Below are 286,105 nucleotides of genomic sequence, written 5' to 3'. Positions count from 1 at the left end.
TTTTATTTATTTATTAAGATTTATTTTATTTATTTGAAAGACAGAGTTACACTGAAGGGAGGAGAGAACTTCCACTTTGACTAGGACCCTGTCAGAATAAGATGGAAGTTGGCGAACTCAAAAGGCTTCCATAGCCTTGGCAACTCATGACAAGAGCCTAGGGAGATTACTGACGCCATAAACAAGAGTGTCACATTGTTAAGTCAACAACAGGAGTCACTGTGTACTTACTTCTCATGTGGGATCTGTCCTTCATGTGTTGTCCAATGTGAAGTAATGCTATAACTAGTACTGAAACAGTATTTCACACTTTGTGTTTCTGTGTGGGTGCAAACTGATGAAACCTTTACTTAATATATACTAAATCGATCTTCTGTATATAAAGATAATTGAAAATGAATCTTGATGTGAATGGAATGGGAGAGGGAGCGGGAGATGGGAAGGGTGCGGGTGGGAGGGAAGTTACGGGGAGGAAGCCATTGTAATTCATAAACTACTTTGGAAATTTATATTTACTAAATAAAAGTTAAAAAATAAATTTAAAAATTTTAAAAAAGAGTTACAGAGAGAGGTAGAGACAGAGAAAGAGGTCTTCCATCTGCTGGTTCACTCCCCAGATGGCTGCCATGGTAGCCACCGCCGGCATGCCATGTTTGCTGGTTTGAGTCCCGGCTGCTCCACTCCTGATCCAACTCTGCTGTGGCCTGGGAAAGCAGTGGAAGATGGCCCAAGTCCTGGGGCCCCTGTATCTGCACGGGATACCTGGAAGAAGCTCCTGGCTCCTGGCTTTGGATGGGCTCAACTCCAGTCGTTTTGGCCATTTGGGGAGTGAACCAGCGAATGGAAGACTTCTCTCTCTTTCTCTCTCTACCTCTCCTTCTCTCTCTGAGTAGTCTGGCTTTCAAATAAATAAATAAATCATAAAAAAATTAAAAGAAATGCCACAAGGGTGGGACCATATGGTGGAGTCAAGGAGACAGTAATCCGAGGCCAGCAGGAGACCAGGAGCCCCTCTCTCGGGGCTCATCCCGTTTCGGTCTTGGGTGCGACTTTTTAGCCAAAGAGAAGACATGGAGGCTGAGCCTCCTCTTTGCACACGGCGTGAAAAGGCCTGGCCGTCTAGGACAGGGAAGAGCCCACAGCCATCCCACGCTAAGAGGCTCTCCGTGGACAAGGGGACCCCGTGGAGAGCACCTGGCCGTGACTTGTGTTTGGGGACGTTGACGTCTGCAGCTGGGGGAAAGAGGAGGAGAAGAGAGAGGCCCACCTTGCTCTGGAAGAAGCTTTGTCAGAATGGCTGGGCCTGAAGAGCATTGTTAGGTTCAGTGAAATAAGCCAGATACCGCGTGCTCTCTCTCTCATACGTGCACATTAAAAAAACAAGATCATAATACATATTTCCCATCTAAAGTTAAAATAGTGATTTCTAGAAGCTGGGGAGGGAGAGCAGATGGGGGGACGATGGGCACTGAAACCCAGCAGGGCGCACGTGACAGGCTCCAGTGCCGGCTGCACGGTGGGGAGACCTGTCACCATGCTGGGTGCTGCCCGGTGTCAGGAGCCGGAAGACCAGCCGCTGGCGGGGCTGCTTTCCGCGATGCCTGCGTGTTGGAGAGTCGCCCTGTGGCCCCGAAAATGTGCGAGGGTTGCCTGGGCATCTGCATTTTTGTAAACTCGCTTGAAACAAGAAATCATCCTGGAAAATGAGAAAAACGTTAGCCCAAGGAGCTCCATGACCTTGAAAGCTTGAATGCGGGGAACACGATCCAGAAAAAAACGTGGTTTTGCGGACTTTGGATTTTACCTCGGTCCACCTTTCCTCCAAATCCCTGGGATATTCGCCCGGAAGTGGCTTCTCCCCAAGCCTCAGTCTCCCTTCCTCGCTCCAAGGGGACTGCGGAACATCACAGTAAGATGCAAGCGGTGCTGGGGGTCGTGTGAGGCCGCAGAGGGTGCTGGCCTTTGTGTGGGTCTGCATCCCCGGCGAGAGGAGGCCTCGCGCAGCGGCAGTCTCTCGTGCGCCCCCTTCCAGCCAGGCGCCATCTCTCCGCCTCCCCGCTTGGCGCCCTCTCTCCCTGCGCCTCCTGTAGGGCTGCACCACCGCCCCCACCCCAGCATGGACTTGAGCACCCCGAGGACAGCTAGGGAGCTGCTCTGGGCCAGGTGACAAGAGATCCCCGCGGAAGGAACATCACCGAGCCTGGAGAGAAGGGGGCTCAGAGGCGAAGCCTGCACCTGTTCCTCTTGCCAGGGCTCCGGTGCACGGCCATTCTCTCCGCTCGGAGTGGGCGGAGTCCCTGCCGAATCAGGAGCTGGGCTCGCAGCGCCGAGGAGAATGGACATGCTGAGTGCGCTGTGGTCCCCGTGGAGTAAACGGCTCAGGTGAAGCCAACAGAGGAAGGTAATTTGCAGTATGGATTTTTCCCCTCCAAGTGATTGGAATATGTTCAGTCAGCACATTGGGCCCCTGTCTCCGGTGGGACATTAAATTAAACCATGCTCACCTGCAGCCCTGGCTCCTGATTCAGTGGCGTGTTCTGCATTTGCTTGGGCCTGCAGGGACATGGGCGGCAGTGGGGAGATGCTTGCTGGCCCCCTGTTCTCCTGAGCACACAACCAGCCGTGGAGCAGGCAGGCCGGGCCAGCCAGCAGTGTGGCCCTGCAGTCTTAGTCTCCATCACTCATTAGTCTCTTCCTGTGCTTTCTTCTGCTTTCCCTGAGCTGACTCAGCGGTATGCACGCACACACACACACACACACACACACAGACGTCCTCTGTCCTATTCCGAAGACCAGCTGGGACCCGGAAGGTCCAGGTCTGAGCCATCTCATTTCAGAAGCGATTCAGGCCCACGTGGGTTTTGCTACAATCCTGTCTCAGGCTCCCAGGACATAAGGGCGCCGTGTAAGGCGACAGCATTTCTGGGTCTTTGGATGGAGTGCCAGAGAGCCCGTCCCTTGCACCGCACACTCTGCTACCGGACCACCGGCTCAGCAGCAGCCGCAGGGCTGACCCTCTGAGTCGCATCAGAGACACCAGGCAGAGCAGGTGGCCCCAGGGCCTTGGGCTCACCCCATGGAGGGGAAACCAAGCTTGCCATGTATCCGTGGCCTCACCGGAAGTCAGCGTGGTGCTGGGAGACGGGGCCGGAAGGGTGGGCTCTGGTGAGGGCTGGGCGGCGCGACGGTGTGTTCTGGGAATGATGCAATCGAAGACCGGTGACAGTGTGAAGGCTGGCCTACTCCAGCACCCTGGAGGCCCGTGCTGTGCCCGCGCTGTGCAGGCCCTGCCGGGAGCCCCTTGCAGCTCCTTCACCCATCCCTGACCCCTCCAGTGGCGTCAGATCCCTGGGCCCACCCCCACGAGGGGCAGGGATGCACGTGAGAAAGCCAGACTGGTTGCTGATTCTCTCTGGTTCTGGGTCTCACTGCCACGCTACTGTCACAGGATTCCCAAGTGTACTCCCTCCCACTTCTACAATCCCAAGTGGCTCACCAGGCGTGGGGTGCTCCCATCTGGGTGACAAAGGGCACATGGGGTCCACAATCTCACAGGAGTCGGCCGGGCTCAGCCCAGACTGACACACCATAAACACGTCGCTCTTCCGCTCCACCCCCTTGTGTCTGCCTGGGACTCCTGCAGTGTTTGGCACTTCCGGTTCCCCAGGCCCGCTTCGCAGGATGTCGGCCCTGGGGTGGATCCGTGTGGTGTTCCGTGGAACGTCACGATACTAAACGACCCCTTGGTCGGTGCTGGGTCGGACAGATGAAGAGTTAGCACAGCTCTACCCTTGCTCCTCCTCACTGGTGAGGACTGAGAAGAAAGTACTTAGAGAGACCACAGAGCCACACACCACGTTCCGTGGGCAGCCCCCGTAAGTCACGCTCCGGCTCTGCTGGGAGCAGCCACATGGCCAGCACTTGTCACGGTTCACGGCTCCCACCATGCACCATCAGCGTGGGTTTTGTTTTTTCTCAACTTAACATTTGATTTATTTTTTTTAAGTTAACCCATTTTCAAGTTGCATTATAGTCAAAGGCTTCATGGCTCTACTAAATAAAAAGTTTAACAAATAAAAAGTAAAAAAAAAAAAAAGGCCATGGTCCAATAGACAAGGGCTATAAACCATAATCAGATGAAAAGATATTCAACTTCACTCATATAAAGTGAATTTTTTAAGATGTATTTATTTATTTATTTGAAAGGCAGAGAGTTACAGAGAGGCAGAGGGAGAGAAGAGAGAGAGAGGTCTTCCATCTACTGGTTTCTTCCCAAGTGGCCGCAACAGCTTAAAGGAGCCAGGAGCTTCTTCTGGGTCTCCCACACAGGTGCAGGAGCCCAAGCACTTGGGCCATCTTCTACTGCTTTCCCAAGCCATAGCAGAGAGTTGGATTGGAAGTGGAACAACCAAGCCTTGAACCGACGCCCATATGGGATGCTGGCACTGTAGGTGGCGGCTTAACCCACTACACCACAACACCAGCTCCCATATATAGTGAATTTTAAACTAGTCACAAAATTGTTAAAACTATAGTGCCACACAAATTGCTATCAATTTGTTTGACAAAGAGTTAAAGCAAAATTTGTGAAACACTGTATTTGCAACAAAAACTAGTGTACATGGGCACTCCTTCCTTTGTCTGTCTGTCTGTCTGTCTCTCTTTCTATTTGTAGCTCCCACATACAAAGGAGATCATGTGGTATTTGTCTTTCTGTGTCTGGCTTATGTCACTCAACATGTTGTCCCCCAGTTCCACCCATTTTGCAGCAAATGACAGAATTCCACTCTTACTCAGAGCTGAGTAACGTTCCGCTGTTTCCACACGGGCCAGGGAGGGGAGTGGAATGGGGATGGTGGGGCCACAGTCGGGCGCCCTGCACACCGTCAGCCGTGGCTCTCACTACTGAACATCTCTCCTGAGAAGTTTCTGACAGACACAGGGACAGAGGCCTCCACCTAGCCCTTCTGCCAGGGTGGGGGTCCCGCCAGCTCTCACGTGTGGCAGCCCCAGTGAACACTCGGGATGGGAGTCTGCGTGCATCGAGTGTGAGGCGGGGAGCCTCTTCCCACCCGAGTGCAGGACGCCCCTTCCTCGCTGGTGGACCGGGTGACACTTCTGTTTCCCTGACATCAGTATCAGCTGAACTTTTGCTCCCAATTGTCCTTGAAAGACGTAGTTTACTACACCGGCGATGTGGTGTAGTACACTAAGCCTCCACCTGCGGCATAGGCATCCCATAGGGCACTGGTTCAAGTCCCACTGCTCCTCTTCCGATCCAGCTCTCTGCTATGGCCTGGGAAAGCAGTAGAAGATGGCCCAAGTCCTTGGGCCCCTGCACCTGCATGGGAGAACCGGAAGAAGCTCCTGGCTCCTGGCTTCAGGTTGGCTTGGCTCAGCTCCAGCCATTTTGGCCATTTGGGGAGTGAACCAGCAGATGGAGGACCTTCCTTTCTCTCTCTGCGGCCATCAGAATCCGTTCCCTTCCATTGAGGGTGCACCCATGGCCAGTAAGGCCTCCCCGCCATTTCCAAGTTGCACGTTATGCCAACACCAAAGCTGCAAGCTTGATAGGAGCTCTGTATCGAGTTGAGAGAAACGGCACAGGGACTCGAGGCAGCGTAGTCAGGTTGCACCTGTCAAAGTCATGCACAGTCCGCACGGAACCGGCCTGCAGCAGCTGAGACCGGCCTGCAGCAGCTGAGGGGCTGAAGGGACTCACACGGGGTGTGGGATCCGAGCAGCCACGCCAGCAGAGGAGCAGGTCGTCAGTGACAGCACGCGGCATGGGAACGGGCGACGTCTTCAGCATCTGCTCTCGCTTCTGCGTTTTCCATCCCGTGTCGCTCTGGCTAACGTTAGAATGAGACTGCATTCCCCAAGCACCCCCGGCTGGCATGGGAGCCGGGAGGGAAGCCCAACTCGCTGAAATGCCCTGCACTGGAAGTCCTCGTGCCAGTCACGCGTTCGCCAGACGAGCACTCTTCAGTAGACAGCAGTGGGTGAGCGGAACAGAAGGGATTGTTCCTCTTCTGCAGAGCTTACCCTGTCTGGGGGAGGAGGGGACGGGACGTAGAGACAGTGGAGAGTGTAAGGGAATCCGTGAGGCTGTGCACTAACCAGGAGGCCAGAAATGCTATGGACGATTAAGGCAGGAAGTGCGGGTGGGGGGAGGGGCTCCAGAGCAGGTGTGGTGGGAAGCAGGGCAGAAGTGCAGATGTGTGCAGACACAGGGTAGCCAGGCAGGAGGAGCAAGGGGGAAGGCCATGGTGGGAGCCTGCCTGCCCGACGCAGCCCAGTAGCAGGAGGGGAGCAGGCCTGGGAGCCAGGGGTCTGGTGCGGGCCATGCGGTATGGCTCCTGCGAGACATAGGGAGGTTTCTCCTGCTTTTCCTAGGAGTGAGGGAGGCAGGAGACCCCGAGCGGTGCCAGTCCTGAGCAGAGGAAGCTGATGTTGCGACTAATATCCTTGAGGAGTGCCCACCCTCCGCAGCCCCGGGTCCCTGCGCGGTTCGTTAGTGTAGGACGCAGCACAGCTGCGGGGAGGGCACAATTTTGCAGGCACTTTGGCCCTCAATGAGACGCGCTGATGCTGGAGAGACCCCTGCAGACCTGGCCCACAGCAACGGAGCCAGGTGCTCGGATGGACAGCCCCAGCCTGGGACTCCTGGAGTCGCTCAGCCGCCCCTTCTGCGGCTCCTTGTGGGAAGGGAGCGTGGCTCATTCTTTTCTATCCTTGGCCTCAGCAGGACCTGCCGGGAACTCAGCTCGGGGAGTCAGGGGTAGGGGGGAATCTTCCTCTCTCCAAGGGCTGAAATCAGGACTTTCAACTTCTAAGGAGCACACCTCCCCAACCTCGGGAACCCCCAAATCAGGCCCTGCACGGCCCTTGGAGACAGTTGGAGGTGCAAACACGCAGCGCGCCCCCATCTGCCCACCGCCAGCCTCACAGGATCCAGGCCCTGGGTGCAGGTCCTTGCTTGCACCATGTTCTCTTCCACTGCACCCCCCCCCCAAACCAGGCCAACTCCCCTGTCCCATGTGACAGAATGAGAAAGCACCATTCGCTCATGTCCCCACTGGCCCACGAGGCCCCAGAGCGTGTGGTCCTAACAGCACTCTGTGGACACAGATGGGCAAGACCCACGCGCACACGGGTGCCCACCTAAGCATGGGCAGGTGTACACGCACACACACACACCCCCACATACACCCTCACACACATGACATCCCAAACACTCTACGCACATTCTCCACACATACTACACACACACTCCAACATGCATGTCAAAAAATATGACAGAAAAAACATTTAAAAATATTCAGGATGGCTGGCTTTGAGGTAGAGTGGGTTAAGCTGCCACCTGCCATGCCAGCATCCAATATGGGCACTGGTTCAAGTCCTGGCTGCTCCACTTTCTGATCCGGCCCCCTGCTGCTGCGCCTAGGAAAGCAGTGGAAGATGGCCCAAGAGCTTGGGCTCCTGCACCCACGTGGGAGTCCTGGATGGAGTTCCTGGCTCCTGGTGTTTACCTGGCTCAGCCCTGGCCATTGCAGCCATTTGGAGAGAGAACCAGCAGATGGAAGATCTCTCTCTCTCTCTCTCTCTCTCTCTCTCCCCCTTTCAAATAAAAAAAATAAATTTTAAAGCAATATTCAGGGGTGAGTGAGTGGTGTAGACGTTAAGACACCGCTCAGCACACCTGAGCCCCGTATCTGAGCGCCCAGGTCTGAGTCGAGCTCTGGCCCCTGACTCCAGCCTCCCCTGAGCACACCCGGGGACGCAGCAGGTGAGCCGGTGATGGCTCAAGCACGTGGGGCCCTGCCACACTGAAGAGCGCCTCGGGTTGAGTTCTGAGGTCCTGGCTTCCGCCTGGCCAAGCTCCAGCTGTGGCAGCCATTTGGGGAGTGAACCAACAGAGGTGGCACCTGCCGTCAAGCGGGTGTCTGGCGGCCGGCACGTATGAGCGGACCAGCAGCAGAAGCCTCGGTGGTTTCTCGCCGAATTCTGCCGGTTCCTGGAGGGCTGCTGCAAGTTTGGCCGTGAGCCTCACTCTCACCTGCTGTGAGGACCCCCTCCCCTCTCCTTGGTGGAGCCAGGAGAAGGAGGGAGCCCCTGGCCTCGGGTCACCTGGCGGGCCATGATGTGAGCAGGGAGTCGCCCGCCGGTTGAAGCCGCTTTGATGCTACAGTCGCCACATCCCCGCGAACCTCTTTAATGAACCCGCTTTCTCACGGGCAAGCCGAACCAGGATTCTGAACACCCCAGGCCATCTGACCAAGACTCAGGTGTGGGTGTGGCAGCCACACTGGACACTGGACCCAGCTGAGACCTCAAAAAATAACAGAAGGCAGACACACAGAGACCGTCCATCTGCTGGTCCACTCCCCAAATGCCTGCTGCAGCTGGAACTGGGCACGCTTTCTCTAGCTTGCCTAAGCTCGTTCAAGGTGGTTTGTAACATGGGAACCGGATGCAGCGCCTGCATCCCATATGGGTGCCTGTCCAAGACCCAGCTGCTCCTCTTCCCATCCAGCTCTCTGCCATAGCCTGGGAAAGCAGTAGAAGATGGCCCAGGTCCTTGGGCCCCTGCACCCATGGGGGAGACCTAGAAGAAGCTCCTAGCTCCTGGCTTTTGCCCAGCCCAGCCCTGGCTGATGCACCCATTTGGGAAGTGAACCAGCGGATGGAAGATCTCTGTCTGTCTCTCCCTCTTTCTGTAACTCTGCCTTTAAAAATAAAAAAAAATAATAATAATAAAAAGTTTGCTCCCTACACTGCGGGCTGGTCAGGAGATGGGAACCTCAAACGCCTTCCCGTGGAAGTAGGAGAAGAATTAGGGCAGAGGGAGAGGGCTTGGCGCCCCGTGGACAGCTCAGCACCGGCAGTCTCTCCTGCCCTGCAGCCTCACGCCAGCTACAGCGGGCCGAGGGCGCAGAGGCCCCGGCAGGAGCCGCGGGGAGGAGCCAGCGCCCAGGGCGGCCTCGGGCGGGCGGGCCGCGGGAGCAGCTGCAGAGGCCGCGCCGCGCAGGGGAGACGCTGGGGGGGAGGGGGGGTGTCGGGCCCCCGGGGCAGCCGGGGCAGCCCTGTCGGCCGGGCCTTTCAGAGTTAATTAGGCCTCATGAATATGGATGGTACCGCCGACTTAATAGGGTGCAGGGGTCGTGGCCCGACCCGGCGAGGCGTGCGCAAAGAGAAGCCGGCTCTTCCCAGCTCGCTCCCCCTGCGCGCCCCGGGGGGAGGCGGGCACGCAGTCCCCGGGGCCACCGTGCCCAGGCCTGGTCCCCCTGCCTCGGAGTCCCACGGGTCCGGCCGTCCCGAGGTGCGCGCCCAGGGGAGCGGTGGCTTCTTCCTGACACGTGGCAATCGCAGCCGCCGGGACGCAGCCCCGCACCCGCTTAGGAGCCAGGAGGGCGCGCGCGCAGCCTGCAAAGGCCACCCCAGCCGGCCAGGGCGAGGGCGCGGACGGACCGGGCGGCCTCTGCAGCTCCTTCCTGCCCAGGTTCCTCTCCCAGCGCCGCGGCACGAAGCCCGGAGCCCGGAGCGAGCAAGTCACCAACTCCGGCTAGGGCGCCGCGCACAAAGCGCCCTGCATGCAGTCCCGCTGCGCGCTGCGGGGCGGGGGGCTCCGAGCCCGTCGTGGTCCACACCGCCCCCTGGTGGCCCGCAGCCGTCTGCACGCGCCGCCTCCTACCGCTGTCCTGGAACCCCCCCAAGGAGCTTCGTAGGTTAGGGGGGCGACCGCTCCCACGTCTTGTCCCTGGCGTGGGCTATAAAGACAGGGGCCCCGAAGCTCCTGGGCTAAGACATTCCAGAATTACAGGTCCAGGCCTTGGATGCAAGGCTCAGCTCCCCGTTAAATGGAGTGGTCTGGGAATGTGTAATTTGGGGTGAACCTAGAGGGGTGCGGTGGGGAACAAAGGCAGGAGGCCCACCCTGAGGGGCCAGAGCCAGACTGTGGCCCAGGCCGGGCTCCTTAGCTCAGTGGCACCAGGAGCAGGTCGGGTGTTGGTTCTTAGGAGGTCATGGGTGCCTGGGAGGAAGCCCTCAGACTGGACCTGGATGGCGGCTGTGACTCCTCTCACTGTGGCCCGCGGCTGGCCTCACGGTGACCGTCTTCCCTGGCCCCTGTGTGCCCAGCCCGGACAGTCAGCAGCCAGCTGTGGGAACCTGAGCCCTGTGAGCCCTGTGTCCTCCTGGCGGCTGCCTAGGCAGCGCGGGGAGGGTGGACAAGGGCTTACGGCCCCAAGTGTTAACCTGGGTAAGATGACCCGGCCTGCGAAACCAAATATTTGCACGCTCCCTCTGCACCCTCCCCCCCACCTCCCCTCCAGCCACCACCTGGCCACCAGATCTGTCCATCAGGCACAAGGGTCACTGTGCACCATGGGGATTTCTCCCCAAGCTGCACCCCCTTCCCACGATGGCCAGCCTCTGCTGCCGCCTCCAGGAAGGCCCCCATTGGACACGCACAAACCATCTCCGTGGCGTAAAAGGAACCCTGTTCCCTGGAGGCGGCAGCTCTGGGCCCCTCCCAGGAGACTGTATGGATCCCATGCTGCTCATTCCCTAAATGAGGAGCTGTCTGAGCCCACCAGGAGGGGTGGCGGTGAAAGCGACACTTCTAGAAGCTTCTTCGTGCTCTCTCCCCCACCCAGCACTCCCCACTTTTGTCCCTCCTCTCTGGCCCTGGAACTGTGGAATTGCTTGGTCTCCCCGAGGCAGGATAATAATAAACCGAGGTATTGCAAGGGCCACCCCCTGCCCGGCAGCCTTCGGTTTCACTGGGGTCGCCCTGTCGGCTGAGCACTCCTCTGGGTCTCCCTGCTTGACTTTCTGGAAAATGGGAGAATGTTCCCAGAGACGGGGGACTTGGAAAATGCGAGACCTTGAAGTCTTTCTCCCAGCCCCTAGCCCCAGATCCCTGGGTAAGCGCCTGGAGCCGCTGCCCTTGCTGGAGGAAGCCTCTGGTTTCCCGAATTAGCATCATCTTGGGCTCCCCTTTAAGTAAATCACCATCTCAATACGTTTTTATTCCTGTTGCATTTCTACCCCCCCCCCCCAATTCCTGCTGCTGGTACCGTGCCAGAATGAGCTATATAATGATGTTGCTTAACAGCAACTGTGCTATCCTGTGTTGTTGACAGTAAAATAAATTAACATAATAAACGTCGTTTGCCTGGAAAAAAAAAAAACAGCTCAGGCAAAGCAGATGGCGAACACGTTTTGGTGGGACCTGTTGGTCCAAGCTTGCGCGGCTGCTATGACGCGTGCGCCGCCTGCGGCTCTCGCTCGCCCCGGTGCCCCACGCCGCCGCCGCCTTGGGCTTTGGGGGGCGAGGGGGCGCAGCGCCGGCCGAACGGAGTCGGGGCCCGCGCGGGGCCGAAGCGGCGGCAGCGGCGGCGGCGGGGGCGCGGGGCCAGGCTTCCCCGCCGCGCACAGCCGGGGCTTCCAAGTGTCCCTGGCCATTAGCATGCAGGGCCCGTCGCCTGCCCAGCGCCCAGCCTTTGTGCGCCTGGAACAAGGGCACTTTCTTCCGGGCGGGCCAGCTTCCCGGTGCCTTGGGCTGTGAGCTCCGAGGCGGGTGCCGGATGGCGCCAGAGGGGGCAGGAAGAATGCTTTTGCCTGCAGGTCGCTGCCACCCCCGCACCCCCAACCCCCATCCCCAGGGCTCGGAGGCCCCTGGCTCTGCGAGCTGCCAGGTCGGTGATCTCCCAGGAGCATGCATCTGGCCCAGGCCACAGGTGCTTTCTCCCAGCTGAGCCGGGCGGCAGAGCTGGGCAGGCAGCTGGACCCCCAGTCCCCAAGGTAGCACACGCCCCTCTGGCCGAGTAGGGCTCTCCCAGATCAGAGGGGCGGGTGGAGGTAGACGTGAGAAGGGTTCACAGGGGACACCTGTGGAGAATATGGGGGTGCCAGGGCAGGGTAGGGGGCAGCAAGAGCCTTGGCCTTCCCGCCAGATCTGACTCCTGGGGGGGAGGGGAGGAGGAAGGAAGGAAGGAAGGGGTAGGGGGAGAGGCTCTGAGGACAGCTCACAGCCAGGCCAGCCCAGCTCCTGGAGCCCAGTGAGATCGGACCGGGAGCGGCCTCGGGGCCAGCACTCCCATGGGCCGGCCCATGGTGACGGCGCAGTGTGGCAGGTGAGGGCCTTTGCAATGGCCCCGTGCTGAACAGAGAGGCTTTCTCTGGACCGTCCACTGCACAGCAGCAGCAGTCTCTCTCTCTCTCTCTCTCTCTCTCTCTCTCTCTCTCTCTCCCTCCCCCTCCTAGCTCTGCCTCGCACAGCCCTTCCCCTGTCCCCTGTCTCTTCCTCCTCCCTGTGTGCACCTCTGAGTCCAGTGCTGCTCCCGAGTCCAGGTGCTGGCCCTGACTTTGTCCGCCGTGTTCCTAGAACAGGGCCCGGTACACAGCAGGCACACAATCGATCCATGATGCAGGCAAGCGCTGGAAGAGCTGGGAGCTCCGGCATTTAGTCGCCGAGTGAGCTTTGCAAGGCCCCGGTGTCACTCCTCCAGAACATGAAGAATCGAATCGAGTGCTAAGAGTCTGAGGGTCTCAGCGCTGCCCCCCCCAGGCTGATCCCAGGCCCCCCAGGCGGAAGGAGCTCTCCTCCTTTCTCCGAGCCAGCGTGGGGCTTTTCACGGGACAGCAGGCGTGATAAGCTAACAGGTGCGTGAGGGATGGATCAGAGGCGCTTTCCCCAAACCCCCCTTCTCCCTGGTAGCTTTAGAAAATCCTTTGGCACGAGAAAGGGCTGTTTTTGTTCTTGTCTAGCCCAGGGGACAGGCTCAGCTGTTGGCAATTTAGTTAGCAGCCAACTTGGTTCTAGAATATTCCAGGATGGCTATGGTCTGATTGGTGGTGTCCCCTGCCACACACACAGACACACACACACACACACACACACACACACAACGTGATCCTTTAAGAGGTGGGGTCTTTGGGGAACCGATGGAATCATTTGGGCTCCATCCTCGGGAGTGACATTGGAGCCATTGACAAAGCAGCTGCGAGGTCTGTCTTGTGCCTTCCAAGATCAGGAGCACCCGGAGCAGAGCAAGCCCCGCCAGGCTCCCAGAGCCATCAGGGCTTTGATCACGGACTCACCGGCTTCCAGAACCATGCGAAGATGTGTCTGTTGTCTAGAGATTGTCCGGGGCTGGGCATTCTGTTCCAGCATCCAGGCGGACAAGTCCGTGGCTCTGGGCTTTTAAAGGAGCTCTGGTTTCATTTTCTTCTATGCTGTGGGGGGAGGGGGAAGATGTGAGAATGTCCTGGGGCCCTGCCTGTGGGGAGCAGGTCCTCGAGAGTCCCCGACCTCACTGCCTCCCAGCGTGGCTGCCACTGTGACCACCTGAAGCCCCCAGGTGGGCCAGCAAGACAAGCCCCTTCCAGGGCTGGACTTCCGTTCCCTTGAAGAGCTGCCTTGCCCAGCGGGAATTCTTAGGTTATTTTGTGGGGGTGGCATGAGGCTAGTTCTTTACAAAGTTCTTTCTGCCTTTTGCAAACAGGGCTTACAGTTGATACTTTGTAACCCCAAGACTCTTCCCCTCTGGAACCACCACACCCCACAGCAAACTTCAAAACCCTGAAATCTTTGCAATGACCCCCAAATCCTCCCACAGAGCGGAACACAGCGCCCTCAGCACTGGGCGTCCCAGGCCCAAGCCAAGCATCCCAAAACTATGACAAACATCTCAGTGGGGCCCCAGCAGCTGGGGCGCAGATGTGGAGCACAGCGCCGAGCCATGTGTAGTATCAATAAACACCCGGCTCAGATAGAAAATGTGAGAGTTGAGAGTGAGACAGGGGGACACCAAGAGCCAGGAAGTGCATTTGCAAGGAAGTGGGGGGAGGGCTCAGCACCCCTCCCCCATGGAATGCCCAAGTTCAGAGCTCCCTGGGAGCGCTGGCCACAGCAGTGGAGGTTCTGCTTGGGCTGCAGGCATCCCACATCAGAGAGTCTGGGTTGCACTCTTGTCTCCGGTCCCAGTTCCAAGCTTCTTTTTTGCTAATGTGCACCCTGGAGGCGGCGTGATGCTTCAAGTGCTTGGGTCCCTGCCATGCACCTGGGACACCCAGATCGAGTTCTGGCTCCTGGCTTTGGCTTGGCCCAATGCTGGAAGTTGTGTACATTTGGGGAGTGAAGCAACAGATGGAAGATCTCTCTCTCTCTCTCTCTCTCTCTCTCTCTCTCCCTCCCTCCCCTTGTGCCTTTTAAGATTTTTCAAAACTAAAAGCAGTAACTTCCGACCAGATGCCCTCCCTCCAGGACACCCAGCTGGTCCCTCCCTGCTCTTCTTTCTTCCACAGCATGCACCTTTGGGGGACACAACTCACTTCCTTGAAACTCAGAACTCAGCCATGGTTTGGAGAGAAGATGACAGAGCAGTTCACTTACCCACCAGTAGGGGGCGATGAAGCCAATGCCCTGTGTCCAAGCTGGAGCCCAAGGGGGACCCAAGAGAGGGGCCCAGCTTAAGCCTCACTTTACAGGTGTGGAAACCAAGGCTGAAGAGCTGAGAATTTAGCATTTCAGTGGCTGGAAAGGCCAGGAGACCCCAGCAGGGAGTCAGTACCTTTCTCTGTCAGGCTCCCATCAGCGCCAGGGCCACCCGTGTTCGTTGAACCCTGATTTGCTCGGCCACCCTGGCACTGAAGAGTGATCGGGCAAGGAGCCTGGCTCTTAGGGCTCGGAAATACAAGGGTTTTGTCATTTCCGACTTCTGTTGACTGGTGAATCTGCCAAGTCCTCCATTAAGGCGGACTCTCCTCATTTCGCTGGAAAATCGTCTCCCTAAGTAGTGACCGTGGGAGTCCAGAAAAACCATCTTCCAGGGCTGGCGACCACCCTCCTGCCCCCGTGAGCGGCTCACAGCCCCACAGCCGCTGGCGAGAAGCAAGGACAGGCAGAGTCCCGGAGGATGGCGTTCTTGCCTTCCGGGTTTCCTCGGAGATGATGTCCCGGAGGGGAGGTGGGTGTGGGCTGGGGGCTCTGACCACTTGGGGCCCCTGGGCAGCCGGCCGTGGTCCCAGCCCTGGCTAGTGCAGGGGAACTGCCTGTCTGAAGAACTGTGGTCCACCCAGAAGCGCCCCCTGCAGGGAGTATCGGGGGTGACGTGTTCCATCCTGGGCTATGGCTGAGTGAGGGTGGCAGAGACAGCGCCAGGCGTGACAAATGTGCACCACTCAGATACACCTGAGTGCTGGGTGCTGGCTCCGGCTCCTTGTCACTCCCTCTGTGAGCAGACACCCACACGTGTGTGCACCTGCTGGCTTCAGCACTCGCCGAAAGCTCTGTGGGCCATATAGGGCTCCCCCACCCCAAGTCACCTTCTGAATAGGGGGTGGCACCGGGCCCTGCCCCTACCCCTTGCCCTCCTCTTGTCCTTGGAGCTGCTCCCGTGGGCTGGCTGTGCAGGAGGGTGGCCAGGCACACTGCTCTCCCCAGGGAGGCCTGCGTGGGGACTGTCGGGTTTTCAGCTGTGTTGGACTAAATGAGGGAGACCCGGGGCCACAGCTGGGCCAGAGGGGAGCCCTGAGGGTTGGTGCTGGGCACGGGTTGGACAAGCCACCATCTTCCCCTCTCTGCTCCTGCTGATGGCTCCTAAAACACTAGGAGAGGGGCCGGTGTTACAGCACAGCGGGTTTAGCCACCACCTGTGACACCCGCATGTCATATGGCTGCCGGTTCGAGTCCCGGCTGCTCCACTTCTGATCCAGCTCCCTGCTAATGAGCCTGGGAGATAGCCCAAAAGGTTGGACCCCTGCACCCATGGGGGAGATCTGAATGGAGTTCCCAGTTCCTGGCTTCCACCCAACAGAGTCCCAGCTGTTGGTGCCATTTCAGGGAGTGAACCAGCAGATGGAAGAGACCCTCTGTGTCTCTTTGCCTTTCAAATAAATAAATATTTTTTAAGAACAGACAAGGAGGTGTGGGAGCTGCCCACTTGGCCCCCTGGACTAGCCACAGTGGGAGCTGCTGCACCCCCCGGTTTAATTCCAGCCAGGGCCCATGCACCCCCTCATCGTGGCTCCTGCACACAGCCAAGGGAGCATTCCCTAGCACAGGCATTTCCCCAAGCCGTGTGGATTAATAACTGCCATTTAAAAATAATTAGAAGTGGTTGAGAATTAATTCCAGAAATAGCCCTTGCCAAATAACTCGTTAACCGGAGTCTCCCTGGGCGTCTGCTCTTTGCCGCCTTGCCGGGCTTGTGGAAGGCAGCGCTGCGTTTGAGGCAAAGCACCTGGCCTGGCCGTGAGGATGCCTGCATCCCACACAGGAGTGCCTGGGTCCCGGCTCTGGCTCCGACTCCTGCTTCCCACTAATGCAGACCCTGGGAGACAGCAGGTGATGGCTCAAGTTCCTGGGACCCTGCCACCCACGTGGGAGACCAGGATTGAGTTTCTGGCTTCCAGCTTTGGCTCCATCTGTTGTGGGCTTTTGGGGAGTGAACCAGCAGATGGAATATCTCTCTCTCTCTCTCTCTTTCTCTCTCCCTCCCCCTCTTTCTCTGTAACTCTTATCTTTCACATAAATGAATAAACATCTAAGTAACTAAATACATAAATATGCAAACACCAGTCGGGTACCTGGAGCTGTTTGGCTGGCTGGGTTTGCAGACTGCTTTAGAACAGTGGCCGCCCGAGCCTTCTCGCCCTGCTGAGTGGAGGTGTTCATCGGCGCTTCCGTTTCTGATCTTCCCATTGTCCAGTGGACCTGCGCCCTAGACCGGAAGCTGGCATCGGCAGCTGCAGTGGGAGGAGAGCTGGGGGGAGGGGCGGGGTCTCGGTGATTCCCACTGGCCTGGGGCGGCTCTGAGTTCTCTGAGGCTGACACACTGCTCTCTGGTGTGGACCCTGAACTGGCTGCACCGGGACGCTGAGGTCAGGGCCAAGGTCAAGTCCGCTGTGGGGTAGGATGGCCGTTGGGAGGGGAGAGTCTCGAAACGCTCTTTTTACTCCATTTGCGGAAATTTCCCATCCCGCTCAGCCTCTGCCAGGGACTTGGCATTTATTTTTCAAGTTCTTCCTTGAAGCAGCAGAACCAAATGGGTTCCCCCGCACACGGTCATCGCCGCCTCGTGTCCAACAGTGGGAAGGTGTGCCTGCTCTTGTGCAGCTTCGCTAACGTCCAGAAAGCCACGTGGGGGTGCTGATCTGGGAGCCCAGTTCCCAGGTGCCCTCTGGGGTCGGAAGCCAGAGCTGTCACATGTGCAGTCGCCAGCCGTGCTGCAGCACCCGAGCAAGGGCAGAGACAGGAGGCGGGGGAGCTGTGCTGGGGCACGGGCAGTGGGCATGGGGGTCGGTCCAGGTAGAGGACGTCGACCTGCGGTTCTGAGAAAACGCTTGAAAAACCAAACTCCGGGAGCAGATGTCAAGGGGCAGGTGGCAGCTGGTGGAGACAGGGGACGCGGTGGGAGCTGGCTTTCCCTAACACGACACTCTCCTCCAGGGAAGAAGGACTCTCTTCTTGAAAATGCATAGTTTTACTTAACGATCAGGGAAACAGATAATCCTAGGTGGCCACTGCTCCAGGGCCCCTGCCCTGTCTTGGGCACTCAAGCAGTGCCAGGTGCGGGCGTCTGGAGCTCTCCCTGAAGCTGCCCTTGCAAACATGTATGGCGCCCAGGGACCCCCCAGGCCCTGACCCCTCTGGGCCACTGGTGCTGAGCCTGGGAGGGCAGAGCAGAGCAGGTGTCTCTGTCCAGAATGGAGTGAGGGCCACCACACAGCCACCTGGAGCCCCGTCCAGGCCTTGACCCCAGCTGTCACGCCTCACTCCCGACGATGCCACAGGCATAACCGGTGTCCTGCCCGGAACAAGGGGGGACTGAACTGCAGGTCAGCTTTCAGCAAGAAACGTGGCCTATCCCCTAATTGTAGGTGATGGGAGCGCAAAGTCCACCACAAGCCCTCTACTTTGCTCCTCCCTGGTTTCATTTCAAAGGAGGCTTCGCCAAACCCCTCATTTCCACTAAGTGCTGCCTTCCCGTGGTGGGGATGGAGACTTGGATCTCTCCCTGCCCCACCTGCCTCAGGGGTGGTCTGATGGGGCCCTGAGTCCCGTCCTGCAAATCAGTGCCAGGGCCGGGCGGGGAGCTAGCGGCGCCAGGGACCACGGATGGCCGGCGGCCCCCGCCCCGCCCATGGGTCGTGAACCTGGTGCCTGCTGTTCTAGCTGGGGACCCTCTGGGGACTGTGGTTTTGTGTTCAGCCGAGCTTGCATGCAATGAGATTCTCGGCACAGCTCACACCATCTGGTTCTCAGGGTCTGACCTGGGATACAAGGAGGCTTCCGGGGGGCATGGCAGGCCCCCCACAGCCCAGGACTCAGCCGGATGATGTGGTCCAAGGAGCCCTTGACTGATTCAAGTTGGAAAATGCAAAGGTTGAGTCTTTCTTCCATGTTCAAGTTTGCCGCCCACTACATCTAGTGAGTGAAGAGGTTCATTTTCACCATGAAGGGTCGGAGCCTGCATTCGGCTACTGCCTCACCCCAGCTGGTGCATTTAGAAGCTTTGTGGTGACTGGCAGTACTTACGACACAGCTTGGGATGATGCCTGGGTTCAAGTCCCAGCCCCTGTGTCTGACCCAGCTCCCTGCTAATGCACACCCTGGGAGGCGGCAGGGGCTGGCTCAAATGCTTGAGTCCCTGCCGCCACCCACATGGGAGATCTGGAGGGGGTTCCTGGCTTCTGGCTTCAGCCTGACCAAGCCCTTGTTGTTGGGGGCAACTGGGGAGCAAACCAGTGGATGGAAGATCTCTGGGGATCTTCTGCAACCTCTGTCTGGGCCATGTCCCCTTCTGCCTCTTGCCTGTCCCAAGGCCGCATCTTTGAAAGGGAAAGCACGTGTTTGGAAGTGCTCCCTCCACGTGCTCTGGGTGCTGTGACTCCAGGGGCGTCCAGGGCACGCAGCCCCTGTAGCCACGCCCACCGGACGTGTTTCCAGGAGAGTCCGTCTCTCTGAGTCCATCCTGTGGGCTCCTTCTCCGCCCGGAGGGTGGCTCCAGTGGGTGCATCGAGGGGGCCACGGGCATCGCACACCTGCTCCCCAGAAGCTCCTTGGCCCCTCCGAGTGGCTCGTCTACATCTCAGAGCTGACCTGAGGACCCAGCTCTGCCCTCGGCTGCTCCAGCCTCAACCCCGGCCTGGGAGTGGGGCGAGGGGACTCACCCGCCTGCAGCCCCCTCACCCTGCTCAGCGTTTGCCTCTGGGCCCCGACTCAGATCTGGTATTCAGTATCTGAGCCTCATTAGCACTTAGAAAATTCTGCCAAAGTTCATGGAGATGTGTACTACGGAAAAACGGCACGGATCTCCAAGGTTTTTTGCATCAGAATAAATTTATCTATTTATTATTATTTTAAAGAGTTACTTATTTGAAAGGCAGAAGTACAGAGAGAAGGGGAAGACACACATACACAGAGAGAGAGAGAGAGCGAGAGAGAGAGAGATCTTCCATCTGCTGGTGCAGTCCCCAAATGCCCACAATGGCCGGGTCAAGGCCAGCAGGAAGCCAAGAGCCTGGAGCTCTAGTGGGCGGCAGGGCCTCGAGTACTCAAGTCTTTACCCGCTGCTTCACTGGCACATAGCAGGAAGCTGGACCAGAAACAGAGCAGTGGGACTTGAACCAGAACTCCAGCGTGGGATGTGGGCATCGCAAGCAGCACCATAACCCCTGCACCGCCATGCCTGCCCCAGTGTTATTATTTGAGAGAGAGAGTAGAGGAACTCCCACCCACTGGTTCACTCCCCCGATGCCCACCACAAGCAGGGCTGGCCCGGACCAAGGCCAGAAGCCAGAGCTCCATCCAGGCCTCCCCTGAGGGTGGCGGGGCCTGGACAGGTTGAGCCACCACTGCTGTCTCCCAGGTCTGCATTGGCAGGAGGCTGGGACTGGGAGCTGGGCAGAGCGTGGAGTGGGCACGCGCCTACGGTGTCTGCACCTGTGAGGTCCAACTCCCGAACGTACCTTCAACATCCATTCCCCACTTCTACACATCTTCAAAGACTTTTCCAGTGAGGTATTATTTTCTCACGTGAAATTACTTTTTGTTTGTCTTAAGGGACGTTTCATTGGAGCGTGATTATTCAGATAGACTTGGAAGAGAAAACCATGGCTGGGAGTCAGGACACCTTCCCACTGTACCCTCACACACATGCACACATGCACACGCACACACTCACACACTCACATACACACACATTACATACACACATGCACACACACATCACATACACACATTTACACACATGCACACACATACACACACAGTCACACACACTCACAGCACACAAACTCACATTCTAACACACACGAAGACACAACACTCACACACACTCACACACACACATACACACACTCACACACACAGTCACACACACACAGATAGACTTGGAAGAGAAAACCATGGCTGGGAGTAAGGACACCTTCCCACTGTACCCTCACACACATACACACACTCACACTCACACACTCACATACACACAGATAGACTTGGAAGAGAAAACCATGGCTGGGAGTCGGGACACCTTCCCACTATACCCTCACACACATGCACACATGCACACACACTCACACTCACACACTCACACACACATTACATACACACATGCACACACACATACGCACACATCACATACACACATGCACACACTAACACACACAGTCACACTCACACACACTCACAGACACACAAACTCACATTCTAACACACACAAAGACACAATACTCACACACATGCACAAACACTCACACACACATACACTCACACAGTCACACACACACGCACACATACACACACACTGACACACACTCACATACACACACTGACACACACTCAAACATACACATACACACTCACATACACAGTCACACACACTCACATACACACACACTCAGACACGTACACACTCACACACACTCAATACATACACACACATACAGACACAGACACACTCACACAGTCACACACAGTCACACACTCTCTCACACACTCTGACACACACACACACTGACACACCTCACACATACTCTCTCACACACATATACACACTCACATTCACACACACTGTCCATTCACACACACTGTCTCTCACACACACACAGGCTTTGGACTTGTGAGACAAAAGACAACGAAGGAGGTCCCCAGAGTTTCCAGTGGGTCCTGTGTTGCCTCTGGACTATGAACAAGGAGCTTAGAAACCACGCAGGGACCTGGGTTCCAGGTCCAGGGCATCCAGGGTGTCCGGCCTGGGTCATACAGACAGCACGGGCTGGTGCAGGACAGGCGTGTTGAAACCCCGTAGTTGTGTGACACTCGGACTGGTGCACGCAAAGGTTGCCCTAGGCGATCTATACATTTCATTTCAAGGCCTCGACTCCTGGGAAGGTTTATTCAGCGAGGAGCAGGCCTGAGGAGTTGAGCCGAGCCGTGTGCACCAGGCCAGTCTCACGTCTCTGTGTCTCTGGCAGCAGGGCCAGTCCTGGGTCCGGGCGAGCACCTGCACTGTTTGGTTTGGTGTGCGTGTGTGTCGGGGAGCGAGGCGTCTGCTTTCACTCAGGTTGATTTATTTTGTCTTTTCCTTGGTAATTGTTAAAAAACACAGTCAGACCTCCTGTGCGCCTTTGGGACTTCCTGGCAAGATTCTTTGCTAAGGGTTGCTGAATCTGAGATGAGCGGGAGAGCAGGCAGTGCCCTCCTGGGGTGGGCGGTGGGGGTGGTGTCTGGGTGTCCAGCACTCCCCAGGACACTGTGAACGAATGGGAGTCCAGCCACGGGCAGAGAACAGAATAAACCAAACCAGATGGGGTTTGTGTTGGCAGGAGGCGCACGAAAACCTTGCTGACGGCACGGAAGGACAGCCACGCCATAATAGGAAAGGCCCACTCCTCCTTCCCTCTAATTACAAAGCAGAGAAAGTCTCCAAGGAAAAATGTTGACCAGGTCTTAATATAAGAGTCACGGAGAACCCACAGCCACCGCCTGAGCTTTGAAGGCAGAGCGCACACGAGGCAGTTTCCAACAGTAACCCCCACTTCCCGGGCGTTTGAAGTGGGCACGCAGAGAGCATCGTGTTCCAGGACCTGGGCGGGGCCTCGTGCAAACAAGGCAGACGCCGGCCGGCCAAGCTTCAGGGTGGGAGCCTGGGCCTCCCCGGGGCGCGTTGCTGGCCCCGGTTGCTACGGTGCCATTCCTTGGAGACCAGGGAGGTTGCCCAGTTAACTTCTGGGGTGCTCATCCCAACAGCTGCGCTGCACAGCCCTTCATCTCCAAGGCCCTCGCTCGGCTGGACCACGGAGAGCATGAGAAGACTGTGTGACGCACGAACAATGGTGGCCTCGGAGCCCTGGACTCTATGGCTGCAGGCCGCGGTCGTTGGAGTCTCCTGTGTTTCTATGCGAATATGGTTGCGTATGGCTCTCAGCGGGACCTCGTTGGAGCAGTCAGTGGAGGCTGTATGGACTGATCAGAGGGCCGGGATCCACAAGGGTCCTTGCACCCCAGCGCCAGCCTCTTTGGCAGGTGGGACACCCTTACTTGGCCCGTTGGCATCTCACCGCCTGTCTTAGTCCATCGAGGCTGCTCCAATAGAAGACTATACCGGGGGTGGCTTATACACAACACAGATTTATTTCTAGCTGCTCTGGGGGCTGCAAGCCCAGCTCAAGGCTCTCATAGATTCCACATCTGATGAGCGCCTGCTCCACTATGCGAGGATGGTGGCAGCCTTCTGGTCAGCGCCAAGCATGATGGGAGGCGTGAGCCAGCTCTCTGGGGTCTCCTTCACAAAGGAACTCCCCCTGCCATGCCAGAGGCCATGCCTCCTAACGCCATCTCCTGGGGGCTTAGAGTTTCCACACTCGGATCTGAGGGCGACTCACACATTCTGACCATAGCATGACCCACGGGCCTCGCCCTGCTGGGGACTGTGTCACCTGTCTCTGCGGCTGGTCTTTATTTCTCTTGGATCCTCGCCCCAACACCCACCACACCCTACGACCTGGCACAGATCCTCTGCTGTCTTTAAGTACATAACCAATATGTGCTGAATCCTGCATTTCTATTTTATTTATTTTATTTACTTGTATCCACCTTCTTCCAGACAGGGTTTAAGGCGATTCTTAAGATAGACACGGTACCAGCACAGCTAGACGGGGGCCATGATCTTCTAACTAAACGGATTCCAGTTCTTCCCAGATCTGAGGCCCTACAAATTGGTGTTAAAAAACAGATGTAGGGCCGGCGCCGCGGCTCACTAGGCTAATCCTCCGCCTAGCGGCGCCGGCACACCGGGTTCTAGTCCCGGTTGGGGCGCCAGATTCTGTCCCGGTTGCCCCTCTTCCAGGCCAGCTCTCTGCTGTGGCCAGGGAGTGCAGTGGAGGATGGCCCAGGTGCTTGGGCCCTGCACCCCATGGGAGACCAGGAAAAGCACCTGGCTCCTGGCTCCTGCCATTGGATCAGCGCGGTGCGCGGGCTGCAGCGCGCCGGCCGCGGCGGCCATTGGAGGGTGAACCAACGGCAAAGGAAGACCTTTCTCTCTGTCTCTCTCTCTCACTGTCCACTCTGCCTGTCAAAAAAAAAAAAAAAAAAAAAAAAAAAAAAAAAAAAAAAAAAAACAGAAACAGATGTAGGGGAAAAAAAAAACCAATCCTGGGCATTGTACTCTTGAGTCTAAATAAAAGACCCCCCAATATGGTACCTCATGCTCATGTCTAGGGAGACCCCCACTCTCTCCCCATAGTAAGTGGTAAAATGAGAGCTGTAGCCATCTAGGGTGGGGTCCACCAAGGGGCATACTTCCAACCGGGTGTCCAGCCACTGGCCCGACATGGGCCCCGCCCTGAAGGTGGAAGTGGCCCAGAAAGTCCTCCGCGGCCCGTACAATGTTTCCCCGTCTCTGTCCCACCACCGGCTCTGGCTGCTCCCTGCTCCCTGCTCTTGTGCCATTTCTCAGGCGTTTACGGGAATATCCCATTTCCGTGCCAGTTAGGGATCTGGGGTTCCAGGGCAGAATCGTACCCTGGTGAGTGACTGCAGAGAGCGAGTCTCACAGGAAGCTTGGAGGAAGCCCACGGGATCTGCGGGAGACCCGAGAGCCCGGCCGGCCTCGCGGCAGGGAGGTGGCCCCGTGGTACCAGCAGGGAGTCCCGGGCGCAGCCACTCTGGAGCCACAAGGCGGCCGCGAACAAGAGCACGTTCCTGTCTCCGTGGCCGTGACTCAGTGCCCACCAAGAGTTGGACAGAGATGCTGGCGATTTGAGTGTCTTTTCGTCTCGTGCAGGATCCGCAGCTCCGTGACAAGCAGCTGTCTGGTCCTAGACTTCTCGGATCCTTCCTGCCCTGCGCATCGCTCTGTGGGAGACCCAGCGCGCGCCCTCCAGCCCTGCACTCCAGAGGCAAATGACCTCAGGTGACCCCAGCTGAGAGCTCAGCTCCCAGACCCCAACTCTGGCGACAGTAGCCCGCTTTCTTCCCCACTCTCCCTGGGATTGCTTGGCCAGCCGACTGGTACCCGTTAGCCATCTCTGCCCTGCTGGACACTGTCGTTTTGTCCGTGAGCACAGTGCCGTGGGCTAACCGTGGCCGGGCAAGCAATGTGCTTGTGGTGTGTTGGCCACAAGAACCAACAGGTGACTTCCACAGCACCCAGTGTCACTCAGCATGATTCTGGAACTCCAAAACCCCCCACATACATCAAAGAGCCCTTGTCTGGTTTTTTATGTATTTTTTTTTTTACAGGCAGAGTGGACAGTGAGAGAGAGAGAGACAGAGAGAAAGGTCTTCCTTTGCCGTTGGTTCACCCTCCAATGGCCGCCGCGGCCGGCGCACCGCGCTGATCCGATGGCAGGAGCCAGGAGCCAGGTGCTTTTCCTGGTCTCCCATGGGGTGCAGGGCCCAAGCACCTGGGCCATCCTCCACTGCACTCCCTGGCCACAGCAGAGAGCTGGCCTGGAAGAGGGGCAACCGGGACAGAATCCGGCGCCCCGACCGGGACTAGAACCCGATGTGCCGGCGCCGCTAGGTGGAGGATTAGCCTAGTGAGCCGCGGCGCCGGCCCTATTTATTTGTTTTTTTAAATCCATTTTGAAAGAGTTGAGAGAGAGAGAGAGAATCTTCTATCTGCTGGTTCACTCCCCAGATGCCCGCAATGGACAGCGCTGGGCCAGGCTGAAGCCAGGTGCCAGGAGCTTCATCCGGGTCTCCCACGTGGGTGCAGGGACCCAGGCACTTGGGCCACCTTCTGCTGCTTTCCCAGGTGCATTAGCAGGGAGCTGGATCGGAAGTGGAGCAGCCGGGACTAGAACCAGCGCCCATAAAGGATGCCTGCGTTGTGGGTGGAGGCTTTGCCTGCTACGCCACGGCGCCAGCTCCCCTTTGTCTGGTTTTAAGGGAGCAGCGGGGAGGAGCCCCAGTCTTCTCTCCAAGGCCAGGGGGCAGCCAGCCCTGGTTGTAATCCATTATAAACACCCCGGGTTCCAATCAGCACCGGAGTCCAGAGTGGGTTTGGTGCCGGGGCCCCAGCTGATCTCACTTGGGAAGCGGGCAGAGGTCATCAGAGCGGAGCTTCCTTCTGGCTCAGCACCCCCGGCAAAGTGGATTCAGCCTTGACCCAGGCCTGGGAATTTGGCTGGAAGCTGTTAGGTCTTCGGGCTGAAGCCGTGACTGCTCAGTGGCCAGCTGAGACCACCAGGAGCCCCAGGTTCCCGGGTCTCTTAATCGGCAATTCTTTGCGAGGCTTTGCTTGGGACGTTTTGTAGATAAATGATGAGCTGGAGCGTTCTGTTGCGTCTTTGCCGAGTGATTATTTACAAGGCATTGCTTAGAAATGATCCAAACAAAATTCCACCAGCGCTGAACACGCATTTGTTTATCGTCGTCCTAACGGTTCAAGCAGTGTTCACAACGGTTTGCTTATTGGCGTCCAGCTCCCTCATGTCTGGGGCAGGGGTGACTCCAGCACCGCCCCAAGGAAACGTACCGTGTGCTAACGCATCTTCGCCATAGAGAGCGGCTTACGGGCCAAACGCCTCACCGCCCAGTCCGCAGCATCTTGGAGCAAGCTGACTTCCAGAGGGACCTTGTAGGGGGCCGTGCACCCCAACTCCTTGGTTCTCACGCGTGCAGGATTTCTCCCCTTCTGCACCCACATGTGTTTTGTCCACTGCTTTCCTCCACGATGCCCTGGTGCTCCCTCTGTGTGGCTGGGGGGGTCTCAGGGCGCACAGCCAGGTTTCTGCATCCTGGGTGTGCCCACCCTGTGCCCGTTTCCCAGTGCTCAGGAGGGGGCGTGGCGTGGCGGGGAGCTGAGGATGGGCCAGCGGCTACACAGCTGGGATTCATTCCGAGAGAGCCTGGGGCAGGCAGGCCCAGCCCTACGTGGAAACTCGCTCCCTCGTCAGGCCCGAGCCAACTCCATCTGCCCCCACACCTTCTTTCCACGCAAAGCGCTCTTGGCTTCTTTGCAAAGTAACTTTATCCTGGTCCATCCCAGCAGAGGCACAGAGTTTAATCTCCAACGTAGGCCCACTGGGGAGCAGGGCAGAAATTAAACAGCCCCAGATACGATCCTGCTCTGCCCGTTCCAACACTGATCCCAGGACCCCCAGCTGGACAGCGGCCCACGTACTGCCGCAGCTGGAATTTATAAACACGCCCCAGGTTAACTCATTGGTCTCAGGAGTTGGGATTTCCTGAACCCGAAGCACTAATTTTTAAAAAAAAATATAATTTCTTTTTACCTCTCCTTTCTTTCTGCCTTTTAAAGCAGCAGGGGCCGTGTGAGCAAAGAGGCTGTTTGGGTGGCAGTGGGTTGCTTCGTGCGGTGGGTGGACTTGGGGGCTTGCGTTTGCTTGCTTAGTGTTCCCAGCAGGTGCACAAGGCCTCCGTGTTCCCGTCTGACTCAGCACCTTCACCTCCAGCCATGGAAAACAACTCCCTGAATAACCTTGACCTTCACCGCCAGTCCCTGAGCTGATGAAACCAGCTTGGCCCAGAGACATACGATTTCCCATCTCCCAGGAGAACAGAGAGAGGGTGGCATCCCACAGCGGGATCTGGCACAGGACAGAGAGTCAGCTGGTGCGTGGCCTGGGGGATGCACCAAGGACTGTGGTGCCTAAAGAGCCAAGAACCCAGCTTCTCACTCTCTCCCCCCATTGGCTGAAGGTTTCTTGTGTCCCCTTGTAGGGAACTGCCTGGAGCTGGCTGAGAGCAGAACCGTAAAAGAAAACCGCACCAAGATGGAAGGCAAATCCCCCCTGTAACCACCCAGCTGTCCCCACAGTTGCTAAGCAGCCCAGCCTGGCTCCTGGGGCCACTACATGGGTTAGGTGAGCGCTAGCTCAGGAGGCTCCCAGTCCAGTGACAGCCACAGCAGTGCCTGGTGGTCCCTCCACCCATTGAAGAATTTTCTCAGCCTGAGTGGAAATTTCTCCACTAAATCTCACTGCAGGGTACATTCGAGGACATTTCAAGAAGCTCATGGAGAAATGGAATTAAAAGGGACGCTTATTTTGATGCCCCCAGTTGTTTGATGGGCAGGCATTTGGCAAAGCTGTTGAGACACTGCTTGGTGCTTCCATGTCCTGTATCCGAGTGGGTGACTTGAGCCCTCGGCTTCCCACTCGGCCTCCTGGGAACGCACACCCTGGGAGGTAACAGGCGAAGGCTCAAGTCCTTGGGAGACCCTGACTGAGCGCCAGTCTCCTGGGTTCAGCCTGGCCCAGCCCTGACTGCTGTGTGCATTTGGAGAACGAACCAGCAGATGGAAGACCTCTGCCTCTCTCTCTGCTTTTCAAATAGAAAAGAAACTAGTGGATTAAAAAAATCAACAAAAAATGTCGAAAACCATGAATAGTTGTTCTCGTAACATGCATTTGCCATAAATTTCTGAAGACTCCTCATATGCGTGGGTTTCAAAAAATTTTTTTCCATCAAAGTAAACAGCATTTAATTCCAAAGAAAATGTGGGACATTGGAATATTCCTCAGCCATAAACAAGAATGAAATCCTGTCTTTTGTAACAAAATGGATGCAACTGGAAGCCATTAGACTCAGTGAAACAAGCCAGTCTCCACACACATATCGTATGTTTTCTCTGATCTGTGGCAGTTGGTATAGAACACACACAAAAACTATAGGAATGACATGGCCGTTTGGGGATGGGATTGTCATTTTTCGTTGGCGGTGAAGGTCAAGGTTATTCAGGGGTTTGTTTTCCATGGCTGGAGGTGGAACTGTGGTCTTCCCACTTTTTACTCATTGAATGTACGGTCAGTGGTGAATTAAGCCCGTGATTATGAGTGGATTGAAATCGTGTTTTTGCAAAATCTAAGAAAAAAAAAAGAAGAAAGAGGGGGAAGCCTGGTTATCATTTTTAGTTATAAAATCTTTATAGTCATAACATTTTTTAAAAAATTCCACTTTTCCGCGAACTTCTAGAAGGCCCCCTGGGTTGCTGGTCCTGGGTCCAGTGGCTGACGAGTAAATGTCGCCGGGGGATGCCGGCATATCGTGGGCCATGTCAGGACCCTGAGGGCCCAGTCCTGTGCATGTTTGCCTGCTGGTAGCTGGGCGGCCTCATCCTGCACGCCCCAGCTCGTCTTCAGTGGGCACTGTCCCTGGCCGGCAGACCCGAGGCCTCTGTTGAGTGACCTGTCAGCTGGGCGGACACTTTGAACGCGACTCTGAGCCGGGGGCACGCGGGCCAGGTGCCCAGGATTGGAGGGAACACAGCAGGGGCCCTGGAGGGGCTGTTTCCAGCCGTGGCCGTGTGAGATGGGCAGAGAGGGGCCGCCTTCTCTGGGCAGTTGTGCATCAGTGTGTGCACCCCTCAGACTGGAGGGACCAATGGAAGATCCAGGAGGAAGGTGGGTGGGCACAGAGGACAGCCTGGGGCAGGGCAGCCACTGGGTGACGACCAGACAAATGCTGTGACGTAAGGGACTCCGGAAGCAACGGACCGCCGCCTTGCATCCCAGAAAGAGAGCCCGCTTGGTTCAGAGCTGGGTGTTCTCCCCTCCCTAAGCCACAAACTCCCCAGGGAGCAAGAACAGCAAACACCTCTTCCCTTGCACCTGCCTTGCAGATTTATTTATTTATTTATTTGAGAAGCAGAATTACAGACCCAGAGAGGGAGAGACTGAGAGAACTCTTCCATCCGCTGGTTCACTCCCCAAATGGCCAGAGCAGGGCCAATCCGAAGTCAGGAGCCAGGAGCCAGGAGCCAGGGGCTTCTTCTGGGTCTCCCAGGTGGGTGCATGGGCCCAAGCACTTCAGTTGTCTTCCACGGCTTTTCTAGGTGCACTATCAGAGAACTGGATCAGAAGAGGAGGAGCCAGGACACGCACCAGCACCTTATCTTGCAATGGGTGGAAGATGGGATGATGTGGTGGGCATGGCAGCTGTTTTGTGCTTCATGGTAACTCCAAGACTGCCCAGCAAAGTCAGTCCTGGGCTGGTTGTGGCTGCAGGCAGCCAGGGTGGGCTGGGTTTGGGAAGCAAGCAGTGAGGATCTGTCGTGGGCTTGGGTCCTGCTCTGCGCCATCAGAGAGCAGTGGCTTGGTCTCCACTAAGGAGGCTGTTGTGTGCAGATGGAGTAAAAATCCCCCCAAGGAAGCAGGTGCACAGGCAAGGCTTGTTTGAGTCGTCTTTAGGGTGACAGAGACGCTGCCTTCCTGTGCGATACGTGGGTGGGCAGGCGCCTTCCTAAACAGGCTTCTGTCACATCGTATTCCTGTCCTGCTGTCCCTCCCGGTGCTGTCACCAGACCCCAGGGCAGCAGGCGCCGCTGGCTGCCCACAGGGTCTCCGCAGTGCAGGCAACTGTGCCACAGTCACATTTCATTTTCTCAAGCTGTCATGTCACAGGGGCACCCAGCCTGCGCACGACGCCGCTCCCCCGGGGAAGGTCTTGGCCTCGCCTACACGGTGCCAAGGCTGTCTGCCAAATGGCTCCGGCCCCTGCCGGCCCCGCCAGAGCCCTCAGTTTGCAGGGTGATGATGTCAGAGAGAGCAGTGGCAGTCCACCTCTTTGTGGCCCTCATACACCAAGGCAGGACCCCGGAAGACTCTCCCGGAGCTGGGGGAGCGTGGGTCTCTGCCCCGCCCGGGAAGCCTGCACGCCCTGGCTGCCCTGGCTCTGCTGTCTCTGTCTGTCGCCAGCCCTTTTCCCCGCCTGTGACTCCACCACGGACAGGAGCCTCCATCAGCTCCACAGGCGGGGATGCCAGCCGCAGAGTGCGCTGGTCCACCCCGTGGTCCAGGGTGCTCCGACCAGGCGGTACAAACAAGCTCCCCGGTGGCCGAGCCTACAGCCCCCTCTGCTGGCAGCTGGGGGCTCTCCCAGGCGCTGGGCGAGAGGCCTCACCAGTCCATTGGGTTGATGTCGTCCTCTTTATTAAATTTTTTTGCAATTCTTTTTTTTTAATTTGTATGTATTTCATTATTTCGTAAATACAACATTAGTAACATAGTAATTCTTCCCACCCTCCCACGCATTCTCCCTTCCCTCTTTCTCCTCCCTCTCCTGTTTTGTCCAAGAAAAAAAACGCTTCTTTATTCATTTTCAAGACACAGCTGGTGGGGTTGGCAATGACTCGCGATTTCCCCGCACCCTTTGCCATCCGGGGAGAGACACTGCTTGCTTATTTTCGTAGCACAAAGCACTTTTTTTCCCCTCGGCTCCCCAAAACGGCTGGTGATGGTAACGAAAGGTAAAAAACATGGGAATGAGCCACCTCCTGGGAATTCACTGCCAACACCCCCCCTGCACCTGTCCCAGGTGTCGCTCCTTGCCCCGCCCCTTCCTGCCCTCACCTGTCCCAGGCGTCTCCCAAGGATGAGTCTCCTGCCTCCTGCTGCCCGTCTTCCCTGCCTCATGCCAGGGCGCTGTGTCGCTTTAGGAGGGTTTTCTGTGTTTGCGTCTCTCACGCATGACTGTTAGGGAAATGCAGTGTTGAGCGCGGAGCCTGGCACGCAGCAACAGCAAATGTTTCCGAGTGGCTCACGGCCAAGTGCAGGGAAGAGCTGGTTTCTGGAAACCTTGGACAACCTAAAGGGTCAGTCTCTGGCAGCCCGTGCTGGGTCTGCCACCCCTGTTTCTCAAAAGCGGTCCAGCCTGGGACCTCACACATAGGTCTATCTCCGGACCCTGGCCTCTGCCCACCCACATTTACAGCCTGGAAATACTAAGCGCGTCTTCCTAGACACGTGGCTGTGTTGAAATTCTCACAGGAAGACAGGCAGCACCAAGTCAGGCTATGGAGACTAAAAATAGACCAGGACCTTCCCCGCTGCGTTTTTCGGGGCTGTGTCTCGGACCGGATTTCCTGCGGAACAGGAGTGTGAGAGCTGTGTGCGCGTTCACTGCTGGGCTCAGGAAATCCTGGCTCCCCAGAGTTGGGGGGGCAGCAGTCACCCCCACATCCCTGTTGCTGCCCCAGGAAGAGCGTTTTTGCTTGTTGTCATTGGAAGCCTGCTGGGGGCAGGACAAGGGCTTCTGTGGTCATTGGCTACAACCTTTTTTTTTTTTAAGCATATTTATTTATCTTCATTTCATTTGGAAGGCAGAGAGAAAGAGAGAGGAGAGAGGAGAGAGAGAGAGAGGAGAGAGAGAGAGAGAGAGAGAGAGAGAGAATCTCCCATCTCATCTGCTGGTTCACTCCCCAAATGTCTGCCACAGCCAGGGCTAGGCCGGGTCTGCAGAGGCACAGTAAATCAGGTACAAACTCCCGTGAGCGCTCCTGAGGCCTGGCTGCCTCCATCCCACACCAGCTCCTGCCGCCTTTCCCCACAGCACACGCCTCTCTCCCGGCTGCACTGCTCTGAACCTTTAGCCCTTGCTCCCTCCAGCCCATCTTCCGCTCAGCCTGCAATCCCAGGCCACACTTGGGTCTCCCATGCAGCTGTCCTTGTTCAGTCTGAAGCTCAGGACCGTGGCCTCCTTTCCTGAACTCCGATGGCACAGATGTATCAGGCAGCCCTGTGCTGGGGATTCCGTCTCTGTGACTCCGTATAAAGTCACCCTCGTGCTCTCCGCCTGCCGGGGCAGCAGTGACCCTGACCCTCCGTGTTCCAAGGCTGGTGGCCGGGCCAGCTTTGGAGAATGCTACTCACAGCCACCTCTCATTTCCTCTTAGGTTTTCCGTCTGGGCAGTAAGAGATCCAGCTGTGCCTGGGGGAGGAATCTCTTCCCCAGGCTGTGCTGAGATTCATTCTGGAGCTAACAAGGGCATTCCTGTGCCCTGGGCATTACATGATCCTTTCGTGGCCATGACACTGCCCAAGGTCTCTGGGTGACGCCCAGCAGAAATCAGGTAGGGAAAACATCTGCCGGATAAGCAGATAGATTGCCAGTCCCCTGGGAAATGAAATGGGTCCCATCCATTTCTCTTCTGCCTGTGGAGGTTGCACCATTTATCAGCTACACACTGAGGATCGAGTTTCCACGGGGACAGCAGCTCCGTGATGAACTGCGACCGCGCTGGCTCCGTCATTATAAACAACGTCCAATTTATAGAGTGGGGACGCAGATGCATTCCACAGCCACGTGGCGCCGTAAAATCTAGGCTTGTCATACGTTGGTTTGGGGCTACGAGCCCCCAACAATCAATATTCCTATCAAGCCGTCTCGATCACGAGCCCAATTTGGAAATTCGTGGTTCACTATGATGATTAAATTCCCGAGCTGCGCCTCGCTGTGGCCAAATATGAGCAGCCAGCCGGGAGATGGCAAACTGCTCAGACGCAACGAAGTGTTGGGTGAGTTTCCAGCAAGCCACCTTTACCTTGAGAGCGAGCCACGGTCTTGCCTTCCAGGGTGGATGAGTCACCGGTACTTTCCTTCCTCCAAATGCCAGGGCTGTTCCCCAGCCCTGAGTCAGCACCATGGAGGTGGCAGGCCTGGCGTGCACAGACCCTCCATCCTGATCAGCCCGCAGTCTCAACCCCGCCCTCCCCTGGGGGTCTTAGCTGGGTAGGCCCCCTCTTCCTCCCTGGCTCAGGCAAACCATAGGATGGGTCCGGTCTGCAGCAGCTCTAGAAGCGGGAATCACAAGACAGTGAGAGCCTCCATTTGGAGTCCTGTTTGAAAACACGATCCTCTGTAGCCAGCAGACCCGGGGACCACTGCTGGGCACATTGTCGCCAGGGGGTTGTGTCAAAGAGGGTGCTCCAAAGAGATTGTAGGGCGCAGGCATTTAAGCCTAGCGTTCCACGTCTGAGAGGGTGGGTTTGATTCCCGGCTCTGCCTGCTGACTCCGGCTTCCTCTGCACCCTGGGAGGCAGCTGGTGAGGACGCGAGTAATTGGATCCCTGCCACACACGTGGGAGACCCTGGTGGAGTTCTGGCTCCTGGCTTCTATCCCAGCCCAGCCTTGTAGGGACTTTGGGAGTGAACCAGCAGAGGCAGCTCTCCCTCCCTCCCTCCCTCCCTCCCTCCCTCCCTCCTTCCCTCCTTCCCTCCCTCCCTTCTTTCCTTCCATCCTCTCTCTTTCTTCTTCTCTTTCTTATCTCTATCATCTATCTATATCTCATCTATTTATCATCTTATCTATCTCCATGCTCCTCAAACATATCCATTGAATTTTTTGAAAAATGTAATTAAAACATAAGTTTCTTTTGGTGCCAAAAAGGTGCCGGGCTGGCATTGTGGCCCAGCGGGTTAAGCTACCACTTACAATGCTGCCGTTCCATATGGGCACCGGTTCGAGTCCCAGCTGCTCCACTTCCTATCCAGCTCCCTGCTAATGCGCCTGGGAAAGCAGCAGAAGAGGGCCCACGTCCTTGGACCGCTGCACCGTCTGGGAGACCCAGATGGAGCTCCAGGCTCCTGGATTTGGCTTGGCCCAGCCCTGCCTGTTGTGGCCATTTGGGGAGTGAACCAGTAGATGGAAAAACTCTCTGTCTGTAACTCTGCATTTCAAGTAAATAAATATCTTAAAAATTTAAATACTTGCATTTTTTTTTTCATAATATCCCTTTTCCATGAACTATTTAACACCCACGTCAATGTGAGTTTTAAGTTTTTCACACCAAAATAAACATTGTTAATTCCCACTTTTCCATAAACTTTTGGAAGTACTGCCAGAGCACATCAGCGAACATGGTCTAGTTGTCCTCTCACCGAATCTGCGGAACCCATGTCAGCGCTCGGTTTGCACCGAAGAATGTGTTCTTGTTTCCTAGGTCATTTCCCAAGCACCTTCTGTTGCGTGTCTGTGGGTCCCGGCGGACGTGGTAAACTCTGGAGACGGCTTTCTCTCCGTTGAACTCGCACGGTTGCGTCTCAAGTAAAAGAACCAAGCCTCCGCCTTGCGGCGCCGGCACACCGGGTTCTAGTCCCGGTCTGGGTGCCGGATTCTGTCCTGGTTGCCCCTCTCCCAGGCCAGCTCTCTGCTGTGGCCAGGGAGTGCAGTGGAGGATGGCCCAAGTGCTTGGGCCCTGCACCTGCATGGGAGACCAGGAGAAGTACCTGGCTCTTGCCATCGGATCAGCCGACCGCAGCGCGCCAACCGCGGCGGCCATTGGAGGGTGAACCAACGGCAAAGGAAGACCTTTCTCTCTGTCTCTTTCTCTCACTGTCCACTCTGCCTGTCAAAAAAAAAAAAGAACCAAGCGAGAAGTGCCCCGTTGCTCACTGAAGGTGCCCGGAGCAGTCACCCCACATCCTCACCGCTTGTGGATGGCACCTGCTGTCTTCAGCCTGGTGCCCGAGGACGGCAGTGCTGAGAGACAGGTGCCTGGCACAGTGGCTGAGACACCACGTGGGACACCTGCATCCCATCTCAGAGCGCCCGGGGTTCAAGTGCTACTTCTGCTTCTGAGTCCAGCATCCTGCTAGTGGCGACCCTGGGAGGCCGCAGGTGATAGCTCAAATACCTGGGCCCCTCCCACCCTGTGGGAGACCTGGATTGAGCTCACCTTCCTTGACACACTTCCTCCCTTGTCATCTGTGTCTACTCATGTGTGTGTGTGTGTGTGTGTGTGCACCTCAGCCACACCCGTTCCTGTGGGTGTGTGCACACATGCACATCTGGCAAAGTGCAGGCCAGGAGTCTCCTGCCTCGGTGCCAGGACCAGAAAACCATGGTGGTGAGCCTGATGGTACCACTGCTTCGTTCCTCGTGCCTTAGCAAATAGCTGCTTCCTTGCTTTGAAATGCATTTTAAAAATGTGTTTACTTGTTACTTATTTGAAAGAGACAGAGAGAGATATCTTCCATTTGCTGAGTCACTCCCCAAATACCCAGCCAAAGCAGGAAGCTGGGAATTCCACTCAGGTCTCTCCTGCTCCGCTTCCTATCCAGACCCCTGCTAATGTGCCCGGGAAAGCAACGGAAGATGGCCCAAGTGCTTGGGCCCCTGCACCCACATGGGAGACCTGGAAGAAGCTCCTGGCTTCAGCCTGACCCAGCCCTGACTGTTGTGGCCACCTGGGGAAGCTGGGACGAGGGCATCACCCCAACACCCACACACTTTCCCCTGAGCCCCCAAATGATGCCAGCAGAGGTGACCCCAAGTGTCCCTACGGCTCTTTCACAACCTGCCCAGGAGCCGCGCTGACACAGGAGGGAGAGCGTCCATGCGGGATGGGATCCATTTGAAAGGTTGGAGTTCACAGCTCTTCTCCAAGTGCAGCCTCCTTGGGCAGCCAGAGAGACTGTGAGAGCCCGCACACGTGCTTGGTGGTCTTCCTAGGTGGGATTCCCAGCTTCCCGATACTTCAGAGCCCTGATAATCCATCCCTGTGGGTGTCTGGGACTGGTGGCCTTACCAATTCTGTGATGCCATCCACGTCAAGGTCCCTATTGTAACTCATTCATTCATTAGCAGCTCTGAACACAGACTGGGTGCTGGGCTGCAGTTATGAATGGAGACCTCAGTAAAGAGAGCACATTGATAATACATTGTTGCAAACTAGAATGCCACAGGTTAAAGAGACTTTGTGATAAAAGCAAGCTTAGACTCAATGGCCAGAGAAGCTTTTTCGTGAAACAATGCCACCAGCTGCCCAGGCTGCGCAGGCCTGAGCTAGATGCAGGGATGATGTGCTGGCGCTTGCTGGCCCTGGACGGCAGGACAGCATGTGCAAAGGCCTTGCTTGGGAGGGAGGCTGGGTGTGGGAGGAGCTGAAAGAGCCCAGGGTGGCAGAGCCCCGAGAACAGGGGGCTCTCAAAGGCAGTTAGAGAATTGCTTTCTTTTTTTAAGATTTATTTATTTATTTGAAAGTCAGAGTTACACAGAGAAAGGAGAGGCAGAGAGAAAGAGAGAGAGAGAGAGAGAGAGAGAGAGAGAGAGAGAGAGAGATCTTCCATCCGTTGGTTCACTCCCCAGTTGGCCACAACGGCCGGAACTGTGCTGATCTGAAGCCAGGAGCCAGGAGCTTCTTCTGGGTCTCCCACATGGGTGCAGGGGCCCAAGGACTTGGGCCATCTTCTACTGCACTCCCAGACCATAGCAGAGAGCTGGATCAGAAGTGGAGCAGCTGGGACTAGAACCGGCACCTATATGGGATGCCAGCGCTTCAGGCCAGGGCATTAACCTGCTGCGCCACAGCACCGGCCCTGAGACTTGCTTTCAACAGGAGCTTCTTGTCACTCTGGAAATCCCAAGGGTATCAGGAACTGGGAGCAAAGAAGAGATCCCTGTTTCTCATTACACCCCGGGGGCCAGCCCGCTCTGCAGGTGCTGCCTGGGTGGGACGCTCCTGTGGGTGCTGGGTGTCCAGCAACCGCTCCTCCTGTTCCCCCAGGAAGCATCATTTTCCCTTGAGCACCCTTCCCAGACGGCTGCTCCTCGACCTGCACGTCCTTGTCTTCCCCAGAGTCTGCCCATGGCCACTGGCTGGGGCAGGAAGCCCCAAAACCGGGCAGTCCAGGACACGTGGCAGAAGAGAGTGTGGGATGGCAGGAGGCCATGGTCAGGCTGCACGTGTGAGTGTGTGTGTGTGTGCGTGTGTGTGTGTGGGCCCAACGCGCACACCTTAAGGAAGCTATCCCCACAGGCAACTGGAGGCTCCTAGATGTTTGAAACTTTGCTCAAGGGCACAGAGCCTGTTGGTAACTGAGGGAGGATTCAAACCCATGTCTTCTTGGAGCCAAGATCTTGAGCCACTTTATAGGGACAGAAGCTAGACCTAAGGACTGCTCCCTGGAGGCCAGCCAGCTCCAAACAACCACTGACTTCCCCATCAACTAAACACCACCGCTGGCGTAGCAATGCACTGCGCTAGAACTGGCTGGCCACTCTTCAACCAGCCCACCACGGGCTTACGTGCGCCCCACCTAAACCATCGCTGGTTGACTTGCTCATCAACTAAACCGTAACCCGATGACGTGCCCAATCAACTGGACACAAGCGAAGCAGATAGGATTCATGGGTTGCAGCCGTCTGACTGCAGACAGCAACCTCCTTTGGTCTGTAGATGGGTTTCCTCAACTCTTTAAATTCTCATTCTGGGGCCCGTGGTACCCTGTGTGCAGGCTGGTGTGTGACTTCACGGACTAGAACTGTCCAACGGAGAGGGCCCGCTCTCCTCCCTAAGATGTGGCCAAGCAGGATCCGGCCTGCCCCCGCCCTCCACCTGTCCATCACGTGGAGTCATGGGCAGGAAGCTGGTAGTAACTCCACCGGCTAGTACAGACAAATTCATCCCAACTCCCTTTGGTCCCCAAGGAGAAGGCTGGGCCCACCCCTGTTTTCTCCCATATCCATTTCTTATTCTGCCCTAAATAGCACTGAACTAATTTGTTTAGTAGAGATTGCTGGGAGAGGGGACACAGTTGGTCCCATGGAGACAACTCCAGTCCACCGGTACCCCAGTGTCTGCTCCCACACCCTCCCCTTACCTCTCACCGCCCTCCCTTCTCTGATCCTGTGACACTTCCTTGTTTCTTAGACCAGGGGCTTAAGCAACGTGCTGGGGTCGGGGGGGGGCAAATCTAATGTGAACAGCATTGAGTCCTAGAACACTTCCAGCCCCCCACATTCTCGGTCAGCCCCGGTAGGAGATCATGCATCTCATCAGAGCCTCTTGGGGAGTGTGTGCACTTGCCGTTCCGCGCTCTCCTTAGAGATGTGTTTATTTCGGAGGCTTGCTTCCATGTATGGGCATCAGCAGCAGCGTGGCGTGGACGTTGCAGGGTTTGCTTAGTCACGAACGGATGGCTGGGCACCTGGGTTGCTTCCAGCACGCTGCTATTATAAATAGTACTGCTGCCTTCCCAGGCGCTATTGCATTGGTCACCCTCTGCCCGGCTGCGTAGCTGGTTCCTTGGGGCAGGCCTAGCTCCTCACAGGTGGGGATGTGGTTTAATCCTTAGCATGCGTCCCACAACCACCAGCAAAAACAGCTGCCTACAGGAGGGCCCAGCCCTGTAACAAACATTGCTGGCAATCGGTTGGTCTGTTGCAATGTGCCGGATACGGAGGTAAGCACCTTTCACACGTTACCTTATTTAATCCACATAGCGACCCTGTGCGATAGATACCACGATGATCCTCACGCCATAAGGGGGGAATCTAGTAGGTCACGGTGCCTGGGCGCTCTTCTCAGTGCCACACAGCCATTAGAAGGTGGGGCGTGGAGCTGGCCAGGCTGGCTGACTCCACACACCTGCTGGGCCCATCCTGTTGATTGCCGCTAGTCGTGCAGGTGGACTCCTGGAGTCTCTGCAGTGGGACTTCTGTCTCATTCCATGCTAACTCACTCTCTCTCTCTCTCTCTCTCTCTCTGTGTGTGTGTGTGTGTGTGTGTGTGTATATATATATATATATCCCTCTCTGTTGCTCTTCAAATCAATCAATCTTTTAAAAATCCAAGAAGAACAGAAGGCACGGTTGTCTTCTATTCCATACCCAGTGAAGGGAGAGGGAGGGGAATCCTGTGCCTAGGGCCCTCTCACACCAAATCCTTGAAAAGAACCGCAGGTGCCGCCCCCCCCCCACCACCACCGATGCTTCGAGAGCCAGCACCAAATGGCGCCCTGGTGTGCAAGAGCTGGCGGGATGCCAGCCCGGGATGCGGAAAGGACAGAGAACCGGCTTTTGAGAGAGGCAGCTCCAGCGGGCCTGGCTGGGCCAGGGGCAGCTGTGGCAGCTGAATCAGGCCTCTGTCGTCACCTGTTCAGTGCCCTGAAGTGGGAAAGCCTGGGGCCTCGGGCCTCCCGGTCGCTCACGCAGGCCCTGTCCACTCACATGTTTCCATAGGCGGAGAAAAACAGCCTCACTTGAGACATGAGGCATGAGAAGTAGCAGATCCCTGACTGGGCCTTGTGTCCCCATTTCATAGACGAGGCCATTGAGACGCAGACGTGTGAACGAATAGGCCCAGTGACAAGCAGAAGCTGCCGTGTGCGTAACGCCTGAGAGCGTCTGGGAGAGGCAGCCTCAGTGTCCAGCCTCTTTGAGAACGGGGTGACTCTGCCTTGCGGGTAGGAAAGCAGTGCACTCCCCTTGCAGAGAGGAGTAAAAGCCCTGTAGGAAAAACTGAAACGGGGGCTGGCCCCGCGGCTCACCTGGCTAATCCTCCCTGCGGCGCCGGCACACTGGGTTCTAGTCCCGGTTGGGCGCCGGATTCTGTCCCGGTTGCCCCTCTTCCAGGCCAGCTCTCTGCTGTGGCCAGGGAGTGCAGTGGAGGATGGCCCAAGTGCTTGGGCCCTGCACCCCATGGGAGACCAGGAGGAAGCACCTGGCTCCTGGCTTCGGATCGGCGCAGCGCGCCGGCAGTAGTTGCCATTTGGGGCGTGAACCAACGGAAGGAAGACCTTTCCATCTGTCTCTCTCTCACTAACTCTACCTGTCAAAACAAACAAACAAAAACAAAAACAAAAACAGAACAAAACAAAACCTGAAAGGAAGGCAAATGAACACCGTCAGGTGCTTAGCCTAGACTGAAGACGCTGATTGGGAAGCTCACATCCCACGTGGGAGAACCCAAGTCCTGGCTCCTCTTCCGACGCTCGCTTCCTGCCAATGCACACCTGGGCAGGCAGCGGGTGGCGGCTCAGGTACTTGGGTCCCTGTTGTCCACATGGGAGACCTGGGTGGGCTCCTGGCTGTAGTAGGCATGTAGTAGACACCAGTGGGTGAGAGATCTCTCTCTCTCTCTCGTCTCTCCCTTCCTCTCTTTCTCTCTCTACTCCCTACCCTCTATCCCAATAACAGTTGAAAAACTCCCAAATTATCCGATCTTGCACGTGGTCTGCACGTGGTCTCACGCCTGGAGAGAAGTCAGTACCAACACCCACTACACCGTGTTCCCTCATGTACTTTGCACATCGCCAGCTTCTGCCCCTCTCCAGCCTGCCTCCCTCCACGTTCTGACCGCACCAGTCCTTGTCTGCGCCCAACAACTCACCCTTGCTGATACCGCTGCCTGCAAGCCCTCCCCGCTCTCCACAGGCTCCCGGGACAGGTGTCTGCGACCTAGCTGCTGGCTGTCTCCTCCCTGGCAATGCTCCAGCACTTTATCATTGACCCCTATCTGAAAGCGAGTTATTGAGGATCGTCCCGCGTCCGCGGCGGCGTGTAAGAACTTGGAAACTGTCACTCCTGTTCTCATCCCAACAAAAAGACAGACACTTGTTCTACACTTGCACCCGTGGGCCAGAGCGCCACCCTGAAGTCTCAACAGTCAGGGGAACCCAGACAGCCACAGCCAGGCTCTGACTGCCCCGAGGAGCAGTCGAGGGGCTGGAGACCGGCGGGAGCCCTTACAAGGTCATCTGGATGAACGGCTTGAGGTCGTGTGTGTGCTGCACGGGGACATATTAGTCTGGGGGAGGGGCTGCCATCGTAGTGGGGAGATTGGTCAGATTCTCCTAGGGACATCCTATAAAGAGCCGTGATTCAGGCTGGGGTAAGGCAGAGGCATCCTTTGGAAATCTCTCTGGTATGTTCTCCGGAAGGAAGATTGATCCTCGTAGGAACAGGTCACCCAGAGCCTTTTCCGAGGGTCCTGGGGGAGAGGCATCCACCTGCAGCCTTTGGGCTGTACCTGGGGTGGGGGAGGCAGATATGAGAAGAGACCCGTCACGGGCCAGAGGCTCCCCACCCCTCCACACCGCCGTCACGCCAGCAGCACTCCGTGCAATGGTGGAGCGTGGCAGCCGACCAGGCTGGGAGACACAGGCTCCCTCTGAGAGGACCACGAAACCCAAAAGCAAGGACACTAGAGGAACAGAAAGCCTCCGTAACACGTAACCACACAGAACATTAGCAATGCCAACCGCTGTCCGGGCTACCGTCAGTCCTTACGTAAGGATAGGTTGACCTCGGCTCCCACTGACAACGCATCCCACCGCAAAGTCACGGAGAAGCACTCTGAAGCCACAGTGTGAGTGTCCGCTGTGGGACAGGTGTTCACCGTTTTCAGTTCAGGGTATTTACTCCATGCTTAGGAAGGGAAGGTGCAAGATCGGATGGGGAGTCCAAACGAGGAGCCAGGAAGTAGACAGGGAAGAAGCCCCCAGAAGGAGACGCTAGAACCCATGCTGGGAGACACCAGGAACGTATTGGAGGAGTCATCGGTAGCCCCAATGCGGCTGAGGAAAGAATCATTGAGCCTGAAGCCACGTCAGGAGAAGCTTCCCAAACTTGAATATAACGCCAATGCGATCAGCCACAGCACGGAACGGCCAAGAGCCAGGGGACAAACACACGAGGCACCGTCTGTGTGTGATTGACATAGCAGACAGAGAAGAGAGAACAGAGTAGAAAAATAACCAAAACAGCCACCGCAGAGAGAGCTTTGCAAAGTCACGGCCGTACCCCGAAGCACAGTTCCGGGGAGCTGCGCGCAATCACCCCAGACACGCCGACGTGTTGTGTGTTGTCTGTCACCCCCTGCTGAGCCGTACATACACTTCATTGGGGGCAGGCTGGCTCCGCCCAGCTCCCCAGGTGCCCCTGCAGATTTGCTGGGTTCCCCTTGGTCACAGCCCCACCCTGGGCCACCGCCACCTCCCCCCTCGATGGCACCAGCAGCCTGGTGGTCACCGCCTGGTCCCAGCACTGGTCTCTCCACCCATTCCCCATCCCCCAGCCAGAGCCATCTTGATCAAAATCGGGATCCGCGTGTTTTCTCATTTCCGACACGTCCACAGCTCCTTGGACTTTCAGGATAAAAGTCCAAATTCCTGAGCACGGTGCACAAGAGAGTTCATGGCCACCTTCTGTCCCCGTCACTCTCACTCCCAAGCCTGGTGCCTCCTTGGCCCTCAGCTGTCTGGGAGTTATTTGCAGGTCTGGGAGGTGCCTTGAGAGCTTGTGTTGTTTTGTTTTTCTTTTTCCTTTATTTCTCCCGTGTCCTCTCTTCCCTGCACCTGGCTCGCTCAATCAGCCGGGGGTTCAGGCTAAGCGCCTGTTGCTGTGGGGTGCCCGAGCCACTCCACCCCAGGTCTGAGTTAAGTGCCCCTCTGGCAGCAGGAAAAATGCGTGCAGTGAGAAAACTGAGCATGGCTTGAAAGCTTTAGGCCCCCAAATAAACTTCATCTTCTAACTCCACTCTTCACGGACTTTTTGCCCCCCCACTTGGAAATGAGGCTCAGGGGCGACTTCAGAGCCAGGCCGAGCTCAGAGCTGAAGCTTCGTGTCCAGTTGGAGAGAACAGACCGACTGCAGGTGGTTTCTGCTTAGCAGAAAACAATAACTGCAAGTGTTCAGGTTGGCTCCCTGCTAGGGTGTTGGCCTGTTTCAAATGCAATTCTGAATTGTTGTAAAGGTTTATTTTTAACTATATTGAACCTGTTAAAAAGTAAATACAAATATAAAAAACCTTTTAAAAATAAAAATAAACAATAAAAATGATTTATTTTTGTTTATTTGAAAGAGTTTCAGAGAGAGAGAGAGAGAGAGAGAGAGAACGGACAACAGCCAAGGCTGGACCAGAAGCCTGGAGCTCCATCCGGGTCTCCCGTGTGGAAGGCAGGGGACCAAGCACCCGGGTCATCTTCCACTGCCTTCTCAGGTGCAACAGCAGGGAGCTGGATCGGAAGCAGAGGAGCCGAAATCCAAGTTGGTGCGCATGCGGGATGCCGCCTCCCAGGCACTGGCTTAACCTGCTGTGCCATCATGGGCCCGGTCGTCCCGTTTCCTCTAAGGGTGAGCATGGGGCTCCCACGGCCGATGAGCATCTTCTCACAGACGGCCCTGAACCTGAGGCTCTCCTCCCCCTTCCTCCTTCCTGCCTCCACCCACATCATCCTCCCAGACACTTCCTGCCTCCTGCTGCTCTCTCCGCCATTTCTCTTCTTCCCTGTAGATGCTCCTCCCGCGGAATGTCTACCCCTGCCAGCTGAGTGCTCGCTTTCCCGGGGACCCCAAACGCCACCATCCATCTCTGGGATAGCTTTTTTAACTTCTTGAATAGTACACCATCAGAAATTCCAGGTGAAGCTGTGGACCCAACAGTCTCACAGCATCTCCACCCCGACTTGGACCAACAGCTGGCGCTCGGTAAATATTTGCAGAACGAGTGGAGGAGAAGGAACCCTGCTGTTGCCTGCACGCTCCTGGAACCCCAATTTGAAGGCAACCCTGGGCCACCCGCTGGCTGTACCGCTAAGCAACCGGAAATGTCTGTGTGTTCACCTTGGACCCCAAGCCAGTGGCTCTCATTTCTGGGCAAATCTGGGCAGAAACAGGACCCATGAAAACCAATGAAAGTCACATTCCTGATCCTGTCCCTTTTCGTGACTGCTTGGTTATTGGTTAGCTTGCACCAGCCCCGAAATACGTGATAAACAGAAGTTAGCGTTTAGCATCCACCTAGCGAGTTTCCCTGACATGAACTAACCGAGCCAAAGAAAGGCAGCTCCGGCCAAGCCATAGATGGCAAACCCGGCGAGGAGCGAAATTTAAAAACGCCCCCTGGCGGGGCCGCGGCAGCGCGGTGCGAGCCGAGCGGCGGCCGTCGAATCCACGCCAGGCCTCGGCGGAGCCGCTGAGCGCGCCGCTGATCCTGGCTCCAGCACAGCCTGGTGCGCCCGGAACATCTTCGAGCGCCCCTGGCAGAGCCCGAACACAAAGGGCGGCAGCCCTGGGCGGGACTCAGGGTCTCTGGGCTGCAGACTAAGCCACGCGTGGAGCTGGGGCCAGAGACGAGGGTGCCGGGATGGCGCCTCCCCCAAGAAGGGAGGCAACTGGGACGGAGGCCGGGGGCGCACCAGAGACGCGGGAGCCCCCGCGGGCTGCAGCCGAGAGCGCAGCGCCACCTGCTGCCCCGACACCAAGCTCTCTCTCTTCCTCCCCCTTGGCCCTGTTTCTTTCCCCAGCGGGGCCCAGCTCCCGCAGGTCATGTCCAAGGTCACATGCACCTGTCCCAGGGCCATTTGCACGGCCCGGTTCTATGGCTTCTGGATTACAGCGCCTGGCGCAGTGGTTAAGACCCGGCTTGGGACAACCGCTATCCGACAGCCTGGGTTCCAGCCTCCCTGCTAACGGACATCCTGGGAGGCAGCAGGTGATGGCTCAAGTGCTCGGGTCTCTGCCGCCGACGTGCAAGTGGACACTTGGATGGAGTTCCAGGCTCCTGACCTCCGCCTGGCTCAGCCCTGGCTGTTGCTGGCATATGGGGGAGTGAACCAGCAGATGACGTGTGTGTGTGTGTGTGTGTGTGTGTGTGAAGCTGGGGCTGGACTTCTGGATGCATCTGGAAGCCGCCCTGGCACAGCAGGCTCTGCCCCCGTCCTCAGGATCTAAGGACCATGGGAGGGAGGGGCATAGGAGGCACTTGTCCTCCTGCCCCCCTCCCAGCCACGGGACAGAGCTGGCTACTTTGTCTCGTGTTCTCCCCAAGGGTGCAGACCGCTGAGCTACAGAGGTGCCCTGGAAGAGGTGCCCCAAGTGAGGGGCAGCTTTAGAGGACAGAAGTGCCCAGTTCTGTCTCCTTGGAGCTCAGCCTAGGGGGAATGGCGTGAGGAGCTCCCCCTTGCTCCCGCCAGGAACAGCCCTAGAGGGAAGCAGCCCATTCCCCTCCCCCCGCTCCCCCGACACCTGCTGGGGTGGCCTTGAAGGTGAGTGACATTGTTGGCAGGGGGCTCTGAGCAGCCAAGAGGCCAGTGTTAGACATCGGTTGGGCAGCTCCATGCCAGGCCACCACCTGTGCTCTCTGTTGGACTCGGTCTACACCTCCTGCCACTGGGGTCCAACCCTCAGAACTTATATGGCAGAGTTCTCGATCTTTCTTCTCCAGTGGCCCGAGCTGCCAAGAGGTCTGTCTGGCTTCAAAGGGGTGACCTCACCGTCCAACCGCTCTGTGCTCGCCAAGGCACCCGGCGGCTCCAGCATCCACCCCGTTTGGAGGTGCAGGAGCTCGCCAAAGCTCAGCGGCTGGGTCAAGGCAGGGTGTGGACTGTAGAGACCTCGGCGCCTGCCGCCTTGCCCGGTGTGCCACCCCTTCCCCGGTGCTGAGGTTGTAGTGCCGGTGATCCCTCCACTGCCTCGGGGGGCGGGCAGGAAGCTGGGTTCCTCTGTCAGGCTTGCCGGAAGCGGGCTTTGGGCTGGCCAGTGTGAAGATCCACATCTGCTGTATCAGGAGCAAAGTCAGACTGTGCCTCGCCCATTTCCCAGTAGGGAGAGGATGAGTTAAAATCTCAATGGCTGACAGCCCCATCTGTAAAATGGGTGCAGCAAGTACTCTATCAGCAAGGGTGACACAGGATTAAAAAAAAACACATTATTTATTCATTTGAAAGGCAGAGTCAGAGAGATAGAGAGAGAGAGAGAGAGAGAGACTGACTCTTCCATCCTCTGGTTTACTTGCCAAGTGACTGCAATGGCCAGGCCTGGGCCAAGTGGAAGCCCAGGAGCCAGGAGCTCCATCCTGGTCTCCAATATGGGTGGCAGAGACCCAAGTCCTCAAGCCATCTTCCGCCGCCTCCCCAGGCACGTTAGCAGGGAGCTGGGTCAGAAGTGGAACAGCTGGGACTTGAACCTGTGCTTGTTCAGCATCGCAGGTGGCAGCTTCACCCTCCAACCACCACATCGACTCCTGCTTGGGAGGATTTGATGAAATCCGAGAGAGACCCAGCATGGATGACCCTTCCTTTCCCAGGTCTTCTAGTAATGGGAAGAAGTCATCATGTTTTAAATTTAGATGATTTAAATTTAGCATCGAAAACACAGTAGTGGAAGTGGGAGACCCAGAAACTTCCCTCTTTTTAGTGCAACCCAATCATGTCTTGTTGTGTTGAGTAGGTTCTGAGACAGGAGCAACATTTGGTAGGGGGTACCTCCCGCTCATGAGATGGCTACCAAAAAAAAAATGGCACCATTGGGCAGAAAACCTCAGGCCAGCACCTTCCGCGGGAGTGCCCTGCCGTTAGCTGGAGATTTCAGAAACGTCCTTAAGTGAAGACAATTCCAGAAGAGGACTTAAAAGGGTGAAGCCTCTTAATGATGTGAACAACAGACCAGCAGGTGAGACGAGACCAGGGAACCCCAGAGCACCTGCTGCCACAGTGAGACCCACGCTCGCCCACGTGGGAGTCCGGAGACCCGGGAGTCGGTCCTGGATGCCGTGGCCATCCGCACAACTGGAACCTCTGCCCGTGTCCACCTGTTTGCCACCTGAGTCCCTCCGCTTTACCTGGGGGGGGGGTGTCTCCATCACTCCCCCCACCGGTGCCACCCCTGGGAGACTGGGTGCACCCTCGGCGCTTCCAGACCTGGAATGATCCCTCCCCCCGACTCCCGCCCAGTGCAGCCAGTGGCCACTTCTCTCGCGGGTGTCCTGAGCCAGCCAACATCCCTGCTCCTTTGAGGCACCAGAAAGGGCAAGCACCTTGGAGCCAGTGGACTCAATTTTTAGCAGCAGGACGTTTTCTTTGAGCCCAGTGCCATCTTCTCAAAGTTCAATGATTGGCATTTGCATCATGACCTTGAGCTTGAAACAGAAGACCACCCAGGGCACCGATAACTTTTTTTTTTTTTTTGACAGGCAGAGTGGACAGTGAGAGAGAGACAGAGAGAAAGGTCTTCCTTTGCTGTTGGTTCACCCTCCAATGGCCGCTGTGGCAGGCCGCGGTTGGCGCAGCGCGCTGATCCGATGGCAGGAGCCAGGTGCTTCTCCTGGTCTCCCATGGGGTGCAGGGCCCAAGCACTTGGGCCATCCTCCACTGCACTCCCGGGCCACAGCAGAGAGCTGGCCTGGAAGAGGGGCAACCGGGACAGAATCCGGTGCCCCGACCGGGACTAGAACCCGGTGTGCCAGTGCCGCAGGCGGAGGATTGGCCTAGTGAGCCTCGGCGCCGGCCCCCAATAACTTTTCATTCATCTGCTTATTATACTTCCTCTTAAGTATTAGTGAAGATGTTGGTTCAGAAAAAACTTGGGAAGGTTTTTGAAACTGTTGGTCTTTATTCTGCGGCTGAGATGGAAGAAGGCCTGTGACACCTGAAGCCCCCAATTCTCGCTCTCAGGGTCTCCCACGGGGGTGCAGGAGCCCAAGCGTTTGGGCCATCCTCTGCTGCTTTCCCAGGCCATTAGCAGGGAGCTGGATTGGAAGTGGAGCAGCCGGGACTTGAACCGGCGCCCATACGGGATGCCGGCTTGGTGCTGCCTGCCCTCTGTGAGACATGAGGAGGGTCTGGGGACAGTGAGGCAAGGGAGGGACCCAAGACAATCGCTGACCAAAGTCCTCGTGTGCCCTCAGAGCCCTCCTCTCGCACAATAAACAGCCAGCCAGTGTCTGAGACCCTTAAACACAGGAAAATCAGGATGCAGAGCGGTCGCAGTTTTTCTTACAAAGCCCACAAACCAGAGCGCAGCCTCAGGGTCGAGCGCCTCTGGACGCGGACTCGAGCCACACTCACAGGGTCCCCGCGTCTCCAGCTCACAGCAGGCCCGTCCTGGGGCTTCTCAGCCCCTGGAATTGTGAGAGTCCTTTCCCTAGGGGGCACCCTGGCTCTCTGGATGCCGTATCTCCCTGGGTGCCCTGTGCCTGGGGGACACTGCCTCATATGCTCTCCATGCACTCAAGGAGCCGGGTGATTTTTAAGAAAACGTTTTATTAGAGAGATCTTCCACCTGCTGTTTCACCCACCAAACAGTGCAACAGCCGGAGCTGGAATGCTGTCTGGGTCTCCCACGTGGTGGCAGGGGCTCAGGCACTCGGGTCGTCACGGCTGCCTGCCAGGTGCACTGGCAGGGAGCTGGATCGGAAGCGGAGCAGCCGGGACTCACACCAACGCTCAGCTATGGGAGCCCACAGGCACCGGCAGCCCTGCCCCTCCCTGCTGACTCCGGGGTCCTTCTCCATGTGTCCTTGGATACCAGCTTTGGGATCTACACTGTGGACCTCCCTATCTCCCCTTCCTTATCCTTGTCTCGGTTTAACCTGTGACCTCTAGGTGCTTGGCCATCTCTCTTTGGCTCTTGTGATTGCCTGTTCAGCGGCCAGCAGTGGTGTGGACACCAGCAGGTGTCTGGCACTTGACACATTTCAAAGAGCTTCCGCTTGGTCCTTGCTAGGCATCCTGGGTAGCTCGGAGGGCCTGCTCTTTCCAGGAAATCGAGATGGGAAACTTCAGGCATGGGCCGCTAGCACCCAGGCATCAAGAGGAGGCACCAGGAGCAGGGACTCCGGGGCAGCTCCAGGGCGAGGCGCACGAGGAGGTTACGCCCCGTAAGGTCAGTGTGTGGTTACAGGGTTTGTCAAGGTCGGAAGGCGAGGGAGGAGAGGGTAGCCTTTCACGGGAGCTCTGTGCAGTAAGCTTGAAAACCACGGCTCGGGCATTTTAAGGACACGAGAGCTCGTGAGGAGTTTCCTAACACGCTGGTAAGTTCTCCGGATTCTTTTTTTTTTTTTTTTTTTTTAATACAAAAAGCGCCGAGATCCTGGAACTGAAATGTGGATACAGCTACTGTTGAAAGATGATCTGCAAAATGATGTCTTCTAGTATTCAGAACGAATTTTATGGGTCGAATCTGTATTTTTTAAGTGCATTTATTTATTTGACAGGGGGAGAGAGGGGGAGAGAGGGAGAGAGAGAGAGGGAGAGGGAGAGGGAGAGGGGGAGAGGGAGAGGGAGGGAGAGGGAGGGAGAGGGTGAGAGGGAGAGGGAGGGAGAGGGAGAGGGAGAGAGGGAGAGGGAGAGGGAGAGGGAGAGGGAGGGAGAGGGGGAGAGGGAGAGAGGGAGAGGGAGGGAGAGGGAGAGGGGGAGAGGGAGAGAGGGAGAGGGAGGGAGAGGGAGAGGGAGAGAGGGAGAGGGAGAGGGAGGGAGAGGGGGAGAGGGAGAGAGGGAGAGGGAGGGAGAGGGAGAGGGAGGGAGATGGAGAGGGAGAGGGAGGGAGATGGAGAGGGAGAGGGAGAGAGGGAGAGGGAGAGGGAGAGGGAGGGAGAGGGGGAGAGGGAGAGAGGGAGAGGGAGGGAGAGGGAGAGGGAGGGAGATGGAGAGGGAGAGGGAGGGAGATGGAGAGGGAGAGGGAGGGAGAGAGAGAGGGAGGGAGAGAGAGAGGGAGGGAGAGGGAGAGGGAGGGGGAGGGAGAGGGAGGGGGAGGGAGAGGGAGAGAGAGAATCTTGTACCCACTGATTCATTCCCCAAATGCTGGCAACAGCCAGGGCTGGCACAGACGCCCTCGGGCCGTCGCACGCTGTCCCATAGGCTGTGCCGGGTTCGGAAGCTGGGGTGGGACTCGATCCCCGGCACTCTGACCCAGGAAGTGGGCTTACCAAGGAGCCGCCTGACCCACTGAGCCACATCACCCAGCTACGTCTCCGCACGCTTAACGCGAGGACCTGGGCTCTTCCAAGCCACAGCGGCTAAGGGCGGGAGGCTGCACACCGGCCCGGAACCTTCTCTGCGGAATGGAATGTGCCTGCAGTGCGCCGTCAAGCAGTCAATTAGCGGATGTGTTTATTCCGAAGCCTTTTATTTGGGAATTTCCATCTCACAAAAGGACGTGTTGTCGGGGTTACAACAGCCGTTTAGAAATCGAGATGTTTTTGTTTCTACGAATGGACAGTAAAATTGTCGAGAAACTTCCAAACCATCGTCAAAAACGCGGAGCGGACTGTATATAAAACTGTACAGGAAGACAAGGCACTATACACTTCGGGGGCGCCGGGGAGGGAGAGAGGTCGGTTCGCATCGGTTTCGGGGCGTCTGCGCCGCTCAGCCCGAGTCCTGTGTTCGTGTTAGCACCGGAAGCAGCACTCAGCACAAGTCCTAGCTAAGGCAGAAGGGGAGGGGCGTAGCTGGCCACGGTCGGAGAGGCGGGTGGGCGGCAGGGCTGGCCCCAGGCCCCACTCGGACCGGAGCCACTCCACCTGCCTCTCGCAGGATTTTGACACCAGAGAAGAGAGAAACTCTGAAACGTGATCGGATACCTATTGCTTTGTTAAATATGTATCTGGCTTATACGGTGTTTATATAAATATATATATATATATATATATTTTAGAATCCACAAACTATCAAAATAACACTTTATAAAGAGAATTGCTTAAAAAAAAAAAACCAAAAAAGCACACCACAGGCGCTGCACAGCCTGGACAGGGAGCAGAGCTCTGCGGGCTGCAGACAGGTGCGTGGCCGGCTCAGCTCTGCCTCCCTGCGTTCCCTGCGGTCCGTGGAGACGTCTCCCGAGTCCTCTTCCCCGGGGCTGAAAGACACAGCTCCGGGACAAGCCGTGTGCATCACACCGTCGGGTTTTGAAAACTCGGATTTAAAAAAAAAAAATACTTGTTTAAAAACACCAGTCCAAAAAAAAACCAACAGCTGTAGACTCCATGGGCCCTGGCTCCCGGGGCGGGCGCAGCGGCCGCAGCCCCCGCGCTCAGAACAGCCCCTTGGCCTTCTTCACGTTCACCTGCTTCCAGGCGGGCAGCGCGTTGTACTCCTCCCGGGTCATGTCCAGTGCGAACTGCAGGGCCGGGAGACCGGTCAGCAGGTGCCGCTCCCGGGGAGGGGGCGTGGGGATGGGGTCTCAGCACAGCCCCCCACCCCACCCCGGACGCCACTCACCTCGAAGTCTTCGTCGGTGAGGTAAATCTCCAGTTTCAGCGGGTCCACGCCCTCGGGCAGCGGCCTGGCCAGGAGGTCGGCCAGCGGGTAGATGGTTTTGCAGAGTTTGGCCAAGACGTCCTCCACCAGCGTGATCTGGCTGGACGCCTCCGTGTCCTGCAGGGGGGGCGTTGGGGCGGGGGGGGGCACATGGACGTCAATCACGCTCCCCAGCAGGCAGAAGACTCCTGGAGCCCTACCCCCCCACCCCAAGACCCCAGGAATCTCAGCGCTGCCTGGGGTGGGGTGGGGGGAGCAGGTGGAAGTGAGTCACAGAATACAACGATCGATGATTGGATCATATTTAAAAGAAATCCCGGCTCCACTCTCCCCTCCATGTGTTAATCCACAAGGGGGGGGAATGCATCTAGAACATTCTGGGGTTGACTCAAGTTTTGTTTTTTTTTTTTTTTTTTTTTTTTTTTTGACAGGCAGAGTGGGCAGTGAGAGAGACAGAGAGAAAGGTCTTCCTTTGCCGTTGGTTCACCCTCCAATGGCCGCCGCAGCTGGCGCGCTGCGGCCGGCACACCGCGCTGATCCGATGGCAGGAGCCAGGTGCTTCTCCTGGTCTCCCATGGGGTGCAGGGCCCAAGCACTTGGGCCATCCTCCACTGCACTCCCTGGCCACAGCAGAGAGCTGGCCTGGAAGAGGGGCAACCGGGACAGAATCCGGCGCCCCGACTGGGACTAGAACCCGGTGTGCCGGCGCCGCAAGGCGGAGGATTAGCCTAGGGAGCCACGGTGCTGGCTAAGTTTTTTTTTTTTTTTTAATGCACCCACTGTGTGTATTCGGTCCAAACAAGCCACTGCGGTTTGATGAGCTTCCCCCATTAAACGTGGTCTGCCCCCCGCGGCTGCCCTCTGTCTGGGCAGGGGGCGTGGGAGGCGGGTGCCCACACTTGCTACCTGAGGCTCGGCCCCATGCTGCTGGCTGTGGCATCCCCGCTCCCACACCAGGAACGCGGGGATAAGGGATGGATCTGAGAAACGCCCAGTGCCCCGGGCACGGCCTGCGTGTCGGGGTGGGAGGCTCGGGGCGGGAATCCCCCCACCACACCCGTCCACGCAGCCTGCTGCCTGCTGCCCACCCCACTGAGCTCCAGCGGGTGCGCATAGCCGGTAGCCACGCGCGTCCATCCACTCGCGTGCGCTGCAGGAGGCAGAGCCCCCCCCCCGCGCTTGCGCCCCCAACAGCTTGGGGGGCTCACGACCCCCTGTTGACCCCAACACAATCCTCAGAGATGGGCGCGGCTCAAGGCCACAGCTCTTCCACAGTCCAAAAACCCATCCAAGTGGAAACCAGACGCCTCCCGGCAAACCAGGGATCCCCTCGGAGCCGCCACAGCGGGCAAAGCTAACCCTAGCGGGAGACAGCCCTGCCCGGCTCCAGTGGGCTTCCTCTATTCCGTGTGCCCGAAAAATAAGACTTTCAGGGGGCCGGTGCTGTGGCACAACAGGTAAAGCCCCGGTCTGCAGCGCCGGCATCCCGCAGGCCCAGGTTCAAGTCCCGGCTGCTCCACCTCCCATCCAGCTCGCTGCTATAACCTGGGAAAGCAGTGGAAGATGGCCCAGGTCCTTGGGTCCCTGCACCCGCATGGGAGACCTGGAGGAGGCTCCTGCTTCAACCTGCCACAGCCGGGGCCATCCGGGCCATTTGGGGGAGTGAACCAGCAGATGGAAGATCTCTCTCTCCCTCCCTCTAACTCTTGCAAGTAAATAAGTAAATACTAAATAGGAATGCGTCCCGTCCCCCCGCGGCGTCTGCACGGCCGCATCAGCCCTCGCGTCTCCCGGGGTCTCTCCTCCTGCTGGCTCCTGGCGGGTGGGGGCCGATTCCGGAACACCCCGCCCCGGTGCGCTCACCATCTCCGTGATGTCCGCGATGTCCTCCCGGTGCTCCCAGCTGGGGAACATGTTGGTGAAGGTCAGGGGCTCCAGCCCCGCGTGGATCAGGTAGGACTTGGGGGGCGGCTTCTTGGCGTTCTTTCCTGCAAGGACACAGCACGGGGCGTGGCTGCGGGCTGGCCGGGGAGGCGACACATCCGTGTCCCCGCCGGCCGCCGCGCACCACACTGTCCAGGCCGCTGGCGGGTGTCCGGGGCCGCGGCGGGTGTCTGGGGCCATGGCAGGGTGTCGGGGGCCCGCTGGTGGGGTGTCTGGGGCCGCGGCGGGGTATTGGGGGTCGCCGGCCTTGTCAGGGGCCTCCGGTGAGGGTGAGGTGTCTGGGGCCATGGCGGGGTGTCTGGGGCCGCGGCGGGGTGTCTGGGGCCGCGGCGGGTGTCGGGGCCACCGGCTGCGTGTCCGGGGTGTCTGGGACCGCCGGCCGTGTTTGGGGCCGCCAGCGGGGTCTCTGGGGCCACCGGCTGCATGTCCGGGGCCGCCGGCGGGGTGTCGGGGCCGCCGGTGGGGTGTCGGGACCGCCGGCGGGGTGTCGGGGCCACCGGCCGGGTGTCTGGGGCCACCGGCCGTGTTTGGGGCCGCCAGCGGGGTGTCGGGGCCGCTGGCGGGTGTCCGGGGCCGCCTCACCTCGGCAGTACTGCAGCGCCGTCTCCATGGCGCTCTTGCGGTCCGAGGCCCAGCGGATGCGGGCGGAGCCCGTGATCTTGTTCTCCAGAGGCCACCAGCCCTGCCACAGGTACACCTCGTGGTGGTTGTCAACCAGGAACAGCGCTGCGGGGAGGGGCGGCATCAGGAGACCCCCGCCGAGAGGCCTCAGGGCGGGGCCGGGTCCACACTTCCCGGGGGGCTCCCCTGGCTTCCCCAAGCAGGCTGTGAGAGCCCCAGCACCCCACACAGGGAGCTGCAGTCCCGGCTGTGCCGGGGGGCGCACCGCACCGGCACCCACTGTTTTCGGTCTATTCAGCAGGTACCCCAACCCCCTCTCCTTGGCCATTTGCTTTCCCGGGATCCCTGGCAGCTGGGGCGGCCAACTGTCTGGCTCTGGCCAACCGGACAGAAGCAGAAACCTGCTGGGGACTTCAGGGCAGGCTTTTGCGACATCCGACAAAAGCAGGGAGATGTGGTGGTCACCGCCTGTTCCCCTTTCCATTTCCTTTCTGTGGTGGATGCAAGCATGATGGCTGGAGCAAGGGCAGTCGGCAGGGGACCATGAAGCCACAAGACAGGGCAGAGGGCTGTGAGGATTCAGAGACTGCTTGCTGAAGGCTGAGGATAGCTACGCAGCCTCACCTGGCTGGGGTGCGCTGTACAGGTCCTCTTGCAGGAAGGGCATGGAGCTGACCACGGTAGGGGCACGGGCAGGGTACACGAACTCCGTGGCCAGGAAATCCCCGGAGGAGCTGCTAAGGATGAACAGGCGCGGGGCGAAGTTGAAACTTCCCGGATCTTGGAGAGAAGAGAGAACACAGCGAGAGCCACCGTGGGCAGCGCGGCCAACACACGGGGGCGCTCGAGACGCGGGTCGCACGGGAGAGCCCGCAAAGAATCCGCCAGCACCCGGCGCGCGTTCATCGGGGTCTGCAGGCGCGAGAGGCGGCGCTGGTCTGCGCCCCGGCGGCTCCCCTCCCCGCTCAGCGCCTGGGAAGGGCCTGGTGCTTGGGTCCCCGTACCCACGTGGGAGACCGGGATGGAGCTCCAGGCCCCCTAAACCCGGCTGATGTGGCCATCTGGGGAATGAACCAGCCGATGGAATCTCTCTCTGTGTCACTCTGCCTCTCAATTACATAAATCAATCTTTAAAAAACATCTAAAAGTTTGGAAAACTTGGCGGGCAGAGGTGATGGTGTGTGCTGTTCAACCTCGGGCAGGTGGATCACCCTCTCTGCTCCTGGTTCACGCCTGCTAAAATGGTAGTGTTGGGCTGTGCGTGAGGCCTGCCTGAGTTACTACCTCCAAGGCACCTGAGCGCCTGGCTCACCAGGGCTGCTTCCCTATTAGGCTGATCTGCATTTCAAAGACAGACAGGTGGGTATCGATTACCCACCCGCGCCCTGGCCAGCGGCGACGGCCGTCCTGTGTCTTCCCCTGCGGGGCTTGGACAGGGGCTGAGGGGCCTACTCCCCTCCCAGGTGGCCGCGCTTTTCCTGGGTGGGATCTGCCCTAGCCGTTTGCACCTGCCACTATAGAACCAGCGACACCTGCCGCTCCGGTCCGGATGGGGATGGTGGAGGCAGCGCGGGCAGCCGCTGGGCGCGGGGGCGGCCGGCGGAGTCCGTGCGGGGCCGGCCGCCGCTTACCTTGCAGCATGCAGTCGTAGGCCTTCCTGTCTCTCCTCCCCAGGGCGTCCCAGAACCCCAGCGGCTCGGAGCCTTCGTCGCACTCGTGGATGGTCACCTTGCTGCTGCTGTGCAGGCCCGCCTCCAGGGGGCACCTGCCCGGGGGGGGGGGGGGGCGGAGTCAGCGGCGCATCCCGCTCTGCTCTTGCTCGCGTTCTGCAGCGGCTGGGCCTGGCCCTCCCGGGCTACTCCCACCCCGGACCCTCCCCCAGTGCCCCAGATCCACGGAGAGGGACGCCTGGGGAACCGGGGCCCGGCCCCCTCCGGCCGGGACACAGCACTCACTGCTCCTTGATCTTATTGGCCGCCGTCCTCCCGACGTCCTTGGTGTGGGCCTGGGCCTTGCAGCCGTGCCACAGGTAGATGAGGGCCTTGTTCACGCTGAGCAGCACCATGGACGTGCGCGACCGGAGGCTGCTGCAGTGACAGGCCACTTCCAGCAGGCTGCCTTCCACGGGCACTTCCCCGCGCACGCAGTACAGCCGCCACTCGCCTGCAGGGGGCGCCAGCGGCACGGAGTTGGAGCCGGGGCGGGGAAAAGCAACCCCCCACTCCGCGGCAGCCCCACCTTGCAGGGGCCCAGAAGTCACCCTGTGCAGCGCCAGTCCCAGAAAGCAAATACTTCGGGAGTTAAGAATTGGGCTGCTCAAGTTCACGGTGTGGAAAAACCATTTTCCCCTAAATTTCTACTCTAAGTTGTATAACAGGTGTGTATATAAATATGTATTTGGATGCTGGCCACCAAAAAAAAAAAAAAAGCAGCTTTAGAATAGAAGGTTCTACTAATTTTTTTCCCTCTCTCCTGCAAAAGGTAGACAGAACCAGAGGGGGACTTGGTTCGCGGGGAGGTTGTCCCCCCCCCCCCCCCCCCCCCCCCCGCCATCGTGAACTCGCCCAGGGCTCGAAGGAGGGAGCGAGCGCCCCAGGAAGCTGACTGCTCAGCCAAGCTCAGGCGGCTTCAGGGAAGGCCCTGGCTGGTGGGCGGGGAGAGGCTGAGATGCCGGCAGCCCGAGCGACGTACTTTGCGTGTTTTCTTCTTCCTCCTCCCGTCTCCCCGAGTGCACCACCATGCCCCCCTGGAAACACTGCAGGAAACAGGGGGGCTCCTTGCCCTGCAGGACCTGGACCTGCGGATCGGAGCAGAGCAGAGCAGGTTACGGGGGCGGGGAGTTCCCAGAGCTATACACGCTGGTTGGACAAAGCCCGGAGACCAGCGATGTGCCGGGCGAAGCCTGTGATGATACTGCTACCTAGTGAGACGCACAGGCAACACTCCGGGTGCAGGGCGGGGGCTGTGGCGCGGCAGGTTAAGCCAGCACTGAGGATGACGGCCGCTTTCAGTTCCGGCTGCTCCACCTCCAAACCTGCTAATGCCCCTGGGAAAGCAGCGGGAGATGGCCCAAGTGCATGAGTTCCTGCCAATTATGTGGGAGACCCGGATGGAGCTGCTGGCTCCTGCTTTCAGCCTGGCCCAGGCCTGGATGCTGTGGCCATTCCAGAGGATGGAAGATCTCTTTCTCCTCCTGTCACTCTGCCTCTCAAACAAATCAATACATCTTTTAAAAAATTTCTATTAATGTGGCCTTCCTCTTTTCTGGGACCTGAACCAGGCACTCTGATGTGGGAGTGGGGGACTCAGCGGCGTCTTAACCACCGTGCCCAAACCCATCCTGCCTTCTTTTCCAAGTATTTTGAAGGTGTGTCCTTTCTTTCTGGACAAATATAGGAGCGTTGCTTTGCGTTGCTGTATGCTCACATTTTTTTTCCCCACTTACAATTATTCCACTGTCACCTACTCTTTTAGGACAAGAACTTGAGTATTTCGATGGTACTCCGTGGTGCGGCTCCTCTGTGGCTGGCTGAGACGCACTGTTCTTAACACAGTGAACTGCTCAGCTGCTGCCGACCCGGTGACTCTGGGGACAGACTGCATTGCCACAGAGCCCCGTGCACTGGCCCCCAGCAGAGTGGGCTGCACTGACATGAGGCGAGGGCGGAGGCCGCCTCTCACGTTCCCTTCCAGAAGAAATCTGTGGGGCTGGCAGCCGGAAGCAGGAGAGGCAGGACACGCTCACCGGCCTCAGGGTTCCGTTTTGCACGACCAAAAAGTGCCACTTCGTAGCAGTGTTTTACGCGGCTGAAATGCCATTGCTGGCCAGATGGAGCCACAACATGTTCAGAGTAGAGAGATTAGGACCAGACTAGAGAGGACAGGACTCAGTGCTGGAAGGCGTCTTTTAAAACCCATGGCATCCACAGGGGCGGGTTCTGGGTTTAGTCAGAGCCTGGATGAGACGCCCGCTTCCCAGCTCCGCTCCCGACTCTGGGGGCAGCGGGGCGGCTCGGCTCAAGGCACTGAGGCCCTGCCACCCACGGGGGAGACCTGATGGAGGTCCTGGCTCCCAGCACTGGCCCCCGGGCCCGACCCAGGACTCTGCAGGTATTTGGGGGAGTAAACCAGCAGCTGGGAGCTCACTCTGTCTCTCAAAGAAACAAATGAAAATTTGAAGATTACATTCATAAAAGGCAGTTGAACTTACTATTGGGAATAAATCCAAGTAGCTATTTCTAAAATACAGCCCAGGGGAGAGAACAGTCATTTAGATCTTTTTTAGGGAAAATGACTGGTTCTTAAGACTGCGGAAGGCTGAGCGAGTCGGGATCCATTTCTGGTCTGCCTTCTTTGCTCATGGTACGGGGTGTATTCATACAAGGCAGGAACGGGATCGGCACCCGCCACCAGGTTTTCTAACTGCTCAGACTAAACGATGAGACGCGAGGCATTGTCCTTCCACACACTGCAAAGAAATGCCTGGGGCCAGCGCTGTGGCGCAGCGGGTAAAGCTGCTGCCTGCAGTGCCGGCATCCCATATGGGCGCTGGTTTGAGTTCCGGCTGCTCCATTTCCAATCCAGCTCTCTGCTATGGCCTGGAAAGCAGTAGAAGATGGCCCAAGTCCTTGGGCCCCTGCACCTACGTGGGAGACCTGGAAGAAGCTCCTGGCTCCTGGCTTCAGATTGGTGCAGCTCCAGCCATTGTGGCCAACTGGAGAGTGAACCAGCGGATGGAACACCTCTCTCTCTCTCTCTCTGCCTCTGCCTCTCTGTAACTCTGCCTTTCAAATAAATAAATAAATATTTAAAAAAAATTTATATATAAAAAAAGAAATGCTTGCCAAGCCTTGGGTGTGGACATGGGTACCTGGCAGGTGTTACGCAGACCGTGGGGTTATAAGACCAAAACACACAACGTCTGGTTTGAACTTGTGGGAGAAGAAAGGCATTAACTAAGTAAACAAAATGACCATGGATTTGGGGGGGTACTTAGCTAAGTGCTCTGGAAACAAAGCAGGAGATGGAGACTGAAGGGGATAACGAGGAGGGTGACATCTGCCCAGAAACCTGCGCCATACGGGGCTGAGAGCTGGGGGAAGTGGTGTCTGCAGAGCGGAGGGGCTTGGTGGCGGGCAGGGGTGGGAGGAGCCTGGAGACCCGGGAGGCTGCGGAGGGCGTGGTCTGTGTGGCAGAGAGCAAGGAAGCGACTCCGGCTGCTGTGTGGCATGCAGACGATGCTGACACTGCCTTCGGACAGATCCATGCAAAGTGCAGTCACTGGGGTCTTGAGCCAAGGTTGCTCTTTAGCATGGTGGCATGGGCCATGTACAGGTGGTTGTGTGTTACACATGTGAGGGCTTCCATTCTAGGGAGATTCTAGGCCAGTTCTGTTCCCATTCTTTTTAAGATTTGTTTGAAAGGCAGAGCATGAGAGAGAGAGAGAGAGAGAGAGAGAGATATCTTCCATCCACTGGTTCACCCCCCAAATGGCCACAACAGCCTAGGACTGGGCCGGGCTGAATCCAGGAGGCTGGAGCTCCATCCGGGTCTCCCACGTGGGCGCAGGGGCCCAAGCACTGGGACCGTCCTCCGCTGCTTCCCAGGGGCATTAGCAGGGAGCTGGGTTGGAGGCAGAGCAGTCGGGATGTGAACGGGCACTCTAGTAGCAGGTCCCTGTGTTGCAAGCAGGGGCTTAAGCTGATGTGCCACAGTGCCAGCCCCTCCCGTCCCATTCTTTAAGAAAATCTTGCTAGTCTTGGAGGCCCTTGTCTGATGTGAGTTAGGCGGAAGTCTCTCGGAGACACCAGCCACTGGCGCTGCTTCTGTGGACCGGGTCTCTGCACACGGTCCGTCTCCACACCCACTGTCTGAAAGGTGCAGAAGCGGGGCTTTGGACCAGGTCGCCTTTGTGCGCTAGACTCGGGTTGTTGGGGGCCAGGCCATGCATCGCCGGCCCCCTGCAGAGGCCACAGCTCTCCCCACCCCAGCCCCACCCCCTGCAGCCACAGCCGCTGCTCCCCGGGGCTTACCTGGGCACCCCTCTCTTCATCCAGCTCCACCGTCATCAGGGCTGACGCTCCCTTCTCACTCACGGTCGAGTGGCGGCCTTGCCAGAAAAAGTACACACACTTCTCCCTGCCGGCCACTCTCACCGAGGGCTCGCCCCTCTGCCGGCTGCCCACTGCAAGCACATGACAGCAGGGAGGCAGGTGAGCAGGAGCTCAGAGGACAGCAGTGGGCCACGGGGCTGGGGGCGGGTCCCCGCCCTGGGGGGCTGCTGGTCACCCCCGAGGAGAGGAGCCACCACCTCTCTCCCCGCTCACTGAGCCCAAGCACCCAGACCACAGAACGATGCTCTGACACCCTCCAGGACACACACACACACACACACACACACACATACAACCACACCGGCCCCCATGAGCGAGGCACGGGGTGCTCCAGGCATAGCACCACTCATGCTTTGCAAAGATAGCTGGGTCATTATAAAGCACGGAGGGAAAACATGTGGATTGGTCAAACTCTTCTAGTTTAAAAAAAAAGAGAGAGAATAAAAACTTTGGGGTTTCTGGGTTCTGCCAGAAACAGAGAGACACATGGCTGACTGATGGGTGCCAGGAGATCAACTGGGATTTCCCATCGGTCGCCAGGGCTGGCTGTGGTCCCCTGTAGACACTCCGTGGACATCAGCAGCCTGCCAGGCTACCTGCAGGAGCAGTGGCCACGGGAGGTAAAAGGTCAGGCAGTCAGGGCAGACCTCAGTGTGTCCTGTGTGGAGCGGAGAGGAGCGCGTCCATACAGCAGGACAGCTTCGGGTCCATGCAGGTGCTGGGAGGAAGACGGGGTGGGTGTGGCCCTGGGAGGAGGGGGCGCGGACGGGACTGGCTGTCCAGGGAGGAGGTGGGTTCTGAGGATGTGGGTTCCGATGATGCTGACCTGGAGGTAGAAGCTTCTAGGCTGAGTGAGGTCAGGAGACCACGCTCTGGACTCCCCTGCCCAGGGTGTCCCAGTCAGTAGGGGTTGACGCTCGGAAGACGTAGTGATGGTAAACCCCACACACGTTAGCAGTGATGAAAAGAAATGGGTTGTCTTGTCCTGTCTTGCCTCGGCTCTTTCTTCACTCCATCAGTGGTACCAAGGCTTACAAGTTAGAGGGAGGCTTCTTTTAAGTTCTTAGGAGGTCAGATGCTGAAATGATTTGACCCCCCCTCCCCTTTTACTGGTAAAATTATAACGTGGTTTTCATCAGTGGTTCTAGCCATTTCTTAAAGTATTTTCACCACACACAGCCTTTGGTGCCTTCTACTGTGGGACTGAACTGGCCACGTCTGTGTTAGTCAGTGGGGCAAAGCAGAACAGGAACCATCTATGGAAGGATTACAAGCAGCCACGTGAACTTGGAAGCCGTTCAGTTTCAGCTTCTGCTGAGAGAGAGACAGCAACAGAAGCTAAGCCTTTATTAGCAAGGCCGTTCTTCAAAGTAGTGAAACGCTTTCCACTACACCACAGCTCAGAATCTGTTAGCGCTCAAAGGCACTGTGCAAATACGCGTTCATGGGTAAGGGGCCCACAGGACACCCTAACGTCCTACCACAGGCTTGAGCGTGCCCACCTACAACACAGCCTTGTTCCTTTATAGATCCTCACAGACAGCTCGCTCGGGCTCCTGACAGTTCTCTGCAATGCACCCCCAATTCAGTCCCAGGTGCAACTTAGTTCTGTTTTGTGGCCAAGTTCATGGTCAGGGCCAAGCTCATGTTCAAGGACAAGCTCATGCTCATGGTTCCCACATTCTAGGTCAAAGTCATGGTCACAGTCCCTTTGTCTTGCACCAGACCCCCATTTAAAGACAAGTATTTCTATGAATTGAACCCATGCCACTCTTGGAGCAGCCTGACCCAGCGTCACGGCACTGTGCAGGCGGGCAATGGGGCAGCATGCTGCCCTCAGCTGGCTGGCCGCTGTCCACTCGGGAGGCCTTGGCTGCTGTTTTCTGCTGACCTTGTCCCACAAGAGTGCCCTGAACTCCAAGCCCAGTCCTGTTTGCAGGTGTAGCCCTTATGGGGTTGAGTGACAGGTGGGGTGGACTAGATGCCACCAAGGGGCCAGCTCCATTGGCGTCTCCAAGGAGCCAGCGCTTCTGTGACAGCCGCAGAGCGACTCAAGTGCCATCAGGCTGAGCTCCTCTGCTGTGGCCACTGACCGGCTGCTGGGGCTGGCGTGTGAGGGACACCGCGTTCACTGAGGAGCGAGAAGGGGGCTGCCCAGGGCAAACCATCATTGCTAGGTGAGGTCTGGGGAGGGCAGGGAAAGCCGAGATTTCTTTCCAACACTCAGGTCAACATGGCCTGACTCACGCTCGCCTCCACTGCTGCCGTAGCTGCCTGGTGATGACCGGCCCAGGGAAGCGAATGACCCCACGGCACACGGTGGCCCTGTCTTGCTTTACCAAGCACGCAGTCCCCTTTCTGCACTTTTTAGGGACAGGAACTACAGATGCCCTCGACGGTGGTTCCCTAAATGCTGCATGACCACGCAGGCTGGGCGCCCCCGCCCACCCGCCACGGCCCCTCCGGCTGTCTTCACTGCCAGCCGGTCGGTGGCAAGGACTGGATTTCTGCCGCCTCTGTCACTGAGCATGTGCGCCCCCTGTGGCGACGCTGTGGGAAGGCCGCCATGCTGGGGAGGGTCACGTTAGTGCACGAGTACTGCCCGCACCTCCAGTGTGAACACAGCCAGGCGCTGTGCTCCCACTACGTGCCCGACGCTGACGTCTGGGACCCGACAGCATGCTCCCGGTGTCCAGGCTGGCTCTGGGAGCCTACCCCGTGTGCCCCTGACTCCCAGGCCTGTGTGGCCTTTCCCCTGAGCTACCTCTGCGAGTCAGAGAGGAAGGGCAGTTCTGGCCACTGCAGCCCAGGCAAGCGAGCAGGTGAGAAAGGCCCCTCCCCGCAGCGTCCTCATCATGGAAGGATGGCCAGGCTGCCTGGGTCCTGGGAGACCCTACAGCCCTGCCTGCAGCTCTTGGGGCAGCCAGGGACCGGGACAGGCACGAGGAAGTGGGTGCCCAGCTCTGCTTCCCAGTGGCTGTGCAGTACAGGTGAATGGCCTCGTCTCCCCATCCCATTGCTCATCTGGGAAATCCACATCACCGCAGAGCCTCTGTGGGGTCCCTTGGGGTGGGGGCCAGGACTGGGCGCCCGGCCTGTGCCCCAGTTCTGCGAATCCTGCAACCCCGCCAGCCCTCCATCTTGGACACACCAGGAGAGAAACCCAGAGCTTCCGCGTAGGCAGGCGTCCAACCAGCAAACAACGCTCTGTTTCTGACGCCCCTGGTGCGGCTGCTCAGCCCACAGAGGGCTGGGAGGGGTGGATGCTGGCCCTGGGGCAGTGACTGAGTGTGCAGGGCCTTGGGTCAGAAGAAGGGACCATCTCTCCAGAGCTCAGCTGGCATGCCCCTCCCACTGCCTCCAGGGCAGGGCATCCCTCCGTGTTTGCCTACGCTCTACGTAATGACCTTAAGCAGCACAGAGCCACCTGGCTAAAGTCCCATGGAGGCCAACTGTCGCCTTCCTAGACAAGCCCCGAGCACTGGGGCAGGGGAGCGAGGAGACGCGGTGGCGTGCACGTTCCGTCTCTGTACATGAACATCGGGCCGGGGATTCTCCCAGACTCGTGTGTGTGTGGCTGGGCAGCGGCACTGAACTTGAGCTGCCCGGGGCTGCTACAGGGGCACAGAGGAAACCCCGCCCCCCGGAGCGGCCATTCCCAGCCCAGGGGCTGGAAGACGCGGACGCGCTCACTGACCTGCGGTGCTCACCATGTACTTCCACTTGACCACATAGGCGTCCCCCTCGTGGAACTGCCCGATGCTCTGCTTGGGGAGCCTGCTATAGTCGAATTCCAGGATGTGCCACACGTCCACGGAGACGCTGGCGATCTCGAACTGCCTCCGGTCGTCGCCTTCCACCAGGCCGTAGCCACGGCCCACGTTGACGCCGTCCAGGATGGTGGCGGCTGTCACCTGGGGCACGGGGACCATCCGTGTCACGTCGTAAGCCTTGATCTCGGCCCTGGGGTCTTCCTGGAGGGGACACAGAAATATTCACCGAGTGACTTCTGGGTCGACAGAGACAGTGTGGGCGTCCAGCCTTCCCGTTCTGCAGGTGGTGGCGAGACCGAAGGAGAGCTGGTGGGCGTGGCTGCAAGGCTACGTTCGAGAATGGGTGCACAGAGCCACCTGCTGTTCTGCCACTGAACCACGGAGGCCCTCAGCGTTGATGTCACTTTCGCTGAGCCCCAAGCCACGCCCTGAGTTTGAGGCCTGATCACCCACCATTACCTTCTGCTGGGCGATGTCCCCACTGGGGCTCTTCTCCATGGGTCTCTTCAGCTCGGTCCAATCGAGGAATTTCTCTTTGAACAGAATCGTCTCGTTGTGCTCAGTGAGTCTCCCAAAGATTGCCCAGTCGGGCCGGCCCTGTCCTTTCCTTCAGGGTCAGGGGGACGAGACGGGAAAAGAACCAAGATGACGTCATGAGAAACAAGAGGAGAGACGGTGACCACGAACGCCCAAGGTCCCCGAATGCAACCCTGGGGTGCTTAGGCGGCACAGAGAATGAACGGGCTATTCTCACCGGTTTTTGCCAAGTAAGTGACATTGCATTATTTTAGCCTGATGCCATGCATGGTTGCATGTTGTGGAGTTGATGATGCGTTGACATGTGACATGGACCATGGCGGGACTGGACTTCCCTTGTATTCTAGCAAGTTCTACACTGGGGGCAGCGCAGGGGAGATGGTGAAGGCAGGAGCTGCTGCGTCTCTCACCTGTCTCCTGCAGTCCTTGGTGGCCTGCGGGGGCTCACCAAGCCCCCCTGCAGCTAATCAGCAGGTGTGAGCAAGAGGCAGCTCGCCCCACGTGCTCCACTGCTCTGCGCTACAGCCGAGCTCTGCAGAGCACACAGCACCGAGCTCGCCCACCTCCCAAGGCACATGTCTTGCACTTCTCCTTCCAGGCCACGGGGCACAACAATGAGCAGGCAGGGTACAAGGACGCGGGAACAGAGACAGCCACCCGCGATCTTAGGTGATGGTGGGGTTTTAGAATTGGACACTGCACCCGAGAACACGGGTCCCCTGGAAAGAGACAGAGAGCCTTTTCTCCATCTCACGCCGGCCGATCTCTGGCTGGGCACTGGGACCAGGAGACGCGGCATCCAATGCTCCCTGACACCTGCCACTCACTGCTCCCGCGAAGCCGGCCGTGCCCCGTGCTCTGGTCACTTCCTGTGTGCATCAGACCGCAGATTCTCACACCACGGCTGAGGCACTGAAGGAGGCTGTGCAGGGCATGGCAGGACCCACGAAAGCCCAGGACACGGATACGTCTTCCTCATGCTCACACGGGGCTGCGGGAGCCAAGGTCAGCAACAGGGGAACACTCGCCAGGCCCGTGAGAGGCCGTGGTCTTTATGAGAAAACATTGGAATTGCTGGCTCTGGTGTCGATCATGCTGGCCAAGATGACCACGGAAACAGCATGTGGCTTCCAATTTGGAAGAAACCTGTTGCCTAGGACCGGAAGTGCAGACAGCAAGGGACCCAGCCAACTTGCTCGTGCGGCTGGAGGTTTCACCTTGGGGTTTGTTACCACGGCCCAGGTCCCTGGCGGTGGCTGCAAATTAGGGTTCCGTGCAGCTTTGAAAGCACCTGCATGCATAAGCCAGAACCTGGAAACACGTCTCTGTGGCCAGGCCCAGCAGAAGCACTTTTAAACAAGCCCCTCCGGTGGCAGGGACAACCAGAGGGCGAGGTGCCCGTTCACCTGCCGTTCCACCTGTGGAGCTGTCACTGTCAGATACACTGGCCGGCACCCAGGTTTGCTGCTTCAGCATTTGTTCTCACGCTTACTTTCTCAAACACAAAAATGGTTTTAGCCTGCGTTCCAGGCCTGCAAACACTGGTTCTTAGAGCTCTAATGTGAAATGTGCATTTGCTTGATAAAGGTTTAAACATCCTTTGGGACCGGTGTTGTGTTGTGGCGGGTTAAGCCTACAATGCCAATATCCCAGATGAGTGCCGGTTCAACTCCCAGCTGCTCCACTTCCAACCCAGTTCCCTGGTAATGCGCCTGAGAAGGCAGCAGAAGATAATCCAAGTTCTTAGGCCCCATCACCCACGTGGGAGACTGGGCTGGAGTGCTAGGCTCCTGGCTTTGGGAAGTGAATCAACAGATGGGTGACTTCTCTCTCTCTTTCTCTGTAACTCTTTCAGATACATAATTGTTCAAAAATAAAAAGCACAAAAAATTTCTCATCCCATTGACACATAATGAACTAGAATGGTAATTAACTATCAATAAAATCAATAATTGCATTGTGTAGCAGGAAACCAGGTAGAAAAACACAATCTGTATTCCAGTTCAGTGGACAAGACGACAGTGGGCGTGAGGATGTGCGGTACTCAGTGCCGTTCCGCAGTGCCTCCACTGCTCATTTATTTGGGGCACACACAGTTCAGAAGTGCTTGCTTTGTTTTGGCTCTGGCAATTCAAAAAATCCCGTGGCACATAAAAATCATTATTTGTTTTTAGCATCCTGTCTCCTAGAGTTAGTTTGCATGCATTCTTTGGGTCTGCCAAAATGGCTCTGCAAGGCCCAGTGCACCGCGGGGAGCATTACGATGGCAATCATTAGTGCCATATGCCAGAGGCATAAAGGCACAGACGGCATCCTCCATTGCCAAATGTGTCCTGGAAGGCGGGGCTGTGCTGGGGAGCAGGAGATGAGAAGGAAGCGCGCTGCTTCTGCACTTCCCACTCAGGGGCTCAACTGCTGGTCCTGGGGAGTCTGTAAGGGGTCTGATCAGTGGCTGTGTCTCAGCTGTTACAGCCCCTGCAATACTGCAAGGCAGCTAAACACCGTGTTTTTTTTTTTTTTTTCCCCTGGGTGAAAGCGGGCCAGAGGCGAGCAGCCCGCAGACTCGTTTATTTCAGTTGGTACAGCAGCTTAAACCGTGTTTGTTATCTGAGGCAGGTGAAAGCTAGAGACATGCTCTTTTGGGGACTGGCCAGGATGGACCACCCATACAGAGTGCTGGCGGACAGCAGCGGTGGGAACGGGAGCTGAGAAGGGGTTGTGCTCGCTGGAGGCCGCCACCCTGGGGCTGGGGGAGTACCTGGGGATAAGCGGGTTGCACTCTCCAGGGTCCAGCGGGTTGATGTCACAGTTCTCATAGTCGAAGGTCCCGTTCCACAGGTGCTTGGCCAGCTGAAACGCTATCTTCCGCTGTGCCAGCGTGACTTCCTTCCCGTGCCACACGTACACTTCACTGCCAAAGTCGAACACCAGCACCTGGGGAGACCGCGCAGAAGGCCCCGTCACCGTCAAGGCTGAGCTGTGGCCAAATCGGGGTCTCTGTGGACAGGGAGTTCAACGGCGGAGGCTCACAGGTCCTGACGGGGCCATGGGCGCACACACAGAGCTGTCCCCAGACACTTGCAGGCCCAGAGGGGCGAACAAGATCTTTGGGATCGCACCCCCTTGCGCCTGAAGTGGGGCCTCGTGACTACGCATTCGCTGAACGACCGACCACGTGAACGCAATGCAACTTCTGCCCGGGCCTTCGCCCCTCTTTCGGGGATGACTCCTCTTCCTGTTCAGCAACCCCAATTCCACTGCACTCTAAGCTGCGCGCCCCTTCTCTTTGCCTTCACAGTTGTTTCTGATCATACCTTTTTCTGGAACTATTTTTTTCTCCATTTACATGTCCATACCTGGAGCAGGCATTTGGCCTACGGATTAAGAAGGCTAAGAGGGTGCTCACATCCTGCACTGGAGTGCTGGGTGGAGTCCCGGCTCCACTCCTGAATGTGCACCCTGGGAGGCAGCAGGGGATGGCTCCAGCCCCTGAGTCCCTGCCCCGACACGGGAGACCTGGACTGAGTTTCCAGCTCCCAGTCGTGACCTGGCCTCGCCGTGACTGTGGCAGGCATTTGGGGAGTCTCTCTTTCTGCTTTGCAAATAAACAGATAAATAACAATGCATAAAAGCCAACACCTGTCAACATTCTATCTAGCTTAGGTTCCTTTCTCTCTAACACTTCTGCCCAATGAAAGTGAAAGTCTACACTTTGGGGTCTTCCACTTTTTTTTTTTTTTTGACAGGCAGTTAGATAGTGAGTGAGAGAGACAGAGAGAAAGGTCTTCCTTCCGTTGGTTCACTCCCCAAATGGCCACTACTGCCGGCGCGCTGCGCTGATCCGAAGCCAGGTGCCAGGTGCTTCTCCTGGTCTCCCATGCGAGTGCAGGGCCCAAGCACCTGGGCCATCCTCCACTGCACTCCTGGGCCACAGCAGAGAGCTGGACTGGAAGAGGAGCAAGTGGGACAGAATCCGGCGCCCCAACTGGGACTAGAACCTGGGGTACTGGCGCCGCAGGTGGAGAATTAGCCTAGTGAGCTGCTGCAGTGGCCCACTTTTTTTTTTTTCAACATTTAGAATACTTAACGATACTTTAAATGTATATATTGAATAAATATCTAATAGCGTGAAACCAGCACACTACTTGGCAAATCCATAAATTATATCTATGCCTATCTCTCTCTCTACCTACCTCTCTCTCTCTATCGTTGACCTATTGATAGATGCACACACACACACACACACACACACAATTACTCATGAAACTTAAGGACAGAAAAGATTGAATATCCACAAACTATTCCAGTGACAGGGCTACAGTGTAAAATCCCTCAATGACTCGTGCCTCCGAGTTCTCTGTTAGCACTTGAGGCGGCAGCAATGGGCATACACCATAGCTGTCCACCGTCTACTCCCGGGGCGGGCACCGGCTGGCCTCTCTCGGGCACTTGCCATCGTCTGACGCCAGGCAGCCCAGCACGGGGTACAGCGAGCCCACGCCCCTACCTCCTTTGACTGCAGCAGGGAGCACTTGGGAATTTTCCCCCAGTAGTCGTCATCGGGGACAAGCTTGTCGTCCACCAGGCGATAAATGCAGTTGGTTTCTATTATGGCCGTTTCGTACAGTTCGTCCTCTTTGGGGTCCCCGGCAGCTTTGGGACGACAACAATGGGAGAGCATCACACTTGGCAGTGGAGAGGAGCTGGGGCAGAATGCACCGGGAGGGGAGAGGGTGGAGCCCCGCCTGGCAATCTCTGAAATGCAAGACTCTTACATTGGTAGCTGGTTTGGCCGCCCAGCAGCTTCCAGAAGTCTTTGGCTGCGTGCGTGTGTGTGTTAATTCCTTCTTCTATGGTCTGGAGGTACGGAGCTCTGCAGCCAAGCTCCCTCTTTGTCTGAATTAAAGTTGCAAGTTCCGAGGCCTGGAAAAGCGACAGGGGTACAATTACCTGGGTCACAAGCTCCCCCGAACCCCCCCCCCCCCAGGGCCACCCGGAGTGGCACCTGGTGAGGCTGTGTGTGTCTCAAACCGCCCCAGCGAAAGGGCTCTGATTGTCGGACAATGATCCAATTACATCAAGAAAACATTAACTCAGAAAGACCAGGAGCTTCCATTCTTGGGCACAACAGGGCTCCGTCTTCCATACTGAATGGATCGTGTGAAAATTTGAGAACACACGCCCATGCTTTGTGGGATTTGCCCCATGAGATGCTGACCAAATACATTTGAACTTTCCAGGCAGCCAGGATAAAGGACCTGGAAGTGGCTGCCACTTTGTTTTTCACCCAGGACTTCAAAACTTTCAGGTGGGGTTCTAAACTTTCTAGAACATTCCACGTGTGCAGCCAGCAAGAGCTTGTCTGAAGGGCATCCGGGAAAGGAAATACTACCCACTCCTTTGCGTCTGAATGAAACAGCAGGCATCCGAGAAGCGTCTGAGAGGGGGGTGATGGCTGGCAGAAGGTTCTCTGACAGCTGGTAGAAGGTTTCATCAGTGGATAAGGAAGACGAGACCGGGAGGCATTGCTTTTCGCCTCCAAGACCCACCTTGGCCTTTTCTATGACGTTGGCGAACTCGCCGACCCACAGGAAGCAGTGCTGGGGAGCCAGCAGGAGGAAGCAGTCCCCGCTGTTGAGTGACAAGGCGCGAGGCTCCACCAGCCTGGTCTGCACGTGTCTTCTTCCTGAGCGGGAGTTGGGCAAGGGTCACCTTTCCCCAGGCAGAACCAGGACTGGGCTGCACCCCTCAGCTGAAGCCCCCTGTGCGACAGACTCCCAGCCCCACAGTCGCGTCAATGACAGTAACTGCCCTGATCCACTTGGGCGAGCAGGGGGATTTGCAAGGGGGAAACGTGGCAGCGCTGTCCAGCACGTCCCCAGCTTAGGGCTTTCCCAGGGTCACCACACTGCTTAGGACCACTCCCTGAGTCTCAGCAGATGCATGGGTGAATTAACACCTTCCGTTCCCTTTTCTCCCCTCTACTGCTAGTGCCTTCCACCCGACCCAGCGGGACACCCACACGTCTGCCACCAGCCCACAGGGGAAGGCGATGCCTTCCTGTGGGACCTCCTTCCTCGGGAGCTTCCGCTAGGAACCACAGGGAGGTCTTGAGTCAGCTCAGAGGGAAGCATTGTCTTCCACCTCTTCCTAATGAGCTGTTGACATGGAGCTTTCCACGGTGACACTGACAGCACCGTCCCGGGTTTGGACCAGGGACAGAGGCGGGCTTTCTGAGCTTGTCACCAGCCTGTTGAACTCTCTACAAAGGAGGGTGACTGTGCAGAGACACGCTGGACAGCCTCACCCAAGTCTGGGGTAATTCAGCCACCCTGCTCTTGGTGACTGATCCCAGGGGTGCCACTGGGACACTAAGTGTCCCTGAACACCCTCTGCATCTCCCTTGCTCCCAATCAAAAGGGTGTGAGGGTGGGATCCAGGTCTGCTCCATTTGCTTCTGCTTTCCCTCGACTCCTTCCCCGGGAATGTGCCCTTCTCCCTCCGGCCTGCCTGGATCCCGCTGTGGTCAGTTAGGGGCACGGAGCAGAGAGCAGAGATCCACCCTGATGACTTAAGCATGCAGCTGGTAACTGCAAGTCGTGCGAGGGCCATGGGGCGGGGGAAGCCGCAGCAAAAGCCATGACTCTGCAAGGGGAGAGACCTGGGTTCCAATGCAGCGCTGCCGTCAGCAGCTGCTGTGACCTCAGCAGCCACGGTGGGCAGAATATTGCCTGCCTGTGTATTCTGTGGAGTTTAAAGGACAGGAGGCAGCACCCCGCTTCCCTCGCGTGATCAGCACAAGCCACTGGCCCCTGCGCAGGCCGCCACGGTGGCTCGGAAATACCTTTGATCTGTAACAGCATCAGCTTCTTGTAGGGCACGGCGCTGTTGTTGGAATTCTGCTCGGTCAGGTTGACACTCCGCAGGTTGACGCTGCTGAAGCTTTCTTTACTGGCCAAGCCGGCCAAGGTCACTTCCGAGAAGTTGGAGTTGGACGACACTGGGCGGATGGGGACACATGGATGGGAGAGGTGCTCAGCTGACACGACAATGCTCGCAACCAGACAGCACTCAGAGCTGACTCACCGCCTCTGTCTGCTATTTCTAAAAACTTTTATTCATTTTAGCTTATTTATTTGAAAGGCAGAAATAGATGAATAGATAGATAGATATCTTCCACCTGCTGGTTCACTCCATAAAGGCCTGCTACAGCCAAGGCTGAGCCAAGCCAAAGCCAGGAGGCTGGAATTCCATCCAGGTCTTCCACATGGGTGGCAGGGACCCAAGTACTTTTAGCCGTCACCTGCTGCCTCCCCAGGAAGCTGTGTCAGAAACAGAGGTGGTACTCAGCCCCAGGAACTCCGCTGTGGGATGCAGGCATCCCCAGCAGCATCTTAACAGCTGCACCACACTGCCTGCCCCATGCCTGTGCCATTAAAAGCTCATCCTGAGTGGGAATGGAAGCTCCTCAGGTCTGAGTCACTCTGCAGTTCCACGCTTACCCACCACGTTAAGAATTCCACACAGCCCTGAAGGCATGAAGTGCTGGCTGACAGTGTCACCCCTTGCTATGAAGGAAGAGAATGGAGTGACAGAGTGGACCGGCCACCTTGGTGCCAAACCTGGAGCTGAGCTCACTGGCTGCAGCTTCACTGAGAGTCGCTGTAAATCCCAGTGACCTGCAGGGGTTGGGAACAAATCCCAAGGAAGACGGTTCAACCTTTCCCTGGAGGCCAAGTGATGAGCTGGGTGTTATCTGGATGCCCTTGGCCCTCAGATGGGAGACCCCAGCCACGAGATACCTTGCTTCCAGTGAGCCAACTCATGGCTTTAGAGAACGGATAGGGAGAAGCCCAGAGAGCTGTCTCACTGAGGTTAGGGTCAAACACTGAAGGTATGCAACAGGACTTGAATTCTATATGACAGAGCAACTTCTGAAATGTACTTTCTAGGGGGCCGACGCTGTGGCGCAGCGGGTAAAGCCAGCACCCGCGACACCAGCATCCCACGTGCACACTGGTTTGTGGTCCGGCTATTCTACTTTCCAATCCAGCTCCCTGCTAATGGCCCGGAAAAAGCTGTGAAAGATGGCCCAAGTGTTTGGGCTCCTGTCACCCACCCAGGAGACCTGGCTGAAGCTCCTGGCTCCTGGCTCTGAGCTGGCCATTGTGGCCATCTGGGATGTGAACCAGCAGATGGAAGGTCTCTCTCTCTCTAACTCTTCAAAATAAATAAATTAAAAAAAAAAAAAAAGAAAAAAGAAATGTACTTTCTTGGTAAGCCAGTCATAAAGAAACAACTCAACTGGTCCATCTAAAGACTATCTAGGGGTGGCCTATCTCTCTCTCTCTAATAAAAATAAATAAATAAATAAATAAATAACAACACAGGATGAGAATTCCTTATCTGAAATGCTTGGGGCCGGAAGTGTTTTGAATTTTGGATTTGGGAATGTTTGCGTCCACATAATGAGACACCTTTAGGATGGGACCCACGTGAATCTGTGTTTCACATACTCCTAGACACACAGCCCCAAAGTGATTTTTTAAAAAAGATTTATTTATTAATTTGAAAGGTGGAGTTAGAGAGTGGGAGAGGCAGAGGCAGAGAGAGAGGTCTTCCATTTGCTGGTTCACTCTCTAGATGGCTGTAAAGGCAGGAGCTGGGCCAAGCCAAAGCCAGGAGCCAGTTTTATCCGGGTCTCCCACATGTGTGCGGCCATCCTCACTGCTTTCCCAGGTGCACTAGCAAGGAGCTGGTTGGAAGTGAAGCAGCCGGGACCAGAACCAGCAGCCATATGGGATGCCAGTGCCACAGGTGGCAGCTTAACCTACTACGCCACAGCGCTGTCTGCCCTGATGGTGACTTTACCCAACTTTTTTTTTTAATATTTATTTATTTGAAAGTCAGAATAACAGAGAGGCACAGGAAGAGAGAGAAAGAGAGGTCTTCCATCCGCTGGTTCACTCCCCAGATGGCCGCAAGGCTGGAGCTGCGCCGATCTGAAGCCAGGAGCCAGGAGCTTCTTCCAGGTCTCCCACGTGGGTGCAGGGGCCCAAGGACTTGGGCCATCTACTACTTTCCAAGGCCATAGCAGAAAGCTGAATTGGAAGTAGAGCAGCTGAGACTTGAACCGGCGTCCATATGGGATGCCGGCACTGCAGGTGGCAGCTTTATCTGCTATGCCCAGTGCCGGCCCCTTACCCAATATCTTTAATCCACCTGCAGTTGGGCTGCAGCCTATCACAGGAGGTCAGGTGTGGAACTTTCCACGTGTGTTGTCAGTGTGCATCCTCTCAACATTTCGGGTTGTAGAGCATTTTTGAATTTTGGGTTTAGACATGATCAATGTCCAATCTATTTCTAAGAAAAGCCTTAGGAAATGGTTTATGGAGGCCATAGAAAAATAGAAATCATAGCAAGAATATTAAAATTAGCAAGAATATGCATGCCATTACCTCCACCAGGAAAACCACTGCTTTGTGACGATGCAACCCCACATTACCAGGTGGCCACAGGCAGGAGAGCTGAGAGCTGGAATCTACCTCCTCACTCACCCTGAATGTTTCCTGTTTCAAATCTCCCACTCTTCCCAGCCCCCTTCCAACTCCAAACACCTTGAATGGTCCACCACAAACAACTTGAAAAGCAGCTGACAACATAAAAACCCAGCGTTAGGAGAAGCAGTGGTTTGGTCCACCGTCTCCTCCAAGTTCAAGTCATCTGCTCTCGAATAAGATGAAGTGGAGAATTGCTGTGTTCGGGCCCTGCAGAGCTGAAAATGGGCTGAACCACACAACTCAGAAGCAACCTTCACCCATGACCTCTTCCAAGAGAATGCAGCAACATAGGGTGATGTCAATCACTCAACCGAAACTCAACATGCACTGCACGAATTTCAGGGTGGGGGTTGTGGGGGGCAGGGGAGAAGCCTTCCAGTGCCCAATAGCATGCACGTGTGGGTCACAGCTGCTCCCGTGGGTCTGGGGTGGGTTTTTGAGCATGCTCACTGCCCTCTGCCCTAGCACAGATGGTGTCTGGTACTCACTCTTCTCCACTTTCATCCGCTTGGACTCCATGAAGGCCACGTTGAGTCTCTGCTCCGTGTACTCCTGCAGGAGGTCCTCTCTGGCTGCCAGCATCTTCAGGGGGTTTCTGGAAGCTGGGACCCGGCGCTTGGGCCGAACAGCGCGCTTGTGCTCAGCCACGGAGAAGGTCAGCCTGCAGAGCGAGGCGGAGCTGTGGCCCACTCTGCAGCCTGGGCCACCCCAACGTGGCTGTGGACCCTGCACCTGGAGCAGCAGGCTCCACACGGTTACCTCCCGATTTCGTGACTGAATCTTACAGCTCCTGCTGCCACTGCCACACCCCTGATGTGGACTCAGAGACTCTCGGAGGGGAGACCCAAGTCCGCTGAGTTCAAGATCTCAACCAACCACCGGGGACCCCACTCGTGGGCACCCCTTGGCCCACTGCTGGGGAGACCTCCCTCTGCCTCTCCTGCCCCTGTGAGCATCCAAGCCATCTTTGCAGGGACATGTACCCTCTGCTTCCACTGCCAACAGCAGGTCCTCCTTGGGCTCAGATGACCACTACTCCTCGATGGCTTGGTCTTTCCTTCACACTCAACTGTGCTCTGCACCCAATGGCCTTGCAGTTCCCCCTCCCCACAACCCTCCACCCAGCCTCTGCCCCCTGGGAAAAGAGCCACCATTCCAAAAGGTACTCTCAGCCCTACATATCCCAGGGTTCTGTATCCACGTGTTCAAGCAACCATGGATCAAAAATATTCAAAAAAAAAAAAAATCGTGCCTGTACTGAACATACACGGACTTCGTTTCCGTGCGGACTTTGTTTCCGTGCCATTGTTCCCTAAAGAACCCCAGTGACACTTCTGTGCCTACCACTGATGCGCTTTAGGCGCCATACGTCATCCAGAGAGGACTGACTCAGAACATACGGGAGGATGAAGCACACAACCTTCAAAAGGGACACAGGGCATCTTTTGACTCTGGGATCTGCAGGGGGTCCTGGACCCCACCATTCCCCAGGGGCACCACAGGGCAGCTGTATGTAGAAGGAAAATCAGTGTGCAACACCACCTGCAACCACTGCATGCCCCCAGCATTCTCGGGGGCCACAGAGACCAGCCCGAGGAGTGGGCAGACCCCGTCCTGAGCCTGCCAGCCCCACGGACACTATGGGGTGCATATGTAACTACACAGCTGCACACTGAAATGATCATGTGGGACAATTTAAACCACGACATTTGGGTGGGGAGATGATTGGGAAAGGGCTAAACAACAAGTGCATACAGGCACCTCAAACATTATTTCAAGGGATATGGCAAGTCGCTCATTATTTTTTTTTTTCAGGTAGGAAATGGAAGCATGCAGATGACAGACTGAACGAATGGAAATATGCACAGTGTGCCTCCAGGGCAGTGGATGGAGACACTGATGAAAGACAGGTGTAGCAACGTCTGCTAACTGATGACGTCCCAGTTGTGTGACAATCCACCTCGTGTGGTCTGCCTGCTGCACTGTGCACCTCGCTGTACAGTAACAGAATAACAGTCACGCTCTAGCGGGAGTGGGCCGAGTCCGGCCAGTGGGCCATATACAGCCCATGTAGCCATTTGGTCTGGCCCTGCCACGGCAGCCACAGGCGGGACTGGAAAATCACTAAACCTACGACAGGCTAGTTTCTAAGCTGACAATTCCATACAGCCCATGAGTGATGTTATCAGTATCTAGCAGTTCCCGGGCCTAGCGGGACTGCAGGAGACAACAGGAGAACCCCCAGGAAAGTCCTGCGTGAGGGCTGGAGGGGGAAGCCCTTCTCATGGGAGCAACGACAGACACTAAATAACTCACTTGGGCGCATATGGGTCGAAAATCACATCGAAGTCCTCATCCAGCTCCACGGGACTTCTGGGGACGTTATAGTCCACGCTGCGGTAAAACTTGGCGAACGTTTCCTCGTCGTCCAACTTCATCACCTCCTTGACAGATCTGCCCGTGACACTGAGCACCGTCTCCGGCATCCCTGCCATCAGCAACAAGCCAGCAAGCAAGCGACAAGAGTTAGGGAAGCAATTGTACTTTGTCACGCCTACAAGTCATTTCCATGCTAAATTCCGCGTGTCCAGGCGTGGCGAACACGGGACAGTGGCATACAGGTCCCGTGGTGACTTCCTGGGTCCCTCCATGACTTCCCACCTGAACACGTCTCGCGCAGTCGGGTGGTGGGAGGGAGGGAAGCTGACCTCGCTGACTCAGCACACTGAGCATTTCTCAACCTGCTCTTGGCCCTGCTGGAGGCAGATGCTGCGTCAGCACATTCTCTTCCTGCCAAGGGCTGTGTGATGCGTGTTTTAGGCTTTGCACGGAGGGGCCACACGGCCTGTGTGTGGCCACCTGATTCTACTCTTGTCCTGCGAAAGCTCTCACAATCAGTCATAGCTGTGTTCCAATAAAACTCTACTTAAATGAACAGGTAGAGAGCTGGATTCGGCCGTGGCCGCTGTCTGCCGAGCCCTGGGCTAGTGCACTGTGCATGCACGCGTGTGTGAGATGTTTTGGCTCATCGGCATTCCTCGCCTCTACAGTTTAGTTACTACACGACACTTCTGCACCTCTTGCTCTTCAAACTCACATCAGTAGCAGGACTCCCCGTGCCTTATATGAGCAAGCCGCAAGTTCTAGACACTCTGATCTGTGGCTTTTGTATTTAAGTAAGTACTGAACACTGATTTCCCCAGAATTCTTTCTTTCAGACATCACTTGGGATTATTAGTAGCAGCATCAGCTTTTGCCTTTTAAGAAATCGAGACATAAAAAGTGAATTATCCCAGGCCCAAGATCACACTGGTTTTGCTGATGTAGATAGCGTGTTGTCAGGCTAGAAGCAAAATCACTGAGCTCACACCTCTCCCTGGAGGGCGCCCTGAGGGATTCGGTTCAGGAACAAAGCGAGATCATTGGGAGTTCTGTTTAGTGCAGCACCAAAGAGAGTCAGGCTTGGGGAGCCAATCGGTCTCCACCAGCCCTTGCTCTTCTGTAAGCTACCAAGAAAGGGAATTCCGCCAATCGGAAAGAGGGAAGCCATAATCAAAAGACGATCTGGCAGAGAGGAGAGAGCAATCAGAGTTGAGAGACAGTGTGGGAGGCACGGGGTTTGCTTTGGATGTCCCGAGAGGCACGCTGTGAGCAGAGACCAAAGCTCCCCTCCTGGCTTCCGGTACCTTTGTTATTCAGCCTTCTCAGAAATGTTTCCAGCCTGTCCAACTTCAGGTCCGACTCCAGCTGCATGTCCGGTCTGGCTTCAATATCTACGCAAGGAGACAGCATCCGAGGAAGCGCGTCGCACTAAGGCCCCGGGGGGCAGAACCTTACGGCGGCACACGGGGCACTCCGGGGACCTACCTTCCAGGGGTTTGGAAACCGGCGTGGTGCCCCTTGACTTACTGCACGCAGGGGATGCTACCGGAGTTATGGCCGTGGGCGATGCCAAACCTGAGGCACAAGCAGAAGAGGTAGTTAGCACCTCGGGACCCTGACGGGACTCTAGTAGTTCCAGCGTAAACTGCACAACTCCCAGGCATTTACACACACACACACCTGCAGGTGCACATACACACACATGCGTCCAGCAGGTTCCATGGCATACATATGCATGTGGGATGACTGTAAATATAGGTAGAAATTTACTGTTTTGGGGGACTGTAAGTAATCACAAGTCCTGGCAGCTCCACTTCTGATCCAGCTCCCTGCTAACACACTGGGAAAGCAGTGGAAGATGTCCCAAATGCTTGGGCCCCTACACCCACACAGAAGACCGGATGGAGTTCTGGGCTCCTGGTTTAGAGCTGGCTCTCTCTCTGTCCCTCTGCCTTTCAAATAAATAAGTACACTTTAAAAAAGAGAAAAGGGTAAATGGTACAAGGAATATTAAAGAGAAATACATGAAACATTTCTATTTGGATTGAGAAAACTCAACGAAGTGAAATTAAGTATTTTTCCAGAACCTCAGCAGAATGGGTTGGGAAGGAAGGGAAGTAATTAGCACATTTACAAAGAGATGAGATGTTCATGTTATCATGTTGTATTCTTTCATGAAAATGTGAGATTCTTGGATGACATTGCTGCTCTAAGTGTCCCCTGAAGAACCACTTACAAGGAAAAATACACGGCTGAATTACTCTGCTCTTTTCTCCTGTAGACTGGAGTGCTATTACAGCATAACAAAATTAAGGGAAAATAAAGGTAAGTGCTTTACATTTGCTTTCAATATTCTAGTAGCACTTCTCCACGTGTGTGTATGTTTGCAAATATATACAAGAGGACTTCAAAATGTTTATGACAAAATGGAATTAAATTAAAATGGAATTAAAAAGTTCATTCATTCTGGTGCCAAAAATCCATGACATTGGGACCTAGTTTTTCTATAATATTCTATGAGCTGTTTGAAGACCCCTTGTATATTTCAACATTGGTTTCGATGCTCAGACTGGCAAAGGGTTTCTATCAGTGCGAAAGTACACTTGATAAACTTTGGTATCTGGCAGGTGCCGCGGCTCACTAGGCTAATCCTCTGCCTGCGACGCCAGCACCCTGGGTTCTAGTCCTGGTTGGGGCACCGGATTCTGTCCCGGCTGCTCCTCTTCCAGGCCAGCTCTCTGCTGTGGCCCAGGAGTGTAGTGGAGGATGGCCCAAGTGCTTGGGCCCTGCACCCGTATGGGAGACCAGGAGGAAGCACCTGGCTCCTGGCTTCAGATTGGCACAGCGTGCCAGCCGTGGCGCCCATTTGGGGTGTGAACCAACGGAAGGAAGACCTTTCTCTCTGTCTCTCTCTTACTGTCTAACTCTGCCTGTCCAAAAAAATAAAAAATAAAAAAATTTGGTATCGTAGTCAGGGGCAGTAAATCATTACTGATTCGTCAAAGGGATTCGTCCAAGACGCCTGAAGAGTTCATTAGCACAGAGGGCGGTAAGTCTCAGGCTGATCCACAGGGCTGACCCAGACGGCCGAATTCCAAGCAAGCAGAGGAATCCTGTTCCCTGTTATCTAGGCATTGGGCAAATCCCGTTTCCCTGGCGCCTCCTGCTGCCTGTGGTGAGCAAGGCACTCCCACAGGTGGGACAGGTGTCTTCCCTGTGGTCCAGCAGGGGCCCTCCCGTGGCCATTCCCTGATGGGTGGTGACAGGGTTGCCTGTCAAAAGCCCCCTGGCTGCTTCATTCTGCAATAAATGCGAAGTAGATGCCGGATCACTGCTGATCAAGGGGAGCTAAGGATGCATCATAAAACACACAACCCAGGAGGCGGAGGCAAATATTAGAAAAATGGGAGACAGCTCCTGCACTCGAGTAAAAGCACAAGAAAATGACTTCCTGCTACATCAAGATCCATGATTTATTCGGAAAAATGTGAGAACAAATTCATCCACTGAGGAATGGGCAACATTCATTCTCCAAACCTGCTCAAGAGAAAAATCTTTTATTCTGACATCCACGTGGACACGGGCAGTGGAGTTTGGCAGTAAAGTCCTATTGCAAATAAATCATGATTTTAAGACGGGAAAGGAAAAAGAACGAAGTACAAAGTCTTCAACATGAAAGTCTGGGCCAGACACTGGAAGACTTGAGCTCTGGTTCGAGTTCTCAGCTCCAGCTCTGTTTAGCCAATCCACACTCAAAGTGTCTGCTTTGGTTAACACAGGGAGGGGCTCGTGTGAAAGTATATTGAATATAATTACATAGTTCTGAGATCTGATGAAGAAAAAACTCAGCTACCACCTCCTTCTGTGAGTTAACTTCTGCGTCTTGCATCAACTCCAAGATCAGGTCAGAATGAAACGCTTAGAAAGGATTCTTCCACTAAGAATCCCGCTCTCCCTTGCTCCCTTCTTCCTGCCTACAAGGAACCAGCAACCATTCACAACAGTTAGGATCCCTAGAGGTATTCTAAAAATTTTCATTCATTTCTTTTCATTTTGTTTGAAAAGGAGAGAGATAGGTAGATAGAGAGAGAGAGAGAGAGAGAGAGAGATCTTCCATCTGCTGGTTCACTCCCCAGATGCCAGCAAGAGCCAGGTCTGGGTTAGGCCAGAGATGGTGATCCAGGATTCCGTCTGGGTTTCCCATGTGGGTGGCAGGGACTCTAGTGTTGGAGTCAACACCTGCTGCTTTGCAGGGTGTGCACTGTTAGCCGGAAGCTGGATCAGAAGCAGAGCAGCCAGGACTCCAGCCTGGCACCCGGATATGGAACTTGGACACCTCAAGTGGTGTCTAAGGATTCTGAGCAAAAGGAAAGAGAAACCTACGAAACTGACACCAGGATGTACTCAGTGAATGTTGAAACACCGGCCACTCAAAGTTGGCTTCTAATAATAGCTTAGAAAGCCAAGGGGTGTGCTCAGAGGTGGCAAAGGGACACAGCTCTTTTTAAGGATTTACTTATTTGAAAGGCAGAATTACAGGGAGAGAGTGAGAGCGAGAGCAAGAGCGAGAGAGACTGAGAGTGAGCACTGTTTTCCATCTGCTGGTTCACTCCCCAAATGGCCACAATGGCCAAGACTGGACCAGGCCAAAGGCAAGAGCCTGGAACACCATATGGGTCTCTCACATGGTAGGAGGGGCCCAAGCACTTGGGCCACCTTCCACTGCTTTCCCAGGCGCATCAGCAGGGAGCTGGATCAGAAGTGGAGCAGCCAGGCCTTGAAGCAGTGCTCAAACGCGATGCCAGTGCTGCAGGTGGAGGCTTAACCCCATGCTCTACAATACTGGTGCCCCTGAATTCAGCACTTTACTCCCTACAGGACAGGAAATAAAGCCCCAAAGATGGCCAGGGCACCCTCAATGCTCTCAGGCAACTTCATTAACCACGCAGTAGGTTGCGGGGGGTCCCCTCCCAAGCGTCGTTGATGTTGACTTCAAGTCAGCTCCAAGAGCTCAGTGGCAGAAGCGCCACCTCCTGCAGGAAATCCTATCTCCGCAGAATGGGCTGCATCGATTACAAACTGCACCTGAACTTGGCCTTGGCATGCTGAAGAGGAGCCCAAGAGTGAACCTAACAGCAGAGGAGATATCCGGCTCCTCTACTGCCAGGGGCTTCCTTGGGGTAACTGGTTGCCAGGTTGCCTGAGAATGGAAACAATTTGAAGGTAAGGACTGGGGAACACCCAGATGTGTCAGCACATCTGCGGTTGCTTTTGAAACTGACGACTGCACTCAGTTTCCAGGTGGGAAAGTTCTGGAATAGTGACAAATTGAATTAGACATCTCACTTGCAGAGCACACTAACGGACTACTGCTGAAGAAAAGACATTTAGGAATATCTCCCAGGACCTACTCTCAAATGTTGACACAACATCAATAAGGTTAGAAATTAAAAAAGAGACGGAGATGGGATGTGGCACAGAGGTTAAGTCACCACATCTCGTATCAAGAGCACCCAGTTCCAGTCCCAAATCCTCTGCTTTGGCTCCAGCTCTCAGCTAATGTGAACCCTGGGAGGCAGCAGGTGATGGCTCAAGTATTTGGGTCCCTGCCACCCACGTGGGAGATCTGGATGGAGTTCCTGGCTCCTGACTTTGGCCCAGCCCCAGCCCTGGTTGTTGTGAGCATCTGGGGAGTGGCCACACATATGGAAAATCTCTCTCTCTCTCTGCCTTTCAAATGGTGAAAATAAATTTTTAAAAATGTCTTTTAAAAGTTTGAGTTGTCTGCAGTGGAGGATGGCCCAAGTGCTTGGGCCCTGCATCCGCATGGGGGACCAGGAATAGCACCTGGCTCCTGGCTTCGGATCAGTGCAGTGCGCCGGCAGCAGCGTGCCAGCTGCAGTGTCCATTGGGGGGGGGTGTGTGTGTGTGTGAACCAACAGCAAAGGAAGACCTTTCACTCTGTCTCTCTCTCACTGTCCACTCTGCTTGTCCAAAAACAAAAAAAAAGTTTGAGTTGTCACGTAGCAACATCACCCCCTGCGTGAGTGTGCTCACACGTGCATGTGCACCACACACACACACACACACACACACACACTCTCTCTCTCTCTCTGACCTCTCTTCACCATCCTGCCAGCCACGGTGAACTGGGTGGAGTCGTTGGCGGCCCCTCTGCCTCTGGTCTTCCAGGCTTCCTCTCGCACGGTGATGAGCTGCTTCCTCTCTTCAATGGTCATCTGGCTCTCCCGGCTGTCCATCACCCGCTGGTCACCCCGTGCGCCAAGAGGAAAAACCGCAGAGAGAATGGCAGAGGCGTGAGTTTGACTGGAGGCAGACACCGAGGAGGAATGCGTTCCCCAGGGTTCTCCAGGAATGTCTGAAATTCCTGCCAGGCAGGCTAGCGGGCAGCATCAACAATACGCACACTCTAGGGCAAAAGGTGCGCTCTGCGTGCTGGTTTGAGACACCAAAAGGAAGCTTTGTCAAAATAAACGAAAGCACAGAGATTGTCTTCCTGCCATGAGCTTCACATGCTTTTCAAGTTGCTCGGTTCTACCCACTTGGGAGATTTTACCCATAGATACTCACAAGGAACCCGACCGACTGAGAAGGCGTTACCCACGCAAGCTCTCAGGAACACGGTCAGTCATAAGGTAGGGAGAGGTGGCTGGGAATCCGGTGCGTGACAGAGCTTTCTAGAACCCCGAATGCCTTTTCCTACAGCAACGGTGTCCTACAGGCAATCAGGCAGCCAGACTGGCCAGGCTGCCAAGGGAAGCGACTTGGAGCCGTCCTGTGTGTGACACTGTGGTCAAATCATGCTATAATCCTGTAACCTGACACGTACAATAACATTTCTACTTTGGGTTCTGCCTGCCTCTTAAATGTCTGAGCCGTGGGTGACACTTGGTTCACAGTTGGGAACACAGCTGAGGATGGGGACAGGGTGCTGGGGCTGAGGAGGAGGGGAGAGCAGCAACAGGAGGCACACAGGGCTCGAGGGTGGGCTGCGGGGAAGGGAGTGTATGAACGGCGGCAGCAGGTGACACTAGGACAGGTGGCCTGCAAATGGAGGCAGCTCCGCCGGCTTCCCCTCTCTCCCCACATCCGGGCAGAGCGCTGGGGAAGCAGCAGGGCAAGTGGGGCAGGCCCAGGAAGGAGGGAGGGTACAACAGCATCGCCCACTGAGGCTGCTGAGCCGAGCCGCGGGTCGTGGCTGTCGGAGGGGTTCTCCAAGCCCGGGGGTCTTCGGGCTGAGCTCCTGGCAGCTTCCCCAGCTTCTCTCCCCTGCTGAAGATTGCCCTGGATCAGAAGTCAGCAGAGTTCAAAGTGATCCAAGGCCTTGTCCCAACACCACCAACGGGAAAGGGCAATGCTCTCCTCCACGACCGCCCACACCACTACTGCCAGTCTGCTTCCATTTCCCTAATAGACCAGCAGGAAATGACTTCCGGGTTCACATGGGGCAGGAGGGTGGCACTTCCTCCCTTAATAGACCCGCAGGAAATGACTTCCGGGTTCACATGGGGCAGGAGGGTGACACTTCCTCCCTTAATGGACCTGCAGGAAATGACTTCCGGGTTCACGTGGGGCAAGAGGGCGGTGCTTCTGCTTCCCTAGTGGACCCGCAGGGAATGACTTCCGGGTTCTCGCGGGGCAGGAGGGTGGCACTTCCATTTCCCTTAATGAACCCGCAGGGAATGACTTCCGGGTTCTCGCGGTGGGCCCCGGATGACAGAGGACCACAGAGGAGAGGAGCCTTGCTTTGCTTTTCCCTTAGCCTGACACGGGGTTCACCTCGGCCACCTCTGGTTTAAGCCCCCCAGCACGGACTGGTCCTGCATACCGATGTGTGGGAACGACAGCCAGATGGATTCTCAGGTCCTTGGTGACTGACATCAGGTCGAGGACCTTTTCCTAAAGAGCGAGGACCATGGAATGCAGGCTGTGACCCGGGATGGGATCGTTGGTGGAGAAGGGAGCAGTGGGTGGGGGGCGGGGAATGGACACGAGTTGCTTATGTTTGTGGCTCAGACAGACCTTCTACGGGTGTTCAATTCCTGGTCTTGATCTCCGTATCACTGTGGTGTGACTATGGGAGAAAAATAGCTTTGACTTTGCAGGACTCTAAGGTTAAGGGGTATGATGGCTCCAGACGGCTCACACGTGTGTGTGTGTGTGTGTGTGTGTGTGTGTGCTAGAGAGAGAGGGAGGGAGTTGTGGAGAAGTCAGGCAAGGGGTGGAGGAGGAAGGTAGGGAGGATGGGGACGCAGCCACTGGTGGGTCTGCGAAAGGGTACAGGAGAGCGCCCTGCCCCTTCTAGAAACTTCCCTTAAGTCTTAAGTTCAATCAAAATACAAAGTTACCGAAAAACTCAACAACGAAGCACGCTTTCCCTTAACTTTCCCACTCACCCTCAGTGAGATGACCCCAACTCTAAGGAACGCTGAACCTCACACCCTGATTCAATAAACCTTGAGGTCAACTTCCAGGGGTCCCTCTGAAGACAGTAGGTTTTCTTGGAACATGAAGTTTCAGGGGCAAATTTTCTCACACCAGTGTGACGCTTGGCTTCGGACATTTCCAACTGTCAGGTGCCAGGAAAGTCGGCCTCTCCGTGGTGGACCTGGGTCCAGAGTGGGTGGTGGGTGGTGACTGAGTCCCATGGTGGCCTCCTGGAGGCATCAGTCTCACCGCCCAAAGCACTCAGGGCTCCTTGTCCCACGTGAAGGAATAGAGCCCTGGCTGACACAACCACTTTAGGATTCAGGGCTCCTATATGTTGGCTGGATCTAGGCCAGGAAGGAACGTCTTTTCCTCCCCTCAAAGTGACAATATTAAACAAGTTTTCCTTTCTCTAGAAGTTTGTACTGAACTTTGCCACTTAAGGGTTTGTTTTAGGGCCCCCTAAGCCCTTCTATCTGACTTTACATGGCTCCAGGAGAGGCTAAGAGATAGATCATTTAAGAATCTGGTATAGTTTATCATATATCGCTATCACACATCAAACGCTATCCTGTTTTAGAACTCTTCGTCCATTTTGCTTCTTGTCGCTTAAAACTTCATTTGCTGGCCTTTTCTCCCTTTCTCCCTTCCAAGTTTTGCATTCCTCCTTTAGGGAAGGTTGGAATAGGCATGGAGATAAGCACAGTACCACTTCTGAGGGTAAGTGGGAGATGTTTAGTGTCGCCTAGAATAGACAGAATTGGGGTAGAATATGAATAGATCCATGAATACAGTGGGGAGATGTGGAGAGAGAGGGTCAGGGAGGGAATGAGAGAGAGAGAAGAAAGAGAAGGTAGTTGAACAGTTGGGAAGAAGGAAGGGTCTTTCCTTAGGGATGGAAACCATGCAAAGCATCTGTCAGTAGGAATGTTTTCAGGTTACCACATTGTGGCTTAGGAGTTTGCTTCTCCTTATACACTTGTACACTGCAGCATCACAGCAAATCTCCACGTTTCTGATACAGCAAGAAAGAACCACGCTGCATGGTTAGGATTAAGGCAGGCCCACAGTAAAACTCTTCCACCACCAGACAGCTTCCTGGAAAGAAAATGCTATGATATGGATTTAAACTTTCTATCTTATCCTCGTCCAGTGAAGCTAAACTGAAGATTCTGACAGCACCTGCAAAGTAACAGAATACAGTGAAGTGACAAAAAAGGCCAGTGCTACCTCATCAGGACCTAAGAGATTTATATGGGAAAGCCGATGATGTAAAAACACGGAACTCAAAAGAAATTTAACTTTGAAGTGGTAAGACATAAATTAACTCTGGTAAATGTTAATTTTTCTTGAAATGTAAATATAGATGGAGAGGCATTCCATGTTCATGGAATGGATGAGGACAATCAATTTTGTTCAGATGTCCTATCTTCCCAACTTGGTCTATGCAATCCCCATCAAAATCCCAGCAAGACATTTTGTGGATATCGACAAATTGATCCTAAAGTTTACAAGAAGAGCGAACAGACTCAGAATAGTCAACACAATAATGAAGAAAAATAAAAGTTGGAGGACTGACACCACCTAACTTTAAAACTTACTATGAAACAGTATTACAGTGCTATTGGTGAAATAATAGATAGATCAATGGACCAAAATAGAGCCCAGGAGTAGATTCACATAAACACAATCAACTGATATTTGACAAAGAAGCAAAGGCACTACAATGGAAGACATTCTTTCAACAATTTTGCTCATGTGTGGAAAAAAAAAATCCAACCAAAAAACATAGACCTTACAGCATTTACACAAGTTTACTGAAGGGGCCAGCGTACTGGTGTCGCAGGGTAAGCTGCCGCCCACAATGCAGGTATCCCATAAGGGCACTGGTTCAAGTTCCAGCTGCTCCACTTCTAATCCAGCTCCCTGCTAATGCACCTGGGAAAGCAGCAGAAGACAGCCCAAGTGCTTGGGCCCTTGCCACCCACATGGGAGACCCAGAAGATGCTCCTGGTTCCTGGCTTTGGCCTGGCCCAGCCCCAGCCATTGTGGCCATTTGGAGAGTGAATCAGCAGATGGAATATCTCTCTCTCTCTCTCTCTCTCTCCCCCTCCCTCTTTCTCTTTAACTCTGCCTTTCAAATATAAAAATAAATCTTTAAACAAGAGCAACCACAAAACATCTCCATAGGAAAAAAAGTTAGCTCAAAATGGATCACAGAGATCTAAATATAAAGCACAAAACTCCTAGAAGGCAACGTAAGAGCTAGATGACCTTGAGTTTTGTAATGACTTCTTATATAGAATATCAAAGGCATAATCCATGAAATCATTAATAAGTAGGACTTGATTGAAATGCAAGCCCTTCTGCTCTGTGAAAAGAATGAGAAGACAAACCACAGACAGGAGGAAATACTTGTAAATGCCTGCTGTCAAAAATAACATATAATGGCCGGTGCCGCGACTCACTAGGCTAATCCTCTGCCTTGCAACACCAGCACACCGGGTTCTAGTCCCGGTCCGGGCGCCGGATTCTGTCCCGGTTGCCCCTCTTCCAGGCCAGCTCTCTGCTGTGGCCCGGGAGTGCAGTGGAGGATGGCCCAAGTGCTAGGGCCCTGCACCCCATGGGAGACCAGGAGAAGCACCTGGCTCCTGCCATCGGATCAGTGCGGTGCGCCGGCCGCGGCAGCCATTGGAGGGTGAACCAACGGCAAAGGAAGACCTTTCTCTCTGTCTCTCTCTCTCACTGTCCACTCTGCCTGTCAATATATATATATATATATATATATATATATATATATATATATATATATATAAACTCTTAAAACTAACTAACCAGTCAGGGGAAAAAGACAGATTAACAAATAGGCAAAAGACCTGAACAGAGACCTTACCAAAGAAGACATCTCAAGGGAAAGAAGCATAAGAAATATGCTCAACACCAAACAGCATTAGGGATTTGCAAATTAAAGCAACAAACACCACTACCCACCCATTGGCATGGTGCGAACCCAGAACACTGACACCACCCACCAAAGCCTGGCAAAGATAGGGAGCCCCAGGAATTCTCGGTTATTGCTGATGGGAAAGCAAAAGTGTGGACACTTTCGAAGACAATCTGGTAGTTTCTAAACACACTCTTAGCAAGCCTTCCAGCACACATGCTTCCTCATACCCAGACGAATTGAAAGCTTAAGCAAAAACTTGCACATCGATATCTACAGTTGGTTTATTCGTAACTGTCCAAACTGGGAGGCAACAAAGATATCCTTGGGCTGGTGAATGGATGAATTCATTGTGGCACCTCTTCCAGGCAATGGGGATGCTGCTCAGAGCTAAGACAAAGTGAGAGATCAAGTCGTAGAAAGACAGGAGGGGACCTTCCACGTCTGTGGCCAAGTGGAAGATGGCAACCTGAAAAGGCTACTCTACTGTAGGATCCCAACTCTGGGACATCTAGAAAAGGCAAAATTTTGCAGGCAGGAAAAGGTTCATGGAGCTGAGTGATGAGCAGGTGCGGTGTAGAGGATTTTAAGGGCAGGGTTGGTTGTGTCTGAAACTCTGCTGCCTGGACATTTATGGTGGATACAAGTCCTCACACATTTGGCCAACCCAAGACAGGGTGCATCCAGAGAGCCCTCATGTGAACCCTGGCTTTGGGGGGGCCATCCTGTGTCAGTGCAGGTTCACTGACTGTGGCGGGGGACGTGGCTCTGCCTGGGAGGGCAGAGGACAAACGGACTCTTTGCATTTTCTGTTCTATTGAGTTGTGAAGCTACAACTGCTCTAGGAAAACATTCTACTAAAATATGGGTGCAGTGTTATGACGCAGCAGGTTAAGCTGCAGCCTCTGGTGCCGGCATCCCATATGGGCTCTGGCTGCTCCACTTTCCATCCAGCTCCCTGTTAATGCACCTGGGAAGGCAGCAGAAGACGGCCCAAGTCCTGGGGCCCCTGCCATCCACATGGGAGATATGGATGGAGTTCCTAGATTGGGCTTTTCTAGCCCCAGCCACTGCAGCCATTTGGGGAGTGAATCAGCAGATGGAAGACCTTTCTTTGTCTCTCCCTCTCTCTCTGTAACTCTGCTTTTCAAATAAATAAATGAACAATTTACACACACACACACACACACACAAACTTCAGTAATAGAACTTTCCCTTTCTAGTTTAGCATAGACTTATCGAAAAGCAATAGCTAATTTCCCCCATGACTGATGGCAGCAAGTTTGCCCCAGATTTGAGTCTCTTTCTTGGGGCAGATATGTGGGCTGTGGACTCTCAAAAGAGCCTTTGTGAGTTCAGGGCAGAGGAGCCGAGAAGGGCGAGGGCAAGGCCACCTGTGGGAGAGTGGGTGCAGCCCCTTCTCCCAGGCGTGGTGACAGCTGGGACACTCCCAAGAGTACTAAGAAGCAGGGGCACCCACGTTCGGCTTTCAGGGTGGTCAAAACTGCTGTACCCACTGCGCCACTCAGCCCCCAGGCCACAGCGTCCCCTGTGGGGGCTGGGGCTCAGACACAATATGGCGAGGGGAGACGCGCAGGGTCCCAGGGGCTGTGCGTTCTCGTTTTAACAGCGTCACTACAAGCAGCCCCCAGCAGGTGGCCCTTTTTGCTGAATCTTCAGCGACATCACATCGTTGCTGAGCTGGTCCCTCCCCTCGACTCCAGAGCTGCCTCTGCACTTACAGCTTGTGGGCGGGAAGGGGAAAACTTCCTCTTACGCCAGGTACATGACGGCGTGATGAGCGAATGCCATCAGGTCCATGTAAGAGACAAGCCCAGGCTGCAGTGCGTGTGTGATGTAGCCCGCGTAGACGAGGAACTGATTCAACACGTGCCCACACACCCACACGGCCTGCCTCTCTCTCTCACACACACACACCCTCCCCACATGAAACACAAGTGTTTCCCTTCTGCTCAGAAATTGCAATGAGGCATAAGGCATGCAGGCTTGTCCTCACCTGGTTAACAGATACAAAAGACGGGTACTTATGGGCAGCAGGTAGAGCAGGAGAGTAAGCAGTAGCATACACAGGTTCCTATAGGGCAGATCAAGAGGATTAGAGATGAAAGAGACGGCCGACGAGAGCAGGGCAGGTGGGGTGGGGCTGGGGGTGCGCAGCCCACGGCTTTTTTCTAAGAGAGTGTTAGTGGGCTCATTGCAATTTCACCTCTTTGCACAAGGGTCCTTCCATGAGGCCGATGCTATAATGAACCCACACAAGCACAGTCATCGTACCAGAGAACATTCTGCGTGGGAACTTACTGAGCTGGGCGGCAACCTCCCACGATCTCTACCAGATACTCAGTCACACAGAGAACCAGGGCTGTTGCACCCGCGTTAACATGGAACGTAAAAACACCCACATGGACGTAGTTGCATTTCATGATTGAAGGGACCAGCTCTCCAGTCTGAATCAAGGCTTGTGTTGCTCAGGGGGATACGAGACCAGCCAGGGAGGCATGGGGGTGGGGAGACTCACAGGTGGGGAGGCCTAACTCCGGCCACAACCTAGAGGGCACCCCGGTTAGAGTCAGGCTTACCCAAAGCAGATTAGAAATGGCATTATCGTCTGTAACTTCTCCTTCTTCCTACAGGTTAAAACAAATGGGAGACATTGCAGAGTCTTGGGAGACAAGAGTCCTGTTAGGGTTGCAGTCATTTGCAGGCATGGTGTGCCGGGGTTCAGCTGAACGCATGCGCATGCTCACGTGACCAAGTGTTATCAGCCCCCAGGAACCTCACCCCGAGAGCAAGATGACCTCCTTCACCCAGCGGTCAAACCCTCAGCTGTCCACTGCCTCCCAGCCTCACTCTGCAGCGGACTACGTCTTCCTGAGCCGAGATTTGGAATCGCACGCGCCGGAGGTGGCTTGGGGGCTATCAACGTGGCAGACTTGACTTTCCCTCGCCTCTCAGGGACTGGCTCTGACCTTCGCTGGAAAACCTGACCTCACGGCCAGGGAACCACAGCCAGCATCCGGGACTCAGATGTGGATACAGGTTTTCAGGGGTCAACTCTACGGGGTTCTTAAATCCTGGGTGAAATCTGACACACTGGGGAGGGCGGATCGCAACAACGGGACCCTGTGCCTGAGTGAGTGTCAAACAGGCAGGAATCGGAGATAATTCCTGGGTGACAACTACTTGTTAGTCCTGACAAGGAGGCCCCGGCCAGCTTCTTCCTCCACGACTTTGCTCAACGGCTCATGCTCAAGTGCTCACACACCATGCAGCACGGACCAGGCCAAGTGCACACACCGGGTGGCCGTCCCTGCCTATGCTACAAAAGGCAAGTGGTTAAGTCAGGTTCCCGCAGACTTAGACTAAATCCAGAGAACAGAGGCAGGGGAGGGGGAGCCACATCTGGAAAGAAAGAACCTGCATGATTTTTCTTAGGCAGTGGGCGGAACCACCTCAATTATTAGTCAGTTATTACTGCTTGCACGCTCTGAGCCATCAGTCCTAATTTTGAGGGAGAGACCGTGTGAACACAGAACTGCTTCCGGGTCTCCTACTCCTGCAGACAAGTCTGGGGTCAGCACGGAGAGGAAGACACTAACTTATTCTCCCCAAATCTACCCCTGAGCCACAGCGTAGCACCGTACACCAGAGCAGCCAAGACGAGAGGCAGACTTGAAATCCAACTTCTTCTGAAACGAGTCTTTGCCAGAAACAAATGCAACACATCCCCTTACATTTTCTGCAGTGCGGCTACCAGAGAACTCAACACGATCTCCCCGGCTCCCGTTATTATTATTTTACTGGCCAGTGCATAAGTTTTCCCAGAAGCCCAGGCAAGTGCTGGGAGCACCCCCTCCCCCCACCTCTTCTGCATTTCAGCTTGGCGTGTACCTAACTGGGACCCCCACCCCCCTCACATATCAGGACAAGAGGAAAACGTTCCAATTCCAGGAATGGGTGCTGCTTGGTGAATTTGGAAATTGGGAAGTAACTGATGAGCTGCCCAAGAAGCTGCCTCCTTCCCACCGTTGGGGGTCTACATGGAAGGTTCTGGAACCTGCTATCTTGAGCAGCTGCCCATCCGCTAGTGTGGACTTGGCCCTTGCAGCCCTCGGGCACCCGACACACACTGGTCACTTCTGGTTTCTGAAGCACTCCTTGGCCACAGGGGCCTGGTCTTAAGACAAGACTGGGTTTCAGGGCCCCTGCCTCCCACACATGAGCCTTGCCCTTAACCCTGGGGAAGGCACGGTCCACGAGGTCACCGCAGGTCATCTGCAAACCGCTTGACCTCCCCAGAACCTGAGATTCTCCCAGTGTGGACAACAAAGGCCTAAAATAGATAGGCTTAATTTTAGCTTCAAAGAGCTCATTGTCTCAGGCCCAAAGGAACTAGGGCACGGAGCAGGAGTACGTACAGCGAGCTCACTGTTGCTGTGGCGAGCCCAGAGACACTCAGGCCCAAGTCCTGGAGCCCAGCCCCCAGGGCCCTGCAAACACCTTAGGCAGAGGTCAGGTGGCTTGGAGTCCTCTCATCAATTATTTGAGGGCCTCAATTTCCTTTCACTTCGGGGCCTCATTCTTGAAATGCGAATCTCACGTGCCTGCTTCCGCGGATCCACCTTTACTATGGCTGGGAATTCAACACTCGCTCCAGCCACTCTCTTTAACACTCTCGCTGAGGGAGGGCGTTGAGAAATTCATGGGATATGGAATGAAGACATAAGTTCATTTTGGCATGGCAAATTTGAAATTCATGCTTTTTTGGGGATCATATGCCTTTTCCATAAACTTTTTGGAGATCCCCATGTGCCTTAAAGAAAGAATTTGAATTGCTGTTCTGACATAACCCAGGCAGACAGGGAAGTCTCAGGGACGCCCGACTCCACCGGTCTACGTGCACACCTCATTTTTGCTTCAGTTTCTTCCAGCTTAGAGGGCACCTCTGTGATTTTTCTCTTCTGCAGAGAGAATTTATTTCAGAGCTTAACGGGGCCCAGGTGACTACCCCATAGAAACAGCGCTTTCTAGCTGAAGGCGTCCTACTTAGCCTGGACACGGAGCACAGGGCATGACGCAGCTGCTCAGGCCCACAAACACGCCTGTCACTGCTGGGCTGGCAGCAGGTGAATCTCAGGTGTGCACGGACACGGCTGTCATTGAACCACCCCACAACACTGCGGCCTCCGTCACCACGTACTCCTTAGCTTTAGTGAAACTTGCCACCTATTCGCGAGCACGGCTATACCTTCTCGACAGAAGGCACGGTCCCTCACGGCAAAACGTGATGCACACTCGGAGCTAAGCACTGATGGACCAACAACACCTTTGTCCACACTTCGGAGTGAAATCTCTGCGTAGGAACATCAAGTCCACAGTGCCTATGCAACTTGCAAGCTTTAGCGGTGAATTACAATTTTTTTCAACGACAAAAGCCTTAATAGCAGGCTTCATTTAGCCACACTTTAAATGGAAGGAAAAAGCCCACTCTTTAAAAACGCAGGTGCTCGGCCTCCTGTGTGCGGTGCTGTGTGCGTTCCCAGGACACCTCAGCACTCGACCTTTCGGTCAAGTTCATGAGGCTGATCTGGGAGAGGCTGCCGGAGACTGTTCCCGGCCTCGAGGCGCAAGACTCAGTGAGGCTGTGCATGCTCCCCGCCACCCCCACCTCGGCGTGGAAGGCCTTACCCTCCTGGGCAGCAACGGCTCCGTGTCCGGCAGGTGCAGGCCACCGGTGGAGGCAGATGCCTGGCCGTACTCCTGCTTCCTGCTGAGCCTGTTCTTCCAGTCTTCCTCCCCACTCTTCTTCAGCAGCGCCAGCCTGCAGAAAAAGACGCCAGCCCAGAGACATCAGCACCTGACCCCTCGGCGCACACAGACAGCCCTTCCCCCCACAGGGTCCCAAACGTTTTGGAGTTGGTTGAAAATGGGAAGCTGGACTCTCTCTGGCTTTCCAGATGAAACGTGCACCCTTATGACAGCAAGAGACTGCCTAGGGTTTTCCTCGCCCTTGGGGCTGAGAGCAAAGAAAAAGACAAAAATAATGGTCCCCGAAGTGTCCTCTAGCGACCCCTTCTGGTCACTCGGTGAAACACGTTACATTCCTCAAGCGGTGTAGCGGTAGTTACTTGGTGGAAAATATTGCAGAAATGAATTTAAAAGCCTAAAGCCGTGAAGCCCTGACACTCTTTCAATAGCATACTTTTAGATTAAAGGCCGATGTGACGTATATGTGCATTACTGGGAATATACGCTGAGCCCTATTTACTTCCTGTGAAGGCGCTGGGTCCTTCCAAACCCATCTTCTTAATACAGAAACGCTTTTTGGCAAACCCATTTGTTAAAATTATTACTCCAACTTTCCCCTTGGGAAAGAAATCTACAAAAAAAGAATCTAATTAGCCAACACTGTCACCTGACCTACTTTAGTTCAACAATGGTGGGACTTGATCCAGTGCTATGAGGATATCGGTGCCTCTGAAAGGTTATTCTTGACAAACAGGCGGCTGGCTCAGCTCGGACGGCTTAGGCATTTACATCGGACAAACATGGGGAAGACGAGAGGCAAAAAAGTCATGATGATTGGGGCTGGTGCTATGGCGCAGCAGGTTAAAGCCCTGGTCTGAAGCAACGGCATCCCTTATGGACACCGGTTCTAGTCCCAGCTGCTCCTCTTCCAATCCAGCTCTCTGCTCTGGCCTAGGAAAGCACTGGAAGATGGCCCAAGTCCTTGAGTCCCTGCACCCACATGGGAGACCTGGAGGAAGCTCCTGACTCCTGGCTTTGGATCAGCACAGCTCCGGCCATTTTGGGAGTGAACCAGCGGATGGAAGACCTCTCTCTCTCTGCCTCTGTGTAACGCCCATGCACACTGCCTTCTGTCTCCAAGGCACAGCACATTTGGATCACGCTCCCTCTTGATCCCAAATTCTGTAATTCCAAGATGTTTAACAATACTCTGTATGCTAACAGGGCTCACTCATGTCCATAAATGCAAAATCCGAATTCTTTTCCATGTTTTAATCTGCAAAGCATCTGAGATCGTGGCTAGGATTCGTGTATCTCTTCTCTGATTCGTTGGAACGAGAGAGTCTTATTCCAAGGAAAACCAGAATCTCACGAAGTCGAATCATTAAAAGAAGTACTTAGTAGAGGCGTGGTGTGTCGGAGCTTTCGAGGGCTGCAAAGGCTCAACACACGAGACATTCCAAAGGCAGCGGCAGGCCAGGACTTCAGATTTCACTGCAGAAGTCTTTCTGGCTCACACCTGCTGGGCAGGGGCACTCAGCTCATCCACGCTCTGCCTGCAAACCGGGCTCAGAATCAGCCGCTGTCTCTTACCTCCCCTGGGACCCAGACCAGTTATTTTCTATTAAGATTTATTTATTTATTTGACAGGCAGAGAGAGAGAGAAAGAGAGAGAGAGAGAGAGAGAGAGAGAGAGAGAGGTCTTCTGTCTGCTGGTTTTACTCTCCAAATGGTTGCAACAGCCAGGGCTGGGCCGGCTGAAGCCAGGAGCCTGGAACTCCGTCCTGGTCTCCCACATGGGGAGCACAAACCAAGTACTTGGGCCACCTTCTGCTGCCTTCCCAGGCGCATTAACAGGGAGCTGGATCATTAGCAGTTCAGCCAGGACTTGAACCAGCGCTCTGATAGGACATGCCCTCACTGCAGGTGGCAGCTTAACTCACTTGCGCCCCAGCACCGACACCCCCTGCCCCCAGACCAGCTATTATTCATCCACTGGGTTAGACTGGATCCCGTATGATTTCAGAGAATCTTCAAAAATCAAATTCATCCTTGTGAGTTGTCTTTATCAAAAATAATGAGCTATATGGTCTCTGAGGCTCTTCTCGCCAAGAAGTTCCCAAATGTTGCAAGGAGCAAGGACAATGTCGCTCAATAATTCCACGGGTTTCCTTGGTGGCATCGCAGATAGAAGCATCTCGAATCACCTGGTAGGCCAGCAAGTACACTGCTGATGGCCTGGTGATGTCTAAGAACCTAGATATCGCTGTCCCCAGTCTATCAGAAAACACGGGCCGAGTTCCTCTCCAAACCCCTTCAAAGAATTCCTCCCCTTTTTGAAAACCTGAAATTTTGTTTCCAGAGACAACGGAGGAAGCAAATTGTCCATAAGCCACTGTGCTGCCGTTGAGCCCACGTGGCGCTGGGAGCCAGCCTTCAAACCTTCCGTGTGCCTGTCCCGTCCTCGTGGATTTCCTGTGTGGTGCTCCACACGCCGAGGACCCGGGGAGATTTTGGCAAACTTCTCTCTCCTCCAGCCACCTGCCGGGCCGGGGCTGGGGCTGGGGCCGGGGGGCAGAGCGTCTGGTCCTCCAGCGACATCAGTTCCTGCCCGGGCATTCCGAACAGCTGTTGGTGCTTTGAACATCTGCCAGGCCCAAGTGCTGTCTGCAGGGCTGGGAGGTCGCGAGGTGGGCATCTGCTGAGTGTCATCCCGCAAGCTGGGTGAGTGGCCCTGCATTAGCCTATCGACCCCAGGGCCTGCCTGGGCCCAGCATGTCCTGTGCTCGCTGGGCCGCCCGGGCAAGCGCCTGCTCCTCTCTGCCCTCTCGTCTACCAGGGCAGTCTGGTCTGGGAGCTGCGCATGATGGGGACACTTCCTGCAGGCACACAGCAAGTCGGCGCAGGGTCACGCAGGGGACAGGCAGACCTCGCGCCCCCAGCAGTAAACAGTTCAGAAAGACACAGACCGGCTAAGATTGACTACAGCAGAAAAAAGCAAATCAGAGCAGACACAGAACTTCCTCTCCTGAGTCCCAGACGAGAAAACAGATCCAAGGAACCCTCATTCAGGAGGAGGTGAAATAACGGGGTGCAGGGTTAGTGTTTCCCTCTGGAACTCCCCTGCTGAGTATCCTCTATTGTATAAAACACCAGGTGGCCGGCGCTGTGGCATGGAGGGTAAAGCCTCTGCCTGTAGTGCCAGCATCCCTTATGGGTGCCGGTTTGAGTCCCAGCTGCTCCACTTTCCATCCAGCTCTCTGCTGTGGCCTGGGAAAGCAGTAGAAGATGGCCCAAGTGCTTGGGCCCCTGCACCCGTGTGGGAGACCTGGAAGAAGCTCCTGGCTCCTGGCTTCGGATCATCACAGCTCCAGCTGTTGTGGCCAATTGGGGAGTGAACCAGCGGATGGAAGACCTCTCTCTCTCTCTCTCTCTCTTTCTCTCTCTGTCTCTGCCCTCTCTGTAACTCTGCCTTTAAAGTAAATAAATAAATTTTTTTTTAAAGCACACTTCGGCACTTATATGTAAGTGATGCTGGTCTGGTTTCCTGGTGGAAGGGTTCACGCCCCACCAGGCCACCCTGCTTCTCTGATTAAGGACATCACAGTTCTTCTGTCACTTCCATCTTTGGGCCCCTCCCCATGCCTCTTCAGCCCTATAGCTCTAATTTATTGGGAATTTTATTTATTTACATTATTTATCTTGAAAGGCAGAGAGACAGGGAATGCCTCCATTCCCTGGTTCACTCCCCAAATACCTGCAACAGCCAGGCTGAAGCCAAGAGCTGGTGGCTCAACCAGGGTCAACCACAGGGATGGCAGGGACCAGAGGACTTGAGCTCTCACCTGTGCCCCCACCCAGGGTGTGTATTAGCTGGAAGCTGGATACAGGATGCAGGCATCCCCACAGCATCTTTTTTTTTTTTTATTTTATTTATTTGAAAGACAGAGTTACAGAGAAAGGTAGAGACTGAGAGAGAGGTCTTCCATCCGCTGGTTCACTCCCTGGATGGCCTCAATGGCCAGAGCTGCGTTGATCCGAAGCCAGGAGCTAGGAGCTAGGAGCTTCCTCCAGGTCTCCCACGTGGGTGCAGGGGCCCAAGGACTTGGGCCATCTTCTACTTTCCCAGGCCATAGCAGAGAGCTGGATCGGAAGAGGAGCAGCCGGGACCAGAACCGGCGCCCATATGGGATGCCGGCACTTTAGGCCGGGGCTTTAACCCACTGCGCCACAGCGCCGACCCCCAGGGGCATCTTAACCACTGTACCAAATGCCTGCTAATTTCAAATAAATAAGGAAAAAGTAAACAAGACTTTTTAAAATAATCGCATTAATTAGGGCTGGGATTATGGCATAGTAGGTGAAATCATCGCCTATGATATCGGCATCCCATATTGGAGCCACAGATCGAATCCCAGCTGCTCCACTTCAGATTCACCTCCCAGATAATGCATCTGGGAAAACACTGGAGGGTGGCCCACGTACTTAGGCCCCTGCTCTCCATGTGGGAGGCCTGGAAGGAGTTCCTGGCTCTTGGAGGCTTTGTAGCCATTTAGGGAGTGAACCAGAGGATGGAAGATCTCTCTCTCTCCTCTCTCTCTTCTTGTCTCTCTGTAAGTCTGCCTTCAACTAAATAAAATCTTTTTTTAATTGAAAAACATTCCATTTATTTAATATCTTAAGATCATGTTCAAGAAGCATGGCTTGAAAAATAGAATTTTCATTGTGACGGGGCGTACAGCCTTCGGCAGTCTGAGATCTATCTAGAAAATTCAGTGTGGCCAACACCTGACGAAGCAAGAAAGTTGCAGGCGCTGGGAGGTGCTGAGGGGGCATCAGAGTCAGAACCCGGGGACCAGGCAATGGAGACTCCCAGTCCTGCCAGTCACACCGAGAGGTCGACTGACTTTTCTAGACGCACCCCATCTCTGTCGTATTTTCCCATCACTATCATATCTTTCGCAGCTTAATTCAAGCGTGGCTCTTCAGTCCGGCCTCTTTCTTCTGAAATGAAATAAGGTCTTAGAGTGGTGTGAAACCCAAATGTAAGCTTTCACAGCAACTCTCTGGTGCAAACTTCCCAGTGCAATCCAGAAGTCATCCAATTTACTTCCTGTAAAGCCAAAGGGAGCCCAGATTCGAATCTCTGAGAAGCATATGACACACAGAAGTTTATCTTCATTCCCTCTACACACACGCAGGGTCTTGGAAAAGTTCACGGAAAATCTGTCTTATGGAAAACTGTGCAGGGATTTCAAATTTTTTTTTTTTTTTTTTTTTGGCACCAAAACAAATTTATCTTTTCATTCCACTTTCCATGAACTTTTGGGACTCTCCTTGTATGTTACAAACAGTCACAGTGGTTTGTGCCCCCAGGTATATCCAAAGGCAAAGAGCTGATACCACTAGCTGAACAAAGAAGCTAATGTAAAAAAAAGAAACTGGGACCACAGACAGACAAGGCGAGGAAAAGTCTATTTGTATCTCAGAGGAGGAGAGGAGAAGTCTATTTGTATCTTCCAGGGTCACTCTGTGGGCACCAGCAAACCAACTGCGAGGGGATTCCAGTTCCATCGCAAATCCCTCCCCGTTCCAGAACCATGCGAGGTTGACCGCATATCCCCTCGGGTGGCTAAGTTCACCGTTTTCATCTCGTGGCCACACAACCATGCTGCCCCCTCCCTCCCTCCACACAAAGGCTGCTTCCCAACCCCAAGGTGGTACCTTTCTTTGATAGACATGGTCTTGTTGGGCGACTCCACGGCGGCCCCCTCGGCAGCTGGCGCCTTGATCTCTCCAGCAACGAACATGGCGCACGGGTTCTTATAGCACTTCTCCTGGAGCTGTTCTGGGGAATCCTGCTGCTTCCAGGACGCGGCGGCTGCGGGCGGAGCCACAGCTTTCCCATCAACCGCCTCTGTCTGCTCGTAAGTGGGTTCCCTGAACTCTGGAGACACAGGGAGCCACGTCAGGACGGACCTCCTCTAGGGAAGCGTGCTTCTGGCCGTTAACCCCCAAAAGTGCAGCCCTTGGAGGTCAACCCTGGGTACACGCAGAGTGTCCCACCCACTTGGATTTATGCAAATTGGTAGCACGCTCCACTGGGAGAGAAAAATCAAGACTTCCCAGTGGATCGCCCCACAGAGCGAATGGCTTTGTGACCACCAGCCTGGGCATGCTCAGTCAAGTGGGCTTGACTCCCGCACTGTGGAATGTCTCCACATCTCCAAAACAGTCCTTTTGCATTCCCAATGTGCTATCCTAGCAAACTGAAGCCCTTGCTAGAAGTCACGCGGCCAGCACTTTATGTAAACACAGCGCGCCAGCCTGGCCAGCACGAGTGGGGAAAGAGGGACTGAGCCTGGGTTCAAGTTCTTATTTGGGGGGTGGGGGGGCTCGCCCATCCCTGGCCCTGCTGGGCCATCAGCTTCTCAAAGGGGCCAACACACCAACCAGCGGTGTGAGTTAGGCTAGCTGGCCAGTGCCATCGGAAACCATGATAAAGCTGGGTGACAGAGCTTCAGGCATTTTATTGCCGAAGAACTGATTAATCCACCGAACAGGACGGATTCAGGAAGAAGAGAAGTCTGGGAGAAGAGACTGGTTTTGACCCTTGATACCAGCACTGGGTGTACCCTGCCCTGCAACTGAGTCAAAAGGAATCAAAACCCATGCAACCGATCAAGCAGAAACTAAAAAGCCAGCCAGCCGGTTGCTAAACCCCGAGGGGCAGGCGTCATTTACCTCTTAGCGAAAACTTTCTTCTGGGCAGATCCTCCACATCCACCTTCTCTTCAAAGGGCTGCCTGTCGTTCAAGTCCACGTACCCCTGGGCACTGCTTTTCGCAGTGGAAAATTCCTTCAGTTCCTCACCAAGATGGGCAGTGGCAGGAGCAGCCGGTTCCAGGCTCCCTCTTCTAGGCACTGCATACGGGGGCTCCCTGGGGATGTCCCCTTCCCTGCCTCTGCTCGGGACGGGGTAGGCAGGCTCTGCGCCCTCGCTGGCCCCCACCTTCCTAACACCACTGTCCCCCACCGCCAAAGCCCTGCTGCTCTCCGTCTCTCTGCGTTCTCGCGACATTCCTCTGCTCCCACTCCCCTCCGCGGCGGGCTGCCAGGCATGCGGCTTCAGAATGCTCCTCACGGGAGAATCGGCACTTTCCGGCACAGAAGGACACTTGTGCTCAGCGGCACTCAGGGTCTCATCCACGGGGGGCTTCGCCCGCAGATCCCCGGCGTACGTGGGAGGCACGGTGGAGGCCACGGTGGACACGGATGTGTTCACGGTAGGCGAGAAAGGGATGAGCTTCCCGCTCTGCACCTGCAAGTTACAAAGCCAAAAAAAAAAAAAAAAGTGAGGCACAGAACAATGCTGCCTATCGCAGCTCATTAAACAGTCTGCTGGCCGACAAAGCAGGCAAACAGTGAACGCAGGCTTTTTTCTACTCCCAGATGATTTGCAACAAAGTATAAAAACAAAGAAAAGGGAAGCATACCTGGCCTGGTTGTTTCTTTCTTTATTTTTCCAGGGGTCAACAAACTTCTTACCTCCCCCGCCACGGGTAACACAGCTTACCTGCCTAGCCCCTACTTGGGCACGCACCTGCTCCACCTCTCCCAGGGTGACGGGCTGGGTCTGGTAGCGAGCGTTCATTCGCCTCTGCCTCAGGTCTATTCTGTTGCGGGTCGAAATGGCTTTGGAGACCGGCTGGGACAGTTTGTTAAACAAGGCCAACTTCTCTGCTAAGCTGAGAGTGGAGGAGTCAGGTTCTCCCAGTTCGGCAGCATCTTTGCCCTCGTTAGGCTGGTCCCTGGCTACGGTCTTCTGCTGGGCGGACGCCTGCAACCTAGAAGCAAGCACAAGTCAGGGGCGCCGAGAGAAACAAACAGGAGCCCCCTCCCTGCTCCTTGGATGGATGAGGGGCACTTGGCGTGGCGAAGGGCTGATTTCGTCCCTTTACAGAAACGTAAGACAAGGGCAGGCAGCTGTTTGGGCTGTCAGAGGAGACAGGGCAGCTTGGGGCGGTCCTCACTGTCAATTCTTTGGCGGTTCTCGAGGTTCTCGAATGATTGCTGAACTCTGGATGGCCTATCTCAGGAACTAAAGGCGGCTTAGCTGCTCCTCGTCTCGGGGAGGGAGGGAGGCTGCATTGTTAGCACCAGAGGCTAACAGGCATCCTGAGTGTGACACTGTGGCTCTCTCAGACAGAGATATGGTTCAGAAACCGTCTTTATGTTTTTCCATCTTACAAAACTGGGCAGCAATACAGCCACCCGCTAGCAATGGCACCTGTAGCAAAGGCTTTTGCTGTGCACTCGCTGAACACCAACAGTTTGATTTTGAGGATTCTTTCGTCTTTTCCAGGTAGCACAAGGGTACTTCCTCTCTCAAGTTTCTACTAGTTTTTAAAAAGGTACTTGGAGGGGCCAGCGCTGTGGCGTAGCGGGTAAAGCTGCCACCTGCAGTGCCAGCATCCCATATGGTGCCAGTTTGAGTCCCAGCTGCTCCTCTTCCCATCCAGCTCTCTGCTATGGCCTGGGAAAGCAGTAGAAGACGGCCCAAGTCCTTGGGTCCCTGCACCCACACGGGAGACCTGGAAGAAGCTCCTGGCTCCTGGCTTTGGATCAGCTCAGCTCTAGCCATTGCGGCCATTTCAGGAATGAACCAGTAGATGGAAGACTTCTCTGTCTGCCTCTCAAATAAATAAATAAATCTTTTTTTTAAAAAAAAGATACTTAGACCTGTAATTATCAGGAGGCTGTAAAGCGGACAAAGTTTCTGAGACTCTGATTAGGTTTCCGGGACGGCATAGCTGTGCCTCGAGCACGTGCGATTCTGAGCGGGCAAGGATATTATGCAGAGCATCACGCCGTCTCTGTGGGCAGGTGTGCAGGGAGGCGGAGACAAGCTAACCTGAGCACACACTTTTGAGCCTCAGGACACAGAGAGAGAGCGAAACTACACTCTCCTCTGGGCGATGCCGGCTCTCCTCCTCCTGCCCTGCCATTTCACCCCCCACCCTTTTTAAGTCCTATTTGTCTAGCCTTTGCATTTTGGCCCCGTGACAGCACAACCAACTGGGTATTGCCATGGCTTAAGGACATAACTTTTTAAAACACCACAATTCAAAACAGAATATAATCATATGCTCTCAATTATTTGCTCAGTTCCAAAATATAACAGCACTGTCTCTCTATAAATTCCAAACAGGAAGGGTTATTTTTAACACATAGGAGGGTCCTTCAAAAAGTTCATGGAATAAAAATGGAATCAAAAGAGAAGTTTATTGCGGTGCGAACGGCTTCTGACGTCAACAGCTAATTCTTTCATAATTCACGCTTCCCATGAACTTTGAGAAGATCCCCTCATCCGGGTATCTACGTTTTAAGAAAAGTGAGTCTGAAACCTTCAACACTGATGTTAATGCCCCCATTTCCCTGTTAATTTTCATTAAACGTCAATGTTTTTAGACGAAGGATGACATTCTTCAGGGGTCACGGGGATTATGGAAAAACAGGAAGAGAACACACACGGGTGAGTGAGTTAGTGTGACCCTCATGGCAACACAGGATTCAGTGGGTGGACCAGATGTTTCTCATGCAGGCCACTCGCACGTGGACAGGACAGAAACGCCACACATGTCGCAACGACTCACTGTACTGATCAGCTCGTCACACACACACACGACGGGCACTCAGGGCTCTGGGGCACCTCTGCTGCCCGGCTCTGTGGCCCTGGGAGCCCCATGCATCTCTTTCTGTCCAGTACCTGGCAGGTGGCACCGTGCTCCTAGCTACAGTGGGGCTGGGCGGTCTGGCCATTACGGGGTGGGCGACCCCAGCGCAGGAAGCAGGGATAGGATCACTACAAAAGCAACGACCAAAGAAGGAACACGCATAAGGACAGAGAAGGAGACAGGCGTGAAGGAAAGCAACGTCGTAAACTCAGAAAAGGGTCAATTCAAAAACCGGCAAGTGTTTTACTAAAAATGATTCGCTTCGGGGCGGCGGGGCGGGGGAGAGGGCCGTCAGACAGAATCACAAGAGAACTTGAACAGCAATCACCAACTTAGGAAGTCAAATTTAGGATCGATGTCCCGGTTTTAAAAAAAGGAGTTTACAGAAGCTAAAAGTAGCCAGCAGCAGATCAGTAGCTCCTACGTGTGTTTCGGGACGCTGGTCCCGATCTGTCCTCAGATAACTGATCAGCACATCAGAAATAGACCCTTCCGAGCCTCAAGAGGTGACCGTTTTTCATCCTATTTATTGTTTGGCATCCTTGGAGAGCTGCTTATTTTATATCTGCCACTCAAGCTTTTTTTTTTTTTTTAACATGTTGATTTACTAAGAGTGCTTAGTACCAGAATGTACTTATCCACCAATGCACCAAGAAATTGAGGGACCTCTTGGGAAGAGAGTGGAGGCGGGGCCCTCTGGGGATGGGGCTGGCCTGGGTGAGGTGAGGTTTCTTTTGTTCAGGAAGCACGTGCCTGGATCCGTGGGAAGCACACAACAGTTTGTAAAATACAAACACAGAGGGCCAGCGTTGTGGTGCAGCAGGGGGAGCACGGGTTCGAGTCCCAGCTGCTCCACTTCCCATATGTTTCCTGCCAATGCACCTGGGAAGGCGGCAGAAGATGGCCCCAAAGGTTTGACTCCCTGCCGCCCAATGGGAGACCCAGATGGCATTCTGGGCTCCTGGCATTGGATCAGCCCCTGGCTGTTGTGGCCACTGGGGGAGTGAACCAGCAGATGGAAAACCTCTGTGACTCTACCTGCTGAATAAACAAATAAATCTTTTAAATAAAGCCAAACAAAAAGTTTCCCTTGATTGAAGCAATAATCTTTTATAAAGAAAGATTTTTTTTTGGAGTGGTAGAGTTACAGACAAAGAGAGACAGAGAGAGAGGTCTTCCATCCGTTGGTTCACTCCCCAGATGGCCGCAAGGGTTGGGGCTGGGCCGATCCAAAGCCAGAGCCAGGAGCTTCTTCCGGGTCTCCCATGTGGGTGCAGGGGCCCAAGCACTTGGGCTGTCTTCCACTGCTTTCCCAGGCCATAGCAAAGAGCTGGACTGGAAGTGGAGCAGCTGGGATTTGAACCGGTGGCCACATGGGATGCCAGTGCGGTAGGTGGCGGTTTTACCTGCTACACCACAGCACTGGTCCCTGAAGCAATGATCTTTAAATGACTCCTTTGGGAAGTTAATTTTGAATGCATTTGAAGATACAATGATACTTTAAAAAGTCTGTGGGAAAATGGGATTCCAAAATAAGCTTATTTTGGTGTCAAAAATGTTGAAATGCAGGCATAGGGTTTTCATAATGTGCGTTTTCCATGAACTTTTGGAAGACATCTGATATGCATGGATTTAAAACAGTTTTGCAACAAAATGAGCTTAGGTTTTAATTCCATTTTCCATCAACTATTTGAAGTAGCTTTGTGTAACTCAAAACGGAAGCTTGGTGCATTTTCAAACTGCCAATTAATCTGAAAACATTTCTGGCGATTATCTGAAAACAAAACGAACCTCTTTTAGATTCCTAGTGCAGCATCTATAGCCGAAATGAGAAGATCTGATCAGAAATAAGGCAGGAGACAGTGGGGAGTGGACGGAGAGACCAGCTAGGGACCGATAAGGGTTGACACCGGGTTCACTGTGATTCATCCGCTTTCAAGGTTTAATTTTTCTCGCGGTGAAAGAGATTTTAGAAGGAAAATGCATGGATAAAAACAAGTCCACAACCTCCCCACCATGATCTTCCAGAAGCTTCCATGAGTGGAAAGTCTATCAAGAGACTGCAGCTAAGCCATCCCGACCTACCAACTCCTCTGTGGCTTCCCCGCCTGCACCAGCCCAGCGCAGAGCGCCCCTCCCCGCACCCGGGTGGGCGGGACTTACGTGGCCGCGATGACCACCTCCTCGGTGGTGACCGGCTGCGTGCGGGACCGGTCCTGCAGGCGCCGCAGCCGCTGCTCCACCGCGGCGTTCCGGGAGCGTCGCTTGGGAACCTGTGGCTCTTCGAAGGACTTCTCCATTTCCTGCAGTCGGAGACGGAGACGCGTGCGATCCTTACACGCTCAAGAAGAAGAGAAACGGGGTGCGGGTGCGGGTGGGGGGCAGCCAGGGGGGTCCTGCTCTCCATGGGCGAGACCCAGTGCCACCGGCGGGAGTGGCAGGGTGGGCTCCTAGTCACCGCACAGGAAGAGAAGAGCCCCAAGGGGCTGGAGCCTGCGTGCTCGCTGCTCACCCCCGCCTCGGTGGGGCACACCTGGCACGCAGGTGCGCACACCTTACCCTGAACAGGAGTCTCTTGGCAGCCACACTCAGCTTGGCCCGTTCATCCACCTTCTCTTCATCTGTGAAATGAAGCCACAAGGGAGACAGCATCATTAGAAACACGGAAGACACGACTCTGAAGACTTGCCCGCAGCTGACCTGGTCAGAACCGGCGTGGTCACATCGTCACTGGCAGTATCTTCCCTCCCAGAGAGCCCATGGCAATGGACAGCCAACCACACCCAACCCCACACAGACGGTGGATTTCCACCGCAGAGCTGTACTGAGAGCTAAGAAAAGACTTGGTGGAAGCAACTTCTCTTCTTCGTGTGCACCACCGGAACCTGAAAAACCTACTTCTTTGGTTCCAATCAGTTGATTTCTTTTTTCTTTTCTTTCTTTTTTTTTTTCTCTTTTTTTGACAGGCAGAGTGGACAGTGAGAGAGAGAGACAGAGAGAAAGGTCTTCCTTTGCCATTGGTTCACCCTCCAATAGCCGCCGCGGCCGGCGCACTGCGGCTGGCGCACCGCGCTGATCCGATGGAAGGAGCCAGGTGCTTCTCCTGGTCTCCCATGGGGTGCAGAGCCCAAGCACTTGGGCCATCCTCCACTGCACTCCCAGGCCACAGCAGAGAGCTGGCCTGGAAGAGGGGCAACCGGGACAGAATCCAGCGCCCCGACTGGGACTAGAACCCGGTGTGCCGGCGCCGCAAGGCGGAGGATTAGCCTAGTGAGCCGCGGTGCCGGCCATCTTTTTTCTTTTTTAATATTTTCACTCCAGGTTTAACCACCTCTGCTCAAAAATCAAGGCAAAGTGATTTGAGAAATTCCCACCAGGTTTGATGATATTCACAGAAAGATTAACTTGCAGCAAAGTAAGAAATCGATGCTCTCTCTAATCGTCTCTCAAATGGCAAACGCTTTTTCTGTTCCATCTAATCTAGATGAGGGTAGACGGCATAATGGAAGGAAACAGGTACTCGCCTTCTACAGTTGGCACTTCTGAATTTGAAGTACACCTAGGAAAGACAGCAGCAAACAAGAAGAAACCGTTAGCTGATGCGAGTTGACGTTCCAAATAAAACAGTATCTTAAATGCAAAAAGGGCAATGCAGTCAGGTTATCTGAATGAACAAACGCACAGGAAGAACCAAGTACACCAGCCTCACCCTGGTGGTAGTTGTGAGTACACATGGATGGTTGTTAACCGACACTGGCATTGTGTGTGTGTGCACAACCCCACTCCAGTGCACTCCTCACGGAGAAAAAGCCAGGGTCCAGAACAAGTCATTCAACACGAGTGATCATTAATGCTTAGCCACACCTTATTTCTATTAGGAGAATGTGACATTAAAAACTCAATACAAGTAGGGACTTATCGTAAAATGAATATTCAATAAAATTCCTTAGTTATTTTCACTGTGAGATCCGGTGACGACACAGTTCCAGTTTTAATTTAACAAGAGCATAAAGGGGAAAAAAAAAGTCAATGAAGAAAAGTAACGCTTCTTGCTTTCCTACCATCCGAATGCAACAGCGTCATCAAGGCCAATGCTGTTTGGAAGTACGCGTGAAGAAGCCAAGCAAATATGCCTTACAGATCAGCTGGAAGAACTACAGAACCACCAGCATCCTCTCCAGACAGCACTGACACCCACGGAGGAAAGCCCTGCTCTCTCCGGCGCGCTCCCAGCCTACGGCACAGAGACCCACGCCTACCTATCCGACTCCTTGCGCTCTGCTGACGTTATGGGTTGAGTTCTAAATCTCTCAGAAGTTTTTCTACTTTCACCCGGAGAAAAGTAGCGTCTTGGTTTCCGGGACCCTCTCTCCCGTTCCACGCCGGCGGGCGAGCTAGCTCCTCTGGTTGACCTCTCCGCCCGGGCAGGGCTTTGAGAATCCCAGGGCACGGAGGACAGAGCGGGGCAGGGGGAGAGAAGAGGAAGACAGAGAGGAGAAGAAAGCTGAGGTTTCTGTATCTCAACGAGGCCAGGCAGAGACCCCGCTGCACCCCTCGCCATGCCTCTCACCACGCACAGGGGAGGTGCCGCAAGCCCACCACCCCCTCTTCAAACTCCCCATTAGTAGGCAGAAGCAGATGGTAGTGTTGGAGCTACTTCCTGCACCTGCCCTGCACACACTTGCGAGCTAAGCTAACAGATTCAACGCAGGACACGACACAGGCTGAGGCTGACAAGTGCACAGTTCTGCAAGGGACGTGCAAGTGACACACGGTGAGAGCGTCGGGGACATCACCTACAGTTCGCTTTTCTTGCTGGCACTGGCCGACTCCAGAAACATGTTTCGGAGCTGGGCGACAGAGACCTTGGTGTCCAACAGGCCGAGTTCGGCACAGGGCCCTTCGGCCTTGGAACTCTGCGGCTCCAGCCCTCGCCTGGGCGCTGGGTCTCTGCCCTGGAAGGCTTGGAGCTGAGCCGGGCCCGTGAAGTCGGACAGCGAGCGCGTGCGGACCCGGTGCTTCCTCGCAGACGCCTCCTGTGTGCGGCCGGCTGGCTGGGCGTCTGGGGACGTGGGCTTGCTCTGAACGTACAAGACCACCTCGCTCCGGGCCGTTCTCTCAGGGGGCTGGCGCTCAGCGGCAGGGGGCGGCGGCAGGCTTTCTAGATCATTCTGATGCTCCAAGGTGACTGCGCCAGGGGCCGGCTTTGCAGGGTCCTCCAGTGCAGAGAGCGCTTCCGGGCCCCTCTCCGGCCCGCTGTCTTCCAAGGTCAAGAGCGTTTTCCGGCTCTGCCCGAGGGTATCCTCTTTCCCGCTCTGCCTGAGCGTATCTTCGTCTGCTTCAGACTCACAGACTTGGAGTGTGGCGACGCCCTTCCTCTCCCCTTCCAGAACCTTCAAGGCGGGAGGCCTGGAGACGCTCTGGGCAGCCGATCCCGCCCAGCTGCACTCAGATCCGCTCTCTGGGGCTTCCGAGGTGGCCAGCTGGGCGGTGTGGCCGGGATCTGCCGGCTGGATGCAGCCTCGCATGGGCTGTCGGGCGGAGCCAGCCACCCTGCTGGCCACCCTGTCAAAGGCCGAGTGTTCTGACGGAAAGGAAAGGTACTGGCCTGGCACTGGCTGGTGTCTCCTCTGAGACAGGGCCTCTGAGGCATGGTCGGGGCTGCTGCGGGCACTCTCCTCTTTCACCAGCTTTTCTCTAACCTTAACTCTTGAAGAGAGAAAAAGGATTTAAGTTGCAGAGTTCAAGGAACCACGTCGTGGGGCGACAGCATGCGAGGGCCACGGATTATCAGCAGGTGGAAATTGACCCGAGAGAGAGCAGCGCTTGTGGGAAGGCACGTTGGGGACTAATGCCAGAAGCCCCCACCTTGCCAGGAGGATGACTGATCTGTTTACTTGAAAGAGGAGAGAGACAGGGTGCTCCCATTGACTGCTCACTCCCCAGACGCCCAGAATGGCAGGTTTGGAGGCTGGGCTGAAGCTGGGAGCCAGGATTTCAATCCAGGTCTCCTATGTGGGTGGTAGGATCCCAACTACTTGAGCCGCCACCTGGCCTCCCAGGGTCTGCATGAGCAGGACGCTGGAACTGGGAGCCAGAGGTGGGTAACAAATCCAGGTACCGCAGTGCGGGTCCAGGAAGAGCCCCCTCCCAAAACAAGGACCTCGAGTTAAATTTCCAGACTCGCGTTCGGACGCCCACACGGTGCACAAGCTGACTACGGCTTACAGAGCTGCACAGGGGTCAGTTGCTGTCCCGGGGGGCGACCCGGTCCCTTCTGACTGCATAAATAATCCAAAGCCAGAGAAACATTCATTCAAACACCCCGCTGGAGAAGAGGAATGAGGCAGGTGCCCGCCTGGGTCTGTCAGTTTCCCACACGCAGAGCTATGTGGGGGGGTCGCAGGCATGCATGCACCTGTGGACGGAACACCGTCATCTCCTGTCTCCTGCGGAGGAGTGCGTTCTATCAGGCTCTGTGCACTTTAGCAGGCTCAAGATGCAACAACAGTCACCTCTCTTCCGAAGCATTCCCAAGCTTTGCATGCATTCGTGTCTAAGACACGCAGGGCCACTGTGGACACCATTGCTGACAACTGTAGCACCAAAACAAGGTTAGAGAAAAGGTGTCTTGGATGCGTTCATGACCATCCCCTACCCCTCACCACCTTAGCTAAGAACTAGTCTACTAGCTGTTCCTAGAGTCTTTAAACACCTGAGCGCAGACCTGAAATGCATTTCAAAGTGACAGATACATGTCCCGTCCTGGAGCTCTGGCTGTGGGGGTCCCAGGAGACCTCAGTTCAAATCCTGCCTCGGCCACGTCGTGGCAACATCTCTGCTATTCCCTTCTATGGGGACATGGTGACACAGGTGTCGCGATCTCTGCAAAGCACGTGACTTCTGTCCCTGCTACCTCATTCTGACTTTTGCTTTTTGAGACACTGCGGGGCGAGAACGCAGAAGCCACCCAGCCAGTTTGGGGACGGGTTACTGATTGCGGATGAAGCTAAGGCCACGAAGAATGCTTTTCTGAGTGGGACACGTGACCTCACGGGGCGGGAGGTGGTGTGTGGGGGGTGGGGGTGGGGAGGATAGTCCTCCCTTCAGCTTGATCAGCACCAGTCCCTGCTCATTGTGCTGTGAACTCCCTCTGTATCCTTGCTACGGACCCACTCAAGACATACACAAAACGTTCACTAGCGACGAGGCACAGTCCCGAGGGAAAAGAGCTATTATTTCTTTCCCCCGGAGACTCGCCAGTGTCGGGAGGCCTCCATGTTTATGCTTGCTCATCACAAGACGGCTACGAGGCGGACAAGTTCTCGGGCGGAATGCGTGCGTCCCATCGCAGACAATCGGAATGTTGTCCTCAGCCGAGGGCCAAGTGACCGCTGGGGACTGGGTATGTGGGTGCTTTGTCCTGCCCGTGACTCACTCATTCTTACTTCTCCTGCCCTTCCTTGTCGTCCCCCACCCCTATTTGCTATTTGGAAACTGAAATGACAAGCTTTTTTTTTTTTGCTGCTTTTTGAATTCACATGACCTACATTTCCCTGTTGAAAATGAGCTACTGGTGGTTTGGGGAGGAGGAGACGGGAAAACAAGGAGGCTGGAAGCACCAGGCAGAGGGCGCCCTGGTCAGAGCGGGCACTGGCTGGTTAGTCTGACCCAAGACTGACTCACGGCTGCCCCCCACTGGCCGCTCCCCTGTGAGTCAGCGAGGAAGCCAGAGGTTCAACAACAGGATTATCGGGGAAGAGGGAAAAGCAGAGGGAGGAGACTGTGCAAGTGGTGCGGGTGAGAGCAACAGGAGGAGAAGAGCAAACAGTGAGAAGGGGACGTCCGGCCGTGCCGCCCGACGGGACACGGGGTTTCAAGTGCACGGTCACTCCAAGACGGCAAGCGGCGGTAGCGGCCGTGGATGTGCGGAATGCAAGGCAGTCAGGAGAGCACCAGGCACGGAGCTGCAACCCGAGGTGTACCTGGAAGGCCAGTTGATGAGCGAAGACGTGTCGCCCTCGGCATCTTTCTGGAGAAGCCACTCATGTTTGGGTCTCCCCAGACTACCGGGCACAAGAAAACACAACTTCAGATGTTTGTCCGCTCACAGCAGAAGACACGCAGACTCGGGGCGCAGCTGCAAAGCTCCACGAGCCCTGGCTTCGGAGAAGCCCACGTCACTAGAGGATTTATGCCCACGTCGCGGAATTTTCTGGGCACCCAGCTCACTCCAAAAACCAGGATGTAGAAATACATACAGCCAAAGCCATCGGGTCATGTGTTGTTCAATCATTTTAAAAGATGAGAAAAGAAGTCTATGACAGTCACACTGACCAAAAAAGAAGATTCTCACCTAAGACGCTGGATACATAAATACCTGAGAGCATTTCAAAAGCTACAGACCCAGGCCAGCTATAGACCCAGGCCAGCTACAGACCCAGGCCAGCACTGTGACCTAGCGGGTAAAGCCACCGCCTGCGGTGCCAGCATCCGGCTGCTCCTCTTCCAATCCAGCTCTCTGCTTTGGCCTGGGAAAGCAGTGGAAGATGGCCCAAGTCCTTGGGCCCCTGCACCCATGTGGGAGCCCCGGAAGAAGCTCCTGGCTTCCGGTTTTGGATCCGCATTGTGGCCATATTTGGGAGTGAACCAACAGATGGAAGACTTCTCTCTCTCTCTCTCTGTTTCTGCCTCTTTGTAACTCTGCCTTTCAAATAAATAAATAAAATTTTTTTAAAGGCTACAGACCATTTCCCATCCCCACAGTTCAAAAAGTTTGTGGAAAATTGAAATGAACATCTAAGTTTATTTTGGTATGAAAAAAAGTTGAAATTTCATGCATAATGTTTTCTGGACACACCTCTCCCATCAACTTTTTAAGTGTGCATAAAGAACTCAATTCAGATAGAAAAAATAGTGTCCGTGCAAAACAGTACACATAGAATAAAGGAAATAAATAGGAAGAAATCAGTGGTATCACATCTTCTACTGCCCTTGCCTACTTCCCTGTTATCACCGCATGATGCAAACTTACAAATAATAATTCAAGCCCAATGGACAGACGCTTGTGGAGCTCCCGTTATGTACAAAATATTGAGCTGAATAAGTTCTGAGACTGGGCAGAGGTGAACCCGTGGGAAGCCCTGCACCCTGTCAGGCGAGATGGCACATTCACTTCTCAGCACTCCCCAGAACAGAATGCCAGGTGCGCTGTCACCCGTTGTCACCCGCTGGTCACAGCAGGCTTCGGCTACTTCAGAGAAACATCAGAGGCGAGGGAGAGTGCGTGGAAACGGGAGGGATACAGTAAGGCTCGGGAATGCTACTGGAACCAGTGACCTGGGGCCTCGCCCAGTACAGAAAGGAGGCATCAGAAATCCTGCCTCCCCCAGTACAGAAAGGAGGCATCCAAAATCCTGCCTCCTCGTTACAGCATCCACCAGGTCTCAACCTGATGCGCTTACGTGCAGCGCTCCTCAGTAGCAGGCTGGGGACATGCTGCAGCCCAAAGTGCTTTCCCAAGAGTAGAAGGAGCATTTAATCAAATTAACTGAACATGGGGCTGGCACTGTGGCATAGTGGGCAAAGCCTCCACCTGTGATGCCGGCATCCCATATGGGCGCCGGTTTGTGTCCTGTCTGCTCCACTTCCGATCCAGCTCCCTGCTAATGGCCTAGGAAAAGGGGTGGAGGGTGGCCCAAGTGCTTGAGGCTCCTGCCATCCAAAGGGGAGACCTGGATGAAGCTCCTGGCTCTTGGCTTCAGCTTGGCTCAATCCTGGCTGTGGCAGCCATTTGGGAAGTGAACCAGTGGTTGGAACATCTCTCTCCCTCTCTTTCTGTCTCTGCCCCTCTCTCTGTAGCTCTGATTTTCATACAAATATTAAAAAAAAATAACAATCTTCTAAAACCATCGTAGTCAGAGTTTTGGATCCAAGTGAGAGGCAAGAAGCTGTAGCCACACCTGCTATTTTCCCGCAACCCTGATACCTGTCCTGCTCCTTAGTTGTTTGTCCAGTAATCATTCTGTCTGTCTCCACTCAAACTTACTATCTTAAAGATTTATTTGAAAGGCAGAGTTAGAGAAAGAGAGAGAGAGAGAGAGAGAGAGAGAGAGAGACCATCCATCAGCTGGTTCACTCCCCAAATGGCCACGACAGCCAGGGCTGGACCAGACTGAAGCCAGGAGCCAGGAGCCTCTTCCAGGTCTCCCACATGGGTGCAGGGGCCCAAGCACTTGGGCCATCTTCTACTGCTTTCCCAGGCCATCAGCAGGGAGTGGGACCGGAAGTGGAGCAGCCAGGACTCAAACCGGCGCCCATAGGGTCACAGGTGCTGCAGGTGGCAGCTTACCCCCACTGCCTGGTCCCCGGCATCACAGCAATTTCTGTGACAGCCTCTAGAAAATTAAGGTGCATGTCAGTTCATTTTGTTCCAGCGATCAAGGACCCATTTCTTAACATGTATTTGAACACAGGGACAGTTTAACAAAACATGTGCAGCTAAGACAGGAGGCAATGCACAGTGTGGAGAAGGAGCGACCGATGGACAGGTGCTCATGGCGGGAGGGCAATCACGGACACGCCCACCCCCGAGGTGCTGTGAGAGTCACAGCGTGCCCTGAAGACCGCAAAGTGTTCTAAAGCTTCCTGAACATGACCTTCGCCCGCAAGGATGAAACTTGGTCAGCATGAGCACCAAACACGGAACACACCGGGTGAGCATTCACACCAGGAAAAGCAGAATCAGACACAGGGCCACGCGCCGGGCTCCGCTGACTGGTGACGGCTGTGTTTCTAATGAAACAGGGGAAAGTCCACGTACGAAAATTCCAGAAGGCAGGGCAGACGGGAAGGTGGACTTTCTCCCGGACAATTCTCATTTGTCCGAATGTCTCAGAGCCCTGTTAGAGTGAGATGCCCGGATGTCACCTGACGCCGCACAGTGCAGATGGGCCGTTACCCACCTGTAGTGGCAACCCTTCACTCTCCTAATGCATCCCAAGATTGGCCCATCACACAGCAGTCAGATGAATACTTATTTTTTTCCTACTGCTAAGCAAAGGATTTTTTTTTTTTTTGACAGGCAGAGTTAGACAGTGAGAGAGAGAGAGACAGAGAGAAAGGTCTTCTGTCCTTTGGTTCACCCCCCAAATGGCCACTACGGCCGGCGAGCTGCGCCGATCCAAAGCCAGGAGCCAGGTGTTTCCTCCCAGTCTCCCATGCGGGTGCAGGGCCCAAGCACTAGGGCCATCCTCCACTGCCTTCCCGGGCCACAGCAGAGAGCTGGAATGGAAGAGAAGCAACTGGGACAGAACTGGCGCCCCAACCAGGACTAGAACCCAGGGTACTGGTGCCGCAGGTGGAGGATTAGCCAAGTGAGCCGCGGCGCCAGCCAGCACAGGTTTATATTTCATTCTTAAAACAGTTGTTTTTTATTAGTAACTATTTGAAAGGCAGAGACAAGGAAAAGTCTTCCATTGGCTGGTCTTCTCTCCAAATGCCCACTGAAGCCAGGAGCCTGGAGCTCAACCCACGTCTCCCATGTGGGTGGCAGGGGTCCCAATTACTTGAGCCATCATTGTTTCCTCTGCATTAGTAGTGCCTGAACTGGGACCCAAGCCAAGGTACTCTGAAGGCGGATGTGGGTGTTTTCACCCCTAAGCTAAATGCCCTGCCCCTACAGTAGACGTTTAAATGAAATAAACTCCTGGCGCTAAGCATCTGAAGTCCTTCAACACAGAGAACGTATTTGGTGGGGTCTCCCAGCTCTCCAGGGGGCATAGCAGGATCCTAGGGTCACTGGGGACCAGCGACTTCAGGGGTAACAGAGCGTTTTCTGGTGTGACAAGGGGATGGCAGAGAATTATAGTACCAGGAGGTAAGAACTCCAAGTTTCCAGAGAAGCCCAGAGCTGTGATGTCTGTAACCCTGAGTATGCACTGATACCTTCCCCTCCCTATAATCCCAAGACCCAACAGACGACAAAGCGCTCCCTGCTCCCATGCTGAAGTCAAACCCAGCACAGTCCCACTGTGTCACCACGGGGGCAGGCGAGAGGGTCCAGCTCTCATTACGGACAGCCTCTGACTACAAGACGTTCACCTTCAGAATGGCTGTGAGCTTCCGTGTCTCAGGAAAATGAAGCCATTTGTTCAAAGTTGCTTGTTTTTGAAAAACTGCCCAATGCTTTGTGCACATGCAAGGACACAGGCTTGTGAGCAGTTTTGCATGTAAGAACCGAATACAAATGAGTACAGAACTGAATTTCTAGCTAGTGCACGTGGTTGGCTGGTAGTCATTTATATTTATGTATTTATTATTGTGAGTGAGTGCAGGAGCTTCCAGCCCCTGAGTCACTCCCCAGTTGTGCACAACGACTAGGAATGCACCAGGCTGGAGCCCCAGGAGCTGAGTTCAAGTTTCCCACGTGAGTGGCAGGGACCCAACTGCTCGGGTCATCACCACGGCCTACATGGCCTGCGTTAGCAGGAGGCTGGAGTGAGAAGCCGGGGCCATGTTTGGAACACAGGAGCGCCACAGTCGTGTTAATCAGCATCTTAACCACTAGGCTAACCCACCACCCATGTCAATATTTAATTCACTGACCGGGGGTGACCACTAGGCTAACCCACCACCCATGTCAATATTTAATTCAATGACCGGGGGTGACCACTGGGCTAACCCACCACCCATGCCAATATTTAATTAAATGACCGGGGGTGACCACTAGGCTAACCCACCACCCGTGCCAATATTTAATTCAGTGACTGGGGGTGTCCACTAAGCTAACACACCACCCGTGCCAATATTTAATTCACTGACCGGGGGTGACCACTAGGCTAACACACCACCCGTGCCAATATTTAATTCAATGACTGGGGGTGAGTTGTGGCACAGTAGGCTAAGCTACTGTCTATATCCCATACCGAGTCCTGGCTCTGACAGTTCTGATCCAGCTTCCTGCTAATGAGCCTAGGAAGGCAGTGGGTGACGGCCCAAGTTCTTGGGTCCCTGCCACCCAGGAGAGCGACACAGACAGAGCTCCTGGCTCCTAGCTTCGGCCCGGCCTAACCCTGGCTGTTGTGCGTATTTGGGCAGTGAGCCAGCAGTGGGAAGATCTCCGTCTCTCTCCCTCTCTGTCACTCTTGGCTTTCAGCCTCCGAGACCTGGACCTCTGTCCCAGGATTGCCAGTGAGAACAGAGTAAAAGGAGAGAGAGAAGGAATGGCTGGGGCATATCTTAAGAGTACAAAGGTGGCAGAGTGTGTGTGTGGGGGGGGCAGGTGCTGGGGGCACAGGCGCTCAGAGGCAAACATGATTCCATTCCAAGAACAGAACAAATGTGTGTGGGGAGGGCGGGGGGTGTCATCTGACAGTGGCTCTGAGCCCTGCTCTCCAGGACCCCGGACCCTGAGTCCTGCAGCAGGACAGGAGCTGACACACAGCCGGGCACTCCTCCAGCCACGAGAGGACACAGCCACACGGCCACCAGATGCTGGTTCCACCTGCTGGTTCAGCCACCAAATGCCTGCACCAGCCTGGCTAAATCTAGGAGACTGGAACTCCATCTGGGTCTCCCATGTGGGTGGCAGGGGCCCAGGGACTTGGGCCGTCTCTTGCTGCCTGGCACGGAGTGCATGAGCAGGAAGCTGCATAGGAAGTGGGGGAGTTGGGACTTGAACCAGGCACTTGCTCAAGTGGCATCCTGAGCTCTGCCGTTCTAGCCAGTCATGTAGTTCATTGAGAGTGGGGCGGCAGGGGGCAGCAGGGGCTGGCAGGGACAGGAGGTGTCCCCTCGCAGATGTAACTAACAAGGTGCTTTCTCCAGCTGAGTGGTGCACAAAGTAGCAAACTCTGCCCAAGTTATGGGCTCCGGAGTAGCAGCAGGAGCTCTGATTTGATGGGGTTGGGGGGGAGTGGAGGTTGGAGGAGTGGGAGCTCATTTTATTTTGCTGTTTTGTGACTTTTTAAATTTTTCTTTTTGGGCACTGGCACTGTGGCACAGGGGGTTAAAGCCCCAGCCTGCAGCGCCAGCATCCCATATGGGTGCCCCGGCTGCTCCACTTCTTTTTTTTTTTCTTTTCTTTTTTTTATTTTTTTTTACAGGCAGAGTGGACAGTGAGAGAGACAGAGAGAAAGGTCTTCCTTTGCCGTTGGTTCACCCTCCAATGGCCGCCGCGGCTGGCGCGCTGCGGCCGGCGCACCGCGCTGATCTGATGGCAGGAGCCAGGTACTTCTCCTGGTCTCCCATGGGGTGCAGGGCCCAAGCACTTGGGCCATCCTCCACTGCACTCCCTGGCCACAGCAGAGAGCTGGCCTGGAAGAGGGGCAACCAGGACAGAATCCGGCGCCCCGACCGGGACTAGAACCTGGTGTGCCAGCACCGCAAGGTGGAGGATTAGCCTAGTGAGCTGTGGCGCTGGCCTGCTCCACTTCTAATCCAGCTCTCTGCTATGGCCTGGGATAGCAGTATAAGATGACCCAAGTCCTTGGGCCCCTGCACCCATGTGGGAGACTCGGAAGAAGCTCCTGGCTCCTGGCTTCAGATTGGCTCAGTTCCAGCCATTGTGGCCATCTGGGGAGTGAACCAGCAGATGGAAGACCTCCCTCTCCGTCTCTACCTCTCTCTGTAACTCTTTCAAATAAATAAAATGAATATTTAAAAAATTTTCTTTTTTTTACATTTTAGAAGAAAAGTTTGATTGATTCATTTGAATGGCAGAGTTACAAGGAGAAAGGGAGGACTGCTGGTTCACTCTCCAAACAGCAGTAAACTCCATCTGGGTCTGCTCTGTAAGTGGCAGGGCCCAAGCACTTGGGCCATCCACTGCCGTCCTCCCAGGTCATTAGCAGGGAGCTGGATCGGAAGTGGAGCAGCTCAGAGTTGGACCAGTGCCCATGTGGGCAGCGGCTTAACCTGCTGCATCCCAACGCCATCCCCAGAGCGAATGTTTCCGGGGAAAGAACAGGATTTCAGGGCTAAAGACCCTGCACTACGCTTCAATCCATCCATCAAGCAGGGAACTGAAAAGGCTTCATCCTACGAACTGAGTACGAAATAATTTTATGATTACCCAGGAAATACCACCTTATTTAGCTTGCAAATAGCACAAGGCACAGTGAAGGAGGAGAACCCAGAGATTATACTGTCTCCGGGGCTTCCAAGAGCTCAGGGGAAAATGAAAATAAAAGATAGAGTGGAATTAGCGGGTAAGTTGATTTGGGTGCAAAATCACTGTGAAACCCACGCATAGCTTTTCCCTAACACACAGCTTCCACGACTTTCTGAAGACCCGACGCACTGCACCGGTGTGCGTGCCCGTGTGACCGTGCGTGAGCACACCCAGAAACGGCATGGGGTCTCTGCTTCCATCAGAAGCTTTGGGACATTATTCAGGGATTTTTCCAGGAGTGCTGCATCCGTGTTTAGCTAGGGAAAGCAAACAGCCTCTGGCGAGGAGCGGGTAATGAAATGGAAATGAGTTAATTCAGAGATTTATCAGCCCAAACACTTGGCAGCCTAGGGGATGAGACAGAGCATTTCAGTGATGGGACAAATCCCTTGGCAGCTTCAGCCTCCAAATCGCTTTGTTTCTTGCGGCTACTTTTGCCACATCGGATGACTCTGTTCCTCCTTACGGTTATTTAGGTCACCAAGGCTTCTTCTGTTCTTGTCGTGGGTTACAAAGTATCCTCTCGTGTGTCTTTCTGTCCCCTAAAGGGAAGTCAGACAGCAGAGGCTTCCTGAAAGTTGAACTTCCTAGCTCCAGCTAAGGGGCGTCACACTCAAATGGGAATCCGTTTTAAATCTGTCTCTACGGCCAATTCATTGCAGTCATTGGGATGTCATGCCCGTCACACATTCTCTCGCACCCGCTTTGCGCGGATGCATGGGAGGCACTTTGCTAACACGTGTGAAGTGATCTGCATCTGTCTAGGAATCCTGGCCTTGGACGCCTTCCCTGGCTGCAGAAAGCAAAGCACACGCACCCCCCCCCTTCTAGAAATCTGCGATTTATGCATTCTTTTTAGCCTAATTCTTGTGCAAGTACAACGCCATACGGCTGAGGCAAGGCTTAGGAAAGGTAAGTCATGGGGTTCCTCAAGACACCCAGCCAAGAAGCGATGGTGTTTGGGTACAGACCCAAATAAATTAACGGTGCTTTCCCTAGCCCTTCAGCCTTTCGGCTTTATAGAGTTTGAATATTAAGATTTTAATGCATGCAAGCCTTTTACATATCGTCTTTTTTTAAATATTTGAATAACTCAAGCAGCTTTGAGTCCTATGCCAACTGACTCAAAATCTTTCTGGAAGTCTCTGGTATGCAAATGCAGATGAGCAATCCAGATATTGTGACGACAGCTCCAAACAGCCGTCACTTCAGAATACGGCAACCCAAACTAGATTCTTCGTGTGCCAAGCAATGTAATCAATCGGATATCCCTAAATCGGATTTCTAAACCGGAATCTATGAGGTTTCTTAGTTCTACTCACAAAACACACGGAGGACCTGCTTGGACAGAAAACGACTAATACCAGGGCAAAACAGGAGACAATAGTTCACAATCCCTAAATTTCAAGCAGCGAATCCCACTAGGGACCATAAAAAGATACATCTTTGGCATCCTCAGAAATGCATTCTGGGAAACAGTGATAGCGCTAAAGACAAAGTGGTGACAGGTCTTTGGCTTAATATCCCTCATTCACTCCAGCACCATGCATCAGTCCTGCCGCCGACACTCAGCGAAGAGCTAAGGTTTACTGTTCTGCCCGATGCAAACATGGGAAGGCGTTTCCCAACATATGCATTTTTTTGCTTTCAGAATCTGCTCAGCCTTAGGTTCTTGTCTCTTCTCAATGCACACAGAAGTTTGTCCAACACTCCTTTCGACTTCTACTGGGACGATGACCCCGGAGCTCTAAGCCCACTGCGCTGTAAGTAAGCGTGGCCAATGTGCACTTCCAATTTAAATTTAGAAACAAACACATACGCTCTCTGGCACCCAGCTTTCTGATTGTCTGTCTTTTCCATTTCCCCCACCTGGGAGCCCTTCTTGTCTTTGTTCAACACCTGGGCCATTTCTGAATGAGGCGTCCTGACACCCAATCAACTGTGTGCTGATGGGTGGACAGAGGCAGACGTGTCTAACAGTGCACTCATGGTCACGTCCAGTTCACAGCCCGCACTCTGCACCCCACACGGGGACCTCCCTCTGGCTAACAGTGCCCCTCCTGCTAAGTGGCCGCCCCAAACCTCCACTGGGGCTGCGATTCTAGAAAAATAAACGTTAAGAACTAGTTTTGCAAGGCAAGTGGGAAACAGGGAGGTGTCCCTGAGATACCTGCTGGATTGTCCTTTTAGAAAAAGAACGTTACAAGTAGCAAGGGCAGAAATGAGAGTGAAAGCACGCGAGGCTGATTGCTCTGCTGGAACCTGCTGGACACCGTGGAAATGAAGAAAAGAATCAAAGTATACATTAGTCAGTGAGCTGGGACCTGCAGAGAAACCGAGAATGCTCCAAGCCTGCCACCCAGCGAGGCGAGAAGGCAGGGTGACCCCCACACAGCGGAAGGGCTCAGGCTCACCTGGAGCGGGTCTCAGGGGGCAGAGGTGCATCACCTCCAGAGAGGCTCGGGGAGACCGGCCGCTGCATGGACAAGGACGAGCTCTGTGTCTGCTTCGGGGACCTTGGCACTTCAGCGAAGGAGGAGTCGCGGCCGGAGAAGGACAAGGACAAGGACGAGGAACTCTCCGCCGCGGGGGGCTCTTGACCGCGTCTCTGGTTCTCCACGTTCAACAGCAGCTCCTTGTCGCTCCCGCGGGGGGCATGGTCCTTGAGGTCCACCGCGCAGGTCCTGGAGTACGCAGAACTCGGCTCCTGGCCCGACTCCTCTTGCTTCTCGCTTCTGCCTCCCCGCCTCTCGGGGGCGTCCTGGTCCTTCCTGGACTTGGTGTACCGGGAGAGGTACTCGGAGTCGCCTTCCGGGTCCAGGGTGAGCCCGTACTTCTCGGCCAGCTGCCGTCTCCTTTCTGCTTTGTACCTGGCGATTCTCTCCGCTTTGGACTCGAGCCCGTGGGTGTCCATGGTCCCCGCGCTGTAAGACGGCTCACCATGGACCCCTGAGGATTCGGGGCAGTACTTAGACCGGGTCTGCTTCTCGACAGAAGAATCCGAAGTTTCTTCCTCTTCATTTGATCGGCCTACAGGAAGAGACAGACAATCGATATACAGAGATCCTGGGACACGCGCAGGAAGACAGCCCCTGCTGTGGACAGTGCCCACGCCAGACCAAACTCACACTTGTGGACAGACTTCAAAGGAGCGAACGGAGCTGCTGTAGACACAGAGAAAGGAAGCCAGGCAGTGGGTGCTCTCCGGGCAGCCACATGGGGAGTGGGCCAGGGCCCCACCCTTATTTCCCCTGGTTATTTCCCACTGGTTTTAAATTTATTTATTTATTTGAAAGACAGAATGTCTCTCTCTCTCTCACACACACACACAAACACACACAGAAAGAGAGAAAGAGAGAGAGAGAGAGAGAGAGAGCGAGCGTGCGCGCTTCCACCAGCTGGTTTTACTCTCCGAAAGGCCACAATGGCTGGGGCTGGGCCAAGTCAAAGCCAGGTGCCTGGAACTCCATCCTGGCCTCCCCGACATGGGTGGCAGGGGCTCATGCACTTGGGCCATCTTCCACTGCTTTCCCAGGAGAGTGAGCCTAGGGAGCCGGATCAGAATCAGAGCAGCTGGGACTTGAACCTGTGGCATGCCCAGGGGATGCTGAGGTCACAGGTGGTGGCTTAACCTGCTGCACCACAATGCTGGGCCCTGGTTTTCAATTTAGTATTCCCCGTGTGAAGCCAAGGACAAGTTCAGAGTCCTTTAAAGATGGCAGGCATTGGCAGTGCTGTGACTTGACAAGTGACTGTCTGTGGTTTCGCAGGATCTGATGGAACTGTTACTAGTAGAGCCCACATCACGTTCACCAGGTTTGTGGCTTTGTGTTTTTTTGAACAGAAATGGCTTTTTCCAACTGTAGCTCATATGCCCAATGCAAATAATACCTAACATGAAAACACAGGCAGGCAAAAACCCAAATCCCCCAGTACATTGCTCTGCATTGTTAACCCTTGTCTTTTGTTGATTTATTCTTTTTTCTGTATAAAATATTTAATATTAATAATGCTTATAGAAAATATTTTCTTATAAAAGGTTACTTCAAGTCATTTGTGGAAATGGGATTAAAACGACAATTTTGGTGCAAGTGCATTTTGAAACACCTGCGTATTTGTACATGGAAATTGTATTTTGAAGGCTTTAAGGTTTAATGATAGTTGGTGTACCCATCTCAACCTGCTGGGTACTTAAGCAGTTTCTAATGTCTTATGGGTTATTTATTCATTTTTATTTATTGGGATGGCAGAGTGGCACCAAGAGAAACCGGGGGTGGGGGAGAGAAAGAGAGAGACAGAGATCCTCATCTGCTGGTTCTCTCCCCAGATGCCTACATGACCTGGCTGGGTCAGGTCAGAGCAAGCAGCCACACCTTCCACCCAGGACTCCCAGTGGGTGGTGGGGGCCCAAGTACTCAAGCCATCACCCGCTGCCTCCCTGGGTGTGCACTAGCAGGAAGCTGGATGGGTCCAGATCCCAGACACTCAGCTCTGAATGCTGGTGTCCCAAGTGGCAACTTAATCCACTGCGCCACAACACCCACCCGTTTTTTCAAAGTTGATTCATTTTATTTATTTGAAAGGCAGAAGATAGTTCCAATTTGGGGGGGGGGGGTGGGCACCAGAACAAACTTATCTTTCTAACGTTAATTTTCCTGCAAGCTTCCCGGAGCCACCTCACACCTCACTTTCCACGAGCTGCGAGGGCGCTGGGGCACCTGCTGAGGGCGGGGCCGCGGCGCGCCTGCTCACCAGTGTGCGGGCTGGCGGGGTCCGAGGCGCGCATGTATCTGGGCGTGTCTTCCTCCAGCAGCCGATGCGTCACCAGCCCAGTGCAGCTCTGCAGCAGGAGGGGCTGCGTGTCATTCTCGATCCCTTCTAAGCGCCGGGCAATTCTTTCTTTTCTGTGCAAGATACCGCAGAAGGCCTCCTGAGCCCCGGAGAGCCACTCGGCTAGAAAAGCGAGCGCTGCTTTGCCGAGGGCTCGCGCTGCCTAATCACGAACCCCACCCCCAAGCGCCTTACCTTTTCATGTCTAGAAATTCCTTCCTCTTTGGCTCGAAGATTTTTCTCAATTCTGCAACTAAAACAAAACAAAAAATCCGCAACTTAGTAGTCACGTGCTCATGTGAGTCATGCCGGCCAACAGGTGCTTCCTAAGCTCTGATTTCTCTTCTTAGTTCCCACCTCACAGTGACCTTTCGATCCTTCAAAGTTCCTCCTGGCCCGGGGAGGGGAGGGGTGGCTGCTCTCTAGCAGGTGGGGAGGGCAGACGTCAAAGGAGTAAGCACACATGCACACACATGTACATGCGTGCACCCACATAAGCACATACCCAGGTCACAGACAGGGCTAGGAAGTAAAATCACCCAGGTAAGCAGTCAAAAGAAGGGCCTGGCTATAGCAAGATTTCTCTAGTGAGGTTTTTTTTTTTTTTTTTTTTTTTTTTGATTTGACAGAGTTAGAGACAGAGAGAAAGGTCTTACTTCCGTTGGCTCACTCCCCAAATGGCCACCGTGGCCAGCGCTGTGCCAATCCAAAGCCAGGAGCCAGGTGCCTCCTCCTGGTCTCCCACGCAGGTCCAGGGACCCAAGCACTTGGGCCATCCTCCACTGCACTCCCAGCAGAGAGCTGGACTGGAAGAGGAGCAACCGGGACTAGTACCCGGCGCCCCAACTGGGACTAGAACCCGGGGTGCCAGCACCACAGGTGGAGGATTAGCCAAGTAAGCCACAGCGCCGGCCACAGTGAGGTGTTTTGTAAGCAGAAACCCCAGTATCTCTTTTCTACTTCTGTTAGGTTTCAGAGATTGTTTTTTGGAAAGGCAGACAGAGAGAGAGCTCTTCCTTCTGCTGCTCTATTCCCTAAATGACCCCCATGGCCAGGCTGAAGCCAGGCATCTAGAACTCCATCCAGGTCTCCCAAGTGGGTGGCAGGGAGCTATCTGAGTCATCTTCCGCTGCTTTCCAGGCGCATTAGCAGGGAGCTGGACTGGAAGCTGAGCAGCCGGGACTTGAACCGGTGCTCCCATATGGGATGCCGGCATCGCAGGCGGCGGCTTTACCCACTGCGCCACAGCGCCGGCCCCATGACAAAGTATCGTATGCTTTCCGGGTAGAAAACACTGACAGATGGAGGGCCGAGGATGCCGACTCCTGCGGGGCCATCAGGGGGCAGAGATACCCGGCTTCACCCCATCACTGCACCCGTGACCATCTGGACTCCTGGGAACCTAAGGTGGAGCACCACAGTCAGCCGCGGTTTAGAGTGACCCAGTTCCTGGGCGTCCCCTTGCAGGCTGTCACTGGAAGGACATGTTCCCGGTGGCAGAGACTAGAGGCTGCTCCTCTCACCTCCCCCTCCGTCACACCAATTCACAAGGCCCATCTCCTTGGAGTGGCTCCCGTGAGGGCCTTCGAAGGGGTGGAGAGGAGACGCGGGGTTTGGGCGGCTGGGGGCCGGTGGGAATTCCAACAGGCTGGGTCAGGGAGGACCTCAAAGCAGAGTGAAGAGGCTCAACTGTTTTCATTTGCATTTTATTTATTTTAACATTTTTATAAGAAAGAGAGAGAGGAGAGAGAGTGATCCCATCTGCTGGTTCACTGTCCACAAATGATGGGACTGGACCAGGTGGAAGCCAAGGGCCCAGAACGCAACCTGGGTCTCCTATGTCGGTGGCAGGGACCCAGTCATTTGAGCCATTTCCACCGCCTCTCGGTGTCTACATTAGCAGGGAGCTGGTACTGGGAGTGGATCGGGATTTGCACCCAGGCACTCTGATATGGGATGCAGGCACCTAAACCTCGAGGTCAAGCGCCAGCCCCCTTAATTTATTTTTAAAGCTGTCATTTTCAGTAATGAGTCAAAACTGCACGGGCACACACGTAAGACGCTTCCCTTCGATCGTGTGCAGACACAACGTGTTTTTTTTTTTAAATGACAGCCACCTTAAAACTTCAGTTGAAACGGATTTGAAGGCAGCTGAAAAGAGAAGTCTCCCAGTCGCCTCCCCAGAAAGCAGAGTGGCTGGAGGAAGAGGTGCACCTGCTCTCCAGTGTGTTCCTACTGAGAAGGCATCCTACCCAGCTTCTCAGGGGAAGCTTGACTAATAACAGCTCCCCAGTGAGCAAATTAGCTAAACTTGCACATGGGGCCGGTGCCATGGCGCAGGTTAATCCTCCACCTGCAGCACCAGCATCCCATATGGGGGCCAGTCTGAATCCCGGCTGCTCCTCTTCTGATCCAGCTCTCTGCTGTGGCCTGGAAAGCAGTAGAAGATGGCCCAAGTCCTTGGGCCCCTGCACCCACGTGGGAGAACCAGAAGAAGCTCCTGGCTCCTAGCTTTGGATCGGTGCAGTTCCGGCCATTGCAGCCATCTGGAGAGTGAACCAGCGGATGGAAGACCTCTCTCTCTCTCTCTCTCTCTCTGCCTCTGCCTTTCACTGTAACTCTAACTCTTTTTTTTTTTTTTTTTTTGGACAGGCAGAGTGGACAGTGAGAGAGAGACAGAGAGAAAGGTCTTCCTTTGCCGTTGGTTCACCCTCCAATGGCCACCACGGCCGGCATACCACGCTGATCCAAAGGCAGGAGCCAGGTACTTCTCCTGGTCTCCCATGGGGTGCAGGGCCCAAGGACTTGGGCCATCCTCCACTGCACTCCCTGGCCACAGCAGAGAGCTGGCCTAGAAGAGGGGCAACTGGGACAGAATGACTTGCACAGCTGGCAGTATGTATCTCACAACTATTTTCAAGGGTGATCTGAACCAAAGAGCTCTGATTAATTATTTACCCCCCAGACGGGGGAAAGGGGCCACGTTTCTCATAAGATGGGTCAAGAAGCTGCTGGAAGCGAATCCTGGGAAACCCATGCCTCAAGCCCATCTCTGAGAGAAGAAGGAAAAGTGTCGTGGTGGTAACAGGACCTGTGTAACCCAGCGACACCTTCTCCCTCCCACATCACTTAACTAAGAGGAAGAACCGCCAACCTGCGTGGAAAGTCACACGACGCCCACTGGCAAAATTCAAGACATACTTTTGTTGTTGTTGTTCAAACTGCATTGTTGCACATCGCTTTCATTTCATTAGATGTTTAATTTTTAACACTTTCTAGAGACATTGCGCAGCCCAAGGCATGCTTTAAAAGATCCCAGCGTTATGGGGAAAAGCTGCGCCATCTCATCCTCCGTCGCCCATGTTCTAGGCCAGGCCAACTAACCCTGAGACCACGCCCACCTGCCACCTGCCTCCTCCCACCTGGCACTGTTCCTCCCACCAGTCTGCCCTGTGTGAGGGTGCCCAGGGACCAGGGTGCCACAGAAGCAGCTGAGTGACAAGACAGTGGTTCAGCAAGGAGCCCGGATCAGGGACAGCAGAGAGAGGGGGACAGGGAGCCAGCCCACCTGTCCTGCATGTGAGGGAACCTCTGCCCTTGGCTGGACACCAGGCTGGGCAACCCGCCTTGAACACAGCCATCTGACAGCCAAAGACTTCTGCATATTAGAGGGGAAGTCTCCACGCACCATTTTTATTTTATATTTATTTGTAAGGGAGACAGAGAGAGAGATACATACACACAGAGATCTTCCATTCACTCCTCAAATGGAAAAATGTATTTAAAAGATAAGTTTATCTTGGCGTAAAAACTTCTGAAACCCACGCATACTTACCTCATAATATGCATTTTCATGAACTTTTTGAATGGAATGTTTATGTATATATACACACATATATATACATATATTTACATTCTACTTATTCTGAGACATTTAAGAGTTAGTTGTAGCATAGCACTTCTTTGTATCTAAATTCTTCAGTGTGTATTTCTTTTTCTTTTTAACATTTATTTATTTATTTGAAAGTCAGAGTTAGAGAGAGAGATCGTCCATCTGCTAATGCACTACCTAGGTTGCCGCAACAGCCAGGGCTGGGCCAGGCAGAGCCAGGAGCCAGGAGGTTCCTCCAGGTCTCTCACATGGGTGGCAGGGGCCCAAACACCTGGGTCATCTTCCGCTGCTTTCCCAGGCCATTAGCAGGAGCTGGATTGGAAGTGAAGCAGCCAGGACTTGAACCTGTGCCCACATGAGATGCTGGCACTGCAGGCAGTGGCTTTCCCCACTGCAGCACGGTGGCCAGCCCCTAGGATGTACTCCTTAAAGGATAAGAACATCCCACAGCCACAGTTCAGTTGATGGTGTCTACACCATAGTCCCAATTCGCCAGGGGTTCAGGTGTAGTAATGGTGGTCGTGGTATCATCTAGAGGTGCCGAGGTACAGTCTAACTTCCATTGTCAGAAGAAAATTCCTATCCTGGTTTCAAACACATCACCACGTTTACATATACTAACGGAGTCCTCCTGCTCTTCCAGCCCGCTACTGGAGAGATTCAGAATGGCACTTCCGTGGCAGTACAAACTCCACAAGGCTTTTTCTTGAGTTACTTCTGATAAGCTTTGGTTGGTCAAGAAAGAGTGGGGGCTGGCACTGTGGTACAGTGGGTTAAGCCACAGCCTGAAACATCAGCATCCCATATGGGTACAGGTTCAAGACCCGGCTGCTCCACTTCCAGGCCAGCTCCCTGCTAATGTGCCTGTGAAAGCAGCGTAAGATGACCCAAGTGCTTGGACCCCTGCACCCACGGGGGAGACCCAGACAGAGTCCTAGGCTCTTGGCTTCATCATTGCTCAGCTTGGTCACTGCAGCCATCTGGGGAGTGAACCGGCAGATAGAAAAATCTGTCTCTCTCTGTGCAACTCTGACTTTGCTGGCAATACTTTGGTCTTTCCAAATGTGCCTACCCAAATTCACAGGGAACAAAACCATGTGGTTGAACACCAGAGAGCATTCAGGTGAAATTTGTGAGCGGGAAGATCTTCTGCTTTTTACACTTGGAAGATTTAAGGGACTTTGTTAATTTAGAAACATTAATCTAGGGACCAGCACTGGGACGTAGTGGGTAAAGCTGCCGCCTGCAGTGCTGGCATCCCATATGGGCACCGGTTTGAATCCCAGCTGCTCCTCTTCTGATCCAGCTCTCTGCTGAGCCTGGGAAAGCAGTGGAAGATGGCCCAAGTCCTTGGGCCCCTGCACCCTGGGAGACCTGGAAGAAGCTCCTGGCTCCTGGCTTTGGATCAGCCCAGCTCCGGCCATTGCGGCCATCTGGGGAGTGAACCAGCGGATGGAAGACCTCTCTCTCTCTCTGCCTCTCCTTCTCTGTGTAACTCTGACTTTCAAATAAATATAAATAATTTTAAAAAGAAACATAAACCTAGTTCACACATAAAATCATCTTTGGTTTGTGAAAATTATACTTTTAGACTCGTGACGATACATTCTCTAGACAACACTGCCTAATAAACTTACGTGTTTCTAGATTTCATCATGGGCCCACAAATCCCTATCACAATGTCTAGATTCAAGTCCTGGCTCTGCTCCCGATCCAGCTTCCTGCTGCTGTGCATGCTGGGAGGCAGCAGGTGATGGCTCAAGCACTTGGGTCTCTATCATCCATGTGGGAGACCTGCGTGGAATTCTGGACTCCTGGCTTTGGTCCAGTCCTGCCCAGCCCAGCCCTGCCTGTTCTGAGCATCTGGGAAGTGAACCAGAGGATGCAAGATTTCTCGCTCACCCATATCTCTTTCTCTCTCTGTTTCAAATAAATAAGTAAATAAATATTGCTATAAGAGTTACATGTTCTTGAGCCTTAAGGGATCATGCATTTATTTCTAAAAGTGTCTGGGGTAGAGAGAGGGGAAGAGGAGCCCTTCAGCATGATGGGAACGACTCTTACCCTATGGGACTGTGCCCTCTATGTCAACTCTGCTAAGCCCTTCTGACATCAATATGTTCATCTTTTTTTAAGATTTATTTATTTTATTTGAAAGTCAGAGTTACACAGAGAGAGAAGGAGAGGCAGAGAGAGAGAGAGAGAGAGGTCTTCCATCCGCTGGTTCACTCCCCAGTTGGCCATAACAGCCGGAGCTGCAATGATATAAAGGCAGGAGTCGGGAGCTTCCTCCAGGTCTCCCACATGGATGCAAAGGCCCAAGCACTTGGGCCATCTTCTACTGCTTTCCCAAGCCATAGCAGAGAGCTGGATCAGAAGTGGAGCAGCTGGGACTCGAACCGGCGCCCACATGGGATGCCCGCACTGCAAGCAGCAGCTTTACCCACTGTGCCACAGCCCCGGCCCCATCGATCTGTTCATCTTTATATTCTGATCATATTCACAGATCTTCAGTACTTAGGTTTGGCCCAGATTAAACTGGTTTCATTTTGGTTTTCATAAAGAGTCCCAAGACTGGAGAGGACTGCTCCATTTCACAGCTGGGCCACACACCCATCCCCATGGTCCACCCCATTTCACAGATGTGTGTGGGTAGGAAAGAACCTGGTAGATGCAGGGTACGAGACACGGGGGCTGTAGACCGCACACCTCTCAGATGGGGTGGGGGGCTGTGCCATGAACTACTGGAAGTTTCTTTCTCCTGTGAAATCTCGCCTACTGCCTTCTCCATATCATTCTCACGGCCTGGCCTCTGGAGCAACAAAGACTGAGCCTTCTTTCAGGTGACAGTTTCCAAATGCTTGACAACTGCGACACGTCCCCGGTTCAGTTGTCTTCAGCGGGACAAATCCCTGGAGTCTGAAACATCAGACTATGCCCAGACACTTCACCCATTCGGCTCCCCAGGGTCTGTTCCAATTTGTCAGCAGGGCTTTCCAATTGGATTTTGCTTCTATTCAAAGAATATTTCTTCTGGTCTAATTTCTTGTGGGTTTGATCTTGTTTTTTTTTTTTTTTTCTCTTGTAGAGTATGGGAAAAAAATTGGCCCTTCCATCAGATCTCTTCTCTCATCAGATGCGCACACCTTGTGCCGGTGTAACAGTTGGTGAGAAGAAAGAACACACAAGGTGGACATCCCTTCACGGGCAAACCTAGGAGGCCCTGGCTCAGAGCAGGTGCAAATATCGCGAATATCTGACTGCAGGTGCAACTTGTGGAAGTAGCGGTGGACTGAACATAGGTGCGTGCGCCTTGGGACGAAGAAAGGGGGTTAGGATAGAGTGCCGGTGTTAGAGCCCAGTCCGGAGCTACGAAAGGCTACGGGTTACAGTAGCCAACACCGGGGAGGGGCCAGCAGCAAGGGCAGCGATCGTGTGTCAGTCGCTGCAAGTTCCCGGGTGAGCCAGGAAGGGGGCAGACAGCGAAAGCCTTACCTTTAGGAAGTGCAGCTAAGAGCTGGGCATCGATGCCTCGTCTGTGGTTAGGGAGCTGTTCCTTGTCTTCAAGGGAGAACTCTTTCTGAAAGCTAAAGGCCATCCCATTAGTGAAGAGTCTAGAAGACGACTTAAATCACGCGATGGGACAGGCTGCGAACAAACGCACGGCACAAACGCGGAGCCGCTGTTACCACCTGCGCACCGAAGACCGCTGGTTAGCAAGGCCAAGTCTGACTGTGGGGCGGGAACTGGAAACTTCTCTCACTTATTCAGGCGTGTGTTACCACGCTGGCTTCTGTGCAGCCCAACAGCTACATCTCTGGGAACACAGCCGACCTGGGAGCCCTCACTGCCGCTTCCCGACCCAGGCCAGGCTGTGCAAGGGTGGACTCCTCACTCAGCCTCTCTGTGCTACCACTTCCTCCTCGGAAAATCCGCGTCTTCGCCCCAGTGATGAGGTTAGGTCAGAGGAACAAACACCTCCTCTGAACAACCAAGAGCGCAAAGCTTGGCCAAGAAGGTCTGACAGCTCACACAGGTGTGTGGGACCAAAGAGGAAATGGAAAGGCAGAATGAGAAAGAACTGGGCTGGACTGCGTGCTTGTCACCTATACTCAGCATATTCTAGAAGCAAGGTTGTTTTGTAAATTTTTACTTCTTTATATGAGAGACAGAGAGAGACAGAGAGACAGAGAGAGAGAGAACAAGCAAGCTCCCATCAGTGGTTCACTCCTAATACCTGCAATGGCCAGGGTTGGCCTGAGCTAACACCAGGAGTCAGGAACTCCAGCCAGGTCTCCCAGGTGGGCGGTGGCAAGGACCCACCTACTTGAGCCATCGTGAGCAGGATGCTGGAGCAGGTACCCAGCCCAGGAATGCCATGTGGGATGCAGGCTGCACAGATGGCCCGGCCTGATCTTAGTGATCCCCACAGGCCCTGTGAGTATGCACTACGCAATGGCGTGCGGCTAAGGTGTTTTACAACCGACTGTGCTGAGCTGGCACCACCCAACGCACGTGCTTTGCAGTCTTTGCTGTGAGAGGGAATCTCAGGGAACCCACAGATGGGAGAAAACCTCCTACTGGACTGGTTTAACCCTCAAGCTCCCACAAGGAAACCACTGCATGGTCTGTCCACGGACAGGTATTTGACAAGAGGAGTCAGGACTCCAATCTAGCACTTGCACTGATCCCATGCACAGATGCACCAAGGTGACTGCGCACACAATTCCACGGCCTCCTTAGAAACACGCGTGGAGTCCGAGAGGGCAGATGGCACTGCTGTTTGGCTGGGAGAAACCAGAGCCCGGAAGCCGGGAAACCACTACTGCCCAACGGACACCATCACTTCTGCAAATGCATTCAGCCTAATGCTGGGCCTCCTGCATCCCGGGGCCGGGGTTCCTTGGGGCGGATACTCAAGCCCCCACATGTACACTAAGCACAGTACATCACTAAACACCGGCATCCAGTGTGAGCGCCAGTTCGAGTCCCGGCTGCTCCACTTCCTTGGAGCCAAGTGCACCTGAAATCCTTCTTACCGTATACACACGTGGTAAGGCTTAGCTCCATGAATGTGAGCCATGCCTTCTCGCTCCTTCATTGAAAGTCCTGAGAATAAACCACTCTCTATCTGGACTCAGATGCTAGGAAATCTGCCTAGTCGGATACTGAAATCAGCAGTGACTTCTAACTGGTAACTTGCAAAGCGGCAGTGGGTCTTCTCAGTATATCATTCAGATAGATGCTTAGCCTAGATTCTTACAAAATAAATCACCCCAGAAATGTTCCTTTCTAAGGGAGTAGCATGTGATTTTAATGGACTATTTCACTGCTAATTTAAATATTCTGACCCCGGAGTGGCTGAGTGAGGATGAAGCCAGAAGTGGGAATTCAATCCCAGGTCTCCCACGTGAGCGGGCAGGGACCAAATTGCTTGAACCATCACTGCTGCCTCCCAGGGTGCATTAGCAGGAAGCTGGAGTGGGAAGCTCTGTTTCTTCTTTAGGAAACTCCACATCTCAGAAGGAAAATTCTGCATCAAAACGAAATAACACAGCCCTGAAATATTCAGCTGCCGAAACCACTGACTGTGGGGTTCAAATATATTTTCAAAAGTAAACATGTTTATGTTTGCTTCTTTCCCCCTTTCTCTCTGTTTATCAAAAAGTCCAATGAAGGGCTGGCATTGTGGCGCAGTGGGTTAAGCTGCTGGTTGCAATGCCGTCATCCCATAGGGGCACCAGTTCGAGTCCCGGCTGCTCCACTTCTGACCCAGCTCCCTGCTAATGTGCGGGGGAAGGCAGCAGAAAATGGCCCAAGTGCTTGGGCCCCTGCACCCATGTGGGAGACCCAGATAGAATTCCTGGTCCTGGCTTCAGTCTGGCCCAGCCCTGGCTGTTGCAGCCATCAGAGGAGTAAAACAGTGGATGGAAGACCTCTCCTTCTTTGATTCTCTGTCGCTCAACGAAGTCAGGAAAGAGAGTGAAAAGACTGCCCTCACATTCCACACTTGCCTGGGTGTCTTCAGTGGTCACCGGGCACTGGGCCCCCACATGTAACTGCTTTCTTTAAACAAGCCATGCAAATCATGCAAATCATGGAGGGACAGAAGCAATGGAAAGCCCAGTCTACAGGAAATCTCTTGGGCTCTCCTGCAGGCTTTGCTGCAATGCCGCTCCCTCCCCTCCAGGCCCGGCTTCCACCACTGGGCAGCAGCTGCTGCATGTCCCTGCCTCAGGGGAAACCCCACAAGCAGGTGCCTGAACTCAGCTACACACCAGTGCGTCTCTCTCACGGGCTCCTACTCCATCTGTGAACTCTTTCCATGTAGTCCAAGCGGCTTAAATCATTTCGATGATGTTTTTCTCAAAAACCATGACTTAAAAATATTTGAATGTAAATGTTGTTTTATAGAAAAGTATCACAGTGCCGGCATCCCACATGGGCGCCGGTTTGTGTCCTGGTTGCTCTACTTCCAATCCTGCTCTCTGCTAATGCACCTGGGAAAGCAGCGGAAGACGGCCCATGACATTCGGGGCTGGGTCAGGCTGAAGACAGGAGAGAGAACTCAGTCTGAGGTCTCCCATGTGGGTGGCGGGGACCCAAACGAATGAAGCCATCAGCAGAGTGTGCATTGGCAGGAAGCTGGAATGGGAAACAGAGCCGGGACTTGAACCCAGGGACTCGGGTGCAGGATGAAAGTGTCCCAGGCGGGGTCTGCACCACGTTGCCAAGCATCTGCTGGAGTCCACGTGGCCATCTACAGTTTGTTCCACTTTCTCCTGCCCCCAGCCAGAGACTGCTAACTCCACGGAGGCAGCACTGGCAGATCTGATTCTGGCAAAGGATACAGGTGCCCTGAGATCAACAGGAGAGGCCAGGTAAGAGGTGCCCTCCACTCCCTGCCCTCTCTATGCTCCAGGGGCAGGATGCGCTGGTAGCGGATTCTGAACCACTCATTGGGAGTTACGCTGTTGGATCATCAAATGATCCCCAGAGAGCCCTGGCACAGCCCCCGGAGCCATCAGAGGTGCCAGGGCCCAGTCCACGCCCGGCCCACAAGGTGGCTGCCTCCCAGCCCTGAGCTCCGAGGCCGGGCCCTGCTCTTCCTCCTCAGATGCCAGGGCTCCCCGGAAGAACACGCCCGGCTGGCTCTGGCCTCAACCAGACTCAGGACCCTAACATTTCAGGAGGGGACCATCCCTCCCGGCACAGCTGACATCACAGCTGGCCACAGGCCTGAATGTGTAACCACAACATTAGAACTTAGCATCCAGAAACACCCTGAGGGCCGGCGCTGGCTGTGGCACAGCAGGTTAAGCCTCTGCCTGCAACACTGGTGTACCACATGGGCGCTGGTTCAGGTCCTGGCTGCTCCGCTTCCGATCCAGCTCTCTGCTAATGTGCCTGGGAAAGCCGTGAAGGTGCCCCAGTCTCTGGGCCCCTGCACCTGCATGGGAGACCTGGATGAAGCTCCTGGCTCCAGCCTGGCCCAGTCCCCAGTCCTTACAGCCATTTGGGGAGTGAACCAGCAGATGGAAGACCTCTCTCTCTCTCTCTTTCTGCCTCCCCTTCTCTCGCTCTGTAACTCTGCCTTTCAAATAAATAAATACATATTTTAAAACATGTTGTAAAGATACACCTTGAGAGCCCTTTCTCTTCTCTGACGCTGCCATTCCTTCCACTGCTCCACGGAGCTAAGAAATCATCGCCCCTGCTTCCCGCACTCAGCTCTTCATCCAACACGTCCCATTAACCTACTTAAATGCCTCGCAGCAGCAAGGAGGGGAGATTTGCTTTCACAGGGAGCGCAGGACACTCTCCTGCTGCCGTCTCTGTCTCTGCTGCAACATCGGGTACGGGAGGGGACTTCAAAGAAGGGGCTTCAAAGCCAAGTTTATTTCGGTGCAAAAATATTTGCAATCCATGCCTACTTTTGTTCTTCAGGGTATGCGTTTTGTAGACTTCTGCTGTTATTATTTGCAAAATTTTTATTTATTTTTATTTGAAAGAGAGAAAGAAACAGAGACAGAAAGATACAAACAGAGAGAGAGAGAGAGAGAGAGACCTTTTGTCTACTGGTTCACTCCCCAGATGCCTGCAACAGCCAAGGCTGGGTCAAATTGAAGTAGGGAGCCCAGAACTCAATCCAGGTCTCCCAGCTGGGTGGCAGAGACCCAAGTACTTGGTGGCTGCTGCCTCCTGGGGACAGAAGCAGAGGAGCTGAGACTCCAATCAGGCACGGTGACGGGGGTGCGAGCGGCCCGGGCAGTGACTTAACCACAGTGCCCAGTGCACACCGCTGCTCAGCTTTCATTACAACTACCAGCGCCCAGGCCTGCCTGAGGCTCCTCTGAGTTTGCTCACCTTGCTCCTGAAGCTCTCATTCTGACACGCGAGGCGAAACCCACTCCCTGACATTCTCCTCTCCCTCAGCTCGCGGCTGGGAGCCCGGATTTCTCTTGAGGAGGCAGACAGGCCCTGGTGCCGCCAGCCCCCCGGACACGCACTGTCATGACAAGCAGCTCAGTGGATGCAGGAGACGGCACCCACGGCTGTTAGAAGAGCTGTGTCCCTGTGGGTCCCTGTGCCCTGAGCTCTGGCTTTTCCCGCCTTCGTCTGAGCAATGCCTTCCTGTCCCTCTTTGCGTCCTTATTATTACAACTAAGCCAAGATGCCAGGGACGCCCGAGGTGAGATGCCCCAGGTTCTCTCTGAAACACACCCAGGTTCTTCCTCCTCAGTGGGTGCACTGGATCAACCATGCCTCAAAGGCAGGCTCAGCCGGGGGAGGAGGTGAGGATGGAGTCCCCTGTGTCTGCTCTAATGCTAACACAGTGGGCCCTCTAGGCAATCCTTTAGGAAGAAGGGCATCTGAGTGGACAGATGGTAGACCAGGGCACGGGTCCCCCTGCAGGTGAAGTCCAAGTTGCCACCGGCACCTGGGGATCACTGCTTGGTGCCTCCATGGAAATATGAAACCTACTAAGCTGGCCCGTCTGGCCCAGACTTTTGCCTTTCCGGTGTCTTATGCCGTGGGGTTGTAGCATACGAGGTAAGCCAAGCCAGCACCAGTGGCATGCCAGGGCCAAGGTTATGAAAGGGGTGGTAAGACACGGCAGTAAGACTCGAGTGCACTGACAGGTAGAGGGGTGGACAATGACAGCGGGGAGAGAAGGAAGGAGATAGGACGGGTGGGAAGAAGGGATGCAGGGGAGGACAGGAGAGGGGAGACCCTTGTTTTCCAAACCCCCAGTGCTTCCCTACTTGGTGGACAGATCGTTCAACGGACAGCCCAAGCTAGAGGCAGCTGTGCGGAGTCTGCACACACAACAGGCAGCGAAGCTCTGTGCCTCCGTGAGCACAGATCATCTCCAGTTCAGAGAATGTCTCCTGGTGGAGCATACTCCCCCGCAGGCTGCACCCTAATCCATCCCACTCTGCGGGGGCAAACAGCTAACCACGCACGGAAACTCGTGAGTTAGGGATCCAGGAGAATGATTTTTAGAGTCCACTGCGAATCTTCCAAACTGAGGATTTCTCAAACAAAGGCCACTTTACCTTGGAGCTGTTCTTCGAGGCGGGGATCCAATGAAGCTCAAGTTCTTCTTGTTGAAATCTAAGGGAGGAAGGAAGAAAGTAACGTGGACATCGTTACACAGCAAGTTTAAAGGCAAACGAGCCAACAGGAAAACATTCTCCAAACTGCCCGTGAGCATACACTTGAAGACAAGGTATTCACAAGGCAAGAAGTCAGGATACAAAAATGTCACCTTCGAAGAATCAGATGCTGCCTACCAATCAGACATAGGCAAGCGCTGGCTTGGTTTTGTTTTTCTCTCCTGGAAAGTGGTGGACACACTCCATAGGGTAAAAAAAAAAAACTATGTAGTTCCATGTTATCATCTAAATATGTCATGGCAACAAGGAGAATTCAAAGCCGGGCTGAACTGAATCACATAGCTCTCTACCCACAGCGGGGAAATAAGAGAAAAATAATAAAGCAATTTGGTCAAGGTAACCTAAAATAGGGACAGCCCCGTGCCTAATACCCCTGAGGTGTCGTAAAGAACACGGGGTTGGAAAGACGGTTCTTAAGAGTCAGGGACTTCATCCTTTCCCTGAAAATCTAAACCATCGCACATCAAAACAAGCACTCACTGCTGTCTGAAGACGAGATACACATGATGTAAAGACAGCTGCTAGCAATTCATCCAGGAGAAGCACGCGTCCCCAGCGCGCGGGTTAATCAAAGCCAGGTGCGGACAGAATTCATTACCCATCTAACAGCGAGTCATCGGGTTTAGAGCTTTTGGCACGGGGACCGTGTGTCCAATCAAGGAAACCGCTTATAGAGATCTCTGCTTCTTTCCTAGGGGACAGGAGCCTGGGGAGGAGGGGACAGAGAGTACCCCGGACACAGACACTCAATTGTCCGCCAGAACACATCCTGCGTCCCCGAGTCTGGAAACTCTGGCCCGCAAGCGCCATCCAACAAAGCGAAAGCTCTCAAGCCAATGGAAGCGGCGCAGGCCGCGATACAAGGATCCCGTTATGTATTTAAAGAGACAGCAGTCAGCTGGAAGAGGAAAACTCCCGAATCAGAGACTTGCATTGTTGCCATCCCTTCCCAACAGTGTTAGCAGAGACGTCTGGATTCAGCGAGCCCATCTCAGCAGTAAAGTACAAGCATGCATTTTCCTCTGGGCTGGCCGGGAAGCCACTGCAAAAGTAATATTTTGTTCCAAATTATCTCGCACAAAGAGTTGATAAAAAAGAGAGAGAGAGAGAGAGAGAGAGACCTTCACTCATCACCGCCTACAGGAAACACTGTAGACTGTGCAGCATTTGGTTTAGAAACAATGATTTTCACTGGAATGCAACACAGCCAGGATTTCACCCGAAGTTGGGCATTTCCAAATTAATCTGCCGTCTTGTCCATGTAAATAAATGCTTCCCTGGTTTGGCAGGCTCTGGAACTTCCCACAACAGAAAAACATGCACATTTTCAGGAATCCCAAGATAAGCTCATTTACGACCTCAATTAGATATTTAAAGTGTCCTTTGAGAAAGCAGAAGGAGCCAGATCTCCAACACAGTCCTGGGGTTTCTCCATGCATGGCTCTTTCTCGCCCCTTACCTTGCTTCTCAGAGAATTTGAGAGCTCCCAGGCAGCTGGAGATCCCTGGGTTTCTGAGCATGGTCGCACACGGCAGGTTCAGAGACACAGCCAGCGCTACGGCTCAGTCTCAACCAGCAATGGCCTTGGGCCGCACTCAGCAAAATTGGGTTGAGATTTTTTTTTTTTTCTCAGCGCAGGGCTAGAGCGACCAGGCACTTGTGTCCTTGAGCGTGTGGTGAACACAGAGCAAGAAGCTGCAGGCTAAACCAGCTCACGCCGCATAATCAGATTACAGACAGAAATTAGGCTTGCAGACGTGAAAGCAGACTGGGTACCAGGGCTGGGACCGTGTGTTGTGAGCCCTGCACAGCCACGGCCCGGGCACACGCAGGGCTCTGGCTGAGCAGTGTGCAACTGAACCATGAGGGTTCAGCAGGAGTCAAAATCACTTTCTTTTTTCCTTAAAAACAAACACACAAACAAAGAGAGAAAGGAAAAAAAAAATAAACCCAAAAACCAGACTCTCACTGTGTACTTAACGATTCTCACAGGCTGCTCCAAGTATGGCTTTGGCTGAATTAAGTGAAATATTTTACCTAACAGGGAGCCAGAGACTCATACTTAGGAGTTAAGATTTATAAACAACATATGAGTGAAACCGTGGGAAAAGAAAGGACAGATACGCCCAGAGGTTCAAACATTTTCATTTGAGAGAGAAGTTGTCACGCCAAGCTTTACCTAGTGGACTGCTCCCTGTTTGTTTTCAATGGCAAAACACAGGGCTGGTGGGCGCAAGCAATGCAACCCCTAGAAAATGTGCCATCCGTGGAGAATGACAGCGAAAGGCAGCATTAAAGGGGACTAAGCGATGAGCAATCATTCACATGTAGGAATCGGGCCCAGCCACTGATGTCGGGGTGACATCAGTCTCACCGTTCAGGGGCAGGGGTGTAGTGCAGAGGTTAAACTGCTCCTTGAGACACCCACATCCTGTCATGGAGGGCCTGGGTGTCAGTCCCCGCTCTGCTTCCAACCCAGCCTCCTGCTAATGTGCACCCTGGGAGGCAGCTGTGATGGCTCAGGCAGTTGGGTCCCTGCACCCACGTGGGAGACCCGGATGGAGCTCTGGGCTCCTGGCTTTGGCTTGGCCCAGCCCCGGCCATTGCCGCCATCTGGGGAGTGGATCAGTGATAAAAATCTCTTTGAGTGTCTGTCTGCCTTTCAAATGAAATGAACATATATTAAAAATAAGAAGGCCGGCGCCGCGGCTCACTAGGCTAATCCTCCGCCTAGCGGCGCCGGCACACCGGGTTCTAGTCCCGGTCGGGGCGCCGGATTCTGTCCCGGTTGCCCCTCTTCCAGGCCAGCCCTCTACTGTGGCCAGGGAGTGCAGTGGAGGATGGCCCAGGTGCTTGGGCCCTGCACCCCATGGGAGACCAGGAAAAGCACCTGGCTCCTGGCTCCTGCCATCGGATCGGCACGGTGCGCCGGCCGCAGCGCGCTGGCCGCGGCGGCCATTGGAGGGTGAACCAACGGCAAAAGGAAGACCTTTCTCTCTGTCTCTCTCTCTCACTGTCCACTCTGCCTGTCAAAAAAAAAAAAAAAAAAAAAAAAAAAAAAAAAAAAAAAAAATAAGAAGACCACAATTCACCCCACCCTGTGTGTGTATCCCTCTCTTTTTAAATTTATTTATTTATTTGAAAAGGCAGAGTGAGAGAGAGAGACAGAGAGAGAGAAAGATCATCCATCCACTGGTTTACTCCCCAAATGGCCTCAACCACCAGCCCTGGGCTGGTGGTTTTATTTGGCATTTTCTCTACCCTTCTGATTTCTCTACCTTTATAGAATAATGCAAGGAACATGACAAATAGGGAAGTTGAAAGACTCGGCAAGAGGGCTGGCATCATAGCATAGCAGGTTAAACCATCGCCTGTGACACCGGCCTCCCATATGAGCACCGATTCGAGTCCCGGCTGCTCCACTTCTGATCTAGCTCCCCGCTAATGGGCCTGGGAAAGCGGCAGAGGATGGCCCAAGTGCTTGGACCCCTGCACCCACATGGGAGGCCCGGAAGAAGTTCCTGGCTCCTGGCTCCAGATCAGCCCAGCTCCAGCCGCTGCAGCCATCTGGGGAGTGAACCAAGGAATGGAAGCTCAATCTCTCTCCCTCCCTTCCTCTCTCTCTCTCTCTCTCTCTCTGCCTTTCGAATAAATGAATACACCTTAAAAATAAACTCAGCAAGAAGCAACATAACTACTGCAGATAACTATAGTGGAAACTTTAGTGTGAGTTAACAGAGTGCTAAAGACAAAAAGAGAAAAGTATTGGAACAGGTCGAGGACACGGAAGAAAGAATGGAAATGACTGACTCTGGAAACAAATGAATAAGATAAAATAATATCTGCTGATAAGCCGTCCTTTCTGAAGAACAGAGTGGTTTATGACACACAGTGTCCCTGGTTCATCACTGTTTACATTCCTGAAATTATTCTTCTATAGCATACTCATTAAAATCATCCAGAAAGACTTTAAATGCTTCTTTTGTCATGAAAGCACAAGTCCATTCAGAGTTTTAAAAATGAAATTCCAGGACACGGAACAAAGCATTTAGATGTTCTCTGTAAATTGGGAATGCAGAATTATTTCCAAACTGATTTAAACATGGCTTAATTGTTGAGAGGAAAAGCGCAGGACTCTTTAGGAAGCTATGGATACAAAATTTAATCTACTGTTTAAGTGTCTCATTCACAGGAAACCACGTAATACTGTGGGAAAAAAATCTACATCTTACATCAATAATAATAATAAAAATAATAAAAATAATAAAATAATAAAATAATAATAAAAATAATAAAATAAAAAATAAAAATAAAAAATAATAATAAAAATGGAATGTTTTCATTTACTCTTCAATAATTAAAATCGACAGTAATCATTATTATTGCTTTAGGCTAGCTCATTCTCACAAGGGAGCTACAAAATGGGCAAATATCATTCTATACGTTAATATATTTTATGTGTTTCCAGAGAAAATTCTGCAAACAATTTTAAATTTATACTTATTTGAAAGACAGGGAAAGAGAGAGAGAGAGAGAGAGGAGAATCTTCTATCCACCGGCTGACTCCCCAAATGCCCGCAACAGCCAGGGCGGGGCCAGTTTGCTTCCAGGAGCCCAAAGCTCCATGCAGATCTCTCTCGTGGGTGGCAGGGGCCGAAGTCCCTGAGCCATCACCTCCTGCACTACCAGGAAGCTGAAATCAAGGCAGACTGGTGGTCTGAAGCCCAGCACTCTGATACGGGATGTAGGTGTTCCGAGAGATGTCGGAACCACGGCACCAGTACTAATCTTTAAATTAAAAAGAAGTCAACCCAAACATTTAAGTTGCCTATAGACACCCAGTCCAAAGGCCTTATGGAAGGGGCGTTTATGTGTTCCTGGAGTGGGGCGGAAGGGAGCCAGACTCACAGCGTGGTCACAGCACAAGTCACGGCAGGTCACGGTTCACGGGTGGCTGCTGGAGGGGACCTGGATGACCAAGAACCCGTGAATGGGCCACTATCGTTGGGACAACTGAATCACGGCTCCTTCAACCCAAAACCTCGGTCCCAAGGAAAATGTCAAGCTCACACAGCTTATGGTGTGGCGGGCCAGGCTGGAAAATCCACCTGCTCTGACCCTCCCCACGACAACACCTGTGTCCCTGTCCCAGGCGAGGACCAGCCAGCCGCTGTCAACCTTCAGAGACTTCTCGTGATTGTCTGGTTTTGATCCTTCAAAACCAGGGCGGACACCACTCAGGAGTCATGGGGGAGCTGAGCCACGAGAGTAAAGGCAGAAGCCAGTGTGTGTGTGTGTGTGTGTGTGTGTGTGTGTGGATGGGTGTGTGCGTGCGCATGCGCAGGGGGTTGCCGTGGATAACAATGAGCCATGGTTACGCTGGGACTCCGCCTTCCCGCCCCGAGGCTCCCACCCGATTGGAGAAGAGCAGGACGTGGAAGTGACCATCAACCTGGACAAGCAGAGGAAGCAGTGACCACACAGCTCTTCTGGTCACGTTCCCAAGGACATTGCTGTCCACAGACTCAAGGATGTTTACCACGGTTTTGTTTACAAACGGATTAATCCAGAGTCCGTCTACACAGGTGGACACAGAAGAAACTGGATAAGTGAATGACACCAGCAAACTCAGTTTGCGGCTCAGCTAGTGACATCAGAATGTTGGATGTCACTTCTGTGCCTGATCAGATGCTACATGGGGGACAACACTCCCAACTCTGTCCACGGTTGACCCTCTCTGCTTTCCATAGTATCTAAATAGATAAACACAGTTCACTACTTCCTACCCAAACAACCAGGCACAAATGAGGACCAAGGCCACTGGTCTTGTGAAACCCCCAGAGCGTCGGGGTGGGGTGGCAGGGGTTGTACCCACGGACTTCCCCGCGACGCTGACCTGTCTGCTTTCTCAAAAGCACACGTGGTTTCCTGGCCATCAACTGAGTTGACCCGAAAATCCCCCAAGTCCCATATAAAACTCAATGCAGTGTTATGCAAATTCAACCCTGGATGGCCAGAGAACAAGAAGTATGGAGACCAACTCCACCCACCGGCGACCAGAACTGGCTCCCAAAGCCCCTTCCCAGCCCCAAGCTCTCTCCACGCCTCTCTGTCCTGTACCATCCTGCACTCTCCTGGGACTCAAGAACCCTGAAGAATTTGCAGGGTAACGCCAGAGGCAAGCTTGCAAGTGCACGCCTACGGCTCAGAGCAAATGAACTCTACACACTGGTGGATCGGGCCAGGCGTGCGACCACTGCCTGTTTTTTTTTGTTTGTTTGTTTTGACAGGCAGAGTGGATAGTGAGAGAGAGAGAGACAGAGAGAAAGGTCTTCCTTTGCCGTTGGTTCACCCTCCGATGGCTGCCACAGCCAGCGCGCTGCGGCCGGCGCACCGTGCAGATCCGATGGCAGGAGCCAGGTACTTATCCTGGTCTCCCATGGGGTGCAGGGCCCAAGCACCTGGGCCATCCTCCACTGCACTCCCTGGCCACAGCAGAGAGCTGGCCTGGAAGAGGGGCAACCGGGACAGAATCCGGCGCCCCGACCGGGACTAGAACCGGCGCCTCAAGGCAGAGGATTAGCCTAGTGAGCCATGGCGCCGGCCCACTGCCTGTTTTAACTCCCTCCTCACTTGCATCTAATCTCACTTTTTAAAGATTTACTTATTTAAAAAAAAAAAACATTTATTTATTTATTTGAAAGACACAGTTACAGAGAGGGGGAGATGTAGAGAGATACAGAGAGGTCTTCCATCTGCTGGTTCACTCCCCAGATGCCCACAACAGCCAAAGCTGAGCCGATCTGAAGCCAGGAGGCAGGAGCTTCCTCCAGGTCTCCTACGCAGGTGCAGGGGCCTGAGGACTTGGGCCATCTTCTACTGCTTTCCCAGGCCATAGCAGAGAGCTGGATTGGAAGTGGAGCAGCCATGACTCAAACCGGCGCCCATATGGGATGCCAGCACTGCAGGCGGTGGCTTTACCTGCTATGTCACAGTGCTGGGCCCCCACCAAAATGATTTTTAAAGAATAATGCTACACACTACTAAAGGTGACAGCTGGACTGAAATTCCAGAGTTAAGGACATCTTTTTATAGCCTAGTAAAGAATAATTTTGTACTCTAGAAACGGCTATAAATGGCATTCTCATTTTCCTTGGTGGATTTATTTATGCGTGTGGACGCTTGGCCTGAGGCACAGCAGCCCGACACGAGGTAACCACACCGGTGGGAACGCCGCCTCGTCCCTCCACTCTCCTTTTCCCAGATGTCCCAGAGCGCATCTTTGAGTCTAATCCTCCTCCCGTGTGCAATGCGAATGTGGAGTGAACTTGGGGGACGTCGTCATGTTTGGGACACATCTGCAAATGAGATTTCGTGTTAGCTCACCCCACAAGGGTGACTTAAAACAGGCCGCCTATGTCAAGATGAACAGGCGAAAGGGCTCGGCCCTCCGAAACATTACACTCCCCGCTATTTCTCTATCAGACGCGTTGCGAGAAAACCGTGTCAAGCCTTCTGTCCTGTTTCTGTCCTAGAGGTTTTGTTTGGTGAGCACAGGCCTACTGCGGTACCCTACAAGACTCTGAATGTCTAAGCTTCACGCTCAAAGGAGCCATGTTGACGTCTCTGATGGCTGCGTTTCTGGCTCATCGTGAGTCTACAGCTAAGGATTCTCAGGGACAAAGATCCAGGAGCCCCAGACGAAGACAGGACGGCCAAGTCATGACCCTCGGGAGGAAGAAAGCGCAAAGGGTTGGCCTGTGTTTCAGGGGACACAGACCATGCGCTCGTCTCCAGCCTTGCAAAGCAATGGTGTGGGGCTGGCCTTGTGGTACAGCAGGCATCCCATCTGAGCACCGGTTTGGGTCCCGGCTGCTCCACTTCGGAGCCAGCTCCCTGCTAATGTGCCTGAGAAAGCAGCGGAGGATGGCCCAAGTGCTTGGGCCCCTGCAGCCACGTAGGAGACCCGGATGGAGTTCCCGGCTCCTGGCTTCAGCTGGGCCACAGCCATCGCGGCCATCTAGAGAGTGAACCAGCAAATGGGAGATCTCTCTCTCTCTCTCTCTCTCTCCCCGTCACTCTGCCTTTCAGATAAATATAATCCTTTTCTTTTTCTTTTTTTTTCAAAAAAGCTACAGTGTGGTGTAGCTGCTATGACCTGGATGCACAGGAGGACATCGTGCCTAGTGAATTAAGCCAGGACAAGAAAGGACAAGTCCTGAAGGATTCTGGGATTGGAGGTACCCACAGTGCTTAGACTCAGAGACTGAAGGCAGAGCGGGGCGTTGCCAGGGCTGGGGGTGGGGGTGGGGGGATGGGGAGCTGTGTAATGGGCACAGCATCTCAGTTTGGGAAGATGGGAGCTGGTGATGGCCCCATCACAACGTGAAAGCACTTAGTGCCACTGAACTGCACACTCACAGACGGCTTAGCCGGCTACGACTTATGGTGAGTGCATTGCACTGCCAAGTGTGCAGTGAGGTGCATCCCTGAATGCTGGCGAGCAGGCAGGGGACCCCACAGCCACACCCAGCATACTGCCAACACTGCAGGCAGCAACTCTCCAAGGGTTCTCCCTCAACGGCCGGGTGCATGCCTGCAAACCTTCGTGTCCACGGCAGCAAGTCTGCAGCTGTCTCCTGCAGAGCGGAAGCCCCGCCTCCCCCCTCATGGAGCAGAGGCAGGGGTTGACACCTTTACAACCATCCAGGGAGGCGGGACGCTGTCGCGGCCAATCCCAGGCATCCCCTGCTCACCTTCTGATAGCTTTCCTGTGGACAGACAGCACGGAAACTCGGAATCTCCAGACAGAAGTTTTGTATGAGCCAACCAGTCCAGACGGCAGACAAATGTGTAAGAGCACTGGTGACGGCCGTAGGCTGTTCTAGAGCTCAGAGCTCTGAACCCCATAAGTCCCATCGAAGATCTCAGGCCTATACCTATTTGGCTCCTACCCTTCCTAGCTCCTGCTGTGTATACAGTCGGCCCTTTGTCTTTGCAGATGGGACATGCTGGCAGCTTACAACGGCTGTGTGTGCACTGAACATGCAGACTTTCTTTCCAAGGTACCGTTCCCGAAGCTACACAGGACAACAGTGACTGTTGTGGCACTGGCATCGTATCAGCTACTGGAGGTCACGTGGAGATGACTCCAGGCCCAGAGGAGGCTATGCAGAGACCATGATCTTTTAAAGAGGGATCCGGAGCAGCTGCAGGCTTCGCTATCACAGGGGAGGGGGGGTCCTGGAACTGGACGCCAAGGGACAGCTCAGTGGGCTCCACCTCCTGCACCTGCCCACGTTGTTCTTGCACAGGGTTTGCAGAGCAACCAGCAGAGGTCAGGCGTAGGTGGTCAGTGAGGCGGTGTGCTCCTGCCCTCCTGAGTTCAAGTCCGCGCAAGGAAATCACAAGGAAACCACACCTGGCTGCCGTGGTCTGTCTCCTCGCTGGGATCCACCTCCGCTTTTCCCTGCTTCTTCCTTTGCTCCCATCAAGCTCAGGTATTTGTCACCTGGCACTGGAGGGATTCTCCCCATGTACAGTGAGGCGCTCCCCTGGAGTCTGACACCCCACATGAACCTCAGACGACCCCGTGGGGTTTCCACGTGGCTTTCCTTCCTCTTCCTCACTTGAGAATGCTCACGCACACAAGACAAGCACGGGAACTCGGACGCGGCCCAGTAGATGCATCTCTAGACAAGTGGGAATCATCATATTGTTTTTCCCATTCAGACTTGTTTGGGATGGTATGTGTATCATGGCTGCATTACAGCTGTTGGCTTATTGCAGGAATTAAGGAATAATTAAATGCAACTGATGGAAGCAGGCATCTATTTGAGTCAAGGATTAAGTGTTTTTCCTTCCCTTAAAAAGACAAAAAAGAATGAACGACTCCCCCACCAAGAGTGGTTATTTCTCAAGACCGAATAGTCTGTTGTCACTCACACCACATACATTCATTTCAGAAGTGAATCGGAAGACTCAACTGTTTTCCTGCTGAATTTCGACTGACTTACCCAAGAGACGCCAGAGGTAGAAGCTGCAAGCCACAGCCTCGGCATTCGCAATGCAAGTTTCCCAGGTTCTAATTCAGGGATTCAGAAGTTCTCCCAAGGAACGCATGTCCTGGTGACGCCTAAAGGAACTGTCCCCACTACTGTCCCTTCTTCTTTTAGTCTTTAAAATGTCAAGTTTAGCCGTCTCCTCCCCTGGCCCGATGAGCTTTGCCTGGAGCCTCCCATGTCCCCTCAGAGCTCAGCACCTCCGCCCTGCAGGTCAAGGAACAAGCAACTCAATGTCACAGCCCCCCACTTCCGGGTGGAGTCAACCCGCAACCAGCAGCTTTTCCAAACAGCCACTAAGAAGCGTTTCCTAAACAGGACGGGGAAAGTGAATTCACTCACTCCCCGAACAGGAAGAAGCAGATGAAAGGCAGTGAAAGAAGCCAGCAAGGATGCAGCTCCGTGGTCAAAACAGGCCCCAGGCTGCAGCCCCTGCGATGTCGCCTCCCAGCCGCGGGCCAGGGCACCCGCAAGGGCTTCGTCTGGCGCCAGCAGTCGGCGCTGTCCCTGCTCTCGTGGAACACGCTGGGAGCGGTGCGCCTGCAGACTTCCGGAGTGAGAGGGAAGCTGAAGTCTGGCCCTGGGGCGGGTGGGCGGCTGGAACCACCCAAGGTCAGAAATACGGCACTCGTGAACCAGAAGCCGCAGGGACAGAAGCCACGGGCTCAAGAGGCCAGTGTGCATGGTCGCCGGCCGGGCAGTGGCGCGGGCCCCTCCTCCACTTGCGCACTGTCGGCCTCACGGCGTGGGTTCACCAGCCATCGTGGATGAATTCCGAGAACTTGAGAAAGCTGTGCAGAAATTGCAGTTGAGCGAAGCATCGCCTTCCCTAATTCCTAGCGACTGCACCAAGTGTCGGAAAACACTGGGAAGGGGACAGATGGGTCCAGCCGGAACGGATCAGGCAGGTGGCCGGCTCCCCTGGGCACCCAGCTGTAGCTACGTTTTAAACCACCAACACTCATTCTACCTCTTTACTGAAACGCACAGACATGGAGAGCCAATGAGAGTACTGCTAACGCACACCCTGGAGCCAGCAGGCGATGGCTCCGGGGGCTGGGGCCCTGGGCTCCTGGCGATAAGGGAGCCCCTCGTGAAAACCCCCAGCAGTAAGGAAGTCACTAGTGACGGGAAAGCCCCCAGCTAGCAGCACCCTGCCTGAGATACGCAGATTCCAGAGTGTCATCACCGTGGCGGCAGCTCATCCACTGCTCCCTTGCAGAGTATTTTAATAAAACCTAACTCTGTTCATGCCTCCCTGCGTCCTTCGCTGGTGAACTCCTTCACCATCCACGACGTCACCCCCGCGGGAGACCCGAATGCAGTGCTGGGCTCCCGACTCTGGCCTGGCCCAACCCCGGCTGTTTGGAGCATTCCGGGGGCGGGAGTGAAACGGCAGATGGAGGATCTCTCTCTCTCTGCGTCTCTCTCTTTGTCTCTCTGCCTTTGAAATCAGTTTTTAGGAGCGCAAGCAGCATTTCCCCGTGGAGTCCACAGGGAGCACAAGGAATCCTGGGGCACGGGCATGACTGCACGGGCTCCCGCAGCGGCTGCCCAGCCACGGGAGGAAGAGACGCACAGCCTGGTCCTTGGAGAGTCACGGCCCCTACAAGCCATCTGATTTCCAACCACACACAGAAGCGTGTGCCCAGGAGAACGCCTATTTCTGCCATCACAGGCCCTGGAATTAATTGAGCCCTAGCAGGTCACCTCGCACAGCCCTGCCGGCCTGCCCCCCGGGGCCAGTTCTGCGCCTGCCTAAATCAGGCAACCAACCGGCAAGGTGACTGGCTGGCTGGTGGGTCACCCACTGGTCCCCCTGCAAACCTTAGCCTTGCAGCAAAGCCAGGGCCGACTTTTGGCAGGCAAAGGGCTGCCGTTGGCCAAAAGCACTAGACAATCCATTGATGAAATGGTAATGGACGCTTGTGTGTGGGGCCAGCCCCACTGCAGCCACAGGAGGCTGGCTGTGCAGGGGACACTCCTTCTCCAGCATCATCCAAGAACTCCCAAAAAGCCCACTGTGTTTAGCAAGCATCCGGCTCACTCGGGCTGCCCGACGTCCAAACAGCACTGTGCTGTCTGTTCTGATGGTCAGAAGGGAGGCCACGGTCAAGTGTGATGACCGAAGGGCAGCATTCTGGGTAAGCAAGGCAGGGACCGCGCCAGCGGAGTCGACACTTCTGTATCTTCAGCGACGGAGGAAGGGGTGTTGGGCCCGCACAGGAGCACACACAGCCGTTCTGCTGAGGTTGGGGGTCCCTAACTCTCCTGTTCCCCAAAGAAAGAGAAGAGCCCCCTGGTGACAAGCTGCGGCAGCTTCAGCACCCCACACGCCTCCCCCAGCATGCAGCCAGACGTCTCTCTGTCCCTTCTAGAAGCCCAGGGGCTCAGCAGGTGTGTCCCGACAGCGCTCTGCACACCTGCACTGTTTCACGTTTCCAAGGTGGCCAGGCAATGCTGAACTGGGTTTTAAAGGAAAGCTCGGTTCCTCCACTTTGCTCTGTCGCCCCCTAGTGGCAGACACAAATCAAAGCACTGTCCAGAGTCGAGTTTCACAAAAACTGAAGACAGAAGGGATTTTTAAAATTTGTTAAATTGTACTGTATAAAGAGAACAGATTCCATGTACTTATAGGCACAATTCTAAGAAAATAACCATACTCCCTTCCACCCCCAATCTGCCTGCCTTACCTTTTTTTTTTTTTTAAATTTTTCCAAGAAACATGGTTTTAATCCACTTCCTCAGCGCAGGCTTAATGCACCACTAACCACAAAATTCAACAAGTGAAACACAGGAAGACCACAGTTCCACAGGCGTCCAGACAAGGGCTGAGAAACAACCATGACGTTTTGAGTGCAAGCAGCCATGACATGCCCGAGATGCACGTGAAATGAACTGCTACCAGATTATCTTGCTCATTTACTCCATAAACACTTATCGGGCAAGGGGGGCTCTGGGTCCAGACATACCAGAGCCTGCAACCCAACTCCTTCAGCCATGTGGCCTCAATGTGTTGGTTAAAAAAAAAAACACGTAACATGTAGGTATCACGGAATGTCCCGCGTGGCCACTGGCCTTCCGTTCGGATGTGTGTGCAATGTACCTTAGGAGTGTGGAATGCCAAGTCCTCGGGGAACGCATGTGGATGGGCCTCCCACCATCATAGCCTGCTGTCGTGAGAGCCGACTCAGCATCAACCCTACCCAAGGCAGAGCCCACGGCCAGGTTATCTGCCCAACCTGCACCTCCAGGCACCACCACACTGGGGGCCAAGGCTCCAGCACACAAATGTTTGGGGGAACACGCTTGATCTATGCACATACAAGCCAAAGCCACTCATGATGGAACAGTATACAGCCTTGAAAAGGGAGGGACCTCTGCCACCTGCTACAGGATGGAGGAGTCTTGAGGATGTCAGGCCAAGAGAAAGATGCCGATCACAAACAGAGCTGTGGATTCCACTTATATGAGGCCCCCAGGACGGTCAGAGAGTGGACTGGAGCTGCCATGGGGGATGGGACACTCCCAGTGAACAGATACTGTGTGTTCCGTTTAATAAGATGTGAGCACTCTGCAAATGGATGGATGGATGGATGGATGGATGGATGAACAGCATGACGGATGTACTTAACACAGCAGAAGCACACACTTGGGACAGTTTAGATCATGAAGTTTAGGCTATGTAGGTTTCACAGCAATAAAAACAAAAAGGAGGGACAGGTGCTTGGTGCAGAGGTCCGGGTGCTGTTAGGACTCCTGCATCCCATACCAGAGGACCTGGGTTCAAGTCACAGCTGTGCTCCCAACCCTAGCATCCTGCACGGGATGATGTGTCAGTCCTTGGGCCCCTGCCACTGCCAGAGGAGACCCAGATGGGTTTCCCAGCTCCTGGCTTCCTCCCAGCCCAGCCTTGGCTGTTGTGGGCATTTGGAAAGTGAGCGAGCAGACAGAAGATCTCTGTCTCATATACTTTATATTATTATGTATATTTTTAGTTTAAAAAAGAAAATGTAGTATATATGGGTGATGGAATACTACTCAGCCATGTCTTTTGCAACAAAATGATGCAAATGGAGACCATTAGGCTTAGTGAGATAAGCCAGACCCAAAAAGACAAATACCACCGGTTCTCTCTGGTCTGTGGTAGCTAATATCCAGAGTATAAAAAAATTGAATGTCTACGAGTGAAGTTCACATTTTGGGATTTGATGATTGTTTATACCCTTGTCAGAATTCCTGCTAAACCGTGGGCTCTTTACTTAGTGGAGTGTAACAGCTTTGATTATAAAATAGAGAAGAGGGAGGGAGGGAAGGATCATTGCATTCTTAGAACTGTGCCTATGAACTACCTGAAATCTGTTCTCTTCATATTAATTAAAAGTATAAGTAAAAATATGGGGCTTCCACAGCACAGAAATAAATAAATACGGGACAAAACCCTAACACTACAGGTGTTGGGAGACAAGGGGACCGCCAAGGGTTAACAGGTGCGCTCTGTGCTGTCAGGTGGGTGTGGGCTGGGGCAGGGCCTGTCTGGTCTCCCAGGGTTGGAAAGACCCCGGGGGTGTCAGCGATCTGAACCGCAAATCCCAGGGTGCACCTGGCTGCACCCACCTCTCCCTCTGCCGCCTTTGTTTTCAGGGCAGATTCAAGGCGCTCAGGGACTGGATGACCCCAGGTTCCTAAAGCCAGCAGCCACACCCCTGGGTCAGGGGCCCCTTACTCAGTGCCTCCATGTCATCTGAGAGTCGGTGGGGGAAACCTCATAGATGTTTCCAGAACAGCTGTGGTCCAGCCTGGGCCCCAGCGGTGGTGCACAGGCCGGGTGCTGCCTGGGGGAAGGGTGAGGCGAGAGAGACCAAGGCCAGCTTCCCGTCACACACTCCTGGTTCCAGGGGAACGTGGGCTCGGACACACAGCATGCACACCACAGCTAACAAAAACCACGCTCCCCACGGGCTCCCAGTGGCAGCACCGGCTTTTTATTTTCATTATATTATTATTATTTTTAAATGGATGCGAGGGTGTGGGTAATTCTTTCAAGCCAATATGTCATTCTGTTTAGCTGTAGAAATATTTGATCGTGCTGATGTGGCCAAGAAAAAAAGGTTTTCTAAAGCAGGAATGCTTTGTCTCTGCAGGAACCAGCCCGGACAAGTCAGGGATGACAGAGACAGATGGTGGGTGTCAGAGCAGCAAGAGTCCTCTGCCCCACGGCCAAGACAACCCTGACCTTGACCCTGACCTTGACACTGACTCACAGAGTAACAGCTGTGTGTCTGTTTTTTTTTTTTTCCCCAGAACATCTGGAACAACTTCTAAATCACGAGAATTTTCTTTCTTTCTTTCTTTTTTAGTGCTTCCTCTTCGATTTCTAATTTTTTTGTAACTTTCCAGGGAGAAGCAAAAATAAAAAATTGACTCCCCACAGATTTAGGTGGCCCACGAGGAACGACATGAGGGGCAGTTTAAGTGACAGATCTTCTCCAAGTGCCTAAGAAGGCGATGACGAAGGAGCGCCCTCTTGTGTTTGCTCTGCTGGTCTCTTTCACGGTACCCACGAAAGGCAGAGAGGTCTCCTGGCTGCTGGTTCACCCCTCAAACGCCTGCAACAGCCAGGACTGGGCCAGGCTGCAGCCAGGAGCCAGGAGCCAGGAGCTCCACCCAGAGTATGCATTAGCAGGACTGGATTGGATTGGATTGGAAGCAGAGGCAGGATTCACTCAACAACTAGGGGCTCCGATCTGGGCTGTGGGCACTCGAAGCAGCAACTTGACCGTGGTGCCACAGGCCGGACTCGGGACTGCTAGGGGAAGAACTAGAAACAGGCCACTGCATGCTTGCATCCCATGAACAAACAGAGGAAACGTACCACATGGCAACAGAGGCTGTCTATGCTGTAGACGAGATTATAACAAACATCGCTGAAGGAACTGGGGCTCCCAGTCTCAACTGGGACTCCTAGTTATGTACGACACCTACTGAAAACCGGAGGAGGGCGGGCCAATGTATTAGGGACCCCAGGGTAGGAGTAAGCGGGGCTGGCAGGTGAGTGAGCTCCACCGCCGATCACCGTCCGACTGTCCAGAGCAGCCTGCACCTGCCCAGGTGTCGGCCCTGCCCAGGCCTGGGATCAGAGTCACCCTGTGGGGCGCAGACCCGGGAGTCGTACGGCTCCCAGGTGACCCAGCGTGCAGCCCGGGTGCGCACCTGCGCATCAGATGCAGCAGGAACGCGGGCCGGCTCAGGTGCTGTCGGCAGCAGCCAATTCGGGGAGAACTCACTTCCCCTTTCAACACCGGCATCTCCTACCTCGTGATGGACGCATTTCAACAGATACTAGTGGGGATAAGCAAACATATTTAAGTTATTTTATTTATGTTCATTTCATTTGAAAGGCAGAGAGAGAGAGAAAGAGAGAGAGAGAGAGAGAGGTTGATCTTCTGTTCACTGGTTTCCTCCCCAGATTCCTGTAACAGCTGGGCCTGGGCCAGGCCGAAGCCAGGAGCCCAGAGCTTAATCCAGGTGTCCCATGGGGTGGCAGGGCCCCAGCTACTTAAGCCATCTCCGCTGCCTCCCGGGGTGCACATTAGCAGGAAGCTGGAATCTAGAGCAACACTGAGACCTGAACCCAGCCGTTCCGACACGGAATACGGGATTCCAAGCAACGTCTTAACCGCTGTGTTAGATGTCCCACCCAGCAATCAAAAAAGAAAATTTCTTATATCAGTCCCAGGACATGAAAAGTTCGGGGCGGGGGGGGGGGGAGAACCTGTACAAAAATCAAGGAGTGGAAGGCATTATGATAAAGACATTAGCAAACAAATCCGAGTGAACCAGGAGGCAGTGGGAAAACATTCCAAACAGACGCCTCCCACGGGCCCCTCCTGGAGGATCACGCCCACTTCTAACCTCTCAGACGTGAGCAGCTGACTTCCGCACACCAGCTGCAACGCACCCAAACGCGCACAACCTGCGTGCCTGCCACCTCCTTCCCCATATGGGCGCTGGTTCGAGTCCTGGCTGCTCCACTTCCCATCCAGTGGTGCTATCTGTGGCGAGGGTGTTTCTAAGCCATGATGAGGGGGAAGAATGCGCCATTGCATCCTGACTTGTTCCCTGTTGGCAAAAGTGATCCTGAGCTGAGCTACACGCACGCAGTCCCTCACCCAGCCTCCGGAGGGGGCTGCGGCCCTGGCTGCAGACCCGGTTGTTGCTCAAGGTTCTTGCCAGGGACTCCTCGTGCTCCTGTGGCTTCCGGCTCTGCCTTGGGGACAGGTGGCTGAGACACAGCACAGAGGAAGAGCCTGGGGGTGCCAACGACAGACATGGGTTCAAGGCCCAGCTCCGGTGCCTTCCAGCTATGTGGCTCGGAGGCCACACACCCCTCCTATGAGGATGATTTTAGCACTGTTCCCAGGGCTGGTGGCACTGGCAGCTGTGAGCAGGCACTGGGTGCAGCGTGGGGTCTTGGGCTGCTCTGCTCTGTTCCATCTCTCCCTCAGACACCTGTCTTGTTTAGCTCTGCACGTGCCTCTACTCGGCCATCGTCCACTTTGCTGAGGCCTTTACTCTCGTGAGTCTTCCTCTTTGAGCCATTAAAAATCACAACAGGGACCGGTGCTGGGGCACAGTGGGTAAAGCCGCTGCCTGCGGTGCCGGCATCCCATAGGGGCGCCGGTTTGAGTCCTGGCTGCTCCACTTCAGATCCAGCTCTCTGCTATGGCCTGGGAAAGCAGTGGAAGATGGCCCAAGTCCTTGGGCCCCTGTACCCGTGTGGGAGACCAGGAGAAGCTCTTCACTTTGGATCGGCGCAGCTCTGGCCATTGCGGCCAATTGGGGAGTGAACCAGCAGATGGAAGACCTCTCTCTCTCTCTCTCTCTCTCTCTCTCTCTCTCTCTCTCTCTCTGCCTCTGCCTCTCTGTAGCTCTGCCCTTCAAATAAATAAATAAATCCTTAAAAATAAACAAATAAATAAATAAATCTTTGGGGGGGGGAATAGACCCGTCAACTGATATTTAAAAAAAAAAACTATCACATCACTATCAAAGGACTGATCTGGTCTCACTTGTAGCTTCCATTAAACAAATTTCAAGACATTTGCCATTTTGCTTCAAAACCGTTCTACGTCACTCTAATTCTCCAACCCATTTCCTGAAATTCACCGGTGGGTGATTCAGCTTAAATTTAGCACCGGTTCGCAAAGCTAAGAACAGGGCACGGACTTACGTGGCAGAGTAGCTGGCAGTGCCAACGCCAGTGCCTTCTGTGTTTAATTGCTCCTTTTGTTCAAATCTAAAATGGGCTTGGCCTCGCCTTGCACCTGCCATATAAAGACAGAACCGTCTCAAACACCAGCGCTTCTCGTCGTTCCTTGGGGGGGAGCAGTCGGAAGGAACCAGCTGCGCCACGACACACATTTTCTCGGTGGAGCTTGGCGGGGGGACACCGGACAGGCTGTCAGCTCTGCACCTGCACCCTTTCAGAGCACACAGCGTGTGCCCGTGCACACATGAGTGTCTGCCCATTAATTTCTTCACTGCACAAACCTCTATCGATGTCTGCTAACTACCAACATCAGATCAGTAACTGTGCAAGTCCCAAACGTCTGACATCAAATCTAACAGAAGCACAAAGATTGTTTTCCAAATCCTGTTGAGACTGGTTTGAAGAGAAAGGGGGAGGAGGGGGTGGGGAAAGGTTGATGGACAGACATGAAGTGAGAAGTTCTGGGCTCCTGTTGCATGGTTTGGTGACTACTGATAATGCTACCATAGTGTAGATATCTCTATTAAAAATAGAAGATGGGTTTGGGTGCTTGCACTATGAAGAGACGTTGACGTTGGAAGAGAGCAATGAATCTACTCTGATTGGACATTACATAAGGCATGCATGTAATGAAACACCACACAGGACCCCATAAGTATATTTTGATGTGTCTGTTAAAATTTTTAGAAGAAAATAGAGGGACTGGATTAAGATGGCGGAACAAGGAGGGAGCTTACCACTCTAGTCTAGGAGAAGATAGTTTAAAAAGAGTGGAAGGGGTGCAGTCCCACGGAAGAGTTAGGAGGAAACAGCAGAGGAAACTCTACATAAATTGGAGGGACACATGGACCCGCGTGGAGGGTGAGGACGATTCAGGACCCAGCAGCCCCCGGCCTTTGCACCAGCACTGGGGAGCAAGGTGAGGCCAGGCTACAACAGCCCAAGCCACTGGCAATAAAGCTGCAGGAAGAGCCTGGAGGGAACCTGGCTTGGAGCCCCGTGGGGTGTAGTGTACTCACAAAACTAGAGAAGGAAAAACAAAGTTGGGGGGCGGCACTGTGGTACAGCGGGTTAACGCCCTGGCCTGAAGCACCAGCATCCTACATGGGCACCGGTTCTAGTCCCGGCTGCTCCACTTCCCATCCAGCTCTCTGCTATGGCCTGGGAAAGCAGTAGAAGATGGCCCAAGTCCTTGGGTCCCTGTACCCATGTGGGAGACCCTGAGGAAGCTCCTGGCTCCTGGCTTCAGATCGGCGCAGCTCCAGCCATTGTGGCCATCTGGGGAGTGAACCAGTAGATGGAGGACCTCTCTCTCTCTCTCTCTCTCTCTCTCTCTCTGCCTCTCCTCTCTCTGTGTAACTCTGACTTTCAAATAAATAAATAAATATTTAAAATGGAAAAGCAAAGGGGGGGGCATATTTTCTCTCTCCTCCTGCAACTGTGTCCTGGAACAGGCTGATGGAGAGCAGGTGCCATTTTGGACACACATAACAGCTGTGCCAGCTCATGTTTGTGCCCAGCAATCAGCCAAGGGAAGACTCCTGAGTCTGGCGGGGAGAACAGACGGGGCTGGGTGCTCATGCCTGTGGGAGGCTTGTGTGCTGGGACTGTGAAAACACAGAGGCTGTGTGGGAGGACTCAGGGTGTGGCTAGGACACTGGGCAGTCACTGTAGGAGGCTCCACAAGATCAGGACTCCCTGGTTACCTGGCGAGGAACATTGCTGGGGAATCTGAACTTACACTGAGGACTGCACAGACCCTTTGTGTGGTCCTTGGGGCAGAGCAGATGAATAATATACCCAAATAATAATATACCAAACTAGCACCCAGGCATCGGTCTTCTTTGAGTGGAGGAGCTCAGCTGAGTCTATGCCAACAGACAAGAACAAACCTCCCATCTGATTAAAAAAAAGAGAGATTTACCATGCCAAACCTGGGTGTGTCACCTCAAATATGACCTTCACCCTGGAGCACTGAACAGAGCTCCCTGGCCACACCCACTGTAAGCCTCCAGGTATCTACTGAAAGCAGACACTCCACTTATCTACAGAGGAATAGTAGGAAGACAAAAGCCACAACAGCAAAAATAAAAACAAAACAAATACACACACACAAAAAAAGAAACCAAGAGTATCTCCACAAATACTGAATAACAAATGCACAAATTCAAGAAACAAGAATAATGGAGACAATATGATGCCCCCAAAAGAACACAACACTTCAATACTAGATTGTGAAGATGATGGCACTGAAGAAATGCCAGAAAGGGAATTCAAAAAATGGATAACTTAGAAGTAATCAGCAGCAAACCCATGAACTAATGAAATCCATACATGACATGAAAGAAAATTTCTCCCACAAAATGAGATCTTAAAGAGAAATAAAAATGAAATCTTGGAAATGAAGAATTCAATAGAACAAATAAAAAATGGAGTGGAAAGCCTTAACAACAGAATCAGTGAAGCAGAAGAAAGAACGTCCAACTTAGAAGACAAAGCACAGGAAGTTATACAGTCAGACAACTAAAAATCACGGTAATCTATGGGATACTATCAAACGACCAAACATATGGGTTCCAGGAGTTCCTGAAGGTGTGGAAAGAGAGAAAACATTAGAAGGCCTTTTTAGTGAAATAATAACAAAAAAAATTTCCTAATTTGGAGAAAGAAAGGGATATTCAGGTAAAGGAAGCATACAGAACTCATAATAGACATGACCAGAAAAGATATTCACCACGACACATTGTAACCAAACTATCCACAGAAAACATAAACAGAAGATTCTAAAATGTGCAGGAGAGAAATGCCAGATTACTTTCAGAGGATCTCCAATTAGACTCACGGCGGACTTCTCATCAGAAACCCTCCAGGCTAGGAGAGAATGTGAGATATATTCCAAATCGTAAGAGAAAACAACTGTCAACCCAGGATACTATACCCTGCAAAGTTCTCATTTATGAATGAAGGTGAAAATAACAAACAGAAATTGAAAGAATTTTTCACCACTCATCCAGCCCTGCAGAAGATGCTTAAGGAAAAACAGAAACAGGGTCTTCAGGTACAGGAAGAAAATCTCCCAGTAAATGCACAAAGGAAATCCAAAGTAAAAAATAAGAATATTTATGGAAAAATGGCAACCAACCTAAATGCCTGTCAACTGAAGACTGGATAAAGAAATTAAGGGATATGTACTCAATGGAATACTATACAGCGGTAAAAAAAATCTGGTCATTTGCAACAAAATGAATGAATCTGGAAAACATAATACTTAGTGAAATTAGCCAGTCCCGAAGGGACAAGTACCTGATCTTTGCTAACTAATAGAGCCCCTACAATGCAATCTGTAGAAGTGAAATTGACACTGGAGAAGCAATGACTTGAACACCCCTGGTCTTGACTGCTGAGAACAGTGTTTTTTTCTTCTTCATACTATTTTTTGAACTCCTTACTTAACATACTAACTTAACTCATAAAACTTGTTCTCAAACAGTTTTTTATATTTTGTGTGTGTGTGTGCAAACTGTTGAATTCTTTACTTAATATAGATTTAGTCTTCTGTGTACAAAGTTAATTGGAAATGAATCTTAATGGAGAATGGGACTGGGGAGGAGAGGGGGAGGATGAGGTGGAGTAGGAGGGCAGGTATGGAGGGAAGAGTCACTATATTCCTCAAGTTGTACTTATGAAATCTGTATTCCTTAAAAAAAAAAAAAAAGATTTCTCCAGGGAAAAATTTTAAATACCTATTCTGTAGGGCAGCAGTCAGCAAACTACAGCCTCCAGGTCAAATCTAGCCTTTCTGTGTTTTTTGGAGGAATTAAAATCTGTGAATATTTCTATGCTTCTCAACGGTCAAATAAGCACCTACAAAATATTCTCAATTTCACCTCTTGATGTGCTAAGTCTAAAATGTTTACTATCTGTGCTTTTAAAAATAAACTTTGCTGACCCTCGCCTTAATTTTTTTTTTTTTTTTTTTTTTTTTTAGAAATAGCAATAAAACTATACTGGGGGAAGGTGAGGGAGGGGATACTGAAATGAGAATACCATCTGATCAGCCTGAGGTTGGTCCTGATTTTAAGGAGAATCCATCTGAGCTATGAGATTCTTCAGTCCTTCCTAAGCAAGCTTCTCAAGTTTGCACCTTCTGTGTCCTCCTCGCGACAGATCGCACAAGGCTTCCCTACCACACTTTCCTTTCCATTCAAACAACTCTTGGTCATCACCGACACGCTGGAACCCGAGCCCGAATGGATGAAGATAAGAAATGGATCTCCCCGATGTGGAACTACCACAAAGAACCTCAACAAGGGAGAACAGGAAAGCACCTCTGGGGGGGGGAGGGAGACCTCTTTGAAATACCCCAATATCTGAACAATTAGGACATTCCCATATTCCCAACATCCACGCTGATGTCCTCGTGGCCCTGTGTCAACCACAGACAGGATGCACTTCCTCCGCTGGTGGCCACCATGCCACACAACCCCCCCAGAAGCAGTGCACTCCTCCCAAGGGGGCTAACAGAGCTCTGGTTCACTTCTTTCTTTCTTTCTTTCTTTTTTTTTTTTTTTTTGACAGGCAGAGTGGACAGTAAGAGAGAGAGAGAAAGAGAGAAAGGTCTTCCTTTGCCGCTGGTTCACCCTCCAATGGCCGCCGCGGCCAGTGCGCTGCAGTCGGCGCACTGCGCTGATCTGATGGCAGGAGCCAGGTACTTCTCCTGGTCTCCCATGGGGTGCAGGGCCCAAGGACTTGGGCCATCCTCCACTGCACTCCCTGGCCACAGCAGAGAGCTGGCCTGGAAGAGGAGAAACCGGGACAGAATCCGGCGCCCCGACCGGGACTAGAACCTGGTGTGCCGGTGCCGCTAGGCGGAGGATTAGCCTAGTGAACCACGGCGCCAGCCTCTGGTTCACTTCTTCAGCAACTCCAGTTCATTTCTTCCGAACGCCTTTACTCTTTGAGAAAGTTGTATTCCATCTTTACACAAACATATGCAAACCCATACCAGCATCCAAGCAGTTATGATACCTGAGCGTGTAGCTCGTTCCCAAGTCAAACACCACATGCAACACACTGATGGTGAAGGCAGACGCCAGATGGAGAAATCCTCACTACAAAGAGTTTCCTTAGGTAATGCGGGAAGGGCTCTGACGGTGTCAGCCCCACATGTGTCACCTTGTATGAGCATTCGACGGCAATCAGCAGACGTGGGAAGCATTCTGCACCCTCCCTGCTCTTCCCAGAAGCGGGGCACAAGCTGCCTGTGTGCAGGTGCCCGACCCTGCTCCCTCCGTGCCAGGAAGAGAGGGTGACGCCTGATCCCCTCCCAGGAGACGGGAGTGAAACAACCCCATCTTCTATTCATTCCCCTCATGTACTTCCTACTCACTCCCCACCACTTATCTTCCCTGAAGTCAAACCCTCTTTCCTTTATTGTGCAGGGTCTACCAGCTCCCAAGTCTAACACTTCTTTACCATCATTTCCTCTGCAGGCAAAAATATTAAGAAAATTTGTATTCCTTTCTCCCCTTCGACCAAACATTCTGTTAAAGTGCAGGCCCCCATCGCAGGACACAAAAGGGCAAAGAGCTTTCCTTCCCTAACAAGCATTGAGTAATAGGTTTTACGTTCCAAATGACATACAAGTCAATTACTTTTCCTAATCCTAAAACGTCAGAGGACGGAGCACACTTGAGTGTGCCAAGTCACTGGTTGGTTCTAGAATATTCTCTCATGTGCCAAGGTCCCCCCACACTTTCTAAGGAGCCAGAAACCCGAGAGCCGCACGCAGCTGATTAAGAATCGAGGCCTCACGCATGGTTGTCCTCCCAGCCGGGTGCTCTGTCTAGGAAGCCGCAGGAAGGGAAAAGGCGGGGTCTGTGGACCACGGCAGGCTGTTTCTTGGCAGCTGGAAGGGGGCCTCTCCGGCAGGATCTTGCTGGATGAGGCGCTGCACAAAGTGGGGCGGGACTCAAGCCCTCCTCTGCTCTGCTTCTCCAGGGACCCATAAGGCAGTGCCATCTGGCTGCTCCCAGGGGCTGTCCAGACACAAGGCTCAGGCACACCCCAGAGAGGCACTGGGCCGTTTGCATGGGCAACAGGCTCTGCCCCCACCCCCCTGTGGCCTTTTCCCTCTCAGGCTGCAGCTGAGTTCTTGCAGGAGCCACCTTGGAGCTGAGCAGTCACCAACATGGCTGCCAGGCGCCCAAGCACGCAGGAGGGGACTCTGTGCCCCAAGCAGCCACTCAAGAGCCAGGGAGCCAGTGCGGTGCGGCTCAGGAGGGCGCCCATCCGGGCCCCCAAGGGGAGGATACACAGGCGGTGCCCACGGCTCTAAAATTTAAATTGGAAATGCTTAGACCCAGTGGTCCTGGGGCAGGCGCTCTGGTGCAGTGAACTGCACTGCCATTTGGCAATGCAGGCATCTCCTACCCAAGCACTGGTTCAAGTCCCGGCTGCTCCACTTCCCATCCAGCTCCCTGCTGATGTGCCTGGGAAAGCAGCGGAGGATGGCCCGAGTGCTTGGTCCACGGCCACCCACGTGGGAGACCTGGGTGGAGGTCCAGGCTCCTAGCTTTGGACTGGCCCAGCCCTGACTACTGTAGCCACTTGGGGAGTGAACCAGTGAATGGAAGATTCTCTCTCTCTCTCTCTCTCTCTCTCAACCTTGGCAAAGAATACGTATCTTAGGACACTTTCAGCGGCAGGGAAGACATGTCTCAGCGGAGACGGAGTCACAGCGACCGCTGCGTGAGGAAACAGGAGGGCGCGGAGCTGGGCAGTGGGTGCTGGCTGTGAGCTGCCCACGCTGGAGACTTCTCAGCACGGGACACGGAAGCCTAACCAGATGCAGGCAGATGTCTACCACCAGGGTCAACGGTGTTGCTCCTCAGCAGTCGGCTTGGAACCCACAAGAGCTTGGACCAGAGATGGACCGGGCACAGCCGAGCCCCCTGCGGCGGCTCAGCCACGACACAGAGAACCAAGGTCACGTCCCCACGGCCATCGCTGCTTTTAAAGGCTGGTAACACACAGACACAGCCATAGACACACAGACACACACAGACATACACATACACACAGATATACACAGACACACAGATATACACAGACATACATACACAGACACACACATACACACACATACAGACACGCATACACACATAGACACACACACACATACAGACACGCATACACACACAGACACACAAAGACACATATAGTCACACACAGACACACAGACACAGACATAGACACATATACACACAAAGACATACACACAAAGACATACAGACACAGATATGTCGCTCCCCCTCTTTGTGGAGGAACAACACAGGACCCTGCGCTGTTCTTTTGTCTGCTCGGCCCTCCCCGGGTTTGCTGCTGGTTCCTCCCGGGTTGGCTACCGTCCCTTCCACCTCCATGGAAGGGCGGTTCCCCCTGCCACTTTCCCCACTTCCGCGGGGGAGCGGCACACCGCCGGCCGGCTCTCTCGGGGGCTGCTCAGGTGTTCCTTCAGATAGATGTTCCCCTTAGATGTTCCTGGTGCATGTTGTCTCTCTCCTCCTTTATAGTCCTCTTCCACCAATCCCAACTCTGCTACCCACACGCCGAGTACGCTGCTCTCCTCCAATCAGGAGCAGGTCCTGCTGTTTATTGGTTGAACTGGAGGCAGCTGTGTAGAAGCTGTTTCCTCCTCTCCCAGCGCCATATTGTAGGAGAGCAGATGCATAGAATAAGTCTTAATTCCAGTAACAGTCTAGTCCCAGTTGCTCCCCACAAGATATACACATACACACAGATCTACACAGACACACAGACATACATACACAGACACACACATACAGACATGCATACACACAGATATACACAGACACACAGACATACACAGACACACACACACATATCGATACGCATACACACAGAGACACACACATACAGACACATAAAGACACACATACACATATAGTCACATACAGACACACAAAGACATACATACAGATACACACACACATATATACAGACACACATATACATGGGCACACAAAAACATACACAGACACACAAACACACACACACAGAGACACACACACACACGGGCACACAAAGACATACAGACACAGATATACACATACACACAGATATACACAGACATACATACACAGACACACACATAAAGACACATAAAGACACACATACAGTCACATACAGACACACAGACACACAAAGACATACATACAGATACACACATATATACAGACACACATATATATGGGCACACAAAGACATACACAGACACACAAACACACACATACAGACACATAAAGACACACATACACATATAGTCACACACAGACACAGACACACAGACACAAAGACATACACACATACAGATACACACATACACACATATATACAGACACACATATACATGGGCACACAAAGACATACACAGACACACAAACACACACATACAGACACACATACACACAGAGACACATACACACATGGGCACACAAAGACATACACACACATAAAGACACACAGACACACATACAGACTGTGTATGTATAGACATACACAGACACACATATACACACAGGTACATGCACACACACATCTAGACTCTCACACATACACACATCCAGACACACACACACACATCCACACACAGAGACACACATTCACACACACACACACTCTCACACATACACACACACACACACACGAAATGATATGGTTTCCCTCCCGCAAGTCACGAGAGCCAAGTAATGACCACATTGCCCATTTTCAACTTGAGTAAGACAGAGAGACACAGAGGCTGAGCTAGGATTTTAAATTTCTGCTCTACTCCGGTTAAACAACAACACCACATAGTCATTTTCTCCATGGTGGAAAATGTAAGTCGTCTTTTTTTTTTTATGGATTCCTATAACTGAACACGAACCACACGTGGATGGCAGAGGACAGCAGCCACTCACTCTGATGAGAGACAAGAGTGTTTCTCCACAAAGCACAGAGACCTAGCGCTCAGATTCCGCATTTCAGACTGCAATCCTTTTTGAAAGATCACCTTTAGGGGAGGGTGTTTTGTCACAGTGGGTCAAGCCACCCCTTGGGACACTGGCATTCCCACATAAGACCTCCCGTTCAAGTCTCAGCTGCTCCACTTTCCACCCAGTTCTTTTTTTTTTTTTTTTTTTTTTTTTTTTTTTTTTTTTGGACAGACAGCGTGGACAGTGAGAGAGAGAGAGAGACAGAAAGGTCTTCCTTTTTGCCGTTGGTTCACCCTCCAATGGCCACCACGGCCGGCGCGCTGCGGCCAGCACACCGTGCTGATCCGAAGCCGGGAGCCAGGTGCTTATCCTGGTCTCCCATGCGGGTGCAGGGCCCAAGCACTTGGGCCATCCTCCACTGCCTTCCTGGGCCACAGCAGAGAGCTGGCCTGGAAGAGGAGCAACCGGGACAGAATCTGGCACCCCAACCAGGACTAGGACCTGGGGTGCCGGCGCCGCAGGCGGAGGATTAGCATAGTGAGCCGCGGTGCCGGCCTCCACCCAGTTCTTGCCAAAGTGCCTGGGAGACAGCAGATCATGGCTCTCGTGCTTGGATCCCTGCTGCCCATGTGGAGATCCGGATGGAGTTCTTGGCTCCTGACTTTGGCCTGGCCCAGCCCTGCTGTTGCAGCCATTTGGGGAGTGAACCAGCAGGTGGAACACCTCTCTCTCCCTCCCTCTGCCTTTCAAGTAGACACACATAAACAAACAAACATGAAAGCAGATCAGTCAGGGGGAACAGCACCCCAAAGCTTTGAGGACGGTATAAAGGAAGACTACACACACGTGTTTGAAAACCTCCTGGCACCCACGAGAATCCGTAAAACTCACAGCTCTGCCGCTGTGTCCTGACTAAGCCGCTGAAGAGGAGAGAGGAAGAGATGACAGGAGAAACAAAGGAAAGAGAACGAGGGGGTGGGGCAGAAAACAAGAGGGAAGGTGCAGGCTGGGAGAGGAGAGAGGGGGACAGAGGAAGCTCCCCCGGCGCTGTCCCCAGAGCCAGGTCAGTGAGGTCGGGGCACCTGGGCTTCTTAACCGTCCCAATGCACAGCTGAGCCAGGCTGCTTCCAGTCGCACAGTCCCCACGTCCATGGAAGCCCAGGGGCTCAGCTGCTCCGATGCGAGGCTGGAACAGAGCAAGTGAGCACTCGACCCCTCAGCCCCTGCATTTAGGCCACAGGGGACCACAGTCCTGGAGAAACAGGTGAGCCTCGGCCCCGCATGGGGAGGTGGGGCAACACCTGTTCTGATGTCAGTTACAACGCAAAGCAGTGGAGGATGACATCCCATAAATTCTCCCTGCCAGGACACTGCTCCTTTATTTTTTTTTTAATTAAAAACTGTATTTTTATTTATTTGAAAGCTAGAAAGATACAAATGGAGAGAGAGAGAGAGAGAGAGAGAGAGAGAGAAAAGAGAGAGAGATCTCCCATCTGATGGGTCACTCTCCAAATGCCTCCAGTTGCAGGGGATGGGCTGGGCTTAGAACCAGGAGCTCAGAGCGCAGCTCAGGTCTCTCGGCTCCTGCTGGCTCCCTGGGTGCACACGGGCAGGAAGCCGGAATCGTGTGCAGAGCCAGGACTTGAACCCAGATCTGGACTGGGGTCCTGACGCCAGTGTGGACAGAAGGGTGGTGGTGGTGACATAAATACAGCCCAGGAAGACACACGGCTGCTTCTCTCACACACAGAACAGCGTCTTTCCACGGCAACCAGCGACACCTAAAAGTCAAGATTCCGGCCACAAATTCACTCACACTCACACACACTCATGCAGTGTCACACGCACACACACACACACACACATCAGAGGCTGGGGGCCCCAGCGCTCACAAGCTAAGAGAACAGAGCACCTGCTCTTCCCTCCTACCACCCAGCCACACCCTTGCTCTGCACGGACAGAGGCCAGCTGGGCACACAGCGTCCAGCAGGCACTCAGGACGATGGGAAGCCCTAAATATATGATGAGCACTTAGCAGGCGGGCTCGGCCGGGTCTGTGCCAGCTCTCCCTCAAGCCACATCACAGAACAGGGTCCCGGGCACCCGCGTCGTCTCCGCCCACTGCCTGAGGGACAGCCTTAACTTTATAGCCGTCAGCTGAAAACACTTAAGAGCAAGCCAAGAAGCCCTCCAAGCCAATTTCTCCCAGAACCTCATGACCTTACCCCCAAACCAAACTTAGCAAAGAACAAACAGCAGCTGAAGGACACTCTGTGTCCAAATCAGAGACTCCGAGTCCCCCTAACCACCGTGTCCCTGAATTCAAAGCCCTTCCCGGCCACAGTGCTCATTAGGCAAGCGCCGTCTCAGAAACTGGGCTTGGAGCACTGAGCTTAAACGTCACCAGCATCGGGAGGCTGGGCAGTGCGGGTCCTCCTGAATGCATAATCCAGAATATGCAAACACTTTAAAAAAACATTTGACTTGAGAGACAGCCGGACAGAGCTCCACCCACTGTTTCACTTTCCAAACACTCCCGACGGCTGGGGCTGTGCAGGGCCAAAGCTGGGATCCAGGAACCCAATCCTGCTGCCTCCCAGGGTCTGCGTTAGCAGAAGCCAGCGCTGGGCATCCGCCTAGGCACTGCTAAATGGGATGCAGGCGTCTCAGCCGCCAGGCCAGACATCGCCCCAGAAATGAACACTTACAATGTTCAAGACCACAAGAACCTACATACCTGTACCCAGCGTGTGCCTGTGTGTCTTTGCAGCCATATTAGATAGAGCATATACGTGTGCATGGGTGGGAAACACAGCGAATCCATAGAAAATTCTCCACTGCTATCCTACATTCAGTTTTGTTTTGAAAAACACGATGGTTCGGACTTTTTACCCTGCAACCCCAGGGTCAGGGACTACACGGGGAAGCCAACGGGCGCTGCAGTCCCATCCTTCCGCCTTCCATGGGCAAGTGCAATGCTCAGGTCCACTTCCTCTGATGCCAGGCCATCCAACACAAAGGCTGGCTGAAGTCCCGACGATTGACATCAAGTCAAGTTCAGCGGTCACTTCCTGGGTCGCACCTGCTCAACAGCCACCTGTGGCCACCTGCGGCCACCCCACAGGCCCTGTTCTGCATGAGTCAGCTTCCCCTTTGTGTAACAAAATACCCCAGGTGGCCTATCTTTGTAAAAGGAAAGAGGTGTGTTTTGGCTCGAGGTTTTAGGGGTTCAAGCCGGAGATCGGGTGGCCCCAGGGGTTTAGTCTCAGAGGAGGGTGCCGGATGACAAGGCTGGAACATGGATGGAGGAAGGATCACTGGGCAAGAAAGGCTGGGCCCAGACTCAGCCTTTTCTAACAACCTTCTTGTGAGAATTCTAGAATAATCGAAGGAGATCCACTTTCAGGCCGAAGCCACGCCCCCGAGGACCTAAAGACCGCCCACTAGATAGATGTGACCTCGGAACAGCTCCACCACCTCCCGATGGTGCCATCTAGGGTGGAAAGACACACACGTGGTACACACCTGAACTAACTGCCAGATGGGAGCAATTTCCAGCAACACAGACCGTCCAGCTCAGACCCGGGGGCTGCCCTGACCTGGTCTCCGTGGGGAGATGGAGCCCACACAAGAGCTGTAAGGCTCAGCTTGGGCATTCGCTGGACACCTCCACCCCCGTCCACAGCCACAATCAGAATGGGACTTCAGCCTCCTGTGCGTTGACTCTCAATGAACTGGGAGACACAGCCCCTTCAAAGGCAGCGTTGGAAACAAGGGGTCTTCTCCCCTGTCGCCCGAGAGTTCAGCGAAAGGAACACGTTCTCTATAGTTTGCGGAGAAATTCACACTCTCTCAAGCCTTTGCGTGGCGCTCCGTGTAAAGGCATCAGCTCAACAAGTGTTCTTTCACGGTGGTCATCGAGAACACAACTTCCCCACAATAACCACTTGGCTTTCCTTGAACTATGTTCTCTGGCAGCCTCTTGCTTTTTTGTCATCTGAGCTCATTAATTACAGAAAACATCACCACCAGCTCTCGTGTCAGCCAGAGGGATGTCCAGGGCATAAAAATTAACTCAGAAACTCTCCCCATTCAAACACCACGGAAGCTTTCCCTGTTGGGTCTCAGAGCCATCTGCTTACCCTTTGATTATCTTTTCTCTTCTAGAGCCCCAGAATAAACTGTAATTTATTTTAATGGAATAATTATCTTGCGGAGGACAAATGTGGAAACATTCACGGTGCTATGAATCAAGAGAGCCCTTTCAACGTGTGTGGAATGAAATGTAAAAATAGCGCAGACAGGAATGGCGAATGCAGCCATCTCCATCACGTCAGCTTCCCCAAGCGATCCAGATGACCCGGTGAGGGATCCTAGGAAGCAGGCCACACGGAAAGGCGCCGGACTCCAAAATGTCAAGTGTCACTGGCAAGACAGGGTCTCCGACGTTACAGGTGATCAACAGTTCACCCGACACGACTGAGCTCTCTCGAAAGCCACCTCAAAGTCTTCACCCAAAACGGCTTTTACTTCTGATTTTTGCAAAGTTTAATAAAGTTTTAGGATAAAGTCTGAACATCAGCAGGAACGCAAGTTGATTCAACGATTTATTTCTGTAACATCCCGGTTAAGTGACTCAACAATTTATAGATAGTACTTTACGACAACAGAGAGAACGTGGACCAAAAAAAAAAAAAAAAAAAAGATGTGTTGTACTTGTTCTTGACTTAATGCACCAGATTTTGAATTTTTTTTCTTTTTATTTGTTGGAGAGGCAGAGCTCCTATCTACAAGTTCACTCCCCAAATTCTTGCAGCGGCTGGGACTGGCCTGGGCCAGAGCCAAAAGGCACGAGCTCCATCCAGGTCTCCCAGGTGGGTGGCAGGGACCCAGATACTTGAGCTGCCTCCTGCCGTGTGCACTGGTGGGAAGTGGGAGTTGGGAGCTTGAGCCAGTATCGAACACCAATGTAGGATGCAGGTGTCTCAGTCGCTAAGGGGAAAATTTCAAGAGACAGAGAATGCTGACATAGGCTGACATCAAGCAGGAGAAGAATCTTCTTTGGGTCAGGAACCATGGCAGGTGACTTTCTTCCTTCCCCCAGCTTTATGGAAATATAATTAACCAACAGAAAATGGAACGAACTCAACGTGAAGCTTTGCTACATGAGTCAAAGTCAGTTCATGGAAAGATGCTGAAGGGTGGCTTCCAGAGGTAGAAGGGAAATGCGAGAGGTTAACTGGAGGGTGGAAATGCAGCTAGAATACGAATACATTGGGGCCCGTGTTGTGGGTCAGCTTCCTTTCTAATGGTCTGGGGAAGCAGCAGAAGATGGCCCAAGTGCTTGGGACCCTGTACCCACGGGAGAGACACAGATGGAGCTCCAGGCCATTGCAGCCATTTGGGGAGTAAACCAGCTAATGGAAAAATCTCTCTCTCTCTTCTCTCTCTCTCTCTCTTCTCTCTTCATCTTTCTTGGTAAAACTGCCTTCCAAATAAATAAAATAAATCTTCAAACACTGTATGGATACATTCTATAGACCTAATATCCAACATGGTCACTACGGTTAAGAATGATGTACTGCAATTAGCTAAGACAGTAGCTGTTATATGTCCTTCATACACATGCTATGTTAAATACATCTGAGGCCATGGCCGGTATTTGAGTTCTATTATCCAAGTGAGCACTTAGAAGACAAATGTAGGGTTGAAGATCAAGCGGATCACTCAGGACACATGCGTTTCCCCACCCCAGTCCCCAGCACACAGCAAGTGCTTGGGATATCACTGTTGCTGGCAGACAGCTGCCGGGCAGGGAGCTGATCCAGGGGTAAGAAAGCTGTACACGCACCTTATCCTGCTGCAAACAGGAAAACCTGCCTGTCTCTGCCATCCAGCTGGACTTCTGTCACCGCTGTCCAGTCTCCCATCAGGAGAAACAGTCAAAATCTACTCAGCATACAGCAGGCTAAAGTGCCAACAACAAAAACAAGCAAATAAACAAACACAAAACCAAACCCACAAAGCTTTAATCTGAAGTCATGGCCACAACTTTCCACAGTAGAAGGCTGAAGACACAGACCCGTGATCAGCCAAAAAGAAAAGCAATGGACTGCTCATTTCAGCACAGACAAGCCAAGGCAATGAGAAGATACCAAAAAATAAAATAAAATAAAGAACCTTTTTCCTCCTCGAAGCATCTCTGTCCTCCCACCTGGGACTACCGCCTTCCGGATCCAGGGTCTCCTTTCCAGAGAGAACCAGAATATTCCCAAGCTCTGGGAGATCTCTGCACTGCAGAACGCCGGGCCCTAGGAAAGACCTCAGAGACCTGAGGCTGAGTGGAGGCTCGCAGAGGTCAACACGCCAAGGTCAAGAGCACTCCAAGCCCTCCTCCAGGTCAAACACCTCGACTCCCCACCCCCACCCCAGGAGCACAGAGAACACGTCTCCGGCAGGCGTTGTGGGGAGGTGGACTGGGGGTGAGGGCAGCAGCACGTTTGCCTGCTGTCTGTCCTGGTCGCCGCATTATTTCACTTCGCCTTCTCAAAGCGACTTCCTTTTGAAATATTGAAGAGCTGTGAGCCTCCTAAAAGCCCCCGGAAGCCCCAGGAGAGAAGCAATGCCATCAGTTCAGATACATCTCAAGCCCATGGAAGGAGCCCAAGCTGAGGTCCGCACTTTGTCACCCTTCTCTGAAGCGCCCTACGAATTTGATGGACTCGTGCAATTTTTAATACGCAACACTCTGCATCAACAATGTAGGCAATCGTAAAGCCAGATGACGATGTGTGTGCAGCTAAGATGGACATCTGGGAGCAAGTAAGGCTAAGTGTCATCGGGAGAATGAGTGACTTCTTTATGGCACACTCCAGCAGTGTTGTTTTTCTCCCCCTAACCTGGCTCATACCTATGGAGCCAACGGCTGGGTGCAGTGTCTGCACAAACATTACACCACCACGTTGCGTATTAGCAGTTGCTAAAGGAATGGACTAGCCACAGAGCACACAAATGTAGCGGAAGTCTGGGATCGTCCCAGCACACAGGAAACAAAGCTCTCAGCCGATGCAGAAACGTCTGAGAAGTGTACACGCCAAAACACAGGGGCGGGCACCTCCCACAGGGAAGAAGATGCCCCAGTTGCTCCTGCCTCCAGCCTCAGAGTCCCGGCTCTGCTTCCAATTCCTGCTCCCTGGTAGTGCACACCCTGGGAGGCAGCAGGGGACGGCTCCCTGCCACTCACACGAGAGACCTGAGTCGATTTCTTGCCTTGGCTGTGGGGTTACTGCAAGTATTTGGGGGAGTGAACCAGCAGGTGGTCTCTCTGCCTTTCAAGTAAGTTGAAAAATAAATAATTCTTTATTAAAAAGTATTAACAGTGGGGCTGCTACTGTGGTGCAGCGGGTTAAGCCACCTTTCGCCAACACCAGCACCCGATATGGGAGCGCCAGTTTGAGTTCTGGCTGCTCCACTTATGATCCAGCTTCCTCCTAACGCACCTGGGAAGGTTAACTGCTTGGGCTCTGCCGCCCCTGTGAGAGAGACCCAGATGGGGTCGCTGGCTCCTGGCTTCCCCCGGCACAGTCCCGGCTGTCACAGTCATTTGAGGATCTCTGTCTGCCTCTCTTTCTCTCGCTCTCCCTCCCTCTCTCTGTCAATCTACCTTTCAAATAAAGTGCCAGTACTTTCACAGGTGATTTTAACTTTCAGAAACTACCTCTGAATTCAATAATTTCTAAGTTGCTAAAAAGCAAAAGCTTTGTTACTTGAGTTTTAGCAAGAGTGGTTTGTTCTTGCTGAGTGTATAACATGGCCTGAGTGTGTAACATGGGCATCTTTTAAGTCTGGGGCAAAATTAGGTACCATGTTACAGAATGGTAACGTGAGAGAGTATTTATTACTTATCATTTAGTAACATGAGAGAGTATTTAACAGAGAGTAGTATTCATTTCAAATCGCAAGATATTGAATGTAAACAAAATCTTAAATATCTAAAAATGCCAATATTTTGATATTTTTCTCAGTTTAATGAGTACAGCATCTGAGCTTACATTATTTTGCCAACTTTCCATACTCGGGATGGAAGTGAAACTCCAAATAGAAACACGAGGCCAAAACACAGTTCACAAAGTGTAGGAACTGGCCGGCACTGCGGCTCAATAGGCCAATCCTCCGCTTTGCGGCGCCAGCACACTGAGTTCTAGTCCCGGTTGGGGTGCCGGATTCTGTCCCAGTTGCCCCTCTTCCAGTCCAGCCCTCTGCTGTGGCCAGGGAGTGCAGTGGAGGATGGCCCAAGTCCTTGGGCCCTGCACCCGCATGGGAGACCAGGAGAAGCACCTGGCCCCTGCCTTCAGATCAGCGCAGTGCGCCGGCCGCAGTGCGCCTGGGAGACCAGGATAAGTACCTGGCTCATGGCTTAGGATCAGCGCGGTGCGCCGGCTGCAGCATGCCGGCCGCGGCGGCCATTGGAGGGTGAACCAACGGCAAAAGGAAGACATTTCTCTCTCTCTCACTGTCCACTCTGCCTGTCAAAAATAACAAAGTGTAGGAACTTTCTTTATAAGCGCCCTGTTTGTCTGCACCCAGCACCAGCTCACTCACTTTTATCCATTGTTTAACACGCAATTCTACCCATCAAGCATGTACAGAATGCAAGTCCTCACACAGATAACGAAAAGTTAACTCGTGATGAGCAAAGAGAATAAAAGCCAAATGAATATAAGAGTCCCCCGAAAAGTTGATGGAAGAGTAGAATTAAAGGATTATTTTATTTTGCTAAAAAAAAAAAAAGTGAAGAGCAACCCCTTGGCACAGCTTGGAACAGCGGCATCCCACTTTGCAGGGCCTGGTGTGAGCTCCCTCTACCTGCTTCTCATCCAGCCTCCTGCTAATGCACACCCTGGGAGGCAGCCAGTGATGGCTCAAGTCCTGGGGTCCCTGCCATCTATGAGGGAGACCTGGATGGAGATCCAGGCTCCTGGCTTTGGCTTAGCCCAATCCTGGCTGTTGCGGGAATTTGGAGGAGTGAATCAGTGGATAGAAGATGTCTGTCTTGTTCTCCATCCCTTTGCCTTTCAAAATTTAATAAAAATAAATTTTAAAAAATGAAACCCATGTACATAAGGGGGCTTCAAAAACTTTGCAGAAAATGCATTATTATGCAAATGTTACACATGGGTTCCAAAATGTTTTGTATCAAAATAAATATTTATTTATTTTCATCGCCTTGAGAGGGGAAAGAGAAAGAGGTCGCTCATCTGCTGGTTCACTCCCCAGATGCTCACAACAGGTGAGGCTGGGCCAGGCTGAAGGCAGGAGCAGGGAATTCAATCCAGGTCTCCCGTGTGGGTGGCAGGGACCCAAGTCTTTCAGCCATCACCTGCCGCCTCCCAGGAAGCCGGAATCGGGCGCAGAGCAGAGACGGGCACCAGGCACCCTGAAACAGGCTGTAAGTGTCCCAAGAGGTTTCTAATTGCTAACAATGAGGTTGATAACCAGAGAGCAGACAGAACTCAAGAATGCAGCAGTCTCTGGGCCCTGCTGGACGAGGGCAGCCCTCCCCACCTCCCCCAGGGCTGAGCTGGGATTTGACAGACAGGTGCTTTGAGGGCGAGCAGCAAGGTCACACAGCACTGGAGAGGCCCCGCGGGTCTCAGGGCGAGAAGAGCCCCTGTGGGTGTTGAGGAGCGGGTGAGCGGGGAGAGGAAGAAGCACCAGTCTGAGGCCGAGGTGGGGGCTTTATTTAGGGTGCAGGGAATTCGAGTCTGTTTGCAGGACCAGGAGCCAGGCAGTTCAGGAGGAGAGGAGTGGGCGATAACCAAGTAGGAGAGAATGGGAAGGGGCAGTATGGGAAACACAGAGGGATGGAAGGCAGCCTGGGGGGACCATGTGACAGCCACCCCCCCCCCCAACTCCCTAACTGGTGGCTCCCGGCTCAGTGGCTTAGCGGTGCTACTTAAACACCGGTCCTGGATCCGGGGTCTGCATCAGCTTGTTTGCTGTTTCTTGGGCCCCCCAGGACCTACAGGGTCCAAGCTGCACATGGACCAGGCCCCGGAGGGAGGCCCGGTGGAGCTGGTACCACACTGGTTTAATGCAGTGCTCAGTAAGATGGCACTGAGCTCAGAGGGCTTTGGCCTCCAATCCAGCTCCAATCTCAACCTCCCGCCTCGTGGTAGGAGCCCTTGGGCAGGCCCCTCCAAGCCTCTGGATTTTCCCTCCTAGTGTTTCTCAGAGGCTGTTATGAAAACAAATTGATGTGACTGCGAGGTAAAGACCTTGGCACGGAGCCTGGGGCACAGCAACAATGCTGGGATGATGCGTGCCCTCGGCCTGTCGGGTACAATGGCTTCATTATGTCCTGGCCTGGACCCCTCCAGGGAATGGGGTCACCTGGCCAGGGACCAGGCTGCAACCTCATGCACCCCCCAGCCTCGAGCTCAGAGCCGTGCACAGCAGAAGTGCTGCATAAACACGCACAGAAGTGGACAGACCCAGGTACCAGGCCCCTCAGTGATCCCAAAGCAAATAGTGCAATGAAGTCTTTTACCGTATTGACACAAAAACCAGTTGGACACGGGTTATGACCCGTCTGGAATGACAGGATCTGCTTTCGGAAGGGAAGCACGTGTGGCAAAACCCCCGCCTCTCTCACGTGCACCTGCGAGCGGCCGTGTGTCTAAGGGGCACCAGGCTCTCCCTGCGCCGATATCCGAGCGCTGCTCTCCTCCCAGGGGCCCACAGAGCGGTGTTACCTAAGAGGACCGAGCTTCGTGCCTGGGAAAAGCACCCCGTGCAGCCGTGGCCCTGGAGGAGTTTCTTTGTTTTGGGCAAGGCTCCAGTAACGAAATGGCTGACTTCATCGTTTAAGCACCTTCATTTCCTGTGTTGGCAAGAGCGTGGCTACAGAAACCCCGCAAGACACATCGGTCAGAAACCCCGCAAGACACATCATTCCGCTTGCGGTGCGAGAGCCGAGAGAGAGAATGTGCTACGCACCACACCTGCCTCTGAAGCACCAGGGCAGACGCAGAGACCGTGCGGCTCAGACCACAGGCACGCACAGCCCACGTGCCGGTACGGTGCAGCTGCGGGGGTGCCCACTGGGCCGGAGGCACCGGGCTGGACCCCAGGGGCAGCATGAGCACAGAGCCACAGGTGTCCTGCAGCAGCCCTGAAGGCCTGACACAGCTTCTGTGTGTGTCCACCTCATCGGCTGTCGCCTGCTGGGCAGAACGTCTCACAAGGCCGCGGAGGCCGGGCTGTGGCACCGGCGTGGTGAGGGACCCTGGAGGAGTGACACGCGCGGCCAGGACTCTTGAGGGACTGATTCTGAGGATGGACTGCATGGGGAGGGCTCCAGCTCCGGAGGCAGACGCGGAGGCCTTGGGGACACACACAGAGGGGTGGCGGTGGGGGACACAAGGTTGCTGGGCCAGGCAGTAGATGAGGAAGCCCAGGACTGCCAGGAAGTTCCAATCTGGGCATACCCCTGGTCCCCACAAGGCACCCCAAGGGCAAGGCAGCCCTGATGACTTGGGAGCTGCCTGGGGCACTGCTACCATTGGAAGGGGGCCCTGGGAGGTGGGGGGTCGCTCTGCAAAGCTCCAGCAGACACCCCTGTAAAAGCCCAGCGCCCCCTGCTTTGCACACAAGCTCCGGTATGAACTGTCTGCAGAGTTTTGCCAAAAGGCTCAGGCCGAATGGAAACTCAAGGGCAGCCAGAGTCCTGGGGGGCGGGAGGCAGCCAAGAGAGGCAAGGCGGGTGTCGAATAAAGGCCGACACCCGGCGTGGACCAAGACGTCCTTGGATGTGGAAGATTTTGCTCAGATCCCCAAAGTTTGGCCTGCAGCACCGCTGTTAGCCACGGTTCTGCCCACAGTCCCCCACCCCCACCCCATAACCAGCGACCCTGGTGGGAGGGGGCAGCCGGAACCACAACAGGGGGTGGGTGGCAGCAGAGTCGTGGGTGCTGTTGAGGAGCACCCCATGCGCGTGCACACTGGGCATTTACGGCCCTGAGCCTCACTGCCCCACTCAAGCCCCACGCCAGCCCCACGCCAGCCCCTCACCAGCAGCCGCGCCTGGAAAAACCAGAAACAGCCCCGGCATCTCGAGGCGCCCCCTGGGGTTACGGCAGTGGCTGCCCTGTGGAAGCCGCCACGGTGCTCACCGATGATGCTCTCCGCTATAAATATTCTGTTTTTCTACCTGATAAAAATAATGCCTGCCCATCCTCGTCCACCTGACCCGGGAGAAAGAATCCACAGTTTGTTTTTTTTTTTTTTTTAAAGGAGCAGTATGTCCGATCAACCTTAAAAGTTCCTACACCCCATGGCTGTTTTTTCAAAAGAGGCGAATCACCCAGCTCAATCGCACAAAGACCGCAGGTATCACCACATAGAGAGTCCCAGATCTACAACCCACAGCGCGTCTTCTGCTAAATTCTGCAGCATCACCGACTGGGGAAATCAAGTCTGGAGAACGAGTACCTCTCACTACAGAAGGATGTCCGCTTGCCCAGGGACCTCTACAGCCACATGAATCCATCAGAGAAGGGAAACAGCATCCGCCCGCTGACCCCCGCCCCGCACCTGTGATCTGATCAAAAGTCCCACGTGTGGGGAACAGACTTCCAGGAGTGACAACTCCACAGCAAGCACTAAGTTACAGACTAAGTTACAGGAGCCGAACTTTAGCCGTAGGCACCTCTGGGATCGCCAAGTGAGTCCTTTTGTTTTTCAGGGGGAAAAAATCCAATTATTCCAAACCCCAGGCTATCTACGGGAATAGTGGCAGTAACATTCCAGTGCCTGAAATCAACAAATCCTTAGGAAATAAGCTCAGACAGATGGCACTTAAAAAAAAAAAAAAAAAAGCAACCACTGTTTTTAGATTTATAGGAAGAGTTTTCACTTACTTCAAATTTCTGTATAATCCTTGTTCCTCTAAGTGAAAGGGAGAGGGGAACTCACACTGCAATTTCTTATTTTTTTTCCTAATTAAAAAATAAATAAATAAAGCCAAACACTCTAGCCGTATCGTCTAATCCAGCTTCGGCCGGCTGGCCGCGACTGTTTTCTTCCAGCCTCTTCTCAACGCACACCGCGGGTCCAATAGCAAAAAGTTCTACCGCGGTCGCGTTGTAGGAAAACCAAGGATCCCGATGCAAACAGGGCCAGTGCCTCTCTCAGGAGCGACGATGATTCAAAGCAGGATAAATTTAGAACGGTGCTTTCCAAAAGGCTTTCGGACAACCCCGGGCAGGAAAGAGGTGAGGGCTACATCCCTGAAGTGTGTCTGCGGAAAGAACACCAGAATAGTAGTAAAAAGAGTCTTCTATTGGAGGTGCTCCGTCCCCGGGTGTCCTTGAGGCTGCTCGTCCCCGATGTGGCCTTGGTGGAACCGTCCATGACTGGGTAAATGCACTTGAAACCTGAGGAGTTGCAGCCTGGGAGGATGGGACACAGGCAGTGTGGCAATCCTGCGAGGGGACCGGCCTTTTATGGCCTGAACTCGAGAGACTTGATACCAGCTAATGGCCCAGAAATAGCCTGAACCTCAGAGGAACCCATCAGCTGTTGCAACAGGCGCTGGCCAGCAGCCACTCACTCCACTGCCCGCATTGTCTTTCAACGCGTTCTATCGTGGCTGCCCACCGACCTGGCCACGGGCACCGAACGGGCAGACATGGCTCCGCTCTAGTCTTTTAGAGCCGAAGAAAAGCGCAGCCCATCGGTGAGCGAGCTCAGCTAAGGAATGTCCCCAGCATGTCTTATCTGTATGCACAGAGAACGCACGGCCAGCTCTTCTGGCCCATGACAGCCGCCGTCTCTGGATTCCTCACTGCTTCTAGCACACTGACGACCAGAAGGGAGAATGGAAGGACACTCTCTATCCCAACACATACGTTCTTGTCCAAAAACCAAGCATAGGCCTTTGCCGCCCATGGACCTCAGCTCACTCCTGTCACTTAAAAGGCACATGAACTTGAACTAATACAACCGCCATCTACACAGCACAGCCCCCCTTGGAACAGGCAACCGACTCCACTTTAGACCTTAGCTATCACAATGCTGCTTACAAAGATACTTACAATTTGGGGTCTCTGTTGTTAGGGAGAAGAGCCAAGTCTCCAGCACTCCTCGCCTCCAGGGAGGGGACACCCAGAGTGTCGGCTTTCTCAGACCACCAGCTGCCCCCGCTGGGAGGGAGGGAGGGAGGCCGGCCTCAAGGGGCTAGAGCTGCATTCCTGTTACTAATTAACCCTGCAGACAATGCCTCCTCCTCCCGTCCTGTGCCTGGCCAGGTGAAGATGACCATATTCTAGCACATATTTCAAAACAGCTGAAGCCAGGATTTCCACTGATCGCACCCCAAAGCAGCCACAGAAATGTTTTCAGTTAATAGATGAGCTTTCTGATACTGAGTCGCTCATCACACAGTGTACACCTGCATCGAAACATCCCTGTGGGACCCAGAAATCTGTATAGTCAGTGTGTCATTCACACACACACAGACACAGACACACACAACAGGACAGGTGTCATAATTCAGCACTGGCTTCAGGACCGTTTTGTACGAGGGTTAAAAACAATTCATGCAATCTTTCACCTGCTTCCAGGTGGCAAACCAAACCTCACAGTGCCCTCATCTCCGTCCTGGCCCTCGTCTTATTTTTCCCTTGGACCAATTTTGGCTTTCCCTTCTTGTTCTGTCACAGCTGCTGTCCTGGAGCAACACAGGGACAAAAACCAAATGAGAGTGTATGTAAACCAGCTGATTATCCGGGTCTTTAAACAGAAGAAAGGAGGAGAAAACTGAACTGCTGGCAATATAAAAATGCAGAAATTTTTTTCCTAAAATAGACTCACTCCCACTAAATAAATACCTATCCTTTGTAGGTCTCTTAAGCCATCACACACGGTGTCCCTGTAGCAACCGCCCGTGCACTGGAGTCTAACAAGGTAATGCTTCTTAGCCACGTCTTCTATTACAGTTTTGGTCTCTGAGATGCAGTCCCCTTAAACTCCTTCCAAGTTTTTCTGCCTAACTGAGCAAACTCACATCACACCCACTTCTTTTTTTTTTTTCTATTTTTTTTTTTTAATTTTTTAGCAGGCAGAGTATATAGTGACAGAGAGAGAGACAGAGAGAAAGGTCTTCCTTTGCCGTTGGTTCACCCTCCAATGGCCGCCGCAGCCGGCGCGCTGCGGCCGGCGCACCACGCCGATCCGATGGCAGGAGCCAGGTACTTCTCCTGGTCTCCCATGGGATGCAGGGCCCAAGCACTTGGGCCATCCTCCACTGCACTCCCTGGCCACAGCAGAGAGCTGGCCTGGAAGAGGGGCAACCGGGACAGAATCCGGCGCCCCGACCAGGACTAGAACCCGGTGTGCCGGCGCCGCAAGGCAGAGGATTAGCCTAGTGAGCCGCAGCGCCGGCCATCCATATCACACCCACTTCTTCCCACAAAATAACACAATAAAATGGAAAATCACACTTGATGAATTAGAATCAGGCTTTGGACCTGGTGGTTAAGATGTCCATGTCCCACATGAGTACCTGTGCTGAAGTCCTAGCGCCAGCTTCCTGCCAGTGCAGACCCTGGGAGGCCGAGGTGATGGCTTCAGGTGGGTGGAGCCTCTCCACTCATCTGAGAAACTTGACCATGGATGGAGTCCCAGGCTCCCAGCTCCAGCCTGGCACAGCCCCAGCTGTTGCAGGCATTTGGGAAGTGAATCAGCACATGGGATCCTCGTCTCCCTCTCTCCCCCTCTCTCTCTTTTCCTATCTCTCTCTGCCTCTCAAATAAACAAAACAAAATAAAGATTATGAAGAGCTAGACTTATACTAGACTTAGACATGTCCTTGACATTTGATAAGTAACTATTTCCCATTTTCTACTGTTTCATACTAGAATTATAACTGCATTCATATCTCCATAACACCTATTTTATACCAATCAGGAGCTTATGGGAATCAGAACTACAAACACAATACAGTTTATAATCCTTCCAAAGAAAGCAAAACATTGAGACACAGACCTACGTCAAAACATGCACGACTGATATTTTAAAAGTCACAAAGAGCCAAGGGAAAAAATCGGAGATGATCTAAATAAATCGACACTACGCTTGTCGATGGGAGGGGTCGGTGTAGTGATGATGTCAGTAATCCCTAAATTGACCTGTAAGTTTAACAGAATTCCTAGTGAAACCCTCCAGGGATTTTTGGCAGAAAAATACGAGTTTAATCTAAAATGTATATCAAAAGGCACAGTCCAGGGACAGGAGAAGATGCAAATGAGATGAATCAGTCCATCCCATCATAAGGGCTACTATGGTAACCAACACAGCACGGCATTGCTGAAGGGACAGATGTGTAAAGTAGGTCAATGGAACAGAAGAGAGAATCCAAACAAGGCCCCCACTAATATGCCCCAATGATACCTGTGCCTTTTAAAGATAGTGCTAGAGCAACCGGGCGTCCCATAGGAAAAGAAAGAAAAGACCCTTGGGTTAATCCTCACTGTGGTACATCCATGGCGTGGAATACGACTCAGCAGTAAAAAGGAAGAAACTATTGACACACACGTGGACTTGGATTGACAGTGTAGGGAATTCATGCTGTGAGAGAAAGCCCGGGGGGCCAGCTGCTGCCCACAGGGCCGGCATTCCATACAGGCACAGGTCTGAGTCCCAGTTGTTCCACTTCCTGCTAACACACCTGGGAAAAGCAGAGGAAGATGGCCCAGGTCCCTTGGCCCATGCACTCACATGGGAGACCTGGAGGAAGCTCCTGGCTCCTGGCTTCAGTCTGGCCCAGCCCCAGCCATTGCCACCATTTGAGGAGTGAACTAGTAGATGGAAGATCTCTCTCTCTCTCTCTCTCTCTCTCTCTCCCCTGCGTAACTCCACCTTTCAAATGAATAAAATATCTTTAAAAAAAAGCAAGCAAGCAAGGCTACCCCCAAATGCCGGATGCTGTATGACTGCACTCATACACGTTCCCCAGGTGAGAACTTTATGGCCATCAAGGACCCACAGAGGTTACTGGAGTTCAGGCATGCACAAGTGAGCCTCGTTCTAGAACTCTGGTGGACTGAGTGTATGGCGTCCGTGCCCTGGCTGGGTCAGGCTGTCAGAGTCTGGGACGACGTTAGGGTTGAGAGAAGCTGGGTAACAAGACGCACGGTATTTCTTGAGGCTGCATTTGAAGCCGTCATGATCTCAAAGTTAAAAGGGCACTTAAACGTTCTGTTCACGGAACACAAGAAACCCAGTTCAAATGAAACTTCCGGTACCGACTGGCTACTTCTCATAACTGCACTTTAAATAAACCTTTGGGGCTGGCGTTGTGGCGCAGCAGGTTAACACCCTGGCCTGAAGCGCTGACATCCCATATGGGTGCCGGTTCAAGACCTGGCTGCTCTACTTCCAACCCAGCTCTCTACTATGGCCTGGGAAAGCAGTAGAAGATGGCTCAAGTCCTTGTGCCCCTGTACCCGTGTGCGAGACCCGGAAGAAACTCCTGGTTCTTGGCTTCGGATGGATGCAGCTCTGGGCATTATGGCCAATTGGGGAGTGGACCAGCGGATGGAAGACTTCTCTCTCTCTCTCTCTCTCTCTCTCTTCCTCTCCTCTCTCTGTGTAACTCTGACTTTCAAATAAATAAATAAATCTTAAAAATAAATAAATAAATAAATAAGCTTTTATGGGGTTATCTACACTAATTGTACACTAACGCTGTCTGAAGTACTTCAGGTGGGAAATATTTTTTTGTTCCTCCAAGAAATTAAAGCTATTGATCTAAACGAAAATATCTGATACCAAATGCTGCTTTTTGATGGGATGGAACCCTTTTTTGTTCTGCCAAGGACATCTGGATATTTCTAACATCATAACATCCATCGCGGGCCACACAAAATGATCAACTTAAAAATCAGCCTGCTATCGGTTTATCCGATTTCAAGTCTCGCCTGAGCACACGGTTTTGCAAGCTTATCCAGTCTGGGCCAGGTGTTCCACACCCCTGCCTGGGCCTGGTGCCCCTAGGGCCTTGCCAGGGATAGGACAGGCCATGTGACATTCACAAGCCAATCCTCTCTGCCCAAGATGAGTGACTTCCCAAACGTGACCCACACTGGAGAAACAACGAGAAAACAACTCTTTGGAAAGAGGGGACGCCAGGTCATCTCAAATGCTCATGCTACTATAAATATCACAGCCAACAAGCTTCGGAATGGTGCCGTCCCACGCTCTGCTCTGCCAGGCCTCGTTCTGCAAACCCCAAGGACAACAGAACAGCTCAGCCCTCCACGCGGTGGAACGGGCACACGGAGAACCCAGGCGGGCCCGTGATCCTCTGGGATCTCACAGCATAAAACCCAGGTCCAAACCCACACAGCACTTTGGGAGGCCACACGCTAACTCAGGATTCCTCCTGCAGAGGATACCGGGAGGTGCCCAGGAGAGACGGGGCTGTGCCAGCCCACACGTGGGCTCCAGCTCCTCTCATCTCCTGCCCCCAAATCCTCAGCCACACTTGCCTCTCTACTTCTCTCCATCACATCCCGTGCGTCCATCCCACTGAGGCCCCACTCATGTCTCCACCAGTTTTGCAAGGGATTCCTGCGCCCTCCATGCTCAGAAACTGCCTTCCCTGGCCACAGACCCTTCTGATGCTGAAGTGGCCCCTCCACGACCTCCAACGCCCTCTGTCCACTTCCGCCTCCCCGCCGGGTCCTCCTGGGTAGAATTCCTTCAACGCCAGCTACCTTCTGTGGCTCTCCCCACGCCCGCAGCTTCCTTGACCCTCCCTCGCTTCACCAGGGCTCTGAGCTCGGCAGTCTTCCGGGCTTCTCAAAGCAGAAGTCAGGATGCTGGGGGTTGCTTGCAGCTCAGGACACCAGGAAAGCTCCCTGGGCCGTGGGTGCTCCCCCTCTCCCATCACGACATCGGCCTGTTTCCTGGCTGGTTGCAGCCTCACTTGCATCTCACTTCTCAGCAAACTCAGCCTCGCTGTCCACGCCTACTGTACTCGATGCTCTAGTGGCCCTGAAGCGGGATGGCTGCAAGGATCTTTGACTCTGCCTCTCCCTCCCACTGCCTCCTCCCAAACCCATCCTTCCCACTGCCTCCAGAGTGGTCTTGACAACCAGACCCTGGCAGCAGCACACTCACAGCCCCTCCCTGGCAGGCGCAGCTGGATCAGAAGTGAGGCAGCCGGGACACAGACCTGCACCCATGTAGGATGCTTTTGTCACAGGCAGCGGCTTTACTCACAACGCCAGAACGCCAGCCCCTGAATGACTATTTTTTAATTAAAAAACAAAAAATTTATTTATTTGAGAGGCAGAGAGAGTGAGCGAGTGAGAGTGCTCTCATCTGCTAATTCACTCCCCAAAAGCCCACAACAACCCTGGCTGGGACGAGGCCAAAGTCAAGGGCTGGGAACTCAAGGTCAGTCTCCCATGTGGGTGGCAGAGTCCAGTGACTTGAGCCATGACTGCAGGACCTCCCAGCAGGGTCACACTGATGGGAAGCCGGAGTTGGGTACCAAACCCAGGACACTCCAATGTGACATGACTATGGCTCAATCAGCATCCTTCTTTAAGATCTATTATATTAATGTGAAAGGCAGAGTAACAGAGAAAAAGAGAGACAGAGAGAGAGATCTCCCATCCTCTGGTTGGCTCCCCAAATGGCTACAATGGGCAGGGCTGGACCAGGCTGAAGCCAGGAGCCTGGAACTCCATCCTAGTCTTCCACAAGGGTCTGGGGCATCCTCTGCTACTTTCCCAGGTGCATTATCAGGGAGCTGGACCAGAAACAGAGCAGCTGGGCCGCCAACCAGCACTCTGAAGTGGATGCCGGCATCGCAAGTGGAGGCTTAACCTGCTACACCACAACACCGGCCCCTTAACAGACACCTTAACCAGGCCACTCACTCACTTACCCCGGAACTGAATTTTTTTTAAGGGGAAACGTGAGACCACTGTGGTAAAAGAATCACTGTTACCTTCTTACACTTCAACACGCATCACTAAGAGGAAAAATATATCCAGTTAGAAATACTTTAGAAACGACACTTAACCCAGAGCTGGCCTCTTAGAGACCAAGACTTACGGCACCTCGGACTCTCGTGGACACACTCCTAACAGGTGTCAAGATGACAGGGACTGGTAGTGCTTCGCGGCAAACATCACGCGTAGGTAAACCCAAGACGGCTGTGACACACAGGGACATCGGCCAGCAGGCCGTGTTGGTGGAGAACAAAGCACGATGGCTTTGGGATAAATTCCAAAGTCCCTGGCCTGGGTGACGCGGCCCCTTCCCACCTCTTCAGGGGACACCACACCATCCTCCCAGCACAGGGTCCACACCCACCTGAGAAGCCACACAGCCCACCCATCTGTGCCACATCCTGGCTGTTCCCCGCTCAGAGCCGGATTCCTTCTTTCTTCTCGCTCACTAAGTCCCTAACCATCCCTCGAGCCTCAACTGACTTCAGTTCCCCTACAAACCCTCTCTGGACAGGTCTCTGATGCCCAGCCCCTAGCCTGGCAGTGTGCAGGGGGCGGGGCAGCCATCATACCCAGGGCAGAACCCAGCGACATCTGCCCCTCAACTTGAGGGGTCTGGCGCCTCGGAGGGAGCAGAAGGGAGGCACGGGGTCTCCTGGTGTCTGGGCTGAGCCTGAGCCGGTGGTACCAGGGGCAAACAATCTAGTTAGTGGGTAGATTTTTTTTTTTTTTTTTTGACAGGCAGAGTGGACAGTGAGAGAGAGAGACAGAGAGAAAGATCTTCCTTTGCCGTTGTTTCACCCTCCAATGGCCGCCACGGCCAGCGCGCTGCAGCTGGCACACCGCGCTGATCCGAAGGCAGGAGCCAGGCGCTTCTCCTGGTCTCCCATGGGGTGCAGGGCCCAAGCACTTGGGCCATCCTCCACTGCACTCCCGGGCCACAGCAGAGAGCTGGCCTGGAAGGGGAGCAACTGGGACAGAATCCGGCGCCCTGACCGGGACTAGAACCCGGTGTGCCAGCGCCGCTAGGTGGAGGATTAGCCTATTGAGCCACGGTGCCGGCCATAGTGGGTAGATTTTTAACAATGACAAAAAAAAGAGGTACATTACTTTTCAAATTAAAAAAAAAAAATCCCTCTCCCAGATAGTCTAAATCAATGCATCCATGGAATCTGTCTGGACTTTCTCTCCTGACTTCTCATCCCCAAGGTCATCTCCAAGATGCTGGCTCGAGCAACCCACCGGCGAGCCAGCTCCACTGTCCCACAGCAAACCCGGGCAGGCGCAGCGCTGCTGGGCTCACGGGCACAGTGAAATGCGAGGCTGCTAGGGCGAGCCGGGTCCTGGGCCAAACCTCTCCCTCCCAGATGTCACCGGGCTCTGAGTCTTCAGAGCAGCCGGAGATGGACAGAGGGTGATATGCCCTGTTTAGGTCATTATCAGTTGAAAAATAGAGGATTTCCACCTGCCCTCACGCAGTAGCACATTACAGGGCACAGCCACAGAGGACGCCCCTCCGGTGGGGATGGGGCCAAGGATCGGACCTTACGCAGGAGCACGGTGTGACAGAGCTGAGAAGCCCTGCAGCCCCAGCCAGGAGTGAGGGGCAAGCATGGCCCAGCCCAGCAGAACAGGGTCCTCTGTGGGGGGCCGTGCACCTGCCAAGGCAGAAAGGCCTGATGAGCTTAGGACAAGGAGGAAGCTGGTGATTCCACAAGACCAAACCCCTCTGCGTTGTGTCCTAGCAGGGCGGGGCGTGTGGCCTCCACCTGGGCACTCGGGCTCTGACTCCTCCAGCGCAGGTAGTAACTTGCAGATGCACACGGGGGCAGGGGCTGCAGATGGGAGTTGGGGAGTGGGGGAGAAGTTCTGAAAAGTGAAGCCTAAGAGCATGGGGGGGGGGGGCGGACAGAACGACGAGGGGTGGGACTGGCTTTGTGCTGCTTGTGACGCTGCCCGCGTCCCATATCAGAGCCCCCACTGAGTCCCAGCTGCTCCGCTTCCAATCCAGCTCCCTGCTAATGCACCCAGGAAGACAGTGGAAGACAGCCCAAGTCTTGGCTGCTGTACTTCCACTCCAGCTCTCTGCTATGGCCTGGGAGATGAGAGAGTGAGAGATGGCCCAAGAGCTTGGGCCCCTGCACCCACCTGCGAGACCTGGAAGAAGCTCCTGGCTCCTGGCTTCGGATCGGCACAGCTCTGGCTGTTGAGGCCATTGGGGAGTGAACCAGCGGATGGAAGACCTCTCTCTCTCTCTCTCTCTCTCTCTCTCTCTCTGTAACTCTGCCTCTCAAATAAAGTAACTTTTTTAAAAAAAATTATCTTTCTTTTTTGAAAAGATTTATTTATTTGAAAGGCCGGGCCAATCCAAAGCCAGGAGCCAGGAGCTTCCTCCTGGCCTCCCAAGAGGGTGCAGGGCCCAAGCACCTGGGCCACCTTCCAAACATCGCCACGTTCCTACCTCTGAAACCATGACTGACCTGAAGACAGAGATTTGCCTCTGCTTTGTGGGCGGCTGTTAACATCCAGAGCCTAGAGCCGTGCCTAGGATACAGTAAGCACTCAATAAATATTTGTTGCTTGAAGAGTATATATTCCGGGAGCCGGCGTCGTGGTGAATGGGGTCCAGCTGCCACCTGTGACACTGGCATTCCATATGGGCGCCAAGTCCCAGCTGCTCCACCCCCATCATGCTCCCTGCTAGTGCCCCCGGGAAAGCAGCGCAAGATGGCCCAAGGGCTTGGGCCCCTGCATGAACATGGGAGACCCAGAAGAAACTCCTGGCTCCTGGCTTTGGACTGGCCCAGCCCTGGCCATTGTAGCCATCTGGGGAGTGAATCAGAGGATGGAAGCACTCTCTCTCTCTCTCTCTCTCTCTCTAACTCTTTCAAATAAACACATCTTTAAAAAAAAGAACATATATTCTGCAGTGCCCACGCCAACACTCTGAGGGTTCCCCCAAGGTCAGGGGCTCCCCGTTTACGGGATCTGAAAGCTTGCCAGCTTTGCAGAGACTGCTCCCAGGCCCCAGGCGAGTTTGCCTCCTTTCCAAATACGTCTTGGGGAAAGTTTTCCTCGGGAAGCTGTGTCTGATTTCAATAGAGGGTCTGCTTGGGGAAAAAAAAAAAAAAGCTGTGTCTGCATTCTAATCCAGGCTTGGCACCCACCACGCACATGCGGTGCCCGGGGGACCCCCGTGCGCGCAGCACACAGCTTGCGAGCCTCCGCGGGAGGCTCAGCATCCGGACCAGCCGTGAAGGCCCTCGGTGACGCCGTGTGACCATGGCCAAGTGGGCTCGTTCAGCCCTTTGTCCTCAGAAACACAATACCGCCTTCTATACCAGCAAGCATTTGTTCAAACCCTCGGGGGGCAGTGCAGGATATGAAAATTACAGTAATCTAATCTCGTGCAGGAAGAAGTATGCATCACCATGACATGGTGACGGAGGCCAGGCCTGGCCGAGGCCAGGGGTCCACAGGGGAGGCTCCCCGGGGGGGGCTGTGGACCAAACATCCAGGCCTGCCACACTCAGGTCTGCATCGCCAGGAGGAGGAGAAGCGGAGAGGGGGCCAGGATCTCAGGGCCACGCTTTCACACTTGGCCCCTGGCAAGCATGCAAGTCTCTCGCAGCCTGGGTTTTGCTGTACCCGACCGATTTCCACGGCTGAACATCTGAGGTTCCTTGCGGGTAGGAACCAAGGGCCTGCGGCATCACCGGCGTCTGGAAGCCTGCATCCTCAGCGAGCGAAAACAACAGGAGGAGCACAGGGCGGGCAGGGGCGACCGCACCCCCGAGCCCACAGCCCCGCAATGCAGGCTCCTGCAGGAAGCTGGCCTCTCTGAGCTCCCGCCTGCACCCCCCACCCCCAGAAGCCGCAGCCCAGTGCACCGGGGAGCGACGGTCAAGCCCGCAGCTCCAGCCTCGTACCACACAGCTGTGTTCAATTTTCCGTCCTTGGGGTTTCAAAAGGAACATTTATTCTAGGGCCAGGATTCTCAAGTTTTATGGTTATACAACTCCCTCCCAGGGCCAAAGAATGTTTGAAAAGTTCTGAAATAGGCAAAAAAAAAAAAATCAGGAGAAGAATCCAGATGAAATGAAATTAAAAAAAATGAAGACCCATTCGTATGTACAGCCTGTGGCTTGGTCGTATTAAACCTTCTGTCGGCTTTATACAAGCAGAGGTGTGAGTGTGGGTGAGAGAGAGGGAGAGAGGGAGGGAGGGAGGGAGGGAGAGAGAGAGAGAGGGAGGGGGAGAGAGGGGGGTAGAGAGAGAGGGAGGGAGGGAGAGAGAGGGAGAGAGAGGGAGGGGGAGAGAAGGGGTAGAGAGAGAGAGAGGGAGGGAGGGAGAGGGAGAGGGAAGGAGGGAGAGGGAGGGAGAGAGAGGAAGGGGGGAGAGAGAGGGAGAGAAAAGGAGAGGGGGGAGAGAGAGAGGGAGGGAGGGAGAGAGAGGGAGAGAAAAGGAGAGGGGGGAGAGAGAGAGGGAGGGAGGGAGAGAGAGGGAAAGGGAGAGAGAGAGGAAAAGAGAGAGGGGGAGGGGGAGAGAGAGGGAGAGAAGGGAGAGAGAGAGAAGGAGAGAGAGAGAGAGCAGGTGAAAAAGCAGAAGTACAAAGGTACATTTAGTCCCGCAGTTTCTGTTTCCTGCCCTTTGAAACAGGACCTACAGCTTAAATTGCATTTTAATAAACAATCACAAAGACATCCCTTTCCGATGCTTCTATGCCTGTCTGTTTTTCCTATTTAACAAGCTGGACACCCCCTGGTTTTTTGGTAGTGAGACAGAAGTTTAAAAAAAAATCTGTATTTTTCCTTAAGAAGTCTAGCGGCCTTTTTTTTTAATTGAAATGCTCTAAGCTAATTCATGATCAACATCCAAAAATCACTGCCGGGAGTCGGGAGGGGACATTCAAACAACACAACCACTACGGACAAAAGGCTGAGCCGCACCCCCAGCCCAGGGAACGCCAGCCAGATGTCAAAACACACTCTCTTACCCGCGGTCCTGGGCTCCTCTCTGTTCATGTCACCTGCAGTCCCACATCCCAAAGGCTCCGTCTGCACCAACGCACAAACAACCTTTCCTTTGGACTCAAGTCTCCGCGGGGCTGCCTGCCCATGCACACACACCCAGCGGATCTGACACACCAGGCCAAACCCAGGCCTGCGACACAGTGCACACCACCCACATTAGAAGCCTGGCCCCAGCCCAAGACAAACAAGACATTTCTGAGAGACAAAGTAATTTGCACAGATCCACCCGGAGCGGCAAGACGGACTGAGTCCCGCTCCTCGAAATGACCAGCAGAGCTGCTTGGGGCACCTGCTGCCCTTCGTCCCAGTCTCTGAAAGCGATCAGAAGACGAGGTGAACTGACCTGGCCCGGCCCACTTCCTGTAGAGCAATGGCCACACGCTCCGGTCAAGAGGCGGTTGGTCCCGAGCGCAGGAAACCAAGCTCCTTCTCTTGGGCACCTGCTCCCCCATCGCCCCCGTATCTGAAAACACCACTTTCTCTCGCTGCTCTCGAATCAAGAGAGCAGAAGGGCCCTTGGCACTGTCTGGCGGCCAAGGTAACAGGTTGAAGTCCAAAGGATTCCTCCCGGATAATGGCTCTACTTCCCCCAGGGTTCCAAGTCGCTCCAGTCAGTTTCGGTTCTGAACCCGGGGCACAGGACAGCTGGAAAAACAGCAGCAACAACAACAAACAGGATGCTAAACCAGGCCTTCTCTGAAGTGGAGGTTCGGCACGGATGACAGTCTGGCTTCTAACCGAGCCAGGCGGACACACCACGAAATAGCATTTTCTCATAATGATGATTTTTAAAAGCCTGCGGCCCCAGCTGCTGAAGCTTGGGGTGCTCTTCTCAGAATAAGACTTTAAGATTTACTTATTTATTTGAAAGGCCAAGGGGTTCTGGGGGTAGGGGACGAGGTGGGGGGGGGGGGCTTCTACCCACTGGTTCACTCCCCTAAAGGCCACAATGGCTGGGGCTGGGCCAGGCTGAAGCCAAGAGTTTGGAACTCCACCCGGGGTCTCCCATGTGGGTGGCAGGGGCCCCAACACTTGGACATCTTCCACTGCTTTCCTAGGCACATTAGCAGGGAGCTGGATCAGAAGTGGAGCAACCAGGATTCAAACCAGCGCCCATATAGGATGCCGGCATCACAGGAGGTGGCTTAACTCACTGTGCCACAACACCAGCCAAGAATGAGAATGTTTGGATGAAAGCAATACTGAAAACTCCAGTCCTCAAACCCCCCAATACATGCTTACTACATACAATAAAATATAACCCAGCAACTATAAGCACACGTATTAAAACACGCTCAGACACTCAAGAAATACTCTTACAATGACCCTTTAACCAAGGTTAGAGAAACAAGAACATTCTTGAATTTCAAGCCCATTCATCCAATCATAAAACACTGGAACTTTAAACTATTTTTATGATAGGCCACTTATATTCCATACAAGTGAAGGTGCAAACTTTAGCTAACACTCAGATAGAACTTCAAAACCATGACTCACCAACAGGGGCAGGCGCATGTGTGTGGGCACACACACATCTCACACGAGAAAAATCAAACACTGCCTAGACACTCCCATGCTGTGCCATCATTATTCATGCAAAAAGCGTGTGTTTGGAACACTCCACATGGGCTGGCGAGCCCAACCAGGATCTTCCATGCAACAGAAGGGAAACATCGGTTGGGACCTACAGGAATATACATCTTAAAAGGTTGGTTTTGGGGCTGGCGCTGTGGCGCAGTGGGTTAACGCCCTGGTCTGAAGTGCTGGCATCCCTTATGGGCGCCAGTTCTAGTCCTGGCTGCTCCTCTTCCAATCCAGCTCTCTGCTATAGCCTGGGATAGCAGTAGAGGATGGCCCAAGTCCTTGGGACCCTGTACCCACGTGGGAGACCCGGAAGAAGCTCCTGGCTCCTGGCTTCGGATCAGCACAGCTCTGGCCTTGTGGCCAATTGGGGAGTGAACCATCAGACGGAAGACCTCTCTCTCTCTCTCTGCCTCTCCTCTCTCTGTATAACTCTGACTTTCAAATGAATAAATAAATCTTTTTTAAAAAAGAAAAAGGCTGGTTTTAGGGACTGGCATCCCACATCCTCATATCGGAGAACTGGTTTGAGTCCTGGCATCTCTGCTTGCACTCCAGCTCCCTGCTAATGCACCTGGGAAGGCAGCACATGAAGGCCCAAATCCTTGGGCCCCTGCCACCCACCTGCCAGTTGCAGGGGCCTGGTTTTGGCCTGACCCAGATCCAGCTGTTGCAGCCATTTGGAGAGTGAACCAGCAGATAGAAGATATCTCTTTCTGTGTCTCTGTCTATGTGTGTCTCTCCCTCTCTGTGTCACTCTGCCTTTTAAATGAATAAATCCTTTCAAAAAGTTATTTTTCCATAAGTTAAGTCAGTATGGAAGCCCAGGGAAAGAAGGTGTGAATATAAATGGTAGAATCCATGGCCAACATACCCTGAAGTTTCTCCATAGTATATACCACAAGCATGCCTGCATGTGTGTCTGCCTGTGTCTACACATGTGTGTGCGTTGTTGTGTGTACATGTGTGTAAGTGTCTGTATGTGCACATGCATGTGTGTATGCCTGAGCCTACACATGTGTGTGTTGTTGTGCACATGTGTGTATATGCCTGCACGTGCACATGCATGTATGTCTGCCTGAGCCTACACATGTGTGTGCATTGTTGTGCACATGTGTGTATGTGTCTGTATGTGCACATGCATGTGTGTGTCTGGGTCTACACATGTGTGTGCATTGTTGTGTGCACATGTGTGTGTCTGCATGTGCACATGCATGTGTGTGCCTGAGTCTACACACATGTGTGTGCATTGTTGTGTGCACGTGTGTGTGTCTGCATGTGCACATGCATGTGTGTATGCCTGAGTCTACACGTGTGTGTGCATTGTTGTGCACATGTGTGTATGTGTCTGCACGTGCACGTGCATGTATGTATGCCTGAGTCTACATGTGTGTATGTGTCTGCACGTGCACATGCATGTGTGTCTGCCTGAGCCTACACATGTGTGTGCGTTGTTGTGTGCACATGTGTGTGTCTGCATGTGCACATGCATGCGTGTATGCCTGAGTCTACACATGTGTGTATGTGTCTGTATGTGCACATGTGTGTGTGTGTGCCTGAGTCTACACATGTGTGTTAACACCAACCCTGGGGGGCAGCAGTGATGGAAGACCTGGATTAAGTTCCTGGCTCCTGGAACCTGGGCCAGGACTGGCCATTGCGGACTTTGGGGGAGTGAACCAGTGGACGGGAACTCTTTCTCTCTCTCTTCTCCTGCTCCATTATGTCCACAGCAGTATTCTGCACTCTCAATGCTGGCCCTTCCCGTAAAACAAAAGCAAAATATCCTCCTGCTCCGGTCTTTCTCCTGCTGAGAAGTTGCCCGAGGTCAGTTTAGGGCTCACTCTACGTCCCTCCTGTCTTCACTTCCTACATCTCAGCCATCGCCCAGTGCTGACAGCTTAAGATCCACAGGGCCTGTCCTTTGTGGTAGGGACAACAGATCTGTTGATACATGAGTCACAGATATACGAAAGCTTTATTGATCTGTTAGTCATATACCATGTAACTCACTAGGCAAAGCGTGCAACTCCGTGGTGTTTAGAACAGTCACAGAGTTTTACAACCATTATCAAACCAACTCAGACATCTGCATCGCCCAAACAGCAGCCACAGGCCACGGTCACAGCCAACTCTGCCCTCCGCACTCCAGTTCTAGGCAGCCACCAGCTTACTTCCTGTCTCTGTGGATTTAACTGTAGTGGAAATTTCACAAACAAGGAATTGTACGTGGTGTTGCATATATCAATATTCATTCCTTTTGTAGAATTGCATAATATTCCACTGAATGGATACATTTTATTTATCCATTCCTCAGCTGGTGGATATTTGAGCTTTTTCCAGTTTTGGGGTAGTATAAGTAACACTGCAATAAAATTTGTGTTTCTGTAGGGAGTTAGGTTTTCATTCCTCTTATGTATATACCCAGGAGTAGCTATGCAGTCATGGGTTATAGAAGATAACTCGGTGTTTAACTCTTTAATTGCTTTTTTCATTCTGCTTGAAAGGCAAAGAGACAGAGACACAAAGAGAGAGAGATCTCCCACTCACTGGTTTACCTCTCAAATGGTTGCAACAGCCAGTGCTGGGCAAGGCCAAAGCCAAGAGCCTAGAACTCCATCTGGTCTCCCACGTGGCTAACAGGGACCGAAGTATTTGAGCCATAGCCAGGGTGAGCAACAGCAGGACACTGGCTCAGAGGAGGAGCAGGGGGCAGCGCTGTGGCACAGTGGGTTAAACTGACATCTGCAGTGCCTGCATCCCACAGGGGCACCAGTTCCTGTCGCAGCTGCTCCATTTCCAATCCAGCTCTCTGCTATGGCCTGGGAAAGCAGCGGAGGGTGGCCCAAGTGCTTCGGCCCCTGCACCCATCTGGGAGACCGGGAAGCTCTTGGCTCCTGGTTTTGGCCTGGCCAAGTCCAGCTGTTGTGGCCAATTGGGGAGTGAACCAACAGATGGAAGACCTTTCTCTCTCTCTCTCTCTTTGCCTCTCCTCTCTGTGTGTAACTCTTTCAAATAAATAAGTAAATCCTTTTTTTTTTTTTTTTAAAGTGGGTAACTCATTGCTGGCATCATTGGCATTCCCTGATGGTGAATGATGTGCAAAATCTTATCATAGCTCTGTGGCCTTTAGCATATGTTCTTTGGATAAGTATCTATTCAGATTCATTGCCCCTTTTTAATACTGTTCTATTTTTATTAGTCATAAAAGGTCTATTATAGATATGATCCCTTATCACATACATGATTCACCACCACCTCCTACCACACTGGTAGCCGTCTTTTCCAGCCCGTGAATATGCAAAACTGCTTCATCTTGATGAACTTCAATTTCTGTATTTTACTTTGGTTGCTTGTATACTTGGTGTCCCATCCGAAAAGCCACACCCAATTCAATGCCCTTAGATGTATACCCCTGCTTTCCTCTAAAAGTTTTAAGTTTTTAACTATTACGTTTATGCTTCTGATCCATTCTGAGTTAATTCTTGCACATGGTGTGAGGTAGGGGTCCAAAATCATCTTTTGCATGTGGCTATCTGGCTGCCCCTACAATTTGTGGAACACACTACTCTCTCTCTCCATTCAATTCTCTTGGTACATTTGTCAAAAACCAACTGACCACAAGTATGTGGGTTTAATTCCTAGACGCTTACCTTCATTCCAGGTGCCAATACCACAGTACCAATATGTGTGTGTCTTTATATACATACTGTTATGTGCTAGCACTACACACACAAGGGGACTTCGAAGACTTCGTGGAAGTGGAAGTAAAAGATATTTATTCTGGTGCAAAACAACTCTGACCTCCATGCACAGTGTTTTCATAACACACAGTTTGCATGGCATTTTTAACTACTTTTAATGCCATTATCAGGTTGCTTAGACTGCCATAGCTTTGTAGTAAATTTTTACACTGGAGGCTTAGCCTTCCTATTTCATTGTTCTTCAGAATACTTGTGCCTATTCTGGGTCCCTTGGGTTCCGTATTAATTTCAGAACCAGTTTGTCAATTTCTGCATTGAGTCTGTTGATCAGTTTGGGCACCCTTGCTATTTTGATGATAATAAGTCTAATCTAACATGCTGGATGTTTATCCATTTAATTATGCCTTCTTTAATGTCTTTCCAATTCTAAAAGCGCACATTTTACATTACTCTGAAGTTTATTCCTATGTATTTTATTCTTTTTCATGCTATTATGAAAAGAATCATCTTAAAATTTTAAAATTTCATTTCAGATTATTCATTGCAAGTGTATAGAAACATATGTATACTCTATATATAGTATCCTACAATCAAGAAAAATTCATCAGTTCTAATAGACTGCTTAGTCAATTCCTGAGGATCTTCTATATACAGAATCATGCCATCTGCAAACAGTAATAGATTTAGCGTTTTCTTCCCAATCTGGAAGCCTCTTAGTTCATTTTCTTGTGCAGTTACCCTGTCTAGAACCGTCGGCAAAATACAGTGTTACCTAGGGATCTCCAAAGACAGAGAACCAATAGGATGGATGGACGGATGGACAGACGTATTTCCTGTGCCTCTTTGTCCCACCCAGACCCCCAGCCTGCTGGGTGGGGCCCGCTACACTGAGGGCAGACCTTCCCCACCCATCCGCCGACTCACCCACCAGCCTCCTCCAGACACAAGCTCCCAGATGCACATAGGAACCGCGATGTATCAGCTCTCCGGGAATGCCCTAAGCCAAACGCACCTCCTCCAACACTGAACGCAGGTCCTCCGAGCGGACGCCTCGGCTCTGCTCTTGCGGGAAGAGCTCCCAGCAACTCTTCATCAAGTCTATGCCAGCTGCGGCCCCTTCACGGTGTCCTCGTCGGGCTGCACTTACCTTCTGCCCTTGGGTTTTGCTTGCTTGCTTTCTAACTTGGAAGGGTACTGGAGTTTGGCAAATGCTTCCTCTGCTGTGGCGTGACGTCCCTGCACCAAGGGCTCCCCTCCCTTTCTCCCCTAGACAGGTTCACCAGTCCCTGCTCAATTCCTCCCCATCTCTTCCCCGGTGAGTTAGCGACAGAACTGTCAGAGCACTCGGCCAGGGCAGGCATTCGGCTTCACCGTGATGATGCCTTTCGGGTGCAGGCATCCCACACTGGAGTGCTGGGTTCCATCCCCAGCTCTGCCCCCACTCCAGCCTTCAGCTAATGCAAACCCTGGGAGGTAGCAGTGAGGGCTTGAGTAAGTGGGTTCCTGACACCCACAGACCCCAGCCCTGGCCATCTTCTGCTTTCCCAGACCATTAGTAGAGAGCTGGATCAGAAATGGAGCAGCCGGGACTAGAACCAGCGCCCATACGGGATGCCAGCACTGCAGGCAGCAGCTTTTACCCACTATGCCATAGCGCCGGCCTCTCAAATCGATTTTATAAAAGCCCTCAGCCACTGTGTTCCATGCACAGCATCTAATGACACCAGTGTAGAGCGTAGTCATCATTTTAGTCCTCACAGCAATGCAAGGCAAGTGCTATAGCCGCCATTTCACAGATGAGGAACCGGAAAGGGAGGTCACGTGTTCTGCCCCAGGTCACCCCGCGGGCGTGGGTCAGAGCCACGAGTAAAACCCAAGCCAGCACCTGCAGGGGCCATTCTCTTAAACCCTTGCCGTCTCGCCTCTCCGTAATTACCCTTGCTGACGGGTTCACTTACTCATTAGCTACACACAAGCTCTGCCTGCATCCCCAGCATCTGAGCCCATGCACCGGCTACAGTTCAACATACACCGTACAAGCAAAGGCAGAACTGGCCCCGAGATGTGCCCTGGTGGGGGACACCCGTGGGCCCTCTGGTGAGCATGGCTGGGTACACACACCCACGGAGATTCACAAGGCTCATTAGTCCGGAGGGAGCTTGCCACACAGTAACCCAACGTTTGCCAGGCTCACTGGGGTGCAGACCCATATTGCAACCCCTCTCCACCTGCCTTAAGACTCTAGGGAACACACTCTGGGAGATGCTGGCCCACAAAGGCAGGTCAGACTGCACAGAGCTCCCTGAAGGCTGCTTCTGCTACTACTTCGGTGGCTGGCTCTCCTGCTAAGCCTCATGGGTAGGATGCCCACGACTCACACAGAAGTGCCTGGGTTCAGTTTCCAGCGCCGGCTCCTGACTCCAGCTTCCCCACTGGTAGGCGGCGACGATGGCTCATGCCAGCGGGTCCCCATGCCACTCATGCAAAGACCTGCATTGGGTTCCGGCTCCTGGCCCTAGCGCCAGCCCAGGCCTGGACACGGAAGGCATTTGGGGAGGGAACCAGCAGATGGGAGCTGTCTCTCTCTGTATCTTTCTCTGTCTCTCTCTGCTTCTCAAATAAATAAAACTGTTTCACAGCCAATGCTCACTGCAACATGAAGCTGGCCTTTTCTTTCTCGGCGTTTGTCAGGGACATGAGAGGACACAGGACCACGGAAGAAACAACGAGGGATTTTCCCAGCTGCCACTGCGGCCCAGCCTCTCTGCCTGTCCACAGCCCGCGTCTTTCCTGGAGCCCTGGCCTTTTTCTCAGGGCGCTGGGGCATTGGATGCGGTTCCCACAAGATCTCCCTTCACCACGTGCCTGAACCTAGTCTCAGAGGAATGCCAGCCATGGTGGTCCCCACAAAACTGCTGTTTCTCTCCCACACGCTTACCTTGGCGCCGACGCCTAAATCATGGCTTCCGCCGTGGAATGTCCCAAGCACCCTCCCAGCGCTCTGAGTCTTCGGGGTTCACCACTCGGACTCGCTCTGCAGGATAAAGAACAGACTGCACTTGGACGCCGGAGAGAGAAAACCCGAAACCTCCTAGGATGACCACACGGAGGGGCCGCTGCTTTGCCAAAGCTGCCGCCCCCAGCCGCCATCCACCCACACGGGCAAAGACAAGCCCCAGGCACTGGGCTCCAGCTTCTTGGAGCAAAGGCCCCACCACTGCTTGCTGTCCGTGTTAAGCACAGCAGGGTAAAGTCGAGTCTACGCAAGGACCTGGCACAGCTCATCCATGGTGAGGGGAGCTCAATGCTTTTGCTTAAAGACAAGGTCATCGGGCCGGCGCCATGGCTCACTAGGCTAATCCTCCGCCTGCGGCGCCAGCACACCGGGTTCTAGTCCCGGTCAGGGCACCAGATTCTGTCCCGGTTGCTCCTCTTCCAGTCCAGCTCTCTGCTGTGGCCAGGGAGTGCAGTGGAGGATGGCCCAAGTGCTTGGGCCCTGCACCCCATGGGAGACCAGGAGAAGTACCTGGCTCCTGGCTTTGGATCGGCGCGGTGCGCTGGTTGCAGCGCGCCGGCCGCAGCGGCCATTGGAGGGTGAACCAACGGCAAAGGAAGACCTTTCTCTCTGTCTCTCTCTCTCACTGTCCACTCCTGCCTGTCAAAAAAAATAAAAAAATTGGCCGGCGCCGCGGCTCACTAGGCTAATCCTCCGCCTAGCGGCGCCGGCACACCGGGTTCTAGTCCCGGTCGGGGCGCCGGATTCTGTCCCGGTTGCCCCTCTTCCAGGCCAGCTCTCTGCTGTGGCCAGGGAGTGCAGTGGAGGATGGCCCAGGTGCTTGGGCCCTGCACCCCATGGGAGACCAGGAAAAGCACCTGGCTCCTGGCTCCTGCCATCGGATCAGCGCGGTGCGCCGGCCGCAGCGCGCCGGCCGTGGCGGCCATTGGAGGGTGAACCAACGGCAAAGGAAGACCTTTCTCTCTGTCTCTCTCTCTCACTGTCCACTCTGCCTGTCAAAAAAAAAAAAAAATTTAAAAAAAAATTAAAAAAAAAAAAAGACAAGGTCATCTTCAGTTCAAACTTTCATCTGATCGGAACGAGGGGCCTTGGGGAGAGAGGCCTTTGAACACCCGGAGACCTAGGACGCCAGGAACACGGGTGAAGGTCCTCGTGGGGTGAGATGTGTGAAGCCAGAAGTAGAAAGTGCGGTAGGCCGGACAGAGAAGTGGGGGGGGGGGGGTGGACCAAGCCCTCTCCGGTGTCCAAAGTGAGCACTGAGCTGGATCCTGGCCGGTTCCATTGCTGCAAGTGTGGACAGTGCACCTCATATGCCTTCCCCCAAAGGCCAGGGAGCCAGGGAGAAGCACGCCTGCCCCAGCCAGGGATGGCACATAGCTAACGCACACGTGTGACTCACCCAGCAGGTGTCACCCAGATACAAGATGACCCCCGTGGGCACGGGGTCATTCCTCAGGCTCCCAATGGCTAACGGCCTGTGGTGCTCTTCTGTTTGACTTTCTAAAATTCTTTCTTTTTTTTTTAATTTTAGAGCGATGGGGCCGGTGCTGTGGTATAGTAGGTTAAGCCTCCACCTGCTGTGCCGGCATCCCATATGGGCACTGGTTCAAGTCTTGGCTGCTCCACTTCCAATCCAGTTTCCTGCTAATACACCTGGGAAAGCAGTGGAAAATGGTCCAGTGCCTGGGCGCCTGCACCCAAGTGAGAGACCCGAAAGAAGCTCCTGGCTCCTGGTTTGGCCTGGCCCAGTCCTGGCTGTCGCAGCCATTTGAGAAGTGAACTAGCAAATGGAAGCTCGCTCTCTCTCCTCCTCCTCCTCTCTCTGTATCTCTGCCTTTCAAATATAAATAAACACATCCTTAAAAATGTTTTTAAAAAGAGAGAGAACAAAGAGATCTTTCATTTACTGGCTCCCTCCCCAGATGCCCTGGCCAAGGGCTGGGCCAGGCTAAAGCCAGGAGCCAGAAACTCAACTCAGGTCTCCCCCATGGGTGGCAGGGACCCAACCCCTCAAGCCATCCCCGCTGCAGCCCCCCGTAGGGAGCCAATAGCAGGAAGAGGGAGTTAGTCGGGGCAGATCTGGCCCTTGCACACAGGAACTCTGATGTGGGATACTGGCATCTTACCTGCTGGGACCAACACAGGCCCCATCTGGCACTCTATTCACTAAGTAAAGACTCCCAGGTCTGGAGGAGCCATTCCCTGGGTTTCTGGGCTGGTCAGGGTTCCTGGCGACCAGGCTTGGGGAGTCCCGGTCTACAGCTGCTGGGGCACTTCCTCCTATGTCCTCCCCACACAGGTCACTTCCCAAAGGGAGACTTGCCAGCCCCGGGGAAGCCCGGCATGGGCAGCCCCTCTGTTTTTATAGCTCTAGGGGAGGGGCGGGGTCAGGAACCTGCTTTACCTGGTATAGACAGAACCAGAAACCCAGGTCTAGAGGAAGTGGTGGGGGCGGGGGTGAGGGGAGTGGTCCCTGTGCAGTTCCCCCGAGGCAACAAAAAATGACCAACACTGCTGCTCAGGGAAATGCAGATGGCCACAGAGTTACCGCTTCAAAGCCACAAAGATAGCTGCAGTAAACACAGACGGAGCGACTGGGTTGACGGCCGGCCGGCCGTTGTTCCTGGTGCCAAGAAAGAATCCCTTCCACCCCCTCCCCCAATCCGTTTATTGCTAGAAAGCTCTGCAGCCTTGTGAGCTGGCCTCCATCCACCCCAGCCTCCCTGGCACACCCAGTGCCCCAGACCAGGGAGGAACCTGCTTTGGAAAAGAGGCGGCTCCCCGCTTCTTGTATCAGCCACAGGGTGGGGGTGGGGGCTGAAATTATTCAAAAAAGGGAAGGAAAAGGCCGAGATAACCACAAGAAGCCACGCGAAGGCAGAGGGCTCTCTGCTGGACCACACGCCAGGGCAGGGGCGCACGCCCGGGGCAGGTGCATCCACAGGAGCCGATCTGCAGTGGAGATACTCAGTCTCAGGACCAAGGAATCAGGAAAGCCGCTGCCCCAGACCTGTGAGTGTCTGCCCAAGCACAAAGGGAAATCCTGGGTGACTCAGGGCTGCAACCTGAGAAGGTAGCAGGTCCGGCAGGAAAAGAAAAAGAGCCCTGGGGATTTGGGAAGAAGGAAAGAGCAAGAAAGGTTCCAAAGTTGGTGACAGGTTGCAATTCAATAAACCGGTCAAACTGGTATTTTAAAAAAAAAGAAAAACAAAAGAAAAGAAAAAAGTCCCAGAGGAAAACAAGGCGTGGGGTGGAAAGGACAAGGGATGTGGTTCCCAGAGAAGGAGGGGAACAGGCTGGAGGCCAGGGCGCAGGTCTCCTGTCGCCTGCGGAAGGCGCAGCTTCCTGGTGCAGACTCCGACAGGTGGGGCACTCCTTCGCGAAAACCAGCCCAGCCCTTGTGGCTGACCCGTGGATGCACGCAGCAAGGAAAGGAGGATCTTCATATTCTCTCAAGAGCCTGGGGCACCCTCTCCCCACCTTCATGCAAACCTCACGCCACCTCCAGGAGCCCCCCCCCCCCCCCACTGTCCTGCTTCTTCCTCAGGGACTGCTCTGTGTCTGGAATGCGTGCCAAGCACCCGAGTCTAGCTGGTTCTCAACCAGGCACCCAGCAAAGCGAACAATGATACAAGAGTAAATCATCGCTATGGTTACCGCCGGAACACCTGCAAAACATCAATCAATAAAACACCTGCCTAGCAGAAGGCCTCCGTGGGTGTGGATGACATGGTGGCTTGCAGATGTGACTGGCCGTGTGCTGGGACAGTGCACGGGCAGCCCGCTCCAACTCCTGTCACACGGCTGAGCAAGGCTGGTCACTCTGCCAGCATTAATTCCAGCACCACACCAGTTGACAGGACAGCCGTGGGTAAGTGGCCAAACTGGTCATCTACAGGAGCCAACGGGAAGGGGCATGGCAGTGACAAAGTGACATTAGGAGAAACAGCAGCAAAGGGGAGGGACTTCCTTCAAAGGTCACCCATGGCATGTCCTTAGAAAGTAGAAACAGTGGTTTTTAATGACACACTCAGGGGGCCTGAGCTTGGCTGAAACAGTGTGTGTGTCTGTGTCTCTGTGTTTGTATGTGTACATGTATCTTTGTGTGTTTCTGTTTAACAATCTGTATCTCTGTGTCTGTGTCTGTGTCTCTCAGTGTGTAGGTCTCTGTAGCTCTGTGTCTGTGTGAATATCTGTGTCTGTGTGTGTGTCTCTGTAGCTCTACCTCTATGCTTATTTGCATCTCTGTGTGTGTCTTTGTAGTTCTGCATGTATATCTCTGTGTGTATATCTGTGTCTGTGTCTCTGTCTGTATGTCTGTAGCTATTTGTGTCTGTGTGTATCTCTATGTGTTTCTCTATGTATGTCTGTGTGTTTCTGTGTTTCTCTGTGTGTATATCTGTGTCTCACAGTGTCTGTGTCGTGTGTGTCTCTATGTTTCTCTGTGTGTCTGTGTGTTGTCTGTGTCTCTGTGTGTGTGTCGTCTGTGTGTCTGTTTCTCTGTGTGTCTGTGTGTGTGTGTGTGTATGTACAGAGAACTTGGATAAAGAAATGACAACAGTCCATTTGAAGAACACTAACCACTGGCCGACCTCATCGGCCAAGCAGTCACAGGAGTTTTTGTGATCAAGGCCATCGCCCACATCTACACAGTGGGCTGATAGCTGCGGATCAGCAGGCATTTCAGCAGTACTGGATGCATCATGAAGTCAACATTGGTGGTTTTTCTGCAGAAGGACGTGGCAAACCTGACGGTGAGGCTAGCATCTCCTACTCAACAGTGCTGGGATCCCACGTGGATCTGTTCCCCTAAAATTAGACTGTGGGTTGTTTTGGGCCGGGATCTTCTCTTGCGTTTGGTGTTTTTGGTCTTTCAAAGGCAGGAGCCCAGGGCCTAAGCGAGCGATGTCGAGAGACGGGCAGGGTACCAAGGGGCAGAGGGCAGCTCGTGCCCCTACAGTCAGCAAGCCATCAGCTGCAGGAAGATGCTGCCCATCAAAATAGCAACCGACACAGAGGACGCACGAAGGAGACAGAGCTAAAATAAGCTCCCCGGTCCTCCCCGGCAGGGCCCAGAGCCCCACCCTCTGCTGTCCATGGGGAGATCTTCCCACAGGGCCACGCCCTGTGCCACCACTGGGCGGAAGTCCCCAGAGGTCCCACGACGGCACAGGGTCAGAGAAGGAAATGTCAGCTCCTCGTACGCTCTCAAATCTGCTTCTGGCTCTACAGCTAGAGGTTGTAAGTGTGGTTCCAGATGCACACGGGAAAAAAGAAGAGAAGGGGCAGATTTCTCTCTCCTATGTATCGATATATATTTATCCAAAATCGTCAGAGGTCCCTACTACTCGCCTCCTAGCAACCGCAGAATGAATGAAGAAGTAGCCAACATTGAAGAGAAACTCAGCTTGCTGTCGCGTGTGAGTATGACTTCACTTTATCTACAGCACCCAGTTCTAACAGGGGCCGACTCTGCAATTAAACACGCATGCAACATCTACAACGGGGTCTTCACAATGTTTGTGGGAAATGCGTACTGTGACAGACACAGGCTCGAGTGTCAGGGGCCAGCATTTACCTAGCGGTGAGGGTGCCTGCCTCCCATGTCACAGAACTGGGATTCCACTCCTGACTCCAGCTTCCTGCCAATGCAGACCCTGGGAAGAAGTGCATCAGGTTAACTCAGTTGCACATGGGAGGCCTGGATGGCGCTCCTGACTCCCAGCTTTGGCCCAGCCTAGCCCTGGCTGTTGTTGGCATTTGGGAAGTAAACCAGAGAATCGGAGCTTGCTCCTGTCTGTCTTCGGCTCTCAAATAAAATAAATGAATGAATTTCAAAGTGTTTCTTGCACAAAATATAAATTTATCTTTTGTTTTTAAATGTGTTTATTTATTTGAAAGAGAGAATTAGAGAGAGAGAGAGAGAGAGAGAGAGAGAGGTCTTCCATCTACTGGTTCACTCCCCAAATGGCCGCAAGGCCGGGGAGAGCCAGGCCAAAACCAGTAGCCAGGAGCTTCTTTTGGGTTTCCATGTAGGTGCAGGAGTCCAAGCAGTTGGGCCATCTGCTGTTCCCTTCCCAGGTGTATTAGCAGGGAGCTGGATCAAAAGTGGAGCCGCCAAGACTCGAACCGGCACCCATGTTGGATGCTGGCATCACAGGTGGCAGCTAACCCACTACACCACGATGCTGGCCCCCTATAAATTTATCTTTGAATTTCATTTTTCCACAGACTTTTTGAAGCGTCCTCATAGTTTGCACACGCACACACAATGACATGCTACATCGACACACACAATGGTTCAATATTGCACCGTGTGGCCCAAGAGCATCGCGACATCTCCCCCCAAGACCCTGGATCCGGGCAGCTTGACAGCCATGCGAATGCACTTCTCAGACATCCCCAGGGGCACAGCGGATGCAGCTGCCAGAGGATGCAGCTGCCCTGGTGAAAGCAGGACCAGAAAGCAGCCAGGGGCGGAGTCCCCAGGGGATCTCAGGGCGGGGCTCCCAGAGACCCGTGCCCTGAGCTATCCTGACCCCTCCCCGAGTCTCAACGCCACTACAGCCTTGCCAGAGGTAAACATCGCCTCTTTCTCTCTACCACCTTCCTAAGTCCTGAAAATAAGGTCATTGCCCTAGGCCTTATCTTTGTCGCCTAAGTGGACACAAATCCCAAATTTAAAAGCGCGTTGCCAGGTGAACCATGTCTGATAAGAGAAACAGACATGGAGGGCTCCAGCCCTCCAGTAGAGTCCCGAGGTGCAAGGTCCTGTCGGCCGCCGGGCGTGGGCTTCAAGTCCTTTCTCCTCGTTTATGTGGGATCTTCGGGGTGCCAGACACCAAGGCAGGGCTCTGCAACTTCCCCGTTTTATTTTTTTACTTTATTCATTTGAAAGTCAGAGAGACACAGACAGAGCCCACATTCTCTAGCTCCCTCCCCAAAGGCCCACAAGGGTTGGGGCCAAGCCAGGCCAAAGCTGGACTCTATCCGGGTCTCCCAGGAAGGTGGCAAGAACCTAAGTACTTGAGCCATCCATCATCTGCAGCCTCTCAGGGTCAGCATTTGCAGAGAGCTGGAGCTGGGAGCTGGCAGAACTCGAACCCGGGCACTCCAATATGGGACAGGGGACCGGCGTATCCACTGTGAGGCCAGATGCCTGCTCCTGGAAACCATTTTTGCATGAGGATAGTGACAAAGAAACCTGGAAGAGAGGTGGTGGGGTGGGGCTGGGAGGGACAGAGTGACAGACAGAGACCGGGAGACCCAAAATCGTGCACCGAAACTGCTAACCCTGGTGCAATAACCAAGGCCTGATGGGCTCAGCCTGGAGACAGAGGAAGTGGGGACTAAGGCTGCCTTCCGAGCCTCCAGTGGGGTTAAGAAGCGAGACGCGTGGCCACATAAAAGGCATCAGGCCTGCGGCGTTGTGGCACAAGGGGGCCAAGCCATCACCTGTGATGCCAGTATCCCGTAACGGGGTGCCAGTTCCAGTCCCAGCTGCTCTGCTTCCTTCCCGGCTCGCTGCTAACGCACCTGGGAAATCAGTAGATGATGGCCCAAGAACCTGGGCCCCTGCCACCCACATGGTAAACCTGCAGGGAGTCCCAGTTTCCCGACTGTTTAGGCCATTTGGGGAGTGGATGAAAGATAGATAGATAGATAGATAGATCTCTCTTGCTGCGTCTTTCCAATAAATAAATAAATATTTTTTTATGATACTTGGCCTGTGGCAACGCAGGTACATACACACACACATCTGTGCACAATGAGCCAACGAGGCACAGTCAGAAGCCGGCCTCACTGATCATTGCATTGAAATCCTTCTTAGAACAAGTGCCTCAAGGGCCAGCACCGTGGCGCAGTAGGTTAATCCACTGCCTGCGGTGCCAGCATCCCATACGGGAGCTGGTTCTAGTCCCAGCTGCTCCTCTTCTGATCCAGCTCTCTGCTAAGGCCTGGGAAAGCAGTAGAAGATGGTCAAAGTCCTTGGGCCCCTGCACCCACGTGGGAGACCCAGAAGAAGCTCCTGGCTCCTGGCTTCGGATCTGTGCAGCTCTGGCCGTTGCAGCCATTGGGGAGTGAACCAGTGGATGAAAGACCTCTCTGCCTCTCCCTCTCACTGTCTGTAACTCTACCTCTCAAATAAATAAATAAAATCTTTAAAAAGAACAGGTGCCTCGTCTCTAACCGTCAATGGAACGGACACAGGAAAACACACATGCTTTCAGAGAAGGGGCTGGGAGGGGGCAGGAGGCTGTGTGACTCAGATGGAAGGCAATGTCTACCAGGCTCTGTTCCAGGGATTGTAGACGCATGGACCGCCGATCACCCCCACAGGGCACTGTCATTCTCCACTGACGTACAGGTGAGGAACCTGAGGCCTAGGAAGGTCACACAGGTGGCTCCTAGCAGAGTTAGGCTCCAGAGTTCTTCCTTCAACCACCATGCTGGGGTGGGCACCTGGCAGAGTGGGTAAGTGGGCACTTGGTACACCCACATCCTTTATCAGAGTGCCTGGGTCAAGTCCTGGCTCCTCTGCTTCGGATCCAGCTTCCTGCTAATGTGCCTGGGAAGCAGCAGGTGACGGCTCAGGTACCTGGGCCCCTGACACCCACACGGGAGACCTGGATAGAGTTCGGGACTCCTCCTGGTTTCAGGATGGTCCAGCTCTGGCCATTGTGGCCATTTGTGGAGTGAACCAGTAGATTAAAGATTTTCTCTCTCTCTCTCTCTCTCTCTTCTTTCTGCATTTAAATGAAGTAAAATAAAAAATTATAATATAAAAACCTCTATGCTACACTACTCCACTAATTGTAAAAATAATGTAAAAACTTTCAAAGAGATAGACTTTTCCAGAAAAATCTACACACTTCACAGTCAGCATCTCCCTATGTGTCTCCTGACAACCAGAGATTTGCTTCTGACTTCCGTCCAGGGCAAAATGCATCTTCTTTAGTGTGAGAATGAAACCTCCGCCTGGAGGGAACAAGAGGATCTCTCCCTAGAACCTGCAGGAGGGCTCTGCTTCCTGGTGCAGACGGCCTGGGTGCCTGGAGCAGCCACACCCACGCCCCACTGAAGGCATCGGGCCCTGTGAGCTCCGGGAACATTGGTTCACCCTACCCAGGTGGAACAGACGCACCTGCTGTGACAAATGATTATGTGCAGGGAGGGGCAAAGAAACTCAGGCAACCGCAGAAGTTGAAAGAACTGAAGCCAATGGGGCCGGCGCCGTGGCTCACTTGGTTAATCCTCTGCCTGTGGCACCAGCATCCCATATGGGCACCGGGTTCTAGTCCCGGTTGCCCCTCTTCCAGTCCAGCTCTCTGCTGTGGCCCGGGAGTGCAGTGGAGGATGGCCCAAGTGCTTGGGCCCCTGCACCCTCATGGGAGACCAGGAAGAAGCACCTGGCTCCTGGCTTCCGATCGGCGCAGCGCCAGCCGTAGCGGCCATTTAGGGAATGAACCAACAGAAGGAAGACCTTTCTCTCTGTCTCTCACTGTCTATAACTCTACCTGTCAAAAAAGAAAAAGAAAAAGAAAAAGAAAGAAAGAAAGAACTGAAGCCAAGTGACAGGTCCCAGTGGAAGGGACCCTGAGACCCCACTTCAAGGAGGAAAAGCCCCGGGGGCTGCTCCAGACTCTCACGCTGTGCTGGCGGGAATTCAAAATGGCAGCCACTTGGGAGAACAGCTGGGCTGGTTTGGGTTCTGCATTTTAATAAAATTCCACATATTCTTACCATATGAACTGGCAATCCCCCCTCCAACCTAGGTATTCACCCAAGGGGAAAAAAATAAAAACATATGTTTTCATAAAAATCTGTACATAGATGTTACAGGGGTTACAATCACTATAAAATGGAAACCAACTGAAAGTCCATTAATGGGGCTGGCGCCATGGCTCACTAGGCTAATCCTCCGCCTTGCGGTGCCGGCACACTGGGTTCTAGTCCCGGTCAGGGCGCCGGATTCTGTCCCGGTTGCCCCTCTTCCAGGCCAGCTCTCTGCTGTGGCCGGGGAAGGCAGTGGAGGATGGCCCAAGTCCTTGGGCCCTGCACCCCATGGGAGACCAGGAGAAGCACCTGGCTCCTGCCATCGGATCAGAGTGGTGCGCCGGCTGCAGCACGCCGGCCGCGGCGGCCATTGGAGGGTGAACCAACGGCAAAAGGAAGACCTTTCTCTCTGTCTCTCTCTCTCACTGTCCACTCTGCCTGTCCAAAAAAAAAAAAAAAAAAAAAAAGTCCATTAATGGGCAAACAGAGAAGCAAACTCTTATACTATGCAGCGATAAAAAGGAACCAGCCAAGAGCAACACTCAACAAACAGGATAGATCCAGGAGCATCAGGCTAAGCACCAGAAATCAGACTCAAAGTGCTACGTGCTGTGCAATTCCAGGCAAGGAACACCCTGGAAAAGACAGAACTGAACAGACAGAGAACAGAGTCGGGGTCGTGGGGTGTGGCTGAGGGGAGGGACTTCCTGTCTGCCCTCACGAGGACATGGCTGTGCACAAAAATGGGGGAGCTTTACTACACATGAATGATATACTGATAAACCTGCTTGTTAAATGCAGCTCACAGTAAGTATGCCAACAAAACTGTATCCGTGGAATCAGGCTACAATCATCTTACAGAAGGTTCCTCAAACCACGCATCCAACTTCCTCCACTAACACCCACCCTCAAATTCTCAACCCTGGGATATTTAGAGGAAGATTACTGGTTTTGCACGTTTGTAGGAAAGAAAGCTCCATTAGCCACGTAGCATTTCTGTAAAGCAACCCCTCCGAGTGCTCAGATAATTAAGAGAGCGCTCTTATATTAAAATAGGTGAGTCTGTGGCTCTTCACCCTCATCTTCATTACCCACTGAGGAAAGAAAGGCACTCAGTAGGTGTCTACAGATCCGATCCAGCTCTGTCTACACAGGCAAAACACCTGCATCACCAACACATCCAGGCGCTGTGATCCGGAAGTGCCGTGACACCAGGACCAAACCAAGATGGTCAGGTGAGAAATAAACCCCAGATACACCTTGACTGTCCAACGCCACAACCTCCCGGGGCAAGGAAAATGAAGCATTGCAGTGCTGGAGGCGGGGGCGGCGCTGGGATCTGGTCTCCATGGCCACACTGAAAACAGCAGGAGCCTCTCCCTGCCCCAGCAGGCCGGAATGCTCCTGGGCTGAGTGCTGCTCCGGGCACCGGGGCTGCAAGGAGTCTGCCTCAGGCCGCGCATGTCTGGCAGGTGCACATGACGCGGCTATCAATCAGGGAGCAGACCGACAGGCAGACCAGGGTCAGCTCATCAGAGCGGCGAGGGGAAAGCAGGGTAAGAGGAGACTGAGGGGCCTGGAATGTACAGGAAGTGGCTTGGTGTCTCCGACAGCCCTGGCGCACTGGATACACAGGGGAAGGGGGCTGGCGTGCAACCTGCAGGGTGTGAGGTGTTATCGGAACAGTTACCGGAAGCCCCTGTTGGGCAGCCCCAAGGCAAGGCCACGATTGGGATTGTGTTGCAAAGGCAGTGAGCAAGGCTGGCTCTGGGGGACATGTGCACGGGGAGCTGGACAAGTGGAAGGAGGGAGCTGGCCAGCAGCTGGCCAGACATGGTGGCCCCGGGCCTGGGTGGAGGTGGAGCGTGGTGGGAGCGGCCAGACTGGGCAGTGGGGAGCTGGGGGTGCCGTCGACGGAGATGGCAGAGTCAGCTGGAGCAGCAGCGGCCATCGGCGTGGCTGCAAATGGCTCTCGTGGATCGTGCTGCGATGACGGAGTCAACAGTGTGATTTCAGACACAGTGAAGACCCAGAGAGCCCTGAACTTGAAAGACTTGCCGAGTTTTGCAATGGAAATGGCTGACTCGGAACCACTTTAGATGTTAATCTGGCGACGCGGCCCTCCAAAGCAGGCCACTGATCTCACCCAGGATCCCTGCGAGAAACCATACTTCTCAGGGGACAAGCTTCTTAGCTTTACACAATATACCAACGACGCTTTGAAGGTTTCCTGGACTTAAACCCTTTCTTTGCTAAAACAGAAAGATGGCAGCAGGGAGACATTTTTTCCATATTTCCATGGTAAAAAAAAAATAAAAAGCTTTGTCCAATGGACACGAGGAGCAAAATGATTAAGAATCTTTATCGGTTTGCACGTTCAAGCCTTTAATGTAAACACAGTGTGTTTGGCAAAATCCATATCAAAGCATTCGTCCACCTGCCGATCATATTCTTCAGCATCCCTAAAATTGACTTCCAGGCTGAGGAAGCTACGTGAGTTTGCTGGAGCTGCATCTCACCGAGAAAAGGGGCCACGAACAGCACAGGGCAGGTGCACCCTGGACCCAGACTGACGGCTGTCCATCAGAGGGAGGCCAGCGGCAGAAGGGCCAGCAGACGGCGCTTCCACCCTGCGGAATGCTGTCTGTGTTCCCAAACCACGTCTGCTCCATCCGAGGCGAGATCCGGGTCCAGGATTCAGAACACAAGGAGACGCTTAAATTGTTTTGATTGGAGTAACTGCAGCCTGCTGCCATGTACTTCTTCCAGGAAGCTCTCCACTCCCCCAGTTTCCATCCCACCCCCTACCCAACTCAAATCTCAAAGCAATGGGGAACCAGACTGAAACACCCCCCGGGGACATGAGACTGGGCGCCTGCGACACCACTTTTCCTTGGTTCCTACTGCAGAGAAAACATTTCAGTCCAGCTGGGACCGTGCAGACTAGAAACCTCCTTAATAAACCTCATCTGCTTTTCATTTTTTTTTTTTTTTTTTGCAAAGTTTTCCTAAAAACAAATTCATTCCCCAAAGTAATCCCACTCTCTCATCTGTCCGTCGCCAGCCAAAAAGAGACTTGAACATCTTCTCGTCACGCAGGGCCAGCCTTGGAGACTGGAACATCTTCCCGGTCTGGCCTTGAGCAGCACTTCGAGGTCCTTTGAACGGTTCTCCAGGTGTTTGTTTTCCTGCAAACCTTCATTCTCAGATCAACGCCACTGGAAAGATCCGTTCATTCGTTTGCAAACTCGCTTCTCTGCTCTGCGGGATTCCTCTCTCAAATCTCTGAAGCCAGGGACTTTTCCCCACACATCAGCAACTAAAGACAGATCTCCCCGACGTCCAAACGCATTCTCCTGTCTCATCTGAGCGCGCTGCCTCCTGCTTACACCAAGCAGCTGTTTCTGTCTTTTCCCGGGGCTTTGTCCTCTCAGCTTCACCCAGGCCATCTCTTCAGCTATCGGCTTTATTTCTTCCCTACGGCTCGCGACAGATCATCTCTCTTCTCATTTCTTAAGAAATGTCGGGGTTAACACACACACACGAGCCAGGCAATGTCAAACACTCTGCCAAGACTGGATTAGTGTGGCTTTCTCTTTGGCCTCCTTCATAATGACCTAAAGATGTATCAGATCTGGGTCCTCGGAGGCCTGTTAAATATTAACTGTGAGGATGTGAGATCCTGGGAATTTGGGTCAGCCTGAATTTCCATTATTAATCCTGTCCGCTGCCATTTCTCTGTGAGGTTCTCTAACACAGTCTGAAACTCTTAGCAGCCACCAACACACCCGGGAAACGAGGAGGTCGGCAACCCACAGCCCAAGGGGCCAGACCTAGCTCGCGGCTGACTTTTGTCGATAAAGTTTTATTGGAACCCAGCCAGGATGATTCATAACCATAGTACCCATGGTTGTTTTCAAGTTACAATGGCTCTAACTCTGTCCCAGGACAGGGGTCGGCAACCCACAGCCTAAAGGGTCAGATCTAGCTCGCTGCTGACTTTTGTCAATAAAGTTTTATTGGAACACAACCAGGCTGATTCGTTTCAGTACTATCTATGGTCATCACGCTACAACAACAGAACTGAATGAATGCAGGAGAGAGCCTGCTCGGCCCATGGAGCCTGAAACGTTTACTATCAGGCCCTTGACACACACACAAAAAGAATTTGCCAGTCTCTGCTCCACAGCTTTGAAGCCAGCGGCTACCGAGACAATGATTGTTACTGTCACTCCAGGTGGCTCTGCACAGTATCAGTGCCTCAGGGTCTACATCGGCTGGCACAGGAGCATACAGCACGGTGCCTGGTATTCAGCAGGCGATCAGCACACTGCCAAGCGCCTCCTGGTCTTTCGGGATTTGGTTCAAACATTTCCCTCCTCTGCCACATTTTCTCTGCAGAGCTACGAGTTCCCTCATCTTGGCATCCTAAATTATTTAACAATGCGGTTCCACATCCTCATCAACTATGTACCTGTCTTTCTTCCCATCTAGAGCGAGGGTTCCTCTGGGGACAATGCCATTTCTTTTTAATTTTTTAAAAATGTATTTAAGAGGCCAGAGAGAGAGAGAGAGAGTAGAGAGAGACAGAAGGAGAGATCTTCTATCCACTGGTTCACTCCCTGAACAGCCACAATGGCTGGGGCTAGACCAAAGCCTGCAGCCAGAAACTCCATCCAGGGCTCCCATGTGGGCAGCAGGGACCCAGGTTCTTGACCATTGTCTGCTGTATTCCTGGATGCATTAGCAGGAAGCTGGATGAAGAGCTGGGCAGCTGGGACTGGAACCCGTGCTCTGGTATGGGTTGTTGGCATTGCAAGCGGTGGTTTAACCCTCCGTGCCACAATGCAGGCCCCACGCCTCTCATTTTTGAATGACAAAGCAAAAACTGACACTCTTGGCCTAGAACTTGGGCCTGAATTCCACATTTCTAATAATAGTCAGCCATTTTAGCATACATAATGGATTTGCAATGGCAGCTGTTTTGTTTTCTCATGGATTTAGTTAAAACAGATTCATTCATTTGGCAGCCAGGATACAAGAGCAAAGAAATACAGTTCCTGCCCTCACTCTCGCAACATAAATCACCTTAGGAAAATCTCAGGAGATCTTGTCAAATCAAGACCTTCAAGTCATTTATATTCCATGAATTTCCCATCACATTATCTACCATACTGGAGAGTTTACTGCAGCTTGCTGGGACGAATGACTACAAACTTGGTGGCTTACAGTAACACAAACTCGGAGTGGGTTCTGGGCCTCGCTGGGTGAAACCGCCACTCGACACACTCCCGTCCCATACCACAGTGCCTGGTTTCTATCCAGGTTGCTCCACTTCTGATCCAGCTTCCTGAAAATGCATCAGGGAAGCAGCAAATAGGTGGCCCAAGGACTTGGGGTCCCTGCCACCCACATGGAAGACCTGGATGGAGCTCTTGGCTTCAGCCTGGCCCAGTGCCGGCTGTAGTGGGCATTTGGGGAGTAAACCAACAGATGGTTTACTCTCTCTCTCTCTCTCTCTCTCTCTCCCCTTTCTCTTTCTGTCCCTTTGTCTTTCAATCAAATAATTAAGTCTTTTAAAAACACATACAAAATTATTATCTTGTCGTTCTAGAGGTTAGAAGCGTGAAATGCGTCTCACTGGGCTGAAACTCAGTGTTGGAGGAGTCGCATTCCTTCTGCAGGCTCTGGGGAAGCTCCTGGAAGCCTCGTGCGTCCAGCGGTTCAGATGGGCACACGTTTGCTTCTCCCTACCTCACACCGCAAAGTCAAGCCAACGAGCCCAGGACACACGCGTGACCCCGGGGACCCCTGGAACACCACGATTCCCAGAAGCCAGTGCTGCCCCCCGCAAGGAGTGGATCCTGCTCATGGGGCCTCTGCAGGTAGTGCCTCTGCTCCTCCACCTGCCACGTCAGATTCTTGCCCTCAACAGCTCTGAGCATGAAAGCCTACGATTTTTCTCCCAACCATCCAGCTTCCAAGCCCTTCCCTCCCCTTGTCCATCCTCATGAGTGACAGCGCCCTCTTGCCCAAGTGTTGCACTAAGACTTGTGGTTTTCTGTCCTGTGCCCCCGTGACCGATGTATCCACCGATGTATCCTTCTTCTGTTTTTAAGCTCAAAGGATAGATGGGCGGGTGGGTGTGGTGTAAACCCCTTGAGAGCAGAGGCCGTTTAATTTGCTAACCACAGAAAGTCAATGCCCCGAGCTCACGCCCACGGCAGGCAGCTCCGAGAGGGGTCTTTGAGCCTAATGTGTTTCCGGGACTGCACAAGGAGTTTCTGCAGGCGTACTCTGGATAACGGTCTGTGGCAAGCTTCCCCCAGGGCTTGGCTGAGCCCAGCGGGGTCAGAGAGGTCAGCCTGGGCCCTGTGCTACTGCCTCAGGGGCCGGGACAGCTGGCCCTTGGAGCTCGGCCCTGGATGTTGGCACGGGACATCAGAGGCCTATGTTTCAGCGGGTGCAGGTCTCGGACCTAGCACCCATTTGGCCACACGCACGGGGTGGATTTCTGCAGCTCTGTCTCCTGACTGGCACGTGGAGACGGCAGTGGTGGTGGTCATGATCTTCAACACCTCTACGGAGCAAGTGGCTCTGTAACACAATGAGCTCTCCCAGGTCAGGGGAACGCACCTGCTCTCTGGGCCAGGCAGCACCAGTGTCAACAGCGCTTCACAGCAGGGGGCTATGAGCACCCTGGTCAGTAGCTGCTATTTCACAGTGACTGGTGGAAAATCTCACTAGAGACTCAAGGCCCAGGTGAGTGTCCCAGCTGCCCCATGTCCTCCCTCTCCAGTCTCCTCCTTCCTCTCTGCCCTCAGCCCAGCTGCCACCCCCTGCCCAGAACACAGAGGCCAGCAAGACACGCTCCCTCCCACTCCCCGATCGGGCTTCCAGGCCTGGCCCAGCTCTGGGCATTGGCAGGGCCACTCCTGGGGACACCCAGGACACAGTCGCATCAGCTGCTGACTGTCAGAGGGAGTGAGTAAACAATGGTCCTCGCACGCGGGCACTGCTTCCTGCACTCGGGAGCAGGCTGCTGGAGCTGTCCCAGGTCTGAGGCTCTTCCTCGCACCCACTGCACCTTCGGGCCATGCCTTCGCCGCACAGAGCCCAGCACGCCAGCACACTCACCCAGGAAGACGCCCAAGGGCCAAGCAGCCTGGCTGCCCTCAGACGCCAGCAGCGGGGCCAGGGACTGCCCAGCGGGGTGAGAATCTCCTGCGTGGGTTGGACATCGTAGGAGGTGAAGATGCTGGAGGAAGACGGCCCCGCAGGCATCGCGGCAAACTAGCAGTAAGCGCGAGGAAGCGGTGCTTGTCCTGAGAGGGAAGTGGCGCTGGAAGACGCCTGTGGAGGCCCCGGTGCCTTCCTCTTCCTCGCTGTGTGAGCTGGGAGGGACTCTTCCTCCTCCCCTCGGGCAAGAGGATGCCCTGTGCTAACCTCAGCCGAGAGCACAGACGGCTCCCAGCATTGGTTTTCTTGCAGCCTGGCTGCACAGCAAGGCCAAGGCTGCTCCCCTGCAGGGTTAAACGCGCACAGAGGGGCCCTGTGAGGTGAAAAGAGCCATGGAAACCACGGCTGAAGCCGCAGAGGGAACTTCCTTCTGCACACTCTGTGTCCCCATGCTCGGCGGGGAGGGGTTTTCTTTACGAAACGTTTTGGGAGCAAAGTGACAAAAAAAAAGCACAGCAACAGCCACTTTGGAAAACATCTGGGGTGACGCTGGAGGCCGGGATCCAGCCCCACCCGTCGCTGAGACCAGCAGCCTTGCAAACAAACAGGCTGGCAGGTGCTGGCCTATGACGGATCTCCAGAAGTTCAAGGGAAATGCGTGTTGTGGGGAAAAAATTATGCATGGATTTCAATTTCTGCTTTTGCACCAACTTGCCTTTTCTACCCCATTTTTTCCCAGAGATTTTTTTAAGTCCCCTCATGGGAGTTTTGTCCACCCCATGTATTCCGTACGACAGGTGCACCTGACCCTACTCTCGCTTCTCGGGCAGAGGCACCTGAATGGCATCCTGGTAGTCAGTCAAGAGGAGAGGCAGGAGCAGCAGCGGTTAAGGCCCCGAGGTGCAGCCCGAGCCTGGTATTTGCAGAAAGCTGATCCCAAGGCTCGTGACTAGTGTCGTCATACGCAGGTGGGGGTCAGAGGACAGGAACCTCCAGCAGACAGACCCCGCTCCGTGCTGGGCTTGAGGCTGGATTTGAGCCCCGGGCACGGAGCCAAAGACTCCTGCTGGAAGAGGTGTGCAGGATGCATGTGAGAAGGGTGACAGAGTTCAGGGCGGTGGCAGAGGCAAGGCAGGTGGGTGGGCGGCAGCCACGTGACACAGCACTTTGTGTGGCCAGCGGGGAGGCTCTGGCCACCCACGCCTGACCTGCAAAGCCACAGCCACTGCTGAAGACGGGAGGGCGTGGGAGGGAGGGGCAGGCGTGGAGGAGGAGGAGGAGGAGGAGAAGGATCAATTCACGGCTTCATCAATGATCATCTGAAACGATTTATCCGCTGATGAGAAGGCAACTGAAATATCCTTTCCTGCTAAAGGCGCTCAGGAGAGAGGTTGCGGGGATGTCTGCCTTGGCCTGAGGCTCTCCCGGGAAGGGAAGCCAGAAACCAGAGCCCTCCCCTCAGGGCACCGACTGTTAGATGCTATCAGGTCACATAGGTGTGCTGTGGGCTCCCCGTCTCACCCATTCATTACCACGGAGGCAGGCATGAGGGAGGGAAGCCGAGAGCCCCTGTCAGCCCAGCTCAGGGCATGCATTCTGCCCCTACATGACTCACCACGCACTTCCTCTGCCGCCTGACCGCAGGGGATGCCGGGTTGTGACGACGGATGCTCCCCAGCCCCACACCCTTGGCGACCCTGAGGGACTGGTGCACACGGCAAGGGGAAGGGCGCTGGCCAGGACACAGGTGCTGGCTCCCAGCTTCCGCTCCTGCTCACATCTCGTTGGTGAGAAGCTCGGCTGCCCGGAGCGGCAGACAGGCTGAGCGCGACCACGGTCCCTGCTACCTCCTTAGGTAGAAGCGTGCAGGGCACCAGACCCTGCCTCAGTGGCGCCTGGCACGAAGCAGCAAACCAACAGCAAACCTCCTCCCCCTGCAGCGTGCACTCCAAGGATCCACACACAACTGACAGAAGAAGCCACACCAAGGGCACAAACCCAGGACAGTGACACTGAGCAAGAAGGGGCAGGGGTGTGCAGCAGGGGGTCGCGGGGGCGTGGTTAGCTTTTTAGGACCCCAGCATCCCATATCTGAATGCCTGTTTGGGTCCCGGCTCCTCTGCTCCTGATCCAGCTTCCTGCTGGTGCACCTGGGAAGGCAGCAGATGATGGCCCAAGTGCTTGGGTCCCTGCCACCTACATGGGGGACCTGGATGGAGTTGCTGGCTGTTGTAGGCATCGGGGGGGGGGGGGGAGCAGCAAATGGAAGAGCTCTCTCACTCTGTCTCTTCCCTTCCCTCTCTCTCTCTGCCTTTCAAGTAAATCAATGAGTAAAAAGCTTCTAGACCAATGGAGTTTTAAAATGTAGGTTTATGTTGGGACCTGCACTGTGGCATGGTGGGTAAAGCTGCCACCTGCAGTGCGGGCATCCCATATAGGCAGCAGTTCGAGTCCCGGCTACTCCACTTCTGATTTAACTCTCTGCTATTCCTGGAAAAGCAGTAGAAGATGGCCCAAGTCCTTGGGCCCCTGCACCTGTGTGGGAGACCCGAAAGAAGCTCCTGGTTTGGCACAGCTCCGGCCATTGTGGCCATCTGGGGAGTGAACCAGCAGATGGAAGACCTCTCTCTCTGCCTCTCGTTCTCTGTCTGTGTAACTCTGACTTTCAAATAAATAAATACATCTTTAAAAATAAATAAATAAAATGCAGGTTTATTTTAAAAAGAAAGAGAAGATTCTTCTTGGCGTCAGAGAGGCTGGTGACCCTCACATGCACTTCGGCAGACTCAAGTGGGTGACACCACAGGGACAGCCACAGGGCGCTCGGGCCCTGGGCACTGCTTAGCGTCTGCTTAGTGACTGCTTAGTGACTGTCTCCTGCCAGCACCCAGAGTGCTCTGTGGAGGCTGGGCGTGGGAGACTGACACCAGAGTTCAAGGGTAGCAGAGCAGCGGGGTTCAAAGGTTACGCTCACAGCCTCCTAACAGTCAGGTTTATAATCAACTCCCGGTGACTTCTCCCTCCCAGCCTAGCAGAGCACACACCCGCACTCCAGGCAGACTGGACGCAGTCTGCACGCTCGCTCCCCCTGCTCACTCACACGCTCACTGCTCCTCTGGCCGCCCCGATGAGCCCGCTGAGCTGCACCATGCCGGGAGGTGCAGCAGGTGCACGGAGTCACCCTGGCTCTGAGCCATTCGGGAAACAGGGTTTCACAAACGTCACCCCAGGGCAGGCATTTGGAGCAGCAGCCTGATTCTGTGTAGGATGCCCGCATCCTGTATCAGGGCGCTGAGATTCCAGTCCTGGCTCTGCTTCCCACGGCAGCTTCCTGCTAAAACGCACCCTGCCCGGCAGGTGATGGCTCCGGCCACCCACACAGACCTGGACTAAGCTGCACGCATTTGAAGAATGAACCAACGGATGGCAGCTCTCTGTCTCTGTCCTCTGCCTTTCAAATAAATTTGAAAAAAATATCTTCTTAAAATATATGTTTCCTTGGGGCTGGTGTTGTGGCATAGTCAGCTAAGCTGCCACCTACAATGCCAGTGTCCCATATCACAGTGCCAGTTTGAGTCCCAGATGCTCCACTTCTTCTTTTTTTTTTTTTTTTTTTTTTTTTTTTTTGACAGGCAGAGTGGACAGGGAGAGAGAGAGACAGAGAGAAAGGTCTTCCTTTACTGTTGGTTCACCCTCCAATGGCTGCTGCGGCCGGCGCACTGCGCTGATCTGAAGCCAGGAGCCAGGTGCTTCTCCTGGTCTCCCATGTAGGTGCAGGCCCAAGCACTTGGGCCATCCTCCACTGCACTCCCGAGCCACAGCAGAGAGCTGGACTGGAAAAGGGGCAACCGGGACAGAATCCGGCGCCCCGACCGGGACTAGAACCCGGTGTGCCGGCGCCGCAAGGCGGAAGATTAGCCTAGTGAGCCTAGTGAGCCGTGGCGCCAGCCCCCAGCTGCTCCACTTCTAATCCAGCTCCCTGTTGGTACGCCTGGGAAGGCAGTAGAGGATGGCCCAAAAGCTTCGGGTCCCTGCAACCCACGTGGGAGACATGGATGGAGCTCCAGGCTCCTGGCTTTGGTCTGGACCAGGTCATATGGGGAGTAAATATGTAGATGAAATATTTCACTCTCTGATCTCCTTCTCTCTTTCACTCCATCTTTCAAATAAACGAATAAATATTTTAAAAATTTATTTATAAATAAATGAGTTTTTTTTTTTTTTTTTTAAGATTTTGTGTATTTGAAAGTCAGAGCTATAGCTACAGAGAAAGGGGGAGATGTTCCACCTGATGGTTCACGCCTCAAGATGGCAGCAGGTGGCCAGGGCTGGGTCTCCCGCATGGGAGGCGGGCGCTCAGGTACTTGGGCCACCTTCTGCTGCTTTCCCAGCTGCACCATCAGGGAGCTGGATTAGAAGTGGAGCAGCCGGCATTGAAACCAGCATCCATACGGGATGCCGGCATTGCAACTGGCGGCTTCACCTGCTACGCCACAACACCAGGCCCCAAATACGGTTTCTTTAAAAAAAAAAAAAGATTTATTTACTTATTTGAAAGTCAGAGTTACACACAGAGAGAAGGAGAGGCAGAGAGAGAGAGAAAGAAGTCTTCCATCCACTGGTTCACTCCCCAATTGGCCACATTGGCCGGAGCTGAGCTGATCTGAAACCAGGAACCAGGAGCCTCCCTTGGGTCTCCCATGCAGGTGCAGGGGCCCAAGCACTTGGACCATCCTCTACTGCTTTCCCAGGCCACAGCAGAAGAGGAGCAGCCGGGACTTGAACCGGCACCCACACGGGATGCCGGCATTGCAGGCTTTACCTGCTATGCTGGCCCCAATACAGTTTCTTTTCTTTTAAATCCAATCACCAGGCAAAGCCACTTAAGGAACAGGAGCAAAAGAGAGCGATACGTTCTGAGAAATGGAAAACAGGAACTGTGAGTGTCCCCAGGACACACATGGTGCCCAGACTTGGGAAGACATCCTGCTGGGGCCCCACGGTGCACCAAGAGTGGGTTCAGCTTTGGGTGAGCGCCTAGGGAAGCAGAGGAAAAGCTGAGGGAGCCCAGGTGGGCGGCTCCGTCCTGGGCAGCACCCAGCCAAGGAGAGAACTGGCCTTGGGGAGGTGGCACCATCAGCAGTCTGGGGGCTTCCGTGAGCTGGAGCCAGGTGGGGGCGGGGCACTGGTTATTGAGGTTCATTAGTTTGTGGGTAGTGCAAATAAATGAGTCCCCACATGTAGCTGTCATTCCACAACTGTTCCACCTTCTCTCTAAATGTGGACACCACCCAGAGGGACACGACAGACATGCCAGGGGATGACAGAGAAGAGATGGAGTCAGCCACCTAGGCAGGTAACCCCCTGTGGGAGGTACACCCACCTGTGGAAGCTGAGTTTTATTCACTTGTCTGTTTCAGAGAGAGACAGCTCCCATCTGCTGGTTGAACCCCCCCCCCCCAGATGCCACCACAGCTGGGGGCTGACAGCAGAAACTGGAGCTCCACCCAGGTCTCTGATGCAGGTGTCATAACCCAGCTACTGGAGCCCTTGCCACTGCCCACCAGGGTCAGCATTAGCAGGAAGCTGGAGTCAGGGACAGAGCGGGGCACTAAAGCCAGGCACTCTTGACATGGGATGGAGGTGACCCAGCCTGCGTCTTAGGGACTAGGCAGATGCCCACCTCATGAAAGTTTATTTAACAAGAATAGGTGAGGCCGGCGCTGTGGCGTAGCAGGTTAAGTCTCCCCCTGCGGCACCAGCAGCCCATATGTGTGCTGGTTCAAGTTCCAGCTGCTACAGTTCTGATCCAGCTCCCTGCCGATGGCCTGGGAAAGCAGTAGAAGGTGGCCCAAGGACTTGGGCACCTGCACACTGCGTGGGAGACCCGGAAGAAGCTCCTGGCTCCTGGCTTCGGATCGGCACAGCTCCAGCCATTGTGGCCATTTGGGGAGTGAACCAGTGGATGGAAGACTCTTCTCTCTCTCTCTGTAACTCTGCCTCTCAAATAAATCTTAAAAAAAGAAGATGCTACGTTTTGTGTTTTTAAGAAATACCACACTTAAGGAAATTGGAAGGATTCCAGTTATATTTTTGTAAGAGAAAATATCCCAAACCCTCGGTCTTTTGTTGGCTGCTACTGTAGCTGACCTCCACACGGCCGCGCAAACACATTCGGAATTCAACAATGATTACCTTCTGTTCCGCTAGTGGAGGGAGACTCAGAGAGAATTCACCATCCCGCGTGGGCCTCTCCCCGACGGTGTTAGGAAATAATCCGTCTCTGATGCAGCTGGAAGAGTCTGGGGGAGAAGAGTTCACAAAATTATCACACATACACCGAGTACATGGGCAGAAGGAGCTGGGCTGAGCGTAAGCTCCCTTGTGCCTTATCCATACCCCTGCTTCCTTCGCCTGTGACCTAGTGTGGAGGAATCCAAAGTCCAGGCACCATTTCTAGAATGCCTCCCCCTCCCCACACCCCAACCCCGCTACTTGGTCATGAAAATCAGCCCTAAAATCCACTATACCATGGCTTCGCCTGGGACATCCTAGTGAGCAGCCAAGCTCACGGGGCTCCCTGCCTGGCCCCCTCAGCCCCTCGGCTCTGCGTGCCAAGCTCCATGAAGCAAACATTGCCCATTGCTCCCCCACAGCTGCAGGGCAAGCTGTGCCATTTCCCAGGAAGAAGGGGTAGCTGCCGACTTTAGCTGGGTGAGAGGAACCCAATCTGATTGCTTGGGAGGGGGAAAAAAAATTATGTGCAATGATGCTCCCCCAAGAGCACAGTGAAGACTTCCAGGATCTCGAATACAAACGCTAAGGGCCATGACTTTTCATGATGTGGCATTAGCTGATTCCCTTTGTGGCCACATCGGCTCCTGGGGACGGAGGACTGCTTTGTGCCCTGGCCCAGACTGCGGCTCTGACCCACGCACCTTTGGGATCAAAGATCACAGCCTCCCCAGGTGACCACACTCTGGGTGGGGGTGGGGGGATGTTCCAGCAGCCCCAGGTGCCAGGGGGAGCCCGCTCCCCGCCAGGGCCCTGCCTCCTGCTTCCTTCGCCGCGGAACGCCAGGCTCCCAGGATGGGATTCGCCCCGCCTGGCAAGTACAAACGGCAATGCTCTCACAATTTTCCTTTGCTCCTTTGCCAGCTCCTCCCAGCCAGGCCCTCTGCCTTAGCTTGTTTCTTCCTGTTTACAGTAGAGACCAAGGGCTTACGGACTGAAAGATGCGCAGCTCGGCACAGCTCGGCACAGCTCAGATCCCCAGTGGCAAGGGGAGGGGGGGAGGGCTGAACAGTTTGATGGGGAAACGATCGTTGAAGAGAAAAAGCTGGCGACAAGACAGGGCTCCCAAAAACCATGTCAATATGAAAGGATCTAAAGGCACCACAGGAAAATGACCAAGGCCTCAAATATTTTCACAACACTGGCCATCTGCAGAGTGTGGGATATAAACAGTGTCACAGCCATCTACTTTTGTCCAAAATCTTTCAAACTGCCTTTCAAATAAATAAAGTAAATAAAAAAAAGATTATTTTTTATTTACTTTATTTATTTGAAAGGCAGTTTCAGAGACAGAGAGGGAGAGAGAGAGAGACAGAGAGAGAGAGAGAGAGAGATCTTCCATCTGCTGGCTCACTCCCCAAATGGTCTCAATGATCAGGGCTGGGCCAGGCCGAAGCCAGGAGCCAGGAGCTTCATGCAGGTCTCCCACGTGGGTGCAGGGGCTCAAGGACTTGGGTCATCCTCCACTGATTTCCCAGACCACCTTAGCAGGGAGCCGGATAAGAAGTGGAGTAGACGGGACACAAACCAGTGCCTGTATAGGTTGCAGGCACTGCAGGCAGTGGCTTAATCCATTATACCACAACGCCCGCCCCATGAGTCATTCTATTTATTTGAAAGTCAGCATGACAGTGAGAGAGACAGAGAGAATCTCCTATCAGGTAGTTCACTCTCCAGATGGTCATAATAGCTGGGGCTGGTCCTGGCCAAAGCCAGGAACCAGAAACTCCACCTGGGCTCCCATATGGGTAGCAAGGGACCAATAACTTGGGTCATCTTCCTAGGTGCATTAGCAGGGAGCTGGACTGGACGTGGAGCTGCTGAGATTTGAACGAGTGCTCAGACATGGGATGCTGGCTTTGTAGGTGGTGGCTTAACCCACTGCACCACGATGCTGGCCCCAATCAATATTGATTTTGGTATTACCCATTCTAAGAGCCAGATATGGTCACTTTAATCAGCTAAATTTTCTTAAATATAAGCTTAGGAAAAAACTCTTGCTTTCATAATTTTCAGATGATTTTTAAGTTAATTTATTTGAAAGTCAGAGTTACAGAGAGAGGGAGGGACAGAAAGAGAGAGAGAGAGAGAGCGCTTGCATCCACTGGGACAGTGGGCACAATGACCAGGACTGAGTCAGTCTGAATCCAGGAGCCAGGGGCTTCTTCTGGGTCTCCCACGTGGGTGCAGGAACCCAAACACTTTAGCCATCTTCTCTGCTTTTCTCAGTCCATTAGCAGGGAGCTGGATCGGCAGTTGAGCACCCGGGATTCGAACCAGCACCCATATAGGATGCCTGTACTACAAGTGGCAGCTTTACCGGCTGCACCACAATGCTGGCCCCTCAGATGATTTTTAAGACAAAACCCCAAAGCCTTTCCTTTTTTTTTCATTTTCTTACAAAATCCTGGTCCCTGTGAGTGGATGCATACTCAATGGTTTTTTTTCTGGGCTTAATCATCCTCGGATAACACTTATCTGCTGCAGAATCTTCAGAACGAATTCTTGGGAGCAGAAATCAGTGCCGTGCAAGGCATCTGCATCGTTTGGAGCCCAGGGTGCATGTTAGAAGTAGGAACCTCAGAAGGGGACATCATCTTTCACACTGGCCCCCTGTCATCAACAATGACGCCCTTCACATGGGAGTGGATACGTACTAAAGATCAAGGCTACCCAGACCACACAGGACTGCAAGGGTCTCAGTTCACTGCAGAGGTGCAAAGCCAGCATGCATTTGCAGTCCTCAATGCCGGAGCCGACTTCCGGTGTGCACCTGCTGCTTTCTGTGACAGAGCCTCGGGGAAACCTTCCCAGCTGTGTGTAGCCTTGTTGATTTGCATACTGGGCCCTGTCCCCTCCTCTGCCTTTCTCTGTGCTTCGGTCCAAAGCATGGTCTGAACTTCACCTGAGGACAATCAACTTGGCAGGCTTCCTTGTGTTCGAATGTTTATTCTATGGAAACAGTTAATATTCGGGGCTGCGGAACACTCATTTGGATAATGAAAGAAAGCTATTCTAGGCTCATAAAAAGACAAGGCTTCATTTTAGAAGCATCAATTATTCAGTGGAACATTTCCTTCAGAAGAGTAAGAAGGGTGAAAGGATATTTTCCCCATGGAATAAAATTACAGCATTCGAGAGTAGAAAGACGCAACTTTTTTCTTTGGCTTTTCAATCTACAATAGTACTAGGAATCTAAAGAATTGATGGGGAGAAGTTAAAAATCTGTGGAACAACAAATAAGTCTGAAGCATTCATTCAACAGGGACTTCTGTGGCCAAAACAATGAGGCATTTACAATTCAGTTTGTTAACTAATCTTGTGTCCCAGGTCAAGACCAAGATTATCTTGTCAGATGTGCTTATCTCTCACAAGGACAGCCAGGTCCCAGCCACCGGAGGCTGCACGCAAGCATCATGGAGTACCTGCCTGGCTCTGTAGCAGGTGCAGCTTGAATGATCTTTGACTGTCGTCTCAGAACAAGCAGAAACATGAGCTCACCATCACCCTGCAAATAGCTGAGGCTCCTGCTAAGCACGGGAGCTACACTGCCTGCCTTTCTCCCTTCCTCTTCCTTGGAAGGAAATCGGGGAGTAGCGGGAAGGGTGTCGGGCAATCAGCAACTCGAAGTAGATGACCGGGGCGTCCCAGTCCTCGCTCCCTCGGCACAGGGACCACCAGCCTGTCTGCTAAGCTGCAGACACTCTTTCCATGCAGGGAGCTTCATCAACACACAAGAAACACAAAAGCATGACTCGGCCTCCTCATTTTTGGCCAACTGCCTTAGAAGCAGACATTCGTCAACATTACAACCATCTAGGAAAGAGAATGCACTCCTAAACCTAGCACCAACCACCAACCATCAACCATCACCATCAGCCATCACCATCAACCAGCAACCATCACCATCACCATCAACCATCACCATCAACCATCCCCACCATCAACCATCCCCACCATCAACATAAACATCAACATCAACATCAACCACACCATCACCATCAACCATCACCATCACCATCAACTGCCAACCACCGACCACCACCATCAACCATCCCCACCAACCATCCACATAAACCACCAATCACCATAACCACCACCAACCATCAACACCAACCATTACCATCACCATCATCAACCACCATCACCACCAACCATCACCATAACCACCATCAACCATCACGACCAACCATCAACCACCAACCATCAACACCAACCATTACCATCACCATCAACCACCAACCATCAGCATCAACTGCCAACCATCGACCACCACCATCAACCATCCCCACCAACCATCCACATCAACCATCAACATCAACCACCAATCACTATCAACACCAACCATCAACAACAACCATTACCATCACCATCATCAACCACCATCACCACCAGCCATCACCATAACCACCACCAACCATCACAATCAACCACCAAACACCAACCATCGACCATTGTCATCACCCATCACCATCAACCACCAACCATCAACCGGAAGAGAAGATGGGTTGGCAGAGATAGAGCAGTAGTGCTATCCCGACTATGCCTAGCCACCCTGGGGCCCAGGGCAAGCCCAGCACCACAACAGTCCCCCATCCTGCCCCCACCCAGCCCCATCTGCAGGTGGGCTCAGGAATCCCGGACTCTCCAAATCTCTCTACTCTTCTGTAAAAATGGGCAGAGAATCAAATGGCTAACATTAGGAGCCTTACAAGGGGACTTGAATATTTCATGGAAACAGAGAACTAAAAGTTAAGTTCATTAAGATGGAAAAAGTTTCTTTAAAATCCCTGCACAGCTTTTCTCATCACATGCAATGTCTGTGACTGCTGTGAAGCCCCTGTAGCAGCCTAACAGTGAGATACCAGCACAAGCAGGCAGCCCAGAACCTGGCACACACAAATGCCCCCGACATGCCCCCTCACTATTCTTTCTCCCTCTGCACTCATAGCAGAACAGCTTCCGACTTGCTGTGAACCCTGATGACGCCTGCTCCTTTCTACTGGAAACCCCGACCAGGAATTTGGTTTTCTTGTGAAGGCGAGACTTCAGAAGGCAGCCCCCTCGGCCACACGTCTTCCTGATAAGGACTCCAGGGCAGATGTTCCTGACCCCTATGGTCTTGGCTGAATGATCACCCACGCTGACGGAGCACACGGCTCCAGGCTCCCTGCTTATGGTGTGCTGGCCTGTTGGATCCTCACAGCGAGCCTGTGAGGCAGGAACCACCCTCGTTCCCATTCTACACAGCAGGAAACCGAGACACAGTTCAGCCATTTAACGTGAGAGCCAAGCCAGGGTTCAAGCCAGGGAGGGTGTCTCCAAATTCTCACGCACGGCACTGTGGGGCCTCTGCTTTGGGCATTTATTTAGGAGATGAGACACAGGAGGAAAGGCAGAGAGAGAAAATCAAAGAAACAGTCCAAGAGTTTCTAGAATCAACACATACGCATAGGAAGATGTCAACAAACGTGTCCATCTGGAGAGTGAACCAGCAGATGGAAGATTCTCTCTCTCTCTCTCTCTCTCTGTAACTCTGACTTTCAAATACATAAGCCAATCTTTAACAAAAAATAAAAATAAAAACCACGGACAGGCCAACCGCCCTGCCAGGTGACGGCACGCTGAAGCCCTGTGGCTGACACAGCGGCACCTGCTCCAGCCAGACACGAGAAAGCCTGCCTGGAAAAGCAGCAGCCTCGTGGAATGCCGGATGAAACTGTGTCTCCATGGGCTCGAACGGCAAATCACAACCACTGCCTAGCTCTAAGTGGCTCCTTTTCTTTGTCTGAGAGCTGAATAAAATCAGGGCTTTTAATAATTGAACAACCGCCGTTCTGTCACTTACGGTTTTCTTGACAGCACAGGACGTAGTGAGGCCAAACGGACAAAAGAGGCTTTCTTCAGCAAGATTGGCTAAATTTTAAAAATGTATTTATACATTTGGAGAAGCAGAGAGACAGGGAAGGAAAGACGGATGGACAGACAAGGCAGATAGAGAATGAAATCTTCCACCTGCTAGTTCACTCCCCAAATGCCAGCGATGGCAAGGGTTGGGTCAGGTCAAAGCCAGGTGTTGGGAGCTCAATCTGGGTTTCCTACATGGGTGGCAGGGACACAGTTACTTGAGCCATTGCCTTCCAGGGTGCGCAGGAGCAGGAAGCTGGAACTGGAAATGTAGCTGGGACTCAAACGCGGGTGCTCTGATTATGGGCCACAGTGTCTTAACCGCGAGGCCACTCGCCTGCCCCAAATGCCTGCCAATTTGTCAGTGCATGGTTCTGGTGGGTGAGGGGTGCCGGATGTGAGTCCGGATGGGGTGACATGACATCTCCAGGCGAGAGAGTGGAAGGCCAGCTCGGGTCCAGATCTGGGGACACCTGTAGGCACCCACAGAACCAGGCCGCCTGAAGAAAACTCACCGCACAAGCTCTAAAGGGCACTTATGGGTCAGCGACAACAGTCAGCTGTAAAGGAAACGGAAACCCAGAACAGTGGTCTCGATCCCAACCCTTGTTTTGTGCCAGATCTGTAAGGAACTGGTCTCACACGTGGGTGCAGAGGCCCAACCCCTTGGGCCACCTTCTGCTGCTTTCCCAGGTGCATTAGCAGGGAGCTGGATGGGAAGTGGAGCAGCCGGGACTCGAACCAGCGGCCACATGGGATGCAGATGTCACAGGAGGTGGCTTTACCTGCAGCACAACAACACTGGCCCCTTCACCCCTCTTTTCATTTGGGAATTCTTTGTTTTATTTATTTGAAAGGCAGAGCAACAGAGAGAGAGAGACAGAAAGAAAACCAGATCATCTGAGAATTCCTGCTCTCTCTCTTGCCATCACCATGCCCCTGACTCACTCTTCCATCCACAACAATGGGCACAAGACCCAGGCCACAGAGAGATCCCTTCCACACAGAGCCACTAGCCGCCATGCTTCGGGCCAGCCACTCCAGGATAGAATAAGGCCAACACCCAAAGTTCACTTGAGCCTCACCCAAAGTCCTTGGACTTGCTCAAATCCACGTCTGAGACGGACAGGGGAAGAGACGCGGAATACCCAAGTTTCCAAGGAAAACTTTACGCCAGTTGGTTTTGTTGAAATGGGAAAAAGAAAAAATTTAGACCTACTGATACCCAATGACCATTTCCTACATACGTAAGATTTCTCATCTGTGTGGGAAGCAATTCCTCACCAAACCACTCAGGAAGTAGTGACTTGTGTCTTCGAGAAAGTGCAGTAGACGCTTGGAGACTTGGGCATGTGACCCTGACCTGGCTCCAGGTTATCTGACATTCCAATAGATGTGGAAGAGCAAATACAAGAGCTCATGGAAAATGGAATTAAAACATAAGTTTATCTTGATGCCAAAAGTTTTTGAAATTCGTACGTAGCTTTTTGTAACACACGTTTTCCATTAACTTTGGGAAGATGCCTCCTCAAGTATTTTTTAAAGAAATAATTTCATGTCCGACAGGATACAGCGGCCTGTTAGAAAATAAACAGTAAAGGTGTTGGCAGTGAACTTCCCGATGCTGGGAGCCCCACAGAGACGTCTATGAGAGATAGACTTTAAAATCAATCGTTCCGTTGGGTCACGTGGTGTAGTGGGTTAAGCCCCTACTTGAAACACCAGCATCCCATATGGGCACCGGTTCAAGTCCCAGCTGCTCCACTTCGGATCCAGCTCTCTGCTATAGCCTGGGAAAGCAGTGGAAGATGACCCAAGTCCTTGGGCCCATACATCTGTGTGGGAGACCCAGAGGAAGCTCCTGGCTCCTGGTTTTTACTTGGACCAACCCTGGCCATCTGGGGAATGAACCAGGGATGAAAGATCTCTCTCTCTCTGTAACTCTGCCTTTCAAATATATAAATAAAAATTTTAAGTGAAATTTATTTTATTATTTTTATTTATTTTATTTAATATTGCATATTTTTATATTTTATTATTATTTGTTATTATTTATGCATTATTTATTATTCAATTTATGAAAATAAAATAAAATAAAATAATTGTTCCAAGGAAAGAAACAAACCCCATGTGGCAGAGCTGCCCTGCCATGGCCCACGGACCCGAGCCCAGCCCAGGCATGCCGCCCTCCTGCGTGCTGTCCCGCAAGCCCCAGTGCAGCTGGGGTGCAGGCTGTGTCCCTGCGCTCCCTCCCTGGGCTGCCCAGGAGCCGGTGACGCGTCCATCCACCTCCCCAGCAGGCAGGGGCCTGCGAGCTTGGGCAGCCCCCCAGGATCAGCCCCAGCTGCTGGCCCTGGCTCGGGATCACCGCACATACAGCCCCCAGACCCTCGCTGCCCACTGACTCTGACAGGCAAGCCACTGCCTGCCCCCAGGGCTGTCCTCTGAGCTGCCAACCAGGATCATGTCGAATGGGAGTGTATCCCATACACATAACACCAGCCCCAAACTTCACTTTTGTAAAAATAAATTATAACTTTGAAACAGACTCAGTAGAGCTCCTTTACTTCCAGGGTTTGCCATCAGCAGTTTTAAAGTGTCCACTTTCTCTGGGTCCAGTGATTCAGTGTGCCCTCTTCATGCTGGGCGTCAACCTGAGCTTGCATCTGGAGCACGCATCCGCACTGCCCCTCCCCAGGGCACCCGTGTGGCTGGGCCAGCCCCGCCCCCTGCCCCTGCCATCCCCAGGGCACCCCTGTGTGTTCCTCTTCCCCATTCCTGGTGGTCAGCGGGGTGGTCAGCACTTCCCCAGGTGCACCCCAGCACCACCCTGGACTCAGAACCCACAATGTGGCCAGCAGTAGCAGATACTGTCCAGGAACTTGGTGGAGAGCCCCCTGTACCCACAGCACGCTCCGAGGCTTGGCACACGCAGAGTCTGCCCCAGCGCTGGGCCATAGCCTACAACCTTTACACGTAACTGACGGACAGAGCAGAAAATAAATCTCCAGATGAGGAGGCAGAGGTTATCAACAGGAACACTGGACAGAGCTGGGATGCCGCTGGGAAGAGCTGCCAGACAGACAGTGGAGGAGAGAGGCAGGCAGAAGGCGAGGGACATTAGCGCCCTCATCTTACAAAATCTGACACTTGGGACAAACCATAGCAAGTTGGGGTTTATGAATATTGAAATTGTCATGGTGACAACAGAGGGACTGAGATGGTGACAAAACTGACGGAGTTGTGCAGCTGTGTGCATGTGTGCCTGTGTGTCCGCAGGTGTGTCTATGTGTCTGCATGTCTGTGCTTCTGTATGTGAGTGTGTATGCACACCTGTGCATCAGTGTGTATGTGTTTGTGTGCATGTCTATGCTTGTGTATGTGTGTGTGTGTGCACCCCTATCACAGCAGAGTTAAGAACAAAACTCAGAGCCATTGCTGTGGCGTAGTAGACTAAGCCTCTGCCTGTGGTGCCGGCATCCCATATGGGCGCCAGTTCATGTCCCAGCTGCTCCACTTCGGATCCAGCTCTCTGCTGTGGCCTGGGAAAGCAGTGGAGGATGGCCCAAGTCCTTGGGCCCTGCATCCACATGGGAGACCCAGTGGAAGCTCCCGGCTCTTGACTTTGGATCAGCACAGCTGTGGCAACTGTGGCCATCTGGGGAGTGAATCAGCAGATGGAAGACCTTTCTCTCTGTCTCTCCCTCTTTCTGTAACTCTGCCTCTCAAATAAATAAAATATTAAAAAATATATTAAAAAAGAACTCAAAGCAGATTCAGCCAAATAAGTGTAGTGTTAGAGTTACAGAAGTAATAATCACTAAAAGAATCAACATTAACATTTTCAGTTAGAATAGCATTTTAACCAATAGAAACGCGTTGTCAAGGGCAGACATTCGGCGGAGCGGTTAAGATGTTAGTTAAGACACCCATGACCCCCAGTGGACTGCCTGGGTCTGATATCTCAGCTAGACGCCAGCTTCCTGCTAATGCAGTAACTTTGAAGGCCCTTGCCACCCATGTGGGATAACTGGATTGAGTCCTTGGCTCCCAGCTTCTGCCTGGCTGCTGGCTGTTGCAGGCATCTGAGGAGTAAACCAGCCAATGGGAGCTCTTGCTCGCTCGCGCACACGCACGCACTCTCTTTCGCTCTCCCTTCTTAAAAAAAAAAATAAATAATAATAATAATAATAGGCCAGCACCGCGGCTCAATAGGCTAATCCTCCGCCTGCAGCGCTGGCACCCCGGGTTCTAGTCCCGGTCGGAGCGCTGGATTCTGTCCCGGTCGGGGTGCCGGATTCTGTCCCGGTTGCCCCTCTTCCAGCCCAGCTCTCTGCTGTGGCCCGGGAGTGCAGTGGAGGATGGCCCAGGTCCTTGGGCCCTACACCCGCATGGGAGACCAGGAGAAGCACTTGGCTCCTGGCTTCAGATGTGCAGTGCGCCAGTCACAGCGCGCTGGCTCCTGGCTTCAGATCAGTGCACTGCGCCGGCCGCAGCGCGCTGGCCACAGCAGCCATCGGGGGTGAACCAACAGCAAAGGAAGACCTTTCTCTGTCTCTCTCTCTTACTGTCCACTCTGCCTGTCCAAAAAAAATGTTGCCTCCAGAATAAAATGATTTCATTATTGGTAGTTTTCCATTATTTGATTTTTTCCAACCCTGCTATTGAATCAATCTCGTTGAAAACAGGCATTTGGTGTGGGAGTTGGCAAGTGTTTTCTGTAAACAGCCAGATGGTGAGTACTTTAGATTCTGTGGGCCCCTTGCGCCCTGACTGCCACTACACAGATCCTTCGTGAATGAAGGGGCGTGGCTGTGTTCCAATAAAACTGTATTCACACGACAGGTGGCCAGCCTGAAGTCACCCACAAGGTGGCACTGGCTGAGGCCTGGCCCAGTCCAGTGTTTCTCAAACTCCGCCCTCCAACACGCGTCCACTTTCAGAGTTTAGGAGCTGCTTGGTTTAACAGCACTGAGCATGTTTCTTTAACTCTTGCCTTCTTGCAGGCTCTAATGGGTTTATGAGCTTTTGCATCGTCAATACGGAAGCAGTAGGCAGAACACACCTCTCTCGAATTAGATTGACAACAGGGGAGGAGAAGCACACAATTAGAAACGTGGCACGGGGCCAACAGTGTTCAATGGGGCGGTTCGGGAAGTGGTGCCATAATCTGACTTCCTTCGTGTAAAGATGAACAGATAAGTAGAGCGAGCCGGAAGCCACTTGCCCGAGGCCACGGGCCCAATGGTGTCGGAAGTGGGATTAGGAGTCAGGCAGCCGAGTTGCCGCTGCGTTCCGGAGGCTGAGGGTTTGGACGCCTTTTGAACAAACGAGGGCAAAGCTATCCTGAGTCACCCCTATCCTGGGTGACTTCCCAGGGCACACTTAGAAACAAGCTAACCACATCGATGAGATGACGCTTAAACAGACGAGCTAAGGCTGTGGGTGAGACAGCATCACTCTGTACCAACACCAAGAGGGAGAGGAACGTGATGTGCACCTGCTGGCTGGGCCCCGCCTGAACACAGGACAGCACGCACAGCACAGAGTCCACGCTTGCGAGATGGAAGGACGTGCAGGCAGCTCAGACGCAAAGGAAGAAGACTTGAGAGACCCAAGACCTACGTAAACATCCGAATTCCTCGGGAAGAAGGCACAAAGCAACACACTCTGCACGCAGAAATGCGTAGGATATAAACCGACTTTAAAAAACAGCAAAGGAGGAAAAGGAGTCGGTGCTGTGTTGCAGTGAGGTAAGCACTTGGGAACTCTGTCGACCTGTACTAGAGCGCAGGTTCAAGTCCCGGCCGCCCCACTTCCAATCCAGCCACCTGCTCATGTGGCTGGGAAGGCAGAGGAAGATGGCCCAAGTGCTTGGGGCCCTGCCACCCACGTGAGAGACCAGGATGTTATTCCTGGCTCCTGGCTTCAGTCTGGCCCAGCTCTGGCTGTTGCAGCCATTTGGGGAGCGAACCACTGGACGGAAGACTTCTCTCTCTCTAATACAAGAATGGTGTACATATGAGAGCTGCTTCATCCTGGGCCACGGCTACAGAATTCCCACCCAACCAAGTCCACGGCCGGCTGCTCTGGAAGTCATGGGAAAAAAAGAAAAAGGGTAGCTGTGACTGACCCACAAACTGTGCCCTGGCCTTGTCCCGTTAACCCACACTGCAGCCCAGACACGGTCGCTGAGGTCAGCCCTCGGGTCCTCGCGGCCTGGCACAGTGGGCCAGTGTCCAGCCCTTGCAGCACGGTCATCAGGTCCTTCAGAGGCCACTTATTTTACAAGACTTCCTCTGCTACACCCAGAACATTCCCGCTCGCTGTGGGATTGGGCAGGAAGCAGCAGCGGCAGGGCGTGGAGAGTGAGAAACCAGCTAGGAGCTGACACGAGGGCCCTAGGTTCACGTGGAAGCTGTCCCCAGCTTGCACCGCCCAGGCCCAGACCGATGACCATGTGAGTGCAACAAGGTTCTGAACGCGATCGCTTAATTAACTGTAATTGATTTATTCAACTTGAAAAACTGAGGCGGTATAGAATGGTTTTCCACTAAACGCAAGTGCATGGCTTTGCAAGCGCCACAAGTCGCTGAAAATGGCACTTTGCTGGATGTTGCACAACGGCCTGCGATGTCCACAGGAGCCACCACCAACCTACTCGTGTCCAAAGTGACTGACATCAATGACTTTTCCCCACACACTCCCTTCACACTGCAATGCATTCACCTGGACATCTGCACACAGTACGAGGTACATCAGTCATAACTGGTAATGGAACCAAAAGACTTGCTTTGGTTAAAATACAGTGAAACTGGAGTCAGCACTGTGGTGTAGTGGGTAAAGCTGCCGCCTGCAGAGCCGGCATCCCATATGAACGCCAGTTCGAGTCCCGGCTGCTCCACTTCCGATCCAGCTCTCTGCTATGGCCAGGGAAAGCAGTAGAAGATGGCCCAAGTCCTTAACCCCTGCACCCGCTTGGGAGACCTGGAAGAAGCTCCTGGCTCCTGGCTTCAGATTGGCACAGCTCCGGCTGTTGCAGCCACCTGGGGAGTGAACCACTGGATGGAAGACCTCTCTCTCTGTCTCTCCCTCTCACTGTCTATAACTCTACCTCTCAAATAAATAAATAAAATCTTAAAAAAAAAACTACAGTGAAATTATTTCTCCAGTTCACAAAACAGACACAGTCAAATCTTCCATTTTAAAACAAAGTCTTAGCACTAATCAAACCCGATGGCAGATGTAGAAGTCAACACTGCGATCAGAACAGCAAAGGAAACACGAGACTAGAGAGGAAGGGAGATGTTATATTATATATATATATATATATATATATATATATGTTATAGTCAATGGCAATTGTAATTGTCCATGGCAGAACAAAATGGGAAAGCTGTTTGTTGCATAAAAAAAATAGAAGAAAATAAAGCAGCACTACTAAGAGACAATTTGGGCAAACACACAGAGAACCTGAGGCTGTTCCCTCTTGATGGTAAAAACAGGAGCAAAACAGCCAACTAAAGAGCTTTTAATGATTTTTGACAATGGAGTTTGTGCCTTTGGCCGGCCATAAAACGGCTTGGATTCTTAAACAAAAAAAAGACAATCACTTTTAGATGGAGAGAAGATTTTTTAAAAAATCATTTATAAGTTACAGAAATCTTAGAAAATAATGAGGAAGAGGGGCTGGCACTGGTGTAGCAGGTAAAGCTGCCGCCTGCAGTGCCGGCATCCCATATGGGTGCCAGTTTGAGTCCTGGCTGCTCTCTGCTGTGGCCTGGGAGGCAGTAGAAGATGGCCCAAGTGCTTGTGCCCCTGCACCCGCGTGGGAGACCCAGAAGAAACTTCTGGCTTCCGGCTTCAGATCAGCACAGCTCTGGCCGTTGCGGCCAATTGGAAAGTGAACCAGTGGATAGAAGACCTCTCTCTCTCTCTCTGCCTCTCCTTCTCTCTGTGTAACTCTGCCTTTCAAATAAATAAGTAAATCTTAAAAAAAAAAAAAACACTGTAGAAATATTTTTGCTTCAAAAGACTTGCAAACTTAAGAAGAAATGTCAATTCACAGCCTAAGATCTGAACTCATGGCATGGATACTTTCAAATATTTCACATTTGTTAAGAAAGAGTTTCAGGCAGATATGAAAGCAAAATGCTTTCATCCTAGCGCAGACCTTGGGTCAAAAAAAACAGACATCCTAGATTTTTACAAGAAGAGACAGGTGCATCCGGGGCGCCTCATTCTGCCATATGACAGCAGTCTGTAGTGAGTTCTCTGACATACCCTGAAAGCTGCCATGGGGGTCGGCGTTGTGGCACAGCAGGTAAAGCTGCTGCTGCAGTCCTGGCATCCCATGTGGGCACCAGTTCGAGACCCGGCTGCTCCACTTCCCATCCAGCTCTCTGCTGTGGCCTGGGAAAGCAGTGGAGGATGGCCCACGTGCTTGGGCCCCTGCACCCTTGTGGGAGACCCAGAAGAAGCTCCTGGCTCCTGGCTTCAGATCTGTGCAGCTCCGGCTGCTGCAGCCAACTGGGGAGTGAACCAGCAGACGGAAGACCTTTCTCTCTGCCTCTCCTTCTCTCTGTGTAACTCTGACTTTCAAATAAATAAATAAATATTAAAAAAAAGAGAGATCCATCGTGGATGCTATTAATATCACATAACAGAGACGCACAATGGAAATGCTGGGGTACCCCCAGTTTACGGAACTGCCGAGAGAAACAGGAGGCTTTGAACATCACAATGACGCGTTACTTCCCAATGGCCTCTGGCTGAAGAACAGCAGAGATTCTCAAAGATCCCATGCGCTGTTAACGCTGCATTATCAAAGAAAGAACGCTCGCCAAACAGGGACCCCAGAACATGGCCGTGTGATTTGCTCCCTCACAGATATCACACTACCCGGGAACAAACTCAGCTGGAAGCCCAAGGTCAGGCAAGGCTTATCTTGACTTAGGAGGTAGGCAGGAGAGCTGGATGCCTTCCATCAGGGAAGTAAAGAATGGTCCTACAAACTTTGCCTAAGTGGAACCGATATGCAGGAAATGTCAGAGAAATCAAACACATTACATAAACTGCTTTTAAAATCCGCCAGAAAACATATGGGAATACTGTGCCGCTCTTGATGAACCTAGAATTCGTTTTCAAATTGGACAATAATGCTTTGAATTTGTTGCTGGCAATTTTGAGTTGGCTTAAGAGTTAGTGAATTTTTATAACTTGATCAGATATACTTCTGAAGTCGGTATGCATTTGTTTCAGAAAAATCAAATTAATTCATCTACAAAGGATGAATCAATTTTGTCAGTTTGGATGCAAAGATTAAAGGAAGGCCGGCGCCGCGGCTCACTAGGCTAATCCTCCGCCTGCAGCGCTGGCACACCGGGTTCTAGTCCCGGTCGGGGCGCTGGATTCTGTCCCGGTTGCCCCTCTTCCAGGCCAGCTCTCTGCTGTGGCCAGGGAGTGCAGTGGAGGATGGCCCAGGTGCTTGGGCCCTGCACCCCATGGGAGACCAGGAGAAGCACCTGGCTCCTGCCTTCGGATCAGCGCGGTGCACTGGCTGCAGCACGCTGGCCAGAGCGGCCATTGGAGGGTGAACCAACGGAAAAGGAAGACCTTTCTCTCTGTCTCTCTCTCTCTCTCACTGTCCACTCTGCCTGTCAAAAAAAAAAAAAAAAAAAAGAAGAAGAAGAAGAAGATTAAAGGAAAATGATTTTCTATTCAATTATCGGAAAATAAGTATATCTGGAATTTAGTTACACAACTCTACTTTTCCAACTATAAATTTTATGAACTCTAAATACAGGCCAAATATTTCATATAAAAATATAGTATTTGATTTTAAATCTGCCATAACTGTAGCATACATACCAAATTTAAAGACGTACTACAAAAAAAATGAAGAAATAAAACCTTTTTTTTTTATTGATTACATGCTCAAATAACATTTGGGGTAGACTGGGTTGAAGTAAATATATTACCAAAATTAACTTCACCTGTTTTTAACTTTTGTAATGTGACTAAAAGGAAATTTAAAATTACATATGTGGCTCACATTATATATCTATTGAATAGTTACAGATGCTGGCTACTCAACACAGTCTCTTTCCAAAAGAACTGATATCATCTGAAAATTTCTTAGAGACATCGGCTCTCGGGTCCCAGCCAAAACCTTAGTGAACAGAATCTGAATTTTAACAAAAATCCCAAGGATGGCCAAGATGAAGTAACAGGAAACACATTTACCCTTTTGCCTGAGACGATCAAAAAGAAAAGAAAAGAAACTGGACATAAAGGGTGTTTCAGCACACACAGCATTGGGGAGAAAATGAGGTGAGCCTCTGATCAGGCCAACTTGCTTATCTCCAGGAGAGATATCATGCAAACTCCACAGGGAAGTCAGGAAGAGCTCAGCAGGCTGCCAAGTTAAAGACCAGGAGCTGAGAGGTGGGGGGACCCAGGCAGCCCGGGGTTGAGGAAAGAGAACCAGAGAGGAGACGGACCTCATACAGAAAGAACTCCAGAGATCTCAACTCTCAAACACCCAGTGTCTCTAGGCAAACTAGAAGTGGCTGGGGGGGGGACAAAAATAATCAGAGACTACAGTGCCTGGCGCTAAAACTAGTGCTAAAACCGACCTGAAACTAAAACCCAGCAGACTGGAAAAACTCACAGGCATTCAGAAAGATCCTCCCTCTGGAGTTTGAACAATTAGTCCTAGAAGGACCAGTGTTCCACTCCCACCTAACAAGCCCCAAAGGCAGGAAATGATTAAAAGAATCAATGTTCTCCAAGTACTTAGCTATAACCTAAAACAAAACTCAAGAGTATTTCCAGCACTGAAGAAAAATAACATCGCAATGCCTGGCATCCGATCAGAAATGACCAGGCACGCGGAGATGTGGAAAAATACATCCAAGGAGGAGAGATGCCAGTGAACTGAAGCTGACCCAGAATTAAGACAGACATTAGAAGCAGCAAAGATGAATTGTCAAGATTTTAGATAGAGCCGCGAATGTATCACACTTGTAGGGGTGAAATCTACACTGTATCAGATGAAGAATGCACTGGTTAGGATTAAGTAGACATCATAGAAGAAAAGATTAGTGAACCTGAAGACATAGTGGTAGAAACATACAACAGGAAAAACAAAATTAAGTTTAAAAATGCACAGAACCAGAGCCGGTGTCGGGGTGCAGTGGTTTTAAGCCTCCAGTACTGGCAACCCAAATGAGTACAAGCTGGAGTCCTGGCTGCTCCACTTCCGATCCAGCTCCCTGCTAATGTGTATGGGAAAGCAGTGGAGGATGGCCCAAGGGCTTGGGCCCCTGCCACCCACAATGGAGATCCAGATGGAGTCCCGGGCTCTTGCCTTCAGCCCAGCCAAGATGGAAGAGCTCCCTGACTCTCCCTCTCTCTGTAGCTCTGCCTTTCAAATAAATAAACACATCTTTAATGCAGGCATCTTAACCTCTAAACTAAATATGTGCCCCCCCCCCCAAAAAAAAGAAAAAAGGAACAGAGCATGGACAAGTCTCCAAGCAGCCTAAGCGATACCATACCAGCTCACATATATTATAAGAACCTTATAATAGAATACCTCTGTCTGGTCTTTGTAAGGTTCTTCTACTACATGTGAACTGGTACAATATCAGTTAAAAATCTATATTACAAATATAGTTAAAAACCTATATTACAAATCCAAAAAATCACTAAAATAACTAAACAAGGAGATATAGCTAACAAGCCAATAAAGGAGAAAAATGGAATCATAAACGTATTCAAATAATTGAAATGAACACAGAAAAACAAGAAAACGTAATAAAAACTGGATAAAAACAAACAGGTGATAAAATTAACTGCAGCAATATTTAAATATTAGTAGGCAAATACCTCAATTAAAAGACTGGGAGATCTACATGAGCAAGCAAGTGAGAGAGAGATGGAGAAGTGGGAGAAGATTCAAATGCACACTCCCTACGAGAAAGGAGTTTTAGGAGTCAGCACTGTGGCGTAGTGGGTAAAGCCGCCGCCTACGATGCAGGCATCCCCATATAGGCACTGGTTCAAGTCCTGGCTGTTCCACTTCCAATCTGGCTCCCTGATAATGGCCTGAGAAAGCAGCAGAAGATGGCCCAATGGCCGGTGCCGCGGCTCACTAGGCTAATCCTCCACCTGGCGGCGTCGGCACACTGCGTTCTAGTCCCCGTCGGGGCGCCAGATTCTGTCCCGGTTGCCCCTCTTCCAGGCCAGCTCTCTGCTGTGGCCAGGGAGTGCAGTGGAGGATGGCCCAAGTGCTTGGGCCCTGCACCCCATGGGAGACCAGGAGAAGTACCTGGCTCCTGCCATCGGATCAGCGTGGTGCGCCGGCCGCGGCAGCCATTGGAGGGTGAACCAACGGCAAAGGAAGACCTTTCTCTCTGTCTCTCTCTCTCACTGTCCACTTTTCCTGTCAACAACAACAACAACAACAAAAAAAAAAAAAAAAGAGAGAGAGAGAGAGAGAGATGGCCCAAGTGCTTGAGTCTCTGCACCCATGTGGGAGAAACAGGATGAAGCTCCTGGTTCCTGGCTGCAGCCTGGCCCAGCCCTGGCCATTGTGGGCATGTGGGGAGCGAACCAGTCACTCCAATTACTGAAAATGCACTGAACACACCTAACTCACCAGACTTAAATGTGATCAGAACCCTCACACGATCAGCCTGCCATTGGGCAAAACCATTTAACCTAAAGTCAGAGTTATCACGGATACTCAACAGCTCACGTGCACAGAGAGGGGTGTTGTACAGACACGCTGGGATGTGCAAACATAAAACACGACATCCCACACACGCTGACAACAGGATCCACTGCACCGGGCTGGCCGGGTGCTCCCCTGACTTGACGGGAGCATGGCACAGGAGTCTCGCGCTTTGCCTATCGGGAGCTCAGAGACCAAGATGCATTCCGAGTCTAGTTTCTACTGACTGTGCATCACCTCTGCACCACGGTCACGTCAAGGGTGAGTCCAGGGATGTAGTAAAAACAGACAGAACTACAAAAGGAACACAAACCCACAGTCACAGACTGCTCTTTCAAATCCTTAGGAGCACCAAGAGAGAGTCAACGCACAAAAGATTCGGACAAGATCCCAGTGTGTTGTGTGCACACTGGGGTTTGATATGCACTGCCTTATGCCGCTGAGACTCGACAGTGCTCAGCAGGCGACTTCTGTCAGACTTCTGGCTTCTTACAGATTATCATCAGACCTAGTGTTCTTCTGGTCTGGCTTTCAGGTTAGCCAGGAGTTGTAGGAAAAGGTATTTTTTCAGGAAAGCTCACCTTCAACACTAAATCCTAGAATCTAGAGATGGCAGAGTTGGAAGAGCCTGGATGTCTCCACTTGCAGACCTGGAATTAGAGCAGCTCCCCAGCTAGGTTTAGATCCCAGAGACTCCATACACTCACCACGGCCCTGTGCAGAGGGCACTTGTGAAATCAGCCGCAGGTGCTGCCAGGCACGTGGGCCTGACACATGCGGAGCAGGCACCAGCTCCTGCCCTGCACATCCTAACCCGTCCATGTCAGCCAGCGGGCCTGGAGCTCAGCTCTCTGGCCCATCTGCTTGCATCATCCCAGGCGAGGCAATGCCTTGAGACCAGAGCCCGCCCCTGTCCCTCCACTGCCATCCCTGGGAGCCTCGAGGGCTCATTTACCCTCGCCAATATCTGTCCTTCCAACCCTCGGGGCAGAGAGAGCTTTGTCTATGCTGGTAACTTAGGTTCTTTTTTTTTTTTTTTAAGATTTATTTATTTATTTGAAAGTCAGAATTATGCAGAGAGAGAAGGAGAGGCACAGAGAGAGAGAGAGAGAGAGAGGTCTTCCATCCACTGGTTCACTCCCCAGTTGGCCGCAACAGGAGGAGCTGTGCCAATCCGAAGCCAGGAGCCAGGAGCTTCCTCTGGGTCTCCCATGTGGGTGCAGGGACCCAAGGACTTGAGCCATCTTCTACAGCTTTCCCAGGCCACAGCAGAGAACTGGATTGGAAGTGGAGCAGCCAGGACTAGAACCGGTGCCCACACGGGATGCCAGCACTGCAGGCAACGGCTTTGCCCACTACACCACAGTGTCGGTCCCGTAACTTAGGTTCTTCTAACAACCATTTCCTGACACCTCCTGGTGAATTAACACAGAGAAGTTGGGCAGTAGCAGTATCAAGTTGTGGTCAGTAGGACAGCAGAAATACCCAGAACTATTTGAAGATTTTTTGTAAGGCTACTGAGAATCCCAACTACTGCAGATTGGCTCAAATCATGAGTGGGAAAAACACAGCTGGACTAATTAGACTTCCGTTCCAGGATGGATCTTGCTACCTGCTATCCTTTAAAAACAAACAAACAAACACACAGAGGTCTTCCTCTTCTGCCCACTAGTTCTCTCCTCAAATGCCCAAAACAGATGGGTATGGAAGAGCAACACTGGGAGCAGGCACCTCCATCCAGGTCTCCCACGTGGGTGGCAGGAACCCAGTACGTGGGCCACCCCCTGCTGCCTCCTAGGGTGCGCATTAGCAGGAAGCTAGGGTCAGGAGTGCAGCTGGGGCAGGAGCCCAGGCATTCAGATACAGGATGCTGGCATCTTAACCAGTCTCTTAACTGGTAGGCCAAACGTCCACCCCTACCACCTTGAGTAGAACACTTTTCTTTGTGTGCCTGCCTTCCCTCGGCTATACAGGAGACATGAAACCACGCCAGTTAAAATGAGGCGCATTGGAGAGCAGACTTAAATGCAAGGTACTATTATTTCTGAATAACAACCGGCATTGACTCCTACTATAAACACAGAAAATTAAGAGGTAATTGGACAGGGGAAAAAACTGTTACATTATTAAGCTAGTATTTTTCTCCTTTTTAGACTTATGCATTCAACATGGTTTCAGCAAACATAAGTTTGGCAGTTGCAAAAGTTTCCCAGATCACTACCAAGCAGGTCTCTGGGCAAGTAACAAAGAAGTATAGTTACCAAGAAAACAGCAAAGTCTTTTACTGAAGACAATTCTACAAAGCTCTAGAAGCTAAGAAACTGGGACTTAACACTGACCTCAACTCTCCCCTCAAAACTCCAGCCACCAGGTTAAGAAAACAATACCAGGTTAAGCCAAATGATACCTCAATAAAGCCACTTAAAGAAAGAAAAAAATAAAAGAGAGGTGGCGAGCATTTTCCATGTTTTACAAACAGGAACTCTTTCCATATCAGTAACAAGCTGGCTGTTGGGTGATGGGCATGTCAAAAAAAAGAAAGGAAAAAAAAAAAAAAAAACAGGAGAGAGAGGCATTTGGCTGAGCAGCTAAGAAGTTGTGTAAGATCAGAGTGCTGGGGTCTCCGGGTGTCCCACACAGATACCCAGTTCCCCGCCTGCTGGCCCCAGCTTCCTGCTAATGTCACCCTGGGAAGCTGAAGGTGATGGCTCAAGTGGTTAGGTCCCTGTCACCCACGTGGGAGACCTGGATTGGGTTTCTGGCTCCTGGCTTCAGCCTGGCCCAGCCCTGGCTGTTGTAGCCTTTGGGGGAGTGAACCAATGAATAGAGGCTCGCTCGCTCGCTCGCTCTCTGCCTAATTAATTAGCTATTTTTTAATAAAAAGCACCCAGATGCTTCAATCATATCCTCTACTCTCAACTACTAAGGCCTGCAGCCCAAATTTGAATTTTTTAAAATGTTACTGCACTAGCATCCAACTGTGCTTCTGGATGCCCCCCACTGCCCATGTGCCCATCACCTGTCACTCTGTTATCACCACTACGGACTTGCTGTCCCAGAGCACTGGACAGGGAGCATCACCTGAGTCAGAACCTGGAGATTCAAACCTCAGCCCTGCCTCCCGCAAGACACATGATTCTGGCAAGTGTAGCTCCATGAGCCTTGATAGTGCTCATCTGTGAAATGGAATAATACGACATACCTCATGTGTTTTTGACGAAATGACCCGAGACACAAAACAGTGCCTAGCAGAGAGCTCTACAATGGATGTACTCATGCACACTCGCCAATATGACTAAGCATCTCCCGTTTAAACAGCGCGAGTTGCTAACCAGTCATTTTCATAGGACTTTATCAAGTTTACTTATGTGAGAGGCAGAGTGTCAGATGGAGAGGGAGGGAGACACATACATACACAGAGAAAGAGAGCAAGAGAATATTCCACCTGCTGGTTCATTCCCTAAATGGCCACAACAGCCAGTTCTGCACCAGACTGAAGCCAGGAGCCAGGAACCCCATGCAGGTCTCTTATGTGGGTTACAGAGACCCAAGGGCTTGTGCCAGCATCGAATGCCTCCAAGGCGCACTGGCAGGAAGCTGGATCAGAAGTGAAGTCAGGACTCGAGCCATCACTGCAACACAGGACATGGGTGTTCCAAGTGGTGACTCGGCAACCACACCAAGCGCCTGCCTGTCACAGTACTTAACTGCACTGTCAGGAAGGCATTGCTCATAGCGAGAACCGTTTGTCCTACCAGACCCTGCAGGCGTCTCTAGGGACCATGGAGCAAAGGTGGGGGGGGGGGGGGAGATGTTGGAAAAATCCTCTTACACCCTGAAAGCCATTCTTTTCATTTATTCTCTGAATCTACACTCTGAAATATGATTTTCTTTTTTAATCCTGTAAATTTTGTTCACTCTCACAATTATACTGAAATGTATAAATGCTGAGATCCACAGGCATTCCCCCAAAATGGACCTCTCTTTGGGTTGGCAATGAATTTGGGAAGCCTGCCCAGGGGAGGCAGTAAGTCTGCCCAGAACTGGGGCAGTGGGAAAGACATCTGGGAAGCTGGATGACCTGGATGACAGCCACAGCGGGGCTCACCCAGAGCGAGCCTCGGGGACCTGCAACCAAGCAGCTGGAGCTGGGAGAAGGAAAGGGCTGAGGGGAGACTCTGTGCACGGAGACTCTATGCCGACACAGCACTGCCCCGCCCTGAGCCGACTTCTGGCCGGAGAGGGAGGCGGGGAGGGGACCGTGACCTGGAGACCACGGGCATGGGGTCTGGAGCAAGCGAAATACAGGTGGGCTTACAGATGCCACTAGTTCTACCTAATCAGACAAGGGATGCTACCTGCTGAACCCAGACCCAACAGGGGGCGCCAGCTGGAAGAGAGCGCTTCTCCACCATTGTTTATTTTTTAAAATCCGCTTAAACATGGAACCAATTTGTTCATGGGGGAAAATAAAATAAAGTGTTTCCACCACCTGCCGTAACTCTCTTGTGTTTTCCTTCAACCCTGTGAGAACCAAGGACAGAAAGGGGAAAATGCCACGGGATGAAAGCTTTCGGATTTTCTAAAAAATGATGAAGAAGTTTAAAAACACACACAGAGATGTTGGGTTTACATAAATAATCAACCAAAACATTTTCCAACCATGTAATTTTCTTGTCAAGCATATAATACATTTTTTTTCTTTTTCCTGGAAATGCAATGTCAGAAGTATATGATGATGACCATTCTTTGCAACTTAAGGGGATAATTCTTGGGTCAGAAAAAATATATATAATTATATAGATGCATAATTTCTCTTTAGCAGTCTCTTTTCCAGTGGATTTTTAGGAAAGGATGGACACACTCTAACACTGCTTGAAAGACAATCTGTCTATACGTGAACCTCTGGTCCATCTGTGTTTCCAGGTATGTAAGTTGTTCGTCTTATTCTCAGCTGCCCCTGTCAACTGTGGGAAACCAAGATGGAGTTAAAGGCTCCTGGCTTCAGCCCGGTCCAGCCCTGGTTATTGCAAATTTGGGGGATGAAGCAGTCAATGGAAGATATCTCTCTCTCTCTCTCTCTCTCTCTCTCTCTCTCTGTCTTTCAAAGAAATAAATTAATCAAAAAAAAAAAAAAAAGGTGTAGGTTTGGGTGCCAGCGTTCTGACACACAGCACGGTAAGTCTCCCTTATAATGCTGTAGGCTTGAGTCCCGCTGCTCCACTTTCAATCCAGCTCTCTGCTAATGCGCCTGGGGAAGCAGCGGAAGAAGGTTCAAGTACTTGGGCCCCCACCAACCACATGGGAGACCTAGGTGAAGCTCTTGGCTCCTAGCTTTGCACTGGCCAAGCTCCAGTCATTGTAGCCATTTGGGTAGTGAATCAGCAGATGGAAGATCTCTCTCTCTCTAAAGGCAGAGAGAGAGAGAGAGGGAGAGAGGGAGAGCCGCAACAGCCAGGACTGGGTCAGGCCAAAACCAGAAGCCAGAAACTCGGTCCAGATCTCCACGTAGGTGGCAGAGCCATCACAGCATCACGGCAGCCTCTCAGGGTGCACATTAAAAGAAAATCTCTCTAGAAATGCAGTTGGCAAAATACACGGGCCAGGCCGTCGGCCCCCAGGTTAAGACGTCCCCCCAGGTCCAGTATCGGAGTTCATGGGCTCATGCCCCGCTTCCGGCTCCAGACTGCACCTTCCTGCTCAAGCAGTTGGGTCCCAGCCACCACGTGGGAGCTCCACGCTGCCTTCCTGGCTTCTGGCTCCAGCCTGGCACAGCCCCAGCCATTGTGGGCACGCAGGGAGTGAATCAGAGTGAATCAGCAGATGTGCACTCTCGCTCACTCTCTTTCTCTCAAATAAATAAAACTGTTTTACGGGCTGGTATTGGGGCACCACTTGCGATGCCGGCAGCCCATATCAGAGCACCTGTTCAAGTCCCGGCTACTCCACTTCCGATCCTGCTCCCTGCTCATGTGCCTGGGAAAGCAGCGGTAAATGGCCCCTGCACCCATGTGGGAGACCTGGATGGCTGGAGCTCCAGGCTCCTGGCTGCTGCAGCCATTTAGGGAGTGAAGCAGCAGATGGAAATCTCTCTGTGTCTCTCCTTCTTTCTCTCTGTCACTTTGCCTTTCAAATAAATAGACCTTTACCAGAGAGAGAGGGATACATCAAGGCCCCCTCAGAGGCCTGGGAAACAGGGCAGGGCACCCTCCTGAGAGGAGGCCGGGCCAGCAGGAGCAGCTCCCCCACCCCACCATCCTCCTGCGTCTCCATGACACCTGGGATGTGCTGGCATCACAACATCCAACAAATGTGAGCTCCCTGAGGGCAGGATTCCACAGCTCTGAATTCCCAGCACCAGCAGAGTACACAGACATGCATACGCACACACACAGACATATACACACATAACATACACAAGTGCATATGCATACATATATACAGGCATATATAATGTACACACATGAATACATATACATGTGTGCAGGCATATATAGATATGCATACATATATACAGAGTCGCACATACACACATGTATATGCATACACACATGAACGCATATGCAGAGACACATGTAACATGTACACATGCAGATACATGCATGTGTGTGTACATATAGAGACACAGACATACACACATGCATATACAAATATACAGAGACACACATAACATGCACAAACGCATATATGTGCACATGCATACAAATATACATACACATACACAGACTCATATACCATACACACATGCACATACATACACAGGTGAATACATATATACACACACAAAGTGGCACACATACATAACATACATACATGCATATACATATACACGTGCATGCATATATACACAGAGACATATGCAAACACACATACACACATATAAATATGCACATGTATACATATATTCACACAGAGAAATGCACATACACACGCATATATGTGCACGTGCATACATGTATACACACATGTAACATATACACGTGCATATATGTGTGCATACAAAGACACACATAACATACACACATGCGTAGACATATGCACATGCGTACAGATATATAAACACAGACATACACACACACACACACACACACAAAGCACATGAATCAACAGATGTCAGCCGAACAAATGAACACCCAAACAGTAAGCGCCACACTTTGATGATGCTCACTTCTTGTTCTACACAATTCTGACTTCAGAGGCCTCCTCCGGCCATTGTGACAGATGAGTAACTCGAGATACCAAGCTGATGACCACATCAAGACTCTATGTCGGGCAACACCAATGAAAGAACACGGCTGGAACCAAGCCACCGCCGGCTGGGTGTGTCTCGGCTCCACTCCCTCCGCCCTAACCCAGGGCTGCAAACACAGTCCCACATTTCCTGCGACAAGAAAGCCCCGCTCCTTTGGCAGCAGGAAATTAAAGAACCAAAGTACCTGGGCACAGGTAGGCTACCTTCCACTCTTTATGGAGCTTGTAAAAAAAACAAGTAAATTGAGCCGATGGCACCGGAAAATAACATTTCATGGAACAATGAATTTCAGACAGTGAGCTAGTGCCTCGTGGGAAGGCCTCGGAGTCTATGGCAACTGCCACTGAGCCACGCTGGCCAGGCCACGGAGCAAGCAGAGCCACTGCCATTCCCCTGGCAGCTCTGCCTTGAGAGAGGGCAGAAGCAATCCCCATACCCTGCTCCAGTTCTAATGCAGAGGGAGATACCAGACTCTGTCGTCAGAGGCAGCCTCTGACAGTTCTTCTAAGATCTACCTGCAGTGCACCTTCCTGGACGCAGGCCCACGGCGAGAACACACCCCTGACAGCATCAGTCTCACCAATCCTTCCCGATGTCCACAACCCAAACGGGCCATAAAGCCAAAACTCCTGTCCAAGAGTCTCCAGAAACACAATTTCAAATCACCATCATTTCAGAGGCAACCGTGGGCTCTGCTCTGGGGAGGTCCTGTTTCCATCTGCACAGGACAAGGTCACCCAGAGCAAGCGGCTGTTTCAGTTACTTGCAAGGCGCTGCCCCTGGATGGAAAAACCAAAGTCAAGTTGGAGCAATTTTCCCCAAAGGCCACCTGCCTGGTTTCAATCCTGGGTTTTCCAAGTATGAATTCCAAGGAACCACGCTTAAGAGCAAAGGTTTCCTCTAAATAAAAACCCGAGTGGGGTACTTAATGGATTCATCCTGCCAAATAGAGGTAGGTGACAGCCAAATGCGAGAGACTGGGGACAATGGCAGGGGGCCTGGGAGGGAAAACCAGATGACCTCTCCGGTAAGCAGTGCCAGAAAGGGGGGGTGGGGGTGGGGAAGGGAGGCAGAAAGAGGGAGAGGAGAGAAGCTGCACAGAGCTAGAAGCCCTGGGAAACAGTGCATATGGGATGTGTCCGCTGCACAAGGGACCCAGCCACCACATGGATGGCGAGGGGGGAGCCTACTCAGAGTCCAGAGCAGGCTGGAGGTCGGGGAAGCAATCAAACACCGTGACAGATGGAGATAAGGGTGTCCCTAAGACACCTGAAACCCTGGACTGCCAGGAGGTGGCCGCGACAGACCAGGAACAGGAGGAGCAAGGTCCCAAGGCCGGCAAGGCTGGCTGCCACAGCTTGGGGGGTCTCAGGGGAGCTCCTGGGGGACACAGGGGGAGCAGGACTGTGGCTGCACGTGGAAGACGAGAAATCCTGAGCAAACGGCGGTCCTTCCCTGTGCACATGCAAGGCACCTCAACACCCCTGGCTGTTTCTGATCTCTTGAGAGCCGGGAGGGGAGGGGACAGCACGGTCACCACGCCCAAGGGAGACCGGCTGATTTTTCCCACAGTCCCGCTGTGGACAGGACCAGACAGGCTCGTGCAAGGGAAATGCTCTTCTGAACCGAGCTGAGCTGAGCTGAGAAGACATAAGGGGTCCATCGGCCACGCAGGGCCCCTGAGTGCACATGGTGGGTAGGGGGGCGCATGTCGACAGGAAAGAGAGTGCCTAATGTTAGAAAGCCAGCAAGCATGCACGGGTGAGACAATGCCAAGAAGTACGACCCTGCAGAACTATCGCAAGGTGCAGACAAGCCCAGGAAGGAAGCGAGATTTACCCCAGGGATGTACCCAGCGGAATCCCGCTGTGAAGACCCCACAATGAGGAGAAACCCCAGGAGAGGGTGACCTGCAGAAATACCTCTGGCTGTGGACAAGCTAACCCTTCCTAGACCGGGCCAGGGCCGGTGTGGACATTTGCATCGGGGATTTCGGTTCCAAGCCGTAACCCTGCCAAGTTCTCCTCTTGTGCAGAAATGGACCCTCCCCCACCCCACCCCCACACACAGCCCCAGCCAAGTCATCAGCCCTGAGAACCCCCTTCCTCCCTCCCCTCCCCGCCCGCAGAGAGTTCTTCAGAGTCTCCAATGAAAATGGCAGGAAAACCAATTAAAAAATCCATTATTACTGTGCAAAAGCAATGAAGTCACAGACACATATATATGGCAAAGCAGCAAAAGGGCTTAGAGAGGTGGCTCGGAGGCAGCAGCTAGGTGGACACGACAGCAAACTTGCAGAATAAGAGCCCACGGACGCGAGAGGCGACGCAGGGGCAGAGGGCGTTATATGTGTGCAAGCGATGCTGGTGTGTGTGATCACTGCTTATGTAACAAAGGGGAGTGGAGCTGACGGCACCCCAGGAAATAGTGAGGCTGATGCTACAGCTGCCAGAGCCACTGGCTCAGAACTCACGACCCCAGGTGTTCCGGGGGCACGCAGGGGTCTCGTCTACAGGAACATCAGCCCTCCCGTGGACGTGCATGCACCCCAAGGCTGATAACCCACACAAGAAAGCCTCCTCTGTCTTCCTGTGATTTTTTTTTTCCTGGCACATCCGCTTGCTGTTCTGTCTTTATTTGAGCTGACATGATTACAACACCGCTCCGAAAACAAAAGGGTGCTGCCTCCAGCACAGCCCTCCCATGTGAAGTATTTATTTATGTCTGTTGTCTCTGAACTAGGGGCCCACTGGGGGCTGGGTGCCCAGCCTGACTCATCCCAGGCTGGCCACTTTGTAAACACCCAATGCGAGCTTTGCTGAATTGCACCAAATGGCCAAATCACCCTGGAGAAGCCAAGACTTCTTAGAAACCCAAGTTTTCTTAAAATGCATTCCTGCTGTAACCAATGCAAAATAATATTCTAGAAACATAAAAGCATCGTCCAGAGACACGCTCCAGCCTTTGGATACGTCATGCAACAGAAAAAAAAATGTCTATAACTAAACCTGATTCATCTAGCAATTGAAGAAAAAAAAAATCTTAGATCCAGTCCTTTGTTAATGAAATACAAAAGCAGCCTAGATTTCAAGGACGGAAAAACTGCACACACTGGTCATCCTTCTACAACATATCTGGAAACCACAAAATGTCAATTCTGACCTCTCCTTTGAAATGGCTCCCCTGACACACTGTATCTGGCATAACACTAACATAACAGCAACAAGACTATTTACAACGGCTACAGTTTAACAAAGACTGGAATTTTTTTTTTTTTACCTTCCTGGGTGGCAGAACAAAAGCAGCAAGTGTGAGTACAGTTGCCCGAGCAGCTGGCACACTGGCCTCCATACGCACACGAGGGGAACAGCTGGGGGCAGCAGGATGCTTCTAAACCCACTGCTCTGCAGTCCAAAATAACACTGCCTGTTCATCTTCCTGCCCCACAATGGAAAGCGACAGCCCAGCGCAGGGCTGGCGTAAGCTAGGCAGCTGCTGCTTTCTTCCCAGTGGGACCGCAACAAGTGGCTACAAATGGAGCAAAGCGCAAGAAAGGCCAGGATCTCACTCCTAAGGCTTTCCACGCTGCCGATTGGTTACACCCTCGGCTCTTCTTCCCCGAGAGGCAGACAGCTGCAGTTGGCTTCCACGGGCAAAGTCTAAATAAGGACAGCTCCTCTCGGGACACCCGGCCCCAGGCTTCTGAGATAGAACTCTGCTCTGAACTATGCCATCATCGAGTGGCATTTCACATCACAAGGCTTCTCATGTTTGAGCCGTAACTCACTATTTGAAAGACAAAAGCAAAAAGTCCAAGAAGTATAACACAGCGGACAAGGAGCCAGGGTATTATAAGGGAACTAGTTCTCCACTTACATATACTCCACTGAAATGCTTCCCCGAGTTGGAACATACTTGACACTACACTAGTTCTTTATTCTCCCTGCCCCTTATCCTGACACCCCGCAGGCTGGGCGAACAACTTCCAGGTCGCACACGGCTTACCATATTTGAGCAGTTATTTTTGAAACACTCTATCTCCATATTGCCAGCAGTGGCTCCCTCTACACAGGTTGTCAAAAAATATCCCATCATTGTCCAAGGAAATGGTTCCTCTTCCCAAGCTGGGGCCAGCACGATTTTTTTCTTTAGCGTTCTAGGTGATTTGTGAAAGGGGGAAAAAAATGGAAGAAGGGGAATACTTTCTTCCTTTTCTCCAGCTGACGTGGTTTTGTGTGTGTGTGTGTGCGCGCGTGCACTGGCATTGTGGCACAGTGGGTTAAGCTGCTGCCTACAACGCTGGCATCCCATATGAGTGCAGATTCAAGTCCTTGCTGCTCCACTTTCAATCCGGCTTCTTGCTAATGCTCCTGGGAAAGCAATGGAAGATGGCCCAAGTGTTTAGGTCCCTGTCACCCATGTGGGAAACCTGGCAGGAGTTCCAGGCTCCTGCCTTGGCTGGCCGTTGCAGCCATCTGGGGAGTGAACCAGCAGATAAAAGATTTCTCCTCCCTACCCCTCCCTCCACCCCGTAACTCTAGCTTTCAAATAAAAAAAAAAAATCTTTCAAAAAGATCAAAAAAACAAAATTCAAAGGGAACAGACACAGCTGGAGAGACCCCTACAGTCCCGGAGGCCCTCGTAAGCCCCTTTGGCAAATGGACAAAGCTCCTCCCAACCTTTTCCTACCCCCAACTTGCTGACAAGGCAGAGGAGTTGCCAACCACGGCGCGTCACAGTGTGGACCAGGAAGACTGCGTCCAAGGCAGGGGAGACAGAGACAGAGACGGGGCTCTTCCATCTGCTGGTACACTTCCCAAATGCCCACAATAGCCGGGGCTGGGCCACGCTGGAGCCAGGAAGTCCATCGGGGTCTCCCACATGGGTGGCAGGGAGCCCAGTACTTGGACCATGGCGTGCTGCAGGAAGCTGATCAGAGGTAGACGTGGGACTCGATCCCAAGCACTCCGATATAGGATGCGGGTGTCCCAAGCAGTAGCTTACCCCAGGCCTGCCCCTGTGCTGATTTATATGGATGGGTTACCTAACTCAACCCTTACGGCCTGAAACCAGGAGGCACTGTTGTTGTTCCTGTTTGAGAAGAGGAAAGCAAAGCTCAAGTGCATGTCCGAAGTTACAGAGCCATCCCTGGTGGCGGCAGTGTTGCAAGCCAGCCTCCCCATGGCTCCGTAACTTCAGGTACACACTTGAGCTTTGATTTGGGCTGTACCTTCAGATTGCCAAGTCTCGCCCTGAATCACCACACCTGGCTATCCCCTGGACTGGCAGGGCCCTAGAACATTCCAAGTCCCTCACTCGCATTCCAGGGTTTCAACATCTTTTTTTTTTTTTTAAAGCAATACACCATAGTGTCATCAAGACACACCCAGCTCTTACATTATAACCTGGACACGGATCCAACAGTATTCTTAGGACCTGAACACGAAATCTAGGTTTTGTTTCACTTAATGTTAAGCACAGATTCGGGGCACACAGCTTCAACAGGGTAGGCACTGCAGCTCCCGGCCACAGCGGAAGCAAACAGGAGCTCCAGGCTGGGCAAGAGCCCTGACTCCAGACCCAGCGCCACCCCGAAAGGCACAAAGCTCAGGACAGCTATGGGTGAGGCTGTTTGCAACTTCTATAGAACTCTCCGGGGCTTTGGAAGCGACTCATAGACCATGCAGGAAGCTCTCAATGGACACCAGCAACCGGCGTGGCTGGGTTGACACAAGTCGATCAAACCCGAATGCTCGTCGGGAAAGCAGAAAAACACCCTCCTGGGAGGAGGCCGTGCGGTTGAAGAGAGCACTGGTCGTGAGTCTCAGACAAGCCAGGCACAAGGCAGGCCCTGGTCTCCCTGGGCCACAGGAGAGCTCAGTACCAGGAAGCTGCAACGCACGGATGACAGGGGTCTCTGGGCTTCTCTTCCGTCGCACTCTTCCCTCGCGAGCGGCCCGGATCCTGGGGACCCTCTGTGCCCGCCAAAGGCGCAGCAGCCACCACGCAAGGGCCAGGTTCCGCGTCCAGTCTCCACCACCTGGGCGCGCGCTGGGCGGCTAGGAAGACACGGAACGCCCCCGGCGGGCCTCGCCCCTTCGGAGGGAACGCCCAATCGCAACCAACCGCCTGACTCCAGCCAAAAAGAGCGCTCGAACCCCGCACCTGACCCGGACTGCGGCCCAGCCCGGCCCGGCCCAGAGCACTCCGCCCCCCCCAACCCCACCCCACCGCCCCTCGCCCCGGAACACAATCTCCCGGCGCCCGCACGCGCCCGGCCCGCCGGGTGAGCCGGGGCGCGCGGCCTTGGGACCCCTAGGAGGCGCGCGGGAGCCGCCGCCGCCGCCCTCGCCCTCCCCCGGGGCCGAGCAGCCGGGAAACCCGCCGTGGAGGCCGGGCCGCCGCCGTCCCCGCCCTCGCTCCGCGCGCGTAACGGGCCGCGGCGCGGAACTTCCCGAAACTCCGCCGAGGGGAGCCCTGCCGCCGGCCCGTGCCTCCCGGAGGCGCGCGCCCGGGACGGAAGTGGGGCCGCGCCGCGTCTTTGTTACGGCCCCGGGCTCTGCCGCTCCCTGGCCGGCGCGGGGCTCCCCTTGGGTTCCCTCTTCCACCGCCCCCGCAGGACTGCTGGGGGGCAGGGGAGGAGATCCCAGGACCACCGACCCCAGCTCGGGCGCCCTGGAGAGCAGCGCGCAGCAAAGCGCCCCCAGTCCCGCGCTGTGCGTCCCCAACCCCGGGCCACGGCGCTCAGCGACCGTCCTCACCTTCCCGAGCTGTCCCCCGCACCTCTGGGCAGCAGAAAGCCCAACGCGTCCCGCACGAGGGCCGTCCCGCACTCCGACTGCTCAGCGGCGCCGCCCAGCCTTTGAGCCGCGGCGCGGGGACCGGGTCCCGGACGGATTCGCTGAGCTCCTCACCTGGAGGAGGCTCCCGCCGGTGCCCTCCCCTCGGCCGGCCCGCGCGGCGCTCGGGGACACGTGCGCCCTCTGCCGGGCCCCCGCGCCCGCGCGCCCCCGGGGACGAGGCGAGCCGGCGGGGCAGAACGCGCGGATCGCACGCAGCGCGACGCCGTAACCTGCACCGCGGCTCATCCCTTCCCGGAGCAGGGGGACCGCGTTGCCCGGCGCTCCCGGGGTCGCGCAGCTGGGGCGGGCTGTGGCCTGTCACGCCCTCAAGCTCCCAGAGCCGGGAACAGGGACCGGGGGTCGCGCTCCCTACCCCGGGGAGCGGCGGGGTCCGGCTGACTCGCTCTTTGGTCGCCGCAAGTAGCTTCCAGAAAGCTTCCCCCCCAACCTAGCGTCCCCGGATCCCCAGCGACAACTCTGCCCGAGGCACCAGGTGGACGAGAGGGGAACCTGCGCGCGGGGACACCCGACCGCACTCACCCTCCCGCGGCGCGCTTAGCCGGCCACCTTCTCCCACCTGCCGGCCGCGCCGCCCGCACAAAGTTGCTCGCGGCAGCGCAGGGAGGGCCCGGGACGCACCCTCGCGCGGGATCCCCGGCTCCAGCCGGCTCGCGAGGAGGCGTAGGGAGAGTCGGCGCGGCGCCCTGTCCTGCCCCGGGCGGAGCTGGCCGCGAGCTGGCCGGGCAGGGCTGCCCCGGCGCCTGCTTCTCCGAGAGCCGGCGGGCGCGCGAGTCCCGGCGCGGCGCGCGGGCGCCGGGTATTCACCGAAGGGGCCCCGGGTGTCCGCAGCCGGGCGCTCTGAGTGGCTCGGACGCCGAGCCAGGCCGGCGGGGCCGGCACGACCCAACCCCCTCGGCGCGCTCCCGTCCGGGCCCGGCCCTAGGACGCGCGCCCGCGCGCTCGCCCGCGTTCGGCAGCTCCGGGGCTCCCCAGGCCCCGGCGGCGCGCTCGGCCCCCGCAGGCGGGAAGGGAGCCGCTGACCACGGGGACAGGGGCAGGCGTGCCGCGTTGCCAGCCGTTACACACGTGGCAGGCGGGAGTGAACCTGGTGGCTGTGGCGCTCCGGCCACTGGCCAAAGGGACGGTCCTCGCTGGGGCGCTCATAGCCGGGGTGGTCGTCGCCAGGAGGCTCAGTCAGAAGCCCCCTGGAACACCTGATCACCACCTGCGCAGTTTCTGACTGTGGGAGTGGGCAGGTGGGGTCCCCCCCGCCCCGCATGTCTGTGTCCCAGGTGATGGTCGCCTGGAGGCCATGGGTTCAGATTTGCAAAAGTTCTTGGCTTTTTCTGTTTCTGCCCAGTGTTGGCCTCTCATGGCCTTCCGACCCCTGCTTCTTTGCCTCTGAGACGCCACTGTGTCATTTTTCCTCCCGAATGTGCGCCAAGCCTAGGTAGACCAGCCCCCACCAGAAAGAAGAAGTCTGTATTCCTTTGCTGGAACTGCCACTCAACAAAAACAAACCAGAAAGTGATTTTTTTCCCCAGCTCTGGAGGCTGGAGGTATAAGATCCAGGTGTGGGCAGGGCTGGTTTCCTGAGGTCTCAGACTCCTGGGCTTGCAGGTGGGCAAAGCTGTGTCCTCAGGGGGTCTTCCCTCTTCCAGTGTCTGTGCCCTGATCCCTCATTTAGGGACACCATGTGACCTCACTGAAACTTGATCGTCCCTTTGGAGACCCTCCGCCCCCATGCAGGCCTGTTCTGGGATATTGGGGTTCATTAGGGCTTCAACACGTGGGTTTGGAGCATGGGGATGGCAGAATCCTGCTGTAACTGTGGTCTCCACTCCCCCTAAGACATTTGTACAGAAAGGGAGCTTCTGTCTCCCCAGTGCCCGTCCCATCCTTGCCCTCTAATAAGCCCACCTATGGATACACCCAGGCGCAGCAAAGTGGCTCCAGGCTGGAAAGCTGGGACACCCAGGAAAGAAACAGCCACTCCATCCTCGACTCGGGCCTTCTGGAACAGACACAGCAGTGCAGTGTGTGGAACGAGGCTGGGAGACCTCGGAGGAAGACGGGGCCCTGCCAGAGAGCCATTTCAGCACCAGATGTCCAGAGTCCGCCTTCCATCCCCCCTGCTGTGTGACCCTGCATCCCTTGAAGCAATGCGCTAAAGACCCCATTCCTGAAATCCATGAGAGTGCCAGTGCCTTGACAGCCAGGACAAGAGCTCAGCCCACGCCGATCAGAGGCATCCCAAAGCCCCACGTTCAGCAGAATCCTCATCGCCCTTAGTCTGAGGCCTCATCCTCCATCCTCTGCTGGCCCCACCGCAAACTCAGCTTTGTGACTTCATCCAGCCCTTGGCACCTGCTCACACCAGGAGCCCAGCTCTCTCCCTCTGCACTCTAGATGCAGGTGCAGGGTGGCCATGAGCCCTCCAAACTCAGTGCATCTGGACTGAGGTCAATCCCCAGACCCTGCTCTCGGAGGTCCCCCTCTGAGGGCATGGCACCCACCCCCGCCACCAAGATCCTCCATCCCACCCTTGTAGCTCACCACCGTCAGTCCATCGGCTACGCATCCTCCATGCCCCTCGGCAAAGGCCCCTGCATTCCCCCACTCCCCATGGCCTCGGTCCAGGCCATCTGGGCTAGCTACTTCTCCTCTAGTTTTTGACATTCGCCTTTCCATCAGACCCCTGCCCCAGCCTGGCTTCTCTGCCACACACACACACACACACACACACACACACACACATACCGCCATTGACCACAGATGCAGAGACCACTTGCGCTTGGTGCAAGTTCACGTTCAAGAAGCCTACAGCTCATGCTGTCAAAATAAGAACACTCCCAACTTGCTTGGCCTCGAGAGAAGGTGTCGCTTCCCTTCCAGCTTCCTTGAGGAGTTCCAGGAAACCCACCCGCCCTTTCTGATTTAGGGGCCCCTTCCCAGCTCCCATAGCACCCTACGTGAGTCTCATTCAAAGACCTTAATCACTTTGCGGGGTCTCCGGTAAACTGTGAGCTGGGGGCAAGGACTCTTATCCATCTTGGTTCACTGGAGTGGATTTGATGCTCCAAGAATAATTTTATGCGTATGCGTAGTGCTTTAAGGAACAAGTGGATTCTTAAGAATTCCATCCGGGCCATTGCAGCCATCTGGGGAGTGAACCAGCAGGTGGAACACCTGTCTCTTTGTCTCTTCCTGTCTCTCTCTCTCTCTCTCTCTCTCTCTTTTTGTCTCTCCCTCCCTCTCTCTCTGTAACTGCCTTTCAAGTAAATAAAAAAATCTTTAAAGGGAAAAGCACTGGTGTTGTGCTCCTCAGAACACAGGGATTCACAGACACTGGAAAAGGGTGCAGTTAGCAACAACTCCTGCAGAGAGATGCTCAGATCCAGCCTTTTAATCAGAGAATTGGTAGAGTGACCTCAAAAACACAGTGCCCGAAAAAGGCTTATATGAACTGGAGATGAGTACAAACGGGCAAGGCAGGCGTGGGGAGTCCCATTGGTTGGAGTTTGTTCAGGGAGATGAGAAGAGAGGGGATGAGTGACGCTGGAAACGGGAGGGGGGCCAGGTTTGCTGCCAGGCCGAGGTGGGATTCCGAGTTTCCCAAACATGAGAGGCAGTGACGTGGGATGGGTCCAATCCAGTTTCCATCATGAACGCCCCCAGTATGTCAGTAATCCAGCGCTTCCTGAAAGAGGAGTACCACTTTCTCTGCGTTCTGGCCCCAGACACAGAGGCCCAGAGCCGTCCCGATGGCTCCCAGCCATGTGTTCTGTTGAAAGGCTGAGCTAAGGTCTGATAGTGCAGAAGTCTGTGAGGCCCATGGACAGAGCAGACACGAGATAGGATTATGTAACCAAGGACCCAAACAAGCAGCCCTCAGAAAATTAGATCCTGGGCAGCCACACCAAGTATTCCCAGCCGTATTAAGTGCCCTCCACTGAGGAGCCGGAGCCGGGATGAGCCAGCCCACAAGTATTCAGAAGGCAATGTTCTCACTCCCTACAGTTTAGCGTCTGTCAAAGGTTACCATGTAAATACAGGATACATAATATCACCACTTTTTTTTTCATTGCTTTAGCTATTCTGGCCTGGGTAGATTGGAAGAACTGACACTTGGTGCAGGGGAGGAGGGAAGAGATTAATATTTTTTTGCAAAGAGATACAAATAAGGTAGGCCACAGACAGGCAACATTATAGTGGAAAAGGAATTCCAAAAGACAACCGCTCTATTCTCCTAATTCTAGGTGGAAGGAACTTGGCCATGAATGTTTTGACAGAAAGACCTTTTGGATTGGGATGATGGACAAAACCTGAAAGAAATTGGACCATTGGAGCCATGGGTTTTAACAAAACTTTGAAATGGCTTCCAGATTCTTCTTCTTCAGCTTTTTTTTTCTTGAGATAGGGGGAGGTTAGGAAAAAAAAAAAAAACAGGATGGGTCAGGGGAAAAATGTGGTTTTGCAAAAACCCTGGAGGCTGAAATAGCCTTTCATATTATTTATAACACTGGCCATGGCTCAGCCATTGAAACCAAACTAGGTGGTGCCTGTCGACTTCTTTTTCCCTTAATACAATGAAGATTATTTAGCTCTATTTCATCTGTTCTAATTGTGTAGTTAATAAGCCCTTATTTAATTCTGTGAAAATTAGTAGTGGTTTGGGTATCACGAGGAATATGAGGGATCTTCAAAAACTCATAGGAGGGGCTGGTGCCGTGGCTCACTTGGTTAATCCTCTGCCTGCGGCACCAGCACCCCATATGGGCACTGGATTCTAGTCCCAGTTGCTTCTCTTCCATTCCAGCTCTCTGCTGTGGCCCGGGAGTGCAGTGGAGGATGGCCCAGGTGCTTGGGCCCTGCACTCCATGGGAGACCAGGAGGGAGCACCTGGGTCCTGGCTTCAGATCGGTGCAGCACGCTGGCAGTGGTGGCCATTAGGGGAGTGAACCAAGGGAAGGAAGACCTTTCTCTGTCTCTCTCACTGTCTAACTCTGCCTGTCAAAAAAAAAAAAAAAAAAAAAAAGATAGGAAATGAAAAGTATAAAAAAGTCATGGGGCTGGTGTTGCAGTGCAGCAGGTTAAGCCACTGCCTGCAATGCTGGCATCTCAAATGAGCATATGAGTTTGAGCCAAGGCTGCTCCACTTCCAGTCCAGCTCCCGGCTGGTGCACCTGGGAAAGTGGAAGAAGATAGCCCAAGTGCTTGTGCCCCTGCTACCCATGCGGGATACCCAGATGGAGCTCCAGGCTTCTGGCTTCAACCTGGACCATCCCTGGCCATTGCAGCCATTTGAGGAGTGAACCAGTAGAAGATTCTCTCTCTCTGTATCTCTCTCTCTCTCTCTCTCTCTCTCTCTCTCTCTCTCCCCCCTCTCTGTCACTCTGCCTTTTTAAATAGATATTTTAAAAAGAAAATGATGCACCAAAAATTTTGATTCTACCTCCATGAACTTTTTGGTGTCTGCTCAACCATGACCAATGGTTTTTTGTTTTTATTTTTTTATTTTTTTTTTTGCTTTTTTTTTTTAATAAAAATCAGAAGTGCATATGGGTGGAACTTGCCTCGAAGAAGTTGCCCATCCCTTTCTTTTTTTTTTTTAAAGATTTACTTATTTATTTGAAAGGCAGAGGGAGAGAGAGAGAAAGGTCTTCCATCCGTTGATTCACTCCTCAAATGGCCACAATGGCTGGAGCTGGGCTGATCTGAAGCCAGGAGCCTGGAGCTTCTTCTGATTCTCCTGTGTGAGTGCAATGGGCCATCTTCCACTGCATTCCCAGATGCATTAGCAGGGAGCTGGATTGGAAGTGGAGCAGCCAGGACTCAAACCCACACCTATATAGGATGCCGGCGTTTTACCCACTACCCACAGTGCCAGTCCCTGCCCATCCTTTTCAAAGGAACTGCTCCAGGAGGCCTTAGGTCAAATTTCTGCTGCTGTTCAAATCGGTAGCAAGCCTCCATCGTCTAGCAGAAGTGGCTGGACGTGGATCAGGGTCTCCTGAGTTAGAGAGCCATCCCATGTTTGGTCAAAGCCAACCACAAGTCCCAGAAGGTTCTTGCAGTGCCCTGTGGTGGGAGATGGCCAAGGAGCCTGCAGAAAGGGGTTAGGATTCCTCGTGGAGCACACTTCCTATACTCACGCCTGTTTTTGCCTCCTCTCTCTCTCTTGCTGTCCCTTCTTCCTTCTCACCCCCTGTTGGCTGCAGCCCCCTCCCCAGTTTTGCACAATGGTTCATTTGCATCTCCACCCTCAAGAAATTATAGAGTTGCCTTGGGCTCAAAGCTGCATTACTTTGAGCCAGTTTTGTAACCTCTCTGTTCCTCATTTTCAACTTCTATAATCCGGGGGTGGTCACAGCACCCTTTTCTTGGGCTATCTTTGAGAAATTTAGATTACCACCTCAATCATGGGAACTAGTTAACAAATACTAACTGCTGTTAATCTTTCTCCATGAAAATGGCAGCCACCATTCCTTCTGCCACTCACCTATTTGAGTGGAAGCCACTCAAGACTTTTTCAATGTTGTCACCAGGAGTGCAGGCTGGCATGGCCCCTTCCTGCACTGTCACAAGCATTTCCTTTTTTTTTATTGCAATGAGCACTTCCTGAGCTGTGTAAGTCCTGTGCAAAGCACTCGGTAGAAAGCTACAGGGCGGAATCTTTGCGATTGAGAGAACAGAAGAAACAGACATTAGTTGTCCTTACTTCTATTTCTACATTTCCTCAGTCCAGGAGACTGCGGGCTCCTGGACAGCCGGCTTCTATTCTGACCCAAAGGAAATTCACCAGCGGCCCTGAGTTTCCTCCCTAAATCATGTCCAGGAGCCTCAAGTTGCTTAGCTGATGTTCTACCACCTTCCCCCTGCAGGGCCCCTCGGGGACACTGCTCAGAGCTGATCCCACAAGCCCACATCAGCAAACAGAGGCACTAACCCTGAGCAGTGCCTGGGAGCCCCTACGACGGGCCTGGCTGTGACAAGTAGAAATTGGCCAGGTGAGAAGGCAGAAAATTAGGATGTGAACCTCAGGAAGAGGTTAAGATCTTGTTCCAGTCCAAGAGAAACAGAGAGAGAGAGAGAGAGAGAGATTTCATCCGCTGATTCTTTCTCCAGTTGGCTGCAACAGCCAGGGCTGGGCCAGGCTTAAGCCAGGAGCCAGGAGCTTCATCTGGGTCTGCCTTGTGGATGGCAGGGGCCCAACTACTTGGGCCATCTTCTGATTTTCCCAGTCCATTAGCTGGGAGCTGGATCAGAAGCGAAGCAGCCCGGATACGAACCGGCGCCCCTATGGGATGCCTGTGTTGCACGCTGCGACTTTACCGGCTACATCACGTTCATTTTGATGCCAGCCAGAACTGACTTGAAAATTTCCACCCACGACATCCCTGGCCTGGGAGCGGGATTATTGTTGCCTCCTCAACACATAGCAGGACCAAGCCTGGGCACCTCCGCCATGCCAGGCTGCTGCCACCTAGCACAGTGCATGGCTGGCCATGACCCGCCAACAACTGAGCTGCTTGGAAAGTCTTCTGCTTTGCTTCCCAGCCTGAGCCAGGCCGAAGCCCAGATGTCATGAGTGATGCCTGCTTCTTGCTGTCCTCTTCCTGGGCAAGACGCGCGCCCCGAGGTGTCGACCACCCGCAGCGTGATGGCCCTGCTGCTCTGTCCCTGAGCTACTGCCTCCTCTGTGCTTGTCTCGTTAGCCCACTCCGGTTTATTAAAAACTGTACTTTTCATCCCCCTGATGGAGAGACAAGCCTAGCAATAAACCAGGATGTTGGTTCATGTGGCAGGATTAAAACACACACACACACACACACACACACACGTCACCCTCCCTTTCCCTGCAAGCCACAACAATACAGGAAACCAATGGCCTGCAGCACTGTTGGAGGCTGGCGGAGTGTTCTCCTGCCGTGGCTGTGGATCGGAGCTGTGCCTTCCCACACCAGTCTGATCTGCCTTGGCGTGGACGACGGCAGAAAAGATTTACAGAAAGGCAGCTGCCCAACACAGAAGCCCAAATGCACTGTGACCCAAAAAGCGCATCAGAATCCTATTCAAGGGAACCACCAGGCTGGATTCTGTGCAACTGGACAGTACTCGGCTCCTCCCGCCCAGCCAGACGTGCGGTGTGTGTGCAGGGGCACGGCTGATGCAACCAGGAAGTGTGTGGTCAAGTTACAGGATTCTCTCTCACGGCCTTGCCCTTACACCCCGCAGGCACATCCCACACGAGAGGGCCCAGAGAGGACCAGCAGGAAATGCAAGCTGAAGATCAAAACATGGGATCACCATGGGACTTTTTTTTTTAAGATTTTATTTATTGATTTGAGACACAGAGTAACAGACACAGAGAGGTAGAGAGAGAAAGGTCTTGCATCTGCTGGTTTATTCGGCAGATGGCCGCAATGGCCGGAGCTGAGCCCATCCAAAGCCAGGAGCCAGGAGCTTCTTCTGGGTCTCCCATGCAGGTGCAGGAGCCCAAGCACTTGGGCCATCCTCAGTTGCTTTCCCAGGTGCATTAGCAGGGAGCTGGATTGGAAGAGGAGCAGCCAGGACTTGAACTGGTGCCTGTACGGGATACCAGCGCCACAGGCAGAGGCGTAGCCTACTATGCCAAAGCACTGGCCCCATCATGGGTCTTGAGAAGTCCTTTTCCCCAGAGCGTGCAGTAGATCTCACCTTAAGAGATCGAGAGTACAGCTGCTCCCACACGGCTCAAGGCTCGGTGTTCAGGGGTGAGGTTTAGACAGCGTCCATGCTTTCCAACTGTGGCTGCCAGTGTTGGATGTCCCTGTCACCGCCCCTCTCTCCCAAAGTCAATTAGCAGGCAGTAATAGTGTTGGTTGGGTTGCTTTCAGCTCAGAGTAACCAGATCCTTGGAGCAGACTGCTGGAGTGAGGGTCCTGCCGGTCTGTCCAGGGAGGGCCTTAGGGTTTACTTAATTCTTCCCCTGGGGCATCTTTGGCTAGCTCCGTACTCAGGCTGGTGGCCAGATGGCTGCAGCTCACGAGAAAAAAGGAGAAGTCATTGCGGGAGACTCTTTGAGAAGAGAAGCAGTTGCTTTGTAAGCCCCCAGCAACCTGAAGCGTCTTTGGAGCAGGCTGTGGGCTCAAAGGCTGCGTGCTCACCTCTGAGTTGGTCAGCAGCCAGGGGTGACCAATCAGGCCGGCCTCAGAGGTTGAGGGAAATGGTTATGAGTAAAATGGCTTGAGTAAAATACCAGTTCTGGGGGTGTGGTGGTGTAGCGGGTAAAGCCGCCACCTGCGATGCTGGCATCATATATGGGTGCAGGTTTGAGTCCTGGCTGCTCCACTTCTGATTCAGCTCCTTGCTAATGCACCTGGGAAAGCAGTAGATGATGGCCCAAGTGCTTGGGCCCCTGCCACCCTCATGGGAGACTTGGAAGAAGCTCGTGGCCTCAACCTGATCCAGCCCTGGCCATTGTGGCCATCTGGGGAGTGAACCAGCAGAAATAAGATCTCCCTCCCTCCCCACCTCTGTAACTCTATCAAATAAGTAAATAAACCTTAATTTTTGTTTAAAGATGAGTTCTGTTACAAACACACAGAAGAGTCTAAAAGGCTGCTGAAGTCCTCTGTCCCAGCCCATGTCTTCATTAGAATTTTCAGTAATGCACCTTCCAGGTACACAGTCGCCTAGACTTCTTAGGTCCCCTGGGGGACCTGTATGTGTGGTCACCGCCTCTGGCCAGTGGGCTGTGAACCCAAGTGCTGTGCGTGACCTCTGACCTCGAGGATTCATTGCCTGTGCAACTCTCTTTAGAGCTCTCTTCCTCGGCCACAGGGGCCTGCAATGCTACAGCAGACAGCTGTCCCGGGGCCTGTGTCCCCGGGCCCCAGAGCAGGGACAAAGTGGAGCAGGGCCCTAGCTCACCCACAGTGGGCAAGTGGCAGGGTGAGGAAAAACCATGCTTTGAGAAGATTTGTTACTGAAACAGACACCTCGTTTATTTTGGCTGGGACAACAGCTAACACCGGTTGGGTGGTTGCCGTGTTCCTGACACGTGGTTACATAGGACCATGAGTCCCCAGGGATACAACAGGCCAGAAGTGGCGGAGGCACCTCCCCTCTCCCTTAGTCCCCAGATGACTTCATTTCTATCCAAGTGAGGATGGCTCCACCACACAGCAGATACATGCCCTCAAGAGTCTGGATCGGAGATCAAGTGGGTGCTGGAGTGTGTGTGTGTGTGGTATGTTTGTGGTGTGTGTGCTTGTGTTTTGCATGTGGGTGTCTTTGTGCGTGGTGTGTAGGGTACGTGTGTGTTGGGACTTCAGGAAAAGTAGAAAGGGAAAAGCGTGCTGTTGGAATACACCTCCCCTGGTTCTCAGTGTTTCTGTACATCTTGTGCCTTTTGTTCCAGGTCATCTTTTCCCACACGTCTGGACAGCAAGCAACTTGGAGGGAGGAGGCCCGTGTGGTGAAAGGGGGAGAGAGTCTTGGAATCATGGACAAGCGGACTCACTGTCCAGTCACGGTGTTGTCCCCCAAGAGTTACACAGTCCTCTGCTACCAGTCCACCCACTGTGCACAGCTGTCAACCCATTGTGTGCAGGCTGTCAACCCACTGTGCACAGCTGTCAACCCACTGTGTGCAGGCTGTCAACCCACTGTGCAACAGCTATCAACCCACTGTGTGCAGGCTGTCAACCCACTGTGTGCACAGCTATCAACCCACTGTGTGCAGGCTGTCAACCCACTGTGTGCACAGCTGTCAACCCACTATGTGCACACCCTGCCAACCCACTGTGCACAAACCATCAAACCACTGTGTGCACAGCTGTCAACCCACTGAGCACAGCTGTCAACCCACTGTGCACATAACTGTCAACCCACTCTGCACATAACTGTCAACCCACTGTGCACACAGCTGTCAATGGCCGGTGGGTACCAACACTGTGCAAACATTCTGGTTGGCTGCTGTAAGCGATGAACTGTCTGTCTCTGACCCAGGAGTCTCGTGTCTCCAGCCAGCACTCGAGCTCACTTGTCAGCTGCAAGTTGGATTAAAATCTCCGACTCTTCAGAATTCCTGGTATGCGTGATTGTTCCAGATCAAGTTTAGAGATGGAAGACAGAGGACTCTGTCCAGAGCCATTTCCCTTTTCCCCAAGTGATATTCCTTCTATTGTTTGAACTCCGGCAGCCTCAGATCTTTAACCTCACACAGTTGGTCTCTGAGCTGGTCTGCACCTGCACAGTGGCTCTCACCTGCGGGAGAGTATTCTATGGAATCCTCACGTCCACCTGAGATTTTTTAAAAAGCATTTTAAATGTTTTATTCATTTTAAAGGCAGACAGACAACCAAAAAACAGACGGAAATCTTCCAACTGCTGAATCACTCCCCAAATGCCTGCAATAGCTAGGACCAGGCCTGGGCAGAGCCAGGAGTCTGGAACTCAGCGCCAGAATCCTATATTGGCGCAGGGACCCAAACACTTGCGCCGTCCCTTGTGGCTTCATAGGGCGTACATTCGCAGGAGGCTGGAGTCAGGGAGCAGAGTCGGGGTTGAACCTAGGCAATCTGATATGACTTGTGGGTGTCCGGAGCAGCAGCTCACCAGCAAGCCAGCATTCAATATGAGCACCAGTTAGAATCCTGGCTACTCCCTCCCCATCCAGTTCCCCATTTGCATTGGAAGGCAGTGGAGGATGGCTCAAATACTTGGACCTCTACCATCCACATGGGAGACCCAGATGGGGTTCTTGACTCCTGACCTCAGCCAGGTGCAGCCCCAGCCATTGTGGCCATCTGGGGAGTGAACCAGCAGATGGAAGGTTGGAAGACCTCTTGCTCTGTCTCTGTCTCAACCTCTCTCTTTCTCTAATTCTGCTTTTCAAAACAAAACCAGATCTTTCAAAGAAGTGAGACATGGCCACATTTTTTTGCTTTTTGCTTTTTGCTTTTTGCTTTGCAAGAAAGAAGGACAAAATAAAGTGCCCTGCATGGAATTGAGAATATCCAAGAAATAACTGTTAAACCAGTCCAAGCCACTGAATGAGAATTTGATGATTTTTAGAAGAAATTTTTATTTACTTATTTATTTTTATTCTTTATTTTGGAGGGAGAGAGAAGGAGCATGCACGTACAAGAGAGAATTCCCATCTCCCGATTCACTCCCTGAATGCCTGCCGTGCTGGGGACTGGACAAGGTCAAAGCCAGTAGCCAAGAATTCCATTTAGGGACTCAGTTGCTGGAGCTACCTCGCTGCCTCCCAGGTCCCGAGTCAGCAGGAAGCTAGGTCAGGAGCCAGAGACGGAAACCTCACCCCGGTACTGGGATGTGGGATGTGGGACCAATTGTAGGCTAAATACCCACTCTCAGGAATCTTGGCCAGAGATCTTTACCACGTCAAGCTATGTGTCAGGCCATATGTTCTCTGAACCTATGAGATACACTGGGGGAGGAGCCTTCTGGGACAAAAAAGAATCATGGTGGTGGGACTCTCCTACAGAGGTCTCAGTCCTATCACTGCTAGGTGTTACTGTCTATTCATTTGTTGATACAGCATGGATACTGTATTGAACGTTTATTAGTGTGCAGGTCTATAAAAGACAGCATCCTGTTTTTTATAAATGTTCACGCAGGATGATTTAATTTCAAAATACAGTAAGTACTCTGAATAAAGGTTAACAGTGCCGAGAGAGCACTGACCACTTCGGGGGGCTTGGGGAGCCTCTCTGAGGATGCTGGACCCTTTAAGCTATAAAGGGGTTCACTACACAACGATCCTGGGGGATGGAGCGAGGAATGACAGGTGTGTAGCGGGGAGGCAGAAGTTGGAAGATTCCCAGCGTTAGGGAACCATTTGGCCAAAGGTCTTGATCATAGTTAGGGCAATGGAGAAGGGTAAGCGAGCATTGTGGGGGCAATTTGAGCCACTAAATAGATGTGATAGAAATTGATTATAGGCTGGCACTGCGGCTCAATAGGCTAATCCTCTGCCTGTGGCACCGGCACACCGGGTTCTAGTCCTGGTCGGGGCACCGGATTCTGTCCCAGCTGCCCCTCCTCCAGGCCATCTCTCTGCTGTGGCCAGGGACTGCAGTGGAGGATGGCCCAAGTGCTTGGGCCCTGCACCCCATGGGAGACCAGGAGAGGCACCTGGCTCCTGCCTTCGGGTCAGCGCGGTACGCCGGCCACAGCGCGCTGGCCGCGGCGGCCATTGGAGGGTGAACTAACAGCAAAAGGAAGACCTTTCTCTCTGTCTCTCTCTCTCACTGTCCACTCTGCCTGTCAAAAAAAAAAAAAAAAAGAAAGAAAGAAAGAAAGAAATTGATTATAACTCATAGAATACCATAAGCTTCCATAGGCCTATGGGATACTGGCCAACAGAGGAACTAAATTAACCGGGAAGAAAGATATTTTTTACAGTAGAATGGATGCAGAAGGGATGATGGGTCTGGGTGATCCCTCTGCAACAGGCACCATAGTAATCATTACTGCGTGCCTGCATCAGCAAATATGGGGCCAGTGTGGTGGCACAATGGGTTAAGCTTGCTGCCTGCAACACCAGAATCTCCTGTTAGTGCTATCTGGAGTCCCGGCCGCTCTGCTTCCGATCCAGCTCCCTGCTAATGTGCCTGGGAAAGCAGCAGAAGATGGCCCGAGTGCTTGGGCCCCTGCACCCACATGGGAGACCCAGATGGAGTTCCTGGTTCCTGGCTTTGGACTGGCCCAGCCCTGGCTGTTGCAGCTACTTGAGGGAGTGAACCAGCAGAAAGAACTCTCTCTCTCTCTCTCTCTCTCAACTCTGCCTTTAAATCTTAAAAAACAAAACAAAACAAAAACAGAATTAGCAATTGATGCTGAATTTAATGGATAAATTTCGAAACAGAATAACTACATAAAAGTTAAGATATCTCTCTCCCCAAAGTGGAATAAAATCGTGCCATCAGCATTCTAGCCAAGGACTCAGTAAACAGCAGCAGTAATGGGCTCTATCACCTGCCTCCTATCCAGTGCACTAAGAAAACAACGTTGCGCTTCTGATGGTCTCGATGAACCTGCGCTTAAACACGAGAAAGCGTCAGGCCAGTGCAGACAGCGAGCCCTGCTACTCCGTGACCAACCTGTGTCCTGCAAGATTGCCAAGGGCCCAATCAGCAAAAGGGGACTGAGGAGCAGCCTCAGCTTGGGAGGAGGCCAAGCTGACGCAGAAGGAGGGGTTCTGGGTTGGCTCCTAATAATGTGAGGCATCCTGTATGGGCGCCAGTTCGAGTCCCAGCTACTCCACTTCTGATCCAGCTCTCTGCAATGGCCTGGGAAAACAGAAGATGGCCCAAGTCCTTGAGCCCCTGCACCCATGTGGGAAGACCTGGAGGAAACTCCTAGCTCCTGGCTTCAGATCGGAACAGCTCCAGCTGTTGCAGCCATCTGGGGAGTGAACCAGAGCTTGGAAGACCTCTCTCTCTTGCTGCCTCTGCCTCTCTACAACTCTGCCTTTCAAATAAATAAATCTTTTAAAAAGAAAAAAGAAAAGGCAGGTGGATTTTAGGGGAATGGAGCTTAGAGACAAAGTCCAAGGTGGAGATAGAAATGGGCAATTAAAGCACATTGTTCTCAAAGTAGAGAGTGGAGAGGAAGGCCTGTGAACAACACAGGGCTATTCCACCCTAGAAAGTACAAAGCAAGTTATGGGTCAAGTTCTTGTATGCAAACAGTAGGAGTAGCCACGACTCTGGATAACTGAGGACGGGGTTCACAGAGGAGCTGTTTGAGAAAATAATGGGACACAGTCAGGCTTAGGACGGACAAGCATCTGATAGGCTAAGGCAGAGGAATCTCTGGGCCTATGCATGAACACCCTGCTATTTCACTAACAGGCAGGTCCAGCCCCTCCCTGGCTGCCGACAGGTGGTAGTCCTTAGCCACGCCAAGCCAGCATCCACGCATCCACAAGCAGAGGTGAGCCCGTGCCTCTCCAGTTCTCCACGTGCTCTGCCTTTGTCTTTTGCCCTTATTTGTACATCTTGAACCAGATAAGTGATGCATGAAGATCCCATAGTTAACCTCTTTCTTCCTCTTCTTCAAACCCCTCATCCAACTCCCCCCAGTTCCCCCACCATACCCAGGGGGCACTACTGACCATCTGTAAGGTGAGGCTTCCCGTGTGAGCTATTGGATAAGGTTAAGCTTACTTAGGGTGTCACTTCCTGGGCATTCCCATCGGAAGCTTTGTAGGCTCAGACCCCATTGCAGACTACAGGAGGGTAGCACTGCACCAGGAATCACAGGTGCAGAGTGATGTGACTCTTAGCGTCCATCATCCACATGATCCCCTGTTGTCCAGAAGTGTTTCCCACACCCCCGCATGTGCAGGGACACTGTCCTTGTAGCAGTAAATGTGGTTCCAGATCACGGTGGTTACGGGAGCAGGAAGAGGCAGGAAGGGTGTGGGTGAGGGCCTGAGGATTGAGTCTCAGAATGGCTGGAGAGGTGGAGAAATCACCCCAGGGACTCAGAATCTGAGGGGTACACTTGTTTCTGTCACCCTCTCTCCTGAACTTTGTGCACTAACAGAGACTCGGCTCCTCTGCTCACAGAGCCACACCCTTTGACATTGGACGTCTAAACTCTACTGAATCACCCTGCAGGGTCCCCTCTGGTCCTGGCCAAGATCTTGTTTGTGGAGCTCCTCTAAGGGGAAGCCATCTCTCGGGCACCATCTTCACCCATGCTTTTCTAGAGTTTGCCCAGATAGTTTCGAGAGAACTTCCAGGTGGCACGTGGTCTTTGTTGAGTGCTATTTTTAAGTGACAAAATAATGGGACAAAGTCATATTTAAAGAAAGAACTCTCAATGAGCAGCTGGTAATTGGAGTGATAGCGAGCAGTATCATTGACAGTAGCATCAAGAAACATGAAATTGGTACTGCCCAACTGAACAAGATGCATGTGACAGCGGAGTGATGAGAACGCCCAGATGTTGCTAAGAGGAGCAACGTGGAATACAAGAGCATGGGCAGGTGTCGTGGCTCAGTGGGTTAAGCTGCCACCTGTGATGCCAGCATCCCATATGGGCTCTGGTTCAAGTCCCAGTTGTTTCCCCTCCAATCCAGCTCCCTGCTAATGTGCCTGGAAAAGCAGCAGAAGATGGCCAAAGTGTTTGGTTCCTTACAACCCTATGGGAGATCCAGACAGAGTTCCCAGTTCCAGGCTTTGGCTTGACTTACCACTTGCTGTGGATATTTGGGGAGTGAACCAGTAGAATGATGGCTGGCTATCTATCTATCTATCCATCCATCCATCCATCCATCTATCTCTTCTGCCTTTCAAATAAATAAATTAAATAAATCTTTTTAAAAAAAGAAATCCAGGGGCCGGCACTGTAGTGTAGTAAGCTAAAGCCTCCACCTGCAGTGCCTGTATCCTTATGGGCACCAGTTCGAGTCCCGGCTACTCCACTTCCGATCCAGCTCTCTGCTATGGCCTGGGAAAGCAGTAGAAGATGGCCCAAGTCCTTGGGCACCTGCACCTGTGTGGGAGACCAGGAAAAATGGAGAATGATTTGACATTTTTTTTTTCATTTTCCTTTTCTTTCAAAAATATTTCACTCTTAAGAAAATTCTCAGTGCACATTTTCAAAGGGAGTCACACAAGAAAGCAAAAGCGTTATCCTCCCCTCACCCTAGAAATAAAGAAGATCATCACATTTCTATTTAGAGCACAACACTCGGATGCTGAGCACCAGCACCCAAAATGGGCAATAAAAGGTATGTGGGGGGGGTATAATTCCTATATATTCCAGATTTCTATGCTTGGGGTTCTCTCCAGGAGGTACTACTATTTCTTCTTTGCATTCATTTTACCAAAACAATGAAAACCAGGAGCCAAATAGAGACCTAGCAGTCACAGAAACTCTTGTCTTTTGTATGTGGATCCCGGCTTGTGGGAAAAGTCGGCCGGCTCCTCCCTTTTGCACACGTTAAGTTTCTTAAAAGAATCTTTTTTTTTTTTTTTTTTTTTTTGTCAGGCAGAGTGGACAGTGAGAGAGAGAGACAGAGAGAAAGGTCTTCCTTTGCCGTTGGTTCACCCTCCAATGGCCGCCACGGCTGGCGCACTGCGGCCGGCGCACCATGCCGATCCGAAGCCAGGAGCCAGATGCTTCTCCTGTTCTCCCATGGGGTGCAGGGCCCAAGGACTTGGGCCATCCTCCACTGCACTCCCGGGCCACAGCAGAGAGCTGGCCTGGAAGAGGGGCAACCGGGACAGAATCCAGTGCCCCGACCGGGACTAGAACCCAGTGTGACAGCGCCGCTAGGTGGAGGATTAGCCTAGTGAGCCGTGGCGCCAGCAAGTTTCTTAAAAGAATCTTAGCAAACACTCCTACATCCGCATCTCCGTTAGTCCTGCACTCTAGTGCATGGATGTCTCTTTGGTGTGGGCTTAGGGTTGTGGTTTGATTTGGGTTTTATTTTTCGCTGGGCATTCGGCCTTGAGGTCACTGTGGCGATGGGAGCCTGGCGTTCCTCAGCGCAGCTCTGCTCGGTAGCTGGAGCAGGGTCTCGGTCTGTGTTTTCTCCTGCCTCCGTCTCTGCCATTTGGGGAAGGGCCACTAGGAAGACAGCAGTGGCGCTGGTAGTCGAATGGACACCACTGTCCTCGATGAGCAGAGAGCTGGCTTACCTTGGTAGCTTGCTTGTTGATTCTTTGCCTTCAGCCTCTCCAAGCGCTGGGACAGGATGTGGGCAAGGAGGCCCCCTACGATACCTTGGGATTTCGATGAACCAGTCCAGGAGATTGTGTCCCCTGGGACTCCAAGCTCAGCAGCATCACCTGCAGGTGCACAGGGTCTGCCAGCACAGCCGTGTCTAGAACAGAGCCAATGGGGCCGGCGCCATGGCACAGTAGGTGAAACCTCCACCTGTAGTGCCAGCATCCCACATGGGGGCCAGTTCATGTCCCGGCTGCTCCTCTTCCAATCCAGCTCTCTGCTGTGGCCTGGGAAAGCAGTAAAAGATGGCCCAAGTGCCTGGATCCCTGCAACCACATGGGAGACCCAGAAGAAGCTGCTGTCTCCTGGCTTCGGTGCGGCTCCGGCTGCTGTGGCCATTAGGGGAGCCACAGGGGCAGCTTCTGCACCCATCCTCCTTCGGTCACATAAACCATCTCCCGCCCTGTGCAGGTTTTTCCGAGGGCCAGTCTGGTGTACAAATCCATCTTCTCTGGTGTGTCACTGACTTATAACTCCATGTCCGCTTCCGACCTGGAGCCATTTGACAGTGCCAAGGACTGTGGTGGCAGGACTCTCGCTCTTTGCCATGGATCCGTACCTCTCCTGGTGCTTACCCTGAGAGAGCTGAGAACGTGTTCACAGGAGGAGGTGCAGCCCTGGGTTCATGGGAGCTTAGTTCTCCCTGGGAATGAACCTGTCAGCAGGTGGAGATGCAGGTGAGCCATGGAGACAAACTGAACTGGGATGCATAAGCAGGGATAGACTGGGATGTGCCTGGGACACGGGTAGCTCTCAATGGCATCGCGCTGGCCGACAGCAACGGGACGCAGGGAAGAGCATGCACTCATAACTCCACATGTATGACATTCCAGCAAAGACACGTCGGATCCCTGTGGACAGGAACAGACCTGTGGTTTCCTGGAGCAGGCAGGAGTGGCCTGGGAAGCCGTACAGGGGAAGGAAATTTTCTGTACTTGACTGTGATTCTGGCTTGTTTAGCCGCGTCACCTTCTCAGAACTCAGCACACACATTCCAAATAGGTGCATTTTATTGAATTAAAATTATAGCTCAAGAAAGTTGATCTAAAATAAGCATACAGTGAGTGGAAAATGCTATACAAACATCAGATTGGGAGGGACGGCATTTGGCCATGCGGTTGAGCCGCCTGTGGGATGCCAGCACCCCATGTCCCAGCTCCGATCTTGAATCCAACTTCCGGTTGATGAGCATCCTGGGAAGCAGCAAGTGATGGCTGTTGGGTGCTTGCCACCCGTGTGGGAGACCCGGATGGAGTTCTGCACTCTTGGCTTCAGCCCGGCCCCGCCCCAGCTGCTGAAGGCATTTGGGGCATGAACCAGCAGATGAAAGAGTTCGGTCTCTCTCCACTTTGACATAAATAGAGCACATTTTTAAAAATGCATGAAGTGCTGAGACGCTACGTGCAAAGAGTGACAGCCTGCAGTCCCGCTCACCTTCACAGCAGCCCTGTGTGCCCCTGGAGTTCCCCCAGGGACTGGGCATGGGCAGCCCTGCTGTTTACGCTGAATCACAGCATGAGCTGGGAGCTCTGGGCCGGCTCTGGGTGGAAGGACATGCCTTCATCCTCCCAGCTCCGGTCCAACTGCCTGGTTTCTGGGCCTGCCTGATTTTGGGGGGCTTCCCTCTCTTCCCAGAAATCTCAAGGTACAGGAAAGCCCAGGCTTGCCGAGTCAACGTTCCCCCTGGCTCGCCGAGACTTCTCAAAGTTGCCAGAGGAGAGAGAGAGAGAGAGAGAGAGGACTCCATTGCATTTGCCCTCATTTGTCTGCTGTCTCTCTGCTCCTCACTGATTTTGCTACCTGGCACCCAAATCAAGTCCTGTTTCGTGGGGGTTCTCCCAGCCCCTTTGTGCTGACTTGGTTCTGAGATGCTCAACCTCGCGTGACACAGAACGTGACAAGTTTCCCTTTGATTTTGGGGACACCTGGTGACTCAGGAGCCCCAACGGGATGACAGCCGCCTAGACAGTGCCTGCCGTGTTGAGACGTTTCAGCCAAAGCTTCTTCCCAGGAAAGCCAGCGGTCGTTTGCCACCAAGTCCTCGGGGTGCAGGTCATCAGCTTTTCGGTGCCTCCTGGTTTCCCCATGGGTGGAGTCCTGACGCCTTAACACTACCCTGACACGCCGACACGTGGCGCGTCTGCACCTGCTGTGCCTGCAAACCCTGCCTTTGCTTGTCCAGCCCTGGGCGGCAGCGGAGGGGAGGAGGGTGGTCTCTGCTTTTAGAGGCCAGAGGTAAGCTAAACAGGCAAGCGGCCGCAACGCAAGGTAAAACGTGACATGTGACATGCTAGTTTCACTGTTGGGCAGGGCTAGAGCAGCAAGGGAGAAGGCTTCAAGTCAGAAGAAGGCTGGCCGAGGGTCGACTCTCCCTCGCCATACCTGGTGAATGTTAGTGAGTGCTCCCTCATGCTCTCTCTCTCTCTCTTCCCCCACAAGGGTCCGGCTGAGCATTGGCTTGTTGCAACTGAATTTTTTTTTTTCTCTTACGGCGCTAGGGCTGGAAGTCCCAAGTCCAGGTGTCAGTGGAGCCTGGTTCCTTCTGCTGCTACTCCTCGCCATGTCAGCTGCTCATGCTTAATGTCACTCTTGGTGTTCTTGGGCCTTGGCCCCCTTTGTCATATGGCCATCGCTCTGGGTGTGGGTGTCTCTCTATGAGTTCTCTGGGGCCCGCCGTAGTCTAGCAAGGGCCACGTCTTAACGGATTATAGCTACCAAGACCGTATTTCCAAAGACGGAGATGTTCTGAGGTTCCGGGTAGGCATGGATGGTGGTGGTGATGGGATAAGTACTGCTTAGCCCACTCTGCCTGCGTGTGCTCACGGATACTCACCACACTGAAGTAAGGGAGAGGTGACCCCTCTTTTTATTCTAAGGCTTATTTGAAAGGGAGAGCTACAGAGAAAGAGAGGGAGACAGAGAGAGAAAGGTCTTCCATCTGCTGGTTCACTTTCCTGGCCGCAACAACCAGGAGCCTGGGACTCCATCTGGGTCTCCCATGTGGGTGGCAGGGGACTCAAGTACTCAGGCCATCTTCTACACACACCAGGCACGTTAGCAGGGAGCTGGATACGAAGCGGAGGAGCCGGGACTTGAGCCAGGGCTCTGATAGAGGATGCTGGTGTCGCAGGTGGTGGCTTAACCCACTGCACCCCCAGCTGTGGTGCTCTTCCCAGGAGTCCTCTTGTTCTAGCAGGGACCCCTGTGACCACCACTCTTTTAAATGCAGCCTCTTTAAAATTGTGACCTACATCAATCTTTTGAAAAAGCATCTGTGAAATAAAAGCTCTCGTTAAGGAATATCGTGTAGTACCAGGAACGCCCTCGCACTCACCCCTCAGCGACACAGGCAGACCCTGCCGCTGGTTAGAAACACCGTCTCTTTTATACTGTTGTTTTCACCTTCAGGTGATGATGATGATGTCACTTCCTGTGATGTCACTTCCTGCCGTGTCAGTCTCGGGGGCACCAACGACTCATGTGTCCAAAGTTAATTCCCACTGTAGTGGGAATAAGAAGTAACATTTAAAGTTCATTTTGTCAATAATTTTATTGAGCTTCATTTATTTGAAAGATGAGAGACAGAGAGAGAGGAGCGAGAGAGAGAATCTTCCATCTGCTGGTGCACCCCTGACAAATGCTTGCAAAAATCAGGCTGGGCCAGGCTGAAGTCAGGAACCAGGAACTCCAGCCATGGAGGTGGTAGGGGCCCCACTGTTTGAGCCATCACCAGCTGTCTCCCAGGATGTGTGCTGGCAGGAAGCTGGAATCAGGAAGGGGGTCTTGGCCGGCGCCGCGGCTCACTAGGCTAATCCTCCGCCTTGCGGCGCTGGCACACCGGGTTCTAGTCCCGGTCGGGGCGCCGGATTCTGTCCCGGTTGCCCCTCTTCCAGGCCAGCCCTCTGCTGTGGCCCGGGAGTGCAGTGGAGGATGGCCCAGGTGCTTGGGCCCTGCACCCCATGGGAGACCAGGAAAAGCACCTGGCTCCTGGCTCCTGCCATCGGATCAGCGCGGTGCGCCGGTCGCATCGCGCTGGCCGCGGCGGCCATTGGAGGGTGAACCAACGGCAAAGGAAGACCTTTCTCTCTGTCTCTCTCTCTCTCACTGTCCACTCTGCCTGTCAAAAAAAAAAAAAAGGAAGGGGGTCTTGACGTGAACCCAGGCCCCCTGATAGGGGCTGGATGAGTCCCGAGTGGCGTCTTAGCCATGGCACCGAATGCCCACCTGGGGATGGGTCCACTGAAGAAGTGACTAGGCCACGAAGGTCCCACGCTTATGAGAGGGCTGGGGTGGGGGTGGGTGTTGACCCATTTGCCCTCCACCTGCCCCCCCAGGAGGGCTCAGTGTCTGTGCCATCAGGAGGCACCAGGCCCTCGCCAGCATCCTGGTGTGGGACTTGCCGACCTCCAGAGCTTCGAGGGAATCCTTTCCCATCCTTAATAATAATAGGTCCCAGTGTGTGTGTTTTGTTACAGCAGCACAGACAGTCTAAGATGTCCATCTGTGAACTGGCTTCCCAGGGAACCCAGCCTCAACCCCAGCGGGCACTGGGCCCAGGTACGCCCAAGAGAGCAGAATTCAGAATGGGGTTTGGAAGGTGGATGCCCTGCCGGCCGTGCAGCGGGGTGCAGTGAGGACACCCCTGCTGGGTTGTGCACCAAGTCCCCCCGTCCCGTAGGAGGCTGTGCCAATTCAGAACATGTTTTACAGTCACTGGGAGCCGCTGTTTATTTGGATGTTTGGGATAAGGCAATAAACCAACCTATCAGAGCAGTTAATGCGGGGCTAGCCTGTGGTTACGAACCCCCACATCCCACGCCAGCAGCTTAACAAGCCGCCGTCCAGTTCTGGCTAACGGTGTCTTCACCAACGTTGGTTGGAGTGGTAGAGGAGGGGCCCTCAACGCCATTCGCTCATCCGGGAACCCAGGAAACGGACTGACTCCTTGACCTCTGAGGACAAGGGGAGCATCCAGGGCAGCTGCCCGCACTCCCTACGGCCCCTCCTCGGTCCCAAGGGAGGCTAACAGACACTGGAGCATACCTCCAAATGTTAGAGGGAAGTGGAGTTCAAAGGTAAATTATTCTGGTGTAAAATTGGAAAGTCCTACCTAGGAGAGCCCCCTCCCACACCCCAGTCTGTCTTCCTTGGAATTTTGGAAGTACCTTTGCGTAACCTGCCTGCGTGTCCAGGAATTGAACGATGCTGGCATCCCGTATCTGAGTGTCGGTTTCAGTCCTGGCTTCCTGCTCATGCAATGCTGGGAGGCAGCAAGTGACACCCCAGCACCTGGGTCCCTGTGACCCACCTGGGAGACCCGGATGGAGCTCTGGGCTCCCAGCTTTGGCCTGACTCAGCCCCAGCTGTTGCAGGCATTTGGGGAATGAACCAGTGGTTGGAGGATCTCTCAGTATCTCTCTCTCTCTCTGTCTCTCTACCAGCACCCCACATCTCTGCTTTTCAAATTAATAAAATTACACTTTCGAAGTAAGAACTTCAAATAGAAGAGGCTATAAAAGATGAAAAACCAGAAGTTTTTTCCTATGTCTCCTCACCACCTAATGATAGCCTGTAGTTTCTTACGTGACTCTCCAGAATTTTCCATGCACACAAGCATTAACAAGAGACAGCTGACATTTTTGTATACGCAGACAGTTGAGGACACTTTTTGTCCTTATTAATTATATATTTAATATTATACCTGGGCATATGGGAGTCTTCAAGAAGTTTCTGAAAATGCCTATTATTGAAAAAACTGTATAGATTTAAACATTTTCTCCACCAAAAGAAAGTTGACTTTTAATTTCCTTTTCCCACAACTTTTTCCCAAAGAGTCCTTGTATTGTATTTCAACACATTCAGACTTAGTTTGCTCTTTTTAGTTGCTATGTAGTATTCTTCTCACAGATTATTGTAGGTGTCAGTCCCCTGCTGGTGGACATATAAGCTATATACAAATTGGAAAAAAAGTTATGTTGAAAAGTCTTCATTCATATATTTTCACACACTTGATCAAATACATGGGTATGAGATGGTGCTAGGGTGGTGTTGCCAAGTCCTAGGATGTGTGAGTTAAAAAAGGTGTTTTGTCTTTCTTTTTATTTTTACAGATATTTCCAAATATTCTCTGTAGAGGTTTTATATTTGCTCTATTGCATCAACAATCTATAACAGGAACTATCTCCCTATACCTTCATATACCATGGGTTTTATTAAACGTTTAAGTCTTTGTCAATGTGTACATTTTTAAAAGATTTATTTATTTATTTGAAAGAGTTACACAGAGAGAAGGAGAGATAGAGAGAGAGATCTTTCATCCATCGATTCATTCCCCAGACGGCCACAATGGCCAGAGCTAGGCCAAGCTGAAGCCAGGAGCCAGGAGCTTCATCCTGGTCTGCCATGTGGGTGACAGAGGCCTAGGTACCTGGGACATCTTCCATTGCTTTTCCCGTGCCATTAGTAGGGAGCAGGATCAGAAGTGGAAAAACACCGGCCCCTGTCAATATATTTTAAAAGGCTTTTTCTGTTCAAGTTTGCATTTCTTTTGGAAGTGTTCCCATTTCTTTCAGCAAATAAAAAGCTCATGAGACTACAAAAACAATATTTAGGGGCCAGTGCTGTGCATAGAGGGTACAGCCTGTGACACTGGCATCCCATACAGGAGCCAGTTCCTGTCCTGGCTGCTCTGCTTCCCACCCAGCTCCCCACTAAGGCACCTGGGAAGAGCAGTGGAAGATGGCCCAAGCACTTGGGCCCCTGCACCCATGAGGGAGACCTGGAAGAAGCTCCTGGCTCCTGGCTTCAGTCTGGCCCAGCCCTGGCTGTTGCAGCCATCTGGGGTATGAATCAACAGGTAGAGGATCTCTCTCTCTCTCTCTCTCTCTCTCTCTCTCTCTCGCTATAAGTCTAAACTTCCAAAAAAAAAAAAGTATTTGCATTCAGCAACAGTTTGTGTACTGAAATGCCCTTGACCTAGGTCTGCCCATGGTCGGGATAGTTTCATGACCCAGGTGGCTTTGGAGGAACACCTGGCTTCTCTATAGAGGGGTGTGTTGAAGAAACACGGACGTGAGGAGCCAGACACACTTCAGTCTGAGGCTCCCACTCGCCATCCATCAGGGTGCTGATGGCACGAATCTCATCACGACGGCGACATCCTGTTTCCCCACACTGACCTGGCACTGGAACCTGAATGCACCCACGTGCACATGAGGCACACAGGCCTACAGCAGTCCTTCTGTTTGTGCTCCCTGTGAGTCGGCAGGGCTGACAGCTGCTTAGAGGTTCCTAAATAAGGCGTGGCTCGACACTTGTTTCTTTATCTTGGCTCTGCAGTCCCCGGAGCGACCCTGTTGGGCGTCATGGCAGGTACGGGATTAGCAGATGTGGAAGACAGGAGTAGGCCACGAATCTCTCCACCTGGGCTCTGATTCCCAGCCGATCCCCACATCCCTTGGCCATCTCTGGACGTTCCATCTGTTTCTTTGGATGTATGTGGCAGCCCCGAGCTGTCCTGTGTCATATAGAGGTGGCCCATCAGTTCAGGTCACTGGACAGCAGCTCCGCTGGGGACCCTGCCTGGGTGCTGGCCTCAGGGGAGCTCACAGCAGCCCCCCTTCGTCCCTGATGCTTGCCCCTGAGCTGCAAGGAACAGCCACAGTGTGGTGTAGTGGTCAGCGCACAGGCTGGTGGACATGCCGTGGGCAGTGGGAGTTACAGCTCACCCGGCTGATTGCTGGGTGGTCCAGAGAAAGCCACGTAACCTCCCTACCACTCAGCTTTAGAGCGAGGAGCCTATGAGGATAATCACACCTCACCCGCAGGCTGCAAGGCACCAGATCAGTGCTTGCCTATAGCACGCACTCAGGCACAGGCTCCAGATGGTAGACGTGAGCTCCAGCATCCAGCCAACAGCAGCTCCTTCTCACCTTGCTTTTCCTACGTGGTGGGGCTTCCTCCCTCACTCGCTGTGCTTGAGAACCGGTCTTCAGCTGCAGGACCCGTGCGGGAGAGAGGAAGGTGCCTGGGCTTAGCTTGGTGCGAGTGTGGAGTTGTGTACCCTACACAGCACTGCCCCTTTTTCTGCTCTGCCCACCCAGTGCAGCTGTGGAGTCGTGAGGAGCTTGGAGTGCATGGTGCTGGCTTGTGGGAACTCAGTGTGGGGAAAGCACTCTGCTCATCGAACAGGATGGGGTGAAAGGGATGAGGCCAGGCAGACTTTTCTGCTAATATTCCCCTTGGCTTCCAAGCCCCAGATGTTCAGCTGTGTCCGTGCCATGAAGAAGACAAAGCAAAGATCAACAATGCATTCCAGTGATTCCTACCTTGTTCCTCAGTGGCAAGATGGTTTACTTCTTGCAATTGGATGCCCTCCATCGGGTGCAGTTAATCCACTCCCAGAGGCAGGTACTGACAAAGATATCTGCAGTGTGTGTGCTGGTTAAATAACAAATCATAAATCCAAAGAGTTGCATAATCTGGAATTGTGACCGTGGCGAACCGCTCTCCTGAGAGAACGGATTCAATACCATTGAAGGTTACAGAGCACTTATGCCTCAGCCCAAGCATGCAGCTGGTTGGAACCTTGGGGGGACAGAGAAGTTCAACTGCACAGAGATCTTTACACTTGGGAGTTCCTGGAGGCAGCGCGTCCTGCAAGAAAGGTGGCCTGGATTCTATCTATCCCAAGTTCTTGCCCCTTGTGTGGATAAGAATTCAAACAAGGAACATAAGCAGAGTGCGACAAAGGAGCAGCAAGGATTGATTGATTTTTCAGATTGAGTTTAGTTAGAAGGCAGAGTGACAGGGCGAGAGGAGATCACAGAGAGAAAGATCTGCCATGCTTTGATTCATTTCCTAAATGGTTGCAATGACCCAGGACTGTGCCAGGGCAAAAAGCCTGGAGCCTAGAGCTCCACCCAGGTCTCCCATGTGAGTGGCAGGGGCGCAAGGACTTGGGCCATCCTCTGCTGCTTTCCCAGGCCCATTAGCAGGGAGCTGGATGGGACGCAGAGCAGCTGGGACCTGGACTGCTAGCTCCCGTATGGGATACTGGTGTTGCAAGTAGCACTTAACCCACTGCAATGCAGCACTGGAGCCAGTAGGATTGGCTTAAAATGAGAGAGTGAGCACACAATCAGATGTGACTGCAGGCAACCCCCTAAGGAGAGATGCTTGCCATGAGAGGGCAAGGAGAGAGGGAGGGAGGGAGAGAGCCCACCTTGGTGGACTATACCAGGTAGAGGGATGGCGCCCTACTGAGTACACAAACAGGAGATGGAGTTTGGTTCAGTGTGTGTGATGCCCAGGAAAATTTCAGTCCGTCCCCATGTAGAGCTCAACACACACATGCTCATCATGGAGTCCTCTTCATCATGTAGGAGGCTCAGGTGCATCATGGGAATGTGGGTTGCTGGATTGCCATGAAAGGGGGTGGGGTTAGGGGCGGGGCTAGAGATTGAAACTGCTAATGATCCTCCCCGACTGATCCTGGCCTATCTCAGCTTAGAAGCAGTTAGGGTGGGGCTGGTGTGGTGGCCTCGTGGCCTTGTGGGTTGAGCTGTCGCCTGTGACACTGGCATCCTGTATGGGTGCTGTTTCTAACCCCAGTCACTCCACTTTCAATCTAGCTCCCTGCTAATGCACCTGGGAGAGCAGCAGAGGATGGCCCAAGTGGTTGGGCCCCTGCACTGGTTGGGGAGTGTGGGAAGAAGCTCCTGGCTCCTGGTTTCAGCCTGGCCCGGCCTTGGTAGTTGATGCCACCTGGGGTGTGAACTATTAGATGGAAGATCTCTCTCTTTCTCTCTCTCTCTGTAAGTTTGCCTTTCAAATGAAATGAATAAATCTTAAAAAAAAAAAAAGATAAAAAAGAAGTAGCTAGGGTAAAGTGTTGCGATGTTTCCAGTAAGGAGAGAGGAAGACAGGATGTGTCAATGTGGCACATAGTTCAACAGTTGCTGAGGTTTGAGCTCAGTGGAGGAGGTTGCTGGAGGCTGAATCTCGCTGTGTAAGTGTTCCTTGTACTCCTTTTCCCATCTTTTACGTTCAAGAATTTATAACATACCAAGTAGGGGGAAGGGAGCGTCTGCATGTCAGAACTGGCTCAAGTCTTTGGTGGCTACTGTGTGACAGACGCTTAAGCAGGAGCAAGCTTCTTACTCAGGGACAGGAGGAGGTCTCTTGTACTTGTTCTCTGAGGCCGGAGCGAGGGGACAGCAGCCTGAGGCTCCACGCGAGGGCAGGGAACTCCACCACCCCCCAGAGGTCGTCGGAATGAATTCCATCACCGTTTCTCTCACTTTCTATTGGAGAAACGAAGCTCCCAAGATTCCTGTCGAGTCAGCAGAACCCCAAATATATGTCATTACAGTCAACTAGCAAATCAGCCCCAGTCTGAACCTCAGGGAATCCAAAATACAAAAATCAGAATCACTGGAAACCTTCTTAACTAACGTCCATGCCTACCACCCCTCAGAATGAATAAACGCAGATTGCAATACATATTCTAGAAGCAAAAAGCAAGCATGCTACAAGTTCACTCTGGAGAAAAATCATGCCTGAAACAGACACAAGAAAGCCCAGGCAGAGGGGTTGGAGCACGGGCTCAGACTTGCTTGGGAAGCAAAGCCTGGAACAGGGGTCACGTGTTGACACACTTCCAGCCAGGCCAAAGGGGAAGTGAGACGGAAAACAGGAGCATCGTGCTGCGATGTGTGGGTGTGGTTTATAGCAAACCCGGGACCAGGAAGCTGACTCAGGAGCAGGTTCCTAGGCAGAGGGACTTCAGAGCGTGGGCGCCGTGCAGGAACCCACCGCTGAGCAGTCCTGCTCCTTCCTCTCCCCTCCTTCCCGTGGGGGTCCTGCAAGCATCCGACTCTGGTTCTGCGATGTGGCATTTTGTCTCTGTCTGAAAGTACAGTGGTTTGGTGGGTGAGGGTAGAGGGACCAAGCGAATGAAAGCCATGAGGCTTGTGTCTCAAATAATCGTTAGCTACCACTTGCTATGGTAACGAAAGGACTTGGGTTCTTAGATTTTTTTTGTTTTTTGTTTTTTTTTTTTGGATAAGCTCCAGCTAGGACTTCCGGTGGTGTGATGATGCTAATTTTCAGTGCTCAGAGATACTTAACAAAGGGATGAGTCAGTAGGAAAAGACTGAAGTGCTTGAACTTGGGTCAGAAAAATCATTAAATTTTCGCAAGAGCCACGGGTAACTGTTTGAGTCAAGAATTTTGTCAAAGTTTGAGGAAATTGAAAGTTTCTTTGGTCGGCAAGAATTAGGAATGCTTAGGACGAAGCCTAAACACAGTCATCAGCATGAGCCACGGTGTTTGAATTTCAGTCCTTTGGGAAGCTAAGGATTTGAGTAGAAGGAGTTTATTTGCAAAGTGAAGGAGAGACCAGTGGAGATTAGGGAATAAGGGAAACTGGCAAAGGGTGTGTTATTAGGCAAGTTATTCTCTCTCTCTCTCTCTCTCTCTCTCTCTCTCTCTCTCTTTTAAAGATCTATTTTTTTTTGAAAGGTAAAGTTACAGAGAGAAGGGAAGACAGAGAGAGAGAGAGAGAGAGAGAGAGAGAGAGAGAGATCTTCCATCCACTGGTTCACTCCCCAAGTGGCCACAATGGAGCTGGGCTGGGTGGAAGCCAGGAGCCAGGAGCTTCTTCCGGGTTTCCCACATGGGTGGCAGGGGCCCAAGCACCTGGGCCATCTTCCACTGCTTTCCCAGGTACATCAGCAGGGAGCTGGATTGGAAGTGGAGCAGCCAGGTCTTGAATCGGCTCCCACATATATGAGATGCTGGTTTCACAGGCGGATGGTTTAACCTACTATACCACAATGCCGGCCTCATAGACAAGTTATCTTGTAGCTGTGTGGATAACTGGACAAAATACTGCCAATGGTCCTTGGAGCCAGAGCTCCTCAGAGTAAGTGCACCCAAGTGACAATGGAGTTGGGGTATTGATGTACCGATTTCTGCCAGTGGTTGCTTGAGAGCTGGCCCCAGGGAGCCTTAAGCGTCTGGAACTCCCAGCCTGCTTTGTGGGTGGGTGCAGTGGGCTGCAGTTTGCAGAGAAGCCCTGAGGTCCAGGATGCAGGCAGATGATCACAGCTGGAGGTGAGGCTTGTGCATGCCTGGGGGCCCAGCCACGTGGGCTGTCCTGCCTTGTGCTACCCTGTCTCCTCTCAGAGTGAAATAACCCAGCAGACTCTCTCAATTACTAGGATAGTCTTAAATTTTAAAAAGTTTGATGCTGCAGACCCAGTCTCCTGGGCTTTGTGAGGCTTGATTTTACATCCCTTTGGGAGCCTTCTGAGGCATCCTATCAAATGCAATGCTTTCTTCTTTGCAAAACTAAAAAAAAAAAAAAAAAATGGATCTGTGAGGAGGTGGCTGAAGTCATAAAGCTTTGATGTTGGATATACTGGGATGACTTAAACACTTTCCAGAGTTGGGTAGATCTTACTCACCTGAACTGCGGGGGGTGGTGGTGGGGGCAGATTATTCAATCAGGTTGGGTAGAATTGAAGCAGGAAGGGGAGCAGACTTAACAGACAGCTCAAAATGGCGGAGGACTCAGTCTCCGTCCCAGCAGACTCCACCCACAAGTTCAAGTGCATCGTAGTCAGGGGCACTAATCAAGCAGCATTGCCCGTTATCACGTTCACTTATTTTCTTGCAAACACAATAACCAGTTAGGCTGTTATTTATTTATTTATTTATTTAGTTTGACAGGCAGAGTGGACAGTGAGAGAGAGAGACAGAGAGAAAGGTCTTCCTTTGCCGTTGGTTCACCCTCCAATGGCCACCGCAGCCGGCGCATCATGCTGATCCGAAGCCAGGAGCCAGGTGCTTCTCCTGGTCTCCCATGGGGTGCAGGGCCCAAGCACTTGGGCCATCCTCCACTGCACTCCCGGGCCACAGCAGAGAGCTGGCCTGGAAGAGGGGCAACTGGGACAGAATCTGGCGCCCCGACCGGGACTAGAACCTGGTGTGCCGGCACCGCAAGGCGGAGGATTAGCCTATTGAGCCGCGGCACCGGCCAGCTGTTATTTAAAAAAAAAAAAAAAAAAAAAAAAGCCTTAAAAGCATCCAGGGCCCAAAAGTGGTGAGCATGACGTGGAAGTCGGTGTTAGGTGGACTCACGGTGCATTGCTGGGGTTTGCTGATTTGTGCACAAATAGCTTTTGTGGGTGTGGAGATTGGGTAAGACCTCTCCACTGTAACGTGTCTGGTGAGTTCTACAATGTCTTTAACACCTGCTTTGTTGTTGTTGTTGTTGTTTTCTGAGAGGGAGAGAGACAGAGAACTCCCATCCTTTGGTTCACTCCTCAAAGGCTCACAACAGCTGGGGATACTGAAGCTGGGAGGCACAAACTCAACCCAGGTCTCCCACGTGGGTGACGGAAAGCCAGTTACTTGAGCCATCACCTGCTGCCTCCCAGGGTCTGCGATGTTTAGCGGGGTGATGGAGACAGAAGCTGAGGCTAGCCACTCTGACACACGGCGCTGGTGTCTGTACTGCCAGGTCAGGGGTCGCCCTTCTCTCCTGCTCTCAGTGTTTCACGTTGTGGTCACACACGCAGAACCTACCTCGCCTAAGCAGCTTTTCTGGCTGCTCATTGTCTACTGCGTGATTTCATAGCATCCTGCTCCTCTCGCTTCATTCGTGATGGTCCTGTTCCTTCGCCAGTGTTCTCGGCTGGCCTGAGCTTTGGGGTAGCACCTCGCTGATTCACAGGTTGGTCCTCAAGAGTCCTTCACAGCCAAAACTTGCAAAGAAAACTCAGAGAAAGTGTAAAAGTCAGCAGCTGAGTGAACAAGAGAACTCTTGGGAACGCTTTCACAGCCTTCGCACGGGTTGCAGTAATTCCCAACTGTAAGACGAGGGAGACACGTTCTTTGAGATATATGTAATTCCTCTAACGGGCCCCTTCCCACGCGCCACTGGGTTGTAAGTTTTTGGCCTCGGTGGTCCCTAGATGCTCATGACTTCGTTGGTGGGAGTGGACGGATGACAGTTGAGCTCAGCCTCCATCTCTTTTTCCATCTGTAAAATGGGCATAAGAACATTTCTCCCTTGTCTGCAGCCCCAAAGGATGCCTGAAACCATGGGTCTTAACCAAAGCGTACAATCGCGTGCCTGTTCCGTGCTCGCTAACAACTGACTCGGCAGTGTGGCCGCGACTCTGCAGCTTGAGACGCAACAGCAAAAGCAGCACGGATCTCTTCCTCCTCCACAATTTCACAGGTCAAGTTCGTACTCAGTGCCCTTGCCGCTGTGAGCAGGCTCTGCCTCTGGGCTGCTTTCTGTTCTCGTTAGGTCAAGCACTCTCCCTTTTTCGCATAAAGGATGCACGGCTTCCCTCTGGCGTATCCGAATGGCTGGCCTCACTCCTCCTGCTCCTCAAGTTAGAAAAAAGAAGGGTGTCGTGAATTGCAATGTTGCCACCAACCTGATGATGGAGATAGCTGTTAACTGACTATCAGAGTTGGCTGATGCAGCGTGGACGAAGTAGAGCTAGGGACAGAGTGAGATGTCACCCCATCGCTCAGAATTCCATGAAACTTAAAACTTATGAGCTGTTTGTTCCTGAAATTTTCCAGTGGATACATTTAAACCACAATTTTTTAAAATATCTATTGATTTATTTGAAAGATTACTTAGAGAGAGGTACACACACACACACGGAGAGAGAGAGAGAGATCTTCCATATACTGGTTCACTCTTCAGATGGCTGCAATGGGTGGGGATAGGCCAAGCCAAAGCCAGGAGCTTCTTCTGGGTCTCCCACATGGGTGGCAGGGGCTCAAGGACTTGGGTCATCTTCCACTGCTTTTCCCAGGCACATTAGTAGGGAGTGGCAAGTCAGTGGGTCCATTTAAAGAAAAGGGAAGTGCACCATTTCAAAGGAATTGCTTTGCAAGAAGCGGAAGCAATGGATTCATGAGGCGAGAGGTGAGTGACAGAAAGGACAAGTGGAGGCAGTAGGGGCCCGAGGGAAGGCTGCTGCCTCCTGGAGTACGCGTGTGCACAGCACTCACGCGCACTGGAGAGGCGTTGAGAGAGAGGATCCTGCAGAGCAACTGGCCCCTGTGGCTCTCTGATGTGGGGCCTGTGACGCTGGTGCTGGGAACCGGGAGCCGCGGGGCCAAGCGGAGGAGGCACGTGTCCATTTAGGGCTTCCGTGGACATTGCGATGGAGACATCTGGGATCAGCTGAGCCGGTGGCTCCGCTCAGGGGGA

General features: G+C 53.3%; 1 protein-coding gene and 1 long non-coding RNA gene across 29 annotated transcripts; both read right to left on the bottom strand.

Annotated features, from left to right (window-relative positions):
* Window positions 1-49,866: 49,866 nt before the first annotated feature.
* Window positions 49,867-253,894, bottom strand: SVIL (supervillin). 28 transcript variants are annotated; one of them, XM_089311867.1, is made up of 42 exons: window positions 253,676-253,894; window positions 220,260-220,366; window positions 197,031-197,126; window positions 136,299-136,356; window positions 130,234-130,325; window positions 123,042-123,099; window positions 122,769-122,920; window positions 120,431-121,046; window positions 110,830-110,910; window positions 107,645-108,553; window positions 107,104-107,274; window positions 106,369-106,403; window positions 105,404-105,465; window positions 105,008-105,147; window positions 102,877-102,972; window positions 100,711-100,954; window positions 99,852-100,428; window positions 98,832-99,054; window positions 93,048-93,180; window positions 89,939-89,986; window positions 89,356-89,433; window positions 82,065-82,212; window positions 77,432-77,521; window positions 77,251-77,337; window positions 75,881-76,052; window positions 74,053-74,225; window positions 70,849-71,004; window positions 69,554-69,690; window positions 68,780-68,927; window positions 68,512-68,657; window positions 66,763-66,938; window positions 63,927-64,074; window positions 63,392-63,668; window positions 59,614-59,765; window positions 56,273-56,378; window positions 55,537-55,744; window positions 55,213-55,346; window positions 54,206-54,361; window positions 53,543-53,686; window positions 52,880-53,004; window positions 50,978-51,133; window positions 49,867-50,876 (listed from the first exon to the last, which is right to left on the bottom strand). In XM_089311867.1, exons 6-42 carry the CDS (start codon window positions 123,047-123,049, stop codon window positions 50,790-50,792), a joined length of 6,699 nt encoding a protein of 2,232 aa, XP_089167993.1. In that variant the 5' UTR covers window positions 123,050-123,099; window positions 130,234-130,325; window positions 136,299-136,356; window positions 197,031-197,126; window positions 220,260-220,366; window positions 253,676-253,894; the 3' UTR covers window positions 49,867-50,789. The 28 variants fall into 28 exon arrangements, 26 of the variants coding, with proteins under 26 accessions (XP_089167993.1, XP_089167991.1, XP_089167990.1 ...); XM_089311865.1 differs by having other exon boundaries at window positions 253,738-253,894; XM_089311864.1 differs by having other exon boundaries at window positions 253,639-253,813.
* Window positions 82,811-83,868, bottom strand: LOC149122825 (uncharacterized). Its single transcript, XR_016219244.1, has 2 exons — window positions 83,796-83,868; window positions 82,811-83,251 (listed from the first exon to the last, which is right to left on the bottom strand). It is a non-coding gene; the product is annotated as an uncharacterized LOC149122825 (long non-coding RNA).
* Window positions 253,895-286,105: the final 32,211 nt, after the last annotated feature.

This window comes from Oryctolagus cuniculus, chromosome 13 (genome assembly GCF_051225735.1).
Source record: "Oryctolagus cuniculus isolate XC-2025 breed Fujian yellow rabbit chromosome 13, ASM5122573v1, whole genome shotgun sequence".
NCBI lineage: Eukaryota > Metazoa > Chordata > Mammalia > Lagomorpha > Leporidae > Oryctolagus > Oryctolagus cuniculus.
Note: the sequence above shows the minus strand (reverse complement) of the source record. Positions and strands in the feature narration are given on the sequence as shown.

Excerpts from the sequence above, each read along its gene's own strand:
- SVIL (XM_051821601.3), bottom strand. The coding sequence starts at position 137,938 with ATGCTCAGAAACCCAGGGATCTCCAGCTGCCTGGGAGCTCTCAAATTC. Across the intron at positions 76,053-77,250 it reads GAGAAGGCTGAATAACAAAG|GGATGCCGGAGACGGTGCTC; the intron begins GTACCGGAAGCC and ends TGCTGATGGCAG. Across the intron at positions 63,669-63,926 it reads GGGACATCGCCCAGCAGAAG|GAAGACCCCAGGGCCGAGAT; the intron begins GTAATGGTGGGT and ends TGTCCCCTCCAG.